This window comes from Apteryx mantelli, unplaced genomic scaffold, assembly GCF_036417845.1.
Source record: "Apteryx mantelli isolate bAptMan1 unplaced genomic scaffold, bAptMan1.hap1 HAP1_SCAFFOLD_53, whole genome shotgun sequence".
In the NCBI taxonomy this organism is placed as follows: domain Eukaryota; kingdom Metazoa; phylum Chordata; class Aves; order Apterygiformes; family Apterygidae; genus Apteryx; species Apteryx mantelli.
In genome coordinates, this window is record NW_027118786.1 from 388,471 (window position 1) to 673,981 (window position 285,511).

At 49.9% G+C, this 285,511-nt stretch overlaps 2 protein-coding genes and 1 pseudogene across 2 annotated transcripts; 2 read left to right on the plus strand and 1 right to left on the minus strand.

Moving 5' to 3' along the window:
• The first annotated feature begins 79,178 nt into the window (after positions 1-79,178).
• LOC136996604 (perilipin-3-like) lies at positions 79,179-82,867 on the plus strand. The gene is made up of 7 exons (XM_067317499.1): positions 79,179-79,220; positions 79,974-80,169; positions 81,121-81,203; positions 81,438-81,696; positions 81,912-82,111; positions 82,259-82,387; positions 82,493-82,867. Exons 1-7 carry the CDS (start codon positions 79,179-79,181, stop codon positions 82,865-82,867), a joined length of 1,284 nt encoding a protein of 427 aa, XP_067173600.1.
• Positions 82,868-101,622: 18,755 nt separating this feature from the next.
• Positions 101,623-211,452, minus strand: LOC136996605 (perilipin-3-like; annotated as a pseudogene).
• Positions 211,453-212,024: 572 nt separating this feature from the next.
• On the plus strand, positions 212,025-216,942 carry LOC136996606 (perilipin-3-like). Its single transcript, XM_067317500.1, has 6 exons — positions 212,025-212,099; positions 213,535-213,757; positions 214,392-214,591; positions 214,781-214,909; positions 215,008-215,365; positions 216,863-216,942. Exons 1-6 carry the CDS (start codon positions 212,025-212,027, stop codon positions 216,940-216,942), a joined length of 1,065 nt encoding a protein of 354 aa, XP_067173601.1.
• The last annotated feature ends 68,569 nt before the right edge of the window (positions 216,943-285,511 follow it).

Genomic DNA, 285,511 nt, shown 5'->3' on the forward strand with positions numbered 1-285,511 from the left:
TAGAAGTCAGCTGGATTCAGGCAGTTGTGGTACAGAAGAAATAGAAAGCAAGACAGGGAAGAGAGAAATAAATCCAGACAAGTCCACCTCAGTCCGGCTCTTAGCTTTATTCGCTCCTGTCTGTAACACGTTTCACCAGACAGGCTTGACAATAGGCCACTGAGCCAAACTCATGTTTCACCATGCATTCCTGCTACTAAAAGGTGGAAGGAAAGAGATAAATATTGGTGAATGGAGAGCAAAGGCAGACACAGCGAAGAGGGGAAAGCTTGACTTGATGTGTGAAGCAAAAATGGAAGAAGAAAAATTTTTCTTCCCAGAATGACTGGCAGTAGAGTTCTGGACCAGTAATTTCCTACTTCTTACAAGTTATGTCTGCACTGTGTTTTAGAAAACCTTAATTCACTGACTACTCCTGGACAGGCCAGAGAGTTGGGTGGAGAGGAACCTCATGAAGTTCAACAAAGGCAAGTGCAGGGTCCTGCACCTAGGCAGGAATAACCCCATGCACCAGGACAGGCTGGGGGTTGACCTGCTGGAAAGCAGCTCTGCGGAGAAGGACCTGGGAGTGCTGGTGGACACCAAGTTAAGCATGAGGCAGCAATGTGCCCTTGTGGCCAAGAAGGCCAATGGTATCCTGGGCTGCATCAGGAAGAGTGTTGCCAGCAGGTGGAGGGAGGTGATTCTCCCCCTCTACTCAGCCCTGCTGAGGCCACATCTAGAGTACTGCGTCCAGTTCTGGGCTCCCCAGTGCAAGAGGGATGTGGCAGTACTGGAGCAAGTGCAGCGAAGGGCTACTAAGATGATTAGGGGACTGGAGCATCTCTCTTATGAGGAAAGGCTGTGAGAGCTGGGCCTGTTTAGCCTAGAGAAGAGAAGGCTGAGAGGAGATCTTATCAATGTGTACAAGTATCTGAAGGGAGGGTGTCAAGAGGATGGAGTCAGACTCTTTTCAGTGGTGCCGAGCGACAGGACGCGAGGCAACGGGCACAAACTGAAACACAGACACTTCCATCTGAACATGAGGAAAAACTTCTTTACTGTGAGGGAGACAGAGCACTGGAACAGGTTGCCCCGAGAGGTGGTGGAGTCTCCTTCTCTGGAGATATTCAAAACCTACCTGGATGCAATCCTGTGCAATGTGCTCTAGGTGACCCTGCTTGAGCAGGGGGGTTGGACTTGATGATCTCCAGAGGTCCCTTCCAACCTCACCAATTCTGTGATTCTGTGATTACCGCTTCTAGTTAAATGGCCTACTTTGTGGCTGTGAGGATAACAGCTCCAGTGCTGAGAGAGCGAGGAGCTCTCTCTTCCGTCCACCTCAGGTGTTTCAAACTCAGGGTGAGGCATGGAGTTCAGCCTGTCAGCTGGATGCATGTGGCTGTGGTCCGCTTTCCCAGCATGGGCAAAGCTGGCCAAGTCTGATCCCAGTGCGCTTTGCTCTGAGCACCTCTGGAGAAGCAGTTCGTTAGCATGGTCGCCTCATTAATGGGTTGGGCTGTGGCTGTTCCCCACACCTGTGCAGCACCTTTGTCCTCAGCTAGGGAAGGTGGATTGGAAGTGGTTGGAGGGGCAGGACAAGAGCTTGTGGTCACGCGCTGTGGTTGGGAGTCTGTGGTTGAACGGGCAGTGCTGTCGTGTGGAGCTGCACTGTGGTCCTGGCAGTCAGCTGCAGAGGTAGCAAAGAGGTGATGGGAATCAGCTGGGGTAGGGAAAGCGGTGGAGCAGCGTATGCTGAGACGGGAACAGTGGAGAAGATCAGGAGCAAACCAGATAGCACAGTCCTTGTGTGATGTGTCAGGTGTTTTTCTGGGCATTCGCCTTTCCCTGAGCAACTCCTGAGTGTGTTTTGCAAAGAGCAGAGAAGCTGGAGGCATTTTGACCTTGGTGGCCTTTGTTTCGGTTTCGATAACTCGAGTGAACAAACAGGCTGAGATGGTCTCTGCTGCGTTTGTACTGCGAGGGGAGGGAGCAGGAGCACTTGCCTAGCTCTCTTCAGGGACTGCTGCACCCTGGGCCTGCACAGGACTTGGCATTTCAATTAGGAATAAAAGCTAATGACTGTCACTTAGTGCCATAAATCAGCTGCCACGTTTTCCCTGGAGACTTCCTCTTCCCTGTCTGAAATGTTAGCTGCCATCCCACCCCTGTTGTTGTCCCACCTCTAATGGCCTCTTATCGTGTGGCTGTAAAGCTCTTGGATCCCCCCTCAGGACCTAGTGCTGATCTGGGGGACAGCTGAGTCTTATTTCAGTGCCAAATAAACCCTACTTCCAGCTCTCAGTGGCCTCACAGCCAGGTTGTAGGGCTCCTTGGCACTCTCTATCTTTGCCCCCAGGGTCTTTGATGCAGGTTACTGTCCTGTTGATTCCTTCTCCAGTTTTCTTTCCTTAATGGGCCTTCAGGTTCTGGACTCCTGCTCAGTGTCTCACTGGTGGGTGTTCTTGCAGGTCAGATGGGTGCCCTGGGCTGGGCTCCTCGGGAGCAGCGGATGTGGGTGCTACGAGTTGTGTGCCAGCCTGTCTCTCTGTTATGGAGCTAGGAGCCCCTGCCTGCCTTTCGGTGGGAGGAGGTTGGTGCCCTGTCTGTGTGTTTTGGCAATGAAGAACCGGTGTCTCCTAGCCAGCCTTGCCCTGGAGGTTTTTGCCTGGACTTATCTTTTTCCTCCTTTTCTCTACTGTACACCTACCCAGCCTGCAGCCTTCGTTATACTCCGGCATGGAAACCCGTCAAGCCCTCCTGCAACACTGCTGCTCCTCTATTCCCGGCCAGAGCCCCTGCTGCACCGTCGGCTCTGGTGTCCGGAGAGCACCCCCATCACCCCGTGACGGGGAGAGCGCCCTGGGCATCGCTGGTGCCAAGCGAGTGTTCAGCGGCACGGGGCATCAAAGAGGCAGAGCGGGCTCCAGAGCCCCTTGGCCGCGTGAGGGCCACGGTGCTACCTCACTGCGGGGGTCTTTGCACAGGCTCCGTGGTGGGGAGCTCAGTGTTGGGGATCACTGCGAACCCAAACAGGAGCCTCGGCAGCACGGACGCCCGAGCGTGGGTTGTTCTCGGGCTGCTCGGGTCTCCTCCACCCTTGCCTTGGATGCAGGGAGCTCAGGAAGGGCAGGGGACGCGCAAGGGACGGGCGGTCTCTCCGTGGCAGTCCTGGGGTGCTGGCACCAGCCCTGGGGAGCACCTGGGAGTGCCAAGGGCTTGTCCACATCTCTGCCGCACTCCGGCATATGGCCCGGAGTGTGACAGCCTGTTTGGTTACTATGGCAATGTCAATTTATCCCCAGAGATACTGCTCACTGGTTGCAACTCTCACTAATCCCTTTGCAGATGTATATTTAAATCTCAAAGCTTCCATTAAAAATGATCAGCTTATTGAAGCCTCTGAATGTGGAGTATTTATGAAATTAGCTTGCCTATAAGAATGAGTTTCTTAGTCAAGAGGTGTAATACCACTAATCGATATAATAGGTTAAACCCTTTTATTATGGCTCTGCTGGGAGAATCTGGAGCTTGACATTTGTATGCTGCGTGCTCAGCTCCCTTTCTCCCCTGCTAGTTATTTTTAATCATTATTTTGGTCCTCATTACAAAATTGCACTCTGCTCATCTGGAAAACTCTTCCCTTCTAAATCCTGCTCGTGTTCAGCTTATGCTCAACCCCGTGGCAAGGAAAAGAGCTCTCTTGATTTAATTTTTCAAACATAAAGGTCCATTAAATCAAAGTGATGCTTTCCAGATCTTGCGGCTCTCAACAGCCCACCCCCTTCCTCCCTCCTCTGGTTCTGGGCATTTCAGCTCTGCCAGCTGTCTTTGGAGTCTGGAGCTGGTGAGCTGGCAGTATTTGGAGATGACCCTTTGGAGCATTATCCGAGGCTTCCCCTTGTCTGGGCTGTGTGATGGGAACCCTGTGATGTCCTTGCACGTGTCATCTTGGAGCTGTGGCCAAGAGCATCCCTTGTTGGCTCTCCTGGGGCGGGACCTTGCAACCCTGGCTGACGCAGAAGAGGAAAGTTCCTGTGCATGAGGTGCAAAGCGGGGACACGTGGCCGGTTCCAAGTGGGTCTAGGTTCAGCTCCTGACCCTTTCACCCTGGCCAGCTCACATCACCCCTTCCAGACCTTTCTGGGTTTCTCCAGCCCTTTTGTTTGTAGTTACTTGCCCCCACTCCTCGTTACCTGCTAGGCTAACGGGGTGAAGTTCACCGTCTTCCTCCATGATTCCCCCCACCCTGTGCACATGACATGAGGGAGCTTGGCCAGGAGATGAGGAGAGCGTTCAGCAGACAGGAGGGATGCAACACGCAGGGCTGAGCAGCTCGAGAGGGGAGCACCGGGAGCCCAGATCACCCGCATCCCCGATGAGTTCCCTAAAATCGGCTGCCTTGGCCTTCCTGGCGGGTGGGGATGGCTGTGCCGAGGGGCTTAGGTAGTGGCACCAGAGAGATGGCTTCAGGGTGGTGGTTTGGGGGTCAGGTGGAGCAAAGGCTTTTATGCCTTTTGGGGGCTAGGACAGCCTTGGGGTCCCAAATGTCCCAGGCACCAGTGGGGCCTAGGCTGGGCTATGAGGCACAGAGATGCAGCCCAAAATGTTATACGGCTGTCCAGTGCTCTCTGCTGTGCGTGCATGCACACTTGCACACGTACATGCACACACACCACCCCTCTGCGTGCTGGACTCAGCCGAGCGCGTGAGCGGTAGTGCACTCTGTAAGAAGATTAAATCGGCTAATACCATCAAAGTGCAATATTGTACTTGAACGCTTGGAGGCAAAACTGCACCTCTGGACGCACAGCCGATGCCACAGCCCACCGCGCCGTCTCCCATTCCCGCCTCCCTGCTCCGGCCGGGCTCCTAGTGTGGCCGGCAGGGCTGGGGGTGCACGTGTGGACCGAGGGACCCCTTCCTGGGCTCTTTGCTCTCGTTTTGGGGGAGGCACTAACCCTCAGCTGCCGGGTTCTGCTTGGGAGCAGGGTGCTGGCCGAGGGGTCCTGCTCCGTCCCCCTGCAGCGATGGGCCGGGACTCGGGCACCGGAGCTGGTTTCTCTGCCGCCATGGTGCTCTGTGAGCAGCTGAGCCGCTGCCGTGTTTCCCGCTGCTGAGTGGGGAGGAGGCAGGGGCCAGGGCAGCGCTGCCTCCGTGAGCTGGGCGAGCGGTGCTCGCTGTGGCCCAGCAGCCAGATGTCCCCCTGCTCCCAGAGGCGTCCCCAAACCCTATTTGGAACTGTAAAATGTTAAAATGTTTTCCGTGTCTTTTCTGAGCAGCGTTAAGTTTTTATAAATTAGAGAATAATACTTTAAGCAGGGCTAGTGGCGGAGGAGAGATTCACCAGCCGCCAACTGTTAATTAAAACTGTTCTTTTTTTTTTTCCCTCTTCCAACTCCCCCTTTCTCTCTGGACGTGCCCCTGCAGAGCACAGCGCGGCTGCTCTCCACCTCTGCCTTCCTCCGCCTCTGCCCGCCGGGCTCTCGGCCGCCTCCCGCACCACGAGCTTGCCGCAGCGGCAATTGCCGCGTGAGTGCCCCAGCTGGGGCTACCGGAGCCGCTGCTTGGGTCCAGCAGCCGTCGGGCACAGGGCACGTGTCCTGCAGCTCCCACCGTTTGCTTTTTTGTGCCTTCCCCGCGGAAGCCACGCGAGCGAAGCCCATGGGAGCCGGCGGGGGAAGGAGCAGCGAGGTCCGAGCCGTGACGGCGGGCTGGTGGCTCCGTCGCGGAGCGCCGCAGGAGCCTGGCCGCCCCTCAGCATCCCACGGGGCTGAGCGCACGGCTCTGCGGGAGGCGCGTCCTGGGGAGGTTTGCAGCCGAGGCTCGGCGAGGCGAGGTGCCGGTCGAGCGATGGCTGCTGCCCGCGAGGCCCAGCTCTCCTCTTGCTCTCCTCTTGCACTCCTCTTGCTCTCCCGCTGTGCCGACGAGCGAGGATGGTGCTCCGCGTCCCTGGGGAAGGCTCCTGGTGGCCGGTTTCTCCAGGAGTGCGTGTCAGCAGAGGGCAATGCCGTGATGAGTTTCCGCCTCGGCGCAGCTCAGCCGGCTTGGAGGGGAAGGAGGTGGCGCGCTGGGACCGTGCACTCCCGGCAGCCGTGGCCTCCGCCGCCAGCCGGGCTGTGGTGTCGAGGTGACTGGCGCAGCAGCCCGGCCACGTTGCAGCTGCGGGAGGCCGACATGGGCAGGAGGAAGGTGCAGACTGGTTTGGCTGGGGAGCCTGGCCGCAGCCAGGGAGCATGAGCCTGGCGCCAAAAAGCCTGCCTTGTCCCTTGCCCACAGCACGGAGGTGGCTGGAGCCTGGGGACAGCAGGGACACGGCGGGTTGCGTGGGCCTCTGCTAGGGGCCGGGTCGTGCGACGGCTCTGTGCTCCCGTGGGAGACAGCACGGGGCTGGCAGGGAGGCACCGGCTCGGGGCACAGCGGGCAGGCTGGGCTGTGGCCACGCTGTCACCTCGACCCCTTCATGCTGCCCCGGGGAGGCTGGTGGCACATGGGACCTTGTCCTGCTGGGGAGCAGTGGCGATTGCAGCTTTAGCCCAAGAAGCGGGCGGCCGGGACTTTGCTCCTTGCCCACGTGCTCGTGCATAGCGATTCCGGGCAGCTCTGGAGCAGCGATGCTGGGCCCAGCTCTCCTGCCGGGAGCGTGGTGCTAATTGCACGAGCCTGATTGCAGGGAACGATGTTCAGGACGGGTCCCCAGCGCCTCCCTCCCAGCTGCTCGTGCAGGGACACCTGCTCCGTTGCGTGCCGCCTCCTCCCCTGCTCGACGGCGGCACCTGCTCCCATTGGGACGAAATGCCTGGCACGTCTCCCAGATCACCAGCTGCCTGGTGCAAGTCACAGAGCTTTGGAAAACCGGTGCTGGCGAGGCGACCACCTGAGCGGGACAGTCCTGGCTGGGACTGGCTGGTGGAACGGGGCAGGAGATGCTCCAGAGCCTGGTCCTTGCTCGTGGTGAGCACCGCAGACACCGAGGCGCGCTGCGCTCCCCGGCACCCTGCAGGGCCAGCGTCTCCCTTGGGTGCCTGGCGGTGGAGAAAAGCCCTGGGCAGTAGAGGTCAAAGCTCAGTGGAGCAGGGAGGAACGGGGCTTGGCTTTGCATGGCGGTGAGTCTCCCGCTCAGGTCTGCGCTCCCGTGCTGTTGGCGGAGTTGACAGCATCCTTCCAGCTGGCAGGGATAAGCGCGGCCTCCCTGCTTGGCACGCCAACAATCTTATCCGCCGCGCCGGACGTTTGTCCCCTGGGCAGGGACAAGCCACGTCGCAGGTTGCTCCGCAGGCTGCAGCTCTGCACTGATGCCCAGCCGGCCCCACGGACGCCGCGTCTCCGCGATGCAGCAGCTGGGGCTGCTCCGGGTTTGCACCGTGGTGGGGCGAAAGGCCAGAGTGGGAGGCGAGGACCTTCCCTGCATCACCGTGCGCGTCTGGCTCGTGCTGCGGCGCGTGGGCAAAGCAGCGCTGGTGGGAGGCTGGGAGGAGGCGGCCGAGCGGCATTCGGCATCATGTGTGATGCGTCTCCTAGTTAAACCCACACCAGTCACTAGTTGTTTCCAGACACTGGCAAGCACGCTGCAATCCTGTGACCTTAGTTACAAGCGCACTGGTACATGTTTTTTTGCTATATTCACGTGATAGTGAATCAGGTTTTATCAGCAAAGGGTATAAACCACTGTTTCACTTTGCTGTCCAGGCAAGCGAGGTGTGCACACGTGGTATGTCCTGGCGACGTGCTAGCTGAGCTGTGCAGGGACGCATGCGATCTTGCAAAAAAAGTGAAATCAGCTTTTGTGAGCAACGCTGCACCCACAGCTCACACTGAGGTGCCTGGCGGTTGCCCGTGTCCTGCAGCCCTGCCATGCCTGCCCGGGATGTGATGCTCTTCTGCAACGCTCGTGATCCCCATCCGTGCTGCCAGCCAATGCTCTCTACTCCCTCCTTGCCCTCCTCCCAGCTTTCTGTCTTGCCGGGAGATTTGGGAGGCTGCATTTTTACCCAGGTTTGAGCTTGTTTTTCCCCTTTTTGCTGCAGTAACCGTGCAAAGCAAGGAGTGCTGGAGCAGCAGCTTGCATTTCCCTGCTCTTACCGGCCACCTCTGGAGGTGACAGAGGCCAAATGCAGCAACAGCAGAACTGGGAGCGCAGACACCTCCTGGCCCTTCCATTTTTTGGGAGTGCCTCGGTGTGGATGCGTGCACAGAGCAGGTCCTGAGCAGCTCCGCTAGCCCCCTCGGGCTTTCTCTGCCGAAGCGCCCGCTGGCGGCGCAACGCCAGCCCCCTCCGCTCAGCGGGCGGCTGTCGCCTCAGCTTTGCAGCGGCATGGCGAGGCAGCGAAACCCTGGCCGGCCTTGCCAAAAGGGGGAGTTTGGGGCGATTTGGTAGCCCCCGGCTGGGCTCGGGGCTGCGTGCATCTCGGCGAGGCCGGGGCAGCCGAAGGGGAGCCGGGAGGCGAGGTGCCTGGCGGCTCCAGGCGCGCTGTGCTGCAGAGCAGCCCTGGGTTGCGGGCACCAGGTTGGTGATCTGTGGCTGCTCCACCCCTGCTTGCTCCTGTCTTAAGCAAAGCCCGTTATCTCTTTACATTTAGTTCTTTTATTTTGCCCCTCAGTAAAGCTGCAGTTCTTAATGCTGACACAAGCATGACCCTCTCCCCAAGGCCAAGAAACCCTGGCTGGACTCACAATCTGCATTTTCCGAGATTATATATATATATATATATATATATTTTGCTTCCAGGGAAGAAATTTGCCTCGTTCTTACAAAAAGACCTGGACAAGGAGGCCTGTTTCATCATAAATAAAATATATGCTGTCTCTATTATTAAATATATGCCCGCTCCAGCATCAGTTATGGATAAGGAGCATTATTGGCCCTGATGTTTGGGGCTGGAGTCGAAAGCCTGCTCGCTGGTTAGAAAATGGTCAGGGTAAAATATCCCGAGCCCTCATCCTTGGCCATTCTGGGACGCAGTCTCTGCCTTCAGGAAGGACCATCTCTAACATGCCCTTGCTCCTCTCTGTGCTGCTGGAAGGTGCTGGGGGAAGATAGGCAGCTGCAGAAGGGTTTCTTCTTGGGAAGAGCGGGGATTGCTTACACCTGGCCCTAGTGCAGGGCTGGCACTGGCGAGGGAGCCAGCAGGCTGGTGGGGAGATGGCCAAGAGCAAGCCTCAGCCTGGCTGGACTGGCACCGGCAACACAGAGCGATCCCGCAAAGGAGCAAGATGCTTAATCGGCTCCAAGGCACAAGAGTGAGCTGTGAAGCTCCCAGCAATGGATTTAGCTCCTTGCTAGGTGGAAGCGAAGCTGGGCTTAGGTGGCTGCGTTCCCAGGTGTGTGCTGTGGCTCATCTTCAACCCACAAGTGCTCCAGCCCAGGAGCTGCGTGTCAGCACAGACCCTGGCCCAGGACGCTGTCAGAGAGCTGCTTTCGCCATGGGCCTTGCTGGATTTGAACCCCCGAGTGCTAGCTGGTGCCTTGATCAGTCTCCTAAGTACACTGGGTAATTAGTCATGGAAGAAACCCCTGCTGGAGAGCTCAGCCTTGGGAGCTGCTGAGAAGTGCGGAGCCAGGGACAACCCTGGGTCCCCCAGCATCTCCAGCGTTGTCAGTCATATGGGCTTTTCTCGCTGTTCCTGACCTTATTTATTAGTGCTCTGGTCTGAAATGTCCTCACTGATTTATGACTAGCAATCTACGTCCAAACATCTCTGAAGGTGGTTCACATACCCTGAAGACAGACCTGCCTTGCCCCTACCCTGCACAAAGGTGAATCCTGGCTTGATCCCTCCTGCAGGCAACGTGAAAGCCCTGCTGCTGCCTTGCTGGGTGCTGGTGGGGAGCAGGCTGCTGCCGTCCCCCCGTGCACCGCTCCAACTCCACCTGGTGCAGGTGCTTGCTCTTAAGACTGCTCATGGCTGATGTGGGAGACACAGACCTAGGCGCTCCTGGAGGGATGTGGTATCCCCGCTCTGTGGGAGAGGTGAATTTCTCCAGGGAAAGGAAGAGATGTGGGCAGAGACAGCAGATTACATAGCAACAGGGAAACCTTATCACAGAGGATGTCTTCTCTAAGGGGATCACAAAAGAAAGAGATGGTCCAAGAAGTGGTCTCATGGACACCATGAGAAGGATGAAATTCCAGCTGTTTGGCCACCTCTGTCAGGGAAACATGATTACCTGCTACTGGCTGAAGCACACAACAGAGAAGAGGGGAAGGAGAGCAGGTCCAGAGCTGTTTTTGTCCCTTATGAGGTCTCATAGGCTCTATTAGGAACCACAAGTCTTAGAGAAATGACCTGCACCACTTCTCCCAATCTAGAGTTCACTCTGAAGCCTAATGATGGCAATGTAAATGATAACAGCCTTGCAGAGCTGGTGCTCTATCAGCAGTATCCAAAGGCTCTGTGTCTGTGCACTGAGCGTGGGACTGAGAAGAGCCTGGAGTGCTCGTTTTGTCTGAACCTGTGTCTTGAGCAGCTCTTTTTCCTTTGATAATCATCTTCCCAAGTGTAACACCCCAAGGATAGTGCTAGGTGCTCCATGCTTTGGTGGAGACTCTTCCTGCTCTTGTGTTCACCCATCCCAGCCCTGCTCCCTCATGGCCAGAGGGTCAGGTCTTGGTTGTGCCCTGGGGGCAGGAAGGACACCCGCGTAGCTGGTGGGGCTGGGTGCACCTGCCTCGGGCGGGCGGGCTCAGCACGGGCGTATTCGCCATGGCCGAGCTGTCCCCTTCCTGCTAGGTGTGAGATGAAGCTTTAGCAACACTGCCTGTCCCACCACGTGTAACCCTGTGCCAGCCTCCCTCCGCGCCTGCGTCCTGCCCAAGGGGCAGGGTGCTCTCTCTTCGAACCCCCACTGCCAAAAAACCCTCCGGCATGAGAGCTGCCCAAGGGTGAAATTCCTGGGCACAGAAAATGCAAGTGGTTCTTACTTGTCTCTGTTAATGAAAAGCATCCCTATATCCTACCCCTGCTCTGGGTGCATCGTGACCGACTACATCGAAGTAAAACCTTCGGGCCCTGTCGCTACTAGCAATGACACTGAGATACAATGTAAAATGCACTTGTTTCTTGCAGGGAAGATATAATCCGAGGCTCTTCTTTCCCACCCTGGCAATGCATCTCAAATTTACACCTCCTTGAAGGCTGGAGGACTATAAAGAGACTTTGGTGCAGATAGGAATCTGGCTCATGCAATAAATCCCAGGCAGGGTTGTTAAGCGCTGGGCAGATCCGGGTGGCCTTTCGGGACATGGCGCATCTCTCCCATCCTTCCTTGCCAGCGTGACTTGGAGGCTTCCTGACGCCAGGCTCGGCTCTCCTGTGGCGTGCGTTGAACATCCATCTGGCTTCACCGTCTCCTGCTTTGGAGGGTTTTTAACACGCAGCCAAGGAGGTCCAGCTGCCACCAGGCAGCGATGGGCTCTGGTTTGACTTGTTGGATATGAGCTTGCTGGTGTGAAACAGAGCAGTTCTTGGTGCCGGGGTGACCTTTCTGGAGGGTCTATATCCTGCAAGACCTGGGCTGTCACATCTCTGATAAGAAAAAGATCAGTTTATTTAGAGGAAAGCAAGTCAAAATTGCTCGAGGCCAGGTTTTCCAAGGCATTAAGACTGATGCTGGGATGTTCGAAGGCTTCGCGGGGGGTTCCCACTGAGCACGTGACAACCCCACGCGCCTTTTACACCTGCAGCTCCTCCAGCAGTTTCACCATCCCTTTCTTGGTTATGGGGCTGGGAAAGACACAGGGAGAAGCAGGCACGTAGACAGAAGTGGTGCCGCGGAGGCTAGTTAATCATTTCTGTTTTATAGATGGGGAAACTGAGGCACGGAGCAGCAGCGTTGCCCAGCGGGACAGGTGAGTCAGCCGGAGCAGCCTGTGCTCGGTAAGGCCCTGCCTGTCTTGGGATGCGCGGTGCCTCTCCAGGCGTCAGGGTCGCCTCGCGCCTTGTCGGCATCCTGCCGGGCAGCACGATTCACCCGTGTCCCTAGTATTGGCGTTACTGAATCGTACCTGCAATCCTTCCTCTCCTTCACCTCTCATGGAAGATTAGAGAGTGGAAATTCACCATATGGTTTCTTTATGGCCCGTTGCTGCAAGTGGAGCAATTACAGATGCAAACAAAGAGATTTAAACAGTGAATGTGAAACTAAACGGGAGCGGGAAGCTCTTTGCCTCCATGATGCTTTTAATTAGGCACAGTTCGGAGCAGCCGCGGGCCCCAGCCGGGGGGCTGGCGGGGCACAACGCAGATCTCAGCAGGGCCGTAGCTCCCCTCCGGGCCCTTCTGCTCGCGGCCGAGCGTGAGGTGGGAGCGAGGGAGCGGCTGTGGGTGCAAACAGGGCTGCTGCGCCTGGATAACAGCTTTTACGGCACCCTCCTCCCCTCCAGCCCGCTAGCAAACGCACGATATTGTATCTGCCTCGGTCCTTGCATTTTCTCTCTGACTCTCTTTACGCCTCGTCGCCGGCAGGCACCGTCGCTGTGGGGGAAATGGCGGCGGCAGGACGGGCGCAGGCTGGTGGCGGCCGTCAGCGCCGGCGGGCGGCAGCGGCCCGGCCCCGGAGGACGCAGAAGGTCTCCCAGCGCCGGGCGTGCGGAGGCAAAGTTTCGGGTCCGCAACCTCGCGTGCAAGGCGAGCGGCCCGGCCGGTCCCCTCCTGCCGCGCATCCGCAGCGTTTCAGTGAGCTCGGGCTCTGCAAGCGGGACGTGGCGGCAGCAAGCGCCCGTCCCCGGGTCTCTAACCACTCGCAGCAGCATCTTGCAGCCCGGCAGGCGCAGCGGGCGAGCGCGGCACAAGGCAGCGCTGCCGGGGCCGCCGCGTCCCCCCGGGGAAGCATCTCAGCCGGCACCTCAGCGCTGCCTCCCCAGCGGGCACGAGCCAGGGCGCAAGCGTCGAAACTCCCCAGCGCGACCTGCTCTGTCTACCAGGAGACACTGACACGCCGCCTGCCGAACGGGGAGGATGCGTGGCCCGTGGCGGGGTTTGGCCGTCTGCCATTCCTTTCTCGTCAGCGCTAGGTTTGCTATGATAATTAGATCTGACTTGTGCATTAATTTGTGCTAGTTATTTACAAAAATGTTTTGGATAGTTGTCATCGTTTTGCGCCAAAGTGCTATCCGGCGGCATCTGTCGGGTGGTAATTCTCCGCGTGACGGCGATCCCATCCGCACGGCGGGCCAGGAGGAAGACGCTGGCGAGGAATAGTCTCTGAGAGCTAACGACTTCCTTGGGAAGTTATTCCGGGGTCCATGGGCCATTGAGGGACGCGTCCGCCCAGTGTTCCCGGCTCCGAGGGGCGCCGTGTCCCCAGGGCCACCCGCGGGGCAGCCGAGTGGCTGCCAGTGCCACCGCCCCGGTCAGCTGTGGAGGCTCCGGGGAGGCCGGGACCGGCTCCCGCCCCGCTGGAGGTGCTGAGTGGCGGCGTGCGACGGCGGAGCCGCCGGGGCCCCGGGTGTCCCGCCCGCCAGACGGGGGGAGCGGGCACGCCGGGCGCCGCGGGTGTGCGCCGCTCACGGTGGGGGCGACCCGCGCGTCTCCAGACCCACGGCTCGCTCTTGGCAGCCGAGTCCCCGTTTCGGCAGCCCGAGGCTCCTGCCCATCCTCGCGGCCGGAGCGATACCCGAGGGAGCAGAGCAGGATGCGGCCTCGGGGGCCGGTTCCCCCGGGCTGGGGCAGGGGCGTGGGAGCTGCCGGGGAGGGAGGCGGGAAGCTCTCCGCGGGCTGCAGCGGAAAGCGCCCGCTCCCGACGCACGACTCGCTTTCGAGCATCCGGGGAGGAGCGTCTCGGGCTGCTCTGGCCGAACCCCCAGCTCCAAGCCTCGTTGGCGCGAACTGCAGAGACTCGGGCCCTCGGGAAGCCGAACCTGCGCCGCTGCCTTGGGCAGGGGCCGGGCTGGGCCGGCTGGGCACGCCACCGTGGCAGCCCGCAGCGCGACGGCAGGAGCCCGCGGAGGAGAGCAGCTCCGAGGCAGCAGCCTGGGGTTTGCGGTGAGACCGGCGCTCCAAACCGGGTGTTTTTTGTGCAGCACAAACCGCTGCAGCGCTCATGGCTGAAAACAAGAGCGTTAGGGTGAGCCGTGCTCTGGGATCCTTTGCATCCCGGATAACAAGGGCCTCTTTCATCTCCAATGAGGTGCAAAAGCCTGGGAGAACAGGAAGCATTTGCAGCCCCGGCTCTGGCGGGAGGAGCAGGTGCGCGAAGCCGCGAGTTACGGAAGGAGCCCCGGCCCGCGGGGACGCGGGGGCAGCAAGCGCAGCGCCGGGGCACCTGCCGCGCAGCTGCGCCAGCCGCTTCGGAAATGTCAGCCGCAAACAAGGTGCCTGACATTTCAAAGCGATGACATTTGAACCAGCTGCAATAACGAAAGCTGCTTGCGTTTGGGGTGCGCGGGGAGGAAGGGCGGCGCAGGAGGGAGCCGTGGGGCTGAGCGCCCCGGGCCCTGGCTTTCCCGGGCGGAGCAAAGCTGAAGACGCCCTTCGGAGCAGCAGGTCCGCACAGCTGCTGGGGGCAAAGCGGGCGCCCGGGGCCAGCGGCTGGGCGCAGGCGGGGGCTTTTGCGGGCCTGCGGGCCGGAGCACGTCCGGGGCCTGCGGACAGGGACGGCGGGCTGCAGTGGTGTCCGCCAGGGAGGAGCGGAGCCGTCGCCGCGCTGGGAGAGCCCCGCTGCCTCGGGGCTGCCGGCGGCCCGGGGCCACCATGTTGGCGTTTGATTTTTCAGCTCGGCTGGCGGGTCGTTTCTGGGATGGAGGGTTTGGTCTCAGGGCAGCGTTCGGAGGCCGAGGGGGCAGCGGCGGCTCTGCTGAGCACTGGCGCACATCGGCACACTCACGACAGCACTGTGTGCAGCAGTGTGCCCGTCCCGGCACGAGCCGCCCCAGGAGCGGGGCACCGCAGCACCCGGCCCCTGGCCCCGAGGGACCCCTGGGCGCATGTCCAGCATCGGCATCCCGGCATCCCGGCCGCTGTGCGGGGCGGCTCTCCCGGCTCCGTCCGCCGCCCGGGGCAGGCAGGAGCCCCCTTCCCACCGGCAGATTAAAGCTGGGCAGAAGAGCTGCAGGTGGTTTGAGCAAGGTTCTCCTTCGCAGGGGCTCATTTTAGGAAAGGCACGTTTACGTTTAAAGCTGCGGTTCGCACGTGCTGCCCGCGGCCCCTGCTGGCAGCCCTCTGGGGCCGGCTTGGCGCGGGGGAGAGCGGCCCTGGCCCCGGGGACGGGGGTCCCACGGCGTGTCCCCGAGCTCGGGGGTGCCCCAGCGCAGGACCTCTGCCCTCGGCCTGCGCCCCGCCGGGCGCCCGGGCGTTTCGTAGCGCGGCGGTCGGCTGCTTTCGGGGTTCGCCCGGCCCTTTCCACGCTGTTGGAGAGGCGGGTGACGGAGCAGCGCGGGACTGAGCCGCGGAGGCTGGAAACGCACCCACAGGGCTCCGGCTCCTTTGAAAGCACCGCTGGCCCACCCTGCTGCAAAAGAAAAGAAAAGAAAAGAAAAAGGGTCGAAAAGACGCACCGGCAGCCTTGTCTGACGCCGCTTCCTCTGGTGGGCGCCAGCTGCGAAGGGACGGAGCGGTGCGCCGGGTGCACGGCAGGCCTGCCGCGCACCTCCACGGGGAGACGGGCCTTTGCCGCATCATCAAGGGGGTTGGGGCGTCTTGGTGTTTTCGAGGTGCTGGACGCAGCTGCAGCACCGAACTGGCTCGGTGCTGCCAGGCTCGGCTCGGTGCTGGGCTGGCGCAGGGTGCAGAGGTCCCACAGCGTTTGCACAGAGCCGATGGCCGCTTCGGCGACGTTCCTCGCCAGACGGCGTTCGGACTGCGGTGCTTGTCCCTCGAGCGCGAGGGGTGCCCAGAGCGGCTGAGTCCTGTCCAGCCCGTTTTGGAGGTGGCTCTGCGCCCTGACGGCTGCACCTGGCTCGGGGAGCGCCGGGCCGGCGCGCGAATGCCGGAGGTGAAATCGCAGCGCTTGAACGGGAGAGCTCTGCCCCTAGGGACCGTGGGCTCCCCCGGGGGCCGCAGCAAAGCCGGGCTCCCCCGGACCCCACGGCAAAGCTTGGCCCGCGGCGGGGCCCAGCGGGACCCTCCTCTCCCGGGGCGGCTGCTGCGGTGCCGCCGCCGCCCCACCGCCGCGACACGGGCGAGCGTTCGCGCGCCCCGCGGGCATTGCCCGTCCGACGGCTGCCGGTGTTCCTCGCTGCCGGAGCGGCGCCGGAGCGGAGGGCTGACGGCACCCGCACGCCGGGGAGCTGCCTCGGCGGCCGCAGGCAGAGCCCAGCGGGGGACACCCTGCCCTCCAAACTCCCTCTCCTTGGCGTGCAGCACATTCAGCGGCACTGAAAGCTTTTGCCGGTTTGTCTTCTTATGGTGCGCTTTTGAAAAATAGTATATTTGACAGGGAGGAGCAAGGGGAAGCCAGATTCCTACAGGTTGAAGCGTTTAACTTCAGTTCGTCACCCGACATGATAATTTTGTTTGTAGAAAAGTTTTCTAATTTTATACTTTAAAAGCGCTAAAAATGTTCCAAATAACGCTAAAGTGGCTCATTTTTGCCGTAAATAGAATATCCGGTCCAACCCCAAATATTTTTTTCCGTCCAGGTCACAGCGCCTGTGGCCTGAATGCACCAGCCCGAGCGCCCCGTGCCCCTGCCTGCACCCCCAGCCCTCTCTGCGCCGCCGGGTCTCCGTTCGCGGGCCAGCCGCCCGCTCGGTCAGCGCGAACACTGGCGACTGCATGTCTGGGGCTTGCACAGCACACGGAGGGGGCAGCAGGAGGAGACCCCGGCTCAGCGGTCGCGGCGCGGAGCTGGGCGGCAGGGGGGCAGCCGCGATTCGGGAGGGACTGCGGCGCCCCGGACCGAATGGGTTGACCTGGCTGCAGCGTTCGTTTCCTAACAGGAGGAAGGATCCTGTTGCCGACTTCACGGCAATGCAAACGCCGTGCCCTGCTGCTCGGCAGGACGCGGTGACACGTGGCCGGAGCAACACGAGGCGCTGACCCCCCCCCGTCCGCAGCGGGGTGCCTCTCGCCGCGCAGAGCCAGCCGATCCAGGCGGACGGCGTGGCTGTGTCAGTGAAAGTCAGGGAGCCGTGATCTGAATCAGGCCCTTGGAGAGAGCCAGCGGCAAGCAATTCCCACCCTTGCGTTGCTCTTCTCAGCTTTGAGTCCTATCCCTCTGATTAAGACGGATTGCTTCTCTCATCGCTTATCTACGGTGCATATATTAAAACACTTAACATAATTTAATCTTTTAAAAGTTCCACTGCATTGCTTGTTGAAATGCTTGGCATTATTGCTAATCTTCCTGATCTCTGCTCATTTAACTATTTTATCCCACACTTCACACTCCCCTGGCACCACCCCTAGGCTCTGCAGAGCCTCGAAAACAGAACCTGGGGTGGCTCTCGGAGTGGGGAGAGTGAGAAAAAAGCAGGTTACCCTGTCAGCTGGATACAGCGAGGGCTTCACCTCCCGCTGGAAACCTTGTCTTTAAAGTCGCCCTTGAAAGCCTCACCTTAATTTAAAGTCTCCCTTCTGCCTGCCTGCCACGCCAGGGTGACGCTGGGAAGACTTGTACATTAGTAAGTCTGTTGCAGAGAATTTTCCAGCTCATGACACTGGTGGCTGTGATATAACAGCTTGGCCAAGAGCTGAGGGCTACTCCTGGCTTGAGCACATGTTTATTCTTCTGAGACCAAACAAGCAGCCCAACCATGGTGTTTGCTTGCACCTGTATCTCCCCTGTTAGAAGAAGGGTGGCCATCGGTCAACTGATTTTGCCCTCCAGTGTCGTGGGAGAAGGAGCAGCGGAGGGTCACGATTTACCGTGATTAACTCACGAGGGCTACCTATAACTGCAGGTGTGGAGCACTTGTGCCTCAGCGCTGAAAGTGCTTGACCAGGCCCCGTGGGGGATCCCCGTTTCAAGTGTCCCTGTTTTACAGCTCCAGCACAGAGCGGTCCCGGGGCCGGGAACGGGTCTGGCTCGTGCTCAGCCGAGCGTCGCGGGGATGCAGAGGCTGTGCCGCGCGGGGCTGCGTCGGGGCTGGCGGCGGTGTGCCGTCCCCGTGCGCGACCGTGTGCCGCTCAGCCTGGCCGTCTCCACTCACCCCGTTCTCCCTGCTCCCACCCCGATCTCCCGCCCGTCCCCTCCATGCGACGGGTGGCTGTCCCCATCCCCTTGGGCGCCAGCGCGAGGCATGGTGAACAGTGAAGCAACAGGGATTAATCCACAGGTAAAGCAACCCTGGGAAAAAAGGTATCCCCCAAACCCAACAACCCAATGCCCAGCTCCTCCAGCGGCCCCGGACCCGCCTTGGTCATGGGTTTGCGGTGCCAGAAAGACTCGCTTGCTGCCCTTTCGTCTGCCGTCACTTAGGGCAGCCCTGATGCCCGCCCCGGGCCACGCGCTCCGACCTGCTCCGGCGCTTGGCCGACCACCATCCAGAAGCTAAAACCAATCCAGCAAAGGCGAGGAGCAATGGGAATCAGCCCCATTGCTGGCAATCCCACCCTGGGCACTGGCCAGGTCCAAAAAACCCAGCAGAAAATAACAATAATGAAATCCTGCCTTGCACTGACTTTATAACTTATTTATGGTACAGGTGCAAAAAAGTCTCCATATTTAATCAGCTCATTGCAAGCAGCCCAGTTGAGATGGGTTATACTCTTTCAACACCTTGGGCTCCCAGTTATGGAAATGTGGTATTATACACGTGGCGAGGAGCTGCCCACGGAAGAAAATTCTCTTCAGTGCGGCGGTGCATGGTAATGCATACTAATTAAGACAAATGTAATTACCCAGGCTGCAACTCATGCTTAACAAATTAGAACCGAAACACGGCAAACATGGAGAGAGAGGAAAAAGAGGCTCATGGCTTTGAAAAGCTATGAGCCCTAGGCAGGAGCTCGGGCATCTTTTCAGGTCAGCAACGTATGAAATCGCCAAGGTGGAGGAGAAACTCCGCAGAGCTGAGCCTGACGGCCGTGTCCTCCATGCATCCCCTCGGAGACCCTATGCAGAGTCTCTTAGAGTTTGTCCCGTTCACAAGAGGTGACTTTCCAGCTTTCTTCGGTATTGAAAAGCCACTGCCACAAATTAAAGGGGCACCAAAAAAAAAAAAAAAAGTGCATTTATTTACATACTGGGAACTTGGAGCTTCAAAACCAAACCAGGCATTCTCGAGTCCCGCAGAGAACCGCGAAGCAGCACTTTGCGAGGAGCTAATGACAGGGAAAATAAATCCATGTTCTTATCAGATGCCCACAGGGAGCAGCCCCCATCCGTGCCCCCCGGGCAGGGAGCGGCGGTGCCCGTGTCGCTCCGAGAGGCCGTGGCCCAGCCGGGGGCTGTCATTTTGCAGGCTTGCTAGCCTGGGTGAGACCCCTGCTAGCTGGGGAGCTCGACTGATTCGGAAGGGCAGGTTTGCAGGCAAATACCACCTGGGAGCGCTCCACGGCGGGCTAGGGGCCGGCAGTGGGGCAGCCGAGGGCGTGCTGCCCTAGATGCTGCAGGGACTTGATGCTCCCTCTTTGCACAGTGCGTTTCTTGCCCCCTGCTCATTTTCCAGCCGGAGGCTCCTCCATGGTGTTGTGGCATTCCTGTGCTAGTCATAAAATAAGTTTAATGCAGGCCGCATTAAAAATTCTCATTTGTCTTTATGCACAGCCATAAACTAATCAAGGAGAGCTGACCTCTTGGTAAAATCCTGAGTTAAATCGCTTTAGGTTTCCCCTGGTAAATCAGGCTTTAATTGTTCTCCGAAAGGAGCTGCTGGTGAGAGCTTAATGCACTGATTCACCGGACAGGTGATAACGAGGACAGCGCAGCCGAGCTGCCCAGATTTCATACGGGCACATTGCCCCAGCCCAGGTGCTGTGTGTTGACACGCGGGAGCTCCCGCGCCAGCACAGCTGCACTCTCCTCCCTTGCCTGGGTATTTGCAAGCTGAGCTCAGGGTCCCTGGCGAGTGTCTCGCTTGGCTGTTTTTGGTTCCCCAGTTCAAACAAGCTGCCACCCATTGGCAGTTCAGTCTGGTGCAAACGTGCTGAACCAGAGGCCTGATTCCAGGAGAAGTGGTCTTGGGAAACCAAGTTTCGGTGAAACCTTGCCACGTTTGGTATGAACGTCAGGAAGGGAATGAGACGGTGACTGTTACTCACTTCCCTGGAAAAGCGAAAAGAGGTTTTTGAGCATGCAGCTGAGGATGAGCAAACTCAACAGGGCAGTGGATCCTGCCACAACGAGCGGGGCAGGGCAGGACCTTGTGCTTCTGCCCTCACACGCCGGGGGAAAACTCTGGTGGGTGTGTCAGACCACCAGAAGGACTCAGCGTGGTTTTCTGCATGTAGACATGGCCCTGTCTGCAAAGATGTTCCTGGCAGAGGTAAGAGCACTTCCCGCAGCAACGTGGCATTGCCAAACCCTTCCGACCACTTCCAGAGGAAGCAGCTTCTGGAAACATCTTCCTCTGGAAACACCATCCTCCACCCACTCCCTGACCTGGGTAACGTTTGCCTATTGGAAAAGTGCAAGGTGAAGGTCAGGCCCAGCTGCCTGGAGGCAGGTCCTAGTCAGAGGAACCAGGGTTGCTCTGCCTGGAGCCTAGCTTGTCTGAATCCGCTTAGCAGGAGCGAATGTATTCATTACCTTGTGTTTTCCACTCACAAAAGGATATTTGCAAAGGGATGCTAAAAAGCAGATTAATGAGCAAGACATTAAGAATTAAAACAACAAAAATCTGCACGGTAAGTAGAGCTGCTGTCAAATAGTGTTCCCGAGGGAGATAATGCCCTTCCCCCTTAACTTCTTAATAAATCCATGATGATTAATGCCATTACAGAGGAAATACTATTATTACAAATACATTGATGATGGCAGAGCTGCAGAATTAATAACACTGGGTATCACTTAACTAATTAGCTGGTGTTTTCAACAGGCCCATTATTCAGATGCATTAAAACTGAACCTTACATTGTATCGTCCTCTGGGCTGTCTCTGTTGCAAGGGGACGAAATGAGAAGCGTCCCCTTCTTTTCGGCCAGAAGCCCTCTCACCTTGGCACTGTTGTTCAGCTGAGCTGCCCTCTTTTTGGCGGCGCCTCTCGAAGCCATGGGAAGCTGGTGATGGAGTGTCCTGTGGTGCCTGAGAGGAGTAGCTGCAGAGGGCAGAGAGCGGGACCAGGACCTGGTGTCTCCAGGCTGTCCTCAGTCCTCCAGGGCTGGCTGGCCCCAAGCTTGCAGCCAGCTCAGACTGTGAGCAAAGGCTTCGACTGCTTGGAAACCTGCTCATCGCTCCCCTCATGATTTCAGGGCTCTGCTCTTCTAGTTAGATTTTTCCAGTGCCCCTTTTTGCTGCCCTTCCCATCTAATGCAAAAGAGCAAAAAACAGCAGATCCTCATTAGCTGGGTGTTTACTTTGCACGTTGCTTGTTAGCATTTACATGCTGGGAAATCCTGATAGCTGGCTGTCCATCAAAGTTAACTGTGTGAGTGGTACGTGTCTAATGGACTAACTGTATTTGAGCAGGAGCTGGAGGGAGACGAGCTGGCTGAAAGTGCTTGATACATTGATGCTGCGTTGGTCACCAAGATTGTGGGGACCACTTTCTCACCTTGGGAAAGCTGCCTCCTGTTGTCAGGTCTCAGAGCTGTGGACAGCCTTGGGTGCGATTCAGCTGGTGGTGATGGAGGGGAACCAGGCTGGAGGGGGAGGAAAGGAGTGAAAAAAGCATCTCTTTGCCCTCAGAGTTCCCTCTCCCTGCCCTAGCTAGCTCCTCTCCTCCCACCTCCAGACTCCCCCTCTGCAGTGCTGGCCCTTAGCTCTGGATCCTTGTTCTCCCAGCGTTTGCTTTCTATCTGCTGCTCAGCTGTTGCTCTCCTGGGCCTGGTCTCTCCATCGGGTAGATCCCTCAGCTGGTCGTCTCCAGCCAGGCAGAAAACAGGCTGCCTTCCCCTGTAACACACCAGTTAGTTAGCAAGGTGGGTTTAATGGGTGAGTATCTACCAGCACGGACTTAGCATGGCATTGCCTGCACCGAGGCCGTGGCACTGTCTCTTCCCATCCTCCACCTTTCCTGATCCCGTCCACTGCTCCGCGCTGAGACAAATGAATCCTGACACTGCCAGAGGGCTCCTTTCAGTGCCTTCAAATTAACACATACTTAAAATTCAAATGCAAATAAATTTTTAATTCCCTTAATTAAAATTATTTTCTCGTTAGAGCTGAATAATGGGATTTGAATATTAGAAATAATGGGATGTGCCTGGCTTCCTGGGACACGCATCGACCCCGTGTTGGAGCGGGGTGAGGCAGCGGCCAGCGGAGTGAGAGCCTGGGACGGCCGGGGCGGCGCTGCCCTTGTCCGGGGAGCCTGAGCGCGCCGGCGCTCAGCCGCTCCTTGTGCCTCCCGGCAGAGGTGGCAAATCCCTCCCGGGGTGTGGGGCAGCTCCAGGGACATCGGCACGGTGCTTCCCTCTTGCAGGGCATGAGATGTGCCGGGAGGGACCCGCCGCCCCCGCGCTACTCCCTGGCCCGAGGGACGGATCCTGGCTCTCGTTCGTGCTGCAGGGACCGTGCGAGCTTCGGGCCGGGGCTGCCGTGCAGGGTCTTGGGCAAGCGTGGAGCGAGAGCGTCCCTGCACCAAACCGCTGCAGCCCCACGACAGGCGGGTGAGCAGCGGCGGAGGCTCCCTTGGTGCCCCCGGCCCCGAAACGCCTCTGCCCCGGCCCTGCCGGGCTGCTCTCGCTGGCAGGTTGTCACCCGCTTCGGCTGTGGCGCTGGTGAGATGCGCGAGATCCACGAGATCCATGTACGGTGTCCTTGGTATTCATATGAATGCAAAAAAAGGGAAAATAGATGGCAGCGCTATAAACAGTGATACTTTAATCAGCTCTTGCTGCCCATACACCACCCCAGCGCCTGGACTCTTGGACGGGAGATGCAATAGCAAAGAGATCAGATTGGCTCTGATCTCGCCTGGTTCAGCTGAAGGACTGATGCGTGGAAGCAGAGATGGTTGCACTCAGGGTTTCTGAAACGTCCCCTCTTGCACCTGTGCCGTCTGTGATGCTCCCGTCTGCTCTCAGCCTCTGCCTCACGTTTTAGTGTCTTTGGAAGCTTTTAATGCATCTTTTAAAATTAATAATAATATACCCATTAAAAGACTGCAGGATCAATGAGTTATTCTTGAATGAGGTGAAGAGCCCTGCGTGTACGGCTTGGTAGAATTTATTAGCGTGTGTATTTGCATTGCTTGCAGAGCACTTGTTAGATGCTGTACACAAAATGATTTATATAGATCCCTGCCACTTGCAGCAATCCAGCCCGGAATCATTAAAAAGCAATTGCGTTAATCATTTATTAATTATTACTGAAGTATTTATGCGGTTAAATGGTGCCTTCATTTCAATTGTTGTCAATTTTTTACCAGGCTTTGCTGTGTCAACGAAACCCAGAAGTGCCCAACGCATCCTGCTGACAGGTCGGAGGCTGCGCAACAGCTTTGGGTGCGTCCCCAGGGCCCTCTGCGCACCCCCGAAGAGGAGCCGTCCGCGGGACGGGGGGCGGCAGGGGGACGCGTCGGCGCGGCCTGGGACGTCTCAGCTCGCGGCACCGGCAGCACTTGGGGCGCGAAGGCGCCCGGCAGGGCTCAGCTCGGCTCGGCTCTGCTCGCTCGACCCGTCGGCCCGTTTCCGGCACCGCTGCCCGTGGCTCCCGGCCCCGCCAGAGGTCCGGGCACGCTGACGCTCGCCGCAGCCCCTCGGCCCTACGGCTCCGGCGCCTGCCTGCGCGCTCGCTCGCTCGCTCGCACACCAAGGTGGTCGTCTCATTAATCCCCGTTGCCACCCGCCGCCGAAAGGAGCTCCGCTACGAGCGCAGTGGCATCCGGCGCAGATGAACTGGGCTTTGGTGGGAATTCAATTGCACAGCTCTTTCTCGCTGAACATAACGCATTTTGGCGATACAGTAGCTTCAGTGCTAATGAGATGCATTTTAACTGCTGTGAAGACTGTATTTTCCCCTACACTTAGTAGGCAGGATCCACATTAATTACAGTTTCAGTGCAGAAAAACCCACAGAGTTACTACCTACATTTTACTACTGGTAATAGCAGTTTCTTTGCATTGCTGGGGACATTATGGATTCACTTTTAAGCCACATTTTATACCAAACAACTTGATTGTGATAGCAAGGAGAAAACAATTCCACTTTACTTAGACCGCTCACACTGTGTTGTAAAAGTGTCATTTACAGCAGGGAGATGAATCAGACGCGTTTAAGTCGGAACATATTCAGAATAAAAGCGTTTATAGGAGTTGTTTTAAGAGCTGTTTTAAGTCATGAAAAACTCAGGGCCAAATTAAAACAGCAGCTCGAGGTCCTGCTGGGTCTCCTGGAAGACGACAGGCACTGGCTTCCCCTCTCGAGCTCCCAGGATCTGCTTGCTGGGCCCGAAGAGGAGCCGGCCCCGGGCAGGAGCCGGGCGAAGGCGGCATGGCAATGCTGGCGGAGGCCTGCGAGCGGGTGGCAGGAGCAGGGCACCGCGGCGGGCAGCGGCTGTGGGACAGCACGTGGGCTGAGCTAGAGGGTGCCGAGGGATTGCGTTCTTCCAAGGAAAAAATGCATTTGCTCTTTGATATATTTTTGAAGGGGGGGGTTGAACTCTCTGGCCCAGCAGCACTGAATTTCCCTGGTAATAATAGGGAAATATCCCTGTAAAAACCCTGTTTCGACCCCCTTGCCCCTAAAGCTGTCCCTCCTTAGCAAAAGCCGGTTCGTATTTCCAAATGGCTCAGCACAGACTGTGGACGGGAGCCAGCCTCGTCTGTGCCGCTCGCATCCATCCGAGGAAAAATCCCTTCCTCCTCGGTGAGGGCATTTCACGGGGCCTTCCCCAGTTTTGGTCCAGTGGCTGCGGTGGGAATTTGGACTCGGCGCGGAGGAGCTGTGCGCAGCAGCGGCGTAACTGCTGCCCGCTGCCACTCTGCCGGTGTTTCGGCACTGCGGCGAAGCGCACGTCGGCCGCACGTTGTGTCTCCCCCAGTTACGCTGCAGATCGACCCCGCAGCGTCTCGGGCACACGGCTCCCGGCTCCCGGCAGGGCAGCACACCGGCGGCAATGCCGGCCGAGGGAGCCGCCCCGGAGCTCGGTGTAGCTCTGCAGCGTCGTTCCTGCTCCTGCGCAAGTAAGCTGCCCTGCTGCAGGCGAGGCGCGGGAGCAGGCTGGCTCGTCGCTGCACCCCCCAGGTCGGCTCCGAGGGGCGACGCAGGGAGCGGGCTGGGGGGACGGCTCGGCTCCCGCGGGGTGGGAGAAGCCGCCCGTGGGGGACGCTGATCCCTCCGCACTGGCGCCGTGGAGCCCCTGGGTGGCATCCAGCTAGAGCAGCCTTGGGGCTGCTCTAAAGGCCAGCTCCGAGGCATTGGCCTTGGGTTTGGGACTTTGCGAGTTTTTTCTTTATAGCCGTTTCCCTCTCTGTATCCTCCATGCGGTGGTTCGGGCTGTAAGACTGAAGCAGACAGCTTGAAAAAGCTGAACAGTTGTAAGCTGCGTGAAGCACAAGTGTTCGATGAGGAGTTAGCAGTCCAAAGCACTGCAGAGGTATTTAATAAAAGATTGATCAAATGAGCTGTGGCATGCTGTATAAATCATTTTGTGACCTTCACTTAACGCCGAGGCCTCATCTGCTAATAGCTGGAAGTCATTTGTAGCCTTCTATAATGCATCTTGGAAATTTTCATGAAAAAATAAAAACAATTATTTCTGTTAATCATTCATGTCTTTCTTTAAGTATTTATACGTGTTCCCTTCATTTAAAGTTCCCTTCACTTTCAGCACAGGGGAGCGCCCAAACCCATCTGTGCCAATGAACTGCAGAGCTCTGTAACCTTCCTGTGAACTGACATTAAAGCAGGTGACAAATAAACAAGTCATTCCCCAGCACAGCTAGACAATTAGATTCTTGCTTTTTTGGCTGGAGGAAATGGCTGAACAGACACAGATGTATTTGCTTTTGAAATGCTTTGATTATTGGGCATGGCTAAAAATTTAGTATCATGCACAAAGTGGGAAGAAGTCTTATTTTTCTATTTAGCTTCCCTGAGGAGCGGCAGTGCACGAGGAGGAAGAGCGGATGGTATCCTTAGCTAGCTGCAGTGGGATTAGCAAGGAAAGGAGAGGGTCTTTTGAAAATGGGTTGGCATGTAGAACTGAGGAGAGAAATACATGGTCTCTGTGCAAAGTAAAGAGTGCATTTTGGTGAAAAGCAGTGAGAGGGATCTCATCCTGCTTTTTCCTTCATTCCCTCGTTGCTTCTGAAACAAATGCTGATCTTTTACCAAAATGTTTGAGGTTTTTGGGTGGGTATTTATGGATAAAACAGAAGCAGGGGCTCACAGCTCTGTCGTACCCCTGTTGCAGGCTCCCTGTTTACTGAAGCTCACAGCAAGAGGTTGGTTAAGGGGGGCCAGGCTTCCTAGCGTCCTTTGCACCTCAAGCCTGCTGGATGCTTTTGAAGATGTGACAAGCAGGCAGGTGCTGAGACCCCAAAACCTGGGTCCTTCTGAAAAATCAGGCCTGTGTTTCAGGCAGTCGTACCCTGATGTCTGATGCCGCTCTGGACTTTGTGATGGCCCGTTGTGCTGGGTGCCCTCGGGGTGAGGGCAGAGGCTAGAGCGCTGGTGAGCAGTGCAGGCTTTCACAGGGCTGCCAAACCCAAGTATTTGCAAATGGGAGCCCAATTCCCAAAGAATCATCAGGTTTCTTTTATTTGGGACAGGATTAAAAAAATAAACAGAGACTCATTGTCCTTTTACTTTCTTGCTGGTTCCAGGTGCACCTGAATTGCAATTTTTAGGTGTTCTCTGCAGTAACAATGGCTGAAAATGTACCAATTTTAAAAACAGGAGTGCAAGAGTCTCTGATAATCCCGGGATTCCAGGAGCCAGGGCTTTCAGAAACATGGAGAGGGGGATAAAATCCCTGTGCTGTCTGTCCGCAGCCACAGTGCACTAGATGGAGCTACAGGATAGCCAGCTGCCCAGTGGCGGCCCAGCTGCTCTGGATCCATAACCCATCAGAGGAGGATGGCTGGACACAGGGAGCTGATTAGGGTGACCCGAACTGAAGACATCTGTGGGCACCTCACTCATCCCAGCAAAGCCCCCAGGATGCGTTAGGCTGACCACATCTGATGCCTGCTCTCCGGTTTTGCTCCTTGCACGCGTGAACAGTTCTCGGTGCACAATCCAGAAACGCCCACATGCCAAGAGCGTTCTCCCAAACTGCCCAGCGCACGGTTTGTGGGGGGGTGTTGGTGCTCACCCACAGGCTGTAATGCAAATCGGTTTATCTGTCTACTTGATCCTTTCCTCAGTCTCCCTCACTAGGATGGGCAGCACCAGGAACCCTCTTAGAAGCCCTATTTCAGACACTGTAGGGTAACTGCTCACTAATAACTCCTGCTTTGAGGAAGTACTTCAGGCTGGGAGCAAGTGCTGAAGGCCATCGCATCTTGTAGCAGAGGGAAGGGTGGGAGCTCTGCTCTCCTTGTGATCCCAATATTATCCTAAAGACACACTGGGAGTTCAGGTGCCTGGGGCTGCTCCTGAGCATGTGGGGGACAGTGACACTACTGGCGGTGATGGTCAGGAGAGGTTTAGCTTATATCCAACACTGATTTATTGAAACCTGCCTTTTTGTTTGTATGAATATTGTTGATTTTCGACCAAAAAATGTTGTCAGGAAGGTTTCTTGGGCTTGGGATGGGGCTTCTGATCTAAGAAGAGAACCGTTACCCTCCAGAGTCACTGCCACCAGGGTGCTAGAGTACAAGGACTCCAGGCTGAACTTCTACACTCACAAGGCCATGAATTTGGGTCCTAAGAGGGTGCTCAGAAATCCCAGCTACTTGGGCTGTGTATCTCTGGAGACCTCCTTTTTTTCCCCAGAGTGGAACAGGATAACCTTAAAGAAAGACCTCCAAAATGTCTGAGTTGAGAAAAATCAGTTTGTGGGTGCTGTGAGGCACCAATTTTTTTCACTTCAGCAAGAGTTGCTTGAGGATGTGAAGGCATTTGTCTTGCCCAGATTTATCTGGCCTCTCAGCCTTTTTTACTGGGAAAGTACCACCATTCTCACTTTGCCAGCTGGGGCTCAAACAAGGTCAATGTTAACTCTTTGCACTTAGCAGGTGAGGCCAGGCCAGGCCAGGAGCACCTGCTGTCCGCCTACTCAATTAAATGCTCTTATCTCACTGCCTCAATGAAAAATTGCTGGATGAGTCAAGGACCATTTTCTGGGTCAGATATGCTATCTAAAATGCCACTTCCCCTTCTTTCCTCTACCAGCAACCAATCTGCCTGTCTCTTCCAACAGCCCCATGTGAGAAGCAGGCATGTACCCTTCTCTTCAGTCTCTGGACAGCAAGGTGGTGGTAGATATTCCTTGCAGCTGGCCTCAAGGATGACAGTCCCCCAGATGTGGTGTCGGAAATGCTGGCTCCAGCTCTGTATGTCCAGGTAGCAGCAGCAGCCTCCAATTTTAGCAAGAAAGTCATCAAAGGACCTAATGATTTTACACTGTAGCAGGTACCCTTTCCTAGACTCACTAGGGGTACCCAGCCCTTCCTGGGCAGCCGCAGGGTTGGGAGAGAGGCTGGGTCCCTTGCTCCAGCTGACACATGGCTCCCATGTTGCTCCAGCTGGGAGGTCAGCCTGGGCTCTGCAGGCAGATGCACTCTTGGTGGTGTCTTGGTCTGCTGCCCTGGCTGCACTAGCACTGAGGCTGTGTGAAGGGTACAGCTGTCCTGCCCCAGCAATCAGGAATAGTGGGAATCACAGTTGCTGGAGAGGGTTGCAGCTTGCAGATGAAAAGGAGAATGGAGGGGAACTCATTTCAATTGTCAGAAAGGTAGAAATACCTATCAGAAGTGGGGAAAAAAAAAAGTAAAAAAATGAATCTGGAGGAATTTGTATGAGGGTGGAGATTTCACCATTTCTTTAAATGAAACTTGCTCCCAGGTTCAGGTGGCCTAAATTCTTAATTCTTCTGGTAGACACCTGTGAAGGTTAAATGGAAACCAATAGGAAGCACTGGGTCCAGTTATTAAGAGGGAGGGAAAGAAAGCATGCTAGAGGAGTGGTTCTGGTGGAGCTTTTTGCTATCTCTGAAGGTTTTAGCTCTTCAGCAAGATCCCTGTTTTCAGTGATTTTTGAGTTTATTTAAGAAAAGAAAGATTTTATTTAAAAGCCTATTTATAAATGGGACTAGAGCCCTAAATGTGACTCCAAAAAAACCAGACTGCTTTCTCTTGAACTGGGAAGATGATGAAGATGGGGCTACTAGCAAGTTCCATCTGGTTGTTATTGCTTGTGGGGAAGGGCCCTTGTGCTGATACTCTAAGCTTAGCTGCTCTGCTGTGCTTGTGGCCCTCACTGTGGAGTCTCAGCCTGGGCTCTACTTCCAGGTAAGGCTCTGCTGTTAGGAATTTCCAACTGTTTGTTACTTTTTGCATGAAAACCTTGCTGAACTTGTGGCTGCTGATGTGAGCTGCTGAAAGCTTTCATGGGAACATGTCAGCTGGTGAAATCTTTGCTGGGAGAGAGGTCTGTGAGGCTGATTTCAGCCCTGTGTCACAAGTTATCCCTGACTGCTCTGCTTCCCTCTGCCCTTTTTTGCCCCAAAATGTAGATCTACTTTGGGTTCTTTGCTGCAAAGAAATGGTACCCATCTGTTCAGCCTGTGTGGACTTCTACTTTAATTCTCATTTCTGTGTCCTCTGCACTAACTGTATCAACTGGGAAGAGAGACTGCCTTGCAAATGGTGTATGCTCATAGCTGTTCTCACTGTAGTTCCCCAGAAGCACTGAAAATCTCATAAGTAGCCTGGCTTAGCCTGAGTATTAGCCCAGTTTTATTCACCAAAGGGGAATGGATATTTTGCATCTGTTTCAGAGAAGCGATCATGATTTTGATTCTTCTTTGCGATGAATTGACCATGACAACTTTTCTGGTTCACTAGCTCCACAGGTCTGGCCACAGAAATTGTTCCTGTTCTACTACTTGAAAGCAGATGGCAATTTATTCTGTAGTCATGTTGAAATAACGTGTATTTCTGTGTCTCAGTAGATGGATGGTCAATAGGGAACAGTCCATCTTCATGTAATTTTAAATATCTTCCAGCTAAATAGAGGATCCAAATGCAAAACCCCACACTTAGAGGCTTACAAATCTACATGAAGTCCCCTTGGAGGAGCTGGGCTCCGTAAAGTAGTGACTGGAATCGAGAGACACAAATATCATATTTTCATCTGTGGCAGCTATAACCTTGCTTGAAAATTGTTCATGCTATTTAGAAGGAATAGAGACTCATTTGGCTTGTTCCATCAATCTAAAAGTTGCAAAGACAGGACTGAGGGAGTAGTTCTGATCATGAAATAAACTGTGCAAAAGACTTGAAAAGGCAGCTGGATGTCATCAGACACCAAAAATGTTATTTTCAGGTCTTTCTAGCAGGTTATTTATGAGGAATGGATGCTCCCATACTCTTTGGAAAAGAGCAGAGCTGGCGGGAAGAGACGTCTTTTTGCATTCATTAGAAAATGACGTGCCATGTTTTGCTGACCCTTTTATTTGGGATGAGCTGGGAACCCCACTGGAGCAGCAGGAAGTGATGGTGTCCACAGACAGGAGAGTAACACTGGGACACTCGGGAGGCTTTTATCCTGGAGTGCAGAGCTGGAGAGTCTCAGTTATGGTGCCAAGCAACAAAGTGCCTCACGCACAGTCTCAATAGGTGTATTTTGGGAGTCTAGGCTCAGACTGGGCCTCCAAGTATGGCCATATACCATGCAACCGTTGTCGGGTAAGCAAAGGTCTGATCCTCCATAGTCCAAACTTATCACAGTGATGGTAAGCTCAAGGGAGGTGCAGTAATAATGCTTCTTCCCCCACTCCCTCCCAAGGTCAGCTATCTATTTTTGGTTTTTAGGGAGTCAAATCATATTTATGAATAATTTATTCTACAAACTTTTTTGACTGTCAACAAAGTGATTTGTGAATAAATGTTTTCATTACTTGGCTGGCTCTGTGGATGGATGAATAATATCTATCAAATAAATTATTCATCTCTTTTTCTCCTTGCCATCATCAGATAAATTCCTTGTGATTTATATTTGTTCATTATTCATCTAGCTACAAGAACCAGACATTGGAGATGGTTTAAGGGCTAGATCTGCTTTATTGAAACCAATGGCAAAGTTATTGAAACTGGAGGCTGTAGCAACAAAGATCTCATCCCGTGTAGTCTGAGTGTCCTCAGAGCAGTGGTGCTTAGAGCTGCTACATAAGCAGCAACAGCCCTGGAGCCCATGCTGAGGGCAAAGCCACGCTCTCCTGCTCTGATACCTGAGCCCCGACTTTTTGATTTCTCCTGAAATGTCAGAGGGGCCCGTGGGCTACTTCTCCCCAGAAACCAGGGGCCATGGGTTAGGGGTGCCCCTCTGGATGGCTGATAAAATGTCTCCATTGGCCAGGTTGTGGTTGCAGCAAATGGCCACATGCCCTCTTGGAGGGTGTAATCCCCCTAAGGCGCCTGGTGTATTGGAGTCCAGGGATAGCAGAGACTGCATCACCTAAACTCTGGAGGGAGATTATCAGTCCTTGTAGCAGCTTTTGCAGTATTTCTCATAACATGGGGAGCCTGAAACCATAATCCCCCCCTTCCCTGGGCTCCCACTCTCCAGCCTCCTCAGGCTGCTTTTTGTTCCCTGACAAAGCTGTACCAGCAGCCTGGTCTAGAATGCAATGAGATGGAGGCAACAGCCATGTGCCAAAGGCCAGGGAGGTCTGCACATGGTGTCGCACCCTCCAGAATCAGGGTGCTGCTGGACTCAGGTGGGCACTTCGATGAGGGTGATGAGAAATGAGCCCAGTTCACCTCCTTGGCTCCTGGTGCTGATGGGACTCTCTGGGTGACTGCCACTGAGATCAGGGCACCAGGCCTGCAGGGGTTCACTTGGGGCAACCCCTGCAGGGGTAGATTTTTCCAGTATCTTCTCTTCTAGCTCCATCATCTTTTAAAACAGGTGAGTGAGCAGAGGGGAGGCAGAAAGGTATCTGTTTTTTTCCCTTCTGATCAAAGGGCTGGTACTTGATGTGCTTGGGACTTTGCTGCTTCCTAGCAGTCTCTTGTTTAAAATATTCCAGCAACAAGAATGCAGGCCATGCACCAGTACAGGTTGGGGGCTGACCTGCTGGAAAGCAGCTCTGTGGAGAAGGACCTGGGAGTGCTGGTGGACACCAAGTTAAGCATGAGGCAGCAATGTGCCCTTGTGGCCAAGAAGGCCAGTGGTATCCTGGGCTGCATCAGGAAGAGTGTTGCCAGCAGGTCGAGGGAGGTGATTCTCCCCCTCTACTCAGCCCTGCTGAGGCCACATCTGGAGTACTGCGTCCAGTTCTGGGCTCCCCAGTACAAGAGGGATGTGGCACTACTGGAGCAAGTCCAGCGTAGGGCTACAAAGATGATTAGGGGACTGGAGCATCTCTCTTATGAGGAAAGGCTGTGAGAGCTGGGCCTGTTTAGCCTAGAGAAGAGAAGGCTGAGAGGAGATCTTATCAATGTGTACAAGTATCTGAAGGGAGGGTGTCAAGAGGATGGGACCAGACTCTTTTCAGTGGTGCCCAGTGACAGGACGCGAGGCAACGGGCACAAACTGAAACACAGACAGTTCCATCTGAATATGAGGAAAAACTTTTTCACTGTGAGGGTGACAGAGCACTGGAACAGGTTGCCCAGAGAGGTGGTGGAGTCTCCTTCTCTGGAGATATTCAAAACCTGCCTGGACGTGATCCTGTGCAATGTGCTCTAGGTGACCCTGCTTGAGCAGGGGGGTTGGACTAGATGATCTCCAGAGGTCCCTTCCAACCTCAACCATTCTGTGATTCTGTAACTTTCCAGTGATGCTAGAGGAGGCAGGAGGACAGGACTGCATTTGGCTCCACTACAAAAAGAAGCAAAGAAAACTTTCATACAGAAGCTGACCAAAGGAATAGAAACATGGGAGATGTCTCTTGCTCTTGCTCAGAAGTGACCTTTAGTTTGTCCATCTGGTTTACAAGCATTATGTTATTCCCCAGTCCTGCCATTGCAACAGTTTCAAACTTTTGCTTTCTTGCTTTATTCCAATTCAGAAAAGTGTCTGCAATTATTTTCTTAATAATGGGAAAAGCATCTTTCAATCACTCTTCCATAGCTCAATGGCAAGTGAAAATGTTCTTCAAACTCCCCTTCCTCCCCAAAAAACTTCAGGCAGAAAACAAAGTTTCACCTTTTAAAAAGTGAATAGCTTGGAAAGTTACCTGCATGTGAACGGCAGAGGCAATAACAGAGCTTGTTTTGTAACCTTAGGGCTAGTGCGCTTTGCCAAACACCTGCTTGTAGTAACAGGGTGATCTACACAACATGTTTGCAGAGAGCCTTAGAAGACTAGAAAAGCTTTGATTTTTATTTATTTTATTTTTTTTCCCCATTCACGACATCTAACACGACAATCTCAGCTGAATGATCAAATACAGACATAAGCATCAAGATTCAGCTGGAAAGAAGAAATGACAACTGAAGAAAAAAAATGTAACTGAGGCAGGTGAAAGGAAATCCATCCTCCACAGACAGAGAGGAGGCAGAGAGTGCTGGTTATTCTTCGTTTAGCGTTTCCTGGCCTGAACACACAATGCATTCAGGCAAAGGCTGGACTCCAGCTCACAGGCCACCCGTCTCCGAGAGAAGTCAGAGTGCCATATTGCAGCAAAGGCTTTCTCATGTGGTGTGTGGGGTGGGAGCCTCACAAGCCTGCAGTCCCTGAGTTCTGTGATGGAGCTTGCTTTGCAGCCTGGTTTGATCAAAGTGACGTAGGTACCTCATGTAACAGTACCTGACTTTTCAGGAGGCTTATGCTTGCAGGTAGGGCTCTGTGGAAGACTTGATCCTTCTGTTTGCGTGCTAGCTGGTGCTAGTAACCTCGGGGAGACAGAAGCCCCTGTCTCTCCATGTTCCTGTTTGCCCAATGTCATGCTGAGGGTGTAGCACAGACACAGCCCTTGCTCCGAGCCTTCGCTACCCACTGTGAACCGGCACAGCTCTGCTGCCTGCACGCTGGCGCTGCATCCCTCAGAGACGTCTGTTGCCATGGCTAATGAGGGCTTCTTCCCACATAAAGAGCTCGGGAAGGCTCATTCAAAAGTTTTTCTCTTCAAAACCTTGGACTGTTTCTCTTTTTCTTTCTCTCCAGGCTCCACTTGGGACTCTCCTCTGACTGGCTCCAGTGAACACGTACAGGCAGGTCTTGTGCCAGCTTTCATGATAAAGACTCTATGCAGGCTATCCCACTACTATGCATTTCCATCCTTTGGTTCTCTCTTCAAGAGTATTTTGAATACACTGGCCCTGAATACTTGGTGTTTTATCCTGTATTTGCAGCATATAGCCCACTGGGTTCTGGTTTGCGACTGGCGCTTCATAAAGCTGAGTCATAATCTGGTCCCCTGTCCTGCAAAAGCAGCCAAGCAAAAGATGCAGACTCTGGGCTAAAAGACCATCCTTGGCAATTCTGGTGCCAAATTCTCTCAGGGAAGCAGAGAGGAGATGTGGTCCAGGCTTTGCCCTATGGAAGAAGCCAGGCTGCGAGAGGGAGCCTGGTATTACACTCCCCCAGAGGAGGTAACGATGGAAAGACTGCTAGTCCACATCAGTCTGGCGCTGGCTTTGCTCCTGGGCAGTCCTGCTCAGCTAGAGCCTGGTCAGAGGGGTGGCACAGGCCTGCTCTGTGACACTGGGTGCTTGAGCCTGCAGCTCCCCTCCCTGCTGGGGTACCCTGCAGCAGTACCCCAGTGCACTGGCTTTGGAGGCTGTCATGGGAAGAGTGCTTCAAAATGCTTGCTCAGCTGCTGTAATCTGTATATCTGCTAGAGAAAGTTAATATAGCAGTGAGCAGGAAACCTTCATGCCTAAAGGACGTCTTGGAATATGATTTCTGGAGTGATTTTCTTCTTCCTGTCAACTGTCTAATCCAGGGGACATATCAACCTTTGAGTCTTTTCAAGCTCCGAAATGTATTTCAGCAGGAATCATTTGTCTTGTGCTCCTGTTTGGAATGGGGTGGAGGCTGGAAGAAAAAGGAGCATGGGGTCTGCTCTAGAAAGGAGTGCTGAAGGATGATATTCTCCCTTGTTTTCTGCTTGCCTTTTGCCTGGCACCCAAAGCACCTGCTGCTTTCCTGGGGTGTGTAGGACCCTCACCCAAGAGCTGATCCATTGAGAGCTGGTGCTGTAGAGGCTGCAAGAGTCTTTTGCACAAAATTAAGACCTATTTGAGTCTCATTTTTCAAAGCCCAGAGGGTCGCAGGAGCATTCATGGGGGACAAGCAGTCTTGCTCTCAAGGCTCAACCAGGGAGCACACCTCTTGCTTGGGCCTCCTCCAGGTTGGCACTGCCAATGTGATCAGAGAAACTGCTTCTTTCCTTCTTCCCTTCCTTCCATCAAGGGCAGGGAATGGCCTTTGCCACCAACTTTCCCACCTGCAGCTCTGCGTGGGACTGATGGGTGAGGGGGTATCAGGCTGTCCTATGCCAAGGAGGTACCATCCCACTGATTGAAGCCAAAGGAGGCCTGGGGGTGAGTGGCTGGATTTTGGGGTCTGCTCAGGCTGCCCTCCCTGGCACCCAAGATCAATTTAGCACCTGTATTTTTGCTGAAGGTTAGAAACATTCCTAATCTTCCCTGGGTCCCACAGAGAGCAGAGGGAGGGAGGGATGGATAGAGCAGCGCTTGCTTTAGGGCACTGACCTCTTCTGGCAGCTGAAAGCTGTGTGTGTGTGTCTAAAATATGTGCAGCTTGGCTCTGTGGCCTACACAGCTGGCTCTCTTTATCCTTGATCTCCCTAACAGGCAATTCTGATTCACTGATACTCTCCCATGAATGTCATCAGAGGAAAGCAAGCAGAAGCACTTCACCAAGGTTCTGGATGAGGGAAAGAGGAGGTGAAACCAACCCTGCATCAGGCCTGAGGCATCCAACCCAAAAGGAGGCTGACTCCACAGTCTGGCAAAGGGCTTCAACCTGTTTGGGAGCATCTCTGTAAGGGGAGCTGCTGTTCCCGTTGTAAACTGTTACTGATGAGTGCCCTGAAATTCAGGCAGACAGACATAAACAAGTAGGTACGCTGGCTTGATCTGCACTGATTGGTTCCCCTCAAGCATATGTACTGTGCAAAGGATTTGAATGTGCATAGGAGAGCAGAGCTGCCGGTATCTGATGAGCTGCAAAGGTTGTGTTGCCTCATGGCTTTATGCTCCCTGAGCCCTGGATTTCAGGATGGGTCATCTTGCTCTTCTGAGATGTAGCTGTTGAGCTGGGGTGCAATGAGCTCAACACACAGACCAGGAGCTGCAAAGGCAGCTGTGAGCCTGAATCCTATCAAATCAATGGGAATTAGATATGTGTGTGGTTCTGCAGCTCTGCTTCGCAGTGATCTTGGCATATATCAATAGTAGAGCTCCAGGGACAAGTCAGCAGGATGGAGGACCACATGCCACCTGTATTCAGGCAAGGCTGCTCTGGCTTTAGATGGGCAAACTTTTCAATGTGGTGGCTGACCTGGAACCAGGGGGAAATTATTCCAGGTAGGACAAGTGCAGACACGTCTGCCTTTTGTTGTGCTTGTTGTTCTTTCAGCAGATAAATGCAGTGGGTGCATTGATATGCTTGCTTCAGCTCCCTTGACTCAGGTTGTGAAAGGTGAAACCTCTTATACCTGTGCTCTGGAGACATCTGCCAGCTCTTGGCCGCTGTTTGAGCAATAGCATCAGGCACTCCTGGCTGCCTCAGTCCTGTCGTAAGCTTGTTTGGACTTCTGTGAGCTTGCAGTGGTGCTTAAAACATGTATGAATGTTTCAGCCGTTATTCCCTCATTTCAAAAGGTCTCTAGACAAAGAAAAGGCAATGACATGTCTCCTAGACCTGTGCAACTAAGGAGTCTTATCCTACAGGCCAGACTAACAGCATCTCAGAGAAACCAGGCTTATGATGGTGGGTGAGACCTGGCTCTGTGTGGGAACTTTGGTTCAAGCGTGCAAATAGCTGCCATCCATGCAACAGATCAAAGTTGCTCTGCAGAGCTGTTTTTTGGGGGTACTGAGTTCTCGTGGTTGCAGTCCTTGCTAACAGCTGTCAGTCTATCAAAAAATGTGGAAAAATAGTCATTCATGGTTATGGCAAACAATCTCACAGGAAGTTAGGAGTTGCATTCGCTCATTTGACTTGCATGATAAGGTTCAGAGCTATCTTGAACTTCAGCCTGAGGTTGTCTCTCTGGCCAGCATTGGGAACCACATTGCTAAGGTGTTCCCTTGGGTTACTTGGCCTCTCAAGATATAGAGGTGACACTGAAAAGTTTTGGGCTAGAAACTTTACTGTCTGCTCATCCTATTTATGGTTCCCTGCAGTCTCAGTTTGTTACTGCAATTTGCTGGGATATTTTCTGATCACCTCAAATTAACCAGGAGACAGTTGCATTGCTCTATTATTAGCTGCTGTGTCTCCTGCAAATGTTGGAAACAGGCACCACAAATGCAGGTTGGCAGGTGGATGGCTCAGGAAGATGAAGACTAGTGGGTCAACTGCTGTGTGTGTTCCTCCTGACAAAGATTTGCAGACCTCTGTCTTTCAGCATCTCTGGCAGAGAGGCCCAGAAAAGTGCCTAAGAAACATGCCTGGTCTCATGATGTTCAACAAGACAGTGCCTGTGGAAAAGCAATAATGGCTAGAAGTAATGATGCTTGCTGCTTCCAGAGTCTCTTATCTGTGAGTGCTTTGTAAAAGTGTCACCTCCCTACCACCAAGAGAAAGTTGATTATTAATCCGTCCTCCAGAGCTGAGAGGGCAATTGGTGTCTGGACAGGCTTTGTGCCTCTCTAAAGGTCACCTGGAAAGCTGCTGAAGGGAACCCAGGGGCCTGACCCTCAGCTGTAACTGATAGGCCAAACTTTCTGAATTCCCTTTGCATGACTTTGTGTGTGTAGGTCCTTGATTCAACAATTTTTCATGGTCCGATTTCCAGTAGGTATGCACGAAGCTCTGCGCTTGGCTGTCAGACTCCATCCTCTGAAGACAGCTGTTAAGGGCAGCCTGGTTATCACCTTGCTGGTGATGCAGACCCAAAGCTTCACCTGAGCGTGGCTGGGTACAGGTTAGAAAACCAGATCGCTCCACCAGTCTTGTCTCCCTTGTTTCATCGCCTCCTGCTTGTTCTCCCGTGCTCCCCAGGGAAGAGCTCCTCCCTGATCAGGGTAGTTCTGGATGCCTGGGTGGAGCAATGTCATGGGTCATGAGATCAGCACCCTTCAGCTGTTGAGGGCCATGGGGACTGGCCATGGAAGTGCTCCTTGCTGATCTTTCCAAAGCACAGGGCAAAAGCTGCTGTGCAGGGGCTGCTACTAGAGCTAACCTGCCCCAGAGACTGCTCAAGGCTGCTTGCTCTGTCTTTGGATCAGACAAGAAGATTTTTAGATTTTTTGCTGCTGAATGGTACAGGCTAGATGTGCTATTGCACCTGAGGATGATGAGAGGCAGTTTTCCTGTAGGCAGACTTCAGGCCTGCTCATTTAAAAACTTCATTTCCTTTTGGCTTCAAAGAAAGTTTTCCAAGTGGGGCCTGTTTGGGGGTGGGGGCAGTTTAGCAGGAGCTCCAGGAGGTTTCCACTGAAATGTCTCTCTCATGGTAAAGCACAGGTGTCTTTAGCTCAGCTGCTGGAGCTTTCAGTTCACCAGTAAGTTTTTTCTAACATTCACATTTTACACAGAATATTCTGCAGCTTGCTTGAAATTAAAAATGTAAGAGTTGGGCAAAATAAATTGTATTTAATATCAAATTAAATAGTCCAATGGATTCTGCACTGATGGTATTCTGAATTTTCATATTTTATTCAGTAAACCCCTCTGTTCATGATAGTTTATCTGAAACTGTGGCAGAACTTCTTTCTAGTAGCACTGAAATGGCACAGAATTTAGTAGACTTGTCTCAGCTTTTAGGCCAGGCTCTCTGCAGTGCAGAGAGGGCCTTGGCTGTGCTGCAAGTATACTTGGTGGGGCCAATTCTGACTCCAGATGGACAACAGTAGGTAAGGAGAATGTCCACCTGGAGTCAAAGTTATGTAGGTATAAAATTGGTTGATGGAAGATAACTTGATAGGGACCAGATCATAAGCAGTCTTTTAAACAAGAAAGGTGGTAAGCCATGTTTCTTGGAAACCAAGCATAAACTGCAGTTTCTGCAGGCAGGTGAAATTGTTAGTCAAGCAGTTCATCTTTCCTTTTCCTAGCATCATCTTTCAGCTGTTTTCAGCATCACTTTTTAAATGAAGACCAAGTGGACAGATTTCCCAGGCTCTCTCCCTTTCTGCCTGATAACACGGTGTCCCTGAGAAGTGGTGCCTTGGAACTAGGGGCCATCTGCAGCTTCTGGGCAGGGATAACATCTCCCTTGGCTCCAGGGGGCACAAGATGAATCTCAGCCCTTGGCACTGCCTCACTGGTTTAGTGCATTGCTGATGGGAAGACCTTTTCTTGTGAGCTGGGCAATGCACTCCTTTGCTCAGCTTAATGGCATGGATGGTGTTGAAAAGCTGAGGCCAGCTTGTCCTGGAGCAGCGCTGACTCGTTCTCTCCAGCTCCTCTCAGTCTGGGCCTCTCCATGCACTGCCAGGTCTCCTGCCTGCTGTTTCCTGGTTCTCCTCTCTGGGGTGACTCCATTCCTCCTGGCCCTGCCAATTGCCCCAGGTACAGGGGGGAAATTGCAGATTTTTTTCAAAATTGTTTTCCTCTCAAGGACTCTAGGCTAACTGATCAGGAACACTGACCTCAAAGCCAGGAAGGGCTGTTACCATGACCTGAACTGATTTCTCACATAGCCAGGAAATCCTCCCAGTGACTTCTGCCTCAAGTCCAGCATTTTGTCTTTGCGAAGACTCTAGACTCTCTGGCCAGCCTTGATCTAAAGACCTTGCATGCAGTGAGGTCTCCGTACCCACAGATGAGGCTTTCCAGAGGGAATTTCCAATGAAAATGGGGCCAGCTTTCAGCTGTTTTTCTGCAATGTTAAAGAGTACCTCTATTTTGGACAGTAAGGAGACAGTTGTGACTTCCACATGGGCAAAGACATGGGTTGATTTTGGTGCAGAACAGATAACATTTGGGCTGTCCCATGTGACCAGGCAAAGGTCCTGCCTATGTGTTGCGGGGCGGGTATTAACTCTGGGTTTATTGCAAACAAGTTTATTGAAGATGGCTATACGGTGTGGTCATAGCAAGCGAATCTTACTGCACACTTGTTATTGTCCGAGTTTCAGTTTCTTACCTCTCCAACAGTTTCTTGTCAGAGGTTCTCTTAACTCCTGGAGAGTAACCTTGAGAGGCGTCCCAGCTCAAGGGGAGATTCACTGCTGTGCAGCCCACTGCTGTGCAGGAGAGCTCAAGGGGCTCTAGGCTGCAATGCTATTTACGGGCACAGAGTTTTACTCATGGTCATACCACATTTGGTGTGGAGACATACCTTTTTTGCTGATCTCATGCTGTGTTGGAGAAAATGTACCCTTTTTGCTGATCTCATGCCCGTTTCTGGTCTCGCCAGTTGCAACCAGTATCGCCAAGTTCCTCCTGCTCATCACTGGGTGCTGTCAGTTATCTGTGGTCAGCTGGGCCTGAGATCTGTTGGGGGGTGGGATGGGGGTAGCTCTGCTCTGCCGCACTACAGCTGCCACGAATTCCGGTAATGAGGAAAGTCTTCTGTGAGCTCATCTCCCACAGGACAGGGAGAGCTGTCAGATGGCAAGTCCTCAAGCCATAGTGATGAGGTTGGTGTTTCCAAACACGCGTGAGCCTGTTGCTCTGTGGATGTGTCGAGCCAGGCAGCTAGGCAGGGTGGGCAGGGGAAGGCCTCAGGACCCACTTGCACTGGGGCTGAGACTTCCCTCCTGGGAGCAGGGACAGTGAGACTTTGGCTTTGCTGTGGGATCTCTCGTGCTGTGGAAACCTTGGAGCTACTCTGGAGAAAAGCAAAAGGGAAAGTGCATGATGTGAGTATGTGTGACTTGGGAAAGGTGGGGCAACTTAAAAACCTGAATTCCCTTGAAACTTCTCAAGCTGATGCAGGGGGACGTTTCGCTCTGTGCCTTGTCACATCACATCTGGCCATCCCCAGGGTGTTTGAGATGTGAGGAAACGTAATGTTACTGGATAGGATGTACTCCAGAAAGCCTTTCAGCTAAGGGGGATCAGTAAGAGACAGCTCAGGAGCCTGGGTGGAAAAGCAAACTTCACTGCTACCCAAGACCTTGCATTTCACACATGACTCCTTCATCTTAGAGGAAGGACAGATATGCTGCTGTAGGTGGATTTGGAGCAGGCTGAGAAGTTGGTGCCTCTTGATGCTAGATCCTGCCTGCAGCTGGGGACTGCATCCCCGGAGCTGAGGGTGAGCAGACAGGCATGTACCTCCTTACAGCCAGGAAGCGAACATGGTTCCCTGTGCATTGTCAGGTAGCGTGTTTCAGCTGCTGCAGCTGTGATATCTTGTTGATGGGTGGTAATTAACAGCTGCCAGAAAGAGTGGGGGGGATACTAACTTCTGAACCTGCTGAGATGTGATCCATAGATGCCCATCTGTTCAAATCCTTAATTAATATCCTGCTGTGTGTCTTCTAAGTTCTTGACAGACCTTAGAAGTTGAGCAGAAGTGGCTCATGGTCCTATTTGGGTATCTAAAGTTTAGGCACTGTTAGATGTGTTAAGGGATTCACTAAGCAAAGTATTTCCAGAGTCCTCTAGGCAGCACTAAACGTGACAAGCTAAGACTTGGTTTTCCTGGCTTGTTATTGCATTTATGCTCTTTCTCTCCCCATTCAAAGCTGCTTTTTCACCCCCTAAAGTTCCACCTTCAATTGTGCATCTTGTTCCGGAGATAAAGGACAAAAATGCTCTTTTTTTGGAGGCTTAACTGAAATAACCTGTTCTGATTCAGCACATGGCGCCATGGTCAGCTGTATCATACAGTAGAAGAGTCATTTAACAACAGGTAAAATGAGAAAACGAGGTCAGGAGCTGCTTATGCTGACAATGTGGCCAGACGGAAAAACTGTGGCATTGTGGCCTGATGGAGGTGCACAGTGTCAGCCTCCAAGGAGCTCATTTGGGCTGATTATACTTTGTACCCACACATCTGCCATGCACAGGCTGAACTTGAGTATGATTCATTCAGGCAGTGCAATTCAGCATGTTCTGTCCCAGGTCTTGGAGGACACCTAACCTTCAATCACACCTGCTCCTGCTGGGTGCCACATGTCAGGACTGCAAGAAGGCAGATGGTCTCTTTCAGGCTCACAAAGAAGGCAGGGCTGCGAAGAAGAAGGGAAAAACAGCCATGACCTGCTCAGAGGCACAGGGTGAGAGGCGAGAACAAGGAATCATACAGGTTGGCAGCAAAGGACAGGGCTAAGGGGACATGTCAAGGTGCCAAAGCAGAAGCACGCTGGGAGAGATGAAGCAGGGGTCCTGCACCCTCTAGCCATGCTCCTCTCTGGACCTTAGACCAGCATCTGGGAGGTGAGTTCCAGGATTACTTTGGTGTCAGCAAGAGCTGTGAAAGTCCCTGTCAAAACACATCTCTCTTCTCAGAGCATGCAGCAGACCAAACCTATCACTGCTACAGTTACCCCATTAGCTCCAGGGATATCAGCTCATCTGTGTAAGAAGGTTTCCGTTTTGCTGCTGACTCAGTCCAGTAGGGCAGAATCTTTTTGTTTTCAGGGTATGGCTTTAATTCTTTCGTATTTGTTTTTCCTGGATGTTTCAGTAGTAAAAGTCCACCTTTTTGTTGCAGAGTCAAGTGCCAATATTGTGTGTATTCATGTTAACGGCATTTTTCTCTGACCACTACCTTTTGCTGCTGCTGCAGACACCTCTGGCCCTCAAAATCACATAAAAAGCAGCTCCTAACAGCCTTGAAGAGCAGACAAGAATTAGTCAAGTTGTGCTCTGACTTCCTTTATTTAGAGACAGTTTGGTGGCTCCCTTCTTTTGAGTATTTTGAGTGGCAGAGAAAGGCCTGACAAAAGCCCTGGAGCCATCTCTCCCCTCAGAGAAGCAGCAGAGTTCAGGCCTCTTTTCTACTGCCTTCCTCAGTGTATTAATCTATGAGCTATGGAAGTGTATGTAGGAACAATATTTGGATTTAATCCTTGTTAACCTCCCAACAGTAATATAAGCAAATGACTTTCTGTTGAGCATTTTTAATGATGCCACTGTGTTTGACATAGGCCATCAAACCAATCTTGTATTGTGCCTATGCCTGGTAATAGCTCATTCCAAACTTCAAACTAACTGGATTCAATGGGACTCTTTCCCTCAGACGGGGCCCTTTCATTGCCCTAAGCTAACTAATCCCTCTGATGCTTGGTGGACTGAGCTCACCAGCATCGACCATCTGAAGTTTAAGCATCTCATTGTAGCTAATATTTTAGGCTTTTTGCAGAGGCAGTGGAGAAAGGTGGTTGCCCTGGAGGGCAGTCCATCTAATTTGGAGGTTGGTACCTGAAGACAAAGGCTGGCAGGCTCTCGGGAGGCGTTGTCTTCGCTGCCTCTACAAGCCCAGGGTGACTAGGTTAGATTGGACACTGAGGGGAGATTCATGTTATCCAGCTTCACACTTCTCCAGTACAGACAGCTACATCTGTGCATGTTTTACAGGCTTCCCTTGGAGCCAAGAGAGAAAGAAGTTCTTCTAGAGTGTGATTCACCTCACCAGATTTAGCTGTCTGAATTAGGTGAGAATACCTGTCCCTGAAGAGTATATTTTTCACCACAGAGGATTTTAAAAGGAATCTGAGTGACTAGCTTGGACAGAGACACCTGAGCTGTTTATACCTAAATTTGGACAAATGAGCTTCTCCCTTATTTTTGTTTTCTTCACCCTCACCTTCCAGCAGTAAGTTATTTAAATCCACCTAGCTAAAGCAGGCTTAAGTTCTCTGCTCTTTCTACTCCCCAAACATGGTATGAAATGCTATTTTAAAATGTTTTACTCTGTAAAACAACATATTGCACTGTTCTCTATTCACTTTCAATTTTATGTAACTTTCTTCACTGAAATGGGCTCAGTGATCTCAGGAAATAATTGGTGAGCTTGTTAGACTAATGGGATTTTTATTTCCAAGGCTATAGATCAAACAAGTATGCCTGAAAATTCATTATACATGCAGTGTGCACTAAATAATTATTCTTGCCCATGAAAGCACTGGAGGAGACTATGACAAGGTATAGCTTTAAAAAAGCTGTTTGATTTATCATTTATAAAGCAAAGTTCATATTAGATGTGCTAGCTAAATATTCAGCAAATAGTCACTTGATTAGCCAGGGTGCAGGAGGAAAGCTTGGCAAGAATGATGACTTTTCTTATTTGACTTTATTTTTTGTCTGAAACTGAACAAAGGAGAGACATGGAGCCTCCTTCTGGGTTCGCTTCTCTTCTGCTAGCAAAGACAGCCCTTGAGCTTGCTGGAAATGGCACAATCTTGGGCCACGCACATGGTGGCCAAGGGTGATGCTCTCCTGCTTTGCCGTGCTCCAGGACTCAGGTCTCCGTCCCTCTTCCTCTCTGCTCTTGTTTGCACCTGGACAAAGCAAGAGCAAATCTCAATCCTCAACTAGGAGGGGAGCGTTTTGCCCAGCTCTGCACGTGGACACCTGGAAAAAGGGAGGCAAGCAATGGTCCTTTCTTTCTGAACCAACCACCTGTACTATCATAAAAAGACGAATGTTAGCGACTATGGTATGTCTCTGAAAAACTGAAATGGCCTTGCTGTCTCAGCTAACAGCTGCTCTGTTTCAGGCGGTACCTGTAGTGTTGCTTTCCTTGTTTGCTGCTAATGATCTTTGCATTATCTTTAACCTCTATGGGTGACCAGGATAAGAGGTGGCAAGAAACAACTGACCTTACCATTCTGAGCATTTTGTATTTAAATTTAAACATTTGGGATTGTTCTGGCTGAGATTGCTAGGAGGGTGTTAAACTCGGATCTTGCCTGCTAGCCGGGCTGGAGTGACTCGTGCTGTGCTCTGTGTGGAGCCAGGTGAAGATGGTTATGTCTGGCCATGTGACATCCTGGGCCAGCAACCCAGCCCAGCTCTGGCTCTAACTATATTTCAGCCTGGCTAATACTGGTCTCTGTCCTACACCTCTGCCTGACCAACACGTGCTTGGCTGTTCATTAAATAGCAGTGAGCAGCTTTTCTCACTGTGCCAAAGGTGGAGACAAGAAAAATGACGTTTGGGTGGAATTGCACATAGCTCATGTTGAAAACTGCGTACTACACAGACAACTTGAGGGTGCTTATTACCCTGGGACCCAGCCTCTGCTGCTGTCTGTTGGGAATTACTGCTTCCACCGGTGCGTCAGGGAAGTGCTGGTCCAGCCCCAATGAGATGGGCTAGCAAAAGCTTCCTGTTACACTAGACCATGCTGGGCATGGGCTGGGTTCAATAACTTTGTGTTTTGGCACAGCTGGATACAGGAGAGATTTTTTCCCACTGTAGTAATTCTTGCATTTGTTCCTAACTTTTTTCATGAGTTTTGCCTTCGGTGTATTTGCAAATTGCAAATAACTGCAGAGTCTGCAACTAATTTTCACAGCTCTGTCTGTGAACTGAATGGTCTGAAGGATATTTTGTCTGTCTATGCAGGATGGAGTTGCCCACTCTGTGTTTGCTATTCTTTCATCAAGTATATGGTATTTTTCATTTGTACAGTTGGTCAAAACTGCTCATTGAGAATGTCCGTAGAAATGCCTTTTTAAAAAAAAAATCAAAAGTGAATGCTCCTTCTGTGGGAAAATTGATCAATGTTTGGGATATGACAGGAAAAAGACAAATATTAATCTTTCTTTGTTTTTCTAAAAAGGATGAAAAGCATGCTCTATGAAAATGCTTGATACAGTTCAAGCAAACTTGAAAATGAATCCCAACCAAAACTCAAAAATAGGAAAAAATAGTTATTCTCATTTTGCAGCCACAGAAAATAATTTTGAAGAAACATAATTTGAGAATGTTTTTGCAGTCTGTCTTATTCACTTAGTACTTGCCTTCCTGGTCCTCCATTGTGTGGCGTTGCTTCTCCTCAGGGATGGGATTGTTCTGTGAACAGGGAGGAGGAAGACTTTATTTAGCTTCCTTGCCTGAGACTGGATCAAATGCTCAAAGGAAGAGACTCCTTTTCTGGCTGAAGATGCCAGCGGAGATCTGGAGGAGACTCCCGGGGCTCCCAGCACATGATCTTCACGCAACAGGTACCCTGAGGGATGTCCAGCCTCCAGGCATGAATGGGGTGTCTGCCTCTTGCCCTGCCATCCTCCCCATGGGCTCTGGTAGTCCAGGCTGGGACCTGCAAACCCACGTTGGGAGGACATGAAAAGACAGACCTTTATGGCATGTCTCAGCTTTGTTCACACCCTCTCACCTGTGACAGAATCACTGTTAGCTTTTGGGCCACCAGCAGGTCTTTGCATGGGCAGTCGCATGGATGCCCCTCCATTGTCTGGGTTCAGGGCCATGCTCAGGTGTATATTACCTATCCTCTTCCCACACACCAGGGGTTGTTATGGATTTTGTTTGTTTCTCATGTTGATGGGGTGGAGCGGAGCTCTTCCACTATCTTTAATCTGGATTTGTGTGTGCAAAAAGCAGAGGAACCCCTCCCTAAGCCTAAATGCTAGATCCTTAAAGGTATTAAGGCACCTAACTCCTGTGGCTTTCCCTGGGAGTTAAGTTCCTAAACCCCCAAGGTCACATGCACAGAAGCACTTACAGCAGAGCAAGGACTTGAACTCAGGCTTTCCAAGCATAGCACAGAACCATTCTTCCATTCTGCGCACGTGCTATTAATTTAATAAATGATTTAGTCACTAATGAGTGCCTGATAGGAAAAAAAAGTGCTCTTGAGAGCTGTCTCCTTGCCAGTGGCCACCTGGTAGCCCTCCAGGTCCAGCCTAGATGATCTGCTTGGAGCAGGGAGGGTTGTAGCATGTTGCACTGGTGTTGCCCGTGGTGAAATGACCTTTGCAGCGCTCTCTGAGATGTCTCCCAGCTGAACTGTGCTGAAGGCAATGTCAAAATGAACATCATGATGTAGAATGAATCTTCTTCCTGATTAATCCAGCATTTGTGGAACCACAGTTCATCAATCATGTTAACCATGGGTGTGCTAAAAGAGGGAAAGGGCGTGGATTTGAATGACGAAATGCACATAAGGGTACGCAGAGTAAGTGGATAACGAATAGGTAAGCTGTACACTTTTGCTGGAGTGTGCCCACTGGGATGGAGGGGAGTGGTTGCATCCATCCATTCAGGAAATACACTTGGTGTCTCATGATGGAGGTGTTCAGTTCCTGCTTCTACTAAATGTTTGCAAGTGTTTCTTCTTGGGCAAGTTTTTCCATGGCAGTTTTTCAAAAGACCACAGCAGCACTTTTCAGAAAGCTGTAGAGTATGAGGTTGGTTTTTTTTTTTAATAAGATGCACACAATTGCTCTGCATTCATATGAGAAACAAGCAATCAAGCATGCTAACAACCAGTTACATTAATAACTAGCCGTTTGTTTCAGTTGTTTCTAATCTCTGGTCACAGCTGCAAAAACAGTTCATATTGTGTGACAATTGTGTTGAGAGGCCCCAGAACATCCCCGACCTTTCACGCACTGTATAAAAGTGGGATGATAACATGTAGCCCCACAGGGAAATAGTAAAGTTTAACTAATTAATCTACAGGTGACTGTGAAATTGTCAGCTGCAAGATGCTGTGAGAGTGTGAAGTATTGCTTATGATGTTTTAAGACTTATGTTGGTTTTATATGCTGTGCTTCATAAAGGAATCTAATTTCCTGTAGTTCCCTCTAATGCCAAGAAGGTCCAGTGAATGAAAAGCATCTTTATAGCTCTATTTGCCAAATTTCAACACTGGAAGCCACAAACAAAGCCTAATGGAAATGGGGCTCCTAATCAAGTTGGCCAGAAGGAACATTTCCTCTCCTGCTTTCATTTATTGGGCAAGTATTACTAGAATGCAACATGTTAGTAGAATTAAATATTTATTTGGACTTGGCTTCTCATGTACTTATGGGTGACAAATTAATTTTAATATTATTTATTCTGTGGTTTTCAATAATTCATTGGGATATGTTCATACTGGTAATTAGAACATGTAAAGTAAGAAACAGAGCTCACATAAATTATTCCATGGCATTCATTATTTATTTGGCCATTTATAGCCGTGCAAAATTTACTGAGAAATTATGTACATTACAATTTCATTAGTCCTACTGCATTTTTTCAGCAAGATTTGGGTGTGCGAATAGCTAGAAAGGTTTTGCTCATGTCTTTTAAATTATTTACATTTAACAAAGAGCTCTTTGATTGGGATCTGGGAAGAACAGCTCATGGTCAGTGTTTCTGCTGGCCTACATGAGCAATGAGAAAGTTGTTTTATCAAAAGCATCCCTTTGTGCTGAGATTCCTGGGCCAGTCTAAGAGGTGGGTGTTTGCCTGTGTTGTACAATCGCTACTGCTTGAGCTGGAGTGTTGAACAATAAAGTCCAACATTTCAGACCCTCTGCTTTAATTCCCTATCATGGAGGAGTCTTATGGTAGTGTGGGTGCAATTGGCACGGTGATTCCATTGCACTCGCTTGGCTACTACATGTCTGATGGCTGGGGCCCAAGAATAGACCCCTGAGAAGATTGCCAGAGAGATGCTGGGGGTATCACTGACCCCTTCTCCCAGCTCTGAAGACCTTGCTTGAGCTGGTTGCTGTACAGTCACTGCAGTTTCAACAGTGTCTTTCTGAAAAGAGTCTCAGAACTGAGTTACAGCTCAAATGATGAGGAAGTTGTTTATGCCAAGTGGAGTAAAAAAATAATCATAAATTCTTTAGCAGTCTGGCAGGGAAGAGAAACATTTTTAATCAGTGCCATAAAACTGATGCCCACTCACCTTTTTTACATCATAAATGAGTCCAGGGGAGAATGCATCAGGAAATTTCCACATAAGCAAACTCAACCCAATGTAAAAAGGTTTAGATTCACCCCTATAATTTAATGGTTCAGATCACACAGGCAAGCTGTTATTTTAAGTTTTAATTATTAAGCACAAATTCAATTTTACCTTTTGGAGCAGGCAGCTCCCTCCCTCTGCAGATTCCAGCCGAGGGCTTTCTCACTAGGGAATATTGAAGAGGATTTTGGTAGGTCCACTTAAAATAACAGCACACACAGAGGGACGTGTGCCTAACGGGAGCTTCACAGACAGGAGCATATTCAGAAAGCACTCAGCTTTGGACAGAGATAGTGAACTATTCATGAGGAGTAATTTATCTGAAGAATCCCAAATGTGTTTTCTGCTTATGAATTACTAACAAAGCTCATGATCAAAACTGGCTATGATCTTACTCATAGATAGCGGTGGTCAAGAAGCCTGTGAAATTCCTGGTCAGTCTGCTTTGTGCTGCTGGCTTGTTTCACACGGTCGTTCCTGCTCTACATTCCCATTGTGTGCCTCCTGTTACTCGCCCACCAAAACACCCTGCTTGTGGAAACACTAACACTGAATGTCCTGTCTCTAATTTACTTTAATTGTCTTTGAACAGACACACTTTTTTTCTATTCTGGCTAGTGAACTTTGAGTATCCAGGTGTGGCTGGAAGTAAATAGATGTTCTGTTTCAAACATGGTTGTGTTGATTCTTCTTCCCTCTTGGGGAGCTTTGGTTGTCCTTGAAATGTGTGGAAATGGTGTTCTTGCTGTGCATGGAGAAGACTCCAACCAGTTTGGGCACTGGCAGGTAGATGAGGAGACTCATGAGAACAATGATACTTCAGAAACTCACTCTCTTTCCAACTAAACCTGATCCCAGAGAAGTATGCTTGTGTGCTTCTGTAGTTCTTGAATCAGACACAAATGCTTCAAGGCATTTTAGGTTTGGCCATACATGCAGTCAATGGGTGGAGAAAATAGAGGGATACCAAAGGTTTTGGGAAGCGGAATAGGAGAAACCAACCATCTGATTCCTTGCAGGTCTGCAGTGTGAAGGCCTTCAGTAGAAACCTTCCTGCTTCCTTCTGTCTCTCATGGCAAACTGATAAAGAGTCCCAGGGCTCTGGGGCATCCTTCCCCAGATTGCTGGGGGTTAGGAACTCCATGTCTACTGAGCTCCTTCCTACAGACAGGCAAAAACCAGAAACCTCGTAGCATTCCCTGAATGCCTGTATTCAGGGGTCTCAGGATCTTCCAGCAAAGGCTGAGGCAGGACTGAAATTAGGGATTTTGTTTGTCTTTACGGTTCAGTTGCTAAACTGCCAAAAAATAGGTATTTTCTCACTGCCTCAGCAAACATTTGAACAATGTCCCATTTGACTCAATAGTCTGCTCTTCCTGCAAGTGTCTCATAATGAATGGAGACAAAGGACAGGATCACCAGGCTGTCAGGGGAGGAGCTGTCCTCCTCTTCCTCCTAGGTAACTCAGAGGTTAGGGCACTTCACTAAGCGAGGGGAAACCCAGGCTCTGTTCTGCCTGCTTTCCTAGTCCAGGTGCTGAAGGCAGGTGCAGAGTGTTATGCTCCTGTAGCAGGCTGTCATTTATAAATACTTCATGGGTGCAGCTACTACAATCTCAGTGTGTCTTGTTTTGAGGTCTGTGTCTCAACTACCAAGTTAGAAAGCAGACCACTCCCCGCTTCTCTTATAAATTAATGATGCTAACATTGCAGAGAGAGATGCAGCCCAGATGAGCCTGTTGCTTCTCATGGCAGATGGTAGAGAGGGACAGAAGTCCCCTTAAGGAAAGAGGGAGAGGTTTGAGCCCACATTACCATCGACCTCAGCGCAAAACTCTAGGTGGGATTATTCTGTGCATTCAAAAGTGCATGTCCAGAGTTGAGGCTGGTCTTGAAAAATGGCAGTTTAGCTCTTTAAAGAGTCACACTTATTTTTCACAGCAAAAAGACTCATCTGAGTATCATGCTGAGACAGAGTTTGAAAAATATGGTGCCTTGTCTTTTGAAAGTGTTCTGAGGAGCTAGTGTGTGGTTTCAGATGAGGGCCATGATTATGCTCTGGAGGTTGTCATTCGGAAGGATAATGCTCACTCTTCCTTTTTTCTTTTTTTTTTTTTTTTTTTTTTTTTAAACCAGAGCTGGCATGAAAATGAATTATTCTAAACCATCGCCCTATCTTGCCATCCCATTTGTCAGGTTCCTGCAGTCACACTCCCTGCTTGATGTTTTCATAAACTGCGTTCCTTTTCCTTGGGTTCTGGTGATCAATTGTAATGATAAGTGGAAATATTCCAAAATAAATCTATTCTCATGACCCTCTGCAAACTCCACTTTTAGAATTCTTCATAGATTTACCAGTTCAGAGAGAGGTGAGAAAGCACAAGATTTATGTCACAGCAGTTGTCCTGTGCTGCCCCTGAACTCTGGGGACATTTAGGTAGGGACAGTATTTTCCCTGAAGGGGCAAATAATTATCATTCAACCCAGGAAACTATAAAAAAAATGAACAAAACTGCTTGTCACAAACTCCATGGACATGCAGAGGCCAGCAACAGCTCCAAAGCTGGTCACTGACAGAGCAGAGTTGGGGTCAAAGACAGAATTACTCAGGGTGATTTCTTGCAATGACTTTCCCATGATCATATTTTTATTTTAAAAATATTTCCATTAAGAAGATTGTTCTTCTCTCTGGGAAAGTGCCTTTCCAGTTTTGAAACTGCCTCTCCACTGGAGGAAGTCCCATTGTGCAGTACATCCTTTTGCCATCAAGAGTGCCCTTTTCACGCATCCTGGACGCTGCACAGATGGAGCCCTCCACCCCTCGTTTTAGCTTTGTGTGGCTCTGCCACCATCCTCCAAAGCAGTGCCATCTGCACCCCCAGCTTTGCCTGTGTCCTTGCATGCTATGTCTGATCCCAGAGGAAACCCTGTTCCTGACAAGGAAGATCTGCAGACATCTTGGTCTCCATCAGCTTGGTGTAGGTGGGATATTTGGCAAGGAGGGGGTCCTTGGCAGTAGTGAAGTGCAAATAACTCCCTGGCAGCATGCTGGGGCTTTCAGGACGTCGGCGGCTGGGCTCAGACACGGAGGATCACTGTTCCTGGGTCTTAGAGAGTGAAGGCAGGGATGCAGAGCAATCTGCAGTATGGGGCAGTACATCTGTGGGCCTTGCAGCTGCTTCGTCAGCACTGTGCTAAGATTTTCTTTGCTAGGTCACACGTGAGCTTAAAGGACTGTCTGACCATATTATTTGCTTTCAGCACTGTCTCCCATGACATCCTCATAGGCAAGCTGATGAAGTACTGGCTAGATGAACAGACAGCGAGGTGGATTAAGGACTGGCTGAATGGCAGAGCTCAGAGGGTTGTGATCAGTGGTGCAAAGACTAGTTGGAGGCCTGTAGCTAGCGGTGTCCCCCAGGGGTCAGTACTGGGTCCAGTCTTGTTCAACTTCTTCATCAGTGACCTGGATGAAGGGACAGAGTGCACCCTCAGCAAGTTTGCTGATGATACAAAACTGGGAGGAGTGGCCGATACACCAGAGGGCTGTGCTGCCATTCGGAGGGACCTTGACAGCCTGGAGAGATGGGCAGAGGGGACCGCATGAAGTTCAACAAAGGCAAGTGCAGGGTTCTGCACCTAGGCAGGATTAACCCCATGCACCAGTCCAGGTTGTGGGCTGACCTGCTGGAAAGCAGATCTGCAGAGAAGGACCTGGGAGTGCTGGTGGACACCAAGTTGACCATGAGGCAGCAATGAGCCCTTGTGGCCAAGAAGGCCAATGGTATCCTGGGGTGCATTAGGAACAGTGTTGCCAGCAGGTCAAGGGAAGTGATCCCTCCCCTCTGCTCAGCCCTGGTTAGGCCACATCTGGCGTGCTGTGTCCAGTTCTGGGCTCCCCAATAGAAGAGAGACATGGAGCTACTAGAACAAGTCCAGTGAAGGGCTACAAAGATGATTAGGGGACTGGAGCATCTCTCATATGAGGAAAGGCTGAGAGTGCTGGAACTCTTCAGCCTGGAATGAAGACAAGACTGAGGAGCAATCTTTTCAATGTGTTTAACTATCTGCAGGGAGGGTGTCAAGAAGATGGGGCCAGACTCTTTTCAGTGGTGCCCAGTGACAGGACAAGAGGCAATGGGCACGAACTGAAACACAGGAAGTTCTGTCTGAACATGAGGAAAAACTTCTTTGCTGTGAGGGTGGCTGAGCGCTGGAATAGGTTGCCAAGAGAAGCTGTGGAGTCTCCCTCCTTGGAGATATTCAACAGCTGTCTGTACAGGGTCCTGGGCAACGTGCTGTAGGTGACCCTGCTTGAGCAGCAGGGTTGGACTAGATGATCGCTAAAGGTCCCTTCCAACCTCTGTGATTCTGTGATATGTGTTTTGAGACATAGGTGGCCAGAGGGGATCCAGGAGGATAAGCAGCAAGGTTAGCTCATGTAGCAGCAATCAGCCTTAAGTGGTTTTGGCTTTACCGTGCAGTCTGGTCTGCGGTGAACAGTCACTAAAAAATGAAAATGAACTCTAAGAATCGCTTTTAGCTGCAGGAGAATACAGATGGGCAGGTTCTTCTGCTGAGATGCCCTTCAGCTTGGCACCCGAGACATTGTACTGCTGAGCTAGAATGATTTTTCCCTCTCCAGGTTAAAGAAATGAAATAAACTAAGACAAAAGAACAGAGAGAGAATGATAAAGTGAGAGACTAGATTTGAACTGATATAAAACCCAGGAGCTGGCATGCAGCCCAGTAATTATTGGAATGACATTACCTGAGCTTAAAAAAAAAAAAGATAAATTTTTAGGCTTAATTTACATCTGTAGTGGAACTGGGGAAGCAAACACCATGGAGATATAATTATTTCTTTTATTCATTTTCTTTGGTAATGGAATCAGAAGGAAACAGCTCTGGAGAGACTCTTATTATATTTTCCCTCCCTCTGTCTTTTTTTTCTGATTCCCTCCATTGTTTCCAGCTCTGTCGAGATTGTGGCAAACTTAATTACCAGCAAACAGTAGGAAAGACATGTCACTTTTTTCTTTCTTTCCACTTAATAAAAGCTTTCTAGTCTTTAATGTAAACCAAGTAAGGACGGGGGCCAGATGGTGCTGGTGTCCAATAACAGAAGCATCTGAGTCCTTCTTTCCTTGAGATCTTCTTCCATGTCAAAAAGCCAAAGATGAGGACAATAAACCCTCTAGGGGGCTGCATGGATGAGGGCTGGAGTTTAAGAAGCTGCATCATTCACAGTCAGGGACAAACTCTCAGAATAGGTCTGCTCCTGTCTGTGAGAACACTGCCTGCCAAACTCTTCTGGAAAAGAAGGACTAATTGCACTAATCCCAGGAGCGCTCACAGCATGCAGCAAGTTCAGTGTACTGGGTCCTTGCCCTCAGCCACCACAGAGCTCCTGGTCTCTGGTTGAGGCACACACGTGCCTCCTACATTGGCAAAGTCTGATCCTTGGTTGACTGTAAAACAAGGGCTGGTGAAGTGTCCCAGTAAACAGGGTATTTGCCCCCAAACACTGTTTCTGGGGGAGTAAATTGACTTGGAAACTCAAAGTGGGGTTCAGTGAATAGCTTTCAAATGAGAAAAGAGAGTTTAACTCCCACTCCCCATAAAATACTTTGAGCATTTTTAAGTTTTTCCCCTTTGAGGTTTTCAAAGGCAGCTTTTCTGTCTTGCTCTTTCAAAGACATTTTTGACTTTAATATCTGGCCGAACTCAAAAGAGAAATAAGTGAAAGGAAAATGAAAAATAGAAAAGGGTTGACTAGGGACTAAAAATGTCAAATGACCTCAGATGGAGACATTTTTCCACACTTCTGAGGACTAGAAACTTTTTATACTTATTTTTAATGAATTCTAGTGTGAACTAGGACACCTTTTGCAGAGCAGTTTGTGCTGTGATGCCTTGGTGAGGTCCAGCTATGGAGGACAAGTCGAGATTTGTACTCCAGTGAACAGGGGCTTTGCAGGGTTCATCAGGCCCCATGTGCAGCACCACAGTCAGGTTTCCTTACTCTCCCTTTCCTTGCTATTAAAAAAAAAAAAAAAAAAAAAGTTATCCATGCTAGAGGGCCTATCACTCAACAGTTCTGACAGGGACTCTGGTAGACTTAGCTGGAATCATTCAGGGTATTTCCAAGTAGCCCCTCTGATGACCAGCTATGAGTGTCCCACATTTCACCCTTAGCTAAAAGATACAGGGATCTGCCAAAAGCCAAAATGCTGCTGCTCTTTTTTTCAAGGGGGAATAAACAGAAAAGAGAATTTAATTCCCAACCTCAAAGCAATTTTCTCTTTTCCTCTCCCATTATCTAAACAAATAGTGAAGTGCAGGAGCTGAGATAGCTTTCAACAGAGCCATTTCTCTCAACTGTAAACTAAAACATGGAGAAATCACTAAACATCTCATTTACTCATCACTGTCAAACAAAAAGCCAAGTATAGTGATAACTGCTCCCAGTATGCTGCTTAATATGGTGACTTTCCAGGCAGCATAGATGCTCCTGAACAACTCACCAGATCTGGAGACTGATCTGAGGGATGTTAAACCTGAAAAGGTTGACAAGCTTATCTCACTCAGGGAGGATGCAGCAGCCTGCCATATAATAGCATCCCATGGGTGTGCAAGCAGCTGTGTGCTGTTAAATGTTGATAATAGCTGAGTGGATGTTAAGCTTTGAGGAGACAGCTGAAGGAAGGCAGTGATAGGGAGACTAAGCCAAGTGAGTCCTAATAAGATGGAGCCTGGTGCTGAGCTGGCACTGGTGCTGGGTGAGTGGAAGCAGGTGAGCAGCCAGAGAAGGAGAGCAGTGAGGATGGAGGCCCATGTAATGCCTCATCTGATGCCTAGCTTAGCAGAGTGGAGGAGCAGCTGGCGGGGCTTTGGGTGAGTGCTCCTGAGGGTTTGCAGGTTGCTGGAGTGGTTCCCTGCTCTGTAGAGGGGTGGCTGCAGGCAGGTGGGGAAGCCCAGCAAGGACAAGTGGGACCTGGTATCTGAACCCCTCCTGCTTGTCCATCCCAGTGCAGTTGTGTTGCCTGTGCGGTTCCTTGCTGTGAGCACGGTGCTTTTGGTAGCATGGGATCTCTCCCCTCATTCTGGGGCTTGGTTGTCCTCCTGCTAAAGCTCCTGTCAGGGCTGTGGGAGTGGGATTGCTGTTTGGGTGTGCTGCACCATGGGGCAGGGGAGTGTCTGGAGGAGTGAGCCAGCTTCAATCACAGTGGAGACCCAAGGCCATACTCATGGAGTCAATCCTATATAGACTTTAGGTTAGGGACCCCCAAAGAGTTGAGACCTGAGGAATCTCTGAGAAAGGAGGTTGGGGAGGCAAGGGAGTGAATACTGAGGCCTTGGAAGGGAAGGAGCGTTACTGTGAGTAGAGCATGTCTGAGCTGACTGGAGTCCTTGCTGGAAAAATCAGTCCTGCTAAAGGTAGGAAAGATACAGCTGCTCCCATCTCTATGCTGAGACCAGGAAAACAACCGATGAATGTGAGGCAAGCAGATTCTTGTGCTGCAGGAAGAGAGGAAGGACTCGGTAGCTGCTGAACTTCAGCCTATATGTTGACATGGTGGGCTGACGCTCCATCCAAGAACCAGCCAGCCCCCCTGCCAGGGGCACTTTCCCCATGAAGCGATAAGTTAGTTAAGTTTACAGCCCTGCAAAGGTCATTTTCACTTCATAGCCACGTGGCAGTGCAGAGGCCAAAAGCATAAATTTCTTAAAATTAAGCTACAACCTACAACAGCATAAGCTGCCTTCCTGGTATAACCGGGCTCTGGCTACAGGAGCAATGGACAGAGGTGCTGGGGGCTTACCTGTGGGAGCTGATAGTGAGGAGGGACAAGACAAATGCCAATGTCTGGGAAGAGAAGGTAACGCTGAACCCTCACAGCCTTGAGCCTGGCAAAGAAGACATCTGCAGAAGGCTGGAGTCATGTGCTAACAGTACAAAGGTGGCATTTGCAGAGAAATGGGACGTTGTCTTCAATAAGAGGAGGCAGGAGAAGGCTCAAAATTGTCAGAATTTCTAACACACAGGCAGACTTTAAACCAATCAGGGAGGGAGCCTCCGTCACAGTCCATGCACATACTTTTAGTCTGAATAATGAGGAGAAGGAGGTCTCTTCTGCAGCAAAAGGCAAATCATCAGCGTATGAGATACACGGCTGTGAATGAAAGTCTTCGCTGACCACAGGAGCATGTGAAAGAGGGCAGAAGTTATGCAGAAAGTTGAACCAAATGACCCCCTGAGATCCCTTCCAATCTGATTTTACAAAGGATACTGGTTATTGTTGATTTAGCACCCATTTCACCTGACAGTAGCCTTTTTGGTGGCAGCGTAGAACAGTAACCAACTATGTGCTCAGCAGGGCCCCTAGGGGGGCTTTTGGCCCCTGGGAGTGATACAGGTGAGTCCAGCCTGACAGGTAGAAAGGAGGGAGAAAGGTAGAAGGCAGAAAGACCATCTATGTCCATCTACATGGAAATATTACTGTTATTGTCTTTTTTTCAAGGGGAATTTCTGGGAATGCTTTTGGGCAAGGCAGGAGCTATATATTTTTTTTGTTGTTGAAGCTTAATATGTGGAATAGAATTTTTTACTTCAACCAATAAGCAAAACAAAGGCAGCTGCTGCATTGGGGGATCAAATGCTGCAGGTGCCTGAAGGAGTCCGTGAGCACAGGGCTGGAGGTGCTAGAGTCACTGTTGATCCGGTTTGTGGAGTCCACACCAGTTTCCCAATCTGTGTGAGCCAGCCAAGGTTTTGGGGAATTTGTGTTATGCAGCTGAGCAGAAATCCTAGTCCTGCAGAAGTAGGGAGCGCTTGGCTCCATCCTGCTCCTGCCTGCCTGACGTCCTGCCGTGCCTGATTTATACCATCTGCAGATTCTCCTACCCCAGGGATGTGCTGTGCAACACTGATGCTTGCACAGCTTTGTACAAAAGGGCCTGGGATTTTCTTCCTTTTGCCAATGAAGACAAAGCTAACGATAAAGCACAGCACTCTCAGTTCATTGCTGCCATAATTTGAGAGTATAGTGCCATGTATTTGGGCTTCCTGTTTATTTACAAAGAATCTAACAAACCGAGTAGCAATTACCAGCTTATGGCTGGGAGCCAAGAACTGTGTTGGCCGTGGAGGTCTAAGTCTTCCATTTGGTGGTGATGGAGCAGGCTTGCTGACATGCATTTCCCAATAGCTCAACACACTCTGCTGCACTCTGCAATGAGATACGGCCTGAAACGTAACTTGGTGTTTTTTTGTATTATATGGTCAATACTGGAGTATGCTGTAGCTACATACTTGGGGGGGCTGCTGAAGGCTTTGTAGGTCTTCCTTGGGTGGGAGGTGTGCCCTTGCTCTCTGCTGGAGGTGTGTTAGGAGCATTCCCATGGGATCGGCTTTGCATCAGGGAACTGGGCTCAAAAATTCAGAGATTCAGTTTGTAGGGGACTCCGTAATGTTTTCAACTTCTCTCTGCATTCAGAAGGTCTAGAAGTTCTCTACAAAGTGCTGGAATTTGCCTTGGCCCCTTGCTTAGAGGCAAGAGGCCCAGTCTGGGGGTCTTTGAGAAGCTGGTCTGTAGCAGGTCGAAGAACTCTTGTCCGAGGCCTGTGGACCCCACGTCCCCACCTGTAATGATTGTCACACTTTGACAACAGTCCTCAGGGACTGAGGGGAAGATGAGGGTCTTTTCAGAACATGAGAAAAAGCCTGTTCCTGACCTTGAGAGCTCACAGCTCCCTGGCAGAGCAAAGGGGTGCTACCAGCACTGCAGGCTGCTGAGACACGTGGGGGAGAGGGACCTTGGGGGGGTGAAGAAATTGGGGAATCAGCTGAGGGCTGCAGCTAGCCCTACTCAGCTGTCCGGCAGCATCTGGATGCGCTGCAGCTAGGATGGGGCTGAGGAGGAAGAGAGGCCTCAGGGATCTGAATTTCCCCATGCAGAGAGGGCTGGGGGCAGACAGGCGAGTGTCAGAAAGCCAAGGAGGTCCTGCAGGCTGTCTGCAGAATGCAGTGAAGGTCACTGAGCTTCTCATAGTCTGTGTTAGCTCACCTGAAATGCAGAGAGGGGAGCAATTGTCAGCCACAGTGCTTGGCTGGATTTATGGCTAATTGGTTTGCTTTCATGCCTGCAAAGGAGTTTTAGACTAATGAAGTTTTTTTTCTGTGAAATTTATACTGCTTTCCCCCTATTTTCAAGCTGCTCCTCACCAGCACTCTTACAAATGAAGTGAAGCATGTTCACAGGTGACCTAACGAGTAGCTGTGCTAGCTCACAGCCAACACATGGCACTGTTACTACTATTATTTTAATAATACAGCCCAGGCAAATCATTTGCTGTGCAGGAAATGCCAGGGTTTGCCAAAGGGACACCCTGGGCTCCCTCCCCTGGGAGGTGGAGAGTGGTTGCATAGCAGAACAGTGCAGTTCTCTGCAAGTGGCTACGGGTGCTTGAACCAAGCCACAAACTGCTCTCCCAACACAGGGGCTTTGCAAGCGTACTCCAAGCATGGGAAGATTTGTTTAAAACAAACAAACAAGCAAACAAAAAACTGCACGACTGCGTTCCCTGCATTCCTTCCCGCAATATTTTCCCCAAGAGAAAATCCTTCCTTAAAAGAGAGTCTCTGAACTCTGTGAAAGCAGAAAAGCCAAAATCTTTGTGAGGGGAAGGTGAAGGCTTTTGACGTTTTATATGAAAGGCTTTCAGGTACAATATAGACAGAAAGATTAGTGAATGTCCCCTCCTGCAGTGAATCCTGGAAGCAAGGCAAGTGCAGAGGACCTGCAAGTCTTCACGGTCTTCTCTGGCTGGCATTTCAGCCCTGTAGCAACCTTACAAGTTGAATACCTCCAGGGCTCCAGCCTGGGGAGTGGCCCCTGCCTTTCTAACTTATGGCCCAGCTTCCTTCTCCTCCAGCAAATCTGTTTTCTGCCAGTGTTTGTTTTTCTGGGCACTGATGTAGCTGAGAGCATGGTTAGGGCCTCATGCCAGCTGCAGTTCAGTAAATCATTATGCTAAGCAGGATGCAGCAAAAAGTTAGGACAGAGAGACCATGGACAATTTTGGCTTTAGGCTGCTAGCTTCAGAAGCCTCTCAGCTGAAACCACAGTGTTAAAATTAAATTTTGGTTGAAATCTTGGACTCTTGAAAGTGAAGAGGCAACCCTGCAGTGAGCAATTGGCAGGACTTAGCGTGTGTTTCTCTGCCTGTTAGTTTGGGCACTGGAACACCTGAAGGAATAAATCGTAGAGACGTTGGGCATGGCTGGGGCCTGTGCCACCCCTTCAGGCTTTACAAAGCTTTTGTACTTTGTTTTGTTACTTTTTTCTTTTTACTTTTTGCTGTTACGTACAATCAATGCAATGAGGCAGCAGATGTGCAAAGGAAGAAAACAAACATTAAATTGTCTCCTGAAGAAATAAGTTACATCTTATGATTTTACAGAATCTTTTTTTTTTTTTTTTGGTCTCACTGGAGTCCACTCTGACTAGTTACATACTTTTCTCTCCTTCCATCCCTCTCTGTCCCATCCTGGCTATTCACAGCCCAGCCTGAGCCCAAACCTGACCTTCTGAAAAAGCAAGACACTGCCTTTCCTGCTTCCTTAATGTTAAAATGAGATCTGTATGTCAGGGAACAGTCTGATCCTATAATGTGCTTGAGCAGGGCGCGCATTTCAGGAACCACTTTTCTTTTGAGATCTGGGACTCCAATTTTCAGAATGAGCCTATAGCAAGTTTGCTTTTTCATTGTCTTTTCTGTGAAGTCATGCTGATTTTTTTTTTTCTCTCACTGGAGCAGATGGCAAAATCTCTTTGTTTCAAGGCATCACTGAGAAGGAGGCTGGAAGCAGTCCAACCCCTCCAGCCCCAGGGCACGAGGAGCTGTACTGTGTTATACCTGACATATCTCTACCCTGTTCTTAAAGACCTTCAGTGGTAGAAACTGCACCTTTCCCTGGGCTTCAGTCTCCTACTGTCAGAGATTTGTTCTACCATATAACTTTGTTGCTCGCTTGCCTCAAGCTAAACCCACTGCTTTTTGCTCTAGCCCTTGTGCAGGAATTTGTTACTCATTTGAAAGCTGCAGCCACGTCCGCTGTTGATCTTCTCTCCTCGAAAGTAAGCAGCCTTCAAATCTCTCCTGCTAGGTCATGCTTTTGACTCTTACTGCAGCGTGCTGGATTTCTAGACACCTTGTAGCTTTCTTGTGCTGATATTTCAGGGTTTGTTTTCAGAAGTGGCGTCTCTGTGACCCTACAAGCAGTTTGTCACTCCTGATGGTGAGCCTGTGTGTGTGCGTGCCCAGGGATGCTCCACTTTGCCCTGTATCTTTAGCCCCAGAAGAGCTGGAGCCCACCGGTCCTCTGGGGTGTTCGTAGGTGAGCCGAGGAGGAGGGATGCTCCCAGTCATTCCTGCAGCGACCGCACGTAACCGGGAGCAGCCCTCCGGCATGCAGGCACCATGCTGGCATGTTAGGCAGGGGCAGACAGATGTTTGCACCTGGACACGTCCAACAGTCTGGGGAGCAATGGGGAGCTGGAGCCTGCACGTGTGATGGCCATGGCTGAACCGGAGAGCCAGGAGCCAGGTGGTGGCAGCAGGGATTTGTTTCCAAGAAGTTTGGACAGATTGGGCTGCTGAGCTGCAAGGCTGTATTGCCTGAATGATGCACGTGAAGTTTAAACATGATTAGCTTGGGAGCGTGCTGGTGGATACACTTGTGCCAATATAATCATTTTTACGCTAGTTTAACTCTGTACAGGAGAGAGAATAAATTCCATGCGTCTTCATGCATATTAAGAGTTGTGCTGTGCTAGTGATTGTTTCAATGCATACAGCTGAATTGACGTAAATGCTGTGGGTGTAGCCCATCCCAGTGGCTGGACGTGAATGCAGAGACACTGCCCAGCACGTGCAGCCCTGTGCTCGTTCTCACGCTCGCTGCTGCTGCCGACATCCCTCTCCCTGACATCTCACTTGTATCCCCAGCACATATAGAGCAAATGGAAAGGTCGCAGAAGAAGAACATCTACTCTCTTGAACTTGTCAAATGCAACATTTATTCTTGCTTTTTTGATATGACCATAGTTAGGGCTAGGCTGGACTCCCCAAGGTACCTGGAGCTGAGAGAGTGAGTGAGACCTCTTGCAAGTGGTGTCTTTCAGCAGAACTCCCTGAATGTTACACGTTCCTGTGATTTTCTCCTTTATTCTGCCCTGAACAGCTGAGTTATATGGCTCTTAAAACAGGCTCATAAATGAAAAAGTAAGAAATGGATCTAGGCTGTGCCTGATCAATAGCAAGTATTACTTGGTAATACTTGAACATGAGGAAATACTTTTTCACTGTGAGGGTAACAGCGCACTGGAACAGGTTGCCCAGAGAGGTGGTGGAGTCTCCTTCTCTGGAGATATTCAAAAAGCGCCTGGATGAGATCCTGTGCAATGTGCTCTAGGTGACCCTGCTTGAGCAGGGGGGGTTGGACTAGGTGATCTCCAGAGGTCCCTTCCAACCTCAGTGATTCTGTGATTCTGTAACAGTGATTCTTAGAAATGGAGAAAAGGCCTCATGATATTCCTGCTCTTCACGGAACAATTTCTCTCTGGCTAGCTCTGTTTCCTTACACAGAAAACATTCCTTTTAAAAGGTCAGATAACTACTCCATTTTACTGTTGGGCACATGGGGATTTCCCCCTTCCTACAGATGGAGGGGGGTAAATCATTCAAAATTAGCAACCTTTGAGCTAGGGAGGCTCTGGGGAGGCTGTGGTGAGGCCTGGCTTTGCTAACCCCTTCCAAGGGAAAGCTGAATACTGTGGAAAAAAGGAAAAAAGTTGCACATCTTTCTTGGCTGTCTTTAGAGTAAGGAGGGCAGTGACACCACAGGAGGGCCCAGGAAATTGCTCTTTTTCCTTGCTGCTCCGGAGGTGGCATGCAGACAAGGCAGTCCTGGATTCATGTCCTTCCTGGGAATCCCCTAGGCTGTAGCCTCACTGTGAGCTCGCCTTTGCATCTCTCAGGCCACTGGCAGGCGGTGGTGCTGTCCCCAGCCTGCCTCGCATGTATGGCTCGCCCCAAACCCGGTGGGAGCAGCCAGATGCTTCCTCCACTGCTTCCAAGGAAGAAGCAGACCTGCAAAGACCGTCTCCTCTTGCCTTAGCCCTCAGTTTGGCCGTGATGTTGCAAAGCCCTCTGCCTCACGCTGGCAGCTTGGACCGTTGCTAATTTTATTAGCGATGTCTCATGGTTTTCTGACATCTCTCCTGCTTGCTACCTGCCCTACTCTGGCTGGAAGATCGTTGCAGCAGAGTCTCACTTCTCATTTGGGATCATGGGTATATGCACCGCACACCATTGCCAGAGCCCTCAGTTAGACCTCAACAGCAATGTTAAAAACCGATTCTATTAGTTAAATAGAAGCAGCAGAAATGCCTTGAGAGAGTCCCTCCTTGAATCCTTGGCTGCTGCTCTCCACCCCCAGCAGAGTGGGAAACTTGCCGTGGCAGTGCAGTAGCATCAAGAACAGATACAGTGAGAACAGCGTGGGACATAAGAAATTGAAGAAACAAGAAGAGCGTGAGAAATGTAAAAAACAGCAGCTGAATACAATTCATTCCAGCCTTTTTCGGTATCTGGATATGTTTTTCTAAATTGCTAGTTAATTTTTTACATCAGTGCTCAGCTGCTATATTACTGTCCCTGAATTTTCACCCTGCTATATAACAACACCTTTTTGAATTCTTGTGGAAAGACAGTGAAAAGATGCACCTCTATCCAGACTTCAGAATATGCCATACATCACCTTCCATTGACAGCCAGAATCTGATAGAAATAACTTCATTTCTTCTCCTTAAGGAGATCCACCTTCGAGAGCAACTGCTAATTTATGTCCCCAACAAGGCTTGGCTGGATCCACAGCTAGATGCTGTTCTTCTTTGGAAGTCACTTATGTTTGTGAAATACATTACTTTTCCATTAAAAGTAAGCCCCAAGTCTGCTCCATGGGCAGCGCAGTGGGTGACCATCAGCTCTCCGGAGGCATCACTCACATCGTGGCTGCTGTTTCCTAGGGGTTCATCTCTTGGGAATGGTTAAGAACATGTCATTGGTCCTCCACCAGCTATGCACAGCCCAGAGTTTAGGTCCACAGTAAGAGGAAGTGTCACTGAAGAAAAACAAGGATTACTGCACTACTTCAGAGCACCAGGACCCTCTAGGTCTAAAATCTTCTACCAGACGGAGTCCAGCATCAGCTGTTACAGAAGATGGTACAACTCCCCCCCCCCCCCCCCCAGGGATATAGGTCTTTAAAGTGATCCTTTCCGCTCTCAGCACTAACCTTATGGTTTTAAGCTGCCTTCACAGATTTCATTTTGTTAGTTACACCAATTATCACCTATACTCATATAACAGACCTATCCCATTTTTCAATATTACACTCCTGGGCTAAAGGCCTCCCCATGACACTGAGTTCCACATTTGATTGCCGAGAAGAAAAACAGGATTTTTTTGCTGTTTTGGAGTCTGTTGCTCTTTGGCAGCACTGAAAGCCCCCACACTCTTGCTCTGAGGAATGGAGGAGAGAAGTTCATAAGATCCCGTCATCGTGATCACTGCTGAGGTTTTTACAAACCTCATTCCCCTACCTGGTTTTGCTGCTGTAAACAAACTGTGGTCATTTCAGTGTCTTTGCTTTAAAATTTTCAGAGGATTCTTCCTGTTCTTGTCTTCCTATTTGTACTCTTGTCCTGGGGGCTGAGACCACCCTCTCCAAGAAGATCCCAGGGAGAAGCAACCCTGAAAGGAGGCATTTTTGGGTGATGTCAGGTGGAAAGAGGGCCCTGTGGGCCAGATGGGAACAGGTAGATTTTACACACCATGTTTTGGTAGGTTTCAGAGGTGTTCCTGTTAAAAAAAGTGAAGCATATCATGAAGTGCCTTGTTAAGCAACAACCTCTTTGAGAGAAAATTGAGGCATCCAAAATGTCGCTGAATTTGCTGAGGTTTCTGCATGGGAATATCAGCCAGCGTTTTCTTAGAGGCTCCTTTAAATTTGAACCTGGCCCTTGATGCTGTCAATCCAAACCCCAGATGACCTGGCTGGTTGTGCACATGGTGCTCCCAGAGTTCTCTGATGGCAGGGAGATGCAGTGGTCATCTCTGCGCTGCTCAGAAACTCCTCCTTGCAGCGCTAATAACATCCTTGTTCGCTTACTGTGATGCACACTGAACAGAGCTGCATGCTCTGGCATTTAGCTCCCCTTCCATGGCTTCCTAACAGCCAACTCAGAAATCTATTAATTAGATTTATAGGAAGCTTGTTTTTCCCATTCCTTCTATCTCTTTATTAGACAGTTAAACTAGCATAAAGTCTATAATATTTCTTCCAGTTTTCTTTCATGACAGCAATACTTAGGTGAAGTACATCAACTGGAAATTAAAGAAATTTAGTCAGAAAACTTGCAGGAAAGAACCAACAGAAAAGATCACATAAAGCAGAGAATAAAGACACCAGAAATAAAATTGTATGACAAACATGAGAATCAGTGTTAAAAGAACAGAAAAAAGTACAAAAGCCTCAAAAAATCCCCCAGAAACAGTATGAAAAGCAATGACTGACTTCAGAAATGAAAAATACAAAGAACATAACAAATGATTTCAGATCTGATCCTATCAGAAGGAAATCTGATTTCAAAAGAAAGAAAGAAGCAGTTATGAAGACATTTCTATGAAAAGATGTACAATAAAAGATTTGAAACCTGTATCTTCAAAACTATTTTAAGGACTAGAAAAAGAAAGGGATATGTATTAAAATATGCTAACGCTGAGACATGTAATACAAGATGTTCTCTCAGTGAAAAAAAGTATTTTGACAGGTGTATCAAGATTTACCACCAATCTCAGTGACCCCATCAAAAAAGAAAAAAAAAAGAACTTTAAAGGAATTATTTTAAAATAGCTGCAACGACCTACCAGGCAGATCTTGGATGCAAACAGCTCACAATTATCTCTGTGGCTGGAAAGAGATCAAACCTTATTTCTGCGTTATTTTTACAGGAGGCAAAGTAGGACAGTCATATCACACTGCTCCAGATAATAATGCAAACAAAGGCTACTTGAGAACATGCAACCAAATAAACAGGGGCAAGTCATGAGCTGTGAACTGAGCTGCAGCATCTCTCTCCGATATTTAGAGATTTCTGGAAAAGTCTGCCACAAGCAACAGCAATCCCTTGGAAGCAGGGACATGAGCTCCTGGCCACAGCCCACCACGACCATCATTAGAGCTCTGAGCGGCAAGGATTACACAGGATTGTGCCTCTCATCATACAGATGGTTTGCAAGGGAGATTTCCAGCAGGAGGAGGAGAAGTGCCTTCTGCCACAGGTGGAGCTGAACCAGACGTCCCTCGTGCATGGATGATCCCATAGCTGTGGCGGCACGGATGTTGGCTCAGGACAGCTGGCTGAGGGCTGCCTGGGCTTGTTCCCTGCCTGCTCTAAAATGGGGCTGCTGGAAACTCCACTGTTATTAGTCATGGAGGGCATTATTTTAAAGGTAGGCAGGCTCTGGAGTGTAGACACACACGTTTCTCCTGTAACATCTTCTTTAAAATGAATTAACTTTCTCAGTCCAAAAAAATGGAGCTTGACGGGCGAGTGAAGAGTTAACAGGACTGAAGTTTGTCAATTGATATGCAGAAGAACTGAGAGCACAAGAGCTGATGTGCACAAAGCTGTTGAACAGAGGACTTAACAGGACTAAAGTCGTCTACCAACTGATATGCGCAAGGAATGATATGCGCAAGGCTGCGGAATGGCAGCATTAACAAGACTGAAGAAGTCTGCCACCTGGAATCTGTACGGACCCCCGGGGAGGGAAGAAACAATACGGAGGTGTTGTGGTCTTGCCTCGCTAGCAGGGTCCCCCCAAGCAGACAAACAGACAGTCCTGTGATTGTGAAACTCGCAAAAAGTCAGCAAAAGCAGTGTTTGCCCAGAGCCCCAGCCGTATAAAAAGAGACTTGGGAGCTAGGAGAGTTTGAGCAGGGACGGGAACATTACCTGACCATCCTCTCTGGCTGGACCGTGAGTATCCCCCCCCCCCTCCCCTTTTCCTGGGACGCTGGGTTAAGGTAACTCCTCGAGGTTGAGAGCCCTCTCACTAGGAGAGTGAACAAGCTAGCTTTCAAGTAGGGATAAGCAGTCCTTCCAATTAATAACGCAGTAATCGACGGTTTCAGGTTATCCTTTCTAAATTAGTAACTGATGGTTTTGTGTTATCCTTCCTAAATTAGTAATTGCATTATTTTAATGGATGTTACTAATCCAAGAACTTGTGTGAGGAAATAAACATCTTTTTTATTATTATTATATTACTATCTCAGTCGTTGCTATCGAACCTGTTGCCCGTAAAGAAACACATAACTACGAAAGCAGTTATATGCGGTGCTTTATTCAGGGCCCGGGGTCTCAGGGACTCATGTCCAAAGCTGAGAATCCCAAATCCCCGTTTAACTTGGTTAATATTTATAGTGTTCGGTTACGTAACATAATCAACAGAATTGCTAGGCTACGTGATTGTTTCCCATTTATATTTCTTCAGTTACTGTTGCCAAGATTTGCTTATCATTTACCTATTTCATCAGACCGTACTGTACCTAGTTCATCAGATTGTACTGTACCTAACACCTGCAATTATACCTTCATCTAGTCTACCAAGTATAACCTATTCTAATCAATATAATGTAACAAACCTTCATAGCATGACAGCATGACAGAGCTTTTTGCAGGTGAGGGAAACAATGTGTGTATGTTACAGGCTCTTCCTTTGACTGCATCAGAGTTTTTCCATAACTGCACATTCATGAAAGATCTTGATTGCCAGACATCGTAAAACCAAATAAGACTGGAAGTTAAATTGTGAAAACAAGTATTTAAGCTATCTGTCCCTCAGGCCACCAGTTCTGAAATTCAAATGCAAAAGAGTTGAGATAGTCCATAGGCTGCTGTTTGCATACTAGTGATATTCCTAAAATGTTTGTGAAATTCCGTGAATAACATTCTGCACTGTGGTTAAAGCTGGAGGCCAGACTAAATGGCTATAATCCATTCTAACCTTGACTCCATTAAACTGCAAATTGAACCATAGTGAAATTAATCTACTAACTGCACTTAAATGTTGGAACATTTTGCAAATGCTCTGTGAAAGCCTAAAGCCTCAACATCCGTATTTAGTGACTAGAATTCAACTGACTGTAGACAACCTTCCTTCAGAAGTCATCTGTATACTTAATAACACCTGCCCTGCAGTCTCCCTGCCAAGAAGTATGACGTAGAATCTCCTCTCTAAAACTAAGTTTCTAGACTTCTAGGACCAGATAGTATGTCCTCATTCTCCCATGAAAGTCCTAAGCCACGCTTTGTGGAAAAAGGACATCTACTTAGGATTAATCAATGGTACAGTGAAAGACAATTTGAAGAAAGATATTAAAGGTCAGGTGCTTTCCAAAAAGGGCAATACACAGGAGGGCTGACAACACCATATTGCCCCAGTTAGTCATTCTTACTAATCTCAGACTGCAGTTACTGGGAGACTTTTCTATCAGAGGTATAGAAAAGGGAGCAGGGATCTCTTATGGGGCTAATGCTGAGCGGTGGGTCTGCAGTGTCCTCCCTGCTTGCTGGCGCGAGGCTGCAGCTGCACAGCAAGCACTGTGCCAAGAGCTCATTGGGTCCCAGCGCAATGGCTCTCATTTCCCCAGGCACGGGGATTTGGAACTGAGGGAGTGTAATCTGGATAAAAAGCCTCTCTAAGCTGATTTGAGCTGTACCCCTAGGCCTGCTACCTAAAAGGATGCACTGAAGGGAGATTAAAAAGGATTGCAGGCCACCTTGTGATAGAAAGTGCCTGTCCATAACAGCGTGAAATGCCAGTCTGGAAGGAGCAGCATTCTGGAAACCAAAGTCGGCACTACCGACAGGAATCCAGGAGAGCAAGGCCTGTATTTCTATATGTGCAATGTTTATCACTGCTCGTGCCAGTGGAATAAGCAAGATAAGGCCCAAGTTTTAGACACAGAGCAATGGAGAGGAAACAAAGAAGACAAAGATGTCCCTGAAGCAGATCACTGCACTTGAGTTGCTCATTACCTATACGGCCATGCCCAGGAGTTCAGAGACAGCTGTAACAATTAAGTGATTAAATATCCACACACATATATTTAAATTCAATCAGAATCACATATTTGCTGATTTCTGACCTTTTGTTTCTCATTTGAATCACATTTTCCACTTCCACAGTCACACTGAAGAGGTTGTGAGCAGAGGCTGCCCTTCTGCCTGTTGAGGAGTTCCTGGCAGGTCTTGGGAGGGAATAGCTACTGTGATGCTGTGTACTTCAGGCACTTCAAAAAAAAAAAAGGGGTTGACATACAGGACTGGAATAATTTTCTCAGAATTGTATCAGGTAACATACAGGAAAAAGTTCTAAGTGCTGTGGATAAATTAAACTCAAATGGATCATATGTTATTTCACATTGAAGCGTAAGTATCTCCTTGGGTTTTTAAATTGTCCCTACATAGTAGTTTCTGAATCCATTGGCTAAATTTCAACCAGATCTTACAAAGCAGGGAAGGGGTTTCAAAGGTAATTAATTTCTTACGAAATGTGAAAAAATAGGCAACTGAATAAGAAGTAGTGTAAGTATCCCAACTGAGAGAAAGATCGTCGTGTGAGCTCAAAGTATGCCAGGCACCAGAGACTGAGCTGCAGAGGGAAGGCCTTTGCAGATGTACAAATTCCAGATAAAGCCTCAGTCGGGATTTTCTGTCAGTCATGAGACATAAGCCTCCTTCATCTGCTCTACTGCTCAGGGACTGTGTGTGGTGATGGGCGGCTCAGAGCAATGAGCTCTTGTCTTTCTCTTTGCACAGGGTAGGGTGAGTTCTCTCTCACCCACCAACAAAGATGGAGCAGCTCTGCTAGCCGTCCTGGCCCAAAGTAACATACGCAATAAGCTGCATTTAACAGGAGGTAGCAACTGTAAGTGAGGAGGGCCAGAACAGGAGGCCATCACCCCCCTCTCAAATGCTATACAGACCATCGGAGCCCAGACCCTGATACTGGAGCTGTTGGTCTCAGTCTACTTTCTGCAGAGTCTGGAGTGATGTTTTCTATTATTCAGAACAAAAAGAGTAGATGAATACAATCAGCATAGGAAGATTGATCTAGCAGTGTAAGTTATTTATTCTTGGTCTGTAACTGCATTGGACACTGAAGATTCATTCTCCTCTGCTCATTTCAGGGCATCTTTTTTCTTTTCTTTCTTTTCTTACAGTCATTCCTGGGACCTTTTTCCATCATCCATAATGAAAATTAAACATAGAGTTTCAGAGAATACCTGGAAATGTAGATTTTTACTGGCTACTTCTGGGTACTTCAAAAAATGCTAGCCTGGGTTGCAATGATTTTGTTAGAAATAAACTACCAATTTCAAAGGAGAAGTGTAAAATATGTTTGCCACTTCCCCTATATGATATTCCATCTTTAAAATCAAAGAAATAAACCCCTCACTGCTGACTGCTTTATTGCTGGGTAGAAGGCAAAGGCATCTGTGTCCTTTCTGCCCTGCTTCATCTCTGCCATCCGCAGGGATATTTCTACCTAGGAAAGCTTCTCCTGTCTGATTGATGCAATCACTCAGGTGTGGTCATATCCACATGGACAATCATCCTGGGCAGGGAGCTTATTAGTTCTCACAGTTCACTGGTTAAAACACTCACCCAGTGCCTTGGACATTCAGCTTCAAATCACTTCCCTGCTTGAAGGGATATTCTGCCACAGCAGCCACTGCCAGGGTGACTATCTTTCCACCCCAGCTCTGGGTTACTTTGGATGTCCACCACCTCTCTTGGTCATGCTGGTCCACTTTGCAGACCAGTGAAACATACAGGTACATGAGAACCAGGACCCGGGAGCGCCATGCCAATGCATGGGTCCCACTTCTCTTGGAAGAGAGAAATTAATGCAGTCCATGTGCTTGCAAGAGACCAGTGCCAGCACCAGATGGGCCACCTTAAATGCAGCATGGCAGCTCTTCGAGTTTTTGTCTGGCTCCAGATAGGTGGGTCTGTCTCCTCTCAGCAAGAGAGATAAGTTTCTTTCCTTTCTCAGAGTCTCCCAGCCCTACTTAAATCAGAACTTTTATTTTTGGTAAGGGAAGTGATTCCAAACCATTCGCACATCTTTCAGTCTTGCTGCTACAGAAAAACAAAACCAGGAGAGAGAAGAAGAAGAAAAAAAACCCATCTCTGATTCCTTTATTATGCTTCTCCATGCTTAATTCTAACACCTCCTCCTGTGAGCCCAGAGAGCACTCAGCTATGCTAATGGGAAGGTATCACAGCTCAGCAAATGCATGACTTGCTAAGGCAAACAAATTATTGGCTGGAACTAACTCAGAAAAAGATGGCCCTGGCTTTTTTTTTGGTCTTCCTGCCACGCTGTCTCTACTATGGTTTTAGATACCTTTCCTTGCATGGAAGGGTGTATGATTTATCGAAACTGGAGAGCTTGCAGAGAAAAAGGCTGCAAAATTATTTTGTATCTGACACAATCGTTAGTATTATTATTTCTTCTGTAGCTGGGAAGGACACTTATAAAACATCTAACAAGCTGCTAAGGAGACTGCCTAAAGCACTGATTTAAAAATCTGCTGCTAGAGCCTATTCCTTGGTGCTCTGTACATATTTCAAGCTCCAGTATCTTTGTACGGAAGGGAATTCAGATGAAATTTCTGAATAGTTTACAGGGTCTTTCTGACAGTTTAGTGGGTGCTCTCTTCAACTATTGGGCCTAAGTTACCTGCTGATGACATGAATCAGAGGTGCCTGGAAAAGGCTGGTGCAGTCTGAGCAAGCGTGTTGTAGAGCAGAAGGGCATTCAGAGCTCCTACTTTGCGCTGCTGAAGAGCAACAACCCCCTCTGCTCACATGCATATTGCAAGCCCCCCAGATGTCTTCTGAATTGAAACCAAGTGCAGTTAGCCAGATGTCAACTGCTGAGTGAAGAACGCTGTTGGAGCGTTTTGCATGGTCTTGTATGGGTAATCCAACATGAGCTCTGCTTCAGCCAAAAATTGCACTGTAATCCAGCCTGCCTAGAAGTCCTGGTCCTGCTAAAGGGGATGCCAGTGGAGGCCAGCTGCTGGTACTTTCTCGGGGGGGGGAGAAATCTATTTTGTGCAGTCGCTGTGTCAAATCACCCAGGTCCAGCAGAAGGAGCAAACTTTGATGAGCAGCAGAGCCCAGCCTGTCCTCCTGGTGGCTCTGCTTACATGCTCAGAGTCAAACGTCTGCATATGCACATCACTGCATCGGAGGCTGAATGTGCCTCTTACTCCTGGTGAAGTGAAGTCAAGGACTTGAAAACTGGTGCTCACCAGATCTACACAGAGGAACTGTATTTCTCTAGTTACAGGGACTGTGGCTTGTCTTGAGCATGAGCTGCCTTTTGAATGGTAAGTGTGGAGTTTATAATCACTAATCCCTATATTTTATATGGCACTTTTCATTAGCAGATCACAAAGCATTTTGCAGAAGAAGGTCAAAATCATGATCTCCATTTTAAAGATGGGGACAAGGAGCTGAAGGGCCGCAGAAAAAGTCTCCCCACAGGCAGCTGACAGAACTAAGGACAGTATCCCACAGTTCCCACATCCAGCTCAATGATCTGGCATCTCTAGTCCCATTATTAACACTGGGAAGACTCCCTTTAATTGGTGTCGAATGTTTGAAAGTGGAAGGAGCTGTCGTCATGGATACAGCATCCACAGGCTCTCCTTTGACTTGGTTGGAGCAGTTCTCTTTCACAATAGCTCTGTGGTCTTCAGATGTCAATGCAACAATGAGCACAGAAACAGGGATTCATTTGCAACTGGTGCAGATGCTTACTATGCAATAAGAAGACAAAATAAATCGTTGACTGTAACCCTCTTAGATTAACTGAGCTAGCTGATTCACTGATTTCTCCAGCACCAACTGCTCAGGAGCAGACTGTCAGGCCCTGTTGAATCAGTTACCTTCCATGACTTGTGACATGAAACTTTCACTCAGTTTGTGTCCTTAACAACAGAGCATCAGTATTATCTCCATCCCCCGCCTTGGACACTAGCTCTCCTCAACAACATGTGGTCTCAGCACTGAACAGGGAGAACCCCCCCCCCCATTCCTTCACACACACACCCCCTAGCAAGAATATTTCAGCTGGTGACAGACATGGCTGAGAACTCACCTGTGGTGTTGCTGACATCCTACAAACAACCTCCCTGCCATTCCCTGCCTTCTCCCTCCCCATGCGGGGACACTCAGCTCATCAGAGCATCACACCATCTCCTTCTCAGAGGTGCCAGCTTTCCCATCTGAGCTCGGCCCAGCCCTCAGGTGGCTTCTTACACATCTTCCTTCCAATAAGAGGTTTTGCCACACTTTCAGAGCCAATATTCAGATTACCTCTGGCAGCACACCTGAGGGGTGGCACGTTAGGCTCACCTTGTGCAAGAACAGCCCTGGGGAAAGGGGCATTTTTGCAGTGCCTCACAGAGACCTCCTTATCCACAACAGCCTTCAGTTTGGGGAGCAGAACCATTTACAGGAATGAGCCCAGCTGGTGCAGAGAGTTTGGCCAGCTGTTAAAAATAGGGGTAGACTGATCCAGCTGTATTGCAGAAATGCTGATTTCTAACTTAGCTGTTTTAAAGAAGTGTATTTTTCTTCCTTGTCTAGTGTGGATGAGGTGGGTTAAATCATCCTTCCTATGTTAAATAAATTGAAATGGTAGCAGCACAGTCAAAGCTTGTGGCCAGGCAGCTTGCCCAAGCAAGGCTCAGCTCTCTGTCCTTCCACTAGTCTCTTCCAGATTGTTGTTATAGGGATTTACGAGCACTTGCAACACGCTCAGCACATCTGAGATAAAGGAGATAAGAAGCAAATCTCTGCTTCTGGATCTCTGTCCTCCCCCACCCCAGACTGGAACAGTTCCTAGTACATACTGATGGGTTAGGTTCAGTTCTGAAGACCAAACTTTGCTCAGCCAATTACTGTGTTCAGTCAATACCACCCATGCTGTCCAAAAAAAAAAAAAAAAAAAAAAAGCCAAACTCCTTTTCAGAGCAGTCAGCTTGATGTTGTCTGGTCCTTCAGAGTCAGTCTACTTCTTGGGTCCTTTGGCTGTTTTAGCAACCTGCCACTGAGTTGGATACAGTCTCTATAGCAGCGACTCCAGCCCTGAGATGCTGGCACAGGTTTTCTCATTGACTGTCAGTGGTCTAGCAGCAATGGATTCTCCACTTCAGTTCACCACTCTCAGCTTCCCTAATCTCTCTGCATCACCTTATATTAGGTGATCAGCCTACAAGCACAAGGTATAGCCAATACCAATTCTGGCTACCTCTTCCTGTCCTGCTTTACTTTCCCTCTCCTCCTCTGCTGCTAAAAGAGATGGGGAAAAAGGTTACCCATTAAACCAAAATAATTTGATTTAACAGATTCCAGGGGAAGGGGTATGCTGATCTTTATTGGAGGAGAAAAACCCAGACAAAGGAAACTCTCCTGTTTCTTTTTTCAAGAGTCTCCCTTTATTTTTGACCGTTCATCTTTATTTTCCTTATAAATACAGGTGCTCGGCAGCTTCAGCCAAGGCAACAGTGGTAATTGTCACCATAACTACACAGTTGTTGAAACCTGACTGTCCAGCAGTATGCTAAACTCCGCAGCAGGCTGACAGCTATCACACTCAATACATCTTTCTAAGACAGAAAGGCTAAGCAAGGCTAAGCCAATACTACAAAGGATCTGAACAGCAATTTCCATCTGGAGAGTTTCTGTTCCTCTGTGATACAAACCACTGGGACATGCTCTTTGGTACTAACAGCAGCATACCCACAACACAAAATTGCTTGCTGTTTTCTACCTCTGTATGAGTTTTTTTCTGCTAAGGGGACTTAGCAAAACATTTTACTTTCAAAAAGAGCCATGAAAAACAAGCGATAAAGAGTGGGTGCAAGAGGGAATAGTAGCAGTTTCTTGGAAATCAGTATGGTTTTGAAAGGTTTTCTGCAGGAGTACAGGTGCTGAGCCAGGATGATACACTCACCTCTTTGTAAACAGTTCTGCTTTTCTCTGATGGCAACTAAAGGAATTTAAGAAGAAATCTAGCTGTTTGCTTTTTACTGTGTGACAGCTCACACTCACCATAGGCAGTAGAAGCAAAAACATTAATGTTTTTTCATCTGGGAAACCCACAGGGTTTTACATACACACTACCCACGCACAGTCAGGCGTCTAGATCTAGGCGAACCATTTTAGGTAGACTGCAGATAGGTCTTACAGAATGTTCCTAGGAATGAAACGCTGACACTATAAGGAAAAAGCAGCATTGGGATTCATCTGGAAAGACCTTTTGAACTAGGCTAACCTTGTTGGGCAGGGAAGATAGACTGCAATATTGCAATGTAGATAGACAGACCATGACTGGACCAGGGGCTCTCGTGGAACACAAGTTGCAGCACCTAGTGATTACTGCTCCTCACCATGCACTGCATGTTCCTGCGGGACACAGTGAGAAATGAAGGTTATGTCCCAACACGTGGGTGAGCAAAGCTGTGGTGGGTAGCCAAGCAGAGGAGTGCCTCAAGTGATGACACATGACTTTATTTCAGAAAGCTTTCTGCATCATACACGCTTGATCTTAATTTATTTAGAGGTGGCTTGGGATCACCAGGCTTGCTTATTTTTTACATGCAAGAATGCCTGTTGTTACAAAACTGTTCTTGAATCCTGAGTACTCCTGGATTAGAAGTCATTGATCAGTTTTAAGCACTGCAGGGGAGGGATGATTTACTATCAACAGCAGGAGTCACAGTTCAGGGGAAACTTTTATATCAGTACTAGCTAGAGAAGTTGGTTCCCACAAGAGTAGGTATTAGAGGACTTATTCCCCTCACCTTCCTTCTCTTTTGTCCCTTTTTGTGATCCTACAGAGGCTCTAGAAGATGGTGTGAAAGGTCCCACCAGCCAGGCAAGAGGTCTATTATGTTCCACATACTCCAGCAGTTCATTCATGCACTCCTGGCCTGTGTTCATTAAATGGTGTTTCTGGGTCAGGATGTTCCTGGACAGGTCTTGGAAAGAAGCAGCAGCCTGCAAGGAGTTGTGGGTCTCCTATAATTCCTGCTGTACCTGCTGCATCTTGTCCTGGATGCTGGATGGGAAGCCTTGGCTGTTGGCCAGTAGAGTCTGCAGAGTGTGCTGCAGTTGCTGGGTGATGCCATGAGACATGGCCAGAATCTGGACCTCCAGCCACTACAGGGGAGGAAAGGAAGCTTTAGAAGCAGCTCCCAGTGCACCCACTCCCACCCCAAAACAGCTTCAGTGAGCCAGCATCTCCAGCAGACCACTACCTTCAGCTCCAAGGAAGTTGCGTCCTCACTCTCTTTCGGCTGCTTCTTGTTCCAGGTCAGCCACATCTGGTGCAGCTTCTCCTGCCCATTTTGAAGCTTCTGATCAATACCCTGCTTGACACAATCAATCTGGAGTAGGACAGGAAAGCGAAGACAAGGGTGAATTACTATAGCAGCAAGACTTGCCTTGTGACTACCCCAGCCAGCTTGTGAGCTGGCACAGAGATCCTCCTGGTCTTCACAGGGAGTAAAGGGGAAGACTGCTGTACAGCAAGCAGCTTCAAGACAGGACGCTTGGAGACAGAACAGTGTTCCTACCAGCTCAATGACCTCCTGCAACTTTGAGAAAGTCTCCTGTGTGACCATCTTGATCTTCCTCACTTTGGCTAAGAAGCACTGGTAGGCTTTTTGATGCAGATGAGTGGGCAAGGAACTCAGATGTGTGAAATAACCCTGATGGTCTGACTGCTGCTGGACAGCTGCCCCTTCAGTCCCCTCCACAGAGACCACAAGGTCAGCTGGAAAAAACAGCGATGAGAAGTTAATTGTTAATTGTCCTAGACTGCATACGACAGATGGTCAGCAGTCATGAAGCCTTGCAGGTTAGAGTCAGAGTGACCATGGCTTTTAAAAGTGTCTGTATCCCCCAAATATAGCAGGAACTGGGAGGCCGAGTACCCCAACCACACACACTCGCGCTACCTCTCTACATTGCAGAGAAGCCTAGAAAGATCTTCTTTGCAGATCTGCCTCACGCAAGTGTTTTCTGACCTAGTTCCTCATCTGTGATGGGGAAATGGTGATCCGATTTTCCTGGCACAGCTTCCACACTTCTGTCAGTGATCTTGCCTGCTTCGCAATCCACTGCCATGCCCTGGCTGGTCACCACGGACCTAGCAGACTCCAGGACTCTCTGAACAACTTCCCTGGCTGCCTCCAACACCGCCACTCTGATCGCAGCATCTTCGGCACCAGTGATGCTGGGTGACACCAGCTCTTTGATGCCAGAGAGAACCTAGAGAGAGATCAGAAGACTGAATGTACCCACTTCTGTAGAACAGCATTTGGTACAACCGTGAGGTTGATGAGACTATTTCAACATCAGAGCTATTTGACCAGCCCAGGTGGGGAATAAGTCAGACTACAAGTGTGAGTAAGCTCTGCTTGGGGTGCAGTTCACCCAGTTTGTGGGATGTGGAAACTGTAATGAGACTTGCATGGGACCTTCCACAAAAATAATCTGACAGTTTGTTAAAATTGTCATTGAGAGCTTCAGTGAGAAGAACGTGGGACAACAAATGTTAAGAAACTTCACCTCAGGTTAGAGTATTCAAATTTGTCAAGGGACAGTAGTCCAGCAGCAAGGATACAAAGAGTTTCCAGCTGTGCTCTAACATCTTCCCAGAAGATGGACTCTAGAACATGCATGTAGCAGAGTACCAACCCACCAGCTAGGAGAGAAGGGGACAGAAGGGCAAGTCAGAACAGCTGTGACAGCTCCAGAGGGTTCTGGCTTTGCAGCTTCAAACTTTTCCCAGTTGGGACAGAGCTGCAGGATTGAAACTCTCAATACAGAGTGCTCAAGTAACACTCATTTGTTTTTGGAGAGTAACTATTTGTTTGTTTCCTTTGTCTTTTAATCATTTCAGCAGGAAAGTCCAGCGCCAGGAGTGTCTGCACTGCAGCTACTGAGTACAGATTACAGTATGTTTGCCATCTAACTTCAGAATTTGCATTTAAGTCTATTGACTAAATGCACCAGGCTTGATCAGACAGTCAAAAGAGCCATTCAGGCAAAAATAACCAAAGGATGTTGGGAGTGAAAGGAGGAGCTGGTTTAGGCTGTTAGAAGAGCCTTGGGGTAGGAAGCAGGGGGAACGGACATCTGAGCCAGCCCAAGGGAACTGGCAGGTACCCGGGTCTCATCTCCTCTGTGAGGGAGAGCATTCCAGAAGAACATGTCATGGACACCAAGAAGGGGGGGGGGATGTTCCTAGTTGGCGAGAATTTCTAGTTCTGTGTTAGACTGAAGGATTAGCATTTTTAGTCAAGGTACTCCTTCAGTCAATATTGGTTCTTTCCTCTCCAGTAGAAGTTGCATGTATGTAGATTCAACTGGTCTGTAACAAGGCTTTTCTCTGGAGGTCATAGCCACCCACCACCCTTCTTTTGTTTTGTTTTGTTTGTTTCTACAGACCAGATTTAAGTCTAAATTTTATTGCATAGAAGTTCAGGACCAAGGCACACCATTTGCTGGGTAAGGGTTCAAAGAGATTCAATACTGAAGTCAGTTATGAGTGACTCACAAGATACCTGGTGGGAGAAGAGAAGAGAGCCTTGCTCTTCTCTCAGCCCAGAACAAGGAGACTGGCCAGGTCCAGCTAGACAAGCAAGTTCGCCTGGCCTCCCATCCACCAGAAACTGTTACCTTGTCATCTGGTTCTTGCAGGTTTGGCAACTTGTCTTCCAATTTGTCCTGTCCCAGGTAAATACATTCCTTCATTGTTGCAACTAAAGGCAAATCAGAAATCAAATGCATTTGAAAGTGAACGTGTAAATAGATCTTAGACTTTCTACATCCTGCCAGCATGTCCCCCACATCAGCGGGGGGGAGACACTTGGAACAGCAGGTAGGTACTCTGTGTGAGCTGTAACTGGAGCAGCAGCTTCTGGGTGCAGGTGTGAGGAAGCGGCTGCTACTGTGGCTAGGGGGAAACTAAGCCTGCCCAAAGGGAGGAGTCTCTTCTGCTCAGCCTGTGCCCTGCAGCTTCTCTGGGAATGAGTGGTGGCACAGCCAAAAGAGCAGGCCTGAAGACCCTGTAAGTAACCTGCTAGATTAAGCAAAATAGCCTGGCTCTTGCCTAGGAGTGATGCTTCTCTACACCTCTAGTCGAGAGCCTGGGCAATGCTTTCGTGGAATGGCTCCCATGTCTTGGGGGCCCCAAAACCTGATGCACTTGCCTCTGTGGACTGCAGCGTGTGTCTTGCTGACTAGTGTGGAGTCTTCCAGCTTAACATCAATGCAATCCTGTTCTGATAAAGCTTTTCCTGGAATTGTTTAATAACTACGTCAAATGAACTGGAGCTGGGCAAGGTTCTAGCAGTACTGAGACTGTCTACACTCTCCTCTGTCCCTTGGATGACTCTGTATTGGAAGAAAACCTTTCTGTTATGGACCAACCATAAATATCAATAGCGTTCCACAGCTTGTTTCTTTAGTGAGTTGCAGGTTTTGAAGTGAATATGAGCTGTGGTTTGCTCTCCTTCAACCAGACCAGGTTACTTGAACAGGCAGAAAGGTGAAGCTTTGGTGCAGGGCTGCATAGAAAGCTCTGTCAGGCTTGGAAGCCTCATGGCTTGTTTTATTTTTTTTGCCCTCGTAGGCTGCAATAAATCTGGTGGCTAACCTGACCTTGGTCAGCTCTGCCTGTGATGTGGTTTCTACAGCTTATGTCTCCACCAAGGAGAGCCACCCCTACATCAGATCTGTGGGTGAGGCAGCAGAGCAAGGAGTGAAGAGTGTGACTGAAGCCACAGCTACCTGTGTGCAAACGGTTCTGACTACACTAGAGCCTCAAGGTAATGTGGTGGGGAGGCTTACACCTGCTTGTGAGGGCCAAATCCCCTTCCCAGAGGGACTCCTAACTCTTTGGTTCCTTCCAACCCTGAAAGGAGCCCTTGGGTGTGGAAAGGCACCTCTCTCATTGACTTACTAAAGGGATAGCTCCAGACTTACAAGTAAAGCAAAAAAGGCTGAGTCCTAATCAGAGTAGTGTGAAGAAGTGTCTCTTCCTGAAGGACTGGATTTGACTCAGGTGTTGACTACCCTAAAACTGATCTTGCCAGGCCCAAAGTATTAGGTGACAGCTGCTTGTAGTTTGATTCTTAGAAGCCCATGGGGGCTGGAAGAAAAGCCCCACTTGGAGGGCTATCATTACTAATGGTCCTGTTTCCTGTGGAGCTGCCTTCCCCCCCCCCCCGACTCCCACAAATGGGAGGGGGGGGGAAGCAAACAAACAAACAAAAAAAACCCAAGAACCAGAACTAGACCCTCAGCATGTGAGAAGTTTTTAAACCTCATGGAGGGAGGGGGGCTGATCCTGATGGCAAGGGTCTGACAAAACAGCTGATGTGACAGGCCTGGTTTAACTCTAAGACCAGAGTGGGCCCCCTCCTGTTTACTGTGTGATTCTAGATCCCTGGGACATGGAGGCTAGGGCAGAAGTGAGAGCTAAGCAACTGTCTGGTCAAGAACTAAACAAGCTGCAGGTGGGACTCCAAAGTATGTGGCTATGTTCTTGCTAGTGCAAGTCGGGACTGGTTATTCTCAAAGTGAACAGACTTAGCTCAAGACCAAGCAGCAGTGGAAACCAAGACAAGCTGCTCAGCAAATCCAGTTTATATCAAAACACATCTGCCTGAGTGGGAGTCTTTACCCACAGTCCCTGCAAGGCAGCATAATCGGGAAGGCAGGACTTGCAAGATGAAATAGTAGAAAACCCAAGTCTTGACACCTCCTCTTTTCTGCAGTTGCTGTGGCAAACAAATATGCCTCCAAGGGCTTGGATAAAGTAGGGGAGAAGCTCCCTCTCCTTCAAAAGTCAATGGACCAGGTAAGAACCAAAGGCTATGCCCTCCTTGGCTGGAAGAGGAGGGCAGAGCTGGCCTTTACAAGGATAGAAATACTTCAAGTTCTCTTGAGGAAACAAATCTCTGAGTGCATAGAGTGAGCTCTCTTAGGAGTAAGAAAGCAAACAGGAGATACTGTCTGAAGACTCCTCTGGGTGCAGCAGGGACTGGGTCACAGAGCACTGCAGTTCTTATCTGACACTAACCTATTTCCGTAGGTTCTCTCTGACACAAAAGAGCTAATGTCATCCAGAGTGGCTGATGCCGAGGATGCTGTGAGCAGCAAAGTGACAGAGGTGATAGATGCAACCAAGGAGGCTCTTCAGAGTGGCATGGAGGCTGCCAGATCTGCAGTGACCAGCAGTGTGGCAATGGTTACAGATTCCAGAGTGTGCCAGATGGCTGTGAGCAGAGCAGGAGCTGTGCTGGAGGAAACAGGAGATGACCTCAGTCTGCCTATTGGAAATGAGGAACTAGGTCAGGAAGTGGCATATGTGCCTGCATATTTAATGAGGATCATCAAAATGGGGATACCAACCTTGTTTTCTCATCTTTGAAATGGGTTTAAGAACTAATAGGAAGTGCCATGTTGGAGGCTACCTGGCTCATAGTCCAAGCTCTCCTGATGCTTGTTTAGTTTTCTTATTAAGCATCTCTGGTCAGACACTTACAGGCATTGTCTTTCTCCTCAGCCAAACTGGCAGCATCTGGGGAGGGCACAGACATAATATCTGTGGAGCAGCAGCAGGAGAAGCAGAGGTACTTTGTGCGGTTGGGGTCTCTCTCTGATGAACTCCGCCAGTTTGCCTACCTGCGCTCAACTGATAAAATGAAGCGGGCCTGGCAGGGCATGCAGGAGGCCCTTGCACAGCTTCACTGCATCATTGAACTGGTAGGTAGAGCTCTGCCTCCCTGTTGGAGAGCAAGACAGGGCCAAATGTACGACTTGGTCTCAACCTCACTATGACAGTGACAGCTGTGTTGATGACCAGCAGGTTTCTGTCTTGAGACACTCTGATTCCCCCCCCTCCCCCCCCAGATTGAAGTGTTTAAGCAAGGATTTAACCAAAAGCTTCAGGAAGGTCAAGAGAAACTATGCCAGATGTGGCTGGACTGGAGTAAGAAGTGTCCTAGGGAGAGTGGAGATGCAAACTCTGCAAAGCCAGAGGTATGCCCATGGGGAGGGAAGCAGAGGGATCTGATTCACCCTTTCCCTGCTTGATTTCTTAAAGTAACTTGCTCCTCTGACCTTCTCCTTTCTGCCTCCTTCTAGGAGATGGAGTCTCTGGCCCTGCTCATGGCACGCAGTATCACACATCAGCTGCAGATCACCTGCTGTAAAATAGTATCTGCAATCCAAGGCCTGCCTTCAAGCCTTCAGAATAAGGTGAAACAATCTCTTGGTAACCTAGAGGAGTTTCATGCTGCTTTCTCAGCAGCAAGCTCCTTCCAGGACTTGTCCAGCAGCATCTTGACCCAGAGCCAGGGGAAGCTGGCTGTGATCCAGGAGTACATGGAGGAGCTGCTGGACTACCTGAAGAACAACATGCCTCTCTCTTGGCTGGTGGGACCCTTCTCTCCAAGGGAGGAGAAGGAAGCACAGGCAGTAGGAGCAGGGACCCATGAAACCTCTGCCACCCTCATGTAAAGGGAGTAAGGCTCTGAACACAGTCTGCCTGGCTCAGCTCTGGGGGGAGTCTTTTCTGGGATAACTTTACACACACACCATTCCAGCTGAGGGTGAGATGTCACATCTGTGGTGACTATTGGGTATTGATGAATTAAGTAAGAAGTCTTAAGAACTCTTGAGGGAGGTGAGGTAGCAGGGCCACACTTCCTAAATGGCTGTAGATCCATTCAGGAGTAGGGGCTGATACTTGGGCCAGAAGTAAAACAGCTGAAGCATCCAATGCTTCCTCCTCTCTAGCAAGGAGTTCATGATATGTCCTCCCAACTCAAGGGGACATTCACTGCTGTGCAGCCTGCTGCTGTGCAGGAGAGCTCAAGGGGCTCTAGGCTGCAGCGCTATTTATGGGCATGGAGTTTGACTCATGGTCATACAATATTTGGTGTGGAGTTGTACCTTTTTTTCTCATGCCCATTTCTGGCCTCACCAGTTGCAACCAGTATCACCTAGTTCCTCCTGGTCAGCTCTGGGCGCAGTCAGTTATTTGAGGTCAGCTGGGGCCTGAGATAAGGTGTTTGTGCATGGGGGGGATAGTTGTGCTTCACCACACTTTGGGCCTGATATGGGGGGGGGGTAGTTGCGCTCTGCCACACTTTGGGCCTGAGATGTGTGTGTGTGTGTGCATGTGGGGGGGTAGGTGTGTTCTGCCACACCTCTTATGCCTAATTCCCCTCTTAGAGTTATAGTTGTCTTCTGTCTGGTGAAGACTTCAAGGTCTGTGGTGGGAGAGTGGACTGCTGGAGTGGCTGCCTGGGAAAGATGCGGACCCATTGGGATGGGAAATCACTAAAGCATAGGTGACAGATACTTGCTGGTGCTGGTCCTGTTGGCACCACCATCTCCTAGCCAGGAGGTGCTCCAGTTGAGCCAAAAGCTCTTCAGCTACCAAGCTTAGCCATCTTCCAAACAGCTTCCCCTTCCCCCCACCCCAGACTTACCAGACTATGGAGTAGCTGAGGAGGATAGAGCAAATGCCTTGCTTGCCATTGGGAGTGAGGGACTGACATAATAAGAGTCATACTTGTTTCTCTTCTGTATGGCTTGCCTTCCTCTCAAGGAAAGAAGTGGAATCTGTTACCAATGTGAGTGCTGCTTCCTCCAGACTTAATGCCAGAGACACCAATATTAGCTTCCCTTTTCTTAGATGTTAGAAATGGGGACGGGGGAGGAGGCCCCCTTGTGGGAAGTAAGTATGGGTTTAGAGGAAGAACTCTTCCTCTATTTTTCTTCTCTTAAGCAGAAATGGCTACTGCTCCAGCTACACTTCTATCCCCACATTACTGTGTGTAATGGCTTAGCACTGTACCATGGCAGGTTCATGTGGCCCTTTAGTCTTGGGTTCAGTCATTCCACTGATACAATGTGATCCCCTGATGTGGTAAAGCTCCAGGTCCAGCTTCACTGAGCAGAGCACTTCAGAGACTATCAGATAACAGCCCAAACTCTGCTTCTCATGTGTAGCCACTAGGTCTCATTGAAGACAAAATAATAAGCCAATGACAATTGCCAGGCCAAGCTATTGTCGAGATCTGATGTGAGATAAATTGCAGGGGTCATCTCTCCTCTGGATGCTTTGATTACTGCCAAGCAATTCCTCCCTGGCAAAGAGCTCAAGGAGAGGCAGCTTCAGTCTGCCTGAGATCATCATAGCTGAGCTTGTAGGGAGGGAAGTGAGGCACTAATTGTAAGCAGTAGCAGAAGTAGTCCTGCTATTCAGTAGGAAATCTGCTGCAATTTCTCTTCTTCAACAGCAAAGCTGCACCTCGCTACCTTAGTGTCTGAACCTTGTTATTTAAACTTCCTTGGACAAAAGTGCTTCTTAGGAAATAATTACATATTCCCATACGCTATATTGATTTTAATATTGCAGAATGTCAGATTGTTACATTATATTGATTAGAATAGGCTATACTTGGGATCCTCGTATGAAAGTATAATCACAGGTGCTGGGTAACTGTACGGTCTGATGAACTAGGTAAATGTTAAGCAAATCTTGGCAACAGTAACTGAAGAAACCGTAAATGGGAAACAATCATGTAACTTAGCAATTCTGTTGATTATGTTATGTAACCGAATTCTATAGCAACTCTGTTGATTATGCTATGCAACCGAATACTATATATGTGATGGAATCAATCAAAGGGGTGGGATTCTCAGCTTTGGACATGAGTCCCTGAGACCCCGGGCCCTGAATAAAGCACCGCATATAACTGCTTTTGTAGTTATGTGTTTCTTTACGGGCAACAGTTTTCTGGCGACCCAGGTGGGACTTCGGGAGTAGTGTTGACGGTTCGCTTTCCGATTTTGCTCCGTGCCGGCACCGAGGAATTCTCGGGGAGCCATCGGCTGCGCCCGCTCTGTGCTGCTCCTGACATCCCAAAGTGGTAAGCCCGAAGGTGCTTTATTGTAATATTTGGTTGGGTGCCTGCCTAATAAGACGTGACGGCGATTCACGCAAGGTTGGGCTAACGAGCTCGAGGTCTGGTCTGTGGAAGCCTAGGCGCTGGCCGTCAGACGGAGCGAAAGCCCCGCAGGTCCAGCACTCACGGACATACGTGGCTGTCTCGTGAGTTTGGTTTGGTCTTTTGTTTCCCATCAGAGGCTATCTTTCCGTTTTCTACCCCGTAGATTTAGTGTGTGTGTGTGGAGTGAATGTGTAAGACCATGGTAATACCGGATAATTCTCCGTTAGGATGTTTATTAAAGCATTGGAAAAGTGCGGGATATTTTCAGAGTATGAGTAAAAGTCGATTTATAGATTATTGTGCGAATTGGTGGCCACAATATGAGTATGATGGACCCCGGTGGCCTGAACACGGAAGTTTAGATCCGGGTGTTATAGGTCCATTAATGAGATATTGTCAAGAACTTGAAAAATGGGATGAAGTACCATATGTTGATCTATTTTATGATTTACGTAATCATCCAGATATGCAGAGAGAATGTGGAATGTTGTTGGTACATCCTGAAAAAGGTAAAACAAAATGTGAAGGATGTGTAAGTAATAAGAAGTGTATGACTTGTTTGGCAATACAAAATTCAATAAGAGAGCCAGAGGATGTATCACTTTTAGTATCACCGACGGCCCCTGCGATGTCCGATATAGATGCAGGGGACGATAGTGATACTGATGGTATTAAGGCGGTAAAACCGTCAGAATCAATTAATACTGGAGCGATCCAGATTAAGTTAACACCGAAGGGTTCGCCAGGGCATTCATCATGCCCAAGACAAGCGCAACGAACCCCAATTGCACAGAGAACAAGACAAGGGAGGAAGGAACAAGAGCAAAACAGTAAAGTATTATTAGCCCCTTTACGAGAGGCAATTTTGGGGACTGATAAAGTATATGTGAAAGTTCCTTTTTCCCCAGGAGATTTAGTAATTTGGAAGCAATCAGCTGGAAAGTGTACAATAATAGGGAAAAAGAAACCACAAAGAGAAATCAGGCAGGATTATTAGCAATGTTACAACGAGTAAATCAAGGAATAAGAGGCAGAAGTAGAGGACGAGGTCGAGGAGGATGCAGGGTAGGAGGCATGCGGGGAATACCTCAAAATCAGCTAGGGATAAATCAGTGTGCGTTTTGCAGACAACAGGGACATTGGAAAAATGAGTGCCCAGTGAAAATGAATTTGGCCCAGCAGACTTCAGTAGGAGAAACACCAATGGCAGAAACAATGATGTTAGGACATTTGGGGCAACATAGTAGCTGACTAAGTGATGGATTAAAAGTGACAATAGAAATTGATGGGGAAGAGAAACAATTATTGGTAGATACTGGGGCAACTTATTCTGTTTTAAATACTTGTTTAGGAAAGATAAGAGATACGATGATAACTGTGGTAGGAGCTACAGGAAAAACAGAGCAACGGCCCTTTCTGCGGCCATTGCATCTAAATTTTAGGGGAAAAGAATTAGATCATGAATTTCTCTATGTACCGGATTGTTCTACATCTTTGTTAGGACGAGACTTATTGTCAAGATTTAATGCTAAAATAATATTTGAAAATGGAAAAGCTAAGTTGCAGATACCTGAGGAAGAAATAGCTAGAATATTTATAGTAAAAGAAATAGCTAATACAACAATACCAATAGAGGTAGAAAACGCTGTAGTACCATGGGTATGGGAGACACAAATACCGGGATTAGCAAAAGCAGCAAAACCTGTCATAGTAGAATTGAAAGAAGGTGTCCAACCGGTAAGAGTTAGACAATATCCTATACAGTTAAAAGCTAGGAAAGGGGTAGCACCATTAATTGCAAAATTTTTGATGCACAATGTGTTAGAAGAATGTGAATCTGAATATAATACACCAATATTTCCTATAAGAAAACCTAACGGAGATTATAGGTTAGTTCAAGATTTAAGAGCTGTAAATGCAAATCCTTATACATTGTTAACATCTGTGGCAGAACAATTTAGATACTTTTCTGTAATTGATTTAAAAGACGCTTTCTTCTGCATCCCATTGGCATTACAAAGTAGGAAATTATTTGCGTTTGAATGGGAAAATCCGAATACAGGAAGAAAACGACAGCTGACCTGGACCAGGTTACCACAAGGCTTCAAAAATAGTCCTACGATATTTGGGAATCAACTGGCACGAGAACTGGAGGATTGGAAGGAGCAGGGATATTTTCAATTACCATCAAAAGCATACTTATTGTTGCAATATGTGGATGACATTTTCGTGGCGACAGAAAGGTATGAAAACTGCATTACTGTTACAGTTGCGTTAAAATTGACATTGGGAACAAAAAATGGAAGTATTTGTGCCCCACATGGTGATTGCAGTTTTGGAACAAAAGGGGGGTCATTGGTTGTCATCCAGTAGAATGTTGAAATATCAAGCAATATTGAGAGAACAGGATGATATATTTTTAAAGATAACAACATGTTTGAATCCCGCTGAATTTTTAGGTAGCAAAATAGAGGAAGGCGAGCTGGAACATGATTGTATCGAGGTGATTGAACAAACTTACGCCAGTAGGGTAGATCTGAAAGATATTCCTCTTGTAAATCCTGATTGGACATTATTCACTGACGGTAGCAGCTTTGTTGAGAATGGAACACGATATTCTGGATATGCTGTGGTTACTAAGCTTGAAGTAATTGAAGCAAAGGCATTAATGCCAGGAACGTCAGCGCAAAAAGCAGAACTGATCGCTCTAATTCGGGCTTTAATACTGAGTACGGATAAGAGAGTGAATATTTGGACAGATTCTAAATACGCTTTTGGAATAATACATATACATGGAGCCTTGTGGAAGGAAAGAGGATTGTTGACGGCTCAAGGTAGTATTATTAAATATCGAACCGAGATCTTACAGTTATTAGAGGCTGTGTTACTACCTCAGCAAGTGGCTGTAATGCATTGTCGAGGACATCAGAGGGATGACAGCGATGTGGCACAAGGAAACATGAAGGCAGACCAGGCAGCCAAAATTGCTGCACGGCAAGTATGGACTGAATTAGCTCTAATACCTACTAAGGTAAGCCCGATTACTGCTCATCTCTCTGTAAATCCCTTTTATACCCAAGAAGATGAAAAATTAGCCGATTTGGTAAAGGCACAGAAGAATTCACATGGATGGTATGTAACAGGTAATGGACAAGTAGTAGTGCCTGCTACAATTATGAAAAGAATAATACAAACTGAACATAATAAATGCCATTGGGGAGCAGAAGCATTGGTGCAGTTTTTAAAGCAGAGCATTATATCTGCACAAATGTTAACAATAGCAAAAGGGGTTAATGCGAAGTGTTCAGTATGTTTAAAGAATAATCCGGTAATACGAAAACAAATTCAAATGGGAACTTTGAAAGTGGGAATAGAACCAGGTGACTATTGGCAAGTGGATTTTGCAGAGTTACCTAAATCAAAAGGGTTTAAGTATTTACTGGTATATGTATGTACCTTTTCAGGATGGCCAGAGGCATTTCCCTGTAGAACGAATCAAGCTAGAGAAGTAGTAAAAACTTTATTAAAAGAGATCATACCTAGATTTGGGGTACCTTTAGGAATTTCTTCAGATCGAGGCCCACATTTTATAGCTAAGATAGTACAGGAAGTTAGTGAAATGCTTGGAATAAGATGGGATTTACATACACCATGGAGGCCACAGTCTAGTGGAAAGGTAGAAAGGATGAATCAAACATTAAAAGGGCAAATTAAAAAGATATGCCAGGAAGCTAAAATCCAATGGCCACAGGCATTGCCCCTTGCTTTATTGAGAATTCGCATAAAACCTAGAGAAGGGTTGTCTGTAAGTCCATATGAAATTCTGTATGGTAAGCCACATACTGCACCAACAAAGGGAATGGGAAGCGCAGATTTACACCTCCAAGGAGATCAAGATGTTTATAGTTATATAATTTCTTTAAGCAGATTACTCACAGCCTTACGTGCCGCGATCATCTGGAATCACCCTTTGCCATTGGAGAATCCAGTGCATGATATTCAACCAGGAGACCAAGTGTATGTTCGAAATTGGCAAACAGAGCCTTTAAAGGAACAGTGGCATGGACCTTATTTGGTACTATTGATAACATTTACCGCTGTAAAGGTAGCAGGAATTGATAATTGGATTCATTATACCAGAGTGAAGAAGGTACCATCACAATGGGGGGTAAAAATGATCACTCCTACAAAACTGAGATTTACATCTTGGTAATACTATGCTGGGTAGGATTAAGTAATGGTTTCGCTCAAATAATACATACATATGCTGCTGTATATATAGAAGAACGAATGGATGTAAATTTGACTTGTGATTTTATTGGAGATACGGGAAGTTCAATCCAAGACATTAGTTGCTATTGGCAGAAGAATGAGTCCAAATTGTCAACTGGGTTTACAATCCGATGGGATAGTGATACACGAAGGGGTACTATGATTTTATCATTGCGAAATGTAAGTAAGACAGATGTAGGAAACTACACCTGTATTGTTTGGATTAAAGAGAGTTTTGATTATGAAAAAAGGGCATTAGAGGTTACTGCAAAATCAGAGCCTGTGCAGAAAAGAAACAGAGCCAGGAGAGAATTAAAAGATTTGAAAAAGATGAAATGCAACCAATGCAAATAATCCAGGCACCACAACAGGAAACACAAGAAAATCTAATGATTGGTTTGATTCGAGATTTTGGGAAAATGCAGAATATATCTAGCATCACAGCATGCTTACCAATTCCAAGAGCTGCAGGGGACCCAATAGCATGGGGAATTATACCAGTACAGAGTTTTCCACAGGAAAAGAATAACACTATAATATGTACAACGGTCAGGAAAGAAAAGGATCAGAAAAAGGAATATTATATTCGGCAGAGCTGGAAATCTCCAGGAACAAGGAGTGAGTGTACGAAACTTCTAAATGCACAATTCACCCCGATAGGGAGGTTTAAAACTGTAGGATGGTGTAGTTATGATGAGATTCACACTACTACAGTAAAAGTACCATATACAGAAGTTGAATGTAATGAACAAAGTGGACAAATACAGTGGGATGATTGGGATAGTGTATGGGGAATGAGTTTGCTGCAGAAATATGCTTATATAGGACCAATACAGTGGTGTTTTAAGTGGGAAGGTAAAGGTAATAAATCGGCTTCATTTGTAACTAAAACATATAGTAGCAAAAGAAAATTAGCTAAAAAACACCCAGCCTGGAATTGTACAAAAGTATATACTTGTGACACCCCGAAAAGTGAAGTTAGCTTTCCACCTGTGGTCCTTGCATTAAAGACAGGTTGTGCCTGCAGAGGAATTAAATACTCAATGAGTGAACCTGTAATACAATTCGGAGTGAGAATAGATTGTAGAACTACGATCAGGAGCATAGGAAATTTAGTTTGGGTTACAAGTGATGGACACTGGATGACTCACCTCCCCTTGGATGGGTTGGTAACTGAAATAACTTTAGGGTTACCAACTCTCTGCCCAATTTGGAAGAAAGCGCCATTTAAGGGTAGATTAGAAAATTTACGGATAATGAAGAGAGAAATAAAGGATGATGATTGGCAAGAACCATCATCCGGTGTAAAGTTAGGTTGGGCTTTAGAATCATTGTTTGCTCCAATTAGTACTCATCGGAATAGAGAAATGTTATACCGGTTGTTAGGACAAACGGAAAGGCTAGCAAGAGTGACTAAAGAAGGATTTAAGGAAATAAACTTACAATTACAGGCAACCACAAAAATGACCCTGCAAAATAGAATGGCATTAGATATGCTGTTACTAAAAGAACATGGGGTATGTGGTTATTTACGAGATAAGATTGATCATTGTTGTGTACATATTCCGAATGTTACAGCCGCAGTAGAACGTGATTTGTCTCAGCTAACACAAATTGAACATGCAACTGAGGAAGAAAGAGAAGAAAGTACCCATAATTGGGTTGCTGCTTTAGCAAAGTCATTTGGATTGAACATCTCTGGTTGGGTAGCATCTTTAATTCAATGGTGTATAATAATTATAATTATCATGTTAGCTATTATGGGAGTGTTGCGTTTGATTCAAAATATTGTTACTAAGGAACGGCAACACCTGGGAAAAATTTTAAAAGCCGTTACCAGGAAGACTCATGAATTGCCACCGCGATATGAAGATCTTGAACCAGCTATAATCACCAGCTCAAGACAATCACCCCTGGAATGAAGAAACGTGGGGAACCGAAGATGAAAATCCTTGCAGTCTGGAAGACTTGAAGTATTTTCAAAGGGGGGAATTGTTACATTATATTGATTAGAATAGGCTATACTTGGGATCCTCGTATGAAAGTATAATCACAGGTGCTGGGTAACTGTACGGTCTGATGAACTAGGTAAATGTTAAGCAAATCTTGGCAACAGTAACTGAAGAAACCGTAAATGGGAAACAATCATGTAACTTAGCAATTCTGTTGATTATGTTATGTAACCGAATTCTATAGCAACTCTGTTGATTATGCTATGCAACCGAATACTATATATGTGATGGAATCAATCAAAGGGGTGGGATTCTCAGCTTTGGACATGAGTCCCTGAGACCCCGGGCCCTGAATAAAGCACCGCATATAACTGCTTTTGTAGTTATGTGTTTCTTTACGGGCAACAGTTTTCTGGCGACCCAGGTGGGACTTCGGGAGTAGTGTTGACGGTTCGCTTTCCGATTTTGCTCCGTGCCGGCACCGAGGAATTCTCGGGGAGCCATCGGCTGCGCCCGCTCTGTGCTGCTCCTGACGTCCCAAAGTGGTAAGCCCGAAGGTGCTTTATTGTAATATTTGGTTGGGTGCCTGCCTAATAAGACGTGACGGCGATTCACGCAAGGTTGGGCTAACGAGCTCGAGGTCTGGTCTGTGGAAGCCTAGGCGCTGGCCGTCAGACGGAGCGAAAGCCCCGCAGGTCCAGCACTCACGGACATACGTGGCTGTCTCGTGAGTTTGGTTTGGTCTTTTGTTTCCCATCAGAGGCTATCTTTCCGTTTTCTACCCCGTAGATTTAGTGTGTGTGTGTGGAGTGAATGTGTAAGACCATGGTAATACCGGATAATTCTCCGTTAGGATGTTTATTAAAGCATTGGAAAAGTGCGGGATATTTTCAGAGTATGAGTAAAAGTCGATTTATAGATTATTGTGCGAATTGGTGGCCACAATATGAGTATGATGGACCCCGGTGGCCTGAACACGGAAGTTTAGATCCGGGTGTTATAGGTCCATTAATGAGATATTGTCAAGAACTTGAAAAATGGGATGAAGTACCATATGTTGATCTATTTTATGATTTACGTAATCATCCAGATATGCAGAGAGAATGTGGAATGTTGTTGGTACATCCTGAAAAAGGTAAAACAAAATGTGAAGGATGTGTAAGTAATAAGAAGTGTATGACTTGTTTGGCAATACAAAATTCAATAAGAGAGCCAGAGGATGTATCACTTTTAGTATCACCGACGGCCCCTGCGATGTCCGATATAGATGCAGGGGACGATAGTGATACTGATGGTATTAAGGCGGTAAAACCGTCAGAATCAATTAATACTGGAGCGATCCAGATTAAGTTAACACCGAAGGGTTCGCCAGGGCATTCATCATGCCCAAGACAAGCGCAACGAACCCCAATTGCACAGAGAACAAGACAAGGGAGGAAGGAACAAGAGCAAAACAGTAAAGTATTATTAGCCCCTTTACGAGAGGCAATTTTGGGGACTGATAAAGTATATGTGAAAGTTCCTTTTTCCCCAGGAGATTTAGTAATTTGGAAGCAATCAGCTGGAAAGTGTACAATAATAGGGAAAAAGAAACCACAAAGAGAAATCAGGCAGGATTATTAGCAATGTTACAACGAGTAAATCAAGGAATAAGAGGCAGAAGTAGAGGACGAGGTCGAGGAGGATGCAGGGTAGGAGGCATGCGGGGAATACCTCAAAATCAGCTAGGGATAAATCAGTGTGCGTTTTGCAGACAACAGGGACATTGGAAAAATGAGTGCCCAGTGAAAATGAATTTGGCCCAGCAGACTTCAGTAGGAGAAACACCAATGGCAGAAACAATGATGTTAGGACATTTGGGGCAACATAGTAGCTGACTAAGTGATGGATTAAAAGTGACAATAGAAATTGATGGGGAAGAGAAACAATTATTGGTAGATACTGGGGCAACTTATTCTGTTTTAAATACTTGTTTAGGAAAGATAAGAGATACGATGATAACTGTGGTAGGAGCTACAGGAAAAACAGAGCAACGGCCCTTTCTGCGGCCATTGCATCTAAATTTTAGGGGAAAAGAATTAGATCATGAATTTCTCTATGTACCGGATTGTTCTACATCTTTGTTAGGACGAGACTTATTGTCAAGATTTAATGCTAAAATAATATTTGAAAATGGAAAAGCTAAGTTGCAGATACCTGAGGAAGAAATAGCTAGAATATTTATAGTAAAAGAAATAGCTAATACAACAATACCAATAGAGGTAGAAAACGCTGTAGTACCATGGGTATGGGAGACACAAATACCGGGATTAGCAAAAGCAGCAAAACCTGTCATAGTAGAATTGAAAGAAGGTGTCCAACCGGTAAGAGTTAGACAATATCCTATACAGTTAAAAGCTAGGAAAGGGGTAGCACCATTAATTGCAAAATTTTTGATGCACAATGTGTTAGAAGAATGTGAATCTGAATATAATACACCAATATTTCCTATAAGAAAACCTAACGGAGATTATAGGTTAGTTCAAGATTTAAGAGCTGTAAATGCAAATCCTTATACATTGTTAACATCTGTGGCAGAACAATTTAGATACTTTTCTGTAATTGATTTAAAAGACGCTTTCTTCTGCATCCCATTGGCATTACAAAGTAGGAAATTATTTGCGTTTGAATGGGAAAATCCGAATACAGGAAGAAAACGACAGCTGACCTGGACCAGGTTACCACAAGGCTTCAAAAATAGTCCTACGATATTTGGGAATCAACTGGCACGAGAACTGGAGGATTGGAAGGAGCAGGGATATTTTCAATTACCATCAAAAGCATACTTATTGTTGCAATATGTGGATGACATTTTCGTGGCGACAGAAAGGTATGAAAACTGCATTACTGTTACAGTTGCGTTAAAATTGACATTGGGAACAAAAAATGGAAGTATTTGTGCCCCACATGGTGATTGCAGTTTTGGAACAAAAGGGGGGTCATTGGTTGTCATCCAGTAGAATGTTGAAATATCAAGCAATATTGAGAGAACAGGATGATATATTTTTAAAGATAACAACATGTTTGAATCCCGCTGAATTTTTAGGTAGCAAAATAGAGGAAGGCGAGCTGGAACATGATTGTATCGAGGTGATTGAACAAACTTACGCCAGTAGGGTAGATCTGAAAGATATTCCTCTTGTAAATCCTGATTGGACATTATTCACTGACGGTAGCAGCTTTGTTGAGAATGGAACACGATATTCTGGATATGCTGTGGTTACTAAGCTTGAAGTAATTGAAGCAAAGGCATTAATGCCAGGAACGTCAGCGCAAAAAGCAGAACTGATCGCTCTAATTCGGGCTTTAATACTGAGTACGGATAAGAGAGTGAATATTTGGACAGATTCTAAATACGCTTTTGGAATAATACATATACATGGAGCCTTGTGGAAGGAAAGAGGATTGTTGACGGCTCAAGGTAGTATTATTAAATATCGAACCGAGATCTTACAGTTATTAGAGGCTGTGTTACTACCTCAGCAAGTGGCTGTAATGCATTGTCGAGGACATCAGAGGGATGACAGCGATGTGGCACAAGGAAACATGAAGGCAGACCAGGCAGCCAAAATTGCTGCACGGCAAGTATGGACTGAATTAGCTCTAATACCTACTAAGGTAAGCCCGATTACTGCTCATCTCTCTGTAAATCCCTTTTATACCCAAGAAGATGAAAAATTAGCCGATTTGGTAAAGGCACAGAAGAATTCACATGGATGGTATGTAACAGGTAATGGACAAGTAGTAGTGCCTGCTACAATTATGAAAAGAATAATACAAACTGAACATAATAAATGCCATTGGGGAGCAGAAGCATTGGTGCAGTTTTTAAAGCAGAGCATTATATCTGCACAAATGTTAACAATAGCAAAAGGGGTTAATGCGAAGTGTTCAGTATGTTTAAAGAATAATCCGGTAATACGAAAACAAATTCAAATGGGAACTTTGAAAGTGGGAATAGAACCAGGTGACTATTGGCAAGTGGATTTTGCAGAGTTACCTAAATCAAAAGGGTTTAAGTATTTACTGGTATATGTATGTACCTTTTCAGGATGGCCAGAGGCATTTCCCTGTAGAACGAATCAAGCTAGAGAAGTAGTAAAAACTTTATTAAAAGAGATCATACCTAGATTTGGGGTACCTTTAGGAATTTCTTCAGATCGAGGCCCACATTTTATAGCTAAGATAGTACAGGAAGTTAGTGAAATGCTTGGAATAAGATGGGATTTACATACACCATGGAGGCCACAGTCTAGTGGAAAGGTAGAAAGGATGAATCAAACATTAAAAGGGCAAATTAAAAAGATATGCCAGGAAGCTAAAATCCAATGGCCACAGGCATTGCCCCTTGCTTTATTGAGAATTCGCATAAAACCTAGAGAAGGGTTGTCTGTAAGTCCATATGAAATTCTGTATGGTAAGCCACATACTGCACCAACAAAGGGAATGGGAAGCGCAGATTTACACCTCCAAGGAGATCAAGATGTTTATAGTTATATAATTTCTTTAAGCAGATTACTCACAGCCTTACGTGCCGCGATCATCTGGAATCACCCTTTGCCATTGGAGAATCCAGTGCATGATATTCAACCAGGAGACCAAGTGTATGTTCGAAATTGGCAAACAGAGCCTTTAAAGGAACAGTGGCATGGACCTTATTTGGTACTATTGATAACATTTACCGCTGTAAAGGTAGCAGGAATTGATAATTGGATTCATTATACCAGAGTGAAGAAGGTACCATCACAATGGGGGGTAAAAATGATCACTCCTACAAAACTGAGATTTACATCTTGGTAATACTATGCTGGGTAGGATTAAGTAATGGTTTCGCTCAAATAATACATACATATGCTGCTGTATATATAGAAGAACGAATGGATGTAAATTTGACTTGTGATTTTATTGGAGATACGGGAAGTTCAATCCAAGACATTAGTTGCTATTGGCAGAAGAATGAGTCCAAATTGTCAACTGGGTTTACAATCCGATGGGATAGTGATACACGAAGGGGTACTATGATTTTATCATTGCGAAATGTAAGTAAGACAGATGTAGGAAACTACACCTGTATTGTTTGGATTAAAGAGAGTTTTGATTATGAAAAAAGGGCATTAGAGGTTACTGCAAAATCAGAGCCTGTGCAGAAAAGAAACAGAGCCAGGAGAGAATTAAAAGATTTGAAAAAGATGAAATGCAACCAATGCAAATAATCCAGGCACCACAACAGGAAACACAAGAAAATCTAATGATTGGTTTGATTCGAGATTTTGGGAAAATGCAGAATATATCTAGCATCACAGCATGCTTACCAATTCCAAGAGCTGCAGGGGACCCAATAGCATGGGGAATTATACCAGTACAGAGTTTTCCACAGGAAAAGAATAACACTATAATATGTACAACGGTCAGGAAAGAAAAGGATCAGAAAAAGGAATATTATATTCGGCAGAGCTGGAAATCTCCAGGAACAAGGAGTGAGTGTACGAAACTTCTAAATGCACAATTCACCCCGATAGGGAGGTTTAAAACTGTAGGATGGTGTAGTTATGATGAGATTCACACTACTACAGTAAAAGTACCATATACAGAAGTTGAATGTAATGAACAAAGTGGACAAATACAGTGGGATGATTGGGATAGTGTATGGGGAATGAGTTTGCTGCAGAAATATGCTTATATAGGACCAATACAGTGGTGTTTTAAGTGGGAAGGTAAAGGTAATAAATCGGCTTCATTTGTAACTAAAACATATAGTAGCAAAAGAAAATTAGCTAAAAAACACCCAGCCTGGAATTGTACAAAAGTATATACTTGTGACACCCCGAAAAGTGAAGTTAGCTTTCCACCTGTGGTCCTTGCATTAAAGACAGGTTGTGCCTGCAGAGGAATTAAATACTCAATGAGTGAACCTGTAATACAATTCGGAGTGAGAATAGATTGTAGAACTACGATCAGGAGCATAGGAAATTTAGTTTGGGTTACAAGTGATGGACACTGGATGACTCACCTCCCCTTGGATGGGTTGGTAACTGAAATAACTTTAGGGTTACCAACTCTCTGCCCAATTTGGAAGAAAGCGCCATTTAAGGGTAGATTAGAAAATTTACGGATAATGAAGAGAGAAATAAAGGATGATGATTGGCAAGAACCATCATCCGGTGTAAAGTTAGGTTGGGCTTTAGAATCATTGTTTGCTCCAATTAGTACTCATCGGAATAGAGAAATGTTATACCGGTTGTTAGGACAAACGGAAAGGCTAGCAAGAGTGACTAAAGAAGGATTTAAGGAAATAAACTTACAATTACAGGCAACCACAAAAATGACCCTGCAAAATAGAATGGCATTAGATATGCTGTTACTAAAAGAACATGGGGTATGTGGTTATTTACGAGATAAGATTGATCATTGTTGTGTACATATTCCGAATGTTACAGCCGCAGTAGAACGTGATTTGTCTCAGCTAACACAAATTGAACATGCAACTGAGGAAGAAAGAGAAGAAAGTACCCATAATTGGGTTGCTGCTTTAGCAAAGTCATTTGGATTGAACATCTCTGGTTGGGTAGCATCTTTAATTCAATGGTGTATAATAATTATAATTATCATGTTAGCTATTATGGGAGTGTTGCGTTTGATTCAAAATATTGTTACTAAGGAACGGCAACACCTGGGAAAAATTTTAAAAGCCGTTACCAGGAAGACTCATGAATTGCCACCGCGATATGAAGATCTTGAACCAGCTATAATCACCAGCTCAAGACAATCACCCCTGGAATGAAGAAACGTGGGGAACCGAAGATGAAAATCCTTGCAGTCTGGAAGACTTGAAGTATTTTCAAAGGGGGGAATTGTTACATTATATTGATTAGAATAGGCTATACTTGGGATCCTCGTATGAAAGTATAATCACAGGTGCTGGGTAACTGTACGGTCTGATGAACTAGGTAAATGTTAAGCAAATCTTGGCAACAGTAACTGAAGAAACCGTAAATGGGAAACAATCATGTAACTTAGCAATTCTGTTGATTATGTTATGTAACCGAATTCTATAGCAACTCTGTTGATTATGCTATGCAACCGAATACTATATATGTGATGGAATCAATCAAAGGGGTGGGATTCTCAGCTTTGGACATGAGTCCCTGAGACCCCGGGCCCTGAATAAAGCACCGCATATAACTGCTTTTGTAGTTATGTGTTTCTTTACGGGCAACAAGATTAATATTATGCTTAGCCTAGTAAATCATGATTTGTCTACTTATGGATCACTGGGGCGTATTCTAACTTACTGCTTAACTCCATTTCCTATACACACTAATGGCTACTCTTACCCTGGGAGCCTGGTGCCCAGTTCTCTTCCTACTGGGAGAAGGTGAATCACTCTGAAGGGCTCTTTTTTTTTTCCCCCCTGAAGGATGTTTCTGGATGTTTGAGTTTATAAAGGAAAAACATGGACTACTAAACCATGCTGGAGGTAAACTGTTTCTGTGAATATGACCTCTTTGTGCTAAGCAAACAGGATGATTGCTAGCATGAGTAATTCCTTCTCTTCAGTTAGAAGGTTCCAGAGCAATGCCCCTCAAGGATGTCTTTAAAGCAATGAACTGCCCAAATGTCAGGGGAAAAACAATCACTTTTTTTCCTTAAAGACCTTGACTTTTTAAAATCTATAATTCTCATTTCTCTCTTCTCCCAGCTAAGAGATGCTCTGAATGGTGGGAATCTCTGTGGCTGCCTTTTGAGGGCTCAGGGCTACCAGATAGCACTTTTTACCTTTGTTTGTCCCTGCTCCCACCTTGCCTCATTTACTCAAGGCACCCTGAGAGAGAGCTGCCAACTATCAGATGTTACAGGGAGGTGAAACTGCAGAAGTCAAAGCCCCATTGTGCAGTCCTAGCCCAGGTTTTGTGTCCAAATAAAACTGGTGCTTTAGGGGAAAGACTTTCAAAGTACTTGCATTCCTGAGATCTTTTTGAGACAAGCCCAAGAGAACAGAGCAGAAAGTCTTTTCCTTTCTCTCCTGGTTGCTGTACATCCAGCTTGTAACCTGAAGGAGTCATTGTCTTATGCTGCTCCCTAGCCACCCTACCCTTGGGCCTCTCTCCAGGTGCTAGCAGGTGAAAACTCAAGCTGTGCACACAGCTGGGATCTTCCTTGTATTCCCTGTGCTGGCCCTTGTGGGGGGCAACCTAGCACCTGTATGGCTTTGGCTCTTCTGTAGTACTGCTAGAGCTTCTATGGCCTGCAACAGGCTAAACCATCCTCTTCACGGCAGCTCCTAAAGCTCTGCTTAGGAAGGGTAGGCTGAGTGGAAGTGTCTATGTGCCTTTTCTCCTGTATTTAACCTCAGAAGGTTTAGGGAACCGTTGAGACTTGTTAGATGTAGCAAGGAGGGCAAAACTCTCACCAGACTAGTTGTGGCTAGGAATGGTGTGTGACTTTCCTGTGAGTTCTTCCTCTCTTGGTCTCATCCATGCTGCAGAGGCAGCAGAGTGATGAAGGTGGAAAGAGATGGATGCAGAAGAAATGGACTGGCTTTCTGTGATGGTTTAAAGTGGAACTCATCTGAACTCGGTGGGGAGCATCGAGACTGCTCTCAATCTTATCCAAACCTGTTTTTCTGACTAGCTATGCTTTGAATTATACAAACTTCTTTAGACTTCTGTACAAAGTAATGTGACAATCCTCGCCAAGCACCCCAGCACAGTAGAAATGCTTTGAGATGTCTCTTTTGGCTCTTAGTGGCCCTTGGGAATGATGTGGTGTTCCTTGATTCTGACAGTTATAACCCAAGTGATTATATTTTACCCTTTCCTCCTACTATTTCTCCCTGGCTATGCTGTGGCCACATGTGATAACTCAGTTGCAGGCTGATTTGAGTTTTAAATGCAATCACAGGGCCACTTGCTCCTTGTTTGCCTCTTCCTAGATGCCACCTCACTTCCCTCTGCCAGTTTGCTTAATATTTTAATTATTTAATTCTCCACTTGTATTCATGCACTTCTACCTTTTTCTCTCTGTTCCCTGCTCTTTGTTCAAATGCTTGACTTCTAGGTCAGGGAGTGTGCTGGTCTTGGGCGAAGACTACTTTGGGCATGCTCTAAAAAGCTGTCACTTTCACAAATCTCTGGTTAGCAGCCTTGTCATGAAGGTAATAGACTAATCTCTATAAAGTTCTTGGCTAGTGCTGAAAGGCAAAGGCTCTCTAGTTGTTTGCAAGGAGCTTAATTTCACCCTCTTATTTCCATGCTACTTGATGCACTCATACTGTCACCTCTTCTACAAAAACTGTACTGTTGCCTGCTGTAAGAAAACACTCTGTTTAAAGAATAAGCTTGTGACCTCCCTTAAGGGCTGCTTTGCTAGTTGGGGCCTGGATTAGGTGTAAACTTCCTGTGAGTTCTAGTTTTTATATGACCTTAAGTCATCTTGGTTGGGGAACTTAAGTCTTTCAAAGCTGACTTGAATTAATTTGCAAAGGAAAAGGGATGATGTTTCTACCCTCAGTGCTGGGAAATGATGCTATCGTGACTGGTCAGTGTGGGAGCAGGATCAGGCTGTGGGAACTACTCTGCTTGATCTTTCTCCAGCTGTTGTCTGATGTGAGCAGGCAGGAATTCTATTTTGTGGGTTAGTATTTGGCCCTGTGCTTTTATATTGCAAAGCCCTATCCCCTCTTTCCTATTACTTGTCCCTACTTTGCATCAGAGAAAGACTGGATGCTTCAGTGCACTGGAGTGCTAACCCTGGAGGGAATTCCCTGTGCTCTGATACACCTGATGTGCTCTGAGTTGGATCCTGTGCCCCTGGACAGGGTGAGGTGATCAGGTGAGATCAGGATGGGTTTAGGAGCAGCTGAGAAAAGGCATTTATTTGCTGGAGAAGGGCAGGGCTGCTTTCAATAGCAGCATTTTGCAGTGATCCATGCTCCCAAATGGGGCACACTGGTGCTTTTCCAGTTAGAAACCTCTGCAGGCCTCGGCATTCACTCTTCCTTCTTCCAGAGGTTCCTGCCAGAGGCCTCTTCTGTCAGGTCCTGGCAGTAGGACCAGACAGGTCCTACAAAGCTTTGTTTTGCTTCCCTCTGCCCTGCAGAGGAGGAAAGGGGGTCAATAAATCTGCTTCGGATTGCCTTATAAATCAAGCATGAACTTGTGACAATTCCAATACTGCCTTTGTGTGGCTTGTTCAAAACCCCCCTGATGCCTGTGAGGGTGACAGGCATCTGACCTGATCAATAACGCAGTTGCCCTTTGCTGCTGCAAACCAGGCAAGGCACCTTCTGTGAATACAGAGTACAGGCAGCAAATAATTATCCTGGTTGTGGTGCTTTCTGGACATTGGTGCCTGCCCTTGCGGTAATGGAAAATCCATTTGCAGTATTGACTTCCCAGTCTCCTTTTGATTCTCATATTTGTTTAGGTTTGGAAATGCCTTGAGATTCTTCTGCAGTGAATGTGGAGGGGAGGTGATCCAGAGGATAATTAACAAGCTGAATGCTGATGTGGCTGTTTTTTGTGCCATCCTCAGTACTGATACTGTCTTTCCGTCCACTTGTGTTAAGCCCTTCATAAACTCTGGGAGCTCAGTGGAACAGGAATGCTGGCCAGGTAGGCAAATTCAGATTCCTGCCCATCTCTACTCCTACACTGCCCACTTGGGCATCTCTGCAAGTGTCAGCAGTCTCCTTTTTATTGCAGAATTCTTCAAATGTTAGTTTTGTCCTTACTCAACTCTGCAGCTCTCAGAGGTGGGTGAGGGAGTTCAGCTGCTTACTGGTCTGAGTTCAGCACCTGGGGGTGATGGAAGCAAACTCTGGACTTTGTTGCTCTAATCAGTTTCTTATCAATTAGCAGCTTGCCTTCTCAGCTGAGTGTACCAGGACTGCTGGGGCAAGAGTTGAGACAGGCAGCAGAAACACTCCTAAGGTCTGGCAGATCTTCAGCTCAAGATATCTCTGTAAAGGGCCCCTATGGCAGCTTGCAAATGGGACTGGGATTAATGGAGAGAATTAGTGTGTCAGGGAGGAGTGTTTGAAGAGACCAGAGCAGAGAAATGGGAGAAAAGCAGGAGAGTACTGTTCAGAGAGGGGTTCAGTCTGGGTGGGATTTGGCCAAGGAGGAGAAGGATAGAAGGGAAGGAGCTGAAGGATAGAGGGGAGAGAAACCAGAGGGCAGGGTGTTGGAGATAGGAGGTGCAGGGGAGGAGGAAGAGATGCAGGTGCTGGGGAAAGAGTCAAGCCAGTGTGGGAAAAGGTAAGTAAGTGGGGAGACAGGGTTTGTGATGCACTTGTGAAGTCTGGGACTTGAGCAGGGAACAGCCTCTGGTGACCTGGGGTAGAAAGAGGGAATGTTAGAGTATAGCTGGGGATCCCCCACAAAGGCTGCAGGAGCTGGGGGACAGATGTAAAGTGCTGTGAGAGGAGGGTAAACTGAGGATTTTGCTTGTGTAAGGGTAGTGGGTGCATGTAACCCATTGAGTTGTTTCACTGGGTGTTTCAGTGCAAGGCAAAGGAATATCTCTCCCCATTGCCAAGTAAATGTTGAAGAAAAATATACTCCTCTGGAGGAGGGACTCCAGGAGATGTGCAGTGTGTGTAACCCCCCTCTCACATAGACCATCCTAAGAAACAGTATCCTCACCTACCTCAGTTCTGCAGGAGCTGTTATTCCCTAGAAGGAAAAATATCCTGAGCTATCTGTTTTTGAGGAAACAACAAACTGCCTTTACCTTACAGTGGTCCTTCCTCTAGCAGAGACATCAAAGAGCTTAGTCTTGGGTGTGCTGTCCCCACTGAAACATGATTCTCTGTCTCAACTGGGCTGATTTTTGGAGGAATATCTGGCTGGCATGTTCACAGGCACCTCTCACCTTGGGAACCAAGTGCTGCCTTCCCTCCCCACCTCTCCTGTGGGATGGTTATTGCAGCTGTAAGCTGAAGGTCACTTCAAATGTCATCTTCATTTAGGTGCCTTGATGGGGTAATTATGGCTGAAAATACAAGGTTTACCAAACAAATTAGAGTGCAGTGTTTACCCTGCAAGAAACTGATTGGAAGCACTGCCTTTTTTTTTTTTTTTTTTTTTTAATAGAGAGAAAAGCAATTTTAAACCTTCAAAATGGTTCTGCCTGTAATATCTACTGTTGCATATGTCTCACTTCCTATCCCTTCTTGCTGATCCTCAGCAGATGAGGGGATGCAGTCTGTGATGCAGTGTCTGTCCATGCCCTGCTGATATGCCCTGGTCTGGATCCCCTCATCCTCATTGTGGAGCTGAACCATGAGCCCAGAAGGGTGAATGAGCATCAGCTGCAGAACCGTGGGGACTTCATGCTTTGTAATAGTCTAGCCACTGGAGGAGTGGGTGTAAAGCAGGGAAGATCACATCCTAGATGGTCCTGAGTATTTCTGAGCTCCCTTGAAGACTAAGGAGTTCAGGGTGTTAGCAACCTCCAGGGATGGCTCAGCACCATGCTGGATTAAGGAACTGAGGGTCTCTTGGGCTTTTTGTACAGTAGAATAATTCAAGCAGTACAACCTTCCTTGAGGAACACAGGAGAAAGCATACAGGGTAATGCACACAGCTACAATAGCTACAGATGGAGATGTTCTTGGACAAAAATGCAGCAACAGCATAAGCAGGCAAACAGGCTTGTGTGGAGTATTCAGTGCGTGAACATGGAGTCTGTTGCCTTCTCTATGGAAACAGTGGGGAAATAAGACAGCCAGGAGCTGAGATGCTCAAATTCACATCAGTTACCTGTGCTAACTTCCTCATGTGTGCATTCCTTGTACCCTACTGGGATAAGTTCCTATACAGGGGAGGAGTTGTGCCTCCTCCAAAGGCTGCACTGGCTGATAAATTACAAAAAATTCTCTACACAACTATATCAGCACAAAAGTGATTTTGGAGCAGACTAGAGGCTTATTTTGCTCCCACTGAATTAGTTTCCCTTTTCTTCTGTCCGCTGGTTTACCCACTCTGGGCAGAAGAACCAAAGTCTTATTTCTTTTCATTTGCGTTCTAACTCAGAAACAAGATTAAGTAACAGTCCTTAAAGGAAAGTTTCAACGCAGATTTCCCTTTTTCTTCATTTACTTTCTTTAAGATCCAGTGGGAAGCTAAACAAGCTTTTATATTATTAGTCTCAGGATTTCCTTATTCTGGCTTTGATTTATGGTCACACCTGGAGATTCTCAACTGTGTAAGAAGATTTGGCACACATCTCGGGTTTAAAAGTTGCAGAATGAAATAAAATGGAGAACTCCTTCCAGAAAACCTGATGGTTGCAGATCTTGGCTCAGGTTTTCATACCTTCCCATTGTCAATACTGCTGTAAAGAACTTGGCTCAAAAGAGAATGCAGCAAACTCTAGAGTAAACAACGTAAGGAAGGACAGAGGGCCCAAGAGCTTGGTTTCATTCCCCTGCAGTTGAGCTAGCTGTTCCTATTTTCTCTGAGGAATCTCATTCACCAAAGTATCTATGCAAAAAAATCTGAGCAGACATAGCAAATTCCAAGAAAAAACTTTTCTTTTTTTTGGATTGACTTAATGTGGAATGGATTCTTGTGTCAAAAGGAGTCAGCTCAGTGGAAAGATGTGTACATGCTTGTCTGCAGAGACAAGATCAAGTTACTAAGAATTCCAGAACTTATATTAACTCACATGTTGACTTTTTTTTGTTCATTTCCTGACTAAATGTGGCTGGGCAAAAGTAAAATTTAGTTGGAATTTTGTCATTTTCTTTTTCATATTGGAATATAAGTATTTCCAACATTTTGTTCTCATGGGCATGTTTCTCATGTCAGCTGCATCCATTTTAAAATGGAAGTCCAAGGGAAAGTTGTTGCTGCTGGTTTGCATGGTGTATGCAATAGCAGTGTTTTGCTATTGCTATGGCCATGTGTATTATGTGGTTTGGGACTGGCAGTTTCCAAAACAAGGGGAAAATAATGCAGTAACCAAAAACTTAAACTTGGTGTGAGTTGAGAAAAATGCTTCTTTTAGAATATGATCTTCTCTCTCCTGTTCAAATAAAGTTATAAGGAATTTTGAAACAAGCTGTTCTGACTGGCCAAGAGAGATGCATTCATTCTGCAAATTTTAAGATGAAATGACTTTACTAAATAAATACCAAAATATTTCTTGCTAGAAAGCAAAAAGCAGAACCTGAAGAAATGTACTCAGCTGTATTCCAGTGTCTTCACAGGCTTTTATATTGCAAAATTGTACTGACTTGTGACTGTTCATGAAGTATCACTACTGGGAAAAGCCCACTCTGTAGCCAGCTCCTGAACATTAAAAAATAAAATAAAAAAAAAAGGAAAAAATCTACAAAAACTATTTGTATATAATCAGCTGCAACTGCCCGGTGAGGACTGCTTCTCTTCAGAAGTTACCGTCTGTAATAATTTCATCCTTTAATTCAAAGCCCTGGCTTTACATCTTAAAAAGTCTTCCTCAGAGAACAGCAGAGCTGACCAGCCTTTTCTCCTATGTGACAGCTCCTGCAGAACCCGCTGGCACAGCTGTACAGCTGGGGGAGCAGGGTGCACCAGTTCTGTCATAGGATCCGCTGTGCAAAATACTGGTTATTCATCCCTGTTGCTTGTTGGAAGCCTTGGCTTGTTCCAAGGTTGTGTTGTGCTTAAGTCTGGTTGTTTTTATATAAGAGTGATGATTATACAGACTCAGCCACTTTCAGGTTCAGGGAACAGCAGGACACGGCACTACTGATTTGAGTAATTGCACCAGTTTTAATGCACTTCCCCGAAGCCTTGGCAAATCACAGGTGTGTTTGATGTTAGAATCCCTGTGCAGATAAGGGCACAAAAAATGCATGGCACCCATGAGTCTTCCCCCCATGGGAATGTCACCGAAATCCAGAGAGAGATGGGAATCAACACAGCCCTTGATTCATGCTTCATGTGTACTAGGAGGGAAGAACTTATCATAACACTTGCAAACAGTACTCTTGGCAACAAGATGAAGCTGTATTTTCCCATGTGTTTTGGTTAGGGACACCTTTTCACAGCCTTCAAGACTTCTAAGACTGGCTGATTTAGTCACGTTCAGCACTTCTGAGGATTTCTGCCACCAGGAATAAAAACCTAGGTAATACTAGAAGGTATTTAGAAAGGAAAAGACAAAAAGAGCCTACCTGCATCTTGCTCAATAGCTGTCGAACCAAAACTCCTGTTCCTGGGATCCTGTAAAACTGTTGCATAGTGGCAACTGCCGACTGCATAGCTTTGCCTGACTGCAAGGCAAGCATTCGGCTGTGGGGTGGAAGCAAAGAGCCGTGTTCTTAATCATCGCCGAGAAATAAAGAAACCGATCATAAGATGCTGCACAGTCAGTTGTCAAGTCTCCGGGTAAGAAAATTTCATCCATAGCAAAACAAGAAGAGAATTCAACAGCCTCTCTTTCTTCGGTCCCTTTGGTAATATCATCTGGTAGCAGGATGGGCTAAAGACCCACGTTCACAGCACCCGTCTGGACGGGCCTGTCCAGTCCAAGCAATTACAAACGGCAGCAATCCCCCCTGGACCACTGAGGCAGACGCAGGTCTTTGGTACAAAGCAAGCTTAGAAAACACTGGATAAGCTCCGTCTTGTGTGCAAAGGGGGCTCCTCGCTTCTCCCCGAGACCTCCTCTCCACGCTGCCACCTGGCCAGCACGAGATTTCTCCTTCGCCACAGCAGCACGGCCACAAAACCCCACGGCCTACCTACGGCTGCCGCTGTCCCGTCACACCAAGGAAACAGCTTCACAGGCCTGGGCCACCCCAGCAAGGACAAGCTCAGCTTTACATGGGCGTTTGAACACTGAGGAAGTAGCTGTACTTCAGAAACACAGCCGGAAAGCTTGCTGGCACTCAGTTTCAGTGGAGCCGTCCTCCACGCAAGGCAGGTACCTGGCAAGTTTTCGGAGGAGGAAAATACTCTACTCGCCCCAAGGAGTTTGGTGGGCAGGGGGATTGCGCTGCTTGGTTTGGGTTTGTTTTCCTCGGAGGGAGGGAGGGAGATGCCCTACGGCACCGGGAAATCTCTCGCTCTGTCTCTCCTTGGCTTTACCATCCTTACCCTAGGGGGTGGCAACTCATCTCCGTTAGCAAGTGACCCTTTTAGCCAGCCTGGCACATGGGGCAGCTTGCTGGGCAAACGGGACTCGTCCAGCAGCTGTCAGCAGGGGATGCGCTTGGAGCTGGAGGAGTCAGTCTTGAGAGGGGGTGCAGCCATGGCTGGGAAGTGCCAGGCTGCAGTGGGCTGCTGTTGCCCCACAGAGAGGGTGTCAGGGCAGCGGTGCTGCCACATGGGGAGCGGCACGCGCACACTGCCCCTTTGCCAGAGCTTCCCCTGCACCAGCACCTCGCGCCCCTTTGGGCACTGCAGCAAAGGCAGCGTCTTTCTCACACCGTTCACAGGTTTTGCGACCTGTGAGCCTGCCCTGCTCATTGGGGGTCCTGGCACACTTGGAGCAGGCGATGACCGCTGACAGACAGCAGCACGGCCTCTCCCTGCTCAAAGGAGAAAGGGCAGCCCTGCTCAGAGAGACCTTCCTGAGCTAAAGAGCAGCACCGCTGCTCTGGAGCAGGGAAAGCTTGTGTCCCTAGAGACACTCCGGGCCATGAGCTTGGAGGCCTAAGGTTGCCAGCACCATCCCCGCCTGACAGGCCTCTAGTTTAGCCTGCTCTTCTAGGAAGGCGGGTGTCCTTCCCCTAACTGAGCAGGAAGAGTTCCCAGCAGCTTTGGCTGAGCTCCGCTCCAGATTTGGGTGTTATTCAGGGAAGCTCGGGACCCTTCCTTGTGCGTTTGGCACCCCCCGGGAAGAGGAGTCTTCGGGGAGGGGGAGGTGTGGGGACGTGCTGTAGAGTGGGAGCTGCAGTCCTTAAATGAGGCAGGCCTCAGCGGGCAAAGCAAGCTCCGGGCTCCGTGCCGCTGACAGAAGGCAGGAGTTGCAAAGAGCAGGGCCCGATACCGGCCACAGGTCGGCAGAGCGTCTCCCACCGCTGCTCTCTGCCCCTGCACGAGCTTGCCAGAGCCAACGCCAGCCTGCCTTGTGGCGCCGTGCAAGCGTGCCGCTCATGCCCTGCGTGCAGTAGGCAGCAAGGCGTCCAGGTGCTGGGGGAAGGGCTCCTTCTGGCAGGGCCCGAGATGTGAATCCAGGCTCTGCAGGCAATACCCTCAACCTCGGAGGCTTGAAAGCACTACCCTATGGGCTGACAAAGCTCGGAAGTCTCTTTCTCTCTTTCCTCATCTCTCCTACCCTGCTCATGCTGCGGACGATACTTTCTGCAGCTTCACCAGCCATCCGGTTATTTCAATCTGGGAGATCCATACTGCCGCTCCCTGAGCTCCAAGTACAACAGTCTGCACGACCCACATTTGCGAGCCTACTACCACCGCAAAGGCAACCTCCGGCGACTAAGGAGAGGAGGTTACATCACCAGCGACGGCAAAGTAGGTTGGACATCAGGGTGAGAAGAGCAGTTTCCATCGGAGGGGCAGCGGCAGGTTGCCAGAGCGCTTGCTGCAGCCTCTTCTTGCGGGTGGAGGGCGCAGGGCTGCTGTGCTGATTTCCCTGGGGGCAGAAGGAGCCCAGAGCCCGCTCCGGGAATTCCCGCTCCTGCTCTTCCAAGGCTGTGCCGCGCTGCCTCGGCGCCGACGGAGCAGCGGGCGTGTGAGCTGGCGGCGGAGCGAGGGGCGCTGCTCCCCGCTGGCTGGCTGGCTGGGAGCAAAGCCGCCAGCCGCTGGGCAGGGCAGGCTGTGCAGGGGAGCAGCTCCCGCTGCCTTAGCGCTCTTTGGGGCAAGGCAGGCTGCGGAGTGAGCGTGACAAGTGGTGGCTGCTTTCTCCCCCTCATCTCGCCATAGGTCGTTTGCACCCTGCGGGAGTTCAACGAGTACAGGCAGTACCTGACCACGCTCAAGATAGAGGCTGACAAAATGTACCGTCGAGAACAAGTACGTAAAGCTCAGGGTTCACAGGGCTGGGGCTGGGGGCGGGCAGGAAAGTCATCCCCCAGCGCCTGCCGGCAGTGCCGAGGGAAGTCCTTCTCTCCTGCCCTGGGTGCGCGGCTGAAGCAGAGCGCTGCTCTGGGCCAGCGTGAAGCCTCCACACGCAGGCGCGTGAGAGCATGTTGTGGCAAAGGGGAGCTAAAGCCTGCTGTCAACTTTCAGCAAATGCTTCGAGAACAACCGGCAAAATTAAAGAATGCCCCCGAACTGCCGCAAGGCATGGACATTTCTCGCCTGCGAGAGCGGCTGCTGTGGGAGCAACGAGAGAGCCTGAGAGCTGCAGAGCAGGACGTGAGGGCCAGGTAAGAGGCAGCACAAGGAAGGCTTGCGCTCGGAGCGGGCCCGTGGCCCTTCGGCGAGGTGCTGCCTGGGGCCTTGTGTTCCAGGAAAGTGCCCAGTTGCTGCGTGAGCAGAGGCTGGTTGTGCCTAGAGTGGTGCAAGCAGTGCCTGGAGGCTGGCAAAGGCAGCTGGAAGCTCTTTGGGGCACTGGAGCCAGGAAGCCCAGAGCAGGAGGAGGGCAGGGGCTGAGCAGGGAACGGTCTGGGCAAGACAGCTCCAGGCGCTCTCTTTCAGCCATCTGTATGTCTCTTCCAAGGTATCTCGCCAGGACTGCGGAGAGCATGGAGAAGCCTGAGGCTCCTGAAGAAGACGCACGCCTCCCCCAGCCGGCTGAGCAGGAGCAGGTGCACCTGGCACTCTCAGTGGGCTCTTGTGCTCTCAGACTCCGCCACTCAGCACAAATCCCTTAGCTGCACCACGTGTCCCCCACGGTCCCTGTTGCTGGTTTCTCGTGTGGCGAGCAGCCAAGCATGCAGCGTCCCTGAGGCCAGTAGTGCCGGTGCTTAGCCATTGGCGGGTTGGTTTTCTCCTGCAGGAGCTCAGAGGTTAGCTTAGAGAAGAGCCTGCTGTTGCCCGATTCTCATTAGCGGGGCATGTTAAATGCTGCCCGATTCTCATTAGCGGGGCATGTTAAATGCTGCCCGGCTCCATCCTGTGGCACAGCCTGACAGGCAAAGCATGACAGCAGCTGGGTGCTGCAGGAAGAAGGACTTTGCACAGGTGGCTAGAGCGATTGCAGCAACCCTTTTGGATCGCTTGGGGAAGCGTTTGGTAGGCAGCCCATCAGACGCCTCTGAGGCCAGGCTGTCGGCCAGGCGGAGGCAGCAGCGCGTTGCCGGAGGAGCCACGCGAGCTGGCAAATGGGGAGAAAGCAGAGCGAGGCAAGCTGAGGTGGCAGGCTATGACGGAGCATCTTCTCTGCCTTCTCGGGACCAAATCGCCACAGATGCTGTTGAGCGTGCTGCAGCCACCTTGCAATCCTTCGTAGCTTCCCAATTTGAACGGCACTTCCAGTGCAAATTTTCTGACATCCTGAAGCTGCCCCTTGAGGCTATTTCCAAGAGAGAACCGCAGCCACCCCAGACACCTGTCTCCACCCAGGTCACAAAAGAAGGGCAAGGATCAGCTAGTGCCTCTGGACATCGGACACCAGGCGCCACAAGGTTGCCCCTGCTGCAACCTTTGCAAAATGTTGCTGCTGTGTCGCAAGAGAGTAGCACACTTGCAAGGCGTGGCATCCAAAATGCCATTTCCAACGTTCAGCACCTCCATGCAGAATTAAAAGCGTATGCGGAAATGATTGTCCCTGATGCTCTTGACACCCTGAAGAAGGAGAAGAAGTTGTTAGAAAAAGAAATGCATGCCGAGGCAAGATGCTTTGAGGACACTTCAGAAGAAAGCACCGAGGAGAGTGAGCTAGTGGAGCAGCTAGTAGAGCAGTGTGGTCGGCCTCTGAGCACAGCGGCTTCAGGAGGGAACTGTGGAAGGCGGGTCGCAAAAGAGCCCAGACCAAGAGGTGGGAAGGAGAGCTCTCTGGGCCAGGGCTTTCTAAGGCCGGAAGAAAAGAAAATCCCTGCTAAAAAATTACACAAGCGTCCAGCAGGCATGAAGCTCCCACCTATCACCATCCCCAGAATGGTCATGCCTTCAGAGGACGAAGCAGAATCTGAAGAATCTCAAGAGGAACTGTCACCTAATCTCCTCCCACCTGTCCTGCAAAGCTCCGAGCAAGATGCTCAGAGCACACCAGAAGGCGTGCAGAAGCCCCTCGATCACCCCTCGGCACCCACATCAAGACCTTGTGCTCCAGTGCTGGAAAGCCAACCTCAAGCGAGGCCCGGGAGCACGCGAGACACCTTCCCCTCCGCGGGCCAGCAGTATTGCAGGCAGCCCGTCCCTCCATCAGCTCCAAAGCCCCCTTCCCAGAGAGGGGCCCGGCGGAGAGCCACGCGTGTAAAGCCTCTGATGGGCAAGAGCGAGCCAGGCGAGTGCTGAGAGAGGCCACTGGCTGGGTGGCTGCTGGGGGCTGAGCTGAGGAGGTGTGTGGCTCCGGGCTTCAGGGCTGCTCTCACACCGGTGCTGAGAAGCAACGGCCAGCAAGAGAAGCGAGGGAGTTTGCTCAGCCTCTTGAACAGTCCGTGGGGAAAAGAACATGCACAAAGCACATGGCAGAGGGCTGCGCTCCACCTCCCTCCTGCTGCCTTTGCCGGGCCGGGGAAGGCTCGGCACCCTGTGGCGCTCATGGCCCTGTCCTTCCCTGCCTGCCTCCCTCGGAGCCGCAGGGGCTGCCGATGGTGCGACTCGCGCGTCAGTGCAGAAGAGGCCTCACCGCGTGGCACAGCCCCTCCGGCTGCCCTCCCAAGGATCTTCCAGCATAGCTGCTGCCCAGAGCCGCAGAGCCCCCGGGGAGCGGAGCCCCCTGCCCCCCCGCGCCTCCTCCCTTCCCCGCGCCTCCCCAGCAGAGAATAAAGGCTTTACTTCCAAGCGCTGCTCTTGCCTCCTGGGATTCTTTTGCTGCTCTCGTGATTTACAGCTCATCACAACAGTCACCAGCAGCTCCTCCAACAGTGGGACAAGACCTTATGCCTAACTGGCAAGGCAGAGGAGTGGGAGTTTCTCTTCAACCAGCCACAACGAGTTTTCTCACGTGGACTGGGAAGGCCTGGGCTATCAAGGAGTCATCAGGGAAGGAGAGGGGACTCCCAGCGCTTGCCCTCGCCTCTGTGTTGCTGAGCTAAGTTCATGTGCCTAGGTTAGGGTGCTTGTGGCACGAAGACTGCTGTGCTTCAGAGTTCTTGTGAAATGTTTCCATGGCCAGCAGTCGATTGCCTTCCGTAAATTCAGTGCAGCAGGAGCCTTGCGGCCCACCGCAGGTGCCGAGAAACCACAGAAAATCGACAGGCGAGAACAAGTACGGCTCACACTTCACACTCAGAGTGTGGAGGGTTGGGGCTTTTCTTGTTTTCTCTCCAAAAGACACAGAATAAAGGTGAGATGAGCACTGCTGCGGTGGGCCAGGCATTCTGGCGTGGACGTGACTGCCAGGCTCAGAGCTGAGATAGCGCAGGGCACGGGGGTGGCGAGAGGCAGGAGAATCGTCCCCAAGTAGAGGAGTGCCGAGGGAACCCTTCTCTCCTGCCCCGGGTGCTGGACCACTGTGCTTGCGCAAGCAAAGTTTGCATCCTGAGGGAAGAGGCGCTCCTTGTAAAGACAGTGGCGCAGCCTGTTTGGAGCCTGGAAAGGCAGGTGGAAGCTATTCAGGTGGCTTGAGCAAAGAAACCCCCAGAGAGCTGATGGCAGTGGCTGAGCAGCAAAGAGTCTGGGGGCTGATGCAGTAAAGCGACATAACTCAGAGCAGCTCTGTCCTTTGTGAGGAATTCATTCATGGCAGAGACTCTTCTGAGCCTTTTGAAGAGAAGGCAGGCTTGGGAAAAGATCAGGTAATGGGATGGCGGGCTGGTGGCTCTGAGGAAGCCGTCCCAGGAGTCAACTTTTGCCTCCTTGTGACAGTGGTGCTCCAAACTCCCACTCTCCCTCTGTCCAAGTTGCGGTTTTCTAACCTGTCGCCCAGGAAGTGGGCAGAGGGAGGACGCTGCCGAACGGCCTCCAGAAATGCCGGGCTGGGCAATGGCAGTGGGGGGCCTTGTGCCTTTGCAAGCCCTTGCGCAGGCCCCACGGAGGCTGCAGGGGGCTGAGCTGCCAGGCAAGGAACCACCATCTTATACCCAGGGTGGCTGCGGGCTCCCCCTGCCAGCCCACGAGCCTCGCTGGGCTGAGGCCTTTGCTCAGCAGGGGTGCGACAGCTTCAGGTCTCTGCTGGTCAGGGCGGCCACGTGCCCCTTCTGCCCTCTCCAGGCGGAGCAGGCCAAGGGAACCCGTGTGATGGGCGGTAGTGCAGGAGCCGTGAGAAGGCTGGGCTCAGCCGCGGGACATGGCGCCTGCAAGGTGCCCAGCATGAGAAGAGAAGGAGCCCAGCAGGACACCAGAGGCTCCCAGGCCACCAACAACTCACAGGTGCTCTGCTATAGAGATGCATACCTGGGAGCTGGGCAAAACTGGCCTTTGGGGTAATTGGGCTACCAAGGAACACGTCTCGACCGTGTGAAAGACGCCTCCTAGGGTAAATCAGGTTGTAAGGGGAGCTGCAGAGCAGTGAAGCAAGAGCAAGGCATTAAAGCGTGCTTGCAAGGGCCTAACAACAGCGCCGAGTGGACGCCAGCCTCTGCGGCAGGCGACCACCAGCATCAACACTGGATTGCTTGAGGAGACCTCATTCCCAGCCAGCAAGCCCAACACCAAGGATTTGTCTCTGCCGCCATGGTCATCAGTGCTAGGGTAAGGCCAACATAAGACCACCCTTCCTCACTGCGTCCCCACTGGCCCTGCCCTGCCCCCCACCCCGGGCACCTCACAACGGGGCTGTTATCGCCACGGGAACACGGATGCTTCCAAGGTTCCGTCCCACAGTGTCTCCAGTGCTGGCCACGGAGCGACAAGGTCAGGTGTGTAGCAGGGCCGGCCAGCACCAGGGGCCACTGATGCTCGGGAGAAGATGCAGGGGAGCTGCGCGCGGACAGGAGGGCCTGCGTGATGGCTCAGAGGGATGGCCCAAATCCACTGCAGGCCAGAGCAGGCTCAGGCCAGATTTCAGTTTTCTCTTTTCTCCAGTTTTCACTTTGCCCCCACGCTGGAAGATGGACTGCCGGTGGGAAGGAGGCTGCTGCGGGCAGGCCCAGCACTGCCTGCACTGTGCATCACCTGTCCCGGGCAGAGAGAGGGCAAGAGGCCCTGGGGCCAGAGCCCGCTGGCTTCATGGCCTTCCCTGCAAATGCCTCCTTTTCTCTTGCAGGCTTTGGAGACGGACGGCATGGCTGGCTACGGCATCCCAGAAGCCATGGACTGGGAAAGCTATGGCTGCAGTGGCCAGGTACTGCCCCCGCAGCCAGCTGGCTGCACGGGGACAGATGGGGCCTTGGTTTTCCAAGAGCATCCAGAGGGGATCCTGGCAGAGGTGCTTGCCAGCCTCTTGGAGAGGAGCTGGCCTCGCAGAGGCCGGGGGGCAAGTGGGACAGCTCCTGCAGCTGTGGGGGGGGAGGAGGAGACACGTGCCTGGCACCAGGGCCCTGACGCCTCCCAGGCCCTCTCCCAGCTGCACGGAAGCAGTTGCAGCACCAGGCAAACCCCAGCGAACAACCATCCACACGTGCCTTGCAGCCAGTGACAGAGGCAAACTCTTCAGGGCAGTTCCTAGTGGAAACCTTTCTCTGGGCTCCCTTGTGCACAGTCTTCTGCAGCGCGGGAAGAGGGACTGCTGGTGGGAGAGAGCCCACTCCAGGCAGACAGCACTGCCTGTGCTGTGCACCGCCTGCTCCGGGCCGGGGGAGGAAGAGAGGCCCTGGGGCCAGAGTCTCTGGCTTCGTGGCTTCCCCTGCCAAAGCCTCCTTTTCTCTTTCAGGCTCTGGGCACCGACAGGCTGGCTGGCAGTGACCAGCCAGAACCTATGGAGTGGGAGAGCTATGGCTCCAGTGGCCAGGTATTCCCCCTGCTGCCGGCTGGACGGGGAGAGGTGGGGGCTTGCTCCTTCCTCTGCCTCCCAAGCATGTCAGTTGAGCAAGTCCTGGGAGAACAGGCCAGGAGGCGTCCTCGGGACACTGCAATGCCTTTGGCTGCAGAAAACCCATCAGCCTCCTCCTGCAAGCACTTCCTGGGCAGGCGCACTTGGGGACAAGCTCTCAGCAGCGCTCACGGGAGTGCGGCACTGCTGTCACCTCCCGGGTGGGCAAAAAGGCCACAGGCGCTTGCCAGCCTCCTGGAGAGGAGCTGGCCACTCAGAGGATTTGAGGGCAAGTGGCACAGCTGCCACGGCTGCAGAGGCGAAGGCGGTGAAACATGCCGGCGACAAGGGCCCTGCCACCTCCCAGGCCCTCTCCCAGAGGCAGGGAAGACACTGAAGGACCAAGCATGTGCTGGAGAACAGCCTTCCCGAGGCTCCTGGTAGTCAGGGACAGGCACAGAACCGGCACTTTAGCTGCCTGCTTGCCCACAGCGCTCTCCAGCTCTGAAAGGGATGGGCTGCTGGGAAGGACCCTGCTGTGGGCAGGCAATAACACTGCCTGTGCTGTGCACCGCCTGCCCCGGGCAGGGAGAGGACAAGAGGCCCTGGGGCCAGAGCCTCTGGCTTTGTGGCTTCCCCTGCCAAAGCCTCCTTTTCTCTTGCAGGCTCTGGGCACCGACAGCCTGGCAGGCTGCAGCCAGCCTGAGCCCATGGAGTGGGAGAGTTACGGCTCCAGTGGCCAGGTATTTCCCCTGCTGCCGGCTGGACGGGGAGAGGTGGGGGCCTGACCTTCCCCGTTCCTGTTGCTTCTGGGGTGAATTCCAAAAGCAGCCAGCGGGGATCCTGGCAGGGGTGTCAGGGAGGTCTCGCAGGCATGGGCGCTGGGGCAGAGCTGCCCAACGTGCAGCAGCGGCAAAGCCCTCGGGGGCTGGCTGCCTGAGCCCTCTCCCTGGCTGTGGCCTCACGTCTGCACGGGAAGCCTCTGGCAGCGCGCGACTGGCAGCAGCTCTCCTCGGAAAGAGTCTGGGAAGCGAGGAAAGAGGCTCTGTTAATGCTGGGATGCCCCCAACACATTCCTTTCCCCTAAAAATGCCTCCTTTTCTGTTGCAGGCTAAGATGTCCTTCACCCTGGCTGCTGCTAGGAAGCGCCGCGCTTCCTCAGGCCTCTCTCGATAGCTCTTTCCTCAATTATGTAGATTTTTAGTGAAGAGAATGTTGTGTTTTTGTGTTTTTGTGTTTTTTAAATATATATTGATGTGTAGTTCTTTAAGTGTTGTGTGTTGTTTTTAAGTGAGCTCCAGTCACAAAAAGCATGCAGACTGTAGGTATGTTTGTTGAGCTTTGCTAAATAGCTGCATGATTTCAGCTATCATGTGCAGGTGAGGTCCTGAAGAAAGGTATCTGTAGGACTCCCCTTGAAATGTGGGTCTGGGGATGCCTGAGGGGGAAAGATCGACAAGCCCTATCCCCCGGCGTACCTCTGAAGCTTTCAGGATGGCTGCGAGAACATTTACCCACAGTGCACATGCCCAAGTCCAAGGGAAGCTGTAGGGCCCAAAGGACGGACGGCCTTGAAAGGCAAAGGCGAGCTCTCAGAGACTTGTGGTGAATACATGGCTCGGCATGGGCTTGGAAACCGTCAGGAAAGGCCTTATGGGGGGGGGTACAGTTTCCCAGGAGGGTCCTCGTGAAGAAATCGCCTGCTGCCAGGAATCGCGCCCGTGCTGGAGACCATGATGGCAGCTGCTACGTCCCTATGCAGTCACCGGGGACTGGAACCAAGTGACCAAGGGAGGTCGTCCCCGTTCCTTGGCGGGTGTGGGAGTTCATGTGTTGGGGCCCATTTTGTCTGCTTCAGTTGCGTGGCACTCATGTCCCAGGGCTGCGACCAGGCTTTCCCGTCCCTTGCAGCAGCCTGCTTTCTCCTCCTCCTGCCTCCCGGCTGCCGGGGCGTCTGGCTGGCTCTCCAGCCCACGGCTCTGTGCTGAGCCGCCTCGGATTTCCTCTCCCAAAGAGCTCGAGGAAGGGACGAGCTGACCACTGCACGCAAATGCTGGGCGAGAGGAGCTGGCGGGTGCAAGGAAGGCGGTGTCCTTCCCCTAACTGAGCAGGAAGAGGTCCCAACAGCTTTGACTGAGTCTCGTTCCAGTTTTGTGTGGTTTGGGGGGAATTCGGGGGCTCGCCCTTCACCGCTCGGTGCCTGCCAGGAAGAGGGGTCTTCGGGGAGGGCGAGGTGTGGGGCAGCACGGAGTGAGCCAGAGCAGCGTCCTGGTCGGCAGCGCTGCCTGCGCGTGTCTCTGAGCATCCATTTACTGGCTTGGGTGCTCTGGCTGGTGCTTGGGAAAGGCCAAGCCCTGGGCACACATGGCCGTGCCCGGGGAAGGCCTGGCATAGGCTAGTCAAGGGCTGGCTCGGTCTTGCTCTTGAACTCTCCTGCAAGCCACGGGCAGGCCAGGGCTGCAGGCCGGCCCCGCGGTGGCCTCGCAGCAGCGGGGCGATGGTGCGGGAAAGCGGCGACGCAACAGTGCGCGGTTGTGCTGGTAGTGCCAAGCGCTGGGAGACCGGCTGCGGCGAGCAGAGCTGCGTGCCGCTGGAGCGAGAGGTGCCAGCGGAGGGTCGCAGCTGCAGAAGGGCTCTTGATAGGAGCCATGGAGCATTATCTTGCTGCTGGCCTCCGAGACCTAGACGGACTGCTGAGTGCAGAGGAGAAGAGGGGCAAGGTGCGTGCTGGACGGATGCAGAGGGCTCAGCTTGGCAGCCGGCGACCACGCAGGGCTGCTCTGGGGCATGCGGCAGTGCGGAGGGAAGTGGCAGCGATAGACAGAGGGCAGTGGAGGCTCTCCGGGGGTCCTGTCTCTCTGCCCATGCTGGATTCCAGCTCGGCAGACGGCAGGGGTGGCGTGCAAGGACACAAGGGCTTTGGTCTACAGGCTTTGGAGCTGTAGGGAAGGAGGCGACAAAGCAGAGAGCTGCTGTGGAATAGGCCACTCTTTGCACTCTCCTTGGGCTCTTTAAAGAGCATTTCTGGTACGTGCTGGGCAAGAAGCCTCTTGAGATGGTGGCCCGAATGCCCATGAGCGTCTCTGTCTTTTTAGCTCGGGCGCAGAAGACAGCAACTCCGAGTAGGATGTCCTGAGCTGCTGGACACCCCGCTCGGGGTCAAACTCCCGTTGCTGCCTGGCTCCAACGCTGTCTTCTACCGGACCGAGCTGGGGGAAAAGGTAAAAGCAGGGCAACGGGGGAGGAAAAGCCCCTCCTTTTGCATTATCTCCTTGCCCAGACCCACTGAGCAGCCTGCAAAAGAAAGAGCCTTTCACAGAAATCAGCGTGGCGACGTGCTGTAGAGTGGGAGCTGCAGTCCTTAAATGAGGCAGGCCTCAGCGGGCAAAGCAAGCTCCGGGCTCCGTGCCGCTGACAGAAGGCAGGAGTTGCAAAGAGCAGGGCCCGATACTGGCCACAGGTCGGCAGAGCGTCTCCCACCGCTGCTCTCTGCCCCTGCACGAGCTTGCCAGAGCCAACGCCAGCCTGCCTTGTGGCGCCGTGCAAGCGTGCCGCTCATGCCCTGCGTGCAGTAGGCAGCAAGGCGTCCAGGTGCTGGGGGAAGGGCTCCTTCTGGCAGGGCCCGAGATGTGAATCCAGGCTCTGCAGGCAATACCCTCAACCTTGGAGGCTTGAAAGCACTACCCTATGGGCTGACAAAGCTCGGAAGTCTCTTTCTCTCTTTCCTCATCTCTCCTACCCTGCTCATGCTGCGGACGATACTTTCTGCAGCTTCACCAGCCATCCGGTTATTTCAATCTGGGAGATCCATACTGCCGCTCCCTGAGCTCCAAGTACAACAGTCTGCACGACCCACATTTGCGAGCCTACTACCACCGCAAAGGCAACCTCCGGCGACTAAGGAGAGGAGGTTACATCACCAGCGACGGCAAAGTAGGTTGGACATCAGGGTGAGAAGAGCAGTTTCCATCGGAGGGGCAGCGGCAGGTTGCCAGAGCGCTTGCTGCAGCCTCTTCTTGCGGGTGGAGGGCGCAGGGCTGCTGTGCTGATTTCCCTGGGGGCAGAAGGAGCCCAGAGCCCGCTCCGGGAATTCCCGCTCCTGCTCTTCCAAGGCTGTGCCGCGCTGCCTCGGCGCCGACGGAGCAGCGGGCGTGTGAGCTGGCGGCGGAGCGAGGGGCGCTGCTCCCCGCTGGCTGGCTGGCTGGGAGCAAAGCCGCCAGCCGCTGGGCAGGGCAGGCTGTGCAGGGGAGCAGCTCCCGCTGCCTTAGCGCTCTTTGGGGCAAGGCAGGCTGCGGAGTGAGCGTGACAAGTGGTGGCTGCTTCCTCCCCCTCATCTCGCCATAGGTCGTTTGCACCCTGCGGGAGTTCAACGAGTACAGGCAGTACCTGACCACGCTCAAGATAGAGGCTGACAAAATGTACCGTCGAGAACAAGTACGTAAAGCTCAGGGTTCACAGGGCTGGGGCTGGGGGCGGGCAGGAAAGTCATCCCCCAGCGCCTGCCGGCAGTGCCGAGGGAAGTCCTTCTCTCCTGCCCTGGGTGCGCGGCTGAAGCAGAGCGCTGCTCTGGGCCAGCGTGAAGCCTCCACACGCAGGCGCGTGAGAGCATGTTGTGGCAAAGGGGAGCTAAAGCCTGCTGCCAACTTTCAGCAAACGCTTCGAGAACAACCGGCAAAATTAAAGAATGCCCCCGAACTGCCGCAAGGCATGGACATTTCTCGCCTGCGAGAGCAGCTGCTGTGGGAGCAACGAGAGAGCCTGAGAGCTGCAGAGCAGGACGTGAGGGCCAGGTAAGAGGCAGCACAAGGAAGGCTTGCGCTCGGAGCGGGCCCGTGGCCCTTCGGCGAGGTGCTGCCTGGGGCCTTGTGTTCCAGGAAAGTGCCCAGTTGCTGTGTGAGCAGAGGCTGGTTGTGCCTAGAGTGGTGCAAGCAGTGCCTGGAGGCTGGCAAAGGCAGCTGGAAGCTCTTTGGGGCACTGGAGCCAGGAAGCCCAGAGCAGGAGGAGGGCAGGGGCTGAGCAGGGAACGGTCTGGGCAAGACAGCTCCAGGCGCTCTCTTTCAGCCATCTGTATGTCTCTTCCAAGGTATCTCGCCAGGACTGCGGAGAGCATGGAGAAGCCCGAGGCTCCTGAAGAAGACGCACGCCTCCCCCAGCCGGCTGAGCAGGAGCAGGTGCGCCTGGCACTCTCAGTGGGCTCTTGTGCTCTCAGACTCCGCCACTCAGCACAAATCCCTTAGCTGCACCACGTGTCCCCCACGGTCCCTGTTGCTGGTTTCTCGTGTGGCGAGCAGCCAAGCATGCAGCGTCCCTGAGGCCAGTAGTGCCGGTGCTTAGCCATTGGCGGGTTGGTTTTCTCCTGCAGGAGCTCAGAGGTTAGCTTAGAGAAGAGCCTGCTGTTGCCCGATTCTCATTAGCGGGGCATGTTAAATGCTGCCCGATTCTCATTAGCGGGGCATGTTAAATGCTGCCCGGCTCCATCCTGTGGCACAGCCTGACAGGCAAAGCATGACAGCAGCTGGGTGCTGCAGGAAGAAGGACTTTGCACAGGTGGCTAGAGCGATTGCAGCAACCCTTTTGGATCGCTTGGGGAAGCGTTTGGTAGGCAGCCCATCAGACGCCTCTGAGGCCAGGCTGTCGGCCAGGCGGAGGCAGCAGCGCGTTGCCGGAGGAGCCACGCGAGCTGGCAAATGGGGAGAAAGCAGAGCGAGGCAAGCTGAGGTGGCAGGCTATGACGGAGCATCTTCTCTGCCTTCTCGGGACCAAATCGCCACAGATGCTGTTGAGCGTGCTGCAGCCACCTTGCAATCCTTCGTAGCTTCCCAATTTGAACGGCACTTCCAGTGCAAATTTTCTGACATCCTGAAGCTGCCCCTTGAGGCTATTTCCAAGAGAGAACCGCAGCCACCCCAGACACCTGTCTCCACCCAGGTCACAAAAGAAGGGCAAGGATCAGCTAGTGCCTCTGGACATCGGACACCAGGCGCCACAAGGTTGCCCCTGCTGCAACCTTTGCAAAATGTTGCTGCTGTGTCGCAAGAGAGTAGCACACTTGCAAGGCGTGGCATCCAAAATGCCATTTCCAACGTTCAGCACCTCCATGCAGAATTAAAAGCGTATGCGGAAATGATTGTCCCTGATGCTCTTGACACCCTGAAGAAGGAGAAGAAGTTGTTAGAAAAAGAAATGCATGCCGAGGCAAGATGCTTTGAGGACACTTCAGAAGAAAGCACCGAGGAGAGTGAGCTAGTGGAGCAGCTAGTAGAGCAGTGTGGTCGGCCTCTGAGCACAGCGGCTTCAGGAGGGAACTGTGGAAGGCGGGTCGCAAAAGAGCCCAGACCAAGAGGTGGGAAGGAGAGCTCTCTGGGCCAGGGCTTTCTAAGGCCGGAAGAAAAGAAAATCCCTGCTAAAAAATTACACAAGCGTCCAGCAGGCATGAAGCTCCCACCTATCACCATCCCCAGAATGGTCATGCCTTCAGAGGACGAAGCAGAATCTGAAGAATCTCAAGAGGAACTGTCACCTAATCTCCTCCCACCTGTCCTGCAAAGCTCCGAGCAAGATGCTCAGAGCACACCAGAAGGCGTGCAGAAGCCCCTCGATCACCCCTCGGCACCCACATCAAGACCTTGTGCTCCAGTGCTGGAAAGCCAACCTCAAGCGAGGCCCGGGAGCACGCGAGACACCTTCCCCTCCGCGGGCCAGCAGTATTGCAGGCAGCCCGTCCCTCCATCAGCTCCAAAGCCCCCTTCCCAGAGAGGGGCCCGGCGGAGAGCCACGCGTGTAAAGCCTCTGATGGGCAAGAGCGAGCCAGGCGAGTGCTGAGAGAGGCCACTGGCTGGGTGGCTGCTGGGGGCTGAGCTGAGGAGGTGTGTGGCTCCGGGCTTCAGGGCTGCTCTCACACCGGTGCTGAGAAGCAACGGCCAGCAAGAGAAGCGAGGGAGTTTGCTCAGCCTCTTGAACAGTCCGTGGGGAAAAGAACATGCACAAAGCACATGGCAGAGGGCTGCGCTCCACCTCCCTCCTGCTGCCTTTGCCGGGCCGGGGAAGGCTCGGCACCCTGTGGCGCTCATGGCCCTGTCCTTCCCTGCCTGCCTCCCTCGGAGCCGCAGGGGCTGCCGATGGTGCGACTCGCGCGTCAGTGCAGAAGAGGCCTCACCGCGTGGCACAGCCCCTCCGGCTGCCCTCCCAAGGATCTTCCAGCATAGCTGCTGCCCAGAGCCGCAGAGCCCCCGGGGAGCGGAGCCCCCTGCCCCCCCGCGCCTCCTCCCTTCCCCGCGCCTCCCCAGCAGAGAATAAAGGCTTTACTTCCAAGCGCTGCTCTTGCCTCCTGGGATTCTTTTGCTGCTCTCGTGATTTACAGCTCATCACAACAGTCACCAGCAGCTCCTCCAACAGTGGGACAAGACCTTATGCCTAACTGGCAAGGCAGAGGAGTGGGAGTTTCTCTTCAACCAGCCACAACGAGTTTTCTCACGTGGACTGGGAAGGCCTGGGCTATCAAGGAGTCATCAGGGAAGGAGAGGGGACTCCCAGCGCTTGCCCTCGCCTCTGTGTTGCTGAGCTAAGTTCATGTGCCTAGGTTAGGGTGCTTGTGGCACGAAGACTGCTGTGCTTCAGAGTTCTTGTGAAATGTTTCCATGGCCAGCAGTCGATTGCCTTCCGTAAATTCAGTGCAGCAGGAGCCTTGCGGCCCACCGCAGGTGCCGAGAAACCACAGAAAATCGACAGGCGAGAACAAGTACGGCTCACACTTCACACTCAGAGTGTGGAGGGTTGGGGCTTTTCTTGTTTTCTCTCCAAAAGACACAGAATAAAGGTGAGATGAGCACTGCTGCGGTGGGCCAGGCATTCTGGCGTGGACGTGACTGCCAGGCTCAGAGCTGAGATAGCGCAGGGCACGGGGGTGGCGAGAGGCAGGAGAATCGTCCCCAAGTAGAGGAGTGCTGAGGGAACCCTTCTCTCCTCCCCCGGGTGCTGCACCACTGTGCTTGCGCAAGCAAAGTTTGCATCCTGAGGGAAGAGGCGCTCCTTGTAAAGACAGTGGCGCAGCCTGTTTGGAGCCTGGAAAGGCAGGTGGAAGCTGTTCAGGTGGCTTGAGCAAAGAAACCCCCAGAGAGCTGATGGCAGTGGCTGAGCAGCAAAGAGTCTGGGGGCTGATGCAGTAAAGCGACATAACTCAGAGCAGCTCTGTCCTTTGTGAGGAATTCATTCATGGCAGAGACTCTTCTGAGCCTTTTGAAGAGAAGGCAGGCTTGGGAAAAGATCAGGTAATGGGATGGCGGGCTGGTGGCTCTGAGGAAGCCGTCCCAGGAGTCAACTTTTGCCTCCTTGTGACAGTGGTGCTCCAAACTCCCACTCTCCCTCTGTCCAAGTTGCGGTTTTCTAACCTGTCGCCCAGGAAGTGGGCAGAGGGAGGACGCTGCCGAACGGCCTCCAGAAATGCCGGGCTGGGCAATGGCAGTGGGGGGCCTTGTGCCTTTGCAAGCCCTTGCGCAGGCCCCACGGAGGCTGCAGGGGGCTGAGCTGCCAGGCAAGGAACCACCATCTTATACCCAGGGTGGCTGCGGGCTCCCCCTGCCAGCCCACGAGCCTCGCTGGGCTGAGGCCTTTGCTCAGCAGGGGTGCGACAGCTTCAGGTCTCTGCTGGTCAGGGCGGCCACGTGCCCCTTCTGCCCTCTCCAGGCGGAGCAGGCCAAGGGAACCCGTGTGATGGGCGGTAGTGCAGGAGCCGTGAGAAGGCTGGGCTCAGCCGCGGGACATGGCGCCTGCAAGGTGCCCAGCATGAGACGAGAAGGAGCCCAGCAGGACACCAGAGGCTCCCAGGCCACCAACAACTCACAGGTGCTCTGCTATAGAGATGCATACCTGGGAGCTGGGCAAAACTGGCCTTTGGGGTAATTGGGCTACCAAGGAACACGTCTCGACCGTGTGAAAGACGCCTCCTAGGGTAAATCAGGTTGTAAGGGGAGCTGCAGAGCAGTGAAGCAAGAGCAAGGCATTAAAGCGTGCTTGCAAGGGCCTAACAACAGCGCCGAGTGGACGCCAGCCTCTGCGGCAGGCGACCACCAGCATCAACACTGGATTGCTTGAGGAGACCTCATTCCCAGCCAGCAAGCCCAACACCAAGGATTTGTCTCTGCCGCCATGGTCATCAGTGCTAGGGTAAGGCCAACATAAGACCACCCTTCCTCACTGCGTCCCCACTGGCCCTGCCCTCCCCCCCACCCCGGGCACCTCACAACGGGGCTGTTATCGCCACGGGAACACGGATGCTTCCAAGGTTCCGTCCCACAGTGTCTCCAGTGCTGGCCACGGAGCGACAAGGTCAGGTGTGTAGCAGGGCCGGCCAGCACCAGGGGCCACTGATGCTCGGGAGAAGATGCAGGGGAGCTGCGCGCGGACAGGAGGGCCTGCGTGATGGCTCAGAGGGATGGCCCAAATCCACTGCAGGCCAGAGCAGGCTCAGGCCAGATTTCAGTTTTCTCTTTTCTCCAGTTTTCACTTTGCCCCCACGCTGGAAGATGGACTGCCGGTGGGAAGGAGGCTGCTGCGGGCAGGCCCAGCACTGCCTGCACTGTGCATCACCTGTCCCGGGCAGAGAGAGGGCAAGAGGCCCTGGGGCCAGAGCCCGCTGGCTTCATGGCCTTCCCTGCAAATGCCTCCTTTTCTCTTGCAGGCTTTGGAGACGGACGGCATGGCTGGCTACGGCATCCCAGAAGCCATGGACTGGGAAAGCTATGGCTGCAGTGGCCAGGTACTGCCCCCGCAGCCAGCTGGCTGCACGGGGACAGATGGGGCCTTGGTTTTCCAAGAGCATCCAGAGGGGATCCTGGCAGAGGTGCTTGCCAGCCTCTTGGAGAGGAGCTGGCCTCGCAGAGGCCGGGGGGCAAGTGGGACAGCTCCTGCAGCTGTGGGGGGGGAGGAGGAGACACGTGCCTGGCACCAGGGCCCTGACGCCTCCCAGGCCCTCTCCCAGCTGCACGGAAGCAGTTGCAGCACCAGGCAAACCCCAGCGAACAACCATCCACACGTGCCTTGCAGCCAGTGACAGAGGCAAACTCTTCAGGGCAGTTCCTAGTGGAAACCTTTCTCTGGGCTCCCTTGTGCACAGTCTTCTGCAGCGCGGGAAGAGGGACTGCTGGTGGGAGAGAGCCCACTCCAGGCAGACAGCACTGCCTGTGCTGTGCACCGCCTGCTCCGGGCCGGGGGAGGAAGAGAGGCCCTGGGGCCAGAGTCTCTGGCTTCGTGGCTTCCCCTGCCAAAGCCTCCTTTTCTCTTTCAGGCTCTGGGCACCGACAGGCTGGCTGGCAGTGACCAGCCAGAACCTATGGAGTGGGAGAGCTATGGCTCCAGTGGCCAGGTATTCCCCCTGCTGCCGGCTGGACGGGGAGAGGTGGGGGCTTGCTCCTTCCTCTGCCTCCCAAGCATGTCAGTTGAGCAAGTCCTGGGAGAACAGGCCAGGAGGCGTCCTCGGGACACTGCAATGCCTTTGGCTGCAGAAAACCCGTCAGCCTCCTCCTGCAAGCACTTCCTGGGCAGGCGCACTTGGGGACAAGCTCTCAGCAGCGCTCACGGGAGTGCGGCACTGCTGTCACCTCCCGGGTGGGCAAAAAGGCCACAGGCGCTTGCCAGCCTCCTGGAGAGGAGCTGGCCACTCAGAGGATTTGAGGGCAAGTGGCACAGCTGCCACGGCTGCAGAGGCGAAGGCGGTGAAACATGCCGGCGACAAGGGCCCTGCCACCTCCCAGGCCCTCTCCCAGAGGCAGGGAAGACACTGAAGGACCAAGCATGTGCTGGAGAACAGCCTTCCCGAGGCTCCTGGTAGTCAGGGACAGGCACAGAACCGGCACTTTAGCTGCCTGCTTGCCCACAGCGCTCTCCAGCTCTGAAAGGGATGGGCTGCTGGGAAGGACCCTGCTGTGGGCAGGCAATAACACTGCCTGTGCTGTGCACCGCCTGCCCCGGGCAGGGAGAGGACAAGAGGCCCTGGGGCCAGAGCCTCTGGCTTTGTGGCTTCCCCTGCCAAAGCCTCCTTTTCTCTTGCAGGCTCTGGGCACCGACAGCCTGGCAGGCTGCAGCCAGCCTGAGCCCATGGAGTGGGAGAGTTACGGCTCCAGTGGCCAGGTATTTCCCCTGCTGCCGGCTGGACGGGGAGAGGTGGGGGCCTGACCTTCCCCGTTCCTGTTGCTTCTGGGGTGAATTCCAAAAGCAGCCAGCGGGGATCCTGGCAGGGGTGTCAGGGAGGTCTCGCAGGCATGGGCGCTGGGGCAGAGCTGCCCAACGTGCAGCAGCGGCAAAGCCCTCGGGGGCTGGCTGCCTGAGCCCTCTCCCTGGCTGTGGCCTCACGTCTGCACGGGAAGCCTCTGGCAGCGCGCGACTGGCAGCAGCTCTCCTCGGAAAGAGTCTGGGAAGCGAGGAAAGAGGCTCTGTTAATGCTGGGATGCCCCCAACACATTCCTTTCCCCTAAAAATACCTCCTTTTCTGTTGCAGGCTAAGATGTCCTTCACCCTGGCTGCTGCTAGGAAGCGCCGCGCTTCCTCAGGCCTCTCTCGATAGCTCTTTCCTCAATTATGTAGATTTTTAGTGAAGAGAATGTTGTGTTTTTGTGTTTTTGTGTTTTTTAAATATATATTGATGTGTAGTTCTTTAAGTGTTGTGTGTTGTTTTTAAGTGAGCTCCAGTCACAAAAAGCATGCAGACTGTAGGTATGTTTGTTGAGCTTTGCTAAATAGCTGCATGATTTCAGCTATCATGTGCAGGTGAGGTCCTGAAGAAAGGTATCTGTAGGACTCCCCTTGAAATGTGGGTCTGGGGATGCCTGAGGGGGAAAGATCGACAAGCCCTATCCCCCGGCGTACCTCTGAAGCTTTCAGGATGGCTGCGAGAACATTTACCCACAGTGCACATGCCCAAGTCCAAGGGAAGCTGTAGGGCCCAAAGGACGGACGGCCTTGAAAGGCAAAGGCGAGCTCTCAGAGACTTGTGGTGAATACATGGCTCGGCATGGGCTTGGAAACCGTCAGGAAAGGCCTTATGGGGGGGGGGTACAGTTTCCCAGGAGGGTCCTCGTGAAGAAATCGCCTGCTGCCAGGAATCGCCCCCATGCTGGAGACCATGATGGCAGCTGCTACGTCCCTATGCAGTCACCGGGGACTGGAACCAAGTGACCAAGGGAGGTCGTCCCCGTTCCTTGGCGGGTGTGGGAGTTCATGTGTTGGGGCCCATTTTGTCTGCTTCAGTTGCGTGGCACTCATGTCCCAGGGCTGCGACCAGGCTTTCCCGTCCCTTGCAGCAGCCTGCTTTCTCCTCCTCCTGCCTCCCGGCTGCCGGGGCGTCTGGCTGGCTCTCCAGCCCACGGCTCTGTGCTGAGCCGCCTCGGATTTCCTCTCCCAAAGAGCTCGAGGAAGGGACGAGCTGACCACTGCACGCAAACGCTGGGCGAGAGGAGCTGGCGGGTGCAAGGAAGGCGGTGTCCTTCCCCTAACTGAGCAGGAAGAGGTCCCAACAGCTTTGACTGAGTCTCGTTCCAGTTTTGTGTGGTTTGGGGGGAATTCGGGGGCTCGCCCTTCACCGCTCGGTGCCTGCCAGGAAGAGGGGTCTTCGGGGAGGGCGAGGTGTGGGGCAGCACGGAGTGAGCCAGAGCAGCGTCCTGGTCGGCAGCGCTGCCTGCGCGTGTCTCTGAGCACCCATTTACTGGCTTGGGTGCTCTGGCTGGTGCTTGGGAAAGGCCAAGCCCTGGGCACACATGGCCGTGCCCGGGGAAGGCCTGGCATAGGCTAGTCAAGGGCTGGCTCGGTCTTGCTCTTGAACTCTCCTGCAAGCCACGGGCAGGCCAGGGCTGCAGGCCGGCCCCGCGGTGGCCTCGCAGCAGCGGGGCGATGGTGCGGGAAAGCGGCGACGCAACAGTGCGCGGTTGTGCTGGTAGTGCCAAGCGCTGGGAGACCGGCTGCGGCGAGCAGAGCTGCGTGCCGCTGGAGCGAGAGGTGCCAGCGGAGGGTCGCAGCTGCAGAAGGGCTCTTGATAGGAGCCATGGAGCATTATCTTGCTGCTGGCCTCCGAGACCTAGACGGACTGCTGAGTGCAGAGGAGAAGAGGGGCAAGGTGCGTGCTGGACGGATGCAGAGGGCTCAGCTTGGCAGCCGGCGACCACGCAGGGCTGCTCTGGGGCATGCGGCAGTGCGGAGGGAAGTGGCAGCGATAGACAGAGGGCAGTGGAGGCTCTCCGGGGGTCCTGTCTCTCTGCCCATGCTGGATTCCAGCTCGGCAGACAGCAGGGGTGGCGTGCAAGGACACAAGGGCTTTGGTCTACAGGCTTTGGAGCTGTAGGGAAGGAGGCGACGAAGCAGAGAGCTGCTGTGGAATAGGCCACTCTTTGCACTCTCCTTGGGCTCTTTAAAGAGCATTTCTGGTACGTGCTGGGCAAGAAGCCTCTTGAGATGGTGGCCCGAATGCCCATGAGCGTCTCTGTCTTTTTAGCTCGGGCGCAGAAGACAGCAACTCCGAGTAGGATGTCCTGAGCTGCTGGACACCCCGCTCGGGGTCAAACTCCCGTTGCTGCCTGGCTCCAACGCTGTCTTCTACCGGACCGAGCTGGGGGAAAAGGTAAAAGCAGGGCAACGGGGGAGGAAAAGCCCCTCCTTTTGCATTATCTCCTTGCCCAGACCCACTGAGCAGCCTGCAAAAGAAAGAGCCTTTCACAGAAATCAGCGTGGCGACGTGCTGTAGAGTGGGAGCTGCAGTCCTTAAATGAGGCAGGCCTCAGCGGGCAAAGCAAGCTCCGGGCTCCGTGCCGCTGACAGAAGGCAGGAGTTGCAAAGAGCAGGGCCCGATACCGGCCACAGGTCGGCAGAGCGTCTCCCACCGCTGCTCTCTGCCCCTGCACGAGCTTGCCAGAGCCAACGCCAGCCTGCCTTGTGGCGCCGTGCAAGCGTGCCGCTCATGCCCTGCGTGCAGTAGGCAGCAAGGCGTCCAGGTGCTGGGGGAAGGGCTCCTTCTGGCAGGGCCCGAGATGTGAATCCAGGCTCTGCAGGCAATACCCTCAACCTCGGAGGCTTGAAAGCACTACCCTATGGGCTGACAAAGCTCGGAAGTCTCTTTCTCTCTTTCCTCATCTCTCCTACCCTGCTCATGCTGCGGACGATACTTTCTGCAGCTTCACCAGCCATCCGGTTATTTCAATCTGGGAGATCCATACTGCCGCTCCCTGAGCTCCAAGTACAACAGTCTGCACGACCCACATTTGCGAGCCTACTACCACCGCAAAGGCAACCTCCGGCGACTAAGGAGAGGAGGTTACATCACCAGCGACGGCAAAGTAGGTTGGACATCAGGGTGAGAAGAGCAGTTTCCATCGGAGGGGCAGCGGCAGGTTGCCAGAGCGCTTGCTGCAGCCTCTTCTTGCGGGTGGAGGGCGCAGGGCTGCTGTGCTGATTTCCCTGGGGGCAGAAGGAGCCCAGAGCCCGCTCCGGGAATTCCCACTCCTGCTCTTCCAAGGCTGTGCCGCGCTGCCTCGGCGCTGACGGAGCAGCAGGCGTGTGGGCTGGCGGCGGAGCGAGGGGCGCTGCTCCCCGCTGGCTGGCTGGCTGGCTGGGAGCAAAGCCGCCAGCCGCTGGGCAGGGCAGGCTGTGCAGGGGAGCAGCTCCCGCTGCCTTAGCGCTCTTTGGGGCAAGGCAGGCTGCGGAGTGAGCGTGACAAGTGGTGGCTGCTTTCTCCCCCTCATCTCGCCATAGGTCGTTTGCACCCTGCGGGAGTTCAACGAGTACAGGCAGTACCTGACCACGCTCAAGATAGAGGCTGACAAAATGTACCGTCGAGAACAAGTACGTAAAGCTCAGGGTTCACAGGGCTGGGGCTGGGGGCGGGCAGGAAAGTCATCCCCCAGCGCCTGCCGGCAGTGCCGAGGGAAGTCCTTGTGATATGTGCTAATTTATTGCATCAAATTGAGAAACAGCCTTGGGAACATCTTGTATTGTGGTATGTACTAATTTGTTACATCAGCGAGAAACAGCCTTGGGAACATCTGTGGGAACATCCTACAGCCTGTGGTGGGGGGCATGTACTCTGCCTGAGAAAATTGAGTTGAGCTAGCGAAGCGGCAGTGTTAGTTTAGATAGCCTAATATGGCGCACAATGCAGAGGAAGACTCCAGCCTTCATCCCCACGACCACCAGAGGGCTGAAGAAGACCCCCTAGCAACAGCCGGCGCAACCGCAGAAGTTACAGGAAGTGCCATGTATACCCGGGACTGGAATCGCATATAAGGAGACTGTGAGGGGGGGTTGTGCGCGCCGTTGGTGGAGCAGGAGACTCCCCCCCGGCCGCCCAGCGCTGTTTTGCTTACTTGTGACTTGCTCAATTATTTTATAAATTGGAATTTATGCAACCCGGCCCGAGTGGTTGTCAATTTGTCACGTTTACCTATAACAATTTTGGTGCCGTGACTCGGATACAGGCTTCCCTGGTTTCGGGACTCTGACTCAGGGGAGGCGCCCCATCCCGTTTTCGGATGGCCCCTGAGTGGGTAGTTCCCCTACCATAACCTGTATTTCCGAACCCTAAATCAGGACAAGTAAGCAAAAGAACTGCAGTACCCCGTAAACTTTGTGCACGAAGATCCGAACGAAGATTCAGGACTGAGTGAGTATATGTATGCGGTTCCGTTCGGTTGGGGTGGGATACCCGGAGCACGTGAGACGTCCCCAGGGAACGGAGTGAGCGCGGACCCTCCAGGAGAGGGGGTCCTTAGCGCGGACCCTCCAGGAGAGGGGGTCCTTGTGTAACAGGGGACAGTGTGAGTGCGGACCCTCCAGGAGAGGGGGTCCTTGGTGCGGATCCTCCAGGAGAGGGGGTCCTTGTGTAGCGGGGGACCGAAAAGGGGCACCCGACAGCCGACTGGGCCGCCCTCCGCGAAGGGACAACCGTCCTAGCAGTAGAGACTCGGGTGGTGTGAGTATGGTCCCCTGCGGAGAGAAAGAGAGTTGTAAAAGAAAGTGACTGAGGTGGGTGCTCCGGAAGATGGGACAGAAAAAGAGCAAGTCTTCTGATCCCATAGAGGGCTTTACGGTACGGTTACCGGATATACCGCCCGATAGCCCTTTAGGATTAATGATTAAGTATTGGAACGATTGGCCCTCCAGAAAAGGCAAAAGCCGAAAAAAAAAAATAATAATAATAATTAAAAAAATGGTATATTACTGTATGCAAGTATGGGGTGGGAAGCAGATTAGAAGAGACCACCTTTATTGGCCAGTATACGGGTCTTTTGAAAATTGGATATGTCAGGCTCTAAATATATATGTGAAATCAAAAGAGCCCTTTAGTTTAGAAGGAAGTGAGTATGCTAGTTTATGGATAAGACCAGATACTCGGACCATGATATTTACCCTGAAAGAGAAAGGTCCGAGGAAGAAAAATAAAATGCTGGAGGAACTTCCCGTTTTTCCTCCCCCCCTATATTCCCTCAACTCCAGCTCAGAATGCCAAGCATCGGATGCATATGTCTGATCTAAGGACCATAATGGTTCAGGGAATCAGGGAATCTGTTCCCAGGGGGCAAAATATTAATAAGGCCTTCATGGAACAACAGAAGAAGGACGAAACACCAACAGAATGGCTCGAGAGACTTAGGAAAAAATCTGCAACTTTATTCCGGGGTAGACCCCAGTACCCCTGTGGGACAGGCTCTATTGAAAACACAGTTTGTAGCAAAGGCCTTTCCAGATATTAGAAGAAAGCTAGAGAAGTTAGATGATTGGCAAGATAGGGGGCTGGACGAATTGCTGAGGGAAGCTCAGAAAGTGCATGTGCGGAGGGAGGAGGAAACCCATCGGCGGCAGGCAAAGATTCTGGTGGCAGCAGTCCGAGAAGGACAGAGAGGAATCCAGGCGCAACCCCCTAGGTCGTATAACAGACCTAAAAGGAAGCCACCTCACCAAGAAGGACAACCCAGGGAAGTTGTGACGAGGGACTTGAGGCAGGTTGAGTGTTTTTATTGCCAGAAAAAAGGGCATCTGAAGAGAAATTGCAGGAAACGAATGCAGGATGAGCAAATGTTCCAAGAAGAGTAGGGGGGGGTCAGGGGCTCTGTCTGCTGGGGACTCATAAAGGAATCGAGCCCTTGATAAAATTGAAATTAGGTCCCCAGCGACAAGAAGTAGAATTCCTTGTGGATTCTGGGGCAGAAAGATCTACTGTCCAAACGGTACCCTGAGGGTGTAAACCATCCCCAGAGAAATTACAAGTGATAGGAGCTAAGGGAGAACCCTTTAAGGTCCCAGTAATTAAAAATGTGGAAATAGAATCAGACTCTCGATTAGGTGTTAGATCCTTTTTATTAGTTCCCGAAGCTGAATATAATTTACTGAGCCGAGATATGATGGTTGAATTAGGAGTCAATTTAGAAGTAGAGAATCAAGAATTAGTTATAAAATTATGCACCCTTACTATTGAAGATGAGGCCAAAATCAACCCTGAAGTTTGGTATACCCCAGAATCAGTAGGAAGACTAGATATTGCTCCCTTTGAAGTGAGTATACGAAATCCAGAAATCCCTGTTAGAGACAAGCAATATCCAATGTCACAGGAAGGGAGGCAAGGACTCCGACCAGTAATCCAGAGGCTAATAAATCAAAGGTTACTGGAGCCTTGTATGTCTCCCCATAATACCCCCACCCCATACTCCGTGTGTTGGCTGAAGAGCCTGTCTGCCCCATGTGCGGCTCCAGGCACAGAGCAATGAGACAGTCCCCGCCCTGGCAAGGAGCCCCCTTCCCGCATCAGCCCCTACACCGCCCCGGGAAGGCAGGATGAGACCCCGGCTGCTCCTGGGCTGAGCACTCTGCTTGGGGTCCCAGCAGGCGCTGCGAGAAGTGGGGTGCAGGCTTCCCCCTTCTCCCCGCTGGAGACGCTGCTGCCCTGGCCGGCGGTGGCAGCAGCCCCAGGCCCCCCCCAGCAGGCAGGTAGTGGGGTGACGGTGCCTCCCCCAGCCCAGCACCGCCTGTGCTGCTCCGCGCGCCGAGGCGGCTCGCTGTCTTCCTCTGCTTTAGTCTGGTGCTTGGAGCTGGGGCCCCACCTCAGCTCTGCCAAACAGAGACCTCCACTAGATGTAGCCATTCACCGAGTTAACCCTGGAGACAAGGTTTTAATTAAAACCTGGAAAGACTCGTCCTTGACTCCCCGCTGGGAGGGACCTTTTCTTGTCTTACTTAACACAGACACTGCTATTCGTACCGCAGAGCGAGGATGGACACACGCTAGCAGAATTAAAGGACCGATTTCAGAATCATCGTGGGAAGCCTTTGGAAATCCGGACAATTTAAAAGTAACCTTTAAGAAGAAACCTGGAATCCTCGATAAGTGAGACCACATTTTGTAAAACCTAACATAGTATTTGTTATAACCCCACATTGTATTTGTTATCCCTTTGTGTGTTATGCATGTGGGGTTTGTAAAGGGAAGTAGTGGACTCATTGTTAGTACGGGTATCTCCCTAGCGGCATTTGCCGCACTTGTTACGACAAAATTGACTTATTAGACATTAAAAGATCTTAAGAAAAGATCGGTAGAATGGTGGGAAGCCTTTGTTAAAGGAGTACAACCTGAGAAAGGTTGTACCCATGCCAACCACCCCGATCACATAAGGCTAAAATTAAAAACAGCAATTGTAGGTGGACTGTGCCGTATGTTGGGTGTCTCTCTCAAAAAAAACTGGGAAGCCTTTCAAATCAGAAAGGCACATAAAGGAGGTTCCCCTGAAGAATACGGCTGCTGTCGAGAAGACAGGTACACCCTGCTGCTCTGAGCAAAAGAGTAGGCAGAGGAGACAGAGACGTATAGAAACTGTGGGGATCGAGGCCGACAAGCCACCTCCTAAGCAGGAATACCTAAAGTTATAAGACCCAGACTCTTTAAAGTCCCAGAGACACCTGGCATCACGGATCGCCCCTCCAAGGCATTAAGGGTTTGTAAAGTATCCGTTAACCAAGCCATGGGTCCACTACTCCTCTGGAAGATGATTGTGCTAGGCTTATTAGGAAGACGAATCAAAGGGGAACATAATGTACACCAACCCTTTAAATGGTCATTAATAAGGTGGGAAGATCAAAAAGTGATCCAAGTGCGAAGTGTACCTGGGAGTCCTACATTCACAGCTACCTTGTGTGAGCTGGCACCTATTGAACCATGTCTAGATCACATGGGGTTTTACTTTTGTCCTAGTTCTAATCCTGGGCGGGGGTATTGTAACTATCCAAACTCCTATTATTGTGCTTATTGGGGGTGTGAAACTATAGCCTCGGATTGGGCCCCAGGAGCAGGGTCGGATAAGTTTATTAAGGTCCAGTGGGGACCTTATGGCTGTACACCTTCCAATGGGAGGTCCAGTACAGGTTCGCGCCCTTATTCGGCTTTTGGCAATCAGGGTAACTGTAAGCACCTGATGATAAACATTACCCGCCCGGAGGACCCAGGATGGTTTTTGGGAAAGACCTGGGGGGTCCGGTACTGGGAACCCGGGACCGATAGGGGAGGATTATTTACCATAAAGAAAGAAAGTGTGCGACCTACTCCTCAAGCGATAGGGCCGAATCTAGTTGTTAAAAGGGTGGAATCAAGAATCAAACCAACGGGGGCGATCATGAATCCGACAAGTATTCCTATGAATCACCCCACCCCGAAAGATACTGTTGTAATCTCAGAAAGTAAAGCCACAGAGAGGGTAGACAATCCCCTGTGGAAGGTTGTGCAAGCAACCTACAAAGTATTAAATGCTACAGCCCCTAGTATAACTACCCATTGCTGGTTATGCTATGACATAAGACCCCCTTTTTATGAAGCAATAGGAGTAAATATGACATATACCTTAAGCAATGATTTCGACTCACATTGTCAATGGGAAGATAAGAAGAAGGGGTTGACCGTGGAACAAGTTACGGGAATGGGAATGTGTATTGGCAAAGTACCAAAATCAAAAAGAAAGCTGTGTGGGTCTATAACATTGCAAACCTACACCTCCGAAAATGGATGGATTATTCCCACCAAAGGAACTAGATGGATATGCTCAAAAATGGGCCTAACTCCCTGTGTCTCCCTAAAGGTACTCAGTGGGTCCCCAGAATATTGTATACAAGTGGAAGTAGTTCCAAGGATCTTGTACCATCCAGAAAATGTGATGTACGATCATTGGGACACCCCTCACCCGGTCCGAGTAAAGAGGGAACCATTCACCGCAATTACTATAGCCACCTTACTGGGTCTTGGGGCAGTGGGAGCGGGAACCGGAATTTCCTCCTTAGTGATGCAACAGCAGAGCCTTAGCACTCTACGGGCAGCTGTGGATGAGGACTTAGAACGAATAGAAAAATCCATCACCGCCTTAGAAAAGTCGTTAACATCACTATCAGAAGTAGTGTTACAGAACAGAAGAGGGATGGACCTCTTATTTTTGCAACAGGGAGGATTGTGTGCAGCCCTAGGAGAAGAATGTTGTTTTTACGTGGATCATACAGGAGTTGTCAGGGATACTATGGTGAAATTGAGAGAAGGCCTTGAAAAACGTAAAAAGGAAAGAGAAGCCCAGCAAGGGTGGTATGAATCATGGTTCAGTCGTTCTCCCTGGCTAACAACCTTATTGTCTGCAATAGCGGGTCCATTAGCTTTACTAGTACTTGTGTTGACCTTTGGGCCGTGTATAGTAAATAAAATAATTAACTTAGCAAAAAGCAGACTCGAAGCTGCCCACCTACTGTTGATAAAAAGTCAATATGAACAACTCAATGAAGATGAGAGTAAGCATAACCCTATGCTCTCCCTGGCACAGGAGGCTGTTGCTCGATTTGATGAACAAATTAGAAGGGACCAAAACAAAAAGGGGGGATTGTGATATGTGCTGATTTGTTGCATCAAAGTGAGAAACAGCCTTGGGAACATCTTGTATTGTGGTATGTACTAATTTGTTACATCAGCGAGAAACAGCCTTGGGAACATCCTACAGCCTGTGGTGGGGGGCATGTACTCTGCCTGAGAAAATTGAGTTGAGCTAGCGAAGCGGCAATGTTAGTTTAGATAGCCTAATATGGCACACAATGCAGAGGAAGACTCCAGCCTTCATCCCCACGACCACCAGAGGGCTGAAGAAGACCCCCTAGCAACAGCCGGCGCAACCGCAGAAGTTACAGGAGGTGCCCCGTATACCCGGGACTGGAATCGCATATAAGGAGACTGTGGGGGGGGGTTGTGCGCGCCGTTGGTGGAGCAGGAGACTCCCCCCCGGCCGCCCAGCGCTGTTTTGCTTACTTGTGACTTGCTCAATTATTTTATAAATTGGAATTTATGCAACCCGGCCCGAGTGGTTGTCAATTTGTCACGTTTACCTAAAACACTTCCCAGCTCGCACCCAGCCCTCGCCCTCAGCCCCAGCCCTACAGCGCTCGCCCGCAGCCCCAGCCCTGACCCGAACCCGGCCCGTGCCCGCACTGCTCCCCAGAACCCCTGAGCAGAGCCTGAACCTTCCCCTGAGCCTCCCCTAACCCCCGCCTTAAAAGCCGAGCTCCGACCCATAGCCCGAGCTGCATCAGCCCTGGGATTTGCATTCAAGAAGTAATTTTCCCCAGAGCCTACTGACCAAGTTCAGAGATATTTTGCCTTTTTTCTGTGTTTCATAGCCAAGCTGTGAAATGCAGTATTAATTAAATGCAGAGTAGGTGGGACTGATCCTTTCTGCAGCCCAGACTTCAGGGTGGGAGTTAGGCTCAGTACCATCTAAACCCTTTGAATACATGCTCGATTGCATGAGGATCTCCATGATCAAGCCCCTATGGAACAACTAAATCCAACGTGGAAACGTGCCCCATAGAAAAATGGGTCTGCCGTGCCCTAACTACGAACATTTGCAGGAGCTGCTCAATCAAAACAGAAGCTGCAGCTATGTTCTTTGAAGAAAAGGAGGTTACAGATGGCCGCTCACTCTGCACAGAGCTCCACTCAATTCAGGCAGAATTATTGCATCGGTAATCTGGTCCCATCTCCGTATGGAGAGATTATTGCCCTTGGCAGTTCTGCTGGCAAACAGGGGAATAGGAGGGCTCCCAAATGGGCTGAAGGCAAAATTAACCAGCTTAGTTCAAAGGGCCGATGAGCAGACTGGACTGATTCAGGCTGAAGCACATTATACAACATATAAATTATGCCCTCCACTAGTATAAGTAGGAGGATGCTGGCCTATTCATATGGCAGAGTTAGAATTGAAAGAAGATGCCTGTTCATTGTCTAAAAAAATTGTTGTAAAACTTAAGATGTTTTACCTATGCTTTACAAAAGCAAAACAGCTAACCTCATGTGAACTCAAAATGCAATTGCTCTGGGATGACTGTATTAAAATTGAGAATTTTTTTTAGGATAAAAGCAATCCTTCTTTTTCAAACCCTTGAGCTGGTGTTCTTTGAATTTCATACTTTCCTTTGTCTAAGCCGAGAAGCCTCTTGTCATAGCTATAGGTGTTTATTTTGACAAAGGCATCTATGTGCTTTCTGATCTGGTCTCCTAGAACATCTTCCAGGAACTTGAACTCCACTTGCTTCTTGTACTGTGACCAACCAATAAATCCCCCCAATGGAAGCAGGGTCAGGGAAGAACGCAGGTGTGACTGACCCCAGCTGTCGCAAAGAAAGCTGAATTAATCTCAGCACAAAGGGAACCAGAGCCTAAAAGAAAGGCCACCCTCCAGACTCATGGGAACACCTGAAGGCTGGAAAGACATCCTTAGAGGAGGAGAAATAATTGGCAGTAGAGAGAATGTGCTCCCCAGCTGAGCTGCAACTGGTCTAGCAAGCATTGCTGGTTTGAACCAGTGGCTTGCTGCTTTCCCCTTTCCCAGGGAAATACAAGCTGATAATGGATCACATCTGAAGAGTAAAGAAGTGCAAACTTGGTGTGCTTCAGATGGAGTTCAGTGCACTTTCCACCTACTGTATTATACCTCAAAGTAATGTGGTAGCAGAAAGATGGAATGGACGACAGAAACAGCAGCTACACAAGAGGGACTCTTCTCTCGTAGAATACTTCTAAGTGGGGATCCCGTTTGTGGGAAGCCATAAGTCGGCTAAATAAGTGACAAACGCCAATGGGAAGTCCCATAGCTAAGGGGTTTGTGTCAGTAGCTGCATGAATCCCTCTTAAAACAGAAATAAAACCCTCTCGATGTCCTGGAGATGAGGTTGTGGTTAAACACCCAACTCAGGGATCAGTCTGGGTGACTCCGCTGTTTTCCAAAGGAAAAGGAGTATGGGATGCTGTAGACCCTGAAAGGAGTAAGTTCACCATAAGTGAGGCTTGGATGGTGTCCAAGACCTGGGTGTCTTCTCTTGCAGGGAAATGGGTTGTTATCTTCTCACCGTGGGAACGCTGATAACTGGAACAGACACCCGAAACCTGTTTCTAGCAGGTTCTGCCTTTTCATGTTGCCCATGGGACAACTCGGGTATTGAAGATCAGTTGCAACCCCTCCTTAAAACTACAGTTGCAGGAGGAATACCATCTGCAACAGCATGAGGTCAAGGACTGATAGGAAGCACTAATGTTACCTTCACCCTAAGATCTAACTTTAGTCTAAATGTAGCTGTTTGTAATAACACTGGATGGGAAGCTGCCCATGGTTTGACATAGAGTGAAATGGGTACTACATACATGAAAGGCAACATTTGCTGTTGTAATGTAACGTATATTTTTGACCAAATCACCAAGCAGACTTACTGGTTAACTTCTCATAGGACTGAGGAAACGATGCCTTTTTTTGCACCGTTTAATGTATCAGTAACACTTGAAGTAACCTTCCACCAGCTTGAAAACTTTCTCAAACAGAATGCCAAGGTTACTCATGTAACTGTCTAAAACTGGAGAATGCTTAGAGGAGAGAGAAGGAACGATGATATATGATAATAGCAAATGGGTTTGGTTAGTAAAAGTGGTAACAAGCCTTACTGAAGCTCATGGATATGATATCCTTCAAGGCTGGTTTTCCCCCAAAGCTAGCAATGTATTGCGGTTGATGTTACATCCTCTACTCCTACTGTTAATGATCCCTCTATTGTTCCTCAGCTTTCCCCATGCCACGGATGCAGCCCCAGGCAGGCAGAGGGATGGCGGCCTCCTCCATGCCAGCCCGCTCCTCCCATGCCTCTTGGCCCTTGCAGGGGGCTGGAGCTGCCCCGTCCCAGGGCAGCCAGGCAGCGCCAGGGCTGGGATGGGGCATGAGGGGACAGGGAGTGCGGGGGCAGTGGAGCAGGGTGAGCAGCCCTGCTCGGGGCCCTGTGGCTGGGCCAGGGAGAGCTGAGGCTGCTGGGGCTGGCCGGGCTCCGGATGCTGCTTCGACATCAGCTCCATGCTAGAAACATCGAGTTTCCTCCCTTTGCAGAGGAGCAGCCTGCAGCGGAGGCCTCTCCGTCTGGCGCTTGTGAGCCACATGTGGAGTGCTGTGTGCAGTCGTGGATTGCCCAGGAAAGAGAGAGAGCGACAGACAGGAGTGAGAACAGCAGAGGCCAGAACGATGGTTTGGGCCTGGAGCCCATCAGGCATAAGGAGCTGCTGAGAGACATGGGTCTGTTCAGCCTGGAGAAGGGAAGGCTCAGGGGAGATCTTATTGCTCTTTACGGTGACCAGCTGGGAGGGTGTAGAGAAATCAGAGCCACGCTCTGGTAAAAAATGGGCAGTGGAAGGACAGGAGGCAACAGGCCCAAGCAGAAATATGGGACATCCCACGTGAAAGAAGGAAAAACATTTCCTTCTTAAGGGATCAAACAATAGACCAGCTTCCCAGAGAGGTCGTGAGGATCTCCATCTTGGGAGTTTTTTTCAAAATTTGTCTGGACAAGGTCATGAGAAACCTCATCTACTTGGAGATGTTTTGAGAAGGAGCTAGGACTAGTGACTTATGGCCTAGGAGGTAGGACTAGAGACTTAGTAGAAACTAGTGCTCTCTCCCAGCCAAAATTACTCTGCAATGCCATGGTTCTACATGGTACTGAGGAGAATCACATCATAAGGGCACCCCCCCCCCCCCCCGAGCTCATGTGTGGCCCCAGCAAAGCGTGAGGCACCCTTCTTCAGGGGTTCATTCCCTGGCCTGCATTCACCATCCACTTTGGCCTGAGGAGAACAATTTTTGCTTGCCCTCCAAATATGGTCTTGCTGGGATCTCCTGGAGCTGTGCAGGGAGCCCGTGGTGGCCATCTCCAAGCAGAGATGTATGCGCTGTGGGTCGCTGTGTGGGCTCAGAGGGCCCTTCACATCTTGGTTCCTTTCCCCAGAGCCCTGACTCTGATCTGACTCGTTTCCCCCTCCCTAATGGAGTGGGTGCTGGGTGCAGCGCGGTGAACCTGGCTGACTGCTGTGGACATCGATGACGGGCTCACCAGCTGGGCTACTATCACAGCAGGAATAAACCAACTGTGGCAATTAGCAATGCTGTCCAGAATTTATTCCTCCGAGTTTATCAGACCGGATCAGATCCCCATGAGCAAAACCATCTGGACTAGGATGCTGCGAACCGTCTTTCCACATCTTCTGCTGTGAGTCTTCAGCAGCACCTGAATGTCACCTGCTCTGCAGTGTCTCTGGTGTTTATGGCACAAGTGAGTCTTCTGAAGGTCCTTGCTGCAGCTCAGCTTCTCTTTGTGCTGCAGAAAGTGAGCCCTGGGTAACTGAAGCCCTGTGGGGATGAAAGCTCTGAGCTGCCCTCGCCCACACCTCTATGGCCTTTCAGCATGCTCTGAGGAAGAGTGGGAAGGAGCCAGGGGAATGAGCACTGGTCTCTTCAAACTCATGGAGCAGAACTAGAGTGAGACAGGTGCCACAGCTTCTCCTTGCACACTCCATGAGTGCTCAGTGGGCAGAAAAGCAGAGTCAGCAGGCATTTGGAGACTTGCAATGGGGGATGCCATGACTCACCCTCAGAGGTGCCAGGCTCTGCCCTCTGAGGAGAGAGGAAACCCAGACCTTTCCCAGAGGCAAAGGTACCTGACTTGCTGGGAGCCAGAGGAAGCCAAGTTACTGATACAGACTCGCACACAGGATTCCTCTTTCCTGCATGGGAGGTGCACAGCGTTCTCCTCCGCCCCTGTTTTAGGTCAAGGGGAGCAGGAGGGCATGATTCCTCTCAGCTCTCTTTGACTTGCACCTCATGACAAGGAGACTCCTCTGCCTCTCCACTGAGTGTGAAAGGGAGAGAGGAACCCTGGGAGGTCATCCAGGCTGCCCAGCTGCTCAGAGCATGGTCTGTAGTGAAGTCAGACCAGGAGGCTCTGGGCTTGTCCTGTGGCGTCTTGAAAACCTCCAAGAGGGAACACTCCATAGCCTGTCTGGGCAATGTGTTCCAGCACCTGACTCTCCTCGTGGTCATTTTTTCCTTTATGTCCAGTCAGAATGAAGTGGCTTCACTGCTCTCTAATTCTGCCACCTGAAAGTCTGCGGAAAGATCTCTCTTGCCCAAGTATAGATGTCTTTAATATAATATCTACATCTGACCTTATCATCGAGCCTCTCTTCTGATTCCCCAGGAAGAAAAGGTAGAATTTAGGAGGCATGACTTATCCTACTTCATGTGGGCAGCTGAAACCACTCTAGAAGTATCTGCTCCCATTGTGGACCATCATCTTTCCTCCAGATGAAGACATGGTCCCCTTGACCAACAGGAAACATTATGAAGAGAGTGATTTACCAGAAGTGCTCTGCACAAATGAATGAGAAAGCAATGGATTTCCTTAAGGAAGGCTCTCTCCATGGACCCCAGAGGAAGTACAGAAGAGCAACTTAGACTTTGCAGCTTTCTCCAAGGTGTATACAATTGTCTGAGACTGATTGCACCTCCTCCATTCTTTAGCTATTTGCAGTTATCACTTCTGTTTCTCATTCCCCATCACAGCTGCCATTCTAGCTGTAGAAAGGGGGCTTAACATGCATTCACCCAGGACAAATCAGGTCCAGTTTGCCTTCACACAGTGCTTTGATATAGCAAAGAAATATACATAAGAACTCAATTTTGCAAAAGCAAAAGCTTGTGCCAAATTATTCCTTTCTTGCTCAGAAATGCCCCAGCTCCCATCTCATCCTGGGCATCATCTTATTCTAGGTCCACATCTGGTTAACATAGTGCAAACTGCCAACAAAAAAGAGACAGTTTAGTCCTCTTCCTCAGTGTGTTATTGGGAGTTTGATCTCATTGCAGTTCCATGCTCTTGTTGGAGCTCCATGTTGCTTTCTGTTCATACGGGACACTTGAAGAATAAGGATGCAACTCCAGAAGTGGCTGATAGGTCCTGCCTCTGCCTTCTGCCTGCTCCACAGTGCAAGCCTTGGCAAGTAACTCAGTTCTCTCTCAGGTGTCAGCTGTGTGGCATTCAGAGAAGGCTTGAAATGGCTGCACTGCAAAAAACTGGAAGTATCAAGTATCTGGGTGTGGGATATTAAGGTCCTGCTACCCCCAGGAATAAGGAAATACGAATACGGAGATATGCAGGTGAATTTTTTCCACCTAATTTCAGTTGTCAGAGCATCTAGTGCAAGCTCAGGTCTAAATCTTAGCTCTGAGCTTAAGCTAAGCTAAGATCCGAGCTGAGACCTAAACTCTAAATCAGGCAGCTAATTCCCCTGCACTAGCCCCCGGCTGTACAAAAGCTTTGAAGATTTCATCTATTTTAAGCTTTGTTTTCTTAATTATACCATCTAGACCAGGATTATGGCTGGAAAGTCAATCACTGAAGCTTTGCTCTGGGGCGAGTAAAATTGTTCCTGCTATCCACCAGGATGGAGAGAGGCAGTGAACAGCCTCTCTGTGAAGGATAATGCCATGCCATACCCAGCAGCGTGGTTCCAAAGGTAGTTTATCTTTGATGTTATTCCAGCTGTGCAGGTACTGTACTTCTGCCAGCCCCAGCTCTCACTTGCCTGAGTGCTCCAGGGTCCTCACCTGCTCTGTGGCAAAGTCTGAGTTGGGTTTGGTGGCAAACCCTGGTGCTGGCATTGCTAGGCAGTACGATGTAAAAAACCACTGTCCTCTATCCTGTTTTTCCCCCAATCCATCCCTCAAAACTAGACGTGCACACTTGGGAGGCTTCTATGCAACTGTTCAATTTATGGACCAGCCATAGCATTTTACCAGCAGCTGTTTCTTTCTTCCTTTACAGCAATGATCATCTCAATTTTGTAGATTTTGTTCTCTTCAGGGTTCATTTCTGAAGTTCTTCAGGGTAAAATGTCCCCTTGATTGCTTCCTGACTGTAGTCTATTAAACAGTACACTGGTATCTGACCCCCTTCTCACAGCTCTTGCCATACAGCTCGCAAGCTACGTTTCCTTACTGCACCCCATCCCTGCTCTTCCCTGCTAGCTGGGGAGGGGGCTCCGTGGGAGGAAGTTCCTGTGCCTATGGCAGAATCTGAAACCCTCACAGCAAAGCATTTTCTCCAGCTCTCAAGTCTTGTTTCTTTTGCTTTGCTTTTTTTTTTGCAGGGGGTGAGCTGGGGTGGGGAGAGGGTTTGGATGTAAAAAGTGTTCACTATCCTTGAAAAATGAAGACCCCAGGAAGAGATTCTGCCTTGGCTAAACTGAGATATTTTAAGTGTAGACAGCCACAGCTTGATGTACCCTGGCCATCAATGAAGAGAATAAGTTGATTTTCCAATGGGATGCAAATCATCCTAAGGAAGATGCCTCGGAGGAGATTCAGTTCAGAGAGCTAGACACCTGACTGTGGGTGTTCTTGTGCAGGTACCTCCACATGAGCTGCGTAGTTGATCTCACATGGAAATGTACTCAGTTCATAGGGCTGGGGAGTAATTCCACCGATCAGCCTTTAATTGCTTAAGCAGCTGTCTAGTGCCATTTTACATGTCCTAGGATATCCAGCCTGTTATCTAGCTGTTGCAGCAGGTGGCTGCAAGTTTCTTGCATGCCCTGGTTTCATTTACCAGCCCCGTGCAGATAACTTTACACACTACAGAGCATCCCAAGTGCCCACTTTATGAGCTGGGAGAAGAAGGAGCTTGGTGGTGAGTGGAAGTTCAGGGATAAAAAGGGCAGGTGTTACATAGCGTGGCTTGTGATTTCTGATTGAGAGGCACCACTCAAACAGTGGGATCTGGGGGATGTGGAGCAGTTTTCGGATACCATGAGGTTCCTTGTGAAGACGTTGGGTACCAGCAAATGGGGTCAGATTGCAGGAGGCCTGCAGGCTAGGACTGAGGAATATCAGGAAAATTGAAGTTGCAAGGATTATATTTCATCCCTGAGAGGCATTGCTTGAGGACGGAGGATGACGTGGGGAGAGTTACGCAGGGCTGGGGCTGCAGGGATGTGTAGACTGCATTGAAGCAAAGCATTAAAACTCTGTGAGTGCATGCGTGTCAAAAATGGAAGAGGCACCCCACATCAAAGGTGCTTCTTGAGGGAAGAACCTCTGTCCCTTTCCTTTGTCTTCCTGCAAGTGGTGCCTCTGATGGTCTGGTCTAATTAGTGCTTGGTGAAAGACATGGACTTCTGGCAGCAGCTCTATCTCTAACAGACCTCAGTAAGCCCCATTAAACCTCCAAGACACTTTATTCCTGTGATTTCACTTCACACTGGGCAACTTTCCCCTGGGAGTTTGTAAGACTGTGGGAACCCTAATGAGCTTGTCATTGCCTCTAATCCGCAGGGTGGCTAGTAGGAGAAATTAAGAGTTTTGTTAAGCACAAAAGTTTTGAATGAGCACATGATGTATTCTGGTTTCATTTGTTTCTCATGTTTAAGCCTAACAAAGTTACACTAGCGTGTTTCAAATGAACTTCATGAATGTCCATTTCCAGTGGCCATCTAGTGCTATCCTATGGAATAGACATGGGACAGTGGGACATCTGTTACCAAAAGTAGCCTTCTAGGGTACACTAATGTCCCAGAATTTCAGACTTTCTTCTTCCTGCTGGTTCTAGTTATCTGCATTATGACCTTCCTGGGGAATATCCACGTTGTTATGTTGGTAATTGCTGAGCAGCATTCCCATGCCTTTCAATTCTGCCAGGCATGGGATGTGTTAGTACCCCATTCACTATTTTGATGACCCCTTCTACCAGAGAAAGACAGAAGGCTTTCTCAGCCATCTCCTTCCACCTCACTGTAGTAAAAATTTCTACAGCACCCTAATCATTGTGTATCTCTTACCAAAACCCAACACCCTGCCAACCCCTAGCAAAGGGTTTTCTGTCTTTTACACAGCCCTCACTCTTCTAATCAAGATGCTCAGGTTGCCATTGATAATCCCATCCCCAAGCAGCTCTTTTTTATCATTCATATCATGACAGAAAAGATGCATTTAACCATGCATGCATGCATCTGTCTGAATGTGCATCTTCAGCCCAAGAGAGATGGTTAGTGATCTACATGAAGTAGACATATTCAGGAGATAGATTCCAAAACTGCGCAGACTGTTGTCACCTGATCTGAGAAAGAGCAAACTGAGTTTTAATATTTTCCTGTTCTAATATAGCTTTGGAACACCTCCTGTGTTTAGGATAGCTGGGAAGCAGGTACATGAATTATATTCATAATTATGGCAAAAAAAATCAGTGCCAGATGTGTAGTAATGTTTACAGGATTAAAGTTGTCGCTATCATGGCATGAAGAGGTAGTTTTGAAAATTTTAATTCTATCTTCCTCTTTCAACATTTGTCCCTTTGTGGAGGGTCATGACAGGGTTAAACTGGTGGAAAGTTGCAAGTAGCAAGCAACAGGAGCCTCAGACAAACGTACCCGAGGACACTGGTGCAGCTGGGAATGATACATCCTGAGAAAGTACAGACAAACTAGCAGAAGCCAGTGGGAACCAAGGTTAAGGGCAAGACAGCTTTTCTAAACAAGTAGCAAGGTACAAGGCATGATCACTGCGTGCGTGATCGGTGTAATGATTGGCTACCTGTGACATAATCTGCATGATGACTGGCTTAGCAAAGTGTGTCTGTGAAACCACTGAAGCAGCTAACTTTTAAATATGCTCAGAAATAAACAATAAATGTCTCAGGATGCAAATCCTCCTGAGTCCGTGCCATTCATCCGCCACATCCCTTCATGACCATTCTCTTTCCATCCCTTAGTTCCTTTTCCAGAAGACACTTCACTCTTAGACTTGCGTAGTGCTTGAAATATGCAGCCAGGTCCATGCCTTGCAGGGAGCAGAAAGCGAAGAGGGCACCCATGCTGCTACAAGCTGCTTATCCGTAGATTGTTCTTTTGTGCTTATCACACAACAAACTGGGGGGCTGGAATCATACTGACACAGGGGAAACTCTCTTCCCAAGCTTTTAGGGTGCATTATCAAAAGATCATATGGAGTCCCTCTGTTAAAACAGTGACTTAGCAGAAGTCTGGTAGGGTGGCCTTTGCACTTGTGGAGTTGAGCTGTCTTAGTTTGTGTTAATGTTCTGAGAAACTCTCCTGTCAACTTCTTCGTGTAATCTTATTAAAAAAAAAAAAAAATTAAGTATTTTCTCCATTCATATGTATTTCTTTGAGCTATAAAGTATCATTAATGATCTGCCAATTATTTAAATAGTTTTATAACTTACATATAATTCTCCTGTATAACCTCACCTGCATTATCTGTATAAGGAACATCTCCATTGGTTGTTGAAGCTACCATCAGCTTTTTTGCGTTACTAAGCCCACGGCTATTCAGAAAAACAGGCAAATGGACTATATTTCGCATGTAATCATGTCCATTTATGTTTGAATCACACAGAACACTATTAAGATTTTGGTTAACAGCCTTTATAATAATGTGTGCACTTGTGGAGTTGAGCTGTCTTAGTTTGTGTTAATCATTTGGCCTCCCTTTATACTTGGGAACAGGAATAGGCAGCTGTAGAAAATTATTTATCTCACTTGAGCTGGTTTATAATTTAGGATGAAACTAAAGAGGAATATCATCATATTTCTGTTAGAAGGAAGCAAAAATGTTTGAAAGTTTTACACAGAAAGAAGACCTACTCTGTTGGATGGCAGCATGGGCAGAGCCTTCCGGAAAGAAAATAATGGAATGCAAATGATTTCTGGCCTACGTTCTCTCATGCAGATCTTAGAAACTTACTTTGGGCACTTGCTTTCTCCTGTCACATTCATGGAGCATGTACTGATGCCTTTACAGGAGTAGGCAACACAAGAGCTTCAGGGCCACCCTCTCGCTGGCTGGGGTGAATGCAACTTCTGTTGTCAGTACTTTCAGAAGGAACGTAACATTTTAGATCTAAGAAAGGGTTTGCAGTGGACAAGAATATTTCTGTGTTCATTTAGCAAAGTCCTCAAAGTCCACCTCTTTTATTTATTTACTTATTTCATTTTCAATTCACCTATTAAAAAAAAAATCCATTATTCATGCAGCTCAGGTATCAAGGAGGTGGGTAGCTATTTAGGGGACCTTTATCCACAGAAGAAAGTCTGTTATTTACTGTGCACATTTATTACAGGAAGCAGACCCTGTTGTCAGGAAATGCTGCTCATACTGCTTAACTTCTGGGCCTCCTGGGTGTCTGCTGGCCCATGTAGTGCCCCTGCAGCCCAGAGACACAGGCATGTAGTTTTGTGTGCGTTTCCTCCATTCAAGGTACATGAAATCAAGTGAGGGCTGTTGATCATGGCTGACAAAACGTGTGCTTTGTTTTGTTTTGTAGTGTGGCAGTGAGGATATGTGCTGCATGCCTTAGGGCATAAAATACAGTTTGATGTCTGCACAGAGCAGAGGAAGCAACACCCAGCACAGTCTTGTTTGTACCCCTTGCAAGGGGGAACTCTTCAAGTGACCTGTTCCTTCAATGGAAGAAGCAAATTCCTGAATGAACTGTCCCACCACTGCACCTGGACTTTTCCCTGGTGTGAATAAGGTGAACAGTCTGGAGGCCATGCCATCAGAGCAAAGCAAACGCCTAAGATATTGGTGTAGAGGTAGCAGTGGACAAACAGTGAGGTTCTGTTATTTCTGTGCTGTAACCAGAGGTGTGGCTCTCACACAGTCAAACTGTAGCTATCTATCCAGAAATATCAGAGCCATTAGTGCCTCAGTGAGATTGGGGAGGATTTCTCACAATAAGATGTCTAAGATAGCTAAGTTAAAAGCACTGCTTGTGATTCCAAAGTCTCTTCACTGAAGATGCCTTGGTGGGATTCTTTGCCAACTTAAAGGGGATAGGAGTCATCCAACTAAATAACTTCAAACCTTCCATGCTAGGCATTTAAGACTAAACTCATCCATCTTGTGTTTCTGTACTATTGGGAGTGAGTGATTTAAACAATAAAAAAAGTCTCTCAGAATGAAAATCTCTTATTTTTATTTAAAATGAATAAACAAATACTGCTTTTGATTCTCATTCCAAAACAAAATATTTGTCTTGCAAATCGTGAATGAAAATGAATCCATGAAAATTACAAAATGACAATACCATGACAAGGATTAGAGAAAAGGAATTTTTTGTTTGCTTTTGTTTGGTGAAGGGGTTGGAGAGAACTTAAGGTCTAATCCGTGGGGCTGCAGAGGACAGACTTCACTGATCAAAAGTCCCTCACTTGCACAAATTATAACACATTACCCAGCATGTGGTTTAGTGCATCTGGCATTTTCTATTAAACAGATGAGCCTCCTATGCTCAGTATACTTCCTCTGAAGTACTGTGGACAACTAGCGTAAGAGGAGATGATATAATCCTCTAGACTATCACAGGAGGGCGGGCAATGCACTCAGCTTAGGGCATTTAAGTTACAAATGTGGACAAACTAATTCCACTGCGTGAGGCTGTTCTATTAGTTGAAGTATTGACTCTGACAGCATTGTGTCATAAGGACTGGGCATTTATTTCATTAAGCTTGACCTGTGGACAATTGCATTGTTACTCAACAATTAAATTACTGACCAATATTCTGGATTTTGTTGCAGCTTAAAAGAGAGCTGATGTTAGATGGGTAATATAGACTTTATTTTGTCTCTGTTCTTGTCCTTACCAGGAGGTTAATGGGGAGAAGTAAGTGCCACTTAGCAGAGAAATAAAGCTATTGTTGCTCTCCTTTTCATTTGTTCCACCTGTTTTCTGTCTCTTTCTAAAGGCAAGAAGGTTCAACAAAGCTCTGCCACCAAAATAAACAGGCAAACCAGATTGTGTGACAAGGAGAAGCTGCATCCAAACTGGAGGAAGGTGAACCATCTTGAGAATTTGGTGTGCCGAGGAAGGAGGAACTCCTCAGCTTGTTGCTTTCTGTCTCAGTTTCCACTCTTAGAAAACACCATCACCAGGGTATTCACCAGGGTTTGTAAAGTGCTTTTAGACCATTTGAAAGGCATCCTTATATAAGGTTTAGCTCGTATCATGGTGATATGGTTCAGGAGAGAAACTGGTGTGATTTCATGAAACTTCACACTGCCAAGAAAGAAAGGTGTAATTTCAGCAAACGAATCCTAATCATTTGTTCCGTCCCCCTCCCTTTTCCCTCCACTTACAAAATCCCTCCTCAGAAGGAAAAACATTTTCTGGAGATTATCACACTTCTCTTCAAGCCCACCTTGAGAGCCTTCTTCATCTGCTCGTTCCTCTGGCTGAAAATAAAGGGGCTCATCAGAGGAGTTACCATTGTGTTGAGCAGGGCCACCATTTTGTAATAGGAAGTGTGGTGACTTGAAGGCAGCACATACTGGAAGATGCAGCTGCCGTAGCCCAAGATGACAATGGTGAAGTGAGAGGAGCAGGTGGAGAATGCCTTGTTCCTCGATGAAGCTGAGGGCAACCTAAGGATGGTGTTAATGATGTATAAGCAGGACATTGCTGTCATGACCAGTGAGCCAAGGAGGATGATGGAAAAGGTCATGAAATTTATCAGCTCCACAGTCTGTGTTTCTGCACAGGACAACTTGATCAAAAGCATACCTTCACAGAAGAAGTGGTCAATACGATTGGCATTGCAGAAGGGCAACCTGACAACTAGGACAGTGGGGACAACGGTGACCAGGAAGCCTGCAGTCCATGACCCCAACAGGAGCTGAACACAAAGCTGACTGTTCATGAGCATGGGGTACTGAAAAGGGTAGCATATGGCCACATAACGGTCGTAGGACATAACAGCGAAAAGGACAAACTCAGTGCTGCCCAAGAGGAAGTAGAAGTAGGACTGAATTATGCAAGCTGGGTAGGAGATGGTTTTGTTGCCCATCAACAAGCTTGCTACTGTTTTGGGTATGATGCACGTAGTGATGAAGATCTCCAAAGAGGAGAGGTTGCAGAGGAAAAAGTACATGGGTCTGTGGAGGTCTCGGTCAGAAAGAAAGAAGGCGATGATCAGCAGGTTTCCAACTAAGATCACCAGGTAGGAAGCCAGGAGAATGATTGCTATTAGGTACTCCTGATGGTGGAGGGAGGGGAAGCCCAAGAGAAGGAACTCTGTGACAGTCATATGGTTCAACATATCTGCAACAACTGAGCTGCAGTGAGTAATAGAAGATGGTCAGTGGAGGAAACAATTCCTCAGAAGGTTAGAGGGAGCGGAGAAGGTAGAGAAATGTAGTGTAATGAAAGAGATACGTGCGGTTACTCACAAAAAGTCTAAGGAAAACAGAGAAGAGAGGAGAGGCACGGAGAAACAACATAGAGTAAGGAGACACCATTTCAAACAGTAACAACAAACTTAGTTTCTAGGTTAGAGTAGGAATTCACTATTAACAACATGTAAGTTTTTGCATTTGAGCTCCTTACTCAAGTGTCCTTTTATAGCCAATGGAGAAAAAGATAGACATTTCTCAGTCATTCTTTCTCTAGTCTATCTTAAATCTGTATTTTAGGATGAGATAAAATGCATCCTGGAGAAAGATAAAGGCATCTCTTTAAAGCGACATTAACTTTTTGTTTAGGTAAGGAATGGAGAGAAAGCAGAAAGAGGATGGTGATAAAGGAGGAGGCCACTGGGAAATAAAGGCAATAGGAGGGACAAAGCCAAAAAGAGGGAAGACATATATTCTATGATTAAAACTGTGGTCTTTCCCTCCAAGCTTGAACTATTCCATATAGAGCAGAAATCTCTGTAACCAGATTTTTCTTCTTGCTGAGAAATGGTTTTGATAAAACATGCTGGCCATCAGAAGGAAAAATAAAAAAGTAATACAAGTAATACAAAGGAGAGAGAAGGAAAAAAAAGAAAATCCTAGGAGATGAAAAGATAAGTAGGGAACTTCATCAGTTGGGGATAAAAAAAATAAGCGCCCTATCTTGTAAAACAAATAAACAAACAAACAGAAACCCAAAAGACTTTTTTTTTTTTTCTGTGAACACTGGAAAAAACGAAGCTTGATTTGATGTGGAGTTGGTCCTGAATTCATTACCCGAGCTCTTGAAGATGTTGAATTCTCTATGCAGTCCTCTCAGGACAGTCTACCCCTATGTAGACCATCTCCTTTCCATCCTGCCGCTTTTGCTCACAGAACTTGTGTAAGCCCAAAAGAGAGAACAGGACTACTCTGTGCAGCTTAGCTGGACCTGGCCAACAAGTTAAAGCAGAGAAAGGGGCAGGGACCTAGGCACATAGACACAGACTGATCAGCAAGGTCTCATTGCCTGAGAAATATCACAGGCAAAGGAGGACAGTCACAGGCAGGCAGGCAGGCAGTCTAGGAACTCAACAACAACAACAACAAGAATCAAAGAAAAATGAGGTGAAATGCAGCAAAGTAGTTACTTACATTAATCTATGTGCAGGAAACACTGTCAAGGGGAAATAGAAGGCCAGCAGAATTTCTGCAGACCATCATCTCCTTCCCTCTCCTCCCACAACCTTGAGAGAACAATCTGGCATGTCTCATTTCAAGGTTCTTGCAGAGCCTCTTTGAGTCAGCTGCTAATGCCGTTTGTTCTGGTGCACTGTGCTGCCAGACAGAAGTAAGCTCTGATTTTTTTTTCCTTTCAAGTAAAACCACCCAAAGCCCTTTGGCATTCCCTGAAGAATCATGGTCCTCTGTGCTTTCCTGAGATGCTCCTCAGCAGAGTTGGTCTGAGAGGGTGACAAGACATTAATTAAAATGATAGCTGGTACCCAGGTGACCTAATCCCTGCAGAAATGTAGATCCATTTTGTGAAGCAGTCTAAGAGAGAGAAGCACCAAATCTTTAAAGGTGCTATCAAGAAATGTAATCTGTGAAAGCAGCTTCTGTGGAGCTACTGTCACGCTCCTTGCCTTATCTTTCTAATGTTGGACATCTAAAGGATAGATTTTAAATGTTCAAGAGGTAGTCACTTTAGGTTGCCTTAGGTTAGTCAGTAGAGTTTAGGACATGATTCAACTTTTCACAAAATGGATTTCTAAAGGAGATGAGAGGAAGAGATTCATCTTCTCTAAGGGCAGAGGGAGGCCTGAGTGACAGACTGACATGTAGGCATCTTCATTGCAGACCTCTGGGAGCTCTTCAGGGGTGAGACATTGGTTCCTAAGGGCCACCTGACTATCTTCTACCCCTCCAAAAGGAAGTATGAACCTGAGGGTTCAGAGTTATAACTGCCAACATAATGCAGACCTCTCTTACCATCTTAATGCATCTAGGTTAGGACTAGGCACCTCTGTTTTGACCTCTGAATTGTTCACCTGAAGTTCAGCGAGACCAATCTCATCCATGGTGACAGTGAGCAAGGCTTTCCCTTTCCCTGAGTACAGGCAGGCTCTTAGTCCACCTCCTTTGTACTCAGTGTGGACAGCCCCAGCAGAGCATAAGCCTCTGTCCATAGGCTTGTTACTGAACTCCAGTGTTCCCAGGGGACTATTGGACCCTATCTCTGTCTAAGCAGGGCTCTAGATCTCTTCTCATTTCAGCCCATTTCTTCATTTTCCAATACATCCAGGGGGTGCAGAGGAGTGGCTGGCGTAGCCCAGTGTCCCCTCAGTTTCCTCATCAGTCTTTCAGGAAGCATGTACCCATGTCGTTGTGCTTCCAGCTGATGTATCACCTCGTGTAGGGTTGATGCACAGAGACATTTGGCCAGTCTTCCTGCATCTTGGGATCTATTTTGACCACAGCACTTGCTTGCAAAGGGTTTGCATGAAGGAATTCTGAAGAATGTGTGCTATGAGTGATTGTCCTTATGAAATATATCCACCTGTCTCTAGTGAGTGTGGTCATGTACACCAGTCAGGATGGCATTTTATCCACACTCAGCATCCTTCTGTAACTGTAAGTTGAACAGAGGGCAGCTGTTCCTGGTGGGGGTCTCTGCTGGACCAGTCTCCAAACACACCTGGAGCAATGCTCCAGATGTGACCCCAGTTGTGGGAGCATTTGGCACCACCACAGCCATCCCCTGAGGTCAGGGCTGGTGCTGCTGGGTGGTGGGAAGCACCACCCACTGCAGCTCACAACTCTGGGTGCACAGGGGTGCACACAAGTCGTGCTGGGATCCCTCCTCCCCCATGGGGCCAAACCAGGGGGACAAGGGGTCCAAAGGGCTCTGGGGAACATGATGGGGAGACAGAAAGAGTGGAGGAGGCTTGGGAGAGCTGTTACTAGACAGAAGTGGGTGAGGAGCAGGAGGAGGGCCCGTGACACCCAAAGAAGTGACCAAGAGGTGGAGCTCAGTACTGAACTAATCAGCTAGGGTTTTCTTCATTTTGTTCACTGCCTGTAGAGCAAGTGTGAAGCTTTCATCACTGAGGCAACTGCTGTCCTTGTGCTTCAAATAGTTCCTGGAAACACGCCTGTTAGCTTTGAGCATGAACTGTCTTTCAACCAGAAGCTGGAAGCTTGACTTCCTGCTGCTCTGTGTACCCGGAGGCTGGCTCTAAGGTCTTCCAGGCCATGTGTCTCTGCAGCAGGGGCTGGGGCTTGACCCAAAGAAAGTCATGGCATCTCCCTGGTCCCCCTTGTGAGAAGGAAACTACAGAGACACTGGCCTGCCAAGAGGACTTTGCTGCCCAACCAGAAGACCATTTCCTGGAGGAGGATAACCGTATCAGGAGCTTACAAAGCTCTGTCCCATGCCTTTGGCTTCAGGAGTGCACCCTCAGCAAATTTGCTGATGATACAGCACTGGGAGGAGTGGCTGATACACCAGATGGTTGCCCTGCCATTCAGAGTGATCTTGACAGGCTGGAGAAAAGGGCAAAGAGGAACCTCAGGGAGTTCAGGAAAGGAAAATGCCAAGTCCTTCACCTAGGGAAGAATGACCCCATGCACCAGTACAGCCTGGGTGCTGTCTGCAGAGAAGGACCTGGGGGTCCTGGTGAACACCAAGTTGACTGTGAGCCAGCAATGTGCCCTTGCAGCAAAAGCCAATGGTATCCTGGGCTACCTTAGGAAGAGCATTGGCAGCAGGTTGAGGGAGGTGATCCTCCCCCTCTACTCAGCACTGGTGAGACCACATCTGGACTGGTGTGTCTCATTCAGGGCTCCCCAGTACAGGAGACACATGGACATATTGGAGCAAGTCCAGCAAAGGGCCACAAAGATGATTAAGGGACTGGAGCATGTCTCTCATGTGGAGAGTCTGCGAGAGCTGGAATTGTTTAGCCTGGAGAAGAAAAGGCTCAGAAAAGACTCTTATCAAGGTTTATAAGCATCTGACAGGAGGAAGTAAAGAAGGTGGAGCCAGAATCTTCTCTGTGGTGCCCCATGGCAGGACTAGAGGCCCTTGGAAGGAGGTGCTCCATTCCCAGAGGGTACACCTCTGAGATACTGTGGTCTGAAGGCAACCTGCGCTGGAGCAGGGACACCCTGCATGAGCCAAGAACTGTGGTCCGAGAGCATTTGCTCCATGACACATTGCTCACCAAAGTGTGGCTGAACAGCCTGTAGCTCCCTGGTTTGTCCTTGTGGCCTTTTCTGAGGATGGGCACAACAGCCCTTTTTCAGCTCGTTGGGACCTCCCCTCATCTCCACAACCTTTCAAAAATAATAGAGAGCAGCCTTGCTACAACAGCAGCCAGCTTTCTCAATGCCCTCAGATGCCACCCATCCAGTCCCTTAGACTTGTATGGGCTGAGTTCTTGCAAGTAATCCCTCGCTCAGACCTCATCCACTGCTGGTCACTTTTACCCTCTGGAGTTCTGACTCTAGGTGGTACGACCCAGGAGACCTTGTTGGTGAAGACTGAAGCCAAGAATGCATTGAGTTCCTCAGACCTATCTACATCTGCTACTACTAGATTCCCTGCCCCATTCAGCAGTGAGCCCATGTTTTCCTTTGCATTCTTTTACTGCAGCTGAAGCAGTAGCAGCTCTTCTTCATGCCCTTGACATCTCTGCAGTGTCAATCCCATGGGAGCTTTGGCTTCCCTAACACCATCCCTACTTCACTGGACAATATTTCTGAATTCCTCCTTTGCAGTTTCTCCCTCCTTCCCATTCCCATATGCTGCCTTACTGCACTGGAGCTCAGGCATGAGTTCCCTCTTTAGCCAAGCTGGTCTCCTGAGATGTCTACTAGTTTAACTGAGTATCAGGATGGACCATTCTTGTGCTTGGTGGATGCTGTCCTTAAAGACCTGCTGGCTCTCCTGAGCTACTCTGCCCTTCAGAGTTGCCTCCCCTTGTCTGTCCCATGGAAGAGCTCCATACATCTGAGCTGTGCCTTCACACAAAGGGCATCCCCCTCCTCATCCTCTGCCTTGGTCTCCCCTGAAGAACTTGTACCCTACTATCACAGCCTTCCAGTTGTGCGAGTGAACCCACCACATCTCAGTTATTCCATCCATGTGGCAGCCCTGTGACAGCTTGTGTGTCTCCAGTGCCTCCTGCTGTGCCCCAGGCTGCATGCACTTGTGTCTATTTGGGCTGCAGAGCCTCAGCTGTGGCACAAAGCACAGACTGGTCATGTGGAAACCTGTGACCAAGGGCCAAGGACACTGTGTGTGCAATGGCCCCACTTCAGAGCAGAGACATGCTGGCATAGATAGCAGGTGGCAATGTAATGGTGAAAGGAGGTTCCCACTGAGATGGCAAACTGTCTAGTACCCAAGGCCAGGGAGAAACAGGGCTGGGCCTTGCAGGAATGGCAGGAGAGGGGGTTGCTGCCCAAGCTGAATCTGCAGCACCTTGGGGCCTCTGACAGAGGTGAACTGATCTCCAAAAGGACAAGGTGCCAATGAAGAAGTCCCTGAGCTGGGACAGCCTGCAGCAAAATGAGTGGAGACCTTGGTGTGATGTGCCTCCCATCTATGCAGCATGCTTGGATGTAGATGGTTCAGACTTTGCCCAAATGCCGTGGTGGGATTCAGTTATTCAGGCACAGGTAGGAAACCCGAGGTGCCCTGGGACATCTCCTGAGCAAACACTCCAAAAGGGCATGGTTTTCCTCTAGGTCCCATGCTGGATCTGCTAGAAACAGGGGGTTGTGCTGGACACCCCAGGCATCGGACAGGGCACTGCAGGCCTAATATTATGTCACTGAATCGAGTGTCTGCACTGAAATACATCAACTGTTTATAATGGAGGGATCTGCATGTTTCTCAGGTTCAGAGTGAGGGTACATCTAGCACTGTGAGGCTTCTACTGTTCAGATGACCAAGGAAATTCCCCACCTGGCCCCCACCTGATGCTCTAGAAGGATAGAGGTCTCATAGTTGCTCCATCAGAGCAAGCAGACACTGGAACATGCCTTGGACCACCTCTGTCTCTTAAAATTTCACCAAGTGTTAGTGGGTGACCAACTGACTCCCACCCTTCATCTCCACTGATTATAATGGGAGTGTAGCCAAGGAGCTCATATGCAGACATCTCTGTTGTGCTCGCTTCAGCTTTGGCAAGGAGGATCCCACCTCCAGTGTTTTTGCAGAGCTCATGGGAGGGATCTGAATCCCGCTCCATCCTAGGGGCTTTAAACCAGCAGGAGATGCCTAGATTGAATCAATACCTGCAGTGTGGGAAAATGAACTCACGTCTTGTCCCTGCCGAGGTGTCCTGCCTAGCTAAGAGATGGGAATAGGGGCATCTGGAGTGGGACATTTCCAACTCTCCTAGATAACCATCCTCTGATGAGGCAAACTGCAATACTCTAACTGGTCTCTCTCCATTGTTTAGAGAGGGATCATGGATGATTATTTTGGTCTGCCTCAGTGAACATTTCCCAGGAGTAGGGAGCACAAGGGACAGAGAAAATCACACCTTCTGCTGGGCCTCAGCTCCTGAGCAGGGCCAGGTTCCTGGATGCAGGGAGTTCATGGCAACGGGGCAGCACTGCCGAGAGATAGCTGCGTCCAGGAGCAGCTCCTCTGCAAAGAGCAGCAGGGTTCTGGGAACTGCCTGCTCTTTCTGACGTAAGATGAGACAAGACAGAGAGATGTGAAAGGCAGTCTGGAGCGGGAAGACAGAAGAGAGCTCATTTGTGGGAGAAATCTTCACAGCCCTTTACACAGTAAGTCTCTGGCTGAAGGACAACACTCCTGAGGTTCCTGGTGGGGTCACTATCCTGGCTTCTCCAGGGTGGAGGAGGAGGAGATCATTCAGAGCAGGGATTCCCTCCCACACCATCACTGGGACAGGGCATCCAGCTGCCTTCTCCCAGGGACGCTGCAGGGGGGTGAAGCCAGGGTGTGCACACAGGTCTGCCCAGGGCTGTAATTCAGAACAGTGTCCCTGTGCCCCAGGGTGCTGTGTGCCCGGGGCAGTGACTCTGCCACTTGCAAGGGTCAGCACTCAGCCTGCCTGGACAACTCCCCACAGTGCTGCAGGGAGCAGCTCTGGGTAGGAGGATGGACCCCCAACAGGGCAGCTTCATTCTCCTGTTGAGAGAGTGCTGTGTGGGTCAGGACTGCTCACAGCTCCAGCTGCTCTTGCACAGGATTTTCAGAGGGGACTTTTCAAGAGGAAGGCAAATGCAGGGTTTTCCTGAAAGAGAAGCTAATTTCCTGAGATGGTGCTTTTAGTTTCCTACCACCTGGCAAGGGGATAATGGAAAGGGAGCTGTGAGCTTTGCCCTGCCTGTGGGAGGTCTCTGTAGGGCAGAAGTGGGTACACAGAGGTTGGAATGGGGTCTGTGAGCAGCAACCGGGAAAAGACATTGGGACAGAGAAACAGCTCCCAGCAGGGACAGCTCTAGGCAGCAGAGATGGGCAGGGAAGAAGAGGGAACTGCTAACAGAAACATCATAGGAGGATGGATTTGAGCAAGTCATGGTCAGTCCCTGCAACACTGACACCTTCTTTGGTTTTCTCAGTTTGGCCCTGCAGAAACCTCCCAGCAGCAGGGCACTGTCCAGGGACATCCCCACGTTTGCAGGTGCTAAGGAGCAGGTCAGACAAACCCTGATGAGGCCAGCAAAGGGGGAGCTGGTGTTGTCTATAGACTAAGCGATGGGTGAAGGCACTTTCAGAAGGTCCTAGCAGACCCCTTGACTGTTCATTGAAACCATTAATGAGTCTCAGTCCCTCGTCCAGAGCTCACAGCTCCATTTCCATTTCAGCTGCAGTTAAGGCGCCAGCCCTGTGGGTCCTCCACGGTGCTTTCTTCATGGCAGTGAGAAGCCTCAATCCCCTTCCAACCTGTGAGGCTCCTGGCAATGCATCTCATCAGATTGGGGAATGAGCTGACTCTCTCTTAAGGAGAGTCCCTTTATAGGACCTGTGACTGTTTCTCTTGGGTATCCTGTCAAGCTGCAAGCTGCCTTCCAGAAGAGCACGACTTCCCAGTAGCATTTCTGTGATATCTGAGAGTCCTTGGTCTGATCCTGGGAGAGAGAAACTTTGTCACACTCTTCATCACTCTCTCCACCTCTGGGCTGAAAGAGCAGAATCTGCAAATCTCCACTGTGGAACTGAACTCCTCCACTCCCAGCTCAGTCCACTTTCTTTCTTAGAGGATCTTGTGAGTGTGCTTCTCCTTTAGCTGGTGAGGTGCAAGCACAGGGCAGTGAGGGGAAAAACTCACTGACAGACCAGGTGCCGTGACCCTGTACAAAGTCACAGTGAGCCCTTTTTTCCTCTTGGGATGCACAAGTGCTCATGCTGAGAGCAACTGAAATGGCAAAATTTTCTACCCCGTCACACACTGTGCTCCCACAGTGAGATGGAGGTATCAAAAAACTTAATAAATATATAGTCAGACTCCTCCACTGAAGATCATTTTCTGGAAAAAATGGGTTTCAAAATGTTGAACTACCCTTCCACATCAGGGGTGGATGTAATCTGCTGCAGGATGTGTACATCAGAGCTAGTCACTTCCCATTCCCTGTGCAGTGCCTGGAGGAAGGGTGCAGATGGTAAATTGGCATGAGGAGAGGGTCTATCTCCCTGGAATGGAGTTGTCTAGAAAGGATCAGGTCAGCCCTTGCCTTCACTTGAGTGTTTCTCTGCCTTGCTGGAGTGGGAGCTAGTGTGAGTGATTCAGGTACAGGCACCTCTGTTCAAGAGGGTAAGGCTGGGGGAGATGAATGCCTCACAAGGATCTTCTCTTTCAGGAACAGCTGGCATGAGGGCTGTACTCAGCTCTCATTATGGGGAAGAGAGATTATTCCCACTGGGTCACTGGACCAAGTCCCCTCCACCCAGCTCATGGCGCCCATCCCCAGGAATCCCACCAAATCCCTGGGGCTGTTTGACGCCTCCATTTACACCTCTGGCAGAGCAGAACTGACTCCTCTGGAGACCATGGGCAGAGGCCCCTGCTGCGCATGGCACACTCAGCCAGTGCAAATCAGAGCCCCAGAAAGGGAGCTGCACGAAGAGAGAGGAGAGAGGAAATGTGGGGGTTTCTATGAGAAATGGAAGGGGTTGGGCTCCAAGAAGCCTGCTCTAACTTGTCACTGTCTCTTTTTCCTTGGACAGTCCCTCATGCCCGGGGTGAGCAAATGTCCAACAGAAGCTCCCTCAATGAGTTCCTCCTCCGGGCGTTTGCAGACACGCAGGAGCTGCAGCTCTTGCACTTCTCGCTCTTCCTGGGCATCTACCTGGCTGCCCTCCTGGGCAACGGCCTCATCATCACAGCCATAGCCTGCGACCACCGCCTCCACACCCCCATGTACTTCTTCCTCCTCAATGTCTCTCTCGTAGACATTGGCACCATCTCCACCACTGTCCCCAAATCCGTGACCAATTCCCTCAGCAACACCAGGGCCATTTCCTTCTCAGGATGTGCCGCCCAGGTCTTTTTTAATCTTTTTTTTCTGCTCAGTAGAGCGTTCTCTCCTCACAGTCATGGCCTCTGACCGCTACGTTGCCATCTGCAGACCCCTGCACTATGAAACCCTCATGGGCAGCAGCGCTTGTGCCAAAATGGCAGCAGCTGTCTGGGGCAGTAGTTTTCTTTATGGACACCTTTTCAATACCACTCTGCCAAGGCAATGTCGTGGAGCAGTTCTTCTGTGAAGTCCCCCAGATCCTCTGGTTCTCCTGCTCAGACGCCTACCTCAGGGAAGCTGGGGTTCTTGTGGTTACTTTTTCTGTAGTGTTTGGCTGTTTTGTTTTCATTGTGCTGTCCTATGTGCAGATCTTCACTGCTGTGCTGAGGATCCCCTCTGAGCAGGGATGGCACAAAGCCTTTTCCATGTGCCTCCCGCACCTGGCTGTGGCCTCCCTGTTTATCAGCACTGCCATGTTTGCCTACCTGAAGCCCTCCTCCCTCTCCTCCCCAGCTCCGGATCTGGTGGTGGCTGTTCTGTACGCAGTGCTGCCTCCTGCAGTGAACCCCCTCATCTACAGCATGAGGAACAAGGAGCTCAAGGAGGCACTGAAGAAACTAATTCAGTTAGTACTATTTCAGCAGCAATAAGCTGCCCGTCTCTATTCATAAGCGATTTCCAACTTATCTCAGGCAACTGCTGTGGTTTGCAAGTTCTATCTGTGACATTCATGTTTGTACAGAAATGGTGGAATTCATCCCACTGTTCCAGAGGCACAAACCCCATCTGCCTGACCCAGAGGCCTTCTGTAAATCTGCCTATCGCTGTGTCAGAGCTGGCCTCCCAGGTAGCATCTCTGTAATAAAAGGGGATTTCCTCAGTGCAGCACCTGAAGGTTGGGCTCTTCTTCCAAAGCGGGAGCCAGGAATGCACTCAGGGAATTGCACCCTAAAAAGTCCTGTTGCTCTGCTTGGGTTTTCCATGGGGTAAGGGGGATGCGCTCGCAGGGTGATGTGTTAGAGAATGAGGGCTGGATTCAGCCCTCACTTGTGGGTGCCCAGGACCGCTGGAGATGGTGAGTGTTAAAGAGGTATCTGCTGAAGACTGTCTCACTTATTAGGGGGCTGGTGACAGATGCCCTTCCTTCTGGAAGGGAATACGGAGCCACACAGTGAGCACAGGGGATCTCCCAGGACAGCGGGTGTCTGGGATGGGCAGTGAGTGGAGACTCACAAAAACAAGTGGAGTCACCCAAAGTAAAGGGCTAAAAAAACGAGGGCTTGGCAATCTCGGAAGGGGCAGTGGTGACTCAGCAGACACAGGGAAGAGAGCCCCAGGAGTGGTTCATGTCACCCACAATGAAAAACTATGGCCTTGGTCTAATGACACATCTGAACCCATCCTGAACCATTGGAAATGCTCTGTGATTGCTCCAAACGTCTTCCACAGCCACAGACCCTGGGGAGGGGGTTGTCAGGTGCAATGATGCTGGTCCAGCTGGGTCTGCCCTGACCAGCACGACCAGGGCAGAGTCACCCCGGGGCCCCACAGCCCGCTTGCGCTGCAGAGCAGCACTACCAGCCCGGGGCCCTGTGGGCAGCACAGAGGAGGGGCGCAAGAACGACCGGTCAGGCCGGCATGGACACACTCACCCGGGGAAAGGCTCTCTAGCAAGCAGGGTCATCTCTGGAGAAGAACAAAGGAAAATTGTGTGTTTGCAGGGAGGAATAAATGAATGCTTGTTTCTATGCATGTCAACTCAGGACGGGCTGCTCCGTCACTCGAGAAAGTGGAGTTGCTTGACACCCCTGGGGCCAGGAGTCTTGTGCTGTCCTGAGGAGAGGGCCTGGCACCGAGTGACTGCAGGTAGTCCAGGTTAAGGATCTCCTAGACACGAGGCAATGGAGACAGGGACCGACTGGTCTCAATTGCCTCGTGTCATTGCTGGCCCCTAGCCCTGGGGCTGATGGGGAGGCTGACACCTCTGTCCGCCCCCCAGGAGCTGCTGTGCCCTTCCAAGGGGCTCGAGCTGTGGTGTGAGTGCTGAGAACTCTGCAGCACCCTGCAGCGGGCACTGCTGCGGGGCCATCCCCAGCCTGGGCTGCTCTGCTGGGCTGGAGAGAGGGCGGTGGGGTGGGGAGAGCGGGGGAGGAGCTGCGCTGGGCTGCAAAGGGCCCGGGAGAAGAGTACATCAGGGCTAAGACTAGGCAGTGTGGGGCATACACCGCTGTGTTGCTGGATCAGAGTCAGGGCTCTGGGGAAAGGAACCAAGATGTGAAGGGCCCTCTGAGCCCACACAGCGACCCACAGCGCATACATCTCTGCTTGGAGATGGCCACCACGGGCTCCCTGCACGGCTCCAGGAGATCCCAGCAAGACCATGTTTGGAGGGCAAGCAAAAATTGTTCTCCTCAGGCCAAAGTGGATGGTGAATGCAGGCCAGGGAATGAACCCCTGAAGAAGGGTGCCTCACGCTTTGCTGGGGCCACACATGAGCTCGGGGGGGAGGGGGGGGTGCCCTTATGATGTGATTCTCCTCAGTACCATGTAGAACCATGGCATTGCAGAGTAATTTTGGCTGGGAGAGAGCACTAGTTTCTACTAAGTCTCTAGTCCTACCTCCTAGGCCATAAGTCACTAGTCCTAGCTCCTTCTCAAAACATCTCCAAGTAGATGAGGTTTCTCATGACCTTGTCCAGACAAATTTTGAAAAAAACTCCCAAGATGGAGATCCTCACGACCTCTCTGGGAAGCTGGTCTATTGTTTGATCCCTTAAGAAGGAAATGTTTTTCCTTCTTTCACGTGGGATGTCCCATATTTCTGCTTGGGCCTGTTGCCTCCTGTCCTTCCACTGCCCATTTTTTACCAGAGCGTGGCTCTGATTTCTCTACACCCTCCCAGCTGGTCACCGTAAAGAGCAATAAGATCTCCCCTGAGCCTTCCCTTCTCCAGGCTGAACAGACCCATGTCTCTCAGCAGCTCCTTATGCCTGATGGGCTCCAGGCCCAAACCATCGTTCTGGCCTCTGCTGTTCTCACTCCTGTCTGTCACTCTCTCTCTTTCCTGGGCAATCCACGACTGCACACAGCACTCCACATGTGGCTCACAAGCGCCAGATGGAGGGGCCTCCGCTGCAGGCTGCTCCTCTGCAAAGGGAGGAAACTCGATGTTTCTAGCATGGAGCTGATGTCGAAGCAGCATCCGGAGCCCGGCCAGCCCCAGCAGCCTCAGCTCTCCCTGGCCCAGCCACAGGGCCCCGAGCAGGGCTGCTCACCCTGCTCCACTGCCCCCGCACTCCCTGTCCCCTCATGCCCCATCCCAGCCCTGGCGCTGCCTGGCTGCCCTGGGACGGGGCAGCTCCAGCCCCCTGCAAGGGCCAAGAGGCATGGGAGGAGCGGGCTGGTATGGAGGAGGCCGCCATCCCTCTGCCTGCCTGGGGCTGCATCCGTGGCATGGGGAAAGCTGAGGAACAATAGAGGGATCATTAACAGTAGGAGTAGAGGATGTAACATCAACCGCAATACATTGCTAGCTTTGGGGGAAACCAGCCTTGAAGGATATCATATCCATGAGCTTCAGTAAGGCTTGTTACCACTTTTACTAACCAAATCCATTTGCTATTATCATATATCATCGTTCCTTCTCTCTCCTCTAAGCATTCTCCAGTTTTAGACAGTTACATGAGTAACCTTGGCGTTCTGTTTGAGAAAGTTTTCAAGCTGGTGGAAGGTTACTTCAAGTGTTACTGATACATTAAATGGTGCAAAAAAAGGCATCGTTTCCTCAGTCCTATGAGAAGTTAAACAGTAAGTCTGCTTGGTGATTTGGTCAAAAATATACGTTACATTACAACAGCAAATGTTGCCTTTCATGTATGTAGTACCCATTTCACTCTATGTCAAACCATGGGCAGCTTCCCATCCAGTGTTATTACAAACAGCTACATTTAGACTAAAGTTAGATCTTAGGGTGAAGGTAACATTAGTGCTTCCTATCAGTCCTTGACCTCATGCTGTTGCAGATGGTATTCCTCCTGCAACTGTAGTTTTAAGGAGGGGTTGCAACTGATCTTCAATACCCGAGTTGTCCCATGGGCAACATGAAAAGGCAGAACCTGCTAGAAACAGGTTTCGGGTGTCTGTTCCAGTTATCAGCATTCCCACGGTGAGAAGATAACAACCCATTTCCCTGCAAGAGAAGACACCCAGGTCTTGGACACCATCCAAGCCTCACTTATGGTGAACTTACTCCTTTCAGGGTCTACAGCATCCCATACTCCTTTTCCTTTGGAAAACAGCGGAGTCACCCAGACTGATCCCTGAGTTGGGTGTTTAACCACAACCTCATCTCCAGGACATCGAGAGGGTTTTATTTCTGTTTTAAGAGGGATTCATGCAGCTACTGACACAAACCCCTTAGCTATGGGACTTCCCATCGGCGTTTGTCACTTATTTAGCCGACTTATGGCTTCCCACAAACGGGATCACCACTTAGAAGTATTCTACGAGAGAAGAGTCACTCTTGTGTAGCTGCTGTTTCTGTCGTCCATTCCATCTTTCTGCTACCACATTACTTTGAGGTATAATACAGTAGGTGGAAAGTGCACTGAACTCCATCTGAAGCACACCAAGTTTGCACTTCTTTATTCTTCAGATGTGATCCATTATCAGCTTGTATTTCCCTGGGAAAGGGGAAAGCAGCAAGCCACTGGTTCAAACCAGCAATGCTTGCTAGACCAGTTGCAGCTCAGCTGGGGAGCACATTCTCTCTACTGCCAATTATTTCTCCTCCTCTAAGGATGTCTTTCCAGCCTTCAGGTGTTCCCATGAGTCTGGAGGGTGGCCTTTCTTTTAGGCTCTGGTTCCCTTTGTGCTGAGATTAATTCAGCTTTCTTTGCGACAGCTGGGGTCAGTCACACCTGCGTTCTTCCCTGACCCTGCTTCCATTGGGGGGATTTATTGGTTGGTCACAGTACGAGAAGCAAGTGGAGTTCAAGTTCCTGGAAGATTTTCTAGGAGACCAGATCAGAAAGCACATAGATGCCTTTGTCAAAATAAACACCTATAGCTATGACAAGAGGCTTCTCGGCTTAGACAAAGGAAAGTATGAAATTCAAAGAACACCAACTCAAGGGTTTGAAAAAGAAGGATTGCTTTTATCCTAAAAAAAATTCTCAATTTTAATACAGTCATCCCAGAGCAATTGCATTTTGAGTTCACATGAGGTTAGCTGTTTTGCTTTTGTAAAGCATAGGTAAAACATCTTAAGTTTTACAACAATTTTTTTAGACAATGAACAGGCATCTTCTTTCAATTCTAACTCTGCCATATGAATAGGCCAGCATCCTCCTACTTATACTAGTGGAGGGCATAATTTATATGTTGTATAATGTGCTTCAGCCTGAATCAGTCCAGTCTGCTCATCGGCCCTTTGAACTAAGCTGGTTAATTTTGCCTTCAGCCCATTTGGGAGCCCTCCTATTCCCCTGTTTGCCAGCAGAACTGCCAAGGGCAATAATCTCTCCATACAGAGATGGGACCAGATTACCGGTGCAATAATACTGCCTGAATTGAGTGGAGCTCTGTGCAGAGTGAGCGGCCATCTGTAACCTCCTTTTCTTCAAAGAACATAGCTGCAGCTTCTGTTTTGATTGAGCAGCTCCTGCAAATGTTCGTAGTTAGGGCACGGCAGACCCATTTTTCTATGGGGCAAGTTTCCACGTTGGATTTAGTTGTTCCATAGGGGCTTGATCATGGAGATCCTCATGCAATCGAGCATGTATTCAAAGGGTTTAGACGGTACTGAGCCTAACTCCCACCCTGAAGTCTGGGCTGCAGAAAGGATCAGTCCCACCTACTCTGCATTTAATTAATACTGCATTTCATAGCTTGGCTATGAAACACAGAAAAAAGGCAAAATATCTCTGAAGTTGGTCAGTAGGCTCTGGGGAAAATTACTTCTTGAATGCAAATCCCAGGGCTGATGCAGCTCGGGCTATGGGTCAGAGCTCGGCTTTTAAGGCAGGGGTTAGGGGAGGCTCAGGGGAGGGTTCAGGCTCTGCTCAGGGGTTCTGGGGAGCAGTGCGGGCACGGGCTGGGTTCGGGTCAGGGCTGGGGCTGCGGGTGAGTGCTGTAGGGCTGGGGCTGAGGGCGAGGGCTGGGTGCGAGCTGGGAAGTGTTATAGGTAAACGTGACAAATTGACAACCACTCGGGCCGGGTTGCATAAATTCCAATTTATAAAATAATTGAGCAAGTCACAAGTAAGCAAAACAGCGCTGGGCGGCCGGGGGGGAGTCTCCTGCTCCACCAACGGCGCGCACAACCCCCCCTCACAGTCTCCTTATATGCGATTCCAGTCCCGGGTATACATGGCACCTCCTGTAACTTCTGCGGTTGCGCCGGCTGTTGCTAGGGGGTCTTCTTCAGCCCTCTGGTGGTCGTGGGGATGAAGGCTGGAGTCTTCCTCTGCATTGTGCGCCATATTAGGCTATCTAAACTAACACTGCCGCTTCGCTAGCTCAACTCAATTTTCTCAGGCAGAGTACATGCCCCCCACCACAGGCTGTAGGATGTTCCCACAGATGTTCCCAAGGCTGTTTCTCGCTGATGTAACAAATTAGTACATACCACAATACAAGATGTTCCCAAGGCTGTTTCTCAATTTGATGCAATAAATTAGCACATATCACAAGGACTTCCCTCGGCACTGCCGGCAGGCGCTGGGGGATGACTTTCCTGCCCGCCCCCAGCCCCAGCCCTGTGAACCCTGAGCTTTACGTACTTGTTCTCGACGGTACATTTTGTCAGCCTCTATCTTGAGCGTGGTCAGGTACTGCCTGTACTCGTTGAACTCCCGCAGGGTGCAAACGACCTATGGCGAGATGAGGGGGAGAAAGCAGCCACCACTTGTCACGCTCACTCCGCAGCCTGCCTTGCCCCAAAGAGCGCTAAGGCAGCGGGAGCTGCTCCCCTGCACAGCCTGCCCTGCCCAGCGGCTGGCGGCTTTGCTCCCAGCCAGCCAGCCAGCCAGCGGGGAGCAGCGCCCCTCGCTCCGCCGCCAGCCCACACGCCTGCTGCTCCGTCAGCGCCGAGGCAGCGCGGCACAGCCTTGGAAGAGCAGGAGTGGGAATTCCCGGAGCGGGCTCTGGGCTCCTTCTGCCCCCAGGGAAATCAGCACAGCAGCCCTGCGCCCTCCACCCGCAAGAAGAGGCTGCAGCAAGCGCTCTGGCAACCTGCCGCTGCCCCTCCGATGGAAACTGCTCTTCTCACCCTGATGTCCAACCTACTTTGCCGTCGCTGGTGATGTAACCTCCTCTCCTTAGTCGCCGGAGGTTGCCTTTGCGGTGGTAGTAGGCTCGCAAATGTGGGTCGTGCAGACTGTTGTACTTGGAGCTCAGGGAGCGGCAGTATGGATCTCCCAGATTGAAATAACCGGATGGCTGGTGAAGCTGCAGAAAGTATCGTCCGCAGCATGAGCAGGGTAGGAGAGATGAGGAAAGAGAGAAAGAGACTTCCGAGCTTTGTCAGCCCATAGGGTAGTGCTTTCAAGCCTCCGAGGTTGAGGGTATTGCCTGCAGAGCCTGGATTCACATCTCGGGCCCTGCCAGAAGGAGCCCTTCCCCCAGCACCTGGACGCCTTGCTGCCTACTGCACGCAGGGCATGAGCGGCACGCTTGCACGGCGCCACAAGGCAGGCTGGCGTTGGCTCTGGCAAGCTCGTGCAGGGGCAGAGAGCAGCGGTGGGAGACGCTCTGCCGACCTGTGGCCGGTATCGGGCCCTGCTCTTTGCAACTCCTGCCTTCTGTCAGCGGCACGGAGCCCGGAGCTTGCTTTGCCCGCTGAGGCCTGCCTCATTTAAGGACTGCAGCTCCCACTCTACAGCACGTCGCCACGCTGATTTCTGTGAAAGGCTCTTTCTTTTGCAGGCTGCTCAGTGGGTCTGGGCAAGGAGATAATGCAAAAGGAGGGGCTTTTCCTCCCCCGTTGCCCTGCTTTTACCTTTTCCCCCAGCTCGGTCCGGTAGAAGACAGCGTTGGAGCCAGGCAGCAACGGGAGTTTGACCCCGAGCGGGGTGTCCAGCAGCTCAGGACATCCTACTCGGAGTTGCTGTCTTCTGCGCCCGAGCTAAAAAGACAGAGACGCTCATGGGCATTCGGGCCACCATCTCAAGAGGCTTCTTGCCCAGCACGTACCAGAAATGCTCTTTAAAGAGCCCAAGGAGAGTGCAAAGAGTGGCCTATTCCACAGCAGCTCTCTGCTTCGTCGCCTCCTTCCCTACAGCTCCAAAGCCTGTAGACCAAAGCCCTTGTGTCCTTGCACGCCACCCCTGCTGTCTGCCGAGCTGGAATCCAGCATGGGCAGAGAGACAGGACCCCCGGAGAGCCTCCACTGCCCTCTGTCTATCGCTGCCACTTCCCTCCGCACTGCCGCATGCCCCAGAGCAGCCCTGCGTGGTCGCCGGCTGCCAAGCTGAGCCCTCTGCATCCGTCCAGCACGCACCTTGCCCCTCTTCTCCTCTGCACTCAGCAGTCCGTCTAGGTCTCGGAGGCCAGCAGCAAGATAATGCTCCATGGCTCCTATCAAGAGCCCTTCTGCAGCTGCGACCCTCCGCTGGCACCTCTCGCTCCAGCGGCACGCAGCTCTGCTCGCCGCAGCCGGTCTCCCAGCGCTTGGCACTACCAGCACAACCGCGCACTGTTGCGTCGCCGCTTTCCCGCACCATCGCCCCGCTGCTGCGAGGCCACCGCGGGGCCGGCCTGCAGCCCTGGCCTGCCCGTGGCTTGCAGGAGAGTTCAAGAGCAAGACCGAGCCAGCCCTTGACTAGCCTATGCCAGGCCTTCCCCGGGCACGGCCATGTGTGCCCAGGGCTTGGCCTTTCCCAAGCACCAGCCAGAGCACCCAAGCCAGTAAATGGGTGCTCAGAGACACGCGCAGGCAGCGCTGCCGACCAGGACGCTGCTCTGGCTCACTCCGTGCTGCCCCACACCTCGCCCTCCCCGAAGACCCCTCTTCCTGGCAGGCACCGAGCGGTGAAGGGCGAGCCCCCGAATTCCCCCCAAACCACACAAAACTGGAACGAGACTCAGTCAAAGCTGTTGGGACCTCTTCCTGCTCAGTTAGGGGAAGGACACCGCCTTCCTTGCACCCGCCAGCTCCTCTCGCCCAGCGTTTGCGTGCAGTGGTCAGCTCGTCCCTTCCTCGAGCTCTTTGGGAGAGGAAATCCGAGGCGGCTCAGCACAGAGCCGTGGGCTGGAGAGCCAGCCAGACGCCCCGGCAGCCGGGAGGCAGGAGGAGGAGAAAGCAGGCTGCTGCAAGGGACGGGAAAGCCTGGTCGCAGCCCTGGGACATGAGTGCCACGCAACTGAAGCAGACAAAATGGGCCCCAACACATGAACTCCCACACCCGCCAAGGAACGGGGACGACCTCCCTTGGTCACTTGGTTCCAGTCCCCGGTGACTGCATAGGGACGTAGCAGCTGCCATCATGGTCTCCAGCATGGGGGCGATTCCTGGCAGCAGGCGATTTCTTCACGAGGACCCTCCTGGGAAACTGTACCCCCCCCCCATAAGGCCTTTCCTGACGGTTTCCAAGCCCATGCCGAGCCATGTATTCACCACAAGTCTCTGAGAGCTCGCCTTTGCCTTTCAAGGCCGTCCGTCCTTTGGGCCCTACAGCTTCCCTTGGACTTGGGCATGTGCACTGTGGGTAAATGTTCTCGCAGCCATCCTGAAAGCTTCAGAGGTACGCCGGGGGATAGGGCTTGTCGATCTTTCCCCCTCAGGCATCCCCAGACCCACATTTCAAGGGGAGTCCTACAGATACCTTTCTTCAGGACCTCACCTGCACATGATAGCTGAAATCATGCAGCTATTTAGCAAAGCTCAACAAACATACCTACAGTCTGCATGCTTTTTGTGACTGGAGCTCACTTAAAAACAACACACAACACTTAAAGAACTACACATCAATATATATTTAAAAAACACAAAAACACAAAAACACAACATTCTCTTCACTAAAAATCTACATAATTGAGGAAAGAGCTATCGAGAGAGGCCTGAGGAAGCGCGGCGCTTCCTAGCAGCAGCCAGGGTGAAGGACATCTTAGCCTGCAACAGAAAAGGAGGTATTTTTAGGGGAAAGGAATGTGTTGGGGGCATCCCAGCATTAACAGAGCCTCTTTCCTCGCTTCCCAGACTCTTTCCGAGGAGAGCTGCTGCCAGTCGCGCGCTGCCAGAGGCTTCCCGTGCAGACGTGAGGCCACAGCCAGGGAGAGGGCTCAGGCAGCCAGCCCCCGAGGGCTTTGCCGCTGCTGCACGTTGGGCAGCTCTGCCCCAGCGCCCATGCCTGCGAGACCTCCCTGACACCCCTGCCAGGATCCCCGCTGGCTGCTTTTGGAATTCACCCCAGAAGCAACAGGAACGGGGAAGGTCAGGCCCCCACCTCTCCCCGTCCAGCCGGCAGCAGGGGAAATACCTGGCCACTGGAGCCGTAACTCTCCCACTCCATGGGCTCAGGCTGGCTGCAGCCTGCCAGGCTGTCGGTGCCCAGAGCCTGCAAGAGAAAAGGAGGCTTTGGCAGGGGAAGCCACAAAGCCAGAGGCTCTGGCCCCAGGGCCTCTTGTCCTCTCCCTGCCCGGGGCAGGCGGTGCACAGCACAGGCAGTGTTATTGCCTGCCCACAGTAGGGTCCTTCCCAGCAGCCCATCCCTTTCAGAGCTGGAGAGCGCTGTGGGCAAGCAGGCAGCTAAAGTGCCGGTTCTGTGCCTGTCCCTGACTACCAGGAGCCTCGGGAAGGCTGTTCTCCAGCACATGCTTGGTCCTTCAGTGTCTTCCCTGCCTCTGGGAGAGGGCCTGGGAGGTGGCAGGGCCCTTGTCGCCGGCATGTTTCACTGCCTTCGCCTCTGCAGCCGTGGCAGCTGTGCCACTTGCCCTCAAATCCTCTGAGTGGCCAGCTCCTCTCCAGGAGGGTGGCAAGCGCCTGTGGCCTTTTTGCCCACCCGGGAGGTGACAGCAGTGCCGCACTCCCGTGAGCGCTGCTGAGAGCTTGTCCCCAAGTGCGCCTGCCCAGGAAGTGCTTGCAGGAGGAGGCTGACGGGTTTTCTGCAGCCAAAGGCATTGCAGTGTCCCGAGGACGCCTCCTGGCCTGTTCTCCCAGGACTTGCTCAACTGACATGCTTGGGAGGCAGAGGAAGGAGCAAGCCCCCACCTCTCCCCGTCCAGCCGGCAGCAGGGGGAATACCTGGCCACTGGAGCCATAGCTCTCCCACTCCATAGGTTCTGGCTGGTCACTGCCAGCCAGCCTGTCGGTGCCCAGAGCCTGAAAGAGAAAAGGAGGCTTTGGCAGGGGAAGCCACGAAGCCAGAGACTCTGGCCCCAGGGCCTCTCTTCCTCCCCCGGCCCGGAGCAGGCGGTGCACAGCACAGGCAGTGCTGTCTGCCTGGAGTGGGCTCTCTCCCACCAGCAGTCCCTCTTCCCGCGCTGCAGAAGACTGTGCACAAGGGAGCCCAGAGAAAGGTTTCCACTAGGAACTGCCCTGAAGAGTTTGCCTCTGTCACTGGCTGCAAGGCACGTGTGGATGGTTGTTCGCTGGGGTTTGCCTGGTGCTGCAACTGCTTCCGTGCAGCTGGGAGAGGGCCTGGGAGGCGTCAGGGCCCTGGTGCCAGGCACGTGTCTCCTCCTCCCCCCCCACAGCTGCAGGAGCTGTCCCACTTGCCCCCCGGCCTCTGCGAGGCCAGCTCCTCTCCAAGAGGCTGGCAAGCACCTCTGCCAGGATCCCCTCTGGATGCTCTTGGAAAACCAAGGCCCCATCTGTCCCCGTGCAGCCAGCTGGCTGCGGGGGCAGTACCTGGCCACTGCAGCCATAGCTTTCCCAGTCCATGGCTTCTGGGATGCCGTAGCCAGCCATGCCGTCCGTCTCCAAAGCCTGCAAGAGAAAAGGAGGCATTTGCAGGGAAGGCCATGAAGCCAGCGGGCTCTGGCCCCAGGGCCTCTTGCCCTCTCTCTGCCCGGGACAGGTGATGCACAGTGCAGGCAGTGCTGGGCCTGCCCGCAGCAGCCTCCTTCCCACCGGCAGTCCATCTTCCAGCGTGGGGGCAAAGTGAAAACTGGAGAAAAGAGAAAACTGAAATCTGGCCTGAGCCTGCTCTGGCCTGCAGTGGATTTGGGCCATCCCTCTGAGCCATCACGCAGGCCCTCCTGTCCGCGCGCAGCTCCCCTGCATCTTCTCCCGAGCATCAGTGGCCCCTGGTGCTGGCCGGCCCTGCTACACACCTGACCTTGTCGCTCCGTGGCCAGCACTGGAGACACTGTGGGACGGAACCTTGGAAGCATCCGTGTTCCCGTGGCGATAACAGCCCCGTTGTGAGGTGCCCGGGGTGGGGGGGAGGGCAGGGCCAGTGGGGACGCAGTGAGGAAGGGTGGTCTTATGTTGGCCTTACCCTAGCACTGATGACCATGGCGGCAGAGACAAATCCTTGGTGTTGGGCTTGCTGGCTGGGAATGAGGTCTCCTCAAGCAATCCAGTGTTGATGCTGGTGGTCGCCTGCCGCAGAGGCTGGCGTCCACTCGGCGCTGTTGTTAGGCCCTTGCAAGCACGCTTTAATGCCTTGCTCTTGCTTCACTGCTCTGCAGCTCCCCTTACAACCTGATTTACCCTAGGAGGCGTCTTTCACACGGTCGAGACGTGTTCCTTGGTAGCCCAATTACCCCAAAGGCCAGTTTTGCCCAGCTCCCAGGTATGCATCTCTATAGCAGAGCACCTGTGAGTTGTTGGTGGCCTGGGAGCCTCTGGTGTCCTGCTGGGCTCCTTCTCGTCTCATGCTGGGCACCTTGCAGGCGCCATGTCCCGCGGCTGAGCCCAGCCTTCTCACGGCTCCTGCACTACCGCCCATCACACGGGTTCCCTTGGCCTGCTCCGCCTGGAGAGGGCAGAAGGGGCACGTGGCCGCCCTGACCAGCAGAGACCTGAAGCTGTCGCACCCCTGCTGAGCAAAGGCCTCAGCCCAGCGAGGCTCGTGGGCTGGCAGGGGGAGCCCGCAGCCACCCTGGGTATAAGATGGTGGTTCCTTGCCTGGCAGCTCAGCCCCCTGCAGCCTCCGTGGGGCCTGCGCAAGGGCTTGCAAAGGCACAAGGCCCCCCACTGCCATTGCCCAGCCCGGCATTTCTGGAGGCCGTTCGGCAGCGTCCTCCCTCTGCCCACTTCCTGGGCGACAGGTTAGAAAACCGCAACTTGGACAGAGGGAGAGTGGGAGTTTGGAGCACCACTGTCACAAGGAGGCAAAAGTTGACTCCTGGGACGGCTTCCTCAGAGCCACCAGCCCGCCATCCCATTACCTGATCTTTTCCCAAGCCTGCCTTCTCTTCAAAAGGCTCAGAAGAGTCTCTGCCATGAATGAATTCCTCACAAAGGACAGAGCTGCTCTGAGTTATGTCGCTTTACTGCATCAGCCCCCAGACTCTTTGCTGCTCAGCCACTGCCATCAGCTCTCTGGGGGTTTCTTTGCTCAAGCCACCTGAACAGCTTCCACCTGCCTTTCCAGGCTCCAAACAGGCTGCGCCACTGTCTTTACAAGGAGCGCCTCTTCCCTCAGGATGCAAACTTTGCTTGCGCAAGCACAGTGGTGCAGCACCCGGGGGAGGAGAGAAGGGTTCCCTCAGCACTCCTCTACTTGGGGACGATTCTCCTGCCTCTCGCCACCCCCGTGCCCTGCGCTATCTCAGCTCTGAGCCTGGCAGTCACGTCCACGCCAGAATGCCTGGCCCACCGCAGCAGTGCTCATCTCACCTTTATTCTGTGTCTTTTGGAGAGAAAACAAGAAAAGCCCCAACCCTCCACACTCTGAGTGTGAAGTGTGAGCCGTACTTGTTCTCGCCTGTCGATTTTCTGTGGTTTCTCGGCACCTGCGGTGGGCCGCAAGGCTCCTGCTGCACTGAATTTACGGAAGGCAATCGACTGCTGGCCATGGAAACATTTCACAAGAACTCTGAAGCACAGCAGTCTTCGTGCCACAAGCACCCTAACCTAGGCACATGAACTTAGCTCAGCAACACAGAGGCGAGGGCAAGCGCTGGGAGTCCCCTCTCCTTCCCTGATGACTCCTTGATAGCCCAGGCCTTCCCAGTCCACGTGAGAAAACTCGTTGTGGCTGGTTGAAGAGAAACTCCCACTCCTCTGCCTTGCCAGTTAGGCATAAGGTCTTGTCCCACTGTTGGAGGAGCTGCTGGTGACTGTTGTGATGAGCTGTAAATCACGAGAGCAGCAAAAGAATCCCAGGAGGCAAGAGCAGCGCTTGGAAGTAAAGCCTTTATTCTCTGCTGGGGAGGCGCGGGGAAGGGAGGAGGCGCGGGGGGGCAGGGGGCTCCGCTCCCCGGGGGCTCTGCGGCTCTGGGCAGCAGCTATGCTGGAAGATCCTTGGGAGGGCAGCCGGAGGGGCTGTGCCACGCGGTGAGGCCTCTTCTGCACTGACGCGCGAGTCGCACCATCGGCAGCCCCTGCGGCTCCGAGGGAGGCAGGCAGGGAAGGACAGGGCCATGAGCGCCACAGGGTGCCGAGCCTTCCCCGGCCCGGCAAAGGCAGCAGGAGGGAGGTGGAGCGCAGCCCTCTGCCATGTGCTTTGTGCATGTTCTTTTCCCCACGGACTGTTCAAGAGGCTGAGCAAACTCCCTCGCTTCTCTTGCTGGCCGTTGCTTCTCAGCACCGGTGTGAGAGCAGCCCTGAAGCCCGGAGCCACACACCTCCTCAGCTCAGCCCCCAGCAGCCACCCAGCCAGTGGCCTCTCTCAGCACTCGCCTGGCTCGCTCTTGCCCATCAGAGGCTTTACACGCGTGGCTCTCCGCCGGGCCCCTCTCTGGGAAGGGGGCTTTGGAGCTGATGGAGGGACGGGCTGCCTGCAATACTGCTGGCCCGCGGAGGGGAAGGTGTCTCGCGTGCTCCCGGGCCTCGCTTGAGGTTGGCTTTCCAGCACTGGAGCACAAGGTCTTGATGTGGGTGCCGAGGGGTGATCGAGGGGCTTCTGCACGCCTTCTGGTGTGCTCTGAGCATCTTGCTCGGAGCTTTGCAGGACAGGTGGGAGGAGATTAGGTGACAGTTCCTCTTGAGATTCTTCAGATTCTGCTTCGTCCTCTGAAGGCATGACCATTCTGGGGATGGTGATAGGTGGGAGCTTCATGCCTGCTGGACGCTTGTGTAATTTTTTAGCAGGGATTTTCTTTTCTTCCGGCCTTAGAAAGCCCTGGCCCAGAGAGCTCTCCTTCCCACCTCTTGGTCTGGGCTCTTTTGCGACCCGCCTTCCACAGTTCCCTCCTGAAGCCGCTGTGCTCAGAGGCCGACCACACTGCTCTACTAGCTGCTCCACTAGCTCACTCTCCTCGGTGCTTTCTTCTGAAGTGTCCTCAAAGCATCTTGCCTCGGCATGCATTTCTTTTTCTAACAACTTCTTCTCCTTCTTCAGGGTGTCAAGAGCATCAGGGACAATCATTTCCGCATACGCTTTTAATTCTGCATGGAGGTGCTGAACGTTGGAAATGGCATTTTGGATGCCACGCCTTGCAAGTGTGCTACTCTCTTGCGACACAGCAGCAACATTTTGCAAAGGTTGCAGCAGGGGCAACCTTGTGGCGCCTGGTGTCCGATGTCCAGAGGCACTAGCTGATCCTTGCCCTTCTTTTGTGACCTGGGTGGAGACAGGTGTCTGGGGTGGCTGCGGTTCTCTCTTGGAAATAGCCTCAAGGGGCAGCTTCAGGATGTCAGAAAATTTGCACTGGAAGTGCCGTTCAAATTGGGAAGCTACGAAGGATTGCAAGGTGGCTGCAGCACGCTCAACAGCATCTGTGGCGATTTGGTCCCGAGAAGGCAGAGAAGATGCTCCGTCATAGCCTGCCACCTCAGCTTGCCTCGCTCTGCTTTCTCCCCATTTGCCAGCTCGCGTGGCTCCTCCGGCAACGCGCTGCTGCCTCCGCCTGGCCGACAGCCTGGCCTCAGAGGCGTCTGATGGGCTGCCTACCAAACGCTTCCCCAAGCGATCCAAAAGGGTTGCTGCAATCGCTCTAGCCACCTGTGCAAAGTCCTTCTTCCTGCAGCACCCAGCTGCTGTCATGCTTTGCCTGTCAGGCTGTGCCACAGGATGGAGCCGGGCAGCATTTAACATGCCCCGCTAATGAGAATCGGGCAGCATTTAACATGCCCCGCTAATGAGAATCGGGCAACAGCAGGCTCTTCTCTAAGCTAACCTCTGAGCTCCTGCAGGAGAAAACCAACCCGCCAATGGCTAAGCACCGGCACTACTGGCCTCAGGGACGCTGCATGCTTGGCTGCTCGCCACACGAGAAACCAGCAACAGGGACCGTGGGGGACACGTGGTGCAGCTAAGGGATTTGTGCTGAGTGGCGGAGTCTGAGAGCACAAGAGCCCACTGAGAGTGCCAGGTGCACCTGCTCCTGCTCAGCCGGCTGGGGGAGGCGTGCGTCTTCTTCAGGAGCCTCAGGCTTCTCCATGCTCTCCGCAGTCCTGGCGAGATACCTTGGAAGAGACATACAGATGGCTGAAAGAGAGCGCCTGGAGCTGTCTTGCCCAGACCGTTCCCTGCTCAGCCCCTGCCCTCCTCCTGCTCTGGGCTTCCTGGCTCCAGTGCCCCAAAGAGCTTCCAGCTGCCTTTGCCAGCCTCCAGGCACTGCTTGCACCACTCTAGGCACAACCAGCCTCTGCTCACGCAGCAACTGGGCACTTTCCTGGAACACAAGGCCCCAGGCAGCACCTCGCCGAAGGGCCACGGGCCCGCTCCGAGCGCAAGCCTTCCTTGTGCTGCCTCTTACCTGGCCCTCACGTCCTGCTCTGCAGCTCTCAGGCTCTCTCGTTGCTCCCACAGCAGCTGCTCTCGCAGGCGAGAAATGTCCATGCCTTGCAGCAGTTCGGGGGCATTCTTTAATTTTGCCGGTTGTTCTCGAAGCGTTTGCTGAAAGTTGGCAGCAGGCTTTAGCTCCCCTTTGCCACAACATGCTCTCACGCGCCTGCGTGTGGAGGCTTCACGCTGGCCCAGAGCAGCGCTCTGCTTCAGCCGCGCACCCAGGGCAGGAGAGAAGGACTTCCCTCGGCACTGCCGGCAGGCGCTGGGGGATGACTTTCCTGCCCGCCCCCAGCCCCAGCCCTGTGAACCCTGAGCTTTACGTACTTGTTCTCGACGGTACATTTTGTCAGCCTCTATCTTGAGCGTGGTCAGGTACTGCCTGTACTCGTTGAACTCCCGCAGGGTGCAAACGACCTATGGCGAGATGAGGGGGAGAAAGCAGCCACCACTTGTCACGCTCACTCCGCAGCCTGCCTTGCCCCAAAGAGCGCTAAGGCAGCGGGAGCTGCTCCCCTGCACAGCCTGCCCTGCCCAGCGGCTGGCGGCTTTGCTCCCAGCCAGCCAGCCAGCGGGGAGCAGCGCCCCTCGCTCCGCCGCCAGCTCACACGCCCGCTGCTCCGTCGGCGCCGAGGCAGCGCGGCACAGCCTTGGAAGAGCAGGAGTGGGAATTCCCGGAGCGGGCTCTGGGCTCCTTCTGCCCCCAGGGAAATCAGCACAGCAGCCCTGCGCCCTCCACCCGCAAGAAGAGGCTGCAGCAAGCGCTCTGGCAACCTGCCGCTGCCCCTCCGATGGAAACTGCTCTTCTCACCCTGATGTCCAACCTACTTTGCCGTCGCTGGTGATGTAACCTCCTCTCCTTTGGAATTCAGTGTCTGGTGTGCAGACATACATGATTTTGTAGGACAAAGTGCTGCATCTTTCACAGAATAGTCAAAGCCTCAACAAGATCATTTAACAACTTCTGATTATTTACCTGTAATCAATACTACTCTATGCCTCAAAACTGTATTCTTTGGTGCACTGAAAACTCTGCATGAATCACAGCACCATGTAAGACAGAAGGATCCTCTGGAGGTCCCTAGTACAACCTGCTGCTCAAAGCAGGGCCAGTAAGATCAGGTTGCTCCAACATCTGTCCAGCTGTGTTTTGAATGTCTCCAAGGATGGAGACCCCACAGCCTTTTTGCGTTCTTGGTCCACTGCTTGACCATCCTTAAGGTATTTTTTTTTCCTTCTATCTAATGAGAATTACCTTTGTTCCAACCTGCTGTGTCTCAGCTCTCCCCTATGCATCTCCAAGAAGAGTCTTCTCAGCACACTCTGAGACACACTGCACAGGCAAGAACCCCTCAAGACAGGGTCGCCCTGGGGTCGCTGCCCAGAGAGCAAAGTCCTGGGTGCATTACGGCTCCTAATACAGTCCTGAGCGCAGCTCTAGTGCAGACCAAGGCACAGGCCCGGCAGTGACCTGCGGACGGTCTCGAACACTGCCCTCCCCCCCCCCCCCCCCCCACAAAAGCGGAGCGAACCGGAGCAAACCAGTTCACCCGTTGGCTGCACCTCAGTGACAGGGCAGACTCGCCCAGCCGCCCAGCAACAGGAAAACGTTGTGATTGGACGGTTTAAACTGCAGCGGTGGCGGGTATGGGCGTGATAGGCTGGAGACCAACTGCCACAAGAAGTGAGGCAGCCCGCAAAGCAGGACCGCTCACCGCAGCGTGTGGACCCCGGCATGCGGCTGGCTTGCCAGGCGCCACCTGGTGCTGGGGATGCCCTCACCGAGGGACTCCAGGGAAAACATGCAGGAAGGTGGCCCTATTGGGCAAGAACAGCGAGTCCCTGTGCGCTGAAATCTGCTACAGCATTTGTCATAAGTTCACTTTATTATTTATTAGCACTTTATGGTAATATAGGGAGTTTCACATTGCTCCAACCTCATGTGAGTGAATCCTCTTTCCAGTCAGGATCCAAAAGAACTCACTTGACATGCCACGGCACATCACACCCTCCATCGGGCAGCTGCGGCTTCACCTTCTCTTCAGCCTGAACAAACCCAGCTCTCATATGTCCTGTGCTCCAGCCCTGATCATTTCTGTGGCCTCCACTGGGCTCTCTGGCTTGCACTGGGAGCCCCAAACTGGACCCAGCACTGCACATGGGGTCTCACCAGTGCCGAACAGACAGCCAGGATCCCTTGCCTTGCCCTGCTAGTTGCGCTCTTGCTAACGCAACCCAGGATGCAGTTGGCACAATTGTGCCTTGGTTTGCAAGGGCACAGTGTTAACTTGTGCTTAACTTGTTGTCCACCAACAGCCCTAGGACCTTTTTTGCAAAGCTGTTTTCTAGCTGCCTCCAGCATGTCCTGCTGCACTGGATTATTCTCTTTCAGGGCAGGATTTTGCATTTGGCTTCACTGAACTTCATAAGGTTCCCATCAGCCCATTTCTCCAGCCTGTCAGGTCCCTCTAAATAACAGCCCTGACCTCCGGTGTGTCAAGTATTTCCCCCAATTTGGAGGGAAGATACCCTAAAGGCTGAGCTGTCAAGGAGACCAGTTTTATCCTGCAATAGCTACAAGCACCCTGGTATGCTTCTATGCAATTTAAAATTAGCAAGATTTTTTTCTAATTGAAGGGTAGTGGGAGTCTACATTTCCTGATCCAAACTTTGCACAGACTAATATTTCTGATGCCTGACCTGCTCATGTATCTAAATATCTTTTTCCTCATTCATATTAGAGCTGTTAGAATTAATACATTATTCAGTGGTTTAGTCCCTCCGTCCATGATCCAAACCCATTTTCTTCAAATGTATTCATTGCTTCCTAGTGTTTGTTGACTTGTTATGTGAAGGATATTCAGCCTATACAGAGTATCTGGGAACATTTTGCTTTGTTTGCAAAACATTATCCATGGTGGGGAGGTCATTTGAGTCTCAGAGTATTGTTCCCATCACCCAAATCTTTTGAAATGAAGGATTAGTGAATTACAAATGCAGAGACTTAATACCAAGTAATAGCTGTGGAATACTGAATAATAAGTAGTCAGTTTTACTTCTAGTTGTCACACAAGCACCCACATTTACTTTTGTTCTGGGGTGAGGAAGAGCTTCTTTTCCAAAGGATGATGCCGGTGAATTTACCTTAAGCCTATGGCTAAGGGCTAAGAGGAGGAATCAGTGGGACTGTACACACACACACACACACACACACACAAAGAAAAACATTTCAAACGGGAACATGCCTTCATGAACACATTTGTCATACAGGTGGCATTTGCATTGTATCTAGTTGAAAAAGCTTGTATGATGTTTATAGGTATTCTAAGGATATCTAAGGAATACCTTAGAGAAAGAGCATGCAGAATTTTAGCTGCTTTACTCAGGTCAGCACTGAGATATACTGTCCTTAATGCCATCCTGATATAGGACCATGCCGCTGCCAGGTGAGGTTCAGCCCCAGGGAGCTCCTGAGCTTGGCCGGAACCCTATGTGACCACGTGCTTGAGCGTAAGGAGCATTGACAGGGCTGGTCTCAGGGCCTTGCTGGGTCTCCAGGGAGCTCCAGATCTGCCTTCTGGGTACCCACAGGGTAACAAGGTGGCCTGTCTTCCCTCTGGCTCAGTAGCTCTGCTTTCTCAAAGACCAGCTGGATCCATTCCCATTGCTGGCATCAAGGAGGGCATGTGGCTTGGAGGTCTCCTCACCTGTGGCCCTGTCCACCTTGCTAAAGAAATCCCAGTCAATATTCCTCATTAGAGAGCTAGAGAAATGGGAGTAATTTGGCCATGACTAGTTGCTGGAGGTCTGATCTTCTTCCTCCTTCTGGCTGCATAAGGGTCTTAAGGTGAAGGATTTATAACTTGTTGGAGGGATAGGGTTGTATTTCATGAGAGGGAACATTGACGAGCTGAGCCTTTTTCTCTTTGTTCCACTCTAGAAATCCCTGTTGATTCATTACAGTTTGTCCTTCTCACTGCTGTAATGAAATATAAATGTTTATGTTAATATATAAAAATAGCAACATCATTGATTTTCTTTTGTGCAGTAGATTTGATTACTATCAAGGTCCCAAACCCTTCCTGAGGTTTTTTTTCTATTGCATTGTGGCACCTTTTCAAACTCGCAGCTTTTTCCTAATTGTCTTTTCTGCTGAGAGAAGCATGTGGAAGAATTTGAAAAGGATGCAGGTGAGGTCTCAGAGGGGCCATTTCAATACATTAAAATGTTGAGACGCTGTGATTTTACAAAGACAGTACTTTGCAAATTACATATTTGCAAAAACTTTAGATGAAATTGTAAATATAATACTGCAAGCAGAGTTCTTTCACATTTATTATTACTTCCTCTAGATTTGTATCTCATATTAGATCCCTGGGGTTTTGGTGGTTTGCAGGTATTTTGACACTATTTGTATTCCTATTTTAGTGTATGGTACCCTCAATATGATTATAGGAATGAATGAGCAGGCTTGGTTAAAATGTATAGATGTGGCGAGTATGTTCAAAATCAAAGCCAGCTTCTTTAATTTTTAAAGAACATATTTGTCTCTTTGTGTTAAATTTGCACTAGTCATGAACCTGAACAAGAAACTCCAGACTGAAAACCCTTGTGAGAGAAGTGAAGCAATTGATATCTACAGCTAAATCTTACAGCTAAGTCTAACTCCCTTTTTTTATGCCCTTTTCTGGACTGTAGAGTGGGACAAAAGCAGGGGCCGAGACTGTACTATTGCAATAGTTCAAATCCTCAAGATGCAAAAATCACTAGAAATCTTAATAGTGTTCATGCTATTCCAGCCTAAGACACCATGATCACCCCCAGAGGCTATGGGATAATCTCTTGCTGATTACACAGACGGTCTGTCCCGGGTCCTGTGCTGGTCCTAGAGCAGCCACCTCCTTGTTAAGCTGCTTAGAGTTATTGATTTATTTAGACAGCGTGTTAATTATTATAGAATCATGAAAAGGCTTGATTTCTTTTTCTTAATGAACATTGTTCCTCAGTTAGTCTTGGCTTTGTTGTGAATGCGAGAAAGAGTCTAACTACCAAGGTTTCAGTGTGTTTACGTTCAGCACAACTTCATCATTTCCTTGTTTGCTAAAGAAAGGGATACAGATAAAATTGGAGCAGGCTTTTCCCTAGAGGTGATTACTTAGACGTTTAAACATCAAGTTTGCAATAGTGCCTGGAACTACAAGTCTGCATAAGGCTTGCTTTCAAACTGTTTAAGGAATGTGAATTAAATTCTATTTTTTAGTGAAAGGGTTCTCTAGAAATATCCTGGATGAGTCCTCCAGATCCAGGAATATGAGGATAGCAAATATGTATTGACATGGGACTGAAGGCCAGAGGTCTGTCTTGGATCTTCTACATCCTTTGTGTGGCCCTACATGAGGAATTTCAGGTTTCTGTGACTGAGTTTCTCCTCCCATCCTTTGCTTTTCCGACAGTCGAGCACTGAAAATGCCACCCTAACTTTAATCCCCTGGGAAAAACACATTTCAGCAAGCAAGCAGAAGTCTCAAAGCATTTCCAGTCAAAGGAAACATGAAATTTTTAACCAATAAAAGTGTATGTTTTTTGCTTTTGTCCTTTTTTTCTGGGAAAAGGCTAAGCTTGGGACATTTCCTGGCTCAAAATTTGAAAAGTAGAATTTCAAAATTGTCTAAAATTTTACGATAACATTTTCAAATGCTTATTGATGATAAAAAAATGCTTTAATGACTAAACGGAAGAACCTGGTTCTAGAAACCCAAACCCAGGTTTTCTTCAGGCAGTGTCTCACTTTGCTTTTTAGATTGTTGACTTGGGACTTTCCTGTATATTTTTTGATCTTTGAAATATCTTTTTCCTGTTCTAACTTAAAGTCCATTCCATGAGTCTAGCCCCTTTTTCTTTGGTATTTCCCTCTACAAACTGAGAGAGAGCTCACCCCATAGCTGAACTCCCAGTTGTGTCGGGGGCATGGGGGGGGGGCGAGGGAGGGAGGAAGACTATACCCTTCCTTCTGAGGGAGCCAGGGACCACCTTCTGGCCAGGATTCAGAACCATGAACCATCTCTTGGGGTTACAGGCCAAAGCCTTTCAACCCTGCCATAATAAATGAAGAAATAAAGCTGAGTCCAAGGACCCCACCAGCCCTGGGACTAGTGCACTCATTTGGGAGGCATCAGGCCTAAAATAAAGTCTCCTGAAACATGACTTTGGATCTCCTACTGAGGAGCCCAGTCACAAAACTGTAATATTTTGAGGTGTTTCCCTTAAGCCCTGTGACCCTAATGTGGCTGCTCTGCTTAGCACAAATGAGTTTTGGAGCAGAAATTGAACTTCTCATGCCATACCTAACTGCCATGACCTGGAAGGCCAATTCCTTGCTTGTTCTTTCTCTCGAATGAATATATTGTTTAAGATTCCTCAACCCACATATATGCACAAACCCAGTTCTTCAGGTAGAAGAGATGCCCGTTCACATCCTTGCTCTAAATCAAGCGGGGAAGGGATATGACCCCGAGTCTTCCCATGTGCCCTGTGAGTGCCTGAGCTACGGAGCAAAAGCAGCACTGTGTTGAAGCTGAAGCATGCTGAAAGTCAGGCAAAAAGCCCCTGAGCTGCAAATCACATAGAGTGAAAGCCTGAGAAGAGCTCCGATCAGCTTGTGGCCATCAGGTCTTCAGCAGTTACACACATGCCTGGAGGCAGAAATGTTAGTACCTCTGGGATGGTGGTATTTCCTAGACATATGCACCCCCAGGATCCACTGGGAAAAATGTAAATCTAATATTTCAGCTTAGGTCCCTAGAATGACAGACAAATACCTGCACCCCTTTACAAATCTAACCCTAAGCATATGTGCATGTCTTCACTGTGTTTTTCTCCTCAGTCTCTTCCACAGTGCATTTGAATCGTAGATGAAAACTCGTTCAGCATTAAACTCTGTTAGCTGGATTAGCCTAAGGCAATGCTCGTAATTACGGTATTGTTAGCGCTGCTTTTTATTTAAAACTATTCTGTTAAAGATGCTTTCACATCCAGAGTCATGTAATTTTCCTAGTAGTGCACTGGGTGTAAACTCCTTGCTAAGCTGATAGATGTCTTTATAAAGTCAGTTACTGTAGAAAATCCACTAATACAAAGGGCATAATGCAATTATTTTGAATTGATTTCTTATAAGCTTATGAACAGACATTTGTGCAAGTTCAAGTTTGCTGTGAGAGTTTATAATAATAACTGTCACATTTTATATCAGCTTTCATCCCAGGGGACTTCAAAGCACTTTACAAATCCTGAACTTGCATGTCTAAGGAGGAAACATGGCCCAGCGCCTACTTGCCTTCTTGCTGATCTGCATCTGATTCCTTCTTTCACCACAGTCTTCCAACACAATCCTTCCTAAGTGTTGAAACTGCTGCTACAAAATGAGCAGAAATGCACGTCCTTTCCCGAGGGCATTAGGAGGATAGACATAATAATGACTGACAGGGTTAAGAAGGTGCAAAGCAATGATGTGGAAGAAGGACATTTAGACCAAGATCAGCTCTTAGATTCAAGATTCAGCTGCCCTGACTTAGCCGTCTTAAAGTCAGATGCTGTTTTCGGCTGGTCATCGAGGATGCCTCTTGTTGACAGAGACAATCATGCTCCCGGAGGAAGGAATCAATCCTATCCGAGTGCCAAAGATGGGGGAAATGACCCACTGCCTCAGGGTGCCTGCTTTTCTCAATGGGATCTGAGGGCAAAGAGTACGGATTTAGACTTGCAACTTTGGGGTATCTAAAGTTAGAAGACTCCTTCCCAGTGTGTCATGGTAGTCTCGGCAATTGATTCAGAGCCACGGGTACTTTGGCTTGTAATAGTAGAAGGCAAGTGATGATAATAATAGTAACAACAATGATGGTAATGGGTTGTGAATGTTTTCAGGAGGACTTAGGCACCTGCCGAAGAGCTATAGAGGAAGGAGGCAAAAGAATGTCAGCCAGGTATGGACCATGGCTCAGTGTCATCGACAGTTAAAAATCAGGCTTGTTCTTAGGGGCTCATTAATGGCTCTTGATGCGTTTATGAGAAACCTTATTTGATAATTTTGCAAAACTCCAAAGTTATCCAAAAGCAAAACCTTCTCAAGGAAACAGGAATGACATACTGCAAGAGGCCTTAATGAGGTTGTCAGTGCTCTTACTGGCCATTTTTGGCCCATGAAACCTACAGCTGGGAGAGATTTCATTAAGTCTAAATAAAGCGAAGGCTCTGAAGTACAACTGAGGCATATACTCCCCATACGATAAATATATCCAGCACATCTGGCAGGAACAAGGAGGAGTCATGTTTTTCTTTCTTTTCTCATCTGACTCTAAGATGAGTTTCAAGTAAGTATCCAAATCAGGAAGAAAAGCATGAACACAGACAGCATTTTACTGAGTAAATCCATTTCTCATCCAACATGCCACACATTTGGCATCCTGTTGTAGACTTTTTTTCCCAAAGTTGCAGTGGACATAAAATAAACGGGACCATTCTTAATTTATATTTGCATCATTTCATACCATTTGAAGAATAGTATGCATGTTTTAAGTAGGCCAGATTATAACTGATAGACTAGATAATTGCACCATCAAGCCTGGTGCCTTGTAAGAATGAGGATGTACTACTTTAATTTTTAAAAACTTTCAAAATTGTTAGGAAGACATATGGGGATTTTATAATATTTACTGTGCAGCATCTCAGAAGCCAGTCTGATGAAGTGCCAGGCTTAACTGAAGTTATTGTAATCATGTCACTATTTTTAAAAAGACCTGAAAAAAATAGGCATTATAAAGAAATATTGACAAATTAAATAGATTCTGCGATGGGACCTGGGGAGTTGCTCGATTAAAGCATGTGTGTATTACAACATTAGGCAATTATTAAATTAACACATGGCAGAGTCTTCTCAGAGCTCTGAAAATGGATCCCAGCAGCATGCAGGTGGTAAAGGGAAAGTTATATGATACGCAGACATAAGTCTGAATAAAACTCCAGTCACTTACACATGGGAATTTAGGAGCTGAAACTGGTACCTTGATCCCACAGTAGCAATAACAGAGTAACTCACGTGGTGGTGAAAAATCTGTGCATTTTCCCATTCCCTCCAGTTAATAAGAAATTAGTCCCCAAAAAGGCAATTTTCCTTGTTCCCCAACTAGCAGCAAATCTGCTAGAGGAAAGAAGTGGGGAAAGGGAGGGGAACCAAGGCAGGCTAACTCACAAAATAATATACCATCTTTTTGCCCCATATCTCAGAGACTGGGAACACTTACCTGAGATGAGGGAAGCCCAGGTCCATCTCCTTCCTGTCCTGTAGGGATCTGGGTGATATTCTCCACCTCCACAACAACCTGCTCCTATACACAGTGCACAAATGAGCACATGGCATCTTTATTTCCTAAGCTGTTCCACTTCTTTAGGGAATTAAAATTCACTGGAGCAAAGACTAGAATTCTGTTTAACCGTCAAATACTTTTAATGGCTCTTGAAATCTGCTAAGCAGCATGGGATCTCTGGAGAGAGGGCGTGGATTAAACCTTCCTGCAAAGAGTGGTTGGAAGAGCCCTGTGACAATGAGATACTGGTTCAAGTCCCTGCTCTAGACATGGAAAAGAATTAATTTGATTTGACTCCCAGCTGAGTCCTGTATCCTCTAGGAAATGAGCTGTTCTGGGCTGATGGTCCCTCATGCCTTGCCGTTGGCATTGCTCTTGGTTGCAAGGATTTTTAGATGATTATTAAATCCAAGAGCAAAAGCCTGAGAGTGGTTCATTAGCCTGAAGGCAAGAGCAGTAATTTGGGAAGTGGGTTTGCCTCGGGGAACATTTAATTGTTTATACAAAGCTTCACAGTGTTGAAATGTGAAATTTACCATATAGGCATACAGTTTGTCTCCTTGGACTGCCAGTGGTCAGGGCACTTTTCTTGGCAGATGACTGATCCCTTAAATCCCCTCAAGCAGTGAGAAAATTCAGGTGACATCAACCTTGAGTAGCATATAACCTCTGGCCTTTGTTTTCAGCATGAAAAGTTTTGTGTTAAATAGAAAACTTCATTGAACCCCATGAAATATTTAAGATTTGCAGTTTGGGAAAGATGGAGAGTGGATTTTTGCTTCTGCTTTCTGAAACTCAACAATTAAAAAAAAATTGGGGGGTTTGACTGTTACATAGCAAAAAAAAAAAAAAATCAGTCATTCACATCATTCTAGCAATTACCCCTCTTTTCAGATTTAATTTAGCAAAACTGGGTCCCTGGAGTTAAAGAAAATCTAAAATAGTGGGTTTATTATTCTGGACCTCTTAGCATCTAGTAATTTCCAATATAATAAAATATACATGAAATTCCCCATTTCTGTAATGGTGTTTTCACTGCTAGTGAAGTCCAGTCTACACACAGAACTCCCCTGGATGACAGCGCAGAATCTGTGTCGTTTAAACTCTAGTGATGATTTATTTTGAAGAACTAAATAGACAACAGGTGGTTGATGGGTGTTGTACAGCAATCTGCGGGCGAGACAGAATTTTGAGACAAAGTTTCCAGTTTGAAGATAAGCCACAGCTTGGCTAAAGATTCAGAACTGTTTCACTCTCCCAGGCAGGGAATGAGGATATATTAACTATGTGGAAAACTTCTTAGACACTTTGATGATTTAGAAGCCAAAGTCCTGCTTTCAGCAGTAACTTGGAAATTTAGTCAAGCTAAAAGCCAGATATACTTAGGAGCTCAGAGATACATGTAGACTCAGGTTAATCATGTGCATAGGCCCATCATAGTCAAGGAGAAGGAGAATCATTTTTTCATCCAGAAGATGATTTAGACCATAGGTTGGTGTTAATCTCCTTCTAGAGCAGCCTTCTCTCCCCTCAGTATACAGCGAGTCTGGACAATTGCCTTAATTTAGAAGCCCAGCTCTTAAATTTCTAGAGGTATGAGGAGAAGTCCCATCTTTGCCTCTCATGGATTTCAGTTGAAGAGAGGTGCCTGCCTACAATTGTCCTCACCAAGCATTCTCCAAGCACCCAAGCCCTACCTGATTTTACCCATGTTTGCTTAAAAATCCCAGTTGCAGTCAAAAGGCAATAAGCCTACAAGAGTGCAAATTTAGGTCAGTGGTTTCTACCTGTTATCTGAGAACTCTGGGTAGGACTTAGAGCATGAGGGGGCTGTGAGCTAGTTCAAAAGAATCCATAAGAAGTTGCTAAGAAAACTATGCCTTCATCCATGCCACAGAGCAATCCACAGCAGTGACACTTCCAAAGAGGCTGCATCTCTATCTAAAGCAAATGCAGAATCCACAGGTTGAAGATGTTTGAAAACTTTTGGTCTAGCCTATCTGGAAGAGTAATACTACAGCGGGAAGGGCAAAATAACTTTAATGATCCCACCCTCTCTCTCAAAAAAAAAAAAAAATCATTTTGCTTACAGAGAAAGTAAAAATTGAACTGGACATTATGAAAAATTCTCTATGTAGCTAAAACTATAACCTGGATAATTCATTTAGGCTAAATATATGGTTGTAATTGAAAATCCAAATAAGGTATGCATATGCATTGATCCATATGATTTAAATCAAGCTATAAAACATCAACATTATCCAGCAAAAGCTCCTGAAGAAATGGCAGCCAAGCAGAATATGATATTCCAGGGAGACAATTGCACTGGCTGGGAAAAGGACTTAATTGATTTTGACAAAGAAACCTATTTGCTGTTTAACTGATTCCTGAGCCCTGGCCCAGAGAGCTCTCCTTCCCACCTCTTGGTCTGGGCTCTTTTGCGACCCGCCTTCCACAGTTCCCTCCTGAAGCCGCTGTGCTCAGAGGGCGACCACACTGCTCTACTAGCTGCTCCACTAGCCCACTCTCCTCGGTGCTTTCTTCTGAAGTGTCCTCAAAGCATCTTGCCTTGGCATGCATTTCTTTTTCTAACAACTTCTTCTCCTTCTTCAGGGTGTCAAGAGCATCACGGACGATCATTTCCGCATACGCTTTTAATTCTGCATGGAGGTGCTGAACGTTGGAAATGGCATTTTGGATGCCACGCCTTGCAAGTGTGCTACTCTCTTGCGACACAGCAGCAACATTTTGCAAAGGTTGCAGCAGGGGCAACCTTGTGGCGTCTGGTGTCCGATGTCCAGAGGCACTAGCTGATCCTTGCCCTTCTTTTGTGACCTGGGTGGAGACAGGTGTCTGGGGTGGCTGCGGTTCTCTCTTGGAAATAGCCTCAAGGGGCAGCTTCAGGATGTCAGAAAATTTGCACTGGAAGTGCCGTTCAAATTGGGAAGCTACGAAGGATTGCAAGGTGGCTGCAACACGCTCAACAGCATCTGTGGCGATTTGGTCCCGAGAAGGCAGAGAAGATGCTCCGTCACAGCCTGCCACCTCAGCTTGCCTCGCTCTGCTTTCTCCCCATTTGCCAGCTCGCGTGGCTCCTCCGGCAACGCGCTGCTGCCTCCGCCTGGCCGACAGCCTGGCCTCAGAGGCGTCTGACGGGCTGCCTACCAAACGCTTCCCCAAGCGATCCAAAAGGGTTGCTGCAATCGCTCTAGCCACCTGTGCAATTTCCTGCTGGAGATCTGCAGGTGACGTCTCCGAAGGCTCTGCCCTTCTCGCGCTAGCAAATAACCTTCCACTGATTGCCAGGGGAGCCCTCCTTAGGATGTGCACTGACGGACGCAGCTCTTTCACCCTCTCCAGCACTTCCTCGAGCACGCTCTCAGCCAGCTCTTCCAGCTCCTGGGCTTCTGTCAGCGAAGTCCATGCCAGCGTGGTGCGGACTTGGTGATGCACTTCTTTCGTTACAGGCTTCTGTAAGAGAAACCAGCAGGAAGTGATGAGTGACTGGTGAAGAAAAGGGTAGAGGAGGGGGAGGAGGTTAGGTTGTTGGACTGGACTCTGCGCTCTTCTGCCATGGCTGCTGCCTGCTCTCATGACACCTCCGCCTCTTCTCGGAGGCTCGCTTGCACCTTTTCCAGTGCTGATGGAAAGAAGGTGAGTTTTGAGACCAAGAGAAAAAAAATAAGTCCTTCTTCCTGCAGCACCCAGCTGCTGTCATGCTTTGCCTGTCAGGCTGTGCCACAGGATGGAGCCGGGCGGCATTTAACATGCCCCGCTAATGAGAGGGCAGCATTTAACATGCCCCGCTAATGAGAATCGGGCAACAGCAGGCTCTTCTCTAAGCTAACCTCTGAGCTCCTGCAGGAGGAAACCAACCCGCCAAAGGCTAAGCACTGCCACTACTGGCCTCAGGGACGCTGCATGCTTGGCTGCTCGACACACGAGAAACCAGCAACAGGGACCGTGGGGACACGTGGTGCAGCTAAGGGATTTGTGCTGAGTGGCGGAGTCTGAGAGCACAAGAGCCCACTGAGAGTGCCAGGCGCACCTGCTCCTGCTCAGCCGGCTGGGGGAGGCGTGCGTCTTCTTCAGGAGCCTCAGGCTTCTCCATGCTCTCCGCAATCCTGGCGAGATACCTTGGAAGAGACATACAGATGGCTGAAAGAGAGCGCCTGGAGCTGTCTTGCCCAGACCGTTGCCTGCTCAGCCCCTGCCCTCCTCCTGCTCTGGGCTTCCCGGCTCCAGTGCCCCAAAGAGCTTCCAGCTGCCTTTGCCAGCCTCCAGGCACTGCTTGCACCACTCTAGGCACAACCAGCCTCTGCTCACGCAGCAACTGGGCACTTTCCTGGAACACAAGGCCCCAGGCAGCACCTCGCCGAAGGGCCACGGGCCCGCTCCGAGCGCAAGCCTTCCTTGTGCTGCCTCTTACCTGGCCCTCACGTCCTGCTCTGCAGCTCTCAGGCTCTCTCGTTGCTCCCACAGCAGCCGCTCTCGCAGGTGAGAAATGTCCATGCCTTGCGGCAGTTCGGGGGCATTCTTTAATTTTGCCGGTTGTTCTCGAAGCATTTGCTGAAAGTTGACAGCAGGCTTTAGCTCCCCTTTGCCACAACATGCTCTCACGTGCCTGCGTGTGCAGGCTTCACGCTGGCCCAGAGCAGCGCTCTGCTTCAGCCGCGCACCCAGGGCAGGAGAGAAGGACTTCCCTCGGCACTGCCGGCAGGCGCTGGGGGATGACTTTCCTGCCCGCCCCCAGCCCCAGCCCTGTGAACCCTGAGCTTTACGTACTTGTTCTCGACGGTACATTTTGTCGGCCTCTGTCTTGAGCGTGGTCAGGTACTGCCTGTACTCGTTGAACTCCCGCAGGGTGCAAACGACCTATGGCGAGATGAGGGGGAGAAAGCAGCCACCACTTGTCACGCTCACTCCGCAGCCTGCCTTGCCCCAAAGAGCGCTAAGGCAGCGGGAGCTGCTCCCCTGCACAGCCTGCCCTGCCCAGTGGCTGGCGGCTTTGCTCCCAGCCAGCCAGCCAGCCAGCGGGGAGCAGCGCCCCTCGCTCCGCCGCCAGCCCACACGCCCGCTGCTCCGTCGGCGCCGAGGCAGCGCGGCACAGCCTTGGAAGAGCAGGAGTGGGAATTCCCGGAGCGGGCTCTGGGCTCCTTCTGCCCCCAGGGAAATCAGCCCAGCAGCCCTGCGCCCTCCACCCGCAAGAAGCGGCTGCAGCAAGCGCTCTGGCAACCTGCCGCTGCCCCTCCGATGGAAACTGCTCTTCTCACCCTGATGTCCAACCTACTTTGCCGTTGCTGGTGATGTAACCTCCTCTCCTTAGTCGCCAGAGGTTGTCTTTGCGGTGGTAGTAGGCTCGCAAATGTGGGTCGTGCAGACTGTTGTACTCGGAGCTCAGGGAGCGGCAGTATGGATCTCCCAGACTGAAATAACCGGATGGCTGGTGAAGCTGCAGAAAGTATCGTCCGCAGCATGAGCAGGGTAGGAGAGATCAGGAAAGAGAGAAAGAGACTTCCGAGCTTTGTCAGCCCATAGGGTAGTGCTTTCAGGCCTCCGAGGTTGAGGGTATTGCCTGCAGAGCCTGGATTCACATCTCGGGCCCTGCCAGAAGGAGCCCTTCCCCCAGCACCTGGACGCCTTGCTGCCTACTGCACGCAGGGCATGAGCGGCACGCTTGCACGGCGCCACAAGGCAGGCTGGCGTTGGCTCTGGCAAGCTCGTGCACGGGCAGAGAGCAGCGGTGGGAGACGCTCTGCTGACCTGTGGCCGGTATCGGGCCCTGCTCTTTGCAACTCCTGCCTTCTGTCAGCGGCATGGAGCCCGGAGCTTGCTTTGCCCGCTGAGGCCTGCCTCATTTGAGGACTGCAGCTCCCACTCTACAGCACGTCGCCACGCTGATTTCTGTGAAAGGCTCTTTCTTTTGCAGGCTGCTCAATGGGTCTGGGCAAGGAGATAATGCAAAAGGAGGGACTTTTCCTCCCCCGTTGCCCTGCTTTTACCTTTTCCCCCAGCTCGGTCTGGTAGAAGACAGCGTTGGAGCCAGGCAGCAACGGGAGTTTGACCCCGAGCGGGATATCCAGCAGCTCAGGACATCCTACTCGGAGTTGCTGTCTTCTGCGCCTGAGCTAAAAAGACAGAGACGCTCATGGGCATTCGGGCCACCATCTCAAGAGGCTTCTTGCCCAGCACGTACCAGAAATGCTCTTTAAAGAGCCCAAGGAGACAAGGAGAGTGCAAAGAGTGGCCTATTCCACAGCAGCTCTCTGCTTTGTCTCCTCCTTCCCTGCAGCTCCAAAGCCTGTAGACCAAAGCCCTTGCGTCCTTGCACGCCACCCCTGCTGTCTGCCGAGCTGGAATCCGGCATGGGCAGAGAGACAGGACCCCCGGAGAGCCTCCACTGCCCTCTGTCTATCGCTGCCACTTCCCTCTGCACTGCCGCATGCCCCAGAGCAGCCCTGCGTGGTCGCCGGCTCCCAAGCTGAGCCCTCTGCATCCGTCCAGCACGCACCTTGCCCCTCTTCTCCTCTGCACTCAGCAGTCCGTCTAGGTCTCGGAGGCCAGCAGTGAGATAATGCTCCGTGGCTCCTATCAAGAGCCCTTCTGCAGCTGCGACCCTCCGCTGGCACCTCTCACTCCAGCGGCACGCAGCTCTGCTCGCCGCAGCCGGTCTCCCAGCGCTTGGCACTACCAGCACAACCGCGCACTGTTACAGAATCACAGAATCACAGAATCACTGAGGTTGGAAGGGACCTCTGGAGATCATCTAGTCCAACCCCCCTGCTCAAGCAGGGTCACCTAGAGCACATTGCACAGGATTGCATCCAGGCGGCTTTTGAATATCTCCAGAGAAGGAGACTCCACAACCTCTTGGGGCAACCTGTTCCAGTGCTCTGTCACCCTCACAGTGAAAAAGTTTTTCCTCATGTTAAGATGGAAGTGTCTGTGTTTCAGTTTGTGCCCGTTCCCTCGCATCCTGTCGCTCGGCACCACTGAAAAGAGTCTGGCCCCATCCTCTCGACACCCTCCCTTCAGATACTTGTACACATTGATAAGATCTCCTCTCAGCCTTCTCTTCTCCAGGCTAAACAGGCCAAGCTCTCTCAGCCTTTCCTCATAAGAGAGATGCTCCAGTCCCCTAATCATCTTTGTGGCCCTTCGCTGGACTTGCTCCAGTAGTGCCACATCCCTCTTGTACTGGGGAGCCCAGAACTGGATGCAGTACTCCAGATGTGGCCTCACCAGGGCTGAGTAGAGGGGGAGAATCACTTCCCTCGACCTGCTGGCAACACTCTTTCTGATGCAGCCCAGGATACCATTGGCCTTCTTGGCCACAAGGGCACATTGCTGCCTCATACTTAACTTGGTGTCCACCAGCACTCCCAGGTCCTTCTCAGCAGAGCTGCTTTCCAGCAGGTCAACCCCCAACCTGTACTGCTGCATGGGGTTATTCCTCCCCAGGTGCAGGACCCTGCACTTCCCTTTGTTGAATTTCATGAGGTTCCTCTCTGCCCACCTCTCCAGCCTGTCCAAGTCTCTTTGAATGGCAGCACAGCCCTCTGGCGTATCAGCCACTCCTCCCAGTTTTGTATCGTCAGCAAACTTGCTGAGGGTGCACTCTGTGCCTTCATCCAGGTCATTGATGAAGAAGTTGAACAAGACTGGACCCAGGACTGACCCCTGGGGGACACCGCTAGCTACAGGCCTCCAACTAGACTCTGTGCCACTGAGCACAACTCTCTGAGCTCTGCCATTCAGCCAGTTCTCAATCCACCTCACTGTCCACTCATCTAACCCACACTTCCTGAGCTTGTCTATGAGGATGCTATGGGAGACAGTGTCAAAAGCCTTGCTGAAGTCTAGGTAGACAACATCCACTGCTCTCCCCTCATCTACCCAGCCAGTCATTCCATCATAGAAGGCTATCAGATTGGTTAGGCATGATTTCCCCTTGGTGAAGCCATGCTGACTACTCCTGATCACCTTCTTTTCCTCCACATGCGTGGAGATGGCTTCCAGGATGAGCTGCTCCATCACCTTTCCAGGGATGGAGGTGAGGCTGACTGGCCTGTAGTTCCCTGGGTCCTCCTTCTTGCCCTTTTTAAAGACTGGGGTGACATTGGCTTTCTTCCAGTCCTCGGGCACCTCTCCTGTTCTCCATGACCTTTCAAAGATGATGGAGAGTGGCTTAGCAATAATGTCCGCCAGCTCCCTCAGCACTCGTGGGTGCATCCCATCAGGGCCCATGGATTTGTGGGTGTCAAGTTTGCTTAAATGATCTCTAACCCACTCCTCCTCCACCAAGGGAAAGTCTTCCTCTCTCCAGACTTTCTCTCTTGCCTCCAGGGTCTGGGGTTCCTGAGGGCTGGCCTGAGCAGTAAAGACTGAAGCAAAGAAGGCATTCAGTAACTCTGCCTTCTCTGCATCCTTCGTCACCAGGGCACCCACCCCATTCAGCAAAGGGCCCACATTTTCCCTAGTCTTCCTCTTGCTGCTGATGTATTTGAAGAAGCCCTTCTTGTTGTCCTTGACATCTCTAGCCAGATTTAATTCCAAACGGGCCTTAGCCTTCCTCGTCGCATCCCTGCATACTCTGACAACATTCCTATATTCATCCCAAGTGGCCTGTCCCCCTTTCCACTTTCTGTAGACTTCCTTCTTCTGGTTGAGTTTTGCCAGGAGCTCCTTGCTCATCCATGCAGGTCTCCTACCTCCTTTGCTTGACTTCCTACTCATAGGGATGCACCGCTCTTGAGCCTGGAGGAAGTGATGTTTGAATATTAACCAACTCTCTTGAACACTCCTTCCTTCCAGGGCCCTCACCCATGGGATTCCTCCAAGTAGGTCCCTGAAGAGGACAAAGTTTGCTCTCCTGAAGTCCAGGGTTGCGATCCTACTTGGTGCCCTGCTGCCTCCTCGCAGGATCCTGAACTCCACCATCTCATGGTCACTGCAGCCAAGGCAGCCCCCAAAGCTTTCCCGCGCCACCGCCCCGCTGCTGCGAGGCCACCGCGGGGCCGGCCTGCAGCCCTGGCCTGCCCTTGGCTTGCAGGAGAGTTCAAGAGCAAGGCCGAGCCAGCCCTTGACAAGCCTATGCCAGGCCTTCCCCGGGCACGGCCATGTGTGCCCAGGGCTTGGCCTTTCCCAGGCACCAGCCAGAGCACCCAAGCCAGTAAATGGGTGCTCAGAGACACGCGCAGGCAGCGCTGCCGACCAGGACGCTGCTCTGGCTCACTCCGTGCTGCCCCACACCTTGCCCTCCCCGAAGACTCCTCTTCCTGGGGGGCGCCAAACGCACAAGGAAGGGCCCCGAGCTTCCCTGAATAACACCCAAATCTGGAGCGGAGCTCAGCCAAAGCTGCTGGGAACTCTTCCTGCTCAGTTAGTGGAAGGACACCCGCCTTCCTAGAAGAGCAGGCTAAACTAGAGGCCTGTCAGGCAGGGATGGTGCTGGCGACCTTAGGCCTCCAAGCTCATGGCCCGGAGTGTCTCTAGGGACACAAGCTTTCCCTGCTCCAGAGCAGCGGTGCTGCTCTTTAGCTCAGGAAGGTCTCTCTGAGCAGGGCTGGCCTTTCTCCTTTGAGCAGGGAGAGGCCGTGCTGCTGTCTGTCAGCGGTCATCGCCTTCTCCAAGTGTGCCGGGAGCCCCAATGAGCAGGGCAGGCTCACAGGTCGCAAAACCTGTGAACGGTGTGAGAAAGACGCTGCCTTTGCTGCAGTGCCCAAAGGGGTGTGAGGTGCTGGTGCAGGGGAAGCTCTGGCAAAGGGGCAGTGTGCGCGTGCCGCTCCCCACGTGGCAGCACCGCTGCCCCGACACCCTCTCTCTGGGGCAACAGCAGCCCACTGCAGCCTGGCACTTCCCAGCCATGGCTACACCCCCTCTCAAGACCGACTCCTCCAGCTCCAAGCGCATCCCCTGCTGACAGCTGCTGGACGAGTCCCGTTTGCCCAGCAAGCTGCCCCATGTGCCAGGCTGGCTAAAAGGGTCACTTGCTAACGGAGATGAATTGCCACCCCATAGGGTAAGGATGGTAAAGCCAAGGAGAGACAGAGAGAGAGACTTCCCCGGTGCCGTAGGGCATCTCCCTCCCTCCCTCCGAGGAAAACAAACCCAAACCAAGCAGCGCAATCCCCCTGCCCACCAAACTCCTTGGGGCGAGTGGAGTTCATTTTCCTCCTCCGAAAACTTGCCAGGTACCTGCCTTGCGTAGAGGACGGCTCCACTGAAACTGAGTGCCAGCAAGCTTTCCGGCTGTGTTTCTGAAGTACAGCTACTTCCTCAGTGTTCAAACGCCCATGTAAAGCTGAGCTTGTCCTTGCTGGGGTGGCCCAGGCCTGTGAAGCTGTTTCCTTGGTGTGACGGGACAGCGGCAGCCGTAGGTAGGCTGTGGGGTTTTGTGGCCGTGCTGCTGTAGCAGAGGAGAAATCTCGTGCTGGCCAGGTGGCAGCGTGGAGAGGAGGTCTCGGGGAGAAGCGAGGAGCCCCCTTTGCACGCAAGACAGAGCTTGTCCAGTGTTTTCTAAGCTTGCTTTGTACCAAAGACCTGCGTCTGCCTCAGTGGTCCAGGGGGGATTGCTGCCGTTTGTAATTGCTTGGACTGGACGGGCCCGTCCAGACGGGTGCTGTGAACGTGGGTCTTTAGCCCATCCTGCTACCAGATGATATTACCAAAGGGACCAAAGAAAGAGAGGCTGTTGAATTCTCTTCTTGTTTTGCTATGGATGAAATTTTCTTACCCGGAGACTTGACAACTGACTGTGCAGCATCTTATGATCGGTTTCTTTATTTCTCGGTGATGATTAAGAACACGGCTCTTTGCTTCCACCCCACAGCCGAATGCTTGCCTTGCAGTCAGGCAAAGCTATGCAGTCGGCAGTTGCCACTATGCAACAGTTTTACAGGATCCCAGGAACAGGAGTTTTGGTTCGACAGCTATTGAGCAAGATGCAGGTAGGTTCTTTTTGTCTTTTCCTTTCTAAATACCTTCTAGTATTACCTAGGTTTTTATTCCTGGTGGCAGAAATCCTCAGAAGTGCTGAACGTGACTAAATCAGCCAGTCTTAGAAGTCTTGAAGGCTGTGAAAAGGTGTCCCTAACCAAAACACATGGGAAAATAAAGCTTCATCTTGTTGCCAAGAGTATTGTTTGCAAGTGTTATGATAAGTTCTTCCCTCCTAGTACACATGAAGCATGAATCAAGGGCTGTGTTGATTCCCATCTCTCTCTGGATTTAGGTGACATTCCCATGGGGGGAAGACTCATGGGTGCCATGCATTTTTTGTGCCCTTATCTGCACAGGGATTCTAACATCAAACACACCTGTGATTTGCCAAGGCTTCGGGGAAGTGCATTAAAACTGGTGCAATTACTCAAATCAGTAGTGCCGTGTCCTGCTGTTCCTTGAACCTAAAAGTGGCTGAGTCTGTATAATCATCACTCTTATATAAAAACAACCAGACTTAAGCACAACACAACCTTGGAACAAGCCAAGGCTTCCAACAAGCAACAGGGATGAATAACCAGTATTTTGCACAGCGGATCCTATGACAGAACTGGTGCACCCTGCTCCCCCAGCTGTACAGCTGTGCCAGCGGGTTCTGCAGGAGCTGTCACAGGAGAAAAGGCTGTTCAGCTCTGCTGTTCTCTGAGGAAGACTTTTTAAGATGTAAAGCCAGGGCTTTGAATTAAAGGATGAAATTATTACAGATGGTAACTTCTGAAGAGAAGCAGTCCTCACCGGGCAGTTGCAGCTGATTATATACAAATAGTTTTTGTAGATTTTTTCCTTTTTTTTTTTTTATTTTTTATTTTTTAATGTTCAGGAGCTGGCTACAGAGTGGGCTTTTCCCAGTAGTGATACTTCATGAACAGTCACAAGTCAGTACAATTTTGCAATATAAAAGCCTGTGAAGACACTGGAATACAGCTGAGTACATTTCTTCAGGTTCTGCTTTTTGCTTTCTAGCAAGAAATATTTTGGTATTTATTTAGTAAAGTCATTTCATCTTAAAATTTGCAGAATGAATGCATCTCTCTTGGCCAGTCTGAACAGCTTGTTTCAAAATTCCTTATAACTTTATTTGAACAGGAGAGAGAAGATCATATTCTAAAAGAAGCATTTTTCTCAACTCAGACCAAGTTTAAGTTTTTGGTTACTGCATTATTTTCCCCTTGTTTTGGAAACTGCCAGTCCCAAACCCCATAATACACATGGCCATAGCAATAGCAAAACACTGCTATGCATACACCATGCAAACCAGCAGCAACAATTTTCCCTTGGACTTCCATTTTAAAATGGGTGCAGCTGACATGAGAAACATGCCCATGAGAACAAAATGTTGGAAATACTTATATTCCAATATGAAAAAGAAAATGACAAAATTCCAACTAAATTTTACTTTTGCCCAGCCACATTTAGTCAGGAAATGAGCAAAAAAAAGTCAACATGTGAGTTAATATAAGTTCTGGAATTCTTAGTAACTTGATCTTGTCTCTGCAGACAAGCATGTACACATCTTTCCACTGAGCTGACTCCTTTTGACACAAGAATCCCTTCCACATTGAGTCAATCCAAAAAAAAGTTTTTTCTTGGAATTTGCTATGTCTGCTCAGATTTTTTTGCATAGATACTTTGGTGAATGAGATTCCTCAGAGAAAATAGGAAAAGCTAGCTCAACTGCAGGGGAATGAAACCAAGCTTTTGGGCCCTCTGTCCTTCCTTACGTTGTTTACTCTAGAGTTTGCTGCATTCTCTTTTGAGCCAAGTTCTTTACAGCAGTATTGACAATGGGAAGGTATGAAAACCTGAGCCAAGATCTGCAACCATCAGGTTTTCTGGAAGGAGTTCTCCATTTTATTTAATTCTGCAACTTTTAAACCTGAGATGTGTGCCAAATCTTCTTACACAGTTGAGAATCTCCAGGTGTGACCATAAATCAAAGCCAGAATAAGGAAATCCTGAGACTAATAATATAAAAGCTTGTTTAGCTTCACACTGGATCTTAAAGAAAGTAAATGAAGAAAAAGGGAAATCTGCGTTGAAACTTTCCTTTAAGGACTGTTACTTAATCTTGTTTCTGAGTTAAAACGCAAATGAAAAGAAATAAGACTTTGGTTCTTCTGCCTAGAGTGGGTAAACCAGCAGACAGAAGAAAAGGGAAACTAATTCAGTGGGAGCAAAATAAGCCTCTAGTCTGCTCCAAAATCACTTTTGTGCTGATATAGTTGTGTAGAGAATTTTTTGTAATTTATCAGCCAGTGCAGCCTTTGGAGGAGGCACAACTCCTCCCCTGTATAGGAACTTATCCCAGTAGGGTACAAGGAATGCACACATGAGGAAGTTAGCACAGGTAACTGATGTGAATTTGAGCATCTCAGCTCCTGGCTGTCTTATTTCCCCACTGTTTCCATAGAGAAGGCAACAGACTCCATGTTCACGCACTGAATACTGCACACAAGCCTGTTTGCCTGCTTATGCTGTCACTGCATTTTTGTCCAAGAACATCTCCATCTGTAGCTATTGTAGCTGTGTGCATTACCCTGTATGCTTTCTCCTGTGTTCCTCAAGGAAGGTTGTACTGCTTGAATTATTCTACTGTACGAAAAGCCTAAGAGACCCTCAGTTCCTTAATCCAGCATGGTGCTGAGCCATCCCTGGAGGTTGCTAACACCCTGAACTCCTTAGTCTTCAAGGGAGCTCAGAAATACTCAGGACCATCTAGGATGTGATCTTCCCTGCTTTACACCCACTCCTCCAGTGGCTAGACTATTACAAAGCATGAAGTCCCCATGGTTCTGCAGCTGATGCTCATTCACCCTTCTGGGCTCATGGTTCAGCTCCACAATGAGGATGAGGGGATCCAGACCAGGGCATATGAGCAGGGGATGAACAGACACTGCATCACAGACTGCATCCCCTCATCTGCTGAGGATCAGCAAGAAGGGATAGGAAGTGAGACATATGCAACAGTAGATATTACAGGCAGAACCATTTTGAAGGTTTAAAATTGCTTTTCTCTCTATTAAAAAAAAAAAAGGCAGCGCTTCCAATCAGTTTCTTGCAGGGTAAACACTGCACTCTAATTTGTTTGGTAAACCTTGTATTTTCAGCCATAATTACCCTATCAAGGCACCTAAATGAAGATGACATTTGAAGTGACCTTCAGCTTACAGCTGCAATAACCATCCCACAGGAGAGGTGGGGAGGGAAGGCAGCACTTGGTTCCCAACGTGAGAGGTGCCTGTGAACATGCCAGCCAGATATTCCTCCAAAAATCAGCCCAATTGAGACAGAGAATCACGTTTCAGTGGGGACAGCATGCCCAAGACTAAGCTCTTTGATGTCTCTGCTAGAGGAAGGACCACTGTAAGGTAAAGGCAGTTTGTTGTTTCCTCAAAAACAGATAGCTCAGGATATTTTTCCTTCTAGGGAATAACAGCTCCTGCAGAACTGAAGTAGGTGAGGATACTGTTTCTTAGGAAACTTAGGCCCTCTATCCTTCAGCTCCTTCCCTTCTATCCTTCTCCTCCTTGGCCAAATCCCACCCAGACTGAACCCCTCTCTGAACAGTACTCTCCTGCTCTTCTCCCACTTCTCTGCTCTGGTCTCTTCAAACACTCCTCCCTGACACACTAATTCTCTCCATTAATCCCAGTCCCATTTGCAAGCTGCCATAGGGGCCCTTTACAGAGATATCTTGAGCTGAAGATCTGCCAGACCTTAGGAGTGTTTCTGCTGCCTGTCCCAACTCTTGCCCCAGCAGTCCTGGTACACTCAGCTGAGAAGGCAAGCTGCTAATTGATAAGAAACTGATTAAGAGCAACAAAGTCCAGAGTTTGCTTCCATCACCCCCAGGTGCTGAACTCAGACCAGTAAGCAGCTGAACTCCCTCGCCCACCTCTGAGAGCTGCAGAGTTGAGTAAGGACAAAACTAACATTTGAAGAATTCTGCAATAAAAAAGGAGACTGCTGAAACTCGCAGAGATGCCCAAGTGGGCAATGCAGGAGTAGAGATGGGCAGGAATCTGTCTGAATTTGCCTACCTGGCCAGCATTCCTGCTCCACTGAGCTCCCAGAGTTTATGAAGGGCTTAACACAAGTGGACAGAAAGACAGTATCGGTACTGAGGATGGCACAAAAAACAGCCACATCAGCATTCAGCTTGTTAATTATCCTCTGGATCACCTCCCCTCCACATTCACTGCAGAAGAATCTCAAGGCATTTCCAAACCTAAACAAATATGAGAATCAAAAGGAGACTGGGAAGTCAATACTGCAAATGGATTTTCCATTACCACAGGGGCAAGCACCAATGTCCAGAAAGCACCACAACCAGGGTAATTATTTGCTGCCTATACTCTGTATTCACAGAAGGTGCCTTGCCTGGTTTGCAGCAGCAAAGGGCAACTGCGTTATTGATCAGGTCAGATGCCTGTCACCCTCACAGGCATCAGGGGGTTTCTGAACAAGCCACACAAAGGCAGTATTGGAATTGTCACAAGTTCATGCTTGATTTGTAAGGCAATCCGAAGCAGATTTATTGATCCCCTTTCCTCCTCTGCAGGGCAGAGGGAAGCAAAACAAAGCTTTGTAGGACCTGTCTGGTCCTACTGCCAGGACCTGACAGAAGAGGCCTCCGGCAGGAACCTCTGGAAGAAGGAAGAGTGAATGCTGAGGCCTGTAGAGGTTTCTAACTGGAAAAGCACCAGTGTGCCCCATTTGGGAGCATGGATCACTGCAAAATGCTGCTATTGAAAGCAGCCCTGCCCTTCTCCAGCAAATAAATGCCTTTTCTCAGCTGCTCCTAAACCCATCCTGATCTCACCTGATCACCTCACCCTGTCCAGGGGCACAGGATCCAACTCAGAGCACATCAGGTATATCAGAGCACAGGGAATTCCCTCCAGGGTTAGCACTCCAGTGCACTGAAGCATCCAATCTTTCTCTGATGCAAAGTAGGGACAAGTAATAGGAAAGAGGGGATAGGGCTTTGCAATATAAAAGCACAGGGCCAAATACTAACCCACAAAATAGAATTCCTGCCTGCTCACATCAGACAACAGCTGGAGAAAGATCAAGCAGAGTAGTTCCCACAGCCTGATCCTGCTCCCACACTGACCAGTCACGATAGCATCATTTCCCAGCACTGAGGGTAGAAACATCATCCCTTTTCCTTTGCAAATTAATTCAAGTCAGCTTTGAAAGACTTAAGTTCCCCAACCAAGATGACTTAAGGTCATATAAAAACTAGAACTCACAGGAAGTTTACACCTAATCCAGGCCCCAACTAGCAAAGCAGCCCTTAAGGGAGGTCACAAGCTTATTCTTTAAACAGAGTGTTTTCTTACAGCAGGCAACAGTACAGTTTTTGTAGAAGAGGTGACAGTATGAGTGCATCAAGTAGCATGGAAATAAGAGGGTGAAATTAGGCTCCTTGCAAACAACTAGAGAGCCTTTGCCTTTCAGCACTAGCCAAGAACTTTAGAGAGATTAGTCTATTACCTTCATGACAAGGCTGCTAACCAGAGATTTGTGAAAGTGACAGCTTTTTAGAGCATGCCCAAGGTAGTCTTCGCCCAAGACCAGCACACTCCCTGACCTAGAAGTCAAGCATTTGAACAAAGAGCAGGGAACAGAGAGAAAAAGGTAGAAGTGCATGAATACAAGTGGAGAATTAAATAATTAAAATATTAAGCAAACTGGCAGAGGGAAGTGAGGTGGCATCTAGGAAGAGGCAAACAAGGAGCAAGTGGCCCTGTGATTGCATTTAAAACTCAAATCAGCCTGCAACTGAGTTATCACATGTGGCCACAGCATAGCCAGGGAGAAATAGTAGGAGGAAAGGGTAAAATATAATCACTTGGGTTATAACTGTCAGAATCAAGGAACACCACATCATTCCCAAGGGCCACTAAGAGCCAAAAGAGACATCTCAAAGCATTTCTACTGTGCTGGGGTGCTTGGCGAGGATTGTCACATTACTTTGTACAGAAGTCTAAAGAAGTTTGTATAATTCAAAGCATAGCTAGTCAGAAAAACAGGTTTGGATAAGATTGAGAGCAGTCTCGATGCTCCCCACCGAGTTCAGATGAGTTCCACTTTAAATCATCACAGAAAGCCAGTCCATTTCTTCTGCATCCATCTCTTTCCACCTTCATCACTCTGCTGCCTCTGCAGCATGGATGAGACCAAGAGAGGAAGAACTCACAGGAAAGTCACACACCATTCCTAGCCACAACTAGTCTGGTGAGAGTTTCGCCCTCCTTGCTACATCTAACAAATCTCAACGGTTCCCTAAACCTTCTGAGGTTAAACACAGGAGAAAAGGCACATAGACACTTCCACTCAGCCTACCCTTCCTAAGCAGAGCTTTAGGAGCTGCCGTGAAGAGGATGGTTTAGCCTGTTGCAGGCCATAGAAGCTCTAGCAGTACTACAGAAGAGCCAAAGCCATACAGGTGCTAGGTTGCCCCCCACAAGGGCCAGCACAGGGAATACAAGGAAGATCCCAGCTGTGTGCACAGCTTGAGTTTTCACCTGCTAGCACCTGGAGAGAGGCCCAAGGGTAGGGTGGCTAGGGAGCAGCATAAGACAATGGCTCCTTCAGGTTACAAGCTGGATGTACAGCAACCAGGAGAGAAAGGAAAAGACTTTCTGCTCTGTTCTCTTGGGCTTGTCTCAAAAAGATCTCAGGAATGCAAGTTCTTTGAAAGTCTTTCCCCTAAAGCACCAGTTTTATTTGGACACAAAACCTGGGCTAGGACTGCACAATGGGGCTTTGACTTCTGCAGTTTCACCTCCCTGAACATCTGATAGTTGGCAGCTCTCTCTCAGGGTGCCTTGAGTAAACGAGGCAAGGTGGGAGCAGGGACAAACAAAGGTAAAAAGTGCTATCTGGTAGCCCTGAGCCCTCAAAAGGCAGCCACAGAGATTCCCACCATTCAGAGCATCTCTTAGCTGGGAGAAGAGAGAATTGAGAATTATAGATTTTAAAAAGTCAAGGTCTTTAAGGAAAAAAAGTGATTGTTTTTCCCCTGACATTTGGGCAGTTCATTGCTTTAAAGACATCCTTGAGGGGCATTGCTCTGGAACCTTCTAACTGAAGAGAAGGAATTACTCATGCTAGCAATCATCCTGTTTGCTTAGCACAAAGAGGTCATATTCACAGAAACAGTTTACCTCCAGCATGGTTTAGTAGTCCATGTTTTTCCTTTATAAACTCAAACATCCAGAAACATCCTTCAGGGGGAAAAAAAGAGCCCTTCAGAGTGATTCACCTTCTCCCAGTAGGAAGAGAACTGGGCACCAGGCTCCCAGGGTAAGAGTAGCCATTAGTGTGTATAGGAAATGGAGTTAAGCAGTAAGTTAGAATACGCCCCAGTGATCCATAAGTAGACAAATCATGATTTACTAGGCTAAGCATAATATTAATCTGACATGCTGCAATATTAAAATCAACATAGCGTATGGGAATATGTAATTATTTCCTAAGAAGCACTTTTGTCCAAGGAAGTTTAAATAAAAAGGTTCAGACACCAAGGTAGCGAGGTGCAGCTTTGCTGGTGAAGAAGAGAAATTGCAGCAGATTTCCTACTGAATAGCAGGACTACTTCTGCTACTGCTTACAATTAGTGCCTCACTTCCCTCCCTACAAGCTCAGCTGTGATGATCTCAGGCAGACTGAAGCTGCCTCTCGTTGAGCTCTTTGCCAGGGAGGAATTGCTTGGCAGTAATCAAAGCATCCAGAGGAGAGATGACCCCTGCAATTTATCTCACATCAGATCTCGACAATAGCTTGGCCTGGCAATTGTCATTGGCTTATTATTTTGTCTTCAATGAGACCTAGTGGCTACACATGAGAAGCAGAGTTTGGGTTGTTATCTGATAGTCTCTGAAGTGCTCTGCTCAGTGAAGCTGGACCTGGAGCTTTACCACATCAGGGGATCATGTTGTATCAGTGGAATGACTGAACCAAGACTAAAGGGCCACATGAACCTGCCATGGTACAGTGCTAAGCCATTACACACAATAATGTGGGGATAGAAGTGCAGTTGGAGCAGTAGCCATTTCTGCTTAAGAGAAGAAAAATAGAGGAAGAGTTCTTCCTCTAAACCCATACTTACTTCCCACAAGGGGGCCTCCTCCCCCGTCCCCATTTCTAACATCTAAGAAAAGGGAAGCTAATATTGGTGTCTCTGGCATTAAGTCTGGAGGAAGCAGCACTCACATTGGTAACAGATTCCACTTCTTTCCTTGAGAGGAAGGCAAGCCATACAGAAGAGAAACAAGTATGACTCTTATTATGTCAGTCCCTCACTCCCAATGGCAAGCAAAGCATTTGCTCTGTCCTCCTCAGCTACTCCATAGTCTGGTAAGTCTGGGGTGGGGGGAAGGGGAAGCTGTTTGGAAGATGGCTAAGCTTGGTAGCTGAAGAGCTTTTGGCTCAATTGGAGCACCTCCTGGCTAGGAGATGGTGGTGCCAACAGGACCAGCACCAGCAAGTATCTGTCACCGATGCTTTAGTGATTTCCCATCCCAATGGGTCCGCATCTTTCCCAGGCAGCCACTCCAGCAGTCCACTCTCCCACCACAGACCTTGAAGTCTTCACCAGATAGAAGACAACTATAACTCTAAGAGGGGAATTAGGCGTAAGAGGTGTGGCAGAATGCAACTACCCCCCCCCCCACACGCACACACACACCTCAGGCCCAAAGCATGGCAGAGCACAACTACCCCCCCCCCCCATCTCAGGCCCAAAGAGTGGTGAAGCACAACTATCCCCCCCATGCACAAACACCTTATCTCAGGCCCCAGCTGACCTCAAATAACTGACTGCACCCAGGGCTGACCAGGAGGAACTAGGTGATACTGGTTGCAACTGGTGAGGCCAGAAATGGGCATGAGAAAAAAAAGGTACAACTCCACACCAAATATTGTATGACCATGAGTCAAACTCCGTGCCCGTAAATAGTGCTGCAGCCTAGAGCCCCTTGAGCTCTCCTGCACAGCAGCAGGCTGCACAGCAGTGAATCTCCCCTTGAGTTGGGACGCCCCTCAAGGTTACTCTCCTGGAGTTAAGAGAACCTCCAACAAGAAACCATTGGAGTGGTAAGAAACTGAGACTCGGGCACTAACAAATGTGCAGTAAGATTTGCTTGCTATGACTACACTGTATGGCCATCTTCAATAAATCTGTTAACTAATAACCAATAACCTTCTCCCCCCCCCTTCACCCCCACGACAAGAGGCCAAATGACAAAGGCTGTCAGGATCCTGAAAGCTCCCCACAGCTTTTCCAAGTGTTGGGAAGCACCAGGAGGACACATGCCTGCCACCAGGCCTAGAAATGAGAAGGCATTATAGCTCAGCCTCTCCCAGGCTAGTACCAAAGTTCACAGCTGTACTCCTTATTGTTCCACTGCTGGTTGACCACTTCTTGCATTCCTGAGTGCAGTATCCCAGCATCAAGATATGTTACCCAAAACACTTAAGGCCTGAATACTTGGATAACCACCAGCTGATGAACTAGTTTTGTGCATCCCCATTGCTGAAGGCAGGCTCTGAAAACTTCTGGGACAGGCACAAGCACTGCTACTGTTTTCTGTGACGACTCTTGCTCTGCTACCCAAGACCCAGGATGAGCATGCTCAGAGTCTCCATAGCAGAACTGCAGGCTTGCTCCTACGGCACAAGTCCAGCCTCTACTTTGCCCAGAACCAAAGAATAGGAAGATGACTACCTACTCCCTTACCTCCAGACCTATGGAAATTGCAACTTGGAAGCATCCTGGGAACTTGAAGACCATTGCTTAGAGGCTTCTGAAACTATTTTCAGAACTCTGTTCACATACTGCATTTTCCAGTTCCTTAAGTGATACTGCCTTGTTCTGCACCAGAGCTTTTGCAGGTAGAAGAGTACAGTTCACATCTGTTGATCAATACCTGTTCTTGCAGCCTCTCTCCAAAAGAGAATAGAAGGTAAGCTTTCCTGCATGCAGTAGTTTTATTTGAAACAGTTATAACCTAGTACAAGCAGCTTCTAGGAAGACACTTCTAGAAATTGAACATTAGCTGAAGGCTTTAGACCAACAGCAGTCGTTGTGCTGAGCATAGACACTGTCTGGGCACACTGGTGAAGGGCATATCATGAACTCCTTGCTAGAGAGGTGGAAGCATTGGATGCTTCAGCTGTTTTACTTCTGGCCCAAGTATCAGCCCCTACTCCTGAATGGATCTACAGCCATTTAGGAAGTGTGGCCCTGCTACCTCACCTCCCTCAAGAGTTCTTAAGACTTCTTACTTAATTCATCAATACCCAATAGTCACCACAGATGTGACATCTCACCCTCAGCTGGAATGGTGTGTGTGTAAAATTATCCCAGAAAAGACTCCCCCCAGAGCTGAGCCAGGCAGACTGTGTTCAGAGCCTTACCCCCTTTACATGAGGGTGGCAGAGGTTTCATGGGTCCCTGCTCCTACTGTCTGTGCTTCCTTCTCCTCCCTTGGAGAGAAGGGTCCCACCAGCCAAGAGAGAGGCATGTTGTTCTTCAGGTAGTCCAGCAGCTCCTCCATGTACTCCTGGATCACAGCCAGCTTCCCCTGGCTCTGGGTCAAGATGCTGCTGGACAAGTCCTGGAAGGAGCTTGCTGCTGAGAAAGCAGCATGAAACTCCTCTAGGTTACTAAGAGATTGTTTCACCTTATTCTGAAGGCTTGAAGGCAGGCCTTGGATTGCAGATAATATTTTACAGCAGGTGATCTGCAGCTGATGTGTGATACTGCGTGCCATGAGCAGGGCCAGAGACTCCATCTCCTAGAAGGAGGCAGAAAGGAGAAGGTCAGAGGAGCAAGTTACCTTAAGAAATCAAGCAGGGAAAGGGTGAATCAGATCCCTCTGCTTCCCTCCCCATGGGCATACCTCTGGCTTTGCAGAGCTTGCATCTCCACTCTCCCTAGGACACTTCTTACTCCAGTCCAGCCACATCTGGCATAGTTTCTCTTGCCCTTCCTGAAGCTTTTGGTTAAATCCTTGCTTAAACACTTCAATCTGGGGGGGGGGGGGAAATCAGAGTGTCTCAAGACAGAAACCTGCTGGTCATCAACACAGCTGTCACTGTCATAGTGAGGTTGAGACCAAGTCATACATTTGGCCCTGTCCTGCTCTCCAACAGGGAGACAGAGCTCTACCTACCAGTTCAATGATGCAGCGAAGCTGTGCAAGGGCCTCCTGCATGCCCTGCCAGGCCCGCTTCATTTTATCAGTTGAGTGCAGGTAGGCAAACTGGCGGAGTTCATCAGAGAGAGACCCCAACCGCACAAAGTACCTCTGCTTCTCCTGCTGCTGCTCCATAGATATTATGTCTGTGCCCTCCCCAGATGCTGCCAGTTTGGCTGAGGAGAAAGACAATGCCTGTAAGTGTCTGACCAGAGATGCTTAATAAGAAAACTAAACAAGCATCAGGAGAGCTTGGACTATGAGCCAGGTAGCCTCCAACATGGCACTTCTGTTAGTTCTTAAACCCATTTCAAAGATGAGAAAACAAGGTTGGTATCCCCATTTTGATGATCCTCATTAAATATGCAGGCATATATGCCACTTCCTGACCTAGTTCCTCATTTCCAATAGGCAGACTGAGGTCATCTCCTGTTTCCTCCAGCACAGCTCCTGCTCTGCTCGCAGCCATCTGGCACACTCTGTAACCATTGCCACACTGCTGGTCACTGCAGATCTGGCAGCCTCCATGCCACTCTGAAGAGCCTCCTTGGTTGAATCTATCACCTCTGTCACTTTGCTGCTCACAGCATCCTTTGCATCAGCCACTCTGGATGACATTAGCTCCTTTGTGTCAGAGAGAACCTACAGAAATAGGTTAGTGTCAGATAAGAACTGCAGTGCTCTGTGACCCAGTCCCTGCTGCACCAAGAGGAGTCTTCAGACAGTATCTCCCGTTTGCTTTCTTACTAAGAGAGCTCACTCTATGCACTCAGAGATTTGTTTCCTCAAGAGAACTTGAAGTATTTCCATCCTTGTAAAGGCCAGCTCTGCTCCCCTCTTCCAGACAAGGAGGGCATAGCCTTTGGTTCTTACCTGGTCCATTGACTTTTGAAGGAGAGGGAGCTACTCCCCTACTTTATCCAAGCCCTTGGAGGCATATTTGTTTGCCACAGCAACTGCAGAAAAGAGGAGGTGTCAAGACTTGGGTTTTCTACTATTTCATCTTGCAAGTCCTGCCTCCCCGATTATGCTGCCTTGCAAGGACTGTGGGTAAAGACTCCCACTCAGGCAGATGTGTTTTGATGTAAACTGGATTTGCTGAGCACCTTGTCTTGGTTTCCACTGCTGCTTGGTCTTGAGCTAAGTCTGTTCACTTTGAGAATAACCAGTCCCCACTTGCACTAGCAAGAACATAGCCACATACTTTGGAGTCCCGCCTGCAGCTTGTTTAGTTCTTGACCAGACAGTTGCTTAGCTCTCACTTCTGCCCTAGCCTCCATGTCCCAGGGATCTAGAATCACACAGTAAACAGGAGGGGGCCCACTCTGGTCTTAGAGTTAAACCAGGCCTGTCACATCAGCTGTTTTGTCAGATCCTTGCCACCAGGATCAGTCCCTCTCCCTCCATGAGGTTTAAAAACTTCTCACATGCTGAGGGTCTAGTTCTGGTTCTTGGGTTTTTTTTGTTTGTTTGTTTGCTTTTCCCCCCCCTCCCATTTGTGGGGGTCGGGGGGGGGGGGAAGGCAGCTCCACAGGAAACAGGACCATTAGTAATGATAGCCCTCCAAGTGGGGCTTTTCTTCCAGCCCCCATGGGCTTCTAAGAATCAAACTACAAGCAGCTGTCACCTAATACTTTGGGCCTGGCAAGATCAGTTTTAGGGTAGTCAACACCTGAGTCAAATCCAGTCCTTCAGGAAGAGACACTTCTTCACACTACTCTGATTAGGACTCAGCCTTTTTTGCTTTACTTGTAAGTCTGGAGCTATCCCTTTAGTAAGTCAATGAGAGAGGTGCCTTTCCACACCCAAGGGCTCCTTTCAGGGTTGGAAGGAACCAAAGAGTTAGGAGTCCCTCTGGGAAGGGGATTTGGCCCTCACAAGCAGGTGTAAGCCTCCCCACCACATTACCTTGAGACTCTAGTGTAGTCAGAACTGGTTGCACACAGGTAGCTGTGGCTTCAGTCACACTCTTCACTCCTTGCTCTGCTGCCTCACCCACGGATCTGATGTAGGGGTGGCTCTCCTTGGTGGAGACATAAGCTGTAGAAACCACATCACAGGCAGAGCTGACCAAGGTCAGGTTAGCCACCAGATTTATTGCAGCCTACGAGGGCAAAAAAAAATAAAACAAGCCATGAGGCTTCCAAGCCTGACAGAGCTTTCTATGCAGCCCTGCACCAAAGCTTCACCTTTCTGCCTGTTCAAGTAACCTGGTCTGGTTGAAGGAGGGCAAACCACAGCTCATATTCACTTCAAAACCTGCAACTCACTAAAGAAACAAGCTGTGGAACGCTACTGATATTTATGGTTGGTCCATAACAGAAAGGTTTTCTTCCAATACAGAGTCATCCAAGGGACAGAGGAGAGTGTAGACAGTCTCAGTACTGCTAGAACCTTACCCAGCTCCAGTTCATTTGACATAGTTATTAAACAATTCCAGGAAAAGCTTTATCAGAACAGGATCACATTGATGTTAAGCTGGCAGACTCCACACTAGTCAGCAAGACACACGCTGCAGTCCACAGAGGCAAGTGCATCAGGTTTCGGGGCCCCCAAGACATGGGAGCCATTCCACGAAAGCATTGCCCAGGCTCTCGACTAGAGATGTAGAGAAGCATCGCTCCTAGGCAAGAGCCAGGCTATTTTGCTTAATCTAGCAGGTTACTTACAGGGTCTTCAGGCCTGCTCTTTTGGCTGTGCCACCACTCATTCCCAGAGAAGCTGCAGGGCACAGGCTGAGCAGAAGAGACTCCTCCCTTTGGGCAGGCTTAGTTTCCCCCTAGCCACAGTAGCAGCCACTTCCTCACACCTGCACCCAGAAGCTGCTGCTCCAGTTACAGCTCACACAGAGTACCTACCTGCTGTTCCAAGTGTCTTCCCCCCTGCTGATGTGGGGGACATGCTGGCAGGATGTAGAAAGTCTAAGATCTATTTACACGTTCACTTTCAAATGCATTTGATTTCTGATTTGCCTTTAGTTGCAACAATGAAGGAATGTATTTACCTGGGACAGGACAAATTGGAAGACAAGTTGTCAAACCTGCAAGAACCAGATGACAAGGTAACAGTTTCTGGTGGATGGGAGGCCAGGCGAACTTGCTTGTCTAGCTGGACCTGGCCAGTCTCCTTGTTCTGGGCTGAGAGAAGAGCAAGGCTCTCTTCTCTTCTCCCACCAGGTATCTTGTGAGTCACTCATAACTGACTTCAGTATTGAATCTCTTTGAACCCTTACCCAGCAAATGGTGTGCCTTGGTCCTGAACTTCTATGCAATAAAATTTAGACTTAAATCTGGTCTGTAGAAACAAACAAAACAAAACAAAAGAAGGGTGGTGGGTGGCTATGACCTCCAGAGAAAAGCCTTGTTACAGACCAGTTGAATCTACATACATGCAACTTCTACTGGAGAGGAAAGAACCAATATTGACTGAAGGAGTACCTTGACTAAAAATGCTAATCCTTCAATCTAACACAGAACTAGAAATTCTTGCCAACTAGGAACATCCCCCCCCCCCTTCTTGGTGTCCATGACATATTCTTCTGGAACGCTCTCCCTCACAGAGGAGATGAGACCCGGGTACCTGCCAGTTCCCTTGGGCTGGCTCAGATGTCCGTTCCCCCTGCTTCCTACCCCAAGGCTCCTCTAACAGCCTAAACCAGCTCCTCCTTTCACTCCCAACTTCCTTTGGTTCTTTTTGCCTGAATGGCTCTTTTGACTGTCTGATCAAGCCTGGTACATTTAGTCAATAGACTTAAATGCAAATTCTGAAGTTAGATGGCAAACATACTGTAATCTGTACTCAGTAGCTGCAGTGCAGACACTCCTGGCGCTGGACTTTCCTGCTGAAATGATTAAAAGACAAAGGAAACAAACAAATAGTTACTCTCCAAAAACAAATGAGTGTTACTTGAGCACTCTGTGTTGAGAGTTTCAATCCTGCAGCTCTGTCCCAACTGGGAAAAGTTTGAAGCTGCAAAGCCAGAACCCTCTGGAGCTGTCACAGCTGTTCTGACTTGCCCTTCTGTCCCCTTCTCTCCCAGCTGGTGGGTTGGTACTCTGCTACATGCATGTTCTAGAGTCCATCTTCTGGGAAGATGTTAGAGCACAGCTGGAAACTCTTTGTATCCTTGCTGCTGGACTACTGTCCCTTGACAAATTTGAATACTCTAACCTGAGGTGAAGTTTCTTAACATTTGTTGTCCCACGTTCTTCTCACTGAAGCTCTCAATGACAATTTTAACAAACTGTCAGATTATTTTTGTGGAAGGTCCCATGCAAGTCTCATTACAGTTTCCACATCCCACAAACTGGGTGAACTGCACCCCAAGCAGAGCTTACTCACACTTGTAGTCTGACTTATTCCCCACCTGGGCTGGTCAAATAGCTCTGATGTTGAAATAGTCTCATCAACCTCACGGTTGTACCAAATGCTGTTCTACAGAAGTGGGTACATTCAGTCTTCTGATCTCTCTCTATGTTCTCTCTGGCATCAAAGAGCTGGTGTCACCCAGCATCACTGGTGCCAAAGATGCTGCTATCAGAGTGGCGGTGTTGGAGGCAGCCAGGGAAGTTGTTCGGAGAGTCCTGGAGTCTGCTAGGTCCGTGGTGACCAGCCAGGGCATGGCAGTGGATTGCGAAGCAGGCAAGATCACTGACAGAAGTGTGGAAGCTGTGCCAGGAAAATCGGATCACCATTTCCCCATCACAGATGAGGAACTAGGTTGTGGAAGAATGATTAAGTGAAAAGGGGCATGATCTCTTAGAAGTGAGCAATCCTGTCTTCACAATGGAGGGAGGATCCCACAGCTATGTGAACTGTCCTTGAACATTCCTAGACCATTACAGAAAGGGAAGGCAAGTAGTCGTAAACAAGTCAAGGAGGGGGCCGACAAGCCCCTCCACGTGAACAGCAACTTTGCACCAATCATGTATTCGCTTTAGGCGCGTGAACAGAGACTGTAAACCAATCATACAGCTATTGCTAGCACATGCCCTATCGCCTGTCTATATATACTCTGTGTAAGCTCTAATAAAGGGAGAACGATCATACTCACATTGAGACTCATCGTTACTCCGGGTCCGTCTCCCACTCCGACACTAGGTCAGAAAACACTTGCATGAGGCAGATCTGCAAAGAAGATCTTTCTAGGTTTCTCTGCAATGTAGAGAGGTAGCGCGAGTGTGTGTGGTTGGGGTACTCGGCCTCCCAGTTCCTGCTATATTTGGGGGATACAGACACTTTTAAAAGCCATGGTCACTCTGACTCTAACCTGCAAGGCTTCATGACTGCTGACCATCTGTCATATGCACTCTAGGACAATTAACAATTAACTTCTCATCGCTGTTTTTTCCAGCTGACCTTGTGGTCTCTGTGGAGGGGACTGAAGGGGCAGCTGTCCAGCAGCAGTCAGACCATCAGGGTTATTTCATACATCTGAGTTCCTTGCCCACTCATCTGCATCAAAAAGCCTACCAGTGCTTCTTAGCCAAAGTAAGGAAGATCAAGATGGTCACGCAGGAGACTTTCTCAAAGTTGCAGGAGGTCATTGAGCTGGTAGGAACACTGTTCTGTCTCCAAGCATCCTGTCTTGAAGCTGCTTGCTGTACAGCAGTCTTCCCCTTTACTCCCTGTGAAGACCAGGAGGATCTCTGTGCCAGCTCACAAGCTGGCTGGGGTAGTCACAAGGCAAATCTTGCTGCTATAGTAATTCACTCTTGTCTTCGCTTTCCTGTCCTACTCCAGATTGATTGTGACAAGCAGGGTATTGATCAGAAGCTTCAAAATGGGCAGGAGAAGCTGCACCAGATGTGGCTGACCTGGAACAAGAAGCAGCCAAAAGAGAGTGAGGACGCAACTTCCTTGGAGCTGAAGGTAGTGGTCTGCTGGAGATGCTGGCTCACTGAAGCTGTTTTGGGGTGGGAGTGGGTGCACGGGGAGCCACTTCTAAAGCTTCCTTTCCTCCCCTGTAGTGGCTGGAGGTCCAGATTCTGGCCGTGTCTCATGGCATCACCCAGCAACTGCAGCACACTCTGCAGACTCTACTGGCCAACAGCCAAGGCTTCCCATCCAGCATCCAGGACAAGATGCAGCAGGTACAGCAGGAATTACAGGAGACCCACAACTCCTTGCAGGCTGCTGCTTCTTTCCAAGACCTGTCCAGGAACATCCTGACCCAGAAACACCATTTAATGAACACAGCCCAGGAGTGCATGGATGAACTGCTGGAGTATGTGGAACATAATAGACCTCTTGCCTGGCTGGTGGGACCTTTCACACCATTTTCTAGAGCCTCTGTAGGATCACAAAAAGGGACAAAAGAGAAGGAAGGTGAGGGGAATAAGTCCTCTAATACCTACTCTTGTGGGAACCAACTTCTCTAGCTAGTACTGATATAAAAGTTTCCCCTGAACTGTGACTCCTGCTGTTGATAGTAAATCATCCCTCCCCTGCAGTGCTTAAAACTGATCAATGACTTCTAATCCAGGAGTACTCAGGATTCAAGAACAGTTTTGTAACAACAGGCATTCTTGCATGTAAAAAATAAGCAAGCCTGGTGATCCCAAGCCACCTCTAAATAAATTAAGATCAAGCGTGTATGATGCAGAAAGCTTTCTGAAATAAAGTCATGTGTCATCACTTGAGGCACTTCTCTGCTTGGCTACCCACCACAGCTTTGCTCACCCACGTGTTGGGACATAACCGTCATTTCTCACTGTGTCCCGCAGGAACATGCAGTGCATGGTGAGGAGCAGTAATCACTAGGTGCTGCAACTTGTGTTCCACGAGAGCCCCTGGTCCAGTCATGGTCTGTCTATCTACATTGCAATATTGCAGTCTATCTTCCCTGCCCAACAAGGTTAGCCTAGTTCAAAAGGTCTTTCCAGATGAATCCCAGTGCTGCTTTTTCCTTATATTGTCAGCGTTTCATTCCTAGGAACATTCTGTAAGACCTATCTGCAGTCTACCTAAAATGGTTCACCTAGATCTAGACGCCTGACTGTGCGTGGGTAGTGTGTATGTAAAACCCTGTGGGTTTCCCAGACAAAAAAACATGAATGTTTTTGCTTCTACTGCCTATGGTGAGCGTGAGCTGTCACACAGTAAAAAGCAAACAGCTAGATTTCTTCTTAAATTCCTTTAGTTGCCATCAGAGAAAAGCAGAACTGTTTACAAAGAGATGAGTGTATCATCCTGGCTCAGCACCTGTACTCCTGCAGAAAACCTTTCAAAACCATACTGATTTCCAAGAAACTGCTACTATTCCCTCTTGCACCGACTCTTTGTCACTTATTTTTCATGGCTCTTTTTGAAAGTAAAATGTTTTGCTAAGTCCCCTTAGCAGAAAAAAACTCATACAGAGGTAGAAAACAGCAAGCAATTTTGTGTTGTGGGTATGCTGCTGTTAGTACCAAAGAGCATGTCCCAGTGGTTTGTATCACAGAGGAACAGAAACTCTCCAGATGGAAATTGCTGTTCAGATCCTTTGTAGTATTGGCTTAGCCTTGCTTAGCCTTTCTATCTTAGAAAGATGTATTGAGTGTGATAGCTGTCAGCCTACTGCTGGACAGTCAGGTTTCAACAACTGTGTAGTTATGGTGACAATTACCACTGTTGCCTTGGCTGAAGCTGCCGAGCACCTGTATTTATAAGGAAAATAAAGATGAACGGTCAAAAATAAAGGGAGACTCTTGAAAAAAGAAACAGGAGAGTTTCCTTTGTCTGGGTTTTTCTCCTCCAATAAAGATCAGCATACCCCTTCCCCTGGAATCTGTTAAATCAAATTATTTTGGTTTAATAGGTAACCTTTTTCCCCATCTCTTTTAGCAGCAGAGGAGGAGAGGGAAAGTAAAGCAGGACAGGAAGAGGTAGCCAGAATTGGCATTGGCTATACCTTGTGCTTGTAGGCTGATCACCTAATATAAGGTGATGCAGAGAGATTAGGGAAGCTGAGAGTGGTGAACTGAAGTGGAGAATCCATTGCTGCTAGACCACTGACAGTCAATGAGAAAACCTGTGCCAGCATCTCAGGACTGGAGTCACTGCTATAGAGACTGTATCCAACTCAGTGGCAGGTTGCTAAAACAGCCAAAGGACCCAAGAGGTAGACTGACTCTGAAGAACCAGACGACATCAAGCTGACTGCTCTGAAAAGGAGTTTGGCTTTTTTTTTTTTTTTTTTTTTTTTTGGACAGCATGGGTGGTATTGACTGAATGCAGTAATTGGCTGAGCAAAGTTTGGTCTTCAGAACTGAACCTAACCCATCAGTATGTACTAGGAACTGTTCCAGTCTGGGGTGGGGGAGGACAGAGATCCAGAAGCAGAGATTTGCTTCTTATCTCCTTTATCTCAGATGTGCTGAGCGTGTTGCAAGTGCTCGTAAATCCCTATAACAACAATCTGGAAGAGACTAGTGGAAGGACAGAGAGCTGAGCCTTGCTTGGGCAAGCTGCCTGGCCACAAGCTTTGACTGTGCTGCTACCATTTCAATTTATTTAACATAGGAAGGATGATTTAACCCACCTCATCTACACTAGACAAGGAAGAAAAATACACTTCTTTAAAACAGCTAAGTTAGAAATCAGCATTTCTGCAATACAGCTGGATCAGTCTACCCCTATTTTTAACAGCTGGCCAAACTCTCTGCACCAGCTGGGCTCATTCCTGTAAATGGTTCTGCTCCCCAAACTGAAGGCTGTTGTGGATAAGGAGGTCTCTGTGAGGCACTGCAAAAATGCCCCTTTCCCCAGGGCTGTTCTTGCACAAGGTGAGCCTAACGTGCCACCCCTCAGGTGTGCTGCCAGAGGTAATCTGAATATTGGCTCTGAAAGTGTGGCAAAACCTCTTATTGGAGGGAAGATGTGTAAGGAGCCACCTGAGGGCTGGGCCAAGCTCAGATGGGAAAGCTGGCACCTCTGAGAAGGAGATGGTGTGATGCTCTGATGAGCATGGGGAGGAAGAAGGCAGGGAATGGCAGGGAGGTTGTTTGTAGGATGTCAGCAACACCACAGGTGAGTTCTCAGCCATGTCTGTCACCAGCTGAAATATTCTTGCTAGGGTGTGTGTGTGTGAAGGAATGGGGGGGGGGGGGTTCTCCCTGTTCAGTGCTGAGACCACATGTTGTTGAGGAGAGCTAGTGTCCAAGGCAGGGGATGGAGATAATACTGATGCTCTGTTGTGAAGGACACAAACTGAGTGAAAGTTTCATGTCACAAGTCATGGAAGGTAGCTGATTCAACAGGGCCTGACAGTCTGCTCCTGAGCAGTTGGTGCTGGAGAAATCAGTGAATCAACTAGCTCAGTTAATCTAAGAGGGTTACAGTCAACGATTTATTTTGTCTTCTTATTGCATAGTAAGCATCTGCACCAGTTGCAAATGAATCTCTGTTTCTGTGCTCATTGTTGCATTGACATCTGAAGACCACAGAGCTATTGTGAAAGAGAACTGCTCCAACCAAGTCAAAGGAGAACCTGTGGATGCTATATCCATGACGACAACTCCTTCCACTTTCAAACATTCGACACCAATTAAAGGGAGTCTTCCCAGTGTTAATAATGGGACTAGAGATGCCAGATCATTGAGCTGTATGTGGGAACTGTGGGATACTGTCCTTAGTTCTGTCAGCTGCCTGTGGGGAGCCTTTTTCTGCGGCCCTTCAGCTCCTTGTCCCCATCTTTAAAATGGAGATCATGATTTTGACCTTCTTCTGCAAAATGCTTTGTGATCTGCTAATGAAAAGTGCCATATAAAATATAGGGATTAGTGATTATAAACTCCACGCTTACCATTCAAAAGGCAGCTCATGCTCAAGACAAGCCACAGTCCCTGTAACTAGAGAAATACAGTTCCTCTGTGTAGATCTGGTGAGCACCAGTTTTCAAGTCCTTGACTTCACTTCACCAGGAGTAAGAGGCACATTCAGCCTCCGATGCAGTGATGTGCATATGCAGACGTTTGACTCTGAGCATGTAAGCAGAGCCACCAGGAGGACAGGCTGGGCTCTGCTGCTCGTCAAAGTTTGCTCCTTCTGCTGGACCTGGGTGATCTGACACAGCAACTGCACAAAATAGATTTCTCCCCCCCCCCCCCCCCCCCCCGAGAAAGTACCAGCAGCTGGCCTCCGCTGGCATCCCCTTTAGCAGGACCAGGACTTCTAGACAGGCTGGATTACAGTGCAATTTTTGGCTGAAGCAGAGCTCATGTTGGATTACCCATACAAGACCATGCAAAACGCTCCAACAGCGTTCTTCACTCAGCAGTTGACATCTGGCTAACTGCACTTGGTTTCAATTCAGAAGACATCTGGGGGGCTTGCAATATGCATGTGAGCAGAGGGGGGGTCGTTGCTCTTCAGCAGCGCAAAGTAGGAGGTCTGAATGCCCTTCTGCTCTACAACACGCTTGCTCAGACTGCACCAGCCTTTTCCAGGCACCTCTGATTCATGTCATCAGCAGGTAACTTAGGCCCAATAATTGAAGAGAGCACCCACTAAACTGTCAGAAAGACCCTGTAAACTATTCAGAAATTTCATCTGAATTCCCTTCCATACAAAGATACTGGAGCTTGAAATTTGTACAGAGCACCAAGGAATAGGCTCTAGCAGCAGATTTTTAAATCAGTGCTTTAGGCAATCTCCTTAGCAGCTTGTTAGATGTTTTATAAGTGTCCTTCCCAGCTACAGAAGAAATAATAATACTAAAAATTGTGTCAGATACAAAATAATTTTGCAGCCTTTTTCTCTGCAAGCTCTCCAGTTTCGATAAATCATACACCCTTCCATGCAAGGAAAGGTATCTAAAACCATAGTACAGACAGCGTGGCAGGAAGACAAAAAAAAAAGCCAGGGCCATCTTTTTCTGGGTTAGTTCCAGCCAATAATTTGTTTGCCTTAGCAAGTCATGCATTTGCTGAGCTGTGATACCTTCCCATTAGCATAGCTGAGTGCTCTCTGGGCTCACAGGAGGAGGTGTTAGAATTAAGCACGGAGAAGCATAATAAAGGAATCAGAGATGCTTTTTTTCCTTCTTCTTCTTCTCTCTCCTGGTTTTGTTTTTCTGTAGCAGCAAGACTGAAAGATGTGCAAATGGTTTGGAATCACTTCCCTTACCAAAAATAAAAGTTCTGATTTAAGTAGGGCTGGGAGACTCTGAGAAAGGAAAGAAACTTATGTCTCTTGCTGAGAGGAGACAGACCCACCTATCTGGAGCCAGACGAAAACTCGAAGAGCTGCCATGCTGCATTTAAGGTGGCCCATCTGGTGCTGGCACTGGTCTCTTGCAAGCACATGGACTGCATTAATTTCTCTCTTCCAAGAGAAGTGGGACCCATGCATTGGCATGGCGCTCCCGGGTCCTGGTTCTCATGTACCTGTATGTTTCACTGGTCTGCAAAGTGGACCAGCATGACCAAGAGAGGTGGTGGACATCCAAACTAACCCAGAGCTGGGGTGGAAAGATAGTCACCCTGGCAGTGGCTGCTGTGGCAGAATATCCCTTCAAGCAGGGAAGTGATTTGAAGCTGAATGTCCAAGGCACTGGGTGAGTGTTTTAACCAGTGAACTGTGAGAACTAATAAGCTCCCTGCCCAGGATGATTGTCCATGTGGATATGACCACACCTGAGTGATTGCATCAATCAGACAGGAAAAGCTTTCCTAGGTAGAAATATCCCTGCAGATGGCAGAGATGAAGCAGGGCAGAAAGGACACAGATGCCTTTGCCTTCTACCCAGCAATAAAGCAGTCAGCAGTGAGGGGTTTATTTCTTTGATTTTAAAGATGGAATATCATATAGGGGAAGTGGCAAACATATTTTACACTTCTCCTTTGAAATTGGTAGTTTATTTCTAACAAAATCATTGCAACCCAGGCTAGCATTTTTTGAAGTACCCAGAAGTCGCCAGTAAAAATCTACATTTCCAGGTATTCTCTGAAACTCTATGTTTAATTTTCATTATGGATGATGGAAAAAGGTCCCAGGAATGACTGTAAGAAAAGAAAGAAAAGAAAAAAGATGCCCTGAAATGAGCAGAGGAGAATGAATCTTCAGTGTTCAATGCAGTTACAGACCAAGAATAAATAACTTACACTGCTAGATCAATCTTCCTATGCTGATTGTATTCATCTACTCTTTTTGTTCTGAATAATAGAAAACATCACTCCAGACTCTGAGGAAAGTAGACTGAGACCAACAGCTCCAGTATCAGGGTCTGGGCTCCGATGGTCTGTAGAGCATTTGAGAGGGGGGTGATGGCCTCCTGTTCTGGCCCTCCTCACTTACAGTTGCTACCTCCTGTTAAATGCAGCTTATTGTGTATGTTACTTTGGGCCAGGACAGCTAGCAGAGCTGCTCCGTCTTTGTTGGTGGGTGAGAGAGAACTCACCCTACCCTGTGCAAAGAGAAAGACAAGAGCTCATTGCTCTGAGCCGCCCATCACCACACACAGTCCCTGAGCAGTAGAGCAGATGAAGGAGGCTTATGTCTCATGACTGACAGAAAATCCCAACTGAGGCTTTATCTGGAATTTGTACATCTACAAAGGCCTTCCCTCTGCAGCTCAGTCTCTGGTGCCTGGCATACTTTGAGCTCACACGACGATCTTTCTCTCAGTTGGGATACTTACACTACTTCTTATTCAGTTGCCTATTTTTTCACATTTCATAAGAAATTAATTACCTTTGAAACCCCTTCCCTGCTCTGTAAGATCTGGTTGAAATTTAGCCAATGGATTCAGAAACTACTATGTAGGGACAATTTAAAAACCCAAGGAGATACTTACGCTTCAATGTGAAATAACATATAATCCATTTGAGTTTAATTTATCCACAGCACTTAGAACTTTTTCCTGTATGTTACCTGATACAATTCTGAGAAAATTATTCCAGTCCTGTATGTCACCCCCCTTTTTTTTTTTGAAGTGCCTGAAGTACACAGCATCACAGTAGCTATTCCCTCCCAAGACCTGCCAGGAACTCCTCAACAGGCAGAACGGCAGCCTCTGCTCACAACCTCTTCAGTGTGACTGTGGAAGTGGAAAATGTGATTCAAATGAGAAACAAAAGGTCAGAAATCAGCAAATATGTGATTCTGATTGAATTTAAATATATGTGTGTGGATATTTAATCACTTAATTGTTACAGCTGTCTCTGAACTCCTGGGCATGGCCGTATAGGTAATGAGCAACTCAAGTACAGTGATCTGCTTCAGGGACATCTTTGTCTTCTTTGTTTCCTCTCCATTGCTCTGTGTCTAAAACTTGGGCCTTATCTTGCTTATTCCACTGGCACGAGCAGTGATAAACATTGCACGCATAGAAATACAGGCCTTGCTCTCCTGGATTCCTGTCAGTAGTGCCGACTTTGGTTTCCAGAATGCTGCTCCTTCCAGACTGGCATTTCACGCTGTTATGGACAGGCACTTTCTATCACAAGGTGGCCTGCAATCCTTTTTAATCTCCCTTCAGTGCATCCTTTTAGGTAGCAGGCCTAGGGGTACAGCTCAAATCAGCTTAGAGAGGCTTTTTATCCAGATTACACTCCCTCAGTTCCAAATCCCCGTGCCTGGGGAAATGAGAGCCATTGCGCTGGGACCCAATGAGCTCTTGGCACAGTGCTTGCTGTGCAGCTGCAGCCTCGCGCCAGCAAGCAGGGAGGACACTGCAGACCCACCGCTCAGCATTAGCCCCATAAGAGATCCCTGCTCCCTTTTCTATACCTCTGATAGAAAAGTCTCCCAGTAACTGCAGTCTGAGATTAGTAAGAATGACTAACTGGGGCAATATGGTGTTGTCAGCCCTCCTGTGTATTGCCCTTTTTGGAAAGCACCTGACCTTTAATATCTTTCTTCAAATTGTCTTTCACTGTACCATTGATTAATCCTAAGTAGATGTCCTTTTTCCACAAAGCGTGGCTTAGGACTTTCATGGGAGAATGAGGACATACTATCTGGTCCTAGAAGTCTAGAAACTTAGTTTTAGAGAGGAGATTCTACGTCATACTTCTTGGCAGGGAGACTGCAGGGCAGGTGTTATTAAGTATACAGATGACTTCTGAAGGAAGGTTGTCTACAGTCAGTTGAATTCTAGTCACTAAATACAGATGTTGAGGCTTTAGGCTTTCACAGAGCATTTGCAAAATGTTCCAACATTTAAGTGCAGTTAGTAGATTAATTTCACTATGGTTCAATTTGCAGTTTAATGGAGTCAAGGTTAGAATGGATTACAGCCATTTAGTCTGGCCTCCAGCTTTAACCACAGTGCAGAATACTATTCACTGAATTTCACAAATATTTTAGGAATATCACTAGTATGCAAACAGCAGCCTATGGACTATCTCAACTCTTTTGCATTTGAATTTCAGAACTGGTGGCCTGAGGGACAAATAGCTTAAATACTTGTTTTCACAATTTAACTTCCAGTCTTATTTGGTTTTACGATGCCTGGCAATCAAGATCTTTCATGAATGTGCAGTTATGGAAAAACTCTGATGCAGTCAAAGGAAGAGCCTGTAACATACACACATTGTTTTCCCCACCTGCAAAAAGCTCCGGTTTTTTTGGACTGAGAAAGTTAATTCATTTTAAAGAAGATGTTACAGGAGAAACGTGTGTGTCTACACCCCAGAGCCTGCCTACCTTTAAAATAATGCCCTCCATGACTAATGACAGTGGAGTTTCCAGCAGCCCCATTTTAGAGCAGGCAGGGAACAAGCCCAGACAGCCTTCAGCCAGCTGTCCTGAGCCAACATCCGTGCCGCCACAGCTATGGGATCATCCATGCACGAGGGACGTCTGGTTCAGCTCCACCTGTGGCAGAAGGCACTTCTCCTCCTCCTGCTGGAAATCTCCCTTGCGAACCATCTGTATGATGAGAGGCACAATCCTGTGTAATCCTTGCCGCTCAGAGCTCTAATGATGGTCATGGTGGGCTGTGGCCAGGAGCTCATGTCCCTGCTTCCAAGGGATTGCTGTTACTTGTGGCAGACTTTTCCAGAAATCTCTAAATATCGGAGAGAGATGCTGCAGCTCAGTTCACAGCTCATGACTTGTCCCTGTTTATTTGGTTGCATGTTCTCAAGTAGCCTTTGTTTGCATTATTATCTGGAGCAGTGTGATATGACTGTCCTACTTTGCCTCCTGTAAAAATAGCGCAGAAATAAGGTTTGATCTCTTTTCAGCCACAGAGATAATTGTGAGCTGTTTGCATCCAAGATCTGCCTGGTAGGTTGTTACAGCTATTTTAAAATAATTCCTTTAAAGTTATTTTTTTTTTCTTTTTTGATGGGGTCACTGAGATTGGTGGTAAATCTTGATACACCTGTCAAAATACTTTTTTTCACTGAGAGAACATCTTGTATTACATGTCTCAGCGTTAGCATATTTTAATACATATCCCTTTCTTTTTCTAGTCTTTAAAATAGTTTTGAAGATACAGTTTTCAAATCTTTTATTGTACATCTTTTCATAGAAATGTCTTCATAACTGCTTCTTTCTTTCTTTTGAAATCAGATTTCCTTCTGATAGGATCAGATCTGAAATCATTTGTTATGTTCTTTGTATTTTTCATTTCTGAAGTCAGTCATTGCTTTTCATACTGTTTCTGGGGGATTTTTTGAGGCTTTTGTACTTTTTTCTGTTCTTTTAACACTGATTCTCATGTTTGTCATACAATTTTATTTCTGGTGTCTTTATTCTCTGCTTTATGTGATCTTTTCTGTTGGTTCTTTCCTGCAAGTTTTCTGACTAAATTTCTTTAATTTCCAGTTGATGTACTTCACCTAAGTATTGCTGTCATGAAAGAAAACTGGAAGAAATATTATAGACTTTATGCTAGTTTAACTGTCTAATAAAGAGATAGAAGGAATGGGAAAAACAAGCTTCCTATAAATCTAATTAATAGATTTCTGAGTTGGCTTTTAGGAAGCCATGGAAGGGGAGCTAAATGCCAGAGCATGCAGCTCTGTTCAGTGTGCATCACAGTAAGCGAACAAGGATGTTATTAGCTCTGCAAGGAGGAGTTTCTGAGCAGCGCAGAGATGACCACTGCATCTCCCTGCCAACAGAGAACTCTGGGAGCACCATGTGCACAACCAGCCAGGTCATCTGGGGTTTGGATTGACAGCATCAAGGGCCAGGTTCAAATTTAAAGGAGCCTCTAAGAAAACACTGGCTGATATTCCCATGCAGAAACCTCAGCAAATTCAGCGACATTTTGGATGCCTCAATTTTCTCTCAAAGAGGTTGTTGCTTAACAAGGCAATTCATGATATGCTTCACTTTTTTTAACAGGAACACCTCTGAAACCTACCAAAACACGGTGTGTAAAATCTACCTGTTCCCATCTGGCCCACAGGGCCCTCTTTCCACCTGACATCACCCAAAAATGCCTCCTTTCAGGGTTGCTTCTCCCTGGGATCTTCTTGGAGAGGGTGGTCTCAGCCCCCAGGACAAGAGTACAAATAGGAAGACAAGAACAGGAAGAATCCTCTGAAAATTTTAAAGCAAAGACACTGAAATGACCACAGTTTGTTTACAGCAGCAAAACCAGGTAGGGGAATGAGGTTTGTAAAAACCTCAGCAGTGATCACGATGACGGGATCTTATGAACTTCTCTCCTCCATTCCTCAGAGCAAGAGTGTGGGAGCTTTCAGTGCTGCCAAAGAGCAACAGACTCCAAAACAGCAAAAAAATCCTGTTTTTCTTCTCGGCAATCAAATGTGGAACTCAGTGTCATGGGGAGGCCTTTAGCCCAGGAGTGTAATATTGAAAAATGGGATAGGTCTGTTATATGATTATAGGTGATAATTGGTGTAACTAACAAAATGAAATCTGTGAAGGCAGCTTAAAACCTTAAGGTTAGGGCTGAGAGCGGAAAGGATCACTTTAAAGACCTATATCCCTGGGGGGGGGGGGGGGGAGTTGTACCATCTTCTGTAACAGCTGATGCTGGACTCCGTCTGGTAGAAGATTTTAGACCTAGAGGGTCCTGGTGCTCTGAAGTAGTGCAGTAATCCTTGTTTTTCTTCAGTGACGCTTCCTCTTACTGTGGACCTAAACTCTGGGCTGTGCATAGCTGGTGGAGGACCAATGACATGTTCTTAACCATCCCCAAGAGATGAACCCCTAGGAAACAGCAGCCACGACGTGAGTGATGCCTCCAGAGAGCTGATGGTCACCCACTGCGCTGCCCATGGAGCAGACTTGGGGCTTACTTTTAATGGAAAAGTAATGTATTTCACAAACATAAGTGACTTCCAAAGAAGAACAGCATCTAGCTGTGGATCCAGCCAAGCCTTGTTGGGGACATAAATTAGCAGTTGCTCTCGAAGGTGGATCTCCTTAAGGAGAAGAAATGAAGTTATTTCTATCAGATTCTGGCTGTCAGTGGAAGGTGATGTATGGCATATTCTGAAGTCTGGATAGAGGTGCATCTTTTCACTGTCTTTCCACAAGAAATTCAAAAGGGTGTTGTTATATAGCAGGGTGAAAATTCAGGGACGGTAATATAGCAGCTGAACACTGATGTAAAAAATTAACTAGCAATTTAGAAAAACATATCCAGATACTGAAAAAGGCTGGAATGAATTGTTTTCAGCTGCTGTTTTTTACATTTCTCACGCTCTTCTTGTTTCTTCAATTTCTTATGTCCCACGCTGTTCTCACTGTATCTGTTCTTGATGCTACTGCACTGCCACGGCTAGTTTCCCACTCTGCTGGGGGTGGAGAGCAGCAGCCAAGGATTCAAGGAGGGACTCTCTCAAGGCATTTCTGCTGCTTCTATTTAACTAATAGAATCGGTTTTTAACATTGCTGTTGAGGTCTAACTGAGGGCTCTGGCAATGGTGTGCAGTGCATATACCCATGATCCCAAATGAGAAGTGAGACTCTGCTGCAACGATCTTCCAGCCAGAGTAGGGCAGGTAGCAAGCAGGAGAGATGTCAGAAAACCATGAGACATTGCTAATAAAATTAGCAACGGTCCGAGCTGCCAGCGTGTGGCAGAGGGCTTTGCAACATCACGGCCGAACTGAGGGCTAAGGCAAGAGGAGACGGTCTTTGCAGGTCTGCTTCTTCCTTGGAAGCAGTGGAGGAAGCATCCGGCTGCTCCCACCGGGTTTGGGGCGAGCCATACATGCGAGGCAGGCTGGGGACAGCACCACTGCCTGCCAGTGGCCTGAGAGGTGCAAAGGCGAGCTCACAGTGAGGCTACAGCCTGGGGGATTCCCAGGAAGGACATGAATCCAGGACTGCCTTGTCTGCATGCCACCTCCGGAGCAGCAAGGAAAAAGAGCAATTTCCTGGGCCCTCCTGTGGTGTCACTGCCCTCCTTACTCTAAAGACAGCCAAGAAAGATGTGCAACTTTTTTCCTTTTTTCCACAGTATTCAGCTTTCCCTTGGAAGGGGTTAGCAAAGCCAGGCCTCACCACAGCCTCCCCAGAGCCTCCCTAGCTCAAAGGTTGCTAATTTTGAATGATTTACCCCCCTCCGTCTGTAGGAAGGGGGAAATCCCCATGTGCCCAACAGTAAAATGGAGTAGTTATCTGACCTTTTAAAAGGAATGTTTTCTGTGTAAGGAAACAGAGCTAGCCAGAGAGAAATTGTTCTGCAAAGAGCAGGAATATCATGAGGCCTTTTCTCCATTTCTAAGAATCACTGTTACAGAATCACAGAATCGCTGAGGTTGGAAGGGACCTCTGGAGATCACCTAGTCCAACCCCCCTGCTCAAGCAGGGTCACCTAGAGCACGTTGCACAGGATCTCATCCAGGCAGGTTTTGAATATCTCCAGAGAAGGAGACTCCACAACCTCTCTGGGCAACCTGTGCCAGTGCGCTGTCACCCTCACAGTGAAGAAGTTTTTCCTCATGTTCAAGTATTACCAAGTAATAACTTGCTATTGATCGGGCACAGCCTAGATCCATTTCTTACTTTTTCATTTATGAGCCTGTTTTAAGAGCCTTATAACTCAGCTGTTCAGGGCAGAATAAAGGAGAAAATCACAGGAACGTGTAACATTCAGGGAGTTCCGCTGAAAGACACCACTTGCAAGAGGTCTCACTCACTCTCTCAGCTCCAGGTACCTTGGGGAGTCCAGCCTAGCCCTAACTATGGTCATATCAAAAAAGCAAGAATAAATGTTGCATTTGACAAGTTCAAGAGAGTAGATGTTCTTCTTCTGCGACCTTTCCATTTGCTCTATATGTGCTGGGGATACAAGTGAGATGTCAGGGAGAGGGATGTCGGCAGCAGCAGCGAGCGTGAGAACGAGCACGGGGCTGCATGTGCTGGGCAGTGTCTCTGCATTCACGTCCAGCCACTGGGATGGGCTAGACCCACAGCATTTACATCAATTCAGCTGTATGCATTGAAACAATTACTAGCACAGCACAACTCTTAATATGCGTGAAGACGCATGGAATTTATTCTCTCTCCTGTACAGAGTTAAACTAGCGTAAAAATGATTATATTGGCACAAGTGTATCCACCAGCACGCTCCCAAGCTAATCATGTTTAAACTTCACGTGCATCATTCAGGCAATACAGCCTTGCAGCTCAGCAGCCCAATCTGTCCAAACTTCTTGGAAATAAATCCCTGCTGCCACCACCCGGCTCCTGGCTCTCCGGTTCAGCCATGGCCATCACACGTGCAGGCTCCAGCTCCCCATTGCTCCCCAGACTGTTGGACATGCCCAGGTGCAAACATCTGTTTGCCCCTGCCTAACATGCCAGCATGGTGCCTGCGTGCCGGAGGGCTGCTCCCAGTTACGTGCAGTCACTGCAGGAATGACTGGGAGCATCCCTCCTCCTCGGCTCACCTATGAACACCCCGCTGGACCGGCGGGCTCCAGCTCTTCTGGGGCTAAAGATACGGAGCAAAGTGGAGCATCCCTGGGCACGCACACACACAAGCTCACTGTCAGGAGTGACAAACTGCTTGTAGGGTCACAGAGACGCCACTTCTGAAAACAAACCCTGAAATATCAGCACAAGAAAGCTACAAGGTGTCTAGAAATCCAGCACGCTGCAGTAAGAGTCAAAAGCATGACCTAGCAGGAGAGATTTGAAGGCTGCTTACTTTCGAGGAGAGAAGATCAACAGCAGACGTGGCTGCAGCTTTCAAATGAGTAACAAATTCCTGCACAAGGGCTAGAGCAAAAAGCAGTGGGTTTAGCTTGAGGCAAGCGAGCAACAAAGTTATATGGTAGAACAAATCTCTGACAGCAGGAGACTGAAGCCCAGGGAAAGGTGCAGTTTCTACCACTGAAGGTCTTTAAGAACAGGGTAGAGATATGTCAGGTATAACACAGTACAGCTGCTCATGCCCTGGGGCTGGAGGGGTTGGACTGCTTCCAGCCTCCTTCTCAGTGATGCCTTGAAACAAAGAGATTTTGCCATCTGCTCCAGTGAGAGAAAAAAAATCAACATGACTTCACAGAAAAGACAATGAAAAAGCAAACTTGCTATAGGCTCATTCTGAAAATTGGAGTCCCAGATCTCAAAAGAAAAGTGATTCCTGAAACGCCCGCCCTGCTCAAGCACATTATAGGATCAGACTGTTCCCTGACATACAGATCTCATTTTAACATTAAGGAAGCAGGAAAGGCAGTGTCTTGCTTTTTCAGAAGGTCAGGTTTGGGCTCAGGCTGGGCTGTGAATAGCCAGGATGGGACAGAGAGGGATGGAAGGAGAGAAAAGTATGTAACTAGTCAGAGTGGACTCCAGTGAGACCAAAAAAAAAAAAAAAGGATTCTATAAAATCATAAGATGTAACTTATTTCTTCAGGAGACAATTTAATGTTTGTTTTCTTCCTTTGCACGTCTGCTGCCTCATTGCATTAATTGTAAGTAACAGCAAAAAATAAAAAGAAAAAAGTAACAAAACAAAGTACAAAAGCTTTGTAAAGCCTTGAAGGGGTGGCACAGGCCCCAGCCATGCCCAATGTCTCTACGATTTATTCCTTCAGGTGTTCCAGTGCCCAAGCTAACAGGCAGAGAAACACACGCTAAGTCCTGCCAATTGCTCACTGCAGGGATGCCTCTTCACTTTCAAGAGTCCAAGATTTCAACCAAAATTTAATTTTAACACTGTGGTTTCAGCTGAGAGGCTTCTGAAGCTAGCAGCCTAAAGCCAAAATTGTCCATGGTCTCTCTGTCCTAACTTTTTGCTGCATCCTGCTTAGCATAATGATTTACTGAACTGCAGCTGGCATGAGGCCCTAACCATGCTCTCAGCTACATCAGTGCCCAGAAAAACAAATACTGGCAGAAAACAGATTTGCTGGAGGAGAAGGAAGCTGGGCGATAAGTTAGAAAGGCAGGGGCCACTCCCCAGGCTGGAGCCCTGGAGGTATTCAACTTGTAAGGTTGCTACAGGGCTGAAATGCCAGCCAGAGAAGACCGTGAAGACTTGCAGGTCCTCTGCACTTGCCTTGCTTCCAGGATTCACTGCAGGAGGGGACATTCACTAATCTTTCTATCTATATTGTACCTGAAAGCCTTTCATATAAAACGTCAAAAGCCTTCACCTTCCCCTCACAAGATTTTGGCTTTTCTGCTTTCACAGAGTTCAGAGACTCTCTTTTAAGGAAGGATTTTCTCTTGGGGAAAATATTGCGGGAAGGAATGCAGGGAACGCAGTCGTGCAGTTTTTTGTTTGCTTGTTTGTTTGTTTTAAACAAATCTTCCCATGCTTGGAGTACGCTTGCAAAGCCCCTGTGTTGGGAGAGCAGTTTGTGGCTTGGTTCAAGCACCCATAGCCACTTGCAGAGAACTGCACTGTTCTGCTATGCAACCACTCTCCACCTCCCAGGGGAGGGAGCCCAGGGTGTCCCTTTGGCAAACCCTGGCATTTCCTGCACAGCAAATGATTTGCCTGGGCTGTATTATTAAAATAATAGTAGTAACAGTGCCATGTGTTGGCTGTGAGCTAGCACAGCTACTCGTTAGGTCACCTGTGAACATGCTTCACTTCATTTGTAAGAGTGCTGGTGAGGAGCAGCTTGAAAATAGGGGGAAAGCAGTATAAATTTCACAGAAAAAAAACTTCATTAGTCTAAAACTCCTTTGCAGGCATGAAAGCAAGCCAATTAGCCATAAATCCAGCCAAGCACTGTGGCTGACAATTGCTCCCCTCTCTGCATTTCAGGTGAGCTAACACAGACTATGAGAAGCTCAGTGACCTTCACTGCATCCTGCAGACAACCTGCAGGACCTCCTTGGCTTTCTGACACTCACCTGTCTGCCTCCAGCCCTCTCTGCATGGGGAAATTCAGATCCCTGAGGCCTCTCTTCCTCCTCAGCCCCATCCTAGCTGCAGCGCATCCAGATGCTGCCGGACAGCTGAGTAGGGCTAGCTGCAGCCCTCAGCTGATTCCCCAATTTCTTCACCCCCCCAAGGTCCCTCTCCCCCATGTGTCTCAGCAGCCTGCAGTGCTGGTAGCACCCCTTTGCTCTGCCAGGGAGCTGTGAGCTCTCAAGGTCAGGAACAGGCTTTTTCTCATGTTCTGAAAAGACCCTCATCTTCCCCTCAGTCCCTGAGGACTGTTGTCAAAGTGTGACAATCATTACAGGTGGGGACGTGGGGTCCACAGGCCTCAGACAAGAGTTCTTCGACCTGCTACAGACCAGCTTCTCAAAGACCCCCAGACTGGGCCTCTTGCCTCTAAGCAAGGGGCCAAGGCAAATTCCAGCACTTTGTAGAGAATTTCTAGACCTTCTCAATGCAGAGAGAAGTTGAAAACATTACGGAGTCCCCTACAAACTGAATCTCTGAATTTTTGAGCCCAGTTCCCTGATGCAAAGCCGATCCCATGGGAATGCTCCTAACACACCTCCAGCAGAGAGCAAGGGCACACCTCCCACCCAAGGAAGACCTACAAAGCCTTCAGCAGCTCCCCCAAGTATGTAGCTACAGCATACTCCAGTATTGACCATATAATACAAAAAAACACCAAGTTACATTTCAGGCCGTATCTCATTGCAGAGTGCAGCAGAGTGTGTTGAGCTATTGGGAAATGCATGTCAGCAAGCCTGCTCCATCACCACCAAATGGAAGACTTAGACCTCCATGGCCAACACAGTTCTTGGCTCCCAGCCATAAGCTGGTAATTGCTACTGGGTTTGTTAGATTCTTTGTAAATAAACAGGAAGCCCAAATACATGGCACTATACTCTCAAATTATGGCAGCAATGAACTGAGAGTGCTGTGCTTTATCGTTAGCTTTGTCTTCATTGGCAAAAGGAAGAAAATCCCAGGCCCTTTTGTACAAAGCTGTGCAAGCATCAGTGTTGCACAGCACATCCCTGGGGTAGGAGAATCTGCAGATGGTATAAATCAGGCACGGCAGGACGTCAGGCAGGCAGGAGCAGGATGGAGCCAAGCGCTCCCTACTTCTGCAAGACTAGGATTTCTGCTCAGCTGCATAACACAAATTCCCCAAAACTTTGGCTGGCTCACACAGATTGGGAAACTGGTGTGGACTCCACAAACCAGATCAACAGTGACTCTAGCACCTCCAGCCCTGTGCTCACGGACTCCTTCAGGCACCTGCAGCATTTGATCCCCCAATGCAGAAGCTGCCTTTGTTTTGCTTATTGGTTGAAGTAAAAAATTCCATTCCAAATATTAAGCTTCAACAACAAAAAAAAATGTATAGCCCCTGCCTTGCCCAAAAGCATTCCCAGAAATTCCCCTTGAAAAAAAGACAATAACAGTAATATTTCCATGTAGATAGACATAGATGGCCTTTCTGCCTTCTACCTTTCTCCCTCCTTTCTACCTGTCAGGCTGGACTCATCTGTATCACTCCCAGGGGCCAAAAGCCCCCCTAGGGGCCCTGCTGAGCACATAGTTGGTTACTGTTCTATGCTGCCACCAAAAAGGCTACTGTCAGGTGAAATGGGTGCTAAATCAACAATAACCAGTATCCTTTGTAAAATCAGATTGGAAGGGATCTCAGGGGGTCATTTGGTTCAACTTTCTGCATAACTTCTGCCCTCTTTCACATGCTCCTGTGGTCAGCGAAGACTTTCATTCATGGCTGTGTATCTCATACGCTGATGATTTGCCTTTTGCTGCAGAAGAGACCTCCTTCTCCTCATTATTCAGACTAAAAGTATGTGCATGGACTGTGACGGAGGCTCCCTCCCTGATTGGTTTAAAGTCTGCCTGTGTGTTAGAAATTCTGACAATTTTGAGCCTTCTCCTGCCACCTCTTATTGAAGACAACGTCCCATTTCTCTGCAAACGCCACCTTTGTACTGTTAGCACATGACTCCAGCCTTCTGCAGACGTCTTCTTTGCCAGACTCAAGGCTGTGAGGGTTCAGCGTTACCTTCTCTTCCCAGACATTGGCATTTGTCTTGTCCCTCCTCACTATCAGCTCCCACAGGTAAGCCCCCAGCACCTCTGTCCATTGCTCCTGTAGCCAGAGCCCAGTTATACCAGGAAGGCAGCTTATGCTGTTGTAGGTTGTAGCTTAATTTTAAGAAATTTATGCTTTTGGCCTCTGCACTGCCACGTGGCTATGAAGTGAAAATGACCTTTGCAGGGTTGTAAACTTAACTGACTAATCGCTTCATGGGGAAAGTGCCCCTGGCAGGGGGGCTGGCTGGTTCTTGGATGGAGCGTCAGCCCACCATGTCAACATATAGGCTGAAGTTCAGCAGCTACTGAGTCCTTCCTCTCTTCCTGCAGCACAAGAATCTGTTTGCCTCGCATTCATCGGTTGTTTTCCTGGTCTCAGCATAGAGATGGGAGCAGCTGTATCTTTCCTACCTTTAGCAGGACTGATTTTTCCAGCAAGGACTCCAGTCGACTCAGACATGCTCTACTCACAGTAACGCTCCTTCCCTTCCAAGGCCTCAGTATTCACTCCCTTGCCTCCCAACCTCCTTTCTCAGAGATTCCTCAGGTCTCAACTCTTTGGGGGTCCCTAACCTAAAGTCTATATAGGATTGACTCCATGAGTATGGCCTTGGGTCTCCACTGTGATTGAAGCTGGCTCACTCCTCCAGACACTCCCCTGCCCCATGGTGCAGCACACCCAAACAGCAGTCCCACTCCCACAGCCCTGACAGGAGCTTTAGCAGGAGGACAACCAAGCCCCAGAATGAGGGGAGAGATCCCATGCTACCAAAAGCACCGTGCTCACAGCAAGGAACCGCACAGGCAACACAACTGCACTGGGATGGACAAGCAGGAGGGGTTCAGATACCAGGTCCCACTTGTCCTTGCTGGGCTTCCCCACCTGCCTGCAGCCACCCCTCTACAGAGCAGGGAACCACTCCAGCAACCTGCAAGCCCTCAGGAGCACTCACCCAAAGCCCCGCCAGCTGCTCCTCCACTCTGCTAAGCTAGGCATCAGATAAGGCATTACATGGGCCTCCATCCTCACTGCTCTCCATCCTCACTGCTCTCCTTCTCTGGCTGCTCACCTGCTTCCACTCACCCAGCACCAGTGCCAGCTCAGCACCAGGTTCCATCTTATTAGGACTCACTTGGCTTAGTCTCCCTATCACTGCCTTCCTTCAGCTGTCTCCTCAAAGCTTAACATCCACTCAGCTATTATCAACATTTAACAGCACACAGCTGCTTGCACACCCATGGGATGCTATTATATGGCAGGCTGCTGCATCCTCCCTGAGTGAGATAAGCTTGTCAACCTTTTCAGGTTTAACATTCCTTAGATCAGTCTCCAGATCTGGTGAGTTGTTCAGGAGCATCTATGCTGCCTGGAAAGTCACCATATTAAGCAGCATACTGGGAGCAGTTATCACTATACTTGGCTTTTTGTTTGACAGTGATGAGTAAATGAGATGTTTAGTGATTTCTCCATGTTTTAGTTTACAGTTGAGAGAAATGGCTCTGTTGAAAGCTATCTCAGCTCCTGCACTTCACTATTTGTTTAGATAATGGGAGAGGAAAAGAGAAAATTGCTTTGAGGTTGGGAATTAAATTCTCTTTTCTGTTTATTCTCCCTTGAAAAAAAGAGCAGCAGCATTTTGGCTTTTGGCAGATCCCTGTATCTTTTAGCTAAGGGTGAAATGTGGGACGCTCATAGCTGGTCATCAGAGGGGCTACTTGGAAATACCCTGAATGATTCCAGCTAAGTCTACCAGAGTCCCTGTCAGAACTGTTGAGTGATAGGCCCTCTAGCATGGATAATTTTTTTTTTTTATAGCAAGGAAAGGGAGAGTAAGGAAACCTGACTGTGGTGCTGCACATGGGGCCTGATGAACCCTGCAAAGCCACTGTTCACTGGAGTACAAATCTCGACTTGTCCTCCATAGCTGGACCTCACCAAGGCATCACAGCACAAACTGCTCTGCAAAAGGTGTCCTAGTTCACACTAGAATTCATTAAAAATAAGAATATAAAGTTTCTAGTCCTCAGAAGTGTGGAAAAATGTCTCCATCTGAGGTCATTTGACATTTTTAGTCCCTAGTCAACCCTTTTCTATTTTTCATTTTCCTTTCACTTATTTCTCTTTTGAGTTTGGCCAGATATTAAAGTCAAAAATGTCTTTGAAAGAGCAAGACAGAAAAGCTGCCTTTGAAAACCTCAAAGGGGAAAAACTTAAAAATGCTCAAAGTATTTTATGGGGAGTGGGAGTTAAACTCTCTTTTCTCATTTGAAAGCTATTCACTCAACCCCACTTTGAGTTTCCAAGTCATTTTACTCCCCCAGAAACAGTGTTTGGGGGCAAATACCCTGTTTACTGGGACACTTCACCAGCCCTTGTTTTACAGTCAACCAAGGATCAGACTTTGCCAATGTAGGAGGCACGTGTGTGCCTCAACCAGAGACCAGGAGCTCTGTGGTGGCTGAGGGCAAGGACCCGGTACACTGAACTTGCTGCATGCTGTGAGCGCTCCTGGGATTAGTGCAATTAGTCCTTTTTTTCCAGAAGAGTTTGGCAGGCGGTGTTCTCACAGACAGGAGCAGACCTATTCTGAGAGTTTGTCCCTGACTGTGAATGATGCAGCTTCTTAAACTCCAGCCCTCATCCATGCAGCCCCCTAGAGGGTTTATTGTCCTCAACTTTGGCTTTTTGACATGGAAGAAGATCTCAAGGAGAGAAGGACTCAGATGCTTCTGTTATTGGACACCAGCACCATCTGGCCCCTGTCCTTACTTGGTTTACATTAAAGACTAGAAAGCTTTTATTAAGTGGAAAGAAAGAAAAAAGTGATATGTCTTTCCTACTGTTTGCTGGTAATTAAGTTTGCCACAATCTCGACAGAGCTGGAAACAATGGAGGGAATCAGAAAAAAAAGACAGAGGGAGGGAAAATATAATAAGAGTCTCTCCAGAGCTGTTTCCTTCTGATTCCATTACCAAAGAAAATGAATAAAAGAAATAATTATATCTCCATAGTGTTTGCTTCCCCAGTTCCACTACAGATGTAGATTAAGCCTAAAAATTTCTTTTTTTTTTTAAGCTCAGGTAATGTCATTCCAATATTTACTGGGCTGCATGCCAGCTCCTGGGTTTTATATCAATTCAAATCTAGTCTCTCACTTTATCATTCTCTCTCTGTTCTTTTGTCTTAGTTTATTTCATTTGTTTAACCTGGAGAGGGAAAAATCATTCTAGCTCAGCAGTACAATGTCTCGGGTGCCAAGCTGAAGGGCATCTCAGCAGAAGAACCTGCCCATCTGTATTCTCCTGCAGCTAAAAGCGATTCTTAAGAGTTCATTTTCATTTTTTAGTGACTGTTCACCGCAGACCAGACTGCACGGTAAAGCCAAAACCACTTAAGGCTGATTGATGGCTGCTACATGAGCTAACCTTGCTGCTTATCCTCCTGGATCCCCTCTGGCCACCTATGTCTCAAAACACATATCACAGAATCACAGAGGTTGGAAGGGACCTTTAGCGATCATCTAGTCCAACCCTGCTGCTCAAGCAGGGTCACCTACAGCACGTTGCCCAGGACCCTGCACAGACAGCTGTTGAATATCTCCAAGGAGGAAGACTCCACAGCTTCTCTGGGCAACCTCTTCCAGCGCTCAGCCACCCTCACAGCAAAGAAGTTTTTCCTCATGTTCAGACAGAACTTCCTGTGTTTCAGTTCGTGCCCATTGCCTCTTGTCCTGTCACTGGGCACCACTGAAAAGAGTCTGGCCCCATCCTCTCTACACCCTCCCTGCAGATAGTTAAACACATTGAAAAGACTGCTCCTCAGTCTTGTCTTCAGTCCAGGCTGAAGAGTTCCAGCACTCTCAGCCTTTCCTCATATGAGAGATGCTCCAGTCCCCTAATCATCTTAGTAGCCCTTCACTGGACTTGTTCCAGTAGCTCCATGTCTCTCTTCTATTGGGGAGCCCAGAACTGGACACAGCACGCCAGATGTGGCCTAACCAGGGCTGAGCAGAGGGGAGGGATCACTTCCCTTGACCTGCTGGCAACACTGTTCCTAATGCACCCCAGAATACCATTGGCCTTCTTGGCCACAAGGGCTCATTGCTGGCTCATGGTCAACTTGGTGTCCACCAGCACTCCCAGGTCCTTCTCCACAGAGCTGCTTTCCAGCAGGTCAGCCCACAACCTGGACTGGTGCATGGGGTTAATCCTGCCTAGGTGCAGGACCCTGCACTTCCCTTTGTTGAACTTCATGCGGTCCCCTCTGCCCATCTCTCCAGGCTGTCAAGGTCCCTCCGAATGGCAGCACAGCCCTCTGGCGTATCAGCCACTCCTCCCAGTTTTGTATCATCAGCAAACTTGCTGAGGGTGCACTCTGTGCCTTCATCCAGGTCATTGATGAAGAAGTTGAACAAGACTGGACCCCGCATTGACCCCTGGGTGACACCGCTAGCTACAGGCCTCCAACTAGTCTTTGCACCACTGATCACAACCCTCTGAGCTCTGCCATTCAGCCAGTCCTTAATCCACCTCTCTGTCTGCTCATCTAGCCAGTACTTCATCAGCTTGCCTATGAGGATGTCATGGGAGACAGTGCTGAAAGCAAATAATATGGTCAGACAGTCCTTTAAGCTCACGTGTGACCTAGCAAAGAAAATCTTAGCACAGTGCTGACGAAGCAGCTGCAAGGCCCACAGATGTACTGCCCCATACTGCAGATTGCTCTGCATCCCTGCCTTCACTCTCTAAGACCCAGGAACGGTGATCCTCCGTGTCTGAGCCCAGCCGCCGACGTCCTGAAAGCCCCAGCATGCTGCCAGGGAGTTATTTGCACTTCACTACTGCCAAGGACCCCCTCCTTGCCAAATATCCCACCTACGCCAAGCTGATGGAGACCAAGATGTCTGCAGATCTTCCTTGTCAGGAACAGGGTTTCCTCTGGGATCAGACATAGCATGCAAGGACACAGGCAAAGCTGGGGGTGCAGATGGCACTGCTTCGGAGGATGGTGGCAGAGCCACACAAAGCTAAAACGAGGGGTGGAGGGCTCCATCTGTGCAGCGTCCAGGATGCGTGAAAAGGGCACTCTTGATGGCAAAGGGATGTACTGCACAATGGTACTTCCTCCAGTGGAGAGGCAGTTTCAAAACTGGAAAGGCACTTTCCCAGAGAGAAGAACAATCTTCTTAATGGAAAGATTTTTAAAATAAAAATATGATCATGGGAAAGTCATTGCAAGAAATCGCCCTGAGCAATTCTGTCTTTGACCCCAACTCTGCTCTGTCAGTGACCAGCTTTGGAGCTGTTGCTGGCCTCTGCATGTCCATGGAGCTTGTGACAAGCAGTTTTGTTCATTTTTTTTTATAGTTTCCTGGGTTGAATGATAATTATTTGCCCCTTCAGGGAAAATACTGTCCCTACCTAAATGTCCCTAGAGTTCAGGGGCAGCACAGGACAACTGCTGTGACATAAATCTTGTGCTTTCTCACCTCTCTCTGAACTGGTAAATCTATGAAGAATTCTAAAAGTGGAGTTTGCAGAGGGTCATGAGAATAGATTTATTTTGGAATATTTCCACTTATCATTACAATTGATCACCAGAACCCAAGGAAAAGGAACGCAGTTTATGAAAACATCAAGCAGGGAGTGTGACTGCAGGAACCTGACAAATGGGATGGCAAGATAGGGCGATGGTTTAGAATAATTCATTTTCATGCCAGCTCTGGTTTAAAAAAAAAAAAAAAAAAAAAAAAGGAAGAGTGAGCATTATCCTTCCAAATGACAACCTCCAGAGCATAATCATGGCCCTCATCTGAAACCACACACTAGCTCCTCAGAACACTTTCAGAAGACAAGGCACCATATTTTTCAAACTCTGTCTCAGCATGATACTCAGATGAGTCTTTTTGCTGTGAAAAATAAGTGTGACTCTTTAAGGAGCTAAACTGCCATTTTTCAAGACCAGCCTCAACTCTGGACATGCACTTTTGAATGCACAGAATAATCCCACCTAGAGTTTTGCACTGAAGTCGATGGTAATGTGGGCTCAAACCTCTCCCTCTTTCCTTAAGGGGACTTCTGTCCCTCTCTACCATCTGCCATGAGAAGCAACAGGCTCATCTGGGCTGCATCTCTCTCTGCAATGTTAGCATCATTAATTTATAAGAGAAGCGGGGAGTGGTCTGCTTTCTAACTTGGTAGTTGAGACACAGACCTCAAAACAAGACACACTGAGATTGCAGTAGCTGCACCCATGAAGTATTTATAAATGACAGCCTGCTACAGGAGCATAACACTCTGCACCTGCCTTCAGCACCTGGACTAGGAAAGCAGGCAGAACAGAGCCTGGGTTTCCCCTCACTTAGTGAAGTGCCCTAACCTCTGAGTTACCTAGGAGGAAGAGGAGGACAGCTCCTCCCCTGACAGCCTGGTGATCCTCTCCTTTGTCTCCATTCATTATTAGACACTTGCAGGAAGAGCAGACTATTGAGTCAAATGGGACATTGTTCAAATGTTTGCTGAGGCAGTGAGAAAATACCTATTTTTTGGCAGTTTAGCAACTGAACCGTAAAGACAAACAAAATCCCTAATTTCAGTCCTGCCTCAACCTTTGCTGGAAGATCCTGAGACCCCTGAATACAGGCATTCAGGGAATGCTACGAGGTTTCTAGTTTTTGCCTGTCTGTAGGAAGGAGCTCAGTAGACATGGAGTTCCTAACCCCCAGCAATCTGGGGAAGGATGCCCCAGAGCCCTGGGACTCTTTATCAGTTTGCCATGAGAGACAGAAGGAAGCAGGAAGGTTTCTACTGAAGGCCTTCACACTGCAGACCTGCAAGGAATCAGATGGTTGGTTTCTCCTATTCTGCTTCCCAAAACCTTTGGTATCCCTCTATGTTCTCCACCCATTGACTGCATGTATGGCCAAACCTAAAATGCCTTGAAGCATTTGTGTCTGATTCAAGAACTGCAGAAGCACACAAGCATACTTCTCTGGGATCAGGTTTAGTTGGAAAGAGTGAGTTTCTGAAGTATCATTGTTCTCATGAGTCTCCTCATCTACCTGCCAGTGACCAAACTGGTTGGAGTCTTCTCCATGCACAGCAAGAACACCATTTCCACACATTTCAAGGACAACCAAAGCTCCCCAAGAGGGAAGAAGAATCAACACAACCATCTGTTTGAAATGGAACGTCTATTTACTTCCAGCCACACCTGGATACTCAAAGTTCACTAGCAGGAATAGAAAAAAAGTGTGTCTGTTCAAAGACAATTAAAGTAAATTAGAGACAGGACATTCAGTGTTAGTGTTTCCACAAGCAGGGTGTTTTGGTGGGCGAGTAACAGGAGGCACACAATGGGAATGTAGAGCAGGAACGACCGTGTGAAACAAGCCAGCAGCACAAAGCAGACTGACCAGGAATTTCACAGGCTTCTTGACCACCGCTATCTATGAGTAAGATCATAGCCAGTTTTGATCATGAGCTTTGTTAGTAATTCATAAGCAGAAAACACATTTGGGATTCTTCAGATAAATTACTCCTCATGAATAGTTCACTATCTCTGTCCAAAGCTGAGTGCTTTCTGAATATGCTCCTGTCTGTGAAGCTCCCGTTAGGCACACATCCCTCTGTGTGTGCTGTTATTTTAAGTGGACCTACCAAAATCCTCTTCAATATTCCCTAGTGAGAAAGCCCTCGGCTGGAATCTGCAGAGGGAGGGAGCTGCCTGCTCCAAAAGGTAAAATTGAATTTGTGCTTAATAATTAAAACTTAAAATAACAGCTTGCCTGTGTGATCTGAACCATTAAATTATAGGGGTGAATCTAAACCTTTTTACATTGGGTTGAGTTTGCTTATGTGGAAATTTCCTGATGCATTCTCCCCTGGACTCATTTATGATGTAAAAAAGGTGAGTGGGCATCAGTTTTATGGCACTGATTAAAAATGTTTCTCTTCCCTGCCAGACTGCTAAAGAATTTATGATTATTTTTTTACTCCACTTGGCATAAACAACTTCCTCATCATTTGAGCTGTAACTCAGTTCTGAGACTCTTTTCAGAAAGACACTGTTGAAACTGCAGTGACTGTACAGCAACCAGCTCAAGCAAGGTCTTCAGGGCTGGGAGAAGGGGTCAGTGATACCCCCAGCATCTCTCTGGCAATCTTCTCAGGGGTCTATTCTTGGGCCCCAGCCATCAGACATGTAGTAGCCAAGCGAGTGCAATGGAATCACCGTGCCAATTGCACCCACACTACCATAAGACTCCTCCATGATAGGGAATTAAAGCAGAGGGTCTGAAATGTTGGACTTTATTGTTCAACACTCCAGCTCAAGAAGTAGCGACTGTACAACACAGGCAAACACGCACCTCTTAGACTGGCCCAGGAATCTCAGCACAAAGGGATGCTTTTGATAAAACAACTTTCTCATTGCTCATGTAGGCCAGCAGAAACACTGACCATGAGCTGTTCTTCCCAGATCCCAATCAAAGAGCTCTTTGTTAAATGTAAATAATTTAAAAGACATGAGCAAAACCTTTCTAGCTATTCACACACCCAAATCTTGCTGAAAAAATGTAGTAGGACTAATGAAATTGTAATGTACATACTAATTAATGTACATATTTTCTCAGTAAATTTTGCACGGCTATAAATGGCCAAATAAATAATGAATGCCATGGAATAATTTATGTGAGCTCTGTTTCTTACTTTACATGTTCTAATTACCAGTATGAACATATCCCAATGAATTATTGAAAACCACAGAATAAATAATATTAAAATTAATTTGTCACCCATAAGTACATGAGAAGCCAAGTCCAAATAAATATTTAATTCTACTAACATGTTGCATTCTAGTAATACTTGCCCAATAAATGAAAGCAGGAGAGGAAATGTTCCTTCTGGCCAACTTGATTAGGAGCCCCATTTCCATTAGGCTTTGTTTGTGGCTTCCAGTGTTGAAATTCAGCAAACAGAGCTATAAAGATGCTTTTCATTCATTGGACCTTCTTGGCATTAGAGGGAACTACAGGAAATTAGATTCCTTTATGAAGCACAGCATATAAAACCAACATAAGTCTTAAAACATCATAAGCAATACTTCACACTCTCACAGCATCTTGCAGCTGACAATTTCACAGTCACCTGTAGATTAATTAGTTAAACTTTACTATTTCCCTGTGGGGCTACATGTTATCATCCCACTTTTATACAGTGCATGAAAGGTCGGGGATGTTCTGGGGCCTCTCAACACAATTGTCACACAATATGAACTGTTTTTGCAGCTGTGACCAGAGATTAGAAACAACTGAAACAAACGGCTAGTTATTAATGTAACTGGTTGTTAGCATGCTTGATTGCTTGTTTCTCATATGCATGCAGAGCAATTGTGTGCATCTTATTAAAAAAAAAGAAAAACATACTCTACAGCTTTCTGAAAAGTGCTGCTGTGGTCTTTTGAAAAACTGCCATGGAAAAACTTGCCCAAGAAGAAACACTTGCAAACATTTAGTAGAAGCAGGAACTGAACACCTCCATCATGAGACACCAAGTGTATTTCCTGAATGGATGGATGCAACCACTCCCCTCCATCCCAGTGGGCACACTCCAGCAAGAGTGTACAGCTTACCTATTCGTTATCCACTTACTCTGTGTACCCTTATGTGCATTTCATCATTCAAATCCACTCCCTTTCCCTCTTTTAGCACACCCATGGTTAACATGATTGATGAACTGTGGTTCCACAAATGCTGGATTAATCAGGAAGAAGATTCATTCTACATCATGATGTTCATTTTGACATTGCCTTCAGCACGGTTCAGCTGGGAGACATCTCAGAGAGCGCTGCAAAGGGTCATTTCACCACGGGCAACACCAGTGCAACATGCTACAACCCTCCCTGCTCCAAGCAGATCATCTAGGCTGGACCTGGAGGGCTACCAGGTGGCCACTGGCAAGGAGACAGCTCTCAAGAGCACTGTTTTTTCTATCAGGCACTCATTAGTGACTAAATCATTTATTAAATTAATAGCACATGCGCAGAATGGAAGAATGGTTCTGTGCTATGCTTGGAAAGCCTGAGTTCAAGTCCTTGCTCTGCTGTAAGTGCTTCTGTGCATGTGACCTTGGGGGTTTAGGAACTTAACTCCCAGGGAAAGCCACAGGAGTTAGGTGCCTTAATACCTTTAAGGATCTAGCATTTAGGCTTAGGGAGGGGTTCCTCTGCTTTTTGCACACACAAATCCAGATTAAAGATAGTGGAAGAGCTCCGCTCCACCCCATCAACATGAGAAACAAACAAAATCCATAACAACCCCTGGTGTGTGGGAAGGGTAGTCAGCATGGCTTCACCAAGGGGAAATCATGCCTAACCAATCTGATAGCCTTCTATGATGGAATGACTGGCTGGGTAGATGAGGGGAGAGCAGTGGATGTTGTCTACCTAGACTTCAGCAAGGCTTTTGACACTGTCTCCCATAGCATCCTCATAGACAAGCTCAGGAAGTGTGGGTTAGATGAGTGGACAGTGAGGTGGATTGAGAACTGGCTGAATGGCAGAGCTCAGAGAGTTGTGATCAGTGGCACAGAGTCTAGTTGGAGGCCTGTAGCTAGCGGTGTCCCCCAGGGGTCAGTACTGGGTCCAGTCTTGTTCAACTTCTTCATCAATGACCTGGATGAAGGCACAGAGTGCACCCTCAGCAAGTTTGCTGACGATACCAAACTGGGAGGAGTGGCTGATATGCCAGAGGGCTGTGCTGCCATTCAAAGAGACTTGGACAGGCTGGAGAGGTGGGCAGAGAGGAACCTCATGAAGTTCAACAAAGGGAAGTGCAGGGTCCTGCACCTGGGGAGGAATAACCCCATGCACCAGTACAGGTTGGGGGTTGACCTGCTGGAAAGCAGCTCTGTGGAGAAGGACCTGGGAGTGCTGGTGGACACCAAGTTAAGCATGAGGCAGCAATGTGCCCTTGTGGCCAAGAAGGCCAATGGTATCCTGGGCTGCATCAGGAAGAGTGTTGCCAGCAGGTAAAGGGAGGTTATTCTCCCCCTCTACTCAGCCCTGGTGAGGCCACATCTGGAGTACTGTGTGCAGTTCTGGGCTCCCCAGTCCAGGAGAGACATGGAGCTACTGGAAAGAGTCCAGCGGAGGGCTACGAAGGTGATTAGGGGACTGGAGCATCTCTCTTATGAGGAAAGGCTGAGAGAGCTGGGCCTGTTTAGCCTGGAGAAGAGAAGGCTGAGAGGAGATCTTATCAACGTGTACAAGTATCTGAAGGGAGGGTGTCGAGAGGATGGGACCAGACTCTTTTCAGTGGTGCCGAGCGACAGGACGCGAGGCAATGGGCACAAACTGAAACACAGACAGTTCCATCTGAACATGAGGAAAAACTTTTTCACTGTGAGGGTGACAGAGCACTGGAACAGGTTGCCCCGAGAGGTGGTGGAGTCTCCTTCTCTGGAGATATTCAAAACCTGCCTGGACGAGATCCTGTGCAACATGCTCTAGGTGACCCTGCTTGAGCAGGGGGGTTGGACTAGATGATCTCCAGAGGTCCCTTCCAACCTCAGCGATTCTGTGATTCTGTGATGAGGATAGGTAATATACACCTGAGCATGGCCCTGAACCCAGACAACGGAGGGGCATCCATGCGACTGCCCATGAAAAGACCTGCTGGTGGCCCAAAAGCTAACAGTGATTCTGTCACAGGTGAGAGGGTGTGGACAAAGCTGAGACATGCCATAAAGGTCTGTCTTTTCATGTCCTCCCAATGTGGGTTTGCAGGTCCCAGCCTGGACTACCAGAGCCCATGGGGAGGATGGCAGGGCAAGAGGCAGACACCCCATTCGTGCCTGGAGGCTGGACATCCCTCAGGGTACCTGTTGCGTGAAGATCATGTGCTGGGAGCCCCGGGAGTCTCCTCCAGATCTCCGTTGGCATCTTCAGCCAGAAAAGGAGTCTCTTCCTTTGAGCATTTGATCCAGTCTCAGGCAAGGAAGCTAAATAAAGTCTTCCTCCTCCCTGTTCACAGAACAATCCCATCCCTGAGGAGAAGCAATGCCACACAATGGAGGACCAGGAAGGCAAGTACTAAGTGAATAAGACAGACTGCAAAAACATTCTCAAATTATGTTTCTTCAAAATTATTTTCTGTGGCTGCAAAATGAGAATAACTATTTTTTCCTATTTTTGAGTTTTGGTTGGGATTCGTTTTCAAGTTTGCTTGAACTGTATCAAGCATTTTCATAGAGCATGCTTTTCATCCTTTTTAGAAAAACAAAGAAGGACTAATATTTGTCTTTTTCCTGTCATATCCCAAATTGATCAATTTTCCCACAGAGGGAGTATTCACTTTTGATTTTTTTTAAAAAGGCATTTCTATGGACATTCTCAATGAGCAGTTTTGACCAACTGTACAAATGAAAAATACCATATACTTGATGAAAGAATAGCAAACACAGAGTGGGCAACTCCATCCTACATAGACAGACAAAATATCCTTCAGACCGTTCAGTTCACAGACAGAGCTGTGAAAATTAGTTGCAGACTCTGCAGTTATTTGCAATTTGCAAATACACCGAAGGCAAAACTCATGAAAAAAGTTAGGAACAAATGCAAGAATTACTACAGTGGGAAAAAATCTCTCCTGTATCGAGCTGTGCCAAAACACAAAGTTATTGAACCCAGCCAATGCCCAGCATGGTCTAGTGTAACAGGAAGCTTTTGCTAGCCCATCTCATTGGGGCTGGACCAGCACTTCCCTGACGCACCAGTGGAAGCAGTAATTCCCACCAGCAGAGGCTGGGTCCCAGGGTAATAAGCACCCTCCTCAAGTTGTCTGTGTAGTACGCAGTTTTCAACATGAGCTATGTGCAATTCCACCCAAACATCATTTTCCTTGTCTCCACCTTTGGCACAGTGAGAAAAGCTGCTCACTGCTATTTAATGAACAGCAAAGCACATGTTGGTCAGGCAGAGGTGTAGGACAGAGACCAGTATTAGCCAGGCTGAAATATAGTTAGAGCCAGAGCTGGGCTGGGTTGCTGGCCCAGGATGTCACATGGCCAGACATAACCATCTTCACCTGGCTCCACACAGAGCACAGCACGAGTCACTCCAGCCCGGCTAGCAGGCAAGATCCGAGTTTAACACCCTCCTAGCAATCTCAGCCAGAACAATCCCAAATGTTTAAATTTAAATACAAAATGCTCAGAATGGTAAGGTCAGTTGTTTCTTGCCACCTTTTATCCTGGTCACCCATAGAGGTTAAAGATAATGCAAAGATCATTAGCAGCAAACAAGGAAAGCAACACTACAGGTACCGCCTGAAACAGAGCAGCTGTTAGCTGAGACAGCAAGGCCATTTCAGTTTTTCAGAGACATACCATAGTCGCTAACATTCGTCTTTTTATGATAGTACAGGTGGTTGGTTCAGAAAGAAAGGACCATTGCTTCCCTCCCTTTTTCCAGGTGTCCACGTGCAGAGCTGGGCAAAACGCTCCCCTCCTAGTTGAGGATTGAGATTTGCTCTTGCTTTGTCCAGGTGCAAACGAGCAGAGAGGAAGAGGGACGGAGACCTGAGTCCTGGAGCACGGCAAAGCAGGAGAGCATCACCCTTGGCCACCATGTGTGTGGCCCAAGATTGTGCCATTTCCAGCAACCTCAAGGGCTGTCTTTGCTAGCAGAAGAGAAGCGAACCCAGAAGGAGGCTCCATGTCTCTCCTTTGTTCAGTTTCAGACAAAAAATAAAGTCAAATAAGAAAAGTCATCATTCTTGCCAAGCTTTCCTCCTGCACCCTGGCTAATCAAGTGACTATTTGCTGAATATTTAGCTAGCACATCTAATATGAACTTTGCTTTATAAATGATAAATCAAACAGCTTTTTTAAAGCTATACCTTGTCATAGTCTCCTCCAGTGCTTTCATGGGCAAGAATAATTGTTTAGTGCACACTGCATGTATAATGAATTTTCAGGCATACTTGTTTGATCTATAGCCTTGGAAATAAAAATCCCATTAGTCTAACAAGCTCACCAATTATTTCCTGAGATCACTGAGCCCATTTCAGTGAAGAAAGTTACATAAAATTGAAAGTGAATAGAGAACAGTGCAATATGTTGTTTTACAGAGTAAAACATTTTAAAATAGCATTTCATACCATGTTTGGGGAGTAGAAAGAGCAGAGAACTTAAGCCTGCTTTACCTAGGTGGATTTAAATAACTTACTGCTGGAAGGTGAGGGTGAAGAAAACAAAAATAAGGGAGAAGCTCATTTGTCCAAATTTAGGTATAAACAGCTCAGGTGTCTCTGTCCAAGCTAGTCACTCAGATTCCTTTTAAAATCCTCTGTGGTGAAAAATATACTCTTAAGGGACAGGTATTCTCACCTAATTCAGACAGCTAAATCTGGTGAGGTGAATCACACTCTAGAAGAACTTCTTTCTCTCTTGGCTCCAAGGGAAGCCTGTAAAACATGCACAGATGTAGCTGTCTGTACTGGAGAAGTGTGAAGCTGGATAACAGAATCTCCCCTCAGTGTCCAATCTAACCTAGTCACCCTGGGCTTGTAGAGGCAGCAAAGACAATGTCTCCCGAGAGCCTGCCAGCCTTTGTCTTCAGGTACCAACCTCCAAATTAGATGGACTGCCCTCCAGGGCAACCACCTTTCTCCACTGCCTCTGCAAAAAGCCTAAAATATTAGCTACAATGAGATGCTTAAACTTCAGATGGTCGATGCTGGTGAGCTCAGTCCACCAAGCATCAGAGGGATTAGTTAGCTTAGGGCAATGAAAGGGCCCAGTCTGAGGGAAAGATTCCCATTGAATCCAGTTAGTTTGAAGTTTGGAATGAGCTATTACTGGGCATAGGCACAATACAAGATTGGTTTGACGGCCTATGTCAAACACAGTGGCATCATTAAAAATGCTCAACAGAAAGTCATTTGCTTATATTACTGTTGGGAGGTTAACAAGGATTAAATCCAAATATTGTTCCTACATACACTTCCATAGCTCATAGATGAATACACTGAGGAAGGCAGTAGAAAAGAGGCCTAAACTCTGCTGCTTCTCTGAGGGGAGAGATGGCTCCAGGGCTTTTGTCAGGCCTTTCTCTGCCACTCAAAATACTCAAAAGAAGGGAGCCACCAGACTGTCTCTAAATAAAGGAAGTCAGAGCACAACTTGACTAATTCTTGTCTGCTCTTCAAGGCTGTTAGGAGCTGCTTTTTATGTGATTTTGAGGGCCAGAGGTGTCTGCAGCAGCAGCAAAAGGTAGTGGTCAGAGAAAAATGCCGTTAACATGAATATACACAATATTGGCATTTGACTCTGCAACAAAAAGGTGGACTTCTACTACTGAAACATCCAGGAAAAACAAATACGAAAGAATTAAAGCCATACCCTGAAAACAAAAAGATTCTGCCCTACTGGACTGAGTCAGCAGCAAAACGGAAACCTTCTTACACAGATGAGCTGACATCCCTGGAGCTAATGGGGTAACTGTAGCAGTGATAGGTTTGGTCTACTGCATGCTCTGAGAAGAGAGATGTGTTTTGACAGGGACTTTCACAGCTCTTGCTGACACCAAAGTAATCCTGGAACTCACCTCCCAGATGCTGGTCTAAGGTCCAGAGAGGAGCATGGCTAGAGGGTGCAGGACCCCTGCTTCATCTCTCCCAGCGTGCTTCTGCTTTGGCACCTTGACATGTCCCCTTAGCCCTGTCCTTTGCTGCCAACCTGTATGATTCCTTGTTCTCGCCTCTCACCCTGTGCCTCTGAGCAGGTCATGGCTGTTTTTCCCTTCTTCTTTGCAGCCCTGCCTTCTTTGTGAGCCTGAAAGAGACCATCTGCCTTCTTGCAGTCCTGACATGTGGCACCCAGCAGGAGCAGGTGTGATTGAAGGTTAGGTGTCCTCCAAGACCTGGGATAGAACATGCTGAATTCCACTGCCTGAATGAATCATACTCAAGTTCAGCCTGTGCATGGCAGATGTGTGGGTACAAAGCATAATCAGCCCAAATGAGCTCCTTGGAGGCTGACACTGTGCACCTCCATCAGGCCACAATGCCACAGTTTTTCCGTCTGGCCACATTGTCAGTATAAGCAGCTCCTGACCTCGTTTTCTCATTTTACCTGTTGTTAAATGACTCTTCTACTGTATGATACAGCTGACCATGGCGCCATGTGCTGAATCGGAACAGGTTATTTCAGTTAAGCCTCCAAAAAAAGAGCATTTTTGTCCTTTATCTCCGGAACAAGATGCACAATTGAAGGTGGAACTTTAGGGGGTGAAAAAGCAGCTTTGAATGGGGAGAGAAAGAGCATAAATGCAATAACAAGCCAGGAAAACCAAGTCTTAGCTTGTCACGTTTAGTGCTGCCTAGAGGACTCTGGAAATACTTTGCTTAGTGAATCCCTTAACACATCTAACAGTTCCTAGACTTTAGATACCCAAACAGGACCATGAGCCACTTCTGCTTAACTTCTAAGGTCTGTCAAGAACTTAGAAGACACACAGCAGGATATTAATTAAGGATTTGAACAGATGGGCATCTATGGATCACATCTCAGCAGGTTCAGAAGTTAGTATCCCCCCCACTCTTTCTGGCAGCTGTTAATTACCACCCATCAACAAGAGATCACAGCTGCAGCAGCTGAAACACGCTACCTGACAATGCACAGGGAACCATATTCGCTTCCTGGCTGTAAGGAGGTACATGCCTGTCTGCTCACCCTCAGCTCCGGGGATGCAGTCCCCAGCTACGGGCAGGATCTAGCATCAAGAGGCACCAACTTCTCAGCCTGCTCCAAATCCACCTACAGCAGCATATCTGTCCTTCCTCTAAGGTGAAGAAGTCATGTGTGAAATGCAAGGTCTTGGGTAGCAGTGAAATTTGCTTTTCCACCCAGGCTCCTGAGCTGTCTCTTACTGATCCCCCTTAGCTAAAAGGCTTTCTGGAGTACATCCTATCCAGTAACATTACGTTTCCTCACATCTCAAACACCCTGGGGATGGCCAGATGTGATGTGACAAGGCACAGAGCAAAACGTCCCCCTGCATCAGCTTGAGAAGTTTCAAGGGAATTCAGGTTTTTAAGTTGCCCCACCTTTCCCAAGTCACACATACTCACATCATGCACTTTCCCTTTTGCTTTTCTCCAGAGTAGCTCCAAGGTTTCCACAGCACGAGAGATCCCACAGCAAAGCCAAAGTCTCACTGTCCCTGCTCCCAGGAGGGAAGTCTCAGCCCCAGTGCAAGTGGGTCCTGAGGCCTTCCCCTGCCCACCCTGCCTAGCTGCCTGGCTCGACACATCCACAGAGCAACAGGCTCACGCGTGTTTGGAAACACCAACCTCATCTCTGTGGCTTGAGGACTTGCCATCTGACAGCTCTCCCTGTCCTGTGGGAGATGAGCTCACAGAAGACTTTCCTCATTACCGGAATTCATGTCAGCTGTAGTGTGGCAGAGCACAGCTACCCCCATCCCACCCCCCAACAGATCTCAGGCCCAGCTGACCACAGATAACTGACAGCACCCAGTGATGAGCAGGAGGAACTAGGCGATACTGGTTGCAACTGGCGAGACCAGAAACGGGCATGAGACCAGCAAAAAGGGTACATTTTCTCCAACACAGCATGAGATCAGCAAAAAAGGTACATCTCCACACCAAATGTTGTATGACCATGAGTAAAACTCTGTGCCCGTAAATAGCATTGCAGCCTAGAGCCCCTTGAGCTCTCCTGCACAGCAGCAGGCTGCACAGCAGTGAATCTCCCCTTGAGCTGGGATGCCTCTCAAGGTTACTCTCCAGGAGTTAAGAGAACCTCTGACAAGAAACTGTTGGAGAGGTAAGAAACTGAAACTCGGACAATAACAAGTGTGCAGTAAGATTCGCTTGCTATGACCACACCATATAGCCATCTTCAATAAACTTGTTTGCAATAAACCCAGAGTTAATACCCGCCCCGCAACACATAGGCAGGACCTTTGCCTGGTCACATGGGACAGCCCAAATGTTATCTGTTCTGCACCAAAATCAACCCATGTCTTTGCCCATGTGGAAGTCACAACTGTCTCCTTACTGTCCAAAATAGAGGTACTCTTTAACATTGCAGAAAAACAGCTGAAAGCTGGCCCCATTTTCATTGGAAATTCCCTCTGGAAAGCCTCATCTGTGGGTACGGAGACCTCACTGCATGCAAGGTCTTTAGATCAAGGCTGGCCAGAGAGTCTAGAGTCTTCGCAAAGACAAAATGCTGGACTTGAGGCAGAAGTCACTGGGAGGATTTCCTGGCTATGTGAGAAATCAGTTCAGGTCATGGTAACAGCCCTTCCTGGCTTTGAGGTCAGTGTTCCTGATCAGTTAGCCTAGAGTCCTTGAGAGGAAAACAATTTTGAAAAAAATCTGCAATTTCCCCCCTGTACCTGGGGCAATTGGCAGGGCCAGGAGGAATGGAGTCACCCCAGAGAGGAGAACCAGGAAACAGCAGGCAGGAGACCTGGCAGTGCATGGAGAGGCCCAGACTGAGAGGAGCTGGAGAGAACGAGTCAGCGCTGCTCCAGGACAAGCTGGCCTCAGCTTTTCAACACCATCCATGCCATTAAGCTGAGCAAAGGAGTGCATTGCCCAGCTCACAAGAAAAGATCTTCCCATCAGCAATGCACTAAACCAGTGAGGCAGTGCCAAGGGCTGAGATTCATCTTGTGCCCCCTGGAGCCAAGGGAGATGTTATCCCTGCCCAGAAGCTGCAGATGGCCCCTAGTTCCAAGGCACCACTTCTCAGGGACACCGTGTTATCAGGCAGAAAGGGAGAGAGCCTGGGAAATCTGTCCACTTGGTCTTCATTTAAAAAGTGATGCTGAAAACAGCTGAAAGATGATGCTAGGAAAAGGAAAGATGAACTGCTTGACTAACAATTTCACCTGCCTGCAGAAACTGCAGTTTATGCTTGGTTTCCAAGAAACATGGCTTACCACCTTTCTTGTTTAAAAGACTGCTTATCTTCTGGTCCCTATCAAGTTATCTTCCATCAACCAATTTTATACCTACATAACTTTGACTCCAGGTGGACATTCTCCTTACCTACTGTTGTTCATCTGGAGTCAGAATTGGCCCCACCAAGTATACTTGCAGCACAGCCAAGGCCCTCTCTGCACTGCAGAGAGCCTGGCCTAAAAGCTGAGACAAGTCTACTAAATTCTGTGCCATTTCAGTGCTACTAGAAAGAAGTTCTGCCACAGTTTCAGATAAACTATCATGAACAGAGGGGTTTACTGAATAAAATATGAAAATTCAGAATACCATCAGTGCAGAATCCATTGGACTATTTAATTTGATATTAAATACAATTTATTTTGCCCAACTCTTACATTTTTAATTTCAAGCAAGCTGCAGAATATTCTGTGTAAAACGTGCATGTTAGAAAAAACTTACTGGTGAACTGAAAGCTCCAGCAGCTGAGCTAAAGACACCTGTGCTTTACCACGAGAGAGACATTTCAGTGGAAACCTCCTGGAGCTCCTGCTACCAGAACAAAACTGCTAAACTGCCCCACCCCCAAACAGGCCCCACTTGGAAAACTTTCTTTGAAGCCAAAAGGAAATGAAGTTTTTAATGAGCAGGCCTGAAGTCTGCCTACAGGAAAACTGCCTCTCATCATCCTCAGGTGCAATAGCACATCTAGCCTGTACCATTCAGCAGCAAAAAATCTAAAAATCTTCTTGTCTGATCCAAAGACAGAGCAAACAGCCTTGAGCAGTCTCTGGGGCAGGTTAGCTCTAGTAGCAGCGCCTGCACAGCAGCTTTTGCCCTGTGCTTTGGAAAGATCAGCAAGGAGCACTTCCATGGCCAGTCCCCATGGCCCTCAACAGCTGAAGGGTGCTGATCTCATGACCCATGACATTGCTCCACCCAGGCATCCAGAACTACCCTGATCAGGGAGGAGCTCTTCCCTGGGGAGCATGGGAGAACAAGCAGGAGGCAATGAAACAAGGGAGACAAGACTGGTGGAGCGACCTGGTTTTCTAACCTGTACCCAGCCACACTCAGGTGAAGCTTTGGGTCTGCATCACCAGCAAGGTGATAACCAGGCTGCCCTTAACAGCTGTCTTCAGAGGATGGAGTCTGACAGCCAAGCGCAGAGCTTCGTGCATACCTACTGGAAATCGGACCATGAAAAATTGTTGAATCAAGGACCTACACACACAAAGTCATGCAAAGGGAATTCAGAAAGTTTGGCCTATCAGTTACAGCTGAGGGTCAGGCCCCTGGGTTCCCTTCAGCAGCTTTCCAGGTGACCTTTAGAGAGGCACAAAGCCTGTCCAGACACCGATTGCCCTCTCAGCTCTGGAGGACAGATTAATAATCAACTTTCTCTTGGTGGTAGGGAGGTGACACTTTTACAAAGCACTCACAGATAAGAGACTCTGGAAGCAGCAAGCATCATTACTTCTAGCCATTATTGCTTTTCCACAGGCACTGTCTTGTTGAACATCATGAGACCAGGCATGTTTCTTAGGCACTTTTCTGGGCCTCTCTGCCAGAGATGCTGAAAGACAGAGGTCTGCAAATCTTTGTCAGGAGGAACACACACAGCAGTTGACCCACTAGTCTTCATCTTCCTGAGCCATCCACCTGCCAACCTGCATTTGTGGTGCCTGTTTCCAACATTTGCAGGAGACACAGCAGCTAATAATAGAGCAATGCAACTGTCTCCTGGTTTATTTGAGGTGATCAGAAAATATCCCAGCAAATTGCGGTAACAAACTGAGACTGCAGGGAACCATAAATAGGATGAGCAGACAGTAAAGTTTCTAGCCCAAAACTTTTCAGTGTCACCTCTGTATCTTGAGAGGCCAAGTAACCCAAGGGAACACCTTAGCAATGTGGTTCCCAATGCTGGCCAGAGAGACAACCTCAGGCTGAAGTTCAAGATAGCTCTGAACCTTATCATGCAAGTCAAATGAGCGAATGCAACTCCCAACTTCCTGTGAGATTGTCTGCCATAACCATGAATGACTATTTTTCCACATTTTTTGATAGACTGACAGCTGTTAGCAAGGACTGCAACCACGAGAACTCAGTACCCCCAAAAACCAGCTCTGCAGAGCAACTTTGATCTGTTGCATGGATGGCAGCTATTTGCACGCTTGAACCAAAGTTCCCACACAGAGCCAGGTCTCACCCATCATCATAAGCCTGGTTTCTCTGAGATGCTGTTAGTCTGGCCTGTAGGATAAGACTCCTTGGTTGCACAGGTCTAGGAGACATGTCATTGCCTTTTCTTTGTCTAGAGACCTTTTGAAATGAGGGAATAACGGCTGAAACATTCATACATGTTTTAAGCACCACCGCAAGCTCACAGAAGTCCAAACAAGCTTACGACAGGACTGAGGCAGCCAGGAGTGCCTGATGCTATTGCTCAAACAGCGGCCAAGAGCTGGCAGATGTCTCCAGAGCACAGGTATAAGAGGTTTCACCTTTCACAACCTGAGTCAAGGGAGCTGAAGCAAGCATATCAATGCACCCACTGCATTTATCTGCTGAAAGAACAACAAGCACAACAAAAGGCAGACATGTCTGCACTTGTCCTACCTGGAATAATTTCCCCCTGGTTCCAGGTCAGCCACCACATTGAAAAGTTTGCCCATCTAAAGCCAGAGCAGCCTTGCCTGAATACAGGTGGCATGTGGTCCTCCATCCTGCTGACTTGTCCCTGGAGCTCTACTATTGATATATGCCAAGATCACTGCGAAGCAGAGCTGCAGAACCATACACATATCTAATTCCCATTGATTTGATAGGATTCAGGCTCACAGCTGCCTTTGCAGCTCCTGGTCTGTGTGTTGAGCTCATTGCACCCCAGCTCAACAGCTACATCTCAGAAGAGCAAGGTGACCCATCCTGAAATCCAGGGCTCAGGGAGCATAAAGCCATGAGGCAACACAACCTTTGCAGCTCATCAGATACCGGCAACTCTGCTCTTCTATGCACATTCAAATCCTTTGCACAGTACATATGCTTGAGGGGAACCAATCAGTGCAGATCAAGCCAGCGTACCTACTTGTTTATGTCTGTCTGCCTGAATTTCAGGGCACTCATCAGTAACAGTTTACAACGGGAACAGGCGTATCACAGTCCTGCTGCCCAGCAGCTCACCTTACAGAGATGCTCCCAAACAGGTTGAAGCCCTTTGCCAGACTGTGGAGTCAGCCTCCTTTTGGGTTGGATGCCTCAGGCCTGATGCAGGGTTGGTTTCACCTCCTCTTTCCCTCATCCAGAACCTTGGTGAAGTGCTTCTGCTTGCTTTCCTCTGATGACATTCATGGGAGAGTATCAGTGAATCAGAATTGCCTGTTAGGGAGATCAAGGATAAAGAGAGCCAGCTGTGTAGGCCACAGAGCCAAGCTGCACATATTTTAGACACACACACAGCTTTCAGCTGCCAGAAGAGGTCAGTGCCCTAAAGCAAGCGCTGCTCTATCCATCCCTCCCTCCCTCTGCTTTCTGTGGGACCCAGGGAAGATTAGGAATGTTTCTAACCTTCAGCAAAAATACAGGTGCTAAACTGATTTGGGGTGCCAGGGAGGGCAGCCTGAGCAGACCCCAAAATCCAGCCACTCACCCCCAGGCCTCCTTTGGCTTCAACCAGTGGGATGGTACCTCCCTGGCATAGGACAGCCTGATACCCCCTCACCCATCAGTCCCACACAGAGCTGCAGGTGGGAAAGTTGGTGGCAAAGGCCATTCCCTGCCCTTGATGGAAGGAAGGGAAGAAGGAAAGAAGCAGTTTCCCTGATCACATTGGCAGTGCCAACCTGGAGGAGGTCCAAGCAAGAGGTGTGCTCCCTGGTTGAGCCTTGAGAGCAAGACTGCTTGTCCCCCATGAATGCTCCTGCGACCCTCTGGGCTTTGAAAAATGAGACTCAAATAGGTCTTAATTTTGTGCAAAAGACTCTTGCAGCCTCTACAGCACCAGCTCTCAATGGATCAGCTCTTGGGTGAGGGTCCTACACACCCCAGGAAAGCAGCAGGTACCTTGGGTGCCAGGCAAAAGGCAAGCAGAAAACAAGGGAGAATATCATCCTTCAGCACTCCTTTCTAGAGCAGACCCCATGCTCCTTTTTCTTCCAGCCTCCACCCCATCCCAAACAGGAGCACAAGACAAATGATTCCTGCTGAAATACATTTCGGAGCTTGAAAAGACTCAAAGATTGATATGTCCCCTGGATTAGACAGTTGACAGGAAGAAGAAAATCACTTCAGAAATCATATTCCAAGACGTCCTTTAGGCATGAAGGTTTCCTGCTCACTGCTATATTAACTTTCTCTAGCGGATATACAGATTACAGCAGCTGAGCAAGCATTTTGAAGCACTCTTCCCATGACAGCCTCCAAAGCCAGTGCACTGGGGTACTGCTGCAGGGTACCCCAGCAGGGAGGGGAGCCGCAGGCTCAAGCACCCAGTGTCACAGAGCAGGCTTGTGCCACCCCTCTGACCAGGCTCTAGCTGAGCAGGACTGCCCAGGAGCAAAGCCAGCGCCAGACTGATGTGGACTAGCAGTCTTTCCATCGTTACCTCCTCTGGGGGAGTGTAATACCAGGCTCCCTCTCGCAGCCTGGCTTCTTCCATAGGGCAAAGCCTGGACCACATCTCCTCTCTGCTTCCCTGAGAGAATTTGGCACCAGAATTGCCAAGGATGGTCTTTTAGCCCAGAGTCTGCATCTTTTGCTTGGCTGCTTTTGCAGGACAGGGGACCAGATTATGACTCAGCTTTATGAAGCGCCAGTCGCAAACCAGAACCCAGTGGGCTATATGCTGCAAATACAGGATAAAACACCAAGTATTCAGGGCCAGTGTATTCAAAATACTCTTGAAGAGAGAACCAAAGGATGGAAATGCATAGTAGTGGGATAGCCTGCATAGAGTCTTTATCATGAAAGCTAGCACAAGACCTACCTGTACATGTTCACTGGAGCCAGTCAGAGGAGAGTCCCAAGTGGAGCCTGGAGAGAAAGAAAAAGAGAAACAGTCCAAGGTTTTAAAGAGAAAAACTTTTGAATGAGCCTTCCCGAGCTCTTTATGTGGGAAGAAGCCCTCATTAGCCATGGCAACAGACGTCTCTGAGGGATGCAGCGCCAGTGTGCAGGCAGCAGAGCTGTGCCGGTTCACAGTGGGTAGCGAAGGCTCGGAGCAAGGGCTGTGTCTGTGCTACACCCTCAGCATGACATTGGGCAAACAGGAACAGGGAGAGACAGGGGCTTCTGTCTCCCCAAGGTTACTAGCACCAGCTAGCACGCAAACAGAAGGATCAAGTCTTCCACAGAGCCCTACCTGCAAGCATAAGCCTCCTGAAAAGTCAGGTACTGTTACATGAGGTACCTACGTCACTTTGATCAAACCAGGCTGCAAAGCAAGCTCCATCACAGAACTCAGGGACTGCAGGCTTGTGAGGCTCCCACCCCACACACCACATGAGAAAGCAATATGGCACTCTGACTTCTCTCGGAGACGGGTGGCCTGTGAGCTGGAGTCCAGCCTTTGCCTGAATGCATTGTGTGTTCAGGCCAGGAAACGCTAAATGAAGAATAACCAGCACTCTCTGCCTCCTCTCTGTCTGTGGAGGATGGATTTCCTTTCATCTGCCTCAGTTACATTTTTTTTCTTCAGTTGTCATTTCTTCTTTCCAGCTGAATCTTGATGCTTATGTCTGTATTTGATCATTCAGCTGAGATTGTCGTGTTAGATGTCGTGAATGGGGAAAAAAAATAAAATAAATAAAAATCAAAGCTTTTCTAGTCTTCTAAGGCTCTCTGCAAACATGTTGTGTAGATCACCCTGTTACTACAAGCAGGTGTTTGGCAAAGCGCACTAGCCCTAAGGTTACAAAACAAGCTCTGTTATCACCTCTGCCGTTCACATGCAGGTAACTTTCCAAGCTATTCACTTTTTAAAAGGTGAAACTTTGTTTTCTGCCTGAAGTTTTTTGGGGAGGAAGGGGAGTTTGAAGAACATTTTCACTTGCCATTGAGCTATGGAAGAGTGATTGAAAGATGCTTTTCCCATTATTAAGAAAATAATTGCAGACACTTTTCTGAATTGGAATAAAGCAAGAAAGCAAAAGTTTGAAACTGTTGCAATGGCAGGACTGGGGAATAACATAATGCTTGTAAACCAGATGGACAAACAAAAGGTCACTTCTGAGCAAGAGCAAGAGACATCTCCCATGTTTCTATTCCTTTGGTCAGCTTCTGTATGAAAGTTTTCTTTGCTTCTTTTTGTAGTGGAGCCAAATGCAGTCCTGTCCTCCTGCCTCCTCTAGCATCACTGGAAAGTTACAGAATCACAGAATGGTTGAGGCTGGAAGGGACCTCTGGAGATCATCTAGTCCAACCCCCCTGCTCAAGCAGGGTCACCTAGAGCACGTTGCACAGGATCACGTCCAGGCAGGTTTTGAATATCTCCAGAGAAGGAGACTCCACCACCTCTCTGGGCAACCTGTTCCAGTGCTCTGTCACCCTCACAGTGCAAACCTGCCCTTCCGAATCAGTCGAGCTCCCCAGCTAGCAGGGGTCTCACCCAGGCTAGCAAGCCTGCAAAATGACAGCCCCCGGCTGGGCCACGGCCTCTCGGAGCAACGCGGGCACCGCCGCTCCCTGCCCGGGGTCACGGATGGGGGCTGCTCCCTGTGGGCATCTGATAAGAACATGGATTTATTTTCCCTGTCATTAGCTCCTCGCAAAGTGCTGCTTCGCGGTTCTCTGCGGGACTCGAGAATGCCTGGTTTGGTTTTGAAGCTCCAAGTTCCCAGTATGTAAATAAATGCACTTTTTTTTTTTTTTTTTTTGGTACCCCTTTAATTTGTGGCAGTGGCTTTTCAATACCGAAGAAAGCTGGAAAGTCACCTCTTGTGAACGGGACAAACTCTAAGAGACTCTGCATAGGGTCTCCGAGGGGATGCATGGAGGACACGGCCGTCAGGCTCAGCTCTGCGGAGTTTCTCCTCCACCTTGGCGGTTTCATGCGTTGCTGACCTGAAAAGATGCCCGAGCTCCTGCCTAGGGCTCAGAGCTTTTCAAAGCCATGAGCCTCTTTTTCCTCTCTCTCTCCATGTTTGCCGTGTTTTGGTTCTAATTTGTTAAGCATGAGTTGCAGCCTGGGTAATTACATTTGTCTTAATTAGTATGCATTACCACGGAGCCTCCCCGGAGCCTCCACAGCTGACCGGGGCGGTGGCACCAGCAGCCGCTCGGCTGCCCCGCAGGTGGCCCTGGGGACATGGCGCCCCTCGGAGCCGGGAGCACCGGGCGGACGCGTCCCTCAATGGCCCATGGACCCCGGAATAACTTCCCAAGGAAGTCGTTAGCTCTCAGAGACTATTCCTCGCCAGCATCTTCCTCCTGGCCTGCCGTGCGGATGGGATCGCCGTCATGCGGAGAATTACTACCCGACAGATGCTGCCGGATAGCACTTTGGCGCAAAACGATGACAACTATCCAAAACATTTTTGTAAATAACTAGCACAAATTAATGCACAAGTCAGATCTAATTATCATAGCAAACCTAGCGCTGACGAGAAAGGAATGGCAGACGGCCAAACCCCGCCACGGGCGACGCATCCTCCCCGTTCGGCAGGCAGCGTGTCAGCATCTCCTGGTAGGCAGCGCAGGTCACGCTGGGGAGTTTCGACGCTTGTGCCCCGGCTCGTGCCCGCTGGGGAGGCAGCGCTGAGGTGCCGGCTGAGACGCTTCCCCGGGGGGACGCGGCGGCCCTGGCAGCGCTGCCTTGTGCCGCGCTCGCCCGCTGCGCCTGCCGGGCTGCAAGATGCTGCTGCGTGTGGTTAGAGACCCGGGGACGGGCGCTTGCTGCCGCCACATCCCGCTTGCAGAGCCCGAGCTCGCCGAAACGCCACGGATGCGTGGCAGGAGGGGACCGGCCGGGCCGCTCACCTCGCACGCGAGGTTACGGACCCGAAACTCTGCCTCCGCACGCCCGGCGCTGGGAGACCTTCTGCGTCCTCCGGGGCCGGGCCGCTGCCGCCCGCCGGCGCTGACGGCCGCCACCAGCCTGCGCCCGTCCTGCCGCCACCGTTTTCCCCACAGCGACGGTGCCTGCCGGCGACGAGGCGTAAAGAGAGTCAGAGAGAAAATGCAAGGACCGAGGCAGATACAATATCGTGCGTTTGCTAGCGGGCTGGAGGGGAGGAGGGCGCCGTAAAAGCTGTTATCCAGGCGCAGCAGCCCTGTTTGCACCCACAGCTGCCCCCTCGCTCCCACCTCACGCTTGGCCACGAGCAGAAGGGCCCGGAGGGGAGCTACGGCCCTGCCGAGATCTGCGTTGTGCCCCGCCAGCCCCCCGGCTGGGGCCCGCGGCTGCTCCGAACTGTGCCTAATTAAAAGCATCATGGAGGCAAAGAGCTTCCCGCTCCCGTTTAGTTTCACATTCACTGTTTAAATCTCTTCGTTTGCATCTGTAATTGCTCCACTTACAGCAACGGGCCATAAAGAAACCATATGGCGAATTTCCACTCTCTAATCTTCCATGAGAGGTGAAGGAGAGGAAGGATTGCAGGTACGATTCAGTAACGCTAATACTAGGGACACGGGCGAACCGTGCTGCCCGGCAGGATGCCGACAAGGCGTGAGGCGACCCTGACGCCTGGAGAGGCACCGCGCATCCCAAGACAGGCAGGGCCTTACCGAGCCCAGGCTGCTCCGGCTGACGCATCTGTCCCACTGGGCAACGCTGCTGCTCCGTGCCTCAGTTTCCCCATCTATAGAACAGAAATTATTAACTAGCCTCCGCGGCACCACTTCTGTCTACGTGCCTGCTTCTCCCTGTGTCTTTCCCAGCCCCATAACCCAGAAAGGGACGGTGAAACTGCTGGAGGAGCTGCAGGTGTAAAAGGCGCGTGGGGTTGTCACGTGCTCAGTGGGAACCCCCCCGCGAAGCCTTCGAACATCCCAGCATCAGTCTTAATGCCTTGGAAAACCTGGCCTCGAGCAATTTTGACTTGCTTTCCTCTAAATAAACTGATCTTTTTCTTATCAGAGATGTGAGAGCCCAGGTCTTGCAGGATGTAGACCCTCCAGAAAGGTCACCCCAGCACCAAGAACTGCTCTGTTTCACACCAGCGAACTCACACCCAATAAGTCAAACCAGAGCCCATCACTGCCTGGTGGCAGCTGGACCTCCTTGGCTGCGTGTTAAAAACCCTCCAAAGCAGGAGACGGTGAAGCCAGATGGATGTTCAACGCACGCCACAGGAGAGCCGAGCCTGGCGTCGGGAAGCCTCCAAGTCACGCTAGCAAGGAAGGATGGGAGAGATGCGCCGTGTCCCGAAAGGCCACCTGGATCTGCCCAGTGCTTAACAACCCTGCCTGGGATTTATTGCATGAGCCAGATTCCTATTTGCACCAAAGTCTCTTTATAGTTCTCCAGCCTTCAAGGAGGTGTAAATTTGAGATGCATTGCCAGGGTGGGAAAGAAGAGCCTTGGATTATATCTTCCCTGCAAGAAACAAGTGCATTTTACATTGTATCTCAGTGTCATTGCTAGTAGTGACAGGGCCCGAAGGTTTTACTTCGATGTAGTCATTCGCGATGCACCCAGAGCAGGGGTAGGATACAGGGATGCTTTTCATTAATGGAGACGAGTAAGAACCATTTGCATTTTCTGTGCCCGGGGATTTCACCCTTGGGCAGCTCTCATGCCGGAGGGTTTTTTGGCAGTGGGGGTTCGAAGAGAGAGCACCCTGCCCCTCGGGCAGGACGCAGGCGCGGAGGGAGGCTGGCACAGGGTTACACGTGGTGGGACAGGCAGCATCGCTAAAGCTTCATCTCACACCTAGCAGGAAGTGGGGCAGCTCGGCCATGGCGAATACGCCCGTGCTGAGCCCGCCCGCCCGAGGCAGGTGCACCCAGCCCCACCAGCTACGTGGGTGTCCTTCCTGCCCCCAGGGCACAACCGAGACCTGACCCTCTGGCCCTGAGGGAGCAGGGCTGGGACGGGTGAACACAAGAGCAGGAAGAGTCTCCACCAAAGCATGGAGCACCTAGCACTATCCCTGGGGTGTTACACTTGGGAAGATGATTATCAAAGGAAAAAGAGCTGCTCAAGACACAGGTTCAGACAAAACGAGCACTCCAGGCTCTTCTCAGTCCCACGCTCAGTGCACAGACACAGAGCCTTTGGATACTGCTGTTAGAGCAACCAGCTCTGCAAGGCTGCTATCATTTACATTGCCATCATTAGGTTTCAGAGTGAACTCTAGATTGGGAGAAGTGGTGCAGGTCATTTCTCTAAGACTTGTGGTTCCTAATAGAGCCTATGAGACCTCATAAGGGACAAAAACAGCTCTGGACCTGTTCTCCTTCCCCTCTTCTCTGTTGTGTGCTTCAGCCAGTAGCAGGTAATCATGTTTCCCTGACAGAGGTGGCCAAACAGCTGGAATTTCATCCTTCTCATGGTGTCCATGAGACCACTTCTTGGACCATCTCTTTCTTTTGTGATCCCCTTAGAGAAGACATCCTCTGTGATAAGGTTTCCCTGTTGCTATGTAATCTGTTGTCTCTGCCCACATCTCTTCCTTTCCCTGGAGAAATTCACCTCTCCTGCAGAGTGGGGATACCACATCCCTCCAGGAGCGCCTAGGTCTGTGTCTCCCACATCAGCCATGAGCAGTCTTAAGAGCAAGCACCTGCACCAGGTGGAGTTGGAGTGGTGCACGGAGGGACGGCGGCAACCTGCTCCCCACCAGCACCCAGCAAGGCAGCAGCAGGGCTTTCACGTTGCCTGCAGGAGGGATCAAGCCAGGATTCACCTTTGTGCAGGGTAGGGGCAAGGCAGGTCTGTCTTCAGGGTATGTGAACCACCTTCGGAGATGTTTGGACGTGGATTGCTAGTCATAAATCAGTGAGGACATTTCAGACCAGAGCACTAATAAATAAGGTCAGAAACAGTGAGAAAAGCCCATATGACTGACAACGTTGGAGATGCTGGGGACCCAGGGTTGTCCCTGGCTCCGCACTTCTCAGCAGCTCCCAAGGCTGAGCTCTCCACCAGGGGTTTCTTCCATGACTAATTACCCAGTGTACTTAGGAGACTGATCAAGGCACCAGCTAGCACTCGGGGGTTCAAATCAAGCAAGGCCCATGGCGAAAGCAGCTCTCTGACAGCGTCCTGGGCCAGGGTCTGTGCTGACACACAGCTCCTGGGCTGGAGCACTTGTGGGTTGAAGATGAGCCACAGCACACACCTGGGAACGCAGCCACCTAAGCCCAGCTTCGCTTCCACCTAGCAAGGAGCTAAATCCATTGCTGGGAGCTTCACAGCTCGCTCTTGTGCCTTGGAGCCGATTAAGCATCTTGCTCCTTTGCGGGATCGCTCTGTGTTGCCGATGCCAGTCCAGCCAGGCTGAGGCTTGCTCTTGGACATCTCCCCACCAGCCTGCTGGCTCCCTCGCCAGCGCCAGCCCTGCACTAGGGCCAGGTGTAAGCGATCCCCGCTCTTCCCAAGAAGAAACCCTTCTGCAGCTGCCCATCTTCCCCCAGCACCTTCCAGCAGCACAGAGAGGAGCAAGGGCATGTTAGAGACGGTCCTTCCTGAAGGCAGAGACTGCGTCCCAGAATGGCCAAGGATGAGGGCTCGGGATATTTTACCCTGACCATTCTCTAACCAGCGAGCAGGCTTTCGACTCCAGCCCCAAACATCAGGGCCAATAATGCTCCTTATCCATAACTGATGCTGGAGCGGGCGTATATTTAATAATAGAGACAGCATATATTTTATTTATGATGAAACAGGCCTCCTTGTCCAGGTCTTTTTGTAAGAACGAGGCAAATTTCTTCCCTGGAAGCAAAATATATATATATATAATCTCGGAAAATGCAGATTGTGAGTCCAGCCAGGGTTTCTTGGCCTTGGGGAGAGGGTCATGCTTGTGTCAGCATTAAGAACTGCAGCTTTACTGAGGGGCAAAATAAAAGAACTAAATGTAAAGAGATAATGGGCTTTGCTTAAGACAGGAGCAAGCAGGGGTGGAGCAGCCACAGATCACCAACCTGGTGCCCGCAACCCAGGGCTGCTCTGCAGCACAGCGCGCCCGGAGCCGCCAGGCACCTCGCCTCCCGGCTCCCCTTCGGCTGCCCCGGCCTCGCCGAGATGCACGCAGCCCCGAGCCCAGCCGGGGGCTACCAAATCGCCCCAAACTCCCCCTTTTGGCAAGGCCGGCCAGGGTTTCGCTGCCTCGCCATGCCGCTGCAAAGCTGAGGCGACAGCCGCCCGCTGAGCGGAGGGGGCTGGCGTTGCGCCGCCAGCGGGCGCTTCGGCAGAGAAAGCCCGAGGGGGCTAGCGGAGCTGCTCAGGACCTGCTCTGTGCACGCATCCACACCGAGGCACTCCCAAAAAATGGAAGGGCCAGGAGGTGTCTGCACTCCCAGTTCTGCTGTTGCTGCATTTGCCCTCTGTCACCTCCAGAGGTGGCCGGTAAGAGCAGGGAAATGCAAGCTGCTGCTCCAGCACTCCTTGCTTTCCACGGTTACTGCAGCAAAAAGGGGAAAAACAAGCTCAAACTTGGGTAAAAATGCAGCCTCCCAAATCTCCCGGCAAGACAGAAAGCTGGGAGGAGGGCAAGGAGGGAGTAGAGAGCATTGGCTGGCAGCACGGACGGGGATCACGAGCGTTGCAGAAGAGCATCACATCCCGGGCAGGCATGGCAGGGCTGCAGGATACGGGCTCCCGCCAGGCACCTCAGTGTGAGCTGTGGGTGCAGCGTTGCTCACAAAAGTTGATTTCACTTTTTCTGCAAGATCGCATGCGTCCCTGCACAGCTCAGCTAGCACGTCGCCAGGACGTACCACGTGTGCACACCTCGCTTGCCCGGACAGCAAAGTGAAACAGTGGTTTATACCCTTTGCTGATAAAACCTGATTCACTATCACGTGAACATAGCAAAAAAACATGTACCAGTGCGCTTGTAACTAAGGTCACAGGATTGCAGCGTGCTTGCCAGCATCTGGAAACAACTAGTGACTGGTGTGGGTTTAACTAGGAGACGCATCACACATGATGCCGAATGCCGCTCGGCCGCCTCCTCCCAGCCTCCCACCAGCGCTGCTTTGCCCGCGCGCCGCAGCACGAGCCAGACGCGCACGGTGACACAGGGAAGGTCCTCGCCTCCCACTCTGGCCTTTCGCCCCACCACGGTGCAAACCCGGAGCAGCCCCAGCTGCTGCATCGCGGAGACGCGGCGTCCGTGGGGCCGGCTGGGCATCAGTGCAGAGCTGCAGCCTGCGGAGCAACCTGCGACGTGGCTTGTCCCTGCCCAGGGGACAAACGTCTGGCACGGCGGATAAGATTGTCGGCGTGCCAAGCAGGGAGGCCGCGCTTATCCCTGCCAGCTGGAAGGATGCTGTCAACTCCGCCAACAGCACGGGAGCGCAGACCCGAGCGGGAGACTCACCGCCGTGCAAAGCCAAGCCCCGTTCCTCCCTGCTCCACTGAGCTTTGACCTCTACTGCCCAGGGCTTTTCCCCACCGCCAGGCACCCAAGGGAGACGCTGGCCCTGCAGGGTGCCGGGGAGCGCAGCGCGCCTCAGTGTCTGCGGTGCTCACCACGAGCAAGGACCAGGCTCTGGAGCATCTCCTGCCCCGTTCCACCAGCCAGTCCCAGCCAGGACTGCCCCGCTCAGGTGGTCGCCTCGCCAGCACCAGTTTTCCAAAGCTCTGTGACTTGCACCAGGCAGCTGGTGATCTGGGAGACATGCCAGGCATTTCGTCCCAATGGGAGCAGGTGCCGCCGTCGAGCAGGGGAGGAGGCAGCACGCGACGGAGCAGGTGTCCCTGCGTGAGCAGCTGGGAGGGAGGCGCTGGGGACCCGTCCTGAACATCGTTCCCTGCAATCAGGCTCGTGCAATTAGCACCACGCTCCCGGCAGGAGAGCTGGGCCCAGCATCGCTGCTCCAGAGCTGCCCGGAATCGCTATGCACGAGCACGTGGGCAAGGAGCAAAGTCCCGGCCGCCCGCTTCTTGGGCTAAAGCTGCAATCGCCACTGCTCCCCAGCAGGACAAGGTCCCATGTGCCACCAGCCTCCCCGGGGCAGCATGAAGGGGTCGAGGTGACAGCGTGGCCACAGCCCAGCCTGCCCGCTGTGCCCCGAGCCGGTGCCTCCCTGCCAGCCCCGTGCTGTCTCCCACGGGAGCACAGAGCCGTCGCACGACCCGGCCCCTAGCAGAGGCCCACGCAACCCGCCGTGTCCCTGCTGTCCCCAGGCTCCAGCCACCTCTGTGCTGTGGGCAAGGGACAAGGCAGGCTTTTTGGCGCCAGGCTCATGCTCCCTGGCTGCGGCCAGGCTCCCCAGCCAAACCAGTCTGCACCTTCCTCCTGCCCATGTCGGCCTCCCGCAGCTGCAACGTGGCCGGGCTGCTGCGCCAGTCACCTCGACACCACAGCCCGGCTGGCGGCGGAGGCCACGGCTGCCGGGAGCGCACGGACCCAGCGCGCCACCTCCTTCCCCTCCAAGCCGGCTGAGCTGCGCCGAGGCGGAAACTCATCACGGCATTGCCCTCTGCTGGCACGCACTCCTGGAGAAACCGGCCACCAGGAGCCTTCCCCAGGGACGCGGAGCACCATCCTCACTCGTCGGCACAGCGGGAGAGCAAGAGGAGAGCAAGAGGAGAGCAAGAGGAGAGCTGGGCCTCGCGGGCAGCAGCCATCGCTTGACCGGCACCTCGCCTCGCCGAGCCTCGGCTGCAAACCTCGCCAGGACGTGCCTCCCGCAGAGCCGTGCGCTCAGCCCCGTGGGATGCTGAGGGGCGGCCAGGCTCCCGCGGCGCTCCGCGACGGAGCCACCAGCCCGCCGTCACGGCTCGGACCTCGCTGCTCCTTCCCCCGCCGGCTCCCATGGGCTTCGCTCGCGTGGCTTCCGCGGGGAAGGCACAAAAAAGCAAACGGTGGGAGCTGCAGGACACGTGCCCTGTGCCCGACGGCTGCTGGACCCAAGCAGCGGCTCCGGCAGCCCCAGCCGGGGCGCTCACGCGGCAATTGCCGCTGCGGCAAGCTCGTGGTGCGGGAGGCGGCCGAGAGCCCGGCGGGCAGAGGCGGAGGAAGGCAGAGGTGGAGAGCAGCCGCGCTGTGCTCTGCAGGGGCACGTCCAGAGAGAAAGGGGGAGTTGGAAGAGGGAAAAAAAAAAAGAACAGTTTTAATTAACAGTTGGCGGCTGGTGAATCTCTCCTCCGCCACTAGCCCTGCTTAAAGTATTAGTCTCTAATTTATAAAAACTTAACGCTGCTCAGAAAAGACACGGAAAACATTTTAACATTTTACAGTTGCAAATAGGGTTTGGGGACGCCTCTGGGAGCAGGGGGACGTCTGGCTGCTGGGCCACAGCGAGCACCGCTCGCCCAGCTCGCGGAGGCAGCGCTGCCCCGGCCCCTGCCTCCTCCCCGCTCAGCAGCGGGAAACACGGCAGCGGCTCAGCTGCTCACAGAGCACCACGGCGGCAGAGAAACCAGCTCCGGTGCCCGAGTCCCGGCCCATCGCTGCAGGGGGACGGAGCAGGACCCCTCGGCCAGCACCCTGCTCCCAAGCAGAACCCGGCAGCTGAGGGTTAGTGCCTCCCCCAAAACGAGAGCAAAGAGCCCAGGAAGGGGTCCCTCGGTCCACACGTGCACCCCCAGCCCTGCCGGCCACACTAGGAGCCCGGCCGGAGCAGGGAGGCGGGAATGGGAGACAGCGCGGTGGGCTGTGGCATTGGCTGTGCGTCCAGAGGTGCAGTTTTGCTTCCAAGCGTTCAAGTACAATATTGCACTTTGATGGTATTAGCTGATTTAATCTTCTTACAGAGTGCACTACCGCTCACGCGCTCGGCTGAGTCCAGCACGCAGAGGGGTGGTGTGTGTGCATGTACGTGTGCAAGTGTGCATGCACGCACAGCAGAGAGCACTGGACAGCCTAGGGCAGCTGTATAACATTTTGGGCTGCATCTCTGTGCCTCATAGCCCAGCCTAGGCCCCACTGGTGCCTGGGACATTTGGGACCCCAAGGCTGTCCTAGCCCCCAAAAGGCATAAAAGCCTTTGCTCCACCTGACCCCCAAACCACCACCCCGAAGCCATCTCTCTGGTGCCACTACCTAAGCCCCTCGGCACAGCCATCCCCACCCGCCAGGAAGGCCAAGGCAGCCGATTTTAGGGAACTCATCGGGGATGCGGGTGATCTGGGCTCCCGGTGCTCCCCTCTCGAGCTGCTCAGCCCTGCGTGTTGCATCCCTCCTGTCTGCTGAACGCTCTCCTCATCTCCTGGCCAAGCTCCCTCATGTCATGTGCACAGGGTGGGGGGAATCATGGAGGAAGATGGTGAACTTCACCCCGTTAGCCTAGCAGGTAACGAGGAGTGGGGGCAAGTAACTACAAACAAAAGGGCTGGAGAAACCCAGAAAGGTCTGGAAGGGGTGATGTGAGCTGGCCAGGGTGAAAGGGTCAGGAGCTGAACCTAGACCCACTTGGAACCGGCCATGTGTCCCCGCTTTGCACCTCATGCACAGGAACTTTCCTCTTCTGCGTCAGCCAGGGTTGCAAGGTCCCGCCCCAGGAGAGCCAACAAGGGATGCTCTTGGCCACAGCTCCAAGATGACACGTGCAAGGACATCACAGGGTTCCCATCACACAGCCCAGACAAGGGGAAGCCTCGGATAATGCTCCAAAGGGTCATCTCCAAATACTGCCAGCTCACCAGCTCCAGACTCCAAAGACAGCTGGCAGAGCTGAAATGCCCAGAACCAGAGGAGGGAGGAAGGGGGTGGGCTGTTGAGAGCCGCAAGATCTGGAAAGCATCACTTTGATTTAATGGACCTTTATGTTTGAAAAATTAAATCAAGAGAGCTCTTTTCCTTGCCACGGGGTTGAGCATAAGCTGAACACGAGCAGGATTTAGAAGGGAAGAGTTTTCCAGATGAGCAGAGTGCAATTTTGTAATGAGGACCAAAATAATGATAAAAACAACTAGCAGGGGAGAAAGGGAGCTGAGCACGCAGCATACAAATGTCAAGCTCCAGATTCTCCCAGCAGAGCCATAATAAAAGGGTTTAACCTATTATATCGATTAGTGGTATTACACCTCTTGACTAAGAAACTCATTCTTATAGGCAAGCTAATTTCATAAATACTCCACATTCAGAGGCTTCAATAAGCTGATCATTTTTAATGGAAGCTTTGAGATTTAAATATACATCTGCAAAGGGATTAGTGAGAGTTGCAACCAGTGAGCAGTATCTCTGGGGATAAATTGACATTGCCATAGTAACCAAACAGGCTGTCACACTCCGGGCCATATGCCGGAGTGTGACAGAGATGTGGACAAGCCCTTGGCACTCCCAGGTGCTCCCCAGGGCTGGTGCCAGCAGCCCAGGACTGCCACGGAGAGACCGCCCGTCCCTTGCGCGTCCCCTGCCCTTCCTGAGCTCCCTGCATCCAAGGCAAGGGTGGAGGAGACCCAAGCAGCCCGAGAACAACCCACGCTCGGGCATCCGTGCTGCCGAGGCTCCTGTTTGGGTTCGCAGTGATCCCCAACACTGAGCTCCCCACCACGGAGCCTGTGCAAAGACCCCCGCAGTGAGGTAGCACCGTGGCCCTCACGCGGCCAAGGGGCTCTGGAGCCCGCTCTGCCTCTTTGCTGCCCCGTGCCGCTGAACACTCGCTTGGCACCAGCGATGCCCAGGGCGCTCTCCCCGTCACGGGGTGATGGGGGTGCTCTCCGGACACCAGAGCCGACGGTGCAGCAGGGGCTCTGGCCGGGAATAGAGGAGCAGCAGTGTTGCAGGAGGGCTTGACGGGTTTCCATGCCGGAGTATAACGAAGGCTGCAGGCTGGGTAGGTGTACAGTAGAGAAAAGGAGGAAAAAGATAAGTCCAGGCAAAAACCTCCAGGGCAAGGCTGGCTAGGAGACACCGGTTCTTCATTGCCAAAACACACAGACAGGGCACCAACCTCCTCCCACTGAAAGGCAGGCAGGGGCTCCTAGCTCCATAACAGAGAGACAGGCTGGCACACAACTCGTAGCACCCACATCCGCTGCTCCCGAGGAGCCCAGCCCAGGGCACCCATCTGACCTGCAAGAACACCCACCAGTGAGACACTGAGCAGGAGTCCAGAACCTGAAGGCCCATTAAGGAAAGAAAACTGGAGAAGGAATCAACAGGACAGTAACCTGCATCAAAGACCCTGGGGGCAAAGACAGAGAGTGCCAAGGAGCCCTACAACCTGGCTGTGAGGCCACTGAGAGCTGGAAGTAGGGTTTATTTGGCACTGAAATAAGACTCAGCTGTCCCCCAGATCAGCACTAGGTCCTGAGGGGGGATCCAGGAGCTTTACAGCCACATGATAAGAGGCCATTAGAGGTGGGACAACAACAGGGGTGGGATGGCAGCTAACATTTCAGACAGGGAAGAGGAAGTCTCCAGGGAAAACGTGGCAGCTGATTTATGGCACTAAGTGACAGTCATTAGCTTTTATTCCTAATTGAAATGCCAAGTCCTGTGCAGGCCCAGGGTGCAGCAGTCCCTGAAGAGAGCTAGGCAAGTGCTCCTGCTCCCTCCCCTCGCAGTACAAACACAGCAGAGACCATCTCAGCCTGTTTGTTCACTCGAGTTATCGAAACCGAAACAAAGGCCACCAAGGTCAAAATGCCTCCGGCTTCTCTGCTCTTTGCAAAACACACTCAGGAGTTGCTCAGGGAAAGGCGAATGCCCAGAAAAACACCTGACACATCACACAAGGACTGTGCTATCTGGTTTGTGATATGTGCTAATTTGTTGCATCAAAGTGAGAAACAGCCTTGGGAACATCTTGTATTGTGGTATGTACTAACTTGTTATATCAGCGAGAAACAGCCTTGGGAACATCTGTGGGAACATCCTACAGCCTGTGGTGGGGTGCATGTACCCTGCCTGAGAAAATTGAGCTGAGCTAGCGAAGCGGCAATGTTAGTTTAGACAGCCTAATATGGCACACAATGCAGAGGAAGACTCCAGCCTTCATCCCCACGACCACCAGAGGGCTGAAGAAGACCCCCTAGCAACAGTCGGTGCAACCGCAGAAGTTACAGGAGGTGCCCCGTATACCCGGAACTGGAATCACATATAAGGAGACTGTGAGGGGGGGGGTTGCGCGCGCCGTTGGTGGAGCAGGAGACTTCCCCGGCCGCCCAGCGCTGTTTTGCTTACTTGTGACTTGCTCAATTATTTTATAAATTGGAATTTATGCAACCCGGCCCGAGTGGTTGTCAATTTGTCGCGTTTACCTATAACAGGTTTGCTCCTGATCTTCTCCACTGTTCCTGTCTCAGCATACGCTGCTCCACCGCTTTCCCTACCCCAGCTGATTCCCATCACCTCTTTGCTACCTCTGCAGCCGACTGCCAGGACCACAGCGCAGCTCCACACGACAGCAATGCCCGTTCAACCACAGACTCCCAACCACAGCGCGTGACCACAAGCTCTTCTCCTGCCCCTCCAACCACTTCCAATCCACCTTCCTTAGCTGAGGACAAAGGTGCTGCACAGGTGTGGGGAACAGCCACAGCCCAACCCATTAATGAGGCGACCATGCTAACGAACTGCTTCTCCAGAGGTGCTCAGAGCAAAGCGCACTGGGATCAGACTTGGCCAGCCTTGCCCATGCTGGGAAAGCGGACCACAGCCACATGCATCCAGCTGACAGGCTGAACTCCATGCCTCACCCTGAGTTTGAAACACCTGAGGTGGACGGAAGAGAGAGCTCCTCGCTCCCTCAGCACTGGAGCTGTTATCCTCACAGCCACAAAGTAGGCCATTTAACTAGAAGCGGTAATCACAGAATCACAGAATCGCTGAGGTTGGAAGGGACCTCTGGAGATCATCTAGTCCAACCCTTCTGCTCAAGCAGGGTCACCTAGAGCACATTGCACAGGATTGCATCCAGGCAGGTTTTGAATATCTCCAGAGAAGGAGACTCCACAACCTCTCGGGGCAACCTGTTCCAGTGCTCTGTCACCCTCACAGTGAAAATGTTTTTCCTCATGCTCAGATGGAATTGTCTGTGTTTCAGTTTGTGCCCATCGCCTCGCGTCCTGTCGCTCGGCACCACTGAAAAGAGTCTGGTCCCATCCTCTCGACACCCTCCCTTCAGATACTTGTACACGTTGATAAGATCCCCTCTCAGCCTTCTCTTCTCCAGGCTAAACAGGCCCAGCTCTCTCAGCCTTTCCTCATAAGAGAGATGCTCCAGTCCCCTAATCATCTTTGTGGCCCTTCGCTGGACTTGCTCCAGTAGTGCCACATCCCTCTTGTACTGGGGAGCCCAGAACTGGACGCAGGACTCCAGATGTGGCCTCAGCAGGGCTGAGGAGAGGGGGAGAATCACCTCCCTCGACCTGCTGGCAGCACTCTTCCTGATGCACCCCAGAATACCATTGGCCTTCTTGGCCACAAGGGCGCATTGCTGCCTCATGCTTAACTTGGTGTCCACCAGCACTCCCAGGTCCTTCCCTGCAGAGCTGCTTTCCAGCAGGTCAACCCCCAGCCTGTCCTGGTGCATGGGGTTATTCCTCCGTAGGTGCAGGACCCTGCATTTGCCTTTGTTGAACTTCATGAGGTTCCTCTCCACCCAACTCTCTGGCCTGTCCAGGAGTAGTCAGTGAATTAAGGTTTTCTAAAACACAGTGCAGACATAACTTGTAAGAAGTAGGAAATTACTGGTCCAGAACTCTACTGCCAGTCATTCTGGGAAGAAAAATTTTTCTTCTTCCATTTTTGCTTCACACATTAAGTCAAGCTTTCCCCTCTTCGCTGTCTCTGTCTTTGCTCTCCATTCACCAATATTTATCTCTTTCCTTCCACCTTTTAGTAGCAGGAATGCATGGTGAAACATGAGTTTGGCTCAGTGGCCTATTGTCAAGCCTGTCTGGTGAAACATATTACAGACAGGAGCGAATAAAGCTAAGAGCCGGACTGAGGTGGACTTGTCTGGATTTATTTCTCTCTTCCCTGTCTTGCTTTCTATTTCTTCTGTACCACAACTGCCTGAATCCAGCTGACTTCTAATGGTAAAAATCAGTGAGCCAGGGTTGCTCCATGAATCATGAGGGAACTGAAGTTCTGCTAATAGCGGAACTCTGATTTGTCCAGCCATAAACAATCCCTGTCATTCTTGCAACACTCATTTTCAACAGCAAGCTCATGGACCATTTTTTTCTTCTAATTAAAAGTACGGCGTAACCACATTTTTGCAGGCAGCACATCTAAGACACATTGCCAAGCCCTGACGTGAAGCCAAGCCAATGCAACCCATTGGTCTCAGCTGTGTCCCACACCACTGAAAGCTGGAAGTAAACATAAAGAGAAATGTCACCATTTTTTTCAATGCCTTCTCCCTTTCTGGAGAGATTCTAATGTGTCTGTGTATTAGACATCTGTGAAGAGCCCATGTTCTTGAAAATTACAGCTCTTTACACTATTTTGTCTTCCTACATAGTAGGTCAGGACAGGAAGTAAAAATATTTTATGCTGCTAAGATTAGAGGAAAGATCAAAAGGTTACCAGCTAGATTCAGAAAGTGCCTGGGCTGTTCCTTTACACATTGGCAAAGGATCCCTGAAGAGCATAATTTTCTAATTTTACATCACATGTGAGAAAAAGGTGACCCTTCTGCAAAGAAACGGGATCAAAAATTTTGAGCATCATTATCTGTTTGCCTCAGCAGCTTTGTATCTCAATATTGGCTATGTCTGGGGAACATGGGCAGATGGGATGCGCGGGTAGGCACGGGAGGAGGACTTACTGATGCTTTCATTAAATAAGACACACAAATTGTAGTAATTTGAAAAGACCAGCAAAACTGGCTGAGTCACTGGTAGGAAACTGCAAAGCAGCCGCATATGGGCAAAACTTTTACGTCACCAGTGACTGGAATTCACATAACTCTATTCTTCAGCACAGATGCAGTGAAAGGTTTGAGTTATTTTCATGTGGCAGCAAATTGGGGGCATTTACTGCATGAACCACAATAACTGGCTCCCATTACCCAGTTTATGGGGTGAACTTCTGCACACTCATTCAAATTCATCTGCTTGGCAAATTGGGAGCATTCACTGGTTCATGAATCTCCAGATCTGTGAATGCAACCAGCTGGGGATGTCTGTAGGTTTGAATTTTTTTTATTTATTTATTTTTTTTTAGCTGCAGACTTTAGTTTAGTAAGGTATGAACAGAGCCGCTATACTAGTTGGTAGTGTGGAGTCACAAATTGTTTCTCAGAACGCCTCTGGAAACAGGGCACACCAAATTACTTTATAGTGCATTTGTGATAACAGTGCTGAAGAAAATGCTATTTAAATACAATTTCCTACTAAGGTAAGTAAGGGATAAGGGAATACATAAAACAAATAATTAACGCCTTATGAATGACTTCAATTCTGTGCATGGAAAGACAACAGAGAAGTAAATAGTGGAATGGAAGGGTCTGGCTTTTTTTAGCAATCGTAATACTTAATTTCCTTTTTAAGGAAAAATCCAAAGCGTATTAAGCTCACTGCCCACTGATTTCAATGGGGTTTGGACTGGCTCATGGAAATCAGCACTGGTGAAATTTTGCCAGGTAAAATCCATTGAGACTGACATCTTTACAGCCACTACAGATGACTGGAGATGGGAATTTCCCTTCTGAAAGAACTTAAAAGATATCTATATTATAAAATTGAATGAAAGCTTCTGTCTTGCAATGAGAGAGAAGTCTTTTGTTTGGTTGTTTTGCAAATATTAAAGAAGACATTTCATTTTTGACCTTTTAAAACTTTTTTCTGGAGGCTGCCCAGACTTCCTGGAGCCCAGGCTGTTGTGAGAGGAGCAGAGGAGGTGATTTGAGAGGTGAAGGGGTTTTCTGCTTAGCCAGTACCTAGAAACTGAGGTTGATCCAGCTCCAGGGCAGTCTCCTGGATGTGCTGTCTTCAACAGCTGGGAAATGTGGGAGTCCAGACCCAGAAACTTGAGTTTGATCTCCTACGGCACACTGCCTTCAGGTGATCAGCCTATGGCATGATCCGCCAAGGAGATAGAAACCTGTAAGCCCTGGTGAATACAGCTGTTGAGCTGGTTTCTTACAAGGGAGTCTGGGCTTCTGTTGAAGAATTGCCCTTTTTCACTGAAGAAATGGCTTTTTGGAAAATGTCCAGCTATCTCTGTTTGCAAATTATATACACCGAGAGCAGCAGTATGGAGCTTCCTTAATCCACTTCTTCCTAAGCATGCAAATGTCATTACAGCCACTAGAGTCTGTTGTGGACTGAACTGTGTGGGCACTTGTCTGATGGGTACTGGATTAGCACCTTCCATCATGTTGCATAGACCACCAAAAATCAGAAAACAGCGCCTTTTGATCATTAGTGACTCCTGTGGATTTAGCAGTGGTGGAGTGTAAGCTGTTGGATAAAGAGAAGATATTTAAATATCAGTTCTTTAATAAGGTCCATCCTTCCAAACAGTCAAAGAATGGTTATTAAGGAAGTATTTTATTCCTTGAACAGCAAAAGCAACCAGACATGCATTTAGTACTCTTTATTGCTAATATCACATCTTCTAACAAGAAAATCCTGGTGGCTTATTATCAAACTTACAACACCTTTGACTTAGTAGAAACAAGATGAGTAAGAGAGAGATCAGAGATGTCTTCCCAGGACAACAAGTCATCCTCTAACAAAACCCTCCAAAAATATATTCTTTTTAATCTTTGAACCATTTACATTACATATGCATTTGTAAATGACTCATTTGCTATGGACCTTATACCCTATTTAATAACTCTTCTTCCTTTGGTTAACGTTGTACCCATATCTCTCCCTGTCATACAATATCACCAGATACATGGTATTGCCAAGCATTAGCATTGCAAATACCTTGGAAAATCCAGTCTCACTTTGCTGGAGTCTTATACAGAGATCTGACATAAAAATCCTTATTATATTGCACATTCAACACAGTAACACTCTATAAGGCTAATTGTTCTTCTTCCTCTATTAATGGGAACAATATGTCCATGTTAAAGATGAACCAGAACACCCTTCTTTAACACACTTATTGAACTCTTACGTCTAGAGTCCTATTTTTTAATCTTTGATGCAAGCTAAAAGACATATGGATAAATATCTAAAAAGCTTCATTGGTTTCTACCTGTAGATCATGTAGAGAAAACAGCTAGAGCAACCATGTAGGTATTCTCTGTCTTGATACAATGAGCAGGACTTGTATAGCTGGAGCCTGTATTTATCTGGTACTGTGGTTGCAGCTTGCATGTAACGTGCATGTACCTGTCAGGTGGTTACAGCCTTAGAGTCTGTCATTATACATAGCATGGCCAGGTCCAGCCCACACTGATATGGGATTGATCTATATCTGACGATCATCCCCTACGCTATTGGCATTTTGTTATTTTACTGTTATGCCCCCAAGACTGGCAAGGACCAGCATAAAAGTGGTTGTACTCCTCAGTTTCCTCATAGCTGATTGGTAAGAAATGGCCAAAGAAAAGAGGTATTTCATGTCCCAAAGGTCCTTGATCTTTCTTATGGCCTGTAGGGAAGTCACAGATAACTATCCTAAGTGGGAGAAGACTTAAAGCAGCTTTACCTTCCCTGCTGGCACTCCTTTGAAAGCCAATGCCTGTTGGGAGCTGTACAGGTCTCCCCCTGGCTGTTACCAAAGACCTGTCCCAGGAGCTTTGAGTCACTTGGTCTGAGTTTCTAAAGGGCAAAACTGCTTAACAGTGTGCTGTGCCCTCCTGGTGTCCTGAGGGCCCCACTAGGGACCGACTGGATGGCACAGAAGGTCCCGTCTGCCACCTTGTCTGTGTTTGCTTTGGAAGGACTTCCAATCTTCTCCAGTTCTTGAGCCAGGTACCACCTGTCTTGCAGCACACACTTGGCCAACGTGAGTGAATCATCTGAGCTTTGGCGTATCCCTGAGAGATGCAGCTCTTTGCAGACTGGCTCTGGCTGGAGTTTCATGGGCATGGGAAAACCTCAGCATTCCTCACTAGGAAAATCTGCACAGCGTTGAATCAGCCAGGCAGAATGGGATTAGAGCAAGTATTAAAGTACCGGTTTCTCTTTTCTCATACCAATGATTTCAATGCAATAAGGAGAAGCACAGACGTCTCCTCATCTAGGGCAAGTGGCTTCCTCCTTCTGGTATGCCCTATAGGGAAGACTAGGAAGACTAGTCCTCTGGACCTGTGGCTGGAACTGACCTTCCAGTTAGGATTGCAATAAAAATATTATCAAGGACCTTGATACATACCTAACCTGGTCTAACATAACGTGGACTGTGAGGAGCAGAGCTCCTTTGAGTGAATCCGCAATCTTAGTCTGCCGAGTCAGTGTTTCAAGCAAGATCTTCTGGTCTTGCTGACAGCTTGGCAGTGGGACAGCACAAATTCAAACTGGGAGAATTACGATATCTTTGTATGTTCAGCAGTTCCTGGGATAACACAGTTAACAGGGAAAGGCAAGCCAAAAGAGATCTCTGTGTGGCCTTCCAAACTTCAAACCTGCTGCACATGGCTGTCTTTCTGTTAAATAAATGTAGTTAATAAAGACACAAAGAATGAGAGAATTTCCTGGCATCCATTAGGGCTTCTGTTTGTGATGTTGCTCTGTGCACTGCATTGTGAATTAGCAATCCAGACTCCCGGCACATGATAGAGAACCTGTCAGCTTCCTTCTAGATCCACTGCTGGTGGCCTGAGGTGGGTATCATCATCAAGTGCTTGCTTTGCACTTCTGAGGGGCTGCTGAGAATCTCACCAGTTTCTAGGTAAAGCGAAGTGGGGGAAGAAGAGAAAGAAAGGAAGACACAGAAAAAAGAGCTGTGTTACCTCCGTTAGGAGACGGTTCCCCTGGAAACCTGCACTGGCACTGCACTGTGGGCAGTCATGGAGGTGCTGACACAGTGTCTGCTGAAGGGAATGCTCCTAGGGCCCGTTAGCCTGACTGAAATGTCATTTTGACATCCAGATGTGATGATGCCTCCTGTCACCTGTCCAGAATTAGCTGGAATGAGCTGGTATCATTTGGTTTGTCTCCACTCTGTTACCGTTCTCGCTCGTACCGAGGAGGCACGGGGCCTTCCCCCAGACCCCGGACCATCACCACACAGACACCAATATGAGGAGTGGCAAAATGGCGTTTAATGAAGCGCGTCCTGCTCTTTTATAATGCTGTAAAGCCCCGCCTTCTTCTCCGGCAGCAGTGCTCCGCCCGTTACGACCTTCCCATGTTCCGCCCCGCAGTGCCTCCCTGCTCATCCTTTTTCCTCCACATCTCCCCCTCTCCCATCAACGTTGTTTCGTTATATCGAGCGGGACGCAACAAAACACGCGGAAGTGCGGCGTGTCTCGACGGGACCGCCATCAGGTGGTTCCTTGCATTAGTAGCTTCGTGAGCGGAGCTGTGTGCTGCCTCCCCTTCTTCCGCTTCTTAACACAGGCGGTGTCCTTGTCTTCGTCGGTTCAGCGGCCATAGGCAGGATTGCTCAGTTCCAACAGACTATAGCCCCCCCCCCAAAGCCCAGCCATTCCTCCAGAAGTTCTCCTTCTTGTTTTCGAGCAATCCAGACTTGGCCCGCTACTTTCAGCAAGGCTTTCTTAACGCAGCTCAGTATTACACACAAGCATAAGCCTATAGTTATGAGGATTAGCAAAATGCGCAAGCCTTCAGCGAGCAGTCCTATTAGCCACTGTGGTAGATTGCCAAACAGGTTAGTTAGCCATTCGTCTAATGGCGTTTATTGTGGGCTGCGTGCAAGCTTACATACAGGTGCACTTCGTTTCCACCCCTAGGCTGCGCGTCACACCGCGTGATCTTCCGCTACGCCTAGTCTACCGCTTCTCATGCAAATATCTTGTCTATGCAGTTTCCCAAGATCCACCACATCTCCCCCCCTTTCTAGAACCTCTTTTTCCTGTACTATTAATTGATATACTCTATGCTCATGTCTATCAAGCAGTTAAGCCGTACATGCCGTAAGCAATAATTCAGAATTAGCAAGCCGCAGCATATCGCTATTACTACTGTGAGTGCTATCAAGCCTAGTGTTATAAGCCATTTCTAATCAAACCATGACAAGATCCACGCCCCTGTGTTGACTTGTTCCCCGTCAGGAAAGTCTCTGTCGGCCCCGCCTCGGGGTTGAACGGGATGCAGTAGTGAGCTGCTCTGTGCGCCTGTGCTCATCTCCTCCAGTATGACTCTGCGGTCCCCGGAATCATGAAGCCGGCGATAAGCATCAATGCAGCCATGCAGCAGCATCCCGTCTGGCGTCGCCCTGTTCAGGATGGAATCTCACCAAGAATGATTAGTTACACCCCAGACCCTCCCGTACGTGCATTTAGGTCAGGTTTTATGCATTTCATTGGAACCCATCTTATCTGCTCCTCCCGTTTTACCGCAGCATACCCTCTTCCCTGTGATATCCACAAGAGAAGCAACGCTGTGGTCCCTTTCTCATCTGGTCCACCGCCGTGACAAGAGCCTGCGCTGCTGCTGTTCCCTGATTCTGTTTTTGCAGTACCGTGCGGATGACAACCGAAAGTGGTGCTCCTTTAGGGATCGTTTTCAGGATGTCCTGCGTCATGGCGTCACTCTGCTGCCAGAGGCACTCCATCATGACCGGACCCTGGGCCTCAGGGGGCAAGTCTGACTCTGCAATGGCCCGCTGGAGCCTGTCACAGAATTCAGTGAAGCTCTCTGCGTGTGTCTGTTTTATCTTTGTCCAGGGTGGCTCTACCTTTACTAGCTTCCCGAGCTCTTCATACACGGCCCGCGAAGCCTCTGTTGTGGCCATGACCTCCCGCCTTATTTCCTCTAATGCACGCAATAGGGTGTCGACCGGGGATGTTGTTACTTCTTCTCCGCCCTTCGGCTTCCCTTTCGGCTGTGTCTCTCCTATTGCACACCCCCGCAGCCTGCGCGTAACTTCTCGCAAGCCCCCGCCTTCCTCGTCGCTGCTATCTTCTCCGCTCTCCTCCTCAACCGGCAATCTCACCCGAACCTTCCTCCCTCCTCTCAAGGTCGAACTCTGGTCTCTCTGCTCTGATGGGCCGTTACCCTTCCTCCCTCGCTGCAGTGCCTGACTCTCCCCGCCTACAGCACCCTCCTCTGCCGGGGCCCACGGCAGCAGGGTCCTATCTTCCTCACTAAGCGTCTTCCTCAAAACTGCGCCAGGCACGCAATCCTCGGGTTCGGTCCCGTCGACCCCCCATCCCTCTCTGTCTTGTGCGAGATCTTGCCAGGGATACACCGGAGGCGGCTCCTGGGATTCCACCGGTAGGATCACTGGAACCTCCCCGCCCCCACTCTCCCGTTCTTTCGCCGGGGCCTCCCTCGCGCTCCGCAGGAGCATTCTTATCAGCCCCCACACCTTTAACTCCCTCGCGGATCCCCCGTTCATCGGGGACTCCGCCAGCGCTGCTGTGCATTGCAGCCACAGTTCCTCCCGCAGAATCTCCATAGGAGAAGTAATCGCTCCCTCCTTTACGAGCCTCTCTACACACGCTCGTATCGCGCCCACCTTCAGCGGCGCCCGCCATTCCTTGGCGCAGGCCATTACTACCTTACATATGGCCTCCATGGTTCCGGATCCGGATCCCTTCCTCACGCTCCCGGCGCCTGCGCCGGCCGAGCCGCCTCCTCGGTATCACGTCGGGGTCACCACTTGTTACCGTTCTCGTTCTTACCGAGGAGGCACGGGGCCTTCCCCCAGACCCCGGACCATCACCACACAGACACCAATATGAGGAGTGGCAAAATGGCGTTTAATGAAGCGTGTCCTGCTCTTTTATAATGCTGTAAAGCCCCGCCTTCTTCTCCGGCAGCAGTGCTCCGCCCGTTACGACCTTCCCATGTTCCGCCCCGCAGTGCCTCCCTGCTCATCCTTTTTCCTCCACACCACTCATGCTCAGGCAGAATCCACTCTGAAAACAAATGATTTGGAGTGGCTGCCTGGATGCCCCCTGTCATCAGTTCCTTGCAGGTGTCCTTGCCCAGGCCTCAGAGCCGCAGCAGCTGCCCCCCAGCCGCTGCTGCTGGCTGATTTTGGCTTTGGAGTCTGCTGGACAGTCAGAGCTCTTGCGCGCTGGGTTACGTGGAGGGGGACTGCAGCCCAGGGTGTCCTCGCAGCATGCAAAGTGCATATCACTGCTGAATTTCTGCACAGACAGTTTTAGTTTCACAGCTGCAGGGAAAAGTGGTGAGGATATAGGGGGGAAAAAGAAGCCACTGGGGAGTGGGGGGACGTGGCCTATGAAACGTGTTTAGGCATTAACTGCCAGTGGAGAAGAGAGGAGATGATTGCTGTTCGTGAGGGAGATGAACCCTAGTGAGGGAGAGACGACTTCAGCTACGAAACAAGAACAAACTGGTCAAGGAGAAATTCTGGCTGGCAAGGATTAGATTCCTTGATATATGAGGAGGGAAGTTCTTCAACAGTCTCCCCTGAGGAGTGGGGGAAGGAAAAATCCACTGTTTTTAAGAGCGAGCTTAATAAGCTCATATTTGGAATCAAGTGATGGGAGTCTGAGGGTAGATGGGACCTGACAGCAAAGCAGACCCCTTCCCTTCAGTCCCTCTCTTATTACATCCCTACCTCTGCCCCTACCCTTGATACTCCAGTAATGAGCTTTTTGTACTTAATTATCATGTTATTAATTAGCATGATAACAATAAAACCCGCTGCACTATTTTGACTGTGTCCCTGGCCCCACTGCCTTTTGTTGTACATGCTGAATGGGTAATAGATTTCCATGTGTGACTTACATGTCTGGACAATATTTCTAGTAAGTAAAGGAAAATAGTATTTAGGCTGATCCTGGGAAGCACAGAATCTTAGATGCTCTTTAGACAGTGAGGTGGTTGTGCTGCTGGGATTTTGAAGGATTGTGTGTGGGGAGGGGAAGTTCAAGGGAAGATGGGAGGATTGAGATAACTGCAAATGAATGTGTGTAGCATGTAGCATGTGTCAGGATAAATATATTACGTAAAACTTTTACATAATTTTTGAGCAGTTCTGGGCTATTGTGGCTGACACCATATTGCAATATTGTCAAGGTCTTGTGCTTCAGAAACAGATGAAAATTACTGATCCAGAATGCAGGCACCAGGAACTCCAGCTCCAGGCCTGCCACAGAGCACAACGCGGCCAGCTGGTGGGAACCTCGCTGACAGAGAACTGAACCTCCCGCCACCTCGGAAGGCACAACATGGTCTCCCAGAAGCCCCCTATGGGAAGACTACATCTCCCGGCATGCCCTGCAGACTAACATGGCCGCCCGGAAGCCCAGTGCCGGAAGACTACTGCTCCCGGCATGCCATGCAACAACATGGCCACCCAGAAGCCCAGTGCCGGAAGACTACTGCTCCCGGCATGCCCGGGGGGGGCGGGATGCTGCAGCGTTTGATCCTGTGGCGACTGCGTTCCCTCTCGCCCCTCTTCCCGCCGCACGCCCGCCCTCGGGACCCGGATGCCGCCGCAGAGCCCGGAGCGCCGCCTCGCGATCCCCAACACCGGCCCGGGACTCCCCCGACACTGTCCACGGAGAGACTGATATTTTCGGAACGCGGCAGCAGCTGCGAGCAAGGCAGGAAGCAGTGCACGTGTTGCGGGTGCAGTACTACCTTTTCGACACGCGAGGGCAGCAGTAAGCACGGCGGGGCGCAGTGCGCATGCGCCCCCCCCCCGGGTGCCGTTCTGCAAAAGACTAATGGCTTGATCACCTGTGTACCACTTACCTGGCTTGATTACCACAGGTATTAGTAATGAAAGTGCATAGCCTTCTCTAAAAGGTAAATACGGTCTTTTCAAAACTTCCAGGGACTCCACAGAATTGTCATTACTTTTGATTGGTAGCCAGCTCCTTCTAACCCAGCTGCAAGAAACAATTTGCCCTCAGGTCACAACTTTCTGCTCCCCAGGGGTTAAAAGGAGACTTGTCATTCACTACTATCTCTCAAGATGTACAGCAAGCCCTAAAGTACAGGACAAGACACCTTCTCTAAGGAAACTGGCTACTATGTCTCCTTCACTGCAGGTCTCTCTTAGTATCGTGGTCCATTCAACAAACAAAAGAGTACGATAAATGTTTTAATCTGCTCCAAGTGCTTTCATGTAAGAGAACAACATCAAAATGTGTTATTATGGGATTTACTACACATGCTACCCCAGTGACATGGACTTGCTTTAGAGGATCGGTAACGTACGCATTTTTGCGCTAATATTCGTGGAATGAATAGGCACCTGATCAAGTATGATTGTTCATAAAAAACTTTGACAATATGTTGCTAGGTAACAAACCTAGGCAAGCAGTTATTTCCTCTGATCCTTCGGCTTACATTTCTTCAGCTGGATGTAGTCAAAAGTGTCTTTTTCACGTCCCACTGTCAGGGCCGCCCCAGCTAAAGGGGCTGGAGGGCCAAAGGACGGCTGTGGGGCACAAAGGAAGGCTGAAAGAATAGTCCAGAGTGCACTAGAGGGATGCTAAGGGGTGTAGAGGGCCAACAGAGGCCTGCAGGGGGAAATTAACAGGCTAAAGGAGGGGCCAAAGCAGAAGAGAGGGCTGCTAAAGGTGCTAAATGGCTAACAAAGGGCTCCAGGGCATGAAGGCGGCCTCCGGAGGGATTCTGAGGGGACTACCAGGCTCCTAAAGGGGTCTAGAGGGCCAAGGTACAGCTCTGGGAAACAAGGAAGGCCCCAAAAGTAGCCCAGAACACGCTAGGGAGGTCCTAAGGGAACTAGGGGGCCAAAAAAATAAAAACTGGGGAGCAAGGAAGACCTGCAGAGGTGGTCTGAGGGGACAAGAGAGATTCTGCAGGGTGCGGAGGGCCAAAAGACAGCTCTAGGGCACAACCAAGGTCTCCGGAGGGGTTCTGGGGGAACAAGAGGGGTCCTAAGGAGTCTAGAGGGCCGAGATGCAGCTCTGGGGCAGAAGGAAGACTGAAAGAGTAGTCCAGAGTGCACTAGGAGGGTGCTAAGGGGTCTAGAGGGCCAACAAATGGGCCTAACCCTAACCCTCTAACCTAACCCTAACACTAACCCTAAATGGCCACAACCCTAAACCCTAACCCTGTACCAGGGAAAAACAGGGAAATTCCACTGTCTCCAGTGACCTACAGGGACTCTGGTGTGAACGGCACATGTCCAGTAAAGGACAGACACAACGGGCCACTGCTGCAGGGCTGAGAAGGCACAGGAACTACAGCTCCTGGCCTGCCACGGAGAACCAGCATGGTCACTCCCCACCACACCTCGCCATGACAAAGCCCTTGCCCAGCATCATTAGGCTCCTTTTGGCGGGGGGAGAATGGAAAAATACCCTTCCTGCCCTGAAGTCAGAGCTCCAAGGCGACCCATCTGCTCCTCCCCACATCTGAGTCAGGCCCCCTGGGCTCTGCTAGTGTTCCTCTGGGCATCCTGCCCCTTCCCTGCTAGGCTGCCCTTGCCAGGGCTGCCTGCAAACACACACCCCCTTGCAGATGCAGATGCTCCCAGGATGCTCGTGCCTCCAGAGTGGGGTTGAGCTTTGCTCACTCCCTGCTTTGGGGCACTTAGCCACATGCCCTCCTGCACCTGCGTCCTCTCTCCCTCCCCATCCTGGGCAGGCCTCTGCCCCTCACCAGGGGCTTTTCACACTTCACTGCAACACCACAGCATCGCTCCAAACAACTGCTCTGGGCAACTGCTCCAGCACTCATGAACCCTCACAGTAAACCAGCTTTTTCTTAGCTTCCCACACAACTTGCTGCGCTTCACTTTGGGCCTCTTGCCCCTCAGCCTGGCACTGCGCACCACTGAGAAGAGTCCTGCTCCGTCCTCTTGACACTCTCCCTCCAGATATTTAAAGCCATCGATCAGATGCTGCCCCATTTGGCTTTTGAACTCATGGTGCCTGAAGAGCTCCCTTTGCAGAGGGGCTGGAGCCTCTAGTGCCTGTGCAGAGCTCTGGGCCCTGGGGCACTGGGGCCTGCATGGGCAAATCCTGCGGTGCCTGGCCACAGGCACTCACCGCCCTTGGCGTGCAAAGGGGAGCCCAGCGGTTCCT

Bases quoted from the DNA above. Each gene is read 5' to 3' on its own strand.
- LOC136996606 (XM_067317500.1), top strand. From the start codon at position 212,025: ATGAAGGAATGTATTTACCTGGGACAGGACAAATTGGAAGACAAGTTG. The intron at 212,100-213,534 runs GTAACAGTTTCT...GGCATCAAAGAG, and splicing joins TGCAAGAACCAGATGACAAG to CTGGTGTCACCCAGCATCAC. The intron at 214,910-215,007 runs GTAGTGGTCTGC...CCTCCCCTGTAG, and splicing joins CAACTTCCTTGGAGCTGAAG to TGGCTGGAGGTCCAGATTCT.
- LOC136996604 (XM_067317499.1), top strand. From the start codon at position 79,179: ATGTCCCCCACATCAGCGGGGGGGAGACACTTGGAACAGCAG. The intron at 79,221-79,973 runs GTAGGTACTCTG...TTGCCCTCGTAG, and splicing joins GGAGACACTTGGAACAGCAG to GCTGCAATAAATCTGGTGGC. The intron at 82,112-82,258 runs GTAGGTAGAGCT...CTCCCCCCCCAG, and splicing joins TTCACTGCATCATTGAACTG to ATTGAAGTGTTTAAGCAAGG.